General features: G+C 37.9%; 2 protein-coding genes across 2 annotated transcripts; one reads left to right on the top strand and one right to left on the bottom strand.

The window, feature by feature from the left end:
- Positions 1-89,732: 89,732 nt before the first annotated feature.
- POF1B (POF1B actin binding protein) lies at positions 89,733-199,617 on the top strand. Its single transcript, XM_064278451.1, has 15 exons — positions 89,733-90,017; positions 105,474-105,548; positions 108,062-108,142; positions 128,749-128,850; positions 137,651-137,875; positions 158,383-158,513; positions 162,591-162,618; positions 163,898-163,972; positions 169,430-169,522; positions 170,366-170,479; positions 172,191-172,343; positions 172,603-172,722; positions 180,293-180,421; positions 181,257-181,339; positions 199,494-199,617. The coding sequence occupies exons 1-15, from the start codon at positions 89,733-89,735 to the stop codon at positions 199,615-199,617; spliced, it is 1,818 nt and encodes a 605-aa protein (XP_064134521.1).
- An 18,080-nt stretch (positions 199,618-217,697) lies between these two features.
- On the bottom strand, positions 217,698-247,648 carry ZNF711 (zinc finger protein 711). The gene is made up of 9 exons (XM_023551416.2): positions 247,567-247,648; positions 245,936-246,040; positions 235,402-235,965; positions 227,250-227,402; positions 226,225-226,362; positions 224,133-224,270; positions 223,226-223,273; positions 221,164-221,307; positions 217,698-220,690 (listed from the first exon to the last, which is right to left on the bottom strand). The coding sequence occupies exons 2-9, from the start codon at positions 246,012-246,014 to the stop codon at positions 219,513-219,515; spliced, it is 2,442 nt and encodes an 813-aa protein (XP_023407184.1). The 5' UTR covers positions 246,015-246,040; positions 247,567-247,648; the 3' UTR covers positions 217,698-219,512.
- Between the last annotated feature and the right edge of the window lie 40,710 nt (positions 247,649-288,358).

Raw genomic sequence — 288,358 nt, 5'->3', positions numbered from 1 at the left:
TTGTTTCAAAGTCTATTTTATCTGAGATTAGTATTGCCATTCCTCTTTTTTTGGTAGTTATTCGCTTGATATATTTTTTCCATCCCTTGATTTTTAATAAATTTGTGTCTTTGTTTCTAAAATGTGTCTCTTGTATACAGCATATTGATGGATCCTGGTTTTTTTTTTTATCCAAATCTGTCACTCTATGTCTCTTTATGGGTGCATTTAGGCCTTTTACATTCAGTGCAATTATTGATAGGTGTGAGTTTATTGCTGTCATTTTGTAGTGCTTTTTTTTTTTGTGGTGCTAACGTTTTCTTTATTCCCCTTAGTGTCCTGTGCTGAGTTTCTTTTGTTTGTGGATTTCTTTTCCAATTCTTTTGTTTTTGTAGGTTTTGTTTTTATTGAGACTTTATGTTTTTCTTCTTTATTTTGATAAGTAGGTTTGTTAACTTTCTTTGCATTTTACCTGGAACTTTACACTCATCTTCCTAGGTTTGAACTAATCTATTATACTTGGTATTGCCTTGCCTTCCTCTCCATTAGAAAGTTGTATACCTACACCATTTATTCCCTCTTTTATTCTTCTGATGTTGTCATTTACAGATTAACCTCTCTGGTTCCCTGTTGTAATTCTTTTGATTTCAGATAGTCCTTGAGAGTTCATTTCCTAGGTTGGTATCTGGCTGGTACAATCTTGCATCCTAGATTCAGGCCATGGTCAGATGTTTGTTCTCAGACAGAAGGACTCCCTTTAATAATTCTTGTAAGTTTGTGTGGTTTTTACATATTCCCTTAATTTCTGAAAATGTCCTAATTCCACCATCATATTTGAGCTGAAGTTTTGCAGGATATATTATTCATGGTTGGGAATGTTTTTCTTTCAAGGTTTTGTATATATCATCCCATTGCCTTCTTGCCTGTGTGGTTTCTTCCAAATAATCAGAGCTTGGTCTTGCTGTTCCTCCTCTGTATGTGACCTTTTGTTTTTCTTGAGCTGCTCCAGAATTTTTTTTTTTTTGTCTTTGGTTTTGGTGAGCATGATTATGATATGCCTTGGTGTTTTTCTTTTGGGGTCTATCCTATATGGGGTTCATTGAGCTTCTTGGGTGGTCAGGTTTTCATCATTCATGATACTAGGGAAGTTTTCTGTCAGCAATTCTTCAGTGATCCTTTCTGTGTTTTCCATTTTCTGTACTTGTTCTGTAACTCCGATCACTCACAAATATTTGCTTTTGATTGTATCCCACATAATTCCCAGTGTTTCCTCATTTTTCTTCATTCTTTTTTCGATTTTTCCTCAGAGTTGTATCCAAGTGTTTGTCTTCAATTTCACTGATCCTCTTTTCTATCATTTCAAAACTGCACCTCAGTGCTTCTATGACACCGTCTATTTCTGAAATCTTGGTGTTTATCTTTTGGATTTCTAATTGCTGTCTTTGTATGATTTCCAGTTGTGAATTGATTTTGGCATTTTGTTCCTGTATTATTTTCCTGAATTATTCCATTTTTTGTCCATATTTTCCATGAATTTATCTGCCTTTTCCACAAATTTGTCTATTTTTTTCCTCATTTTTGTCTGCTTTTTGCTTCAACACTTGAATACTTGAATAGCTCTGAATATTAGAGATTTGAATTCCCTGTCAAGTAGTTCTAGTGCCTTTTCTTCTACTGGAAAGTCATCTGGTGTTTTATTTTGGATGCCTACTAGAACCATCTTCTCCTGTTTTTTTATATGCTTTGAAATTGTCTGCCATCTTTAGGACATTCAGTAATTATTTTCTTCATTTCTTGATTGTGTATTTGTTTTGTCCTTTTTTTGTTTTATTTGGTTATGTCTGAGCAGGCTCGCTATGCATTCTTTATTGCTTGGTCATCTGTAGCCATGATACTTTTCACCTCCTTCCCAGTGGGCGAAGCCAGTTACTCAGCTATGGTGCAACAGGGCAGGTCCAGCTGAAGGGAGGGAGCTGGGATGTGTTGTTTGTGGCATGTACTAGAGCCAACAGGGCAGAGCAGGGATCAGCCCTGGGCAGGCTCCGGTAGGCTGCTTGGAGGTGTGATGTTCAGTGCAAGGTGCATGTAGGCAGGAAAGATGGGGGAGGTTGTGATGTATGGAGCTAGTATGGGTATGGGAAATCAGAGAGAGAAACAGGAGTCAAAAACAAACAAAGGAAACACACACACACACAAATAGTGCAAAGGGAGCTTGCCATTGGAGTGGAGAGATAAGAACTCAAGAAATGAAGAGAAGCAAAAAGGAAAAAAATGGAAAAATAAAAAAAAACCAGAGAAAAGTTTGGAAAAGAAAAAAAAATTAGAAAAGAAAAGCCCCCAGTGTTCCAACTGGTGAGGTTACAAAAACCAGGGAAGCCTCCCAGGTAGTGCATTATTTTTTTTTTAGTTTTTTTTTAGAGGGGATATAGATGTCACACAGCACCAGGTATTCAGGAGACTGGAAAGGAAGGTAAGTATAGACAGATGAGAACTGAGAAATGAAGAAATACAGAAAAGGAAAGAGAGAGAAGGAAAAAAGAAAGAAAGAAAAGAAATGCCCCCAGGGATCCCGCCTACGTGGCTGTGAAGATTGGAGGAGTGGCTCCTAGGCTGTGCAGTATAGCCCAGCTAGACAGGGCTCCCAAGTGTGAAAGGAGAAAGAAAACAAACAGAACAATGCAAAACAAAACAAGCAAAAAAAAATGCCACATGGATCCCACTAGAGTGGTGTCGCTGGCTGGGGGAGTGGATCCCCAGTTGGGAGGGGCTTCACAGCCTTTCAAGAGGAAGCAAAGATGGCACAATGGAGCCAGGCATTCAAGAAAAGGGAGGGGGAGGCGGTCAGAGGCACAGAAGAAACCAAAAGAGACAGAAAGAAGCTACACCAGCTCAGGGACCTGGCCGGCATGGACAGGTTGAATCCAAGTGTCCCAGGGCGGAAGCAGTTGCCTCCTGGCCAAGAGACTTCAGCTGACAGGAAGCAGAAGGGGCCAAAGGGGGAGGAGAAAAGGGTAGGGGCTAGGAAAGCATATATCGCTCATTACTGAGGGCTCTGTCTCCTGATTTGGATACCTTTTATTTCTTTTTCTTGCCTTATTGCTCTGGCTAGGACTTCCAATACTATACTGAATAGGAGTGGTAGAGATAGTATCCTTGTCTTTTCTTGATCTTAAGGGGAAAGTTCTCAATATTTTTCCATTGTGTATAGTGTTGGTTGTTGGTCTTTCATATACACGAGTAATCATATTGAGAAAATTCCCTAGTAGTCTTACCTTGTTGAGTGTCTTTATCAAGAAAGTGTATTGGATTTCATCAAATGCATTTTTGGGCATCAATTTAAATGATCATGTAGTTTTTTTTTTCCTTTCTCCTATTAATGTGGTGTATTACATTGACTCATTTTCTAATGTTGAACCTTTCTTATTACATTCCTGGAATAAATTCCACTCTTCATGGTGTAAAACTCTTTTAATACGCTGTTGGATTAGTTTTGCTAATATTTTGTAGAGGACTTTTGAATTTATATTCTTAAGGGATATTGGTATGTAATTTTATTTTCTTGTAAGGTCTTTGTCTGGCTTTGTTACCAATGTAATGTTGGCTTCATAGAATGAGTTAGCAGTATTCCTTTCTCTTCTACATTATGGAAGAGTTTGAGCAGGATTGTTGTCAATTTTTCTCTAAATGTTTGGTAGAATTTCCCTAGTAAAGCCATCTGGTTCAGGAATTTTTTATGGGGGGAGGTGTTTGATCACTGATTCAATGTCTTAGCTTTTGATGGATCTGTTCAGATTGCCTACTTCCTCTTGAGTTAGAAAAAATATTGAAGTTGTCAAAGATTTCATTTTACTTGGACCCACAATAAACACCATGGAAGCAGTAGTCAAGAAATCAAACAACATATTACATTGGACAAATATGCTGCAAAAGACCTCTTTAAAGTGTTCAAAAGCAAAGATGTCACTTTAAGGACTAAGGTGCACCTAACCCAAGCCATGGTATTTTCAATTGCTTCATGTGCATGAAAAGCTGGACAATCAATAAGGAAGACAGAAGAAGAATTGATGCTTTTGAATTATGATGTTTGCTAAGAATATTGAATATATTGAAGAATACATTGAATATATTGAAGAATATTGAATGAACAAATTTGTCTTATAAGAAGTGCAGTCAGAATGCTCCTTAGAAGCAAAGACGGTGAGACTTTGTTTCACATACTTGGATGTGTTATCAGGAGGGACCAGTCCCTAGAGCAGGACGTCATGGTTGGTAGAGGGTCAGCAAATAAGAAGAAGACCCTAAATGAGATGGACTGACACAGTGGCAGCAACAGTGGGCTCAAGCATAGCAACAATTGTGAGGATGGTGCAAGACTGGCCAGTGTTTTGTTCTGTTGTACCTAGGGTCGCTATGAGTCGGAACACGCTATGATGGCACCTAACAACAACAACTTGAGTCAGTTTAGGTAGGTTATGTGCTTCTAAGAATTTGTCCATTTCATCTAAATTATACTGTACAGTTGTTCCTAGTATTCTGTCATAATCCTTTTTATTTCTATTGCATCAGTTGTAATGTCTCAACTTTCACTTCTTGTTTTGGTTATTTGCATATTCTGTCTTTTTTCTTTGTCAATCTAGCTAAAGGTTTGTCAATTTTTCTGATCTTTTCAAAGAATCAACTTCTGGTTTTGTTTATTCTCTCTACTTTTTTTCTATTCTTTATTTCATTTGTTTCTGCTCTGATCTTGGTTATTTCCTTTCTTCCGGTAGCTTTAGGTTTAGTTTGCTTTCCTTTTTTGTAGTTCCTCAAGTTGTAGAATTAGGCTATTGATTTGAGATTTTTCTCCTTTTTTAATGTAGGTGTTTATTGCTATAAATTTCCCTCTAAGCACTACCTTCTTTGCATCCCATAGGCTTTGTTATATTGTGTTTTCATTTCAGTTCAACTATAAGCTTGTTTTTTTTTAATTCCTCTCTTGATTTCTTCCTTGACACATTGGTTGTTTAATAGCATGTTTGATTTCCATGTATTTATGTGTTTTTCTTCTGCTATTAATTTGTAGTATTATTACGCTGCTTATAATTTCTTGTATTCTCCTTCCCAAAGATATTTTGCATACTTTCAATCTTTTTAAATTTATTGAGGTTTTTTTTTTTTTTTGAGTGTGTGTGAACTAGCATGTGGTCTATCCTGGAGAATGCTACATGTGCACTGAAGAAAAATGTGTATTGTTCTTGAGTGGAGTGTTCTATATATGTCTGTTAGGTCTAGTAGTTTTATGGTGTCTTCAACTCCTCTATGTCCTTGCTAATCTTCTTTCTAAATGTTCTGTTCAGTATTGAAAGTGGTGTATCAAAGTTCCCAACTATTATTGTGCAGTTGTCTATTACTCCTTTCAGTTCTGTCAGTATTTCCTTCATGTACTTTGGGGCACTGATGCTAGGTGCATATATATTTATAATTGTTACATCTTCTTGATGAATTGACTCTTTTATCATTATATAACATCCTTCTTCATATTTTGTAACAGATTTTGACTTAAAGTCTTTTTTGTCTGCTATTAAAATTGACACCCCAGCTCTCATTTAGCTACTATTTTCATGGAACATTTTTTTCCCTACACTTTCACTTTTGGCCTAGTTGTGTCTTTGGGCTTAAGATGTGTCTCTTGTAGACAACATATAGTTGGATCAAGTTTTTTTTATTTTTGTTTTTTAATCCATTCTGCCATTCTCTACCGTTTGAGTGGAGCATTTAGTCCATTTTAATTCACCGTAATTACTGACAAGGAAAGGCTTACTTGTGTCACTTTGTTGTTGTTTTTGTGTGTGTGTCTTATACCTCCTTTGTCCTTTCTTTGCTCTAATACTGCCAACTTTTGTGTTTTGTTGTTTTTTTGTAATGAACCATTTTGATTTCCTTCTCCTTTCTTTTTGAGTATTTTTAAAGTTATTCTATTTGTGGTTACCATGTGTATTACATTTAACATCTTACATTTATAACTACCCGGATTAAATTGATACCAACGTATCATCAGTAACATACAAAAACTCTATAACTATACCATTTCTCCTCCCCCTGTTTTGTTTATTGTTATCACCAATTATATCTTTATACATCATATATCCTGTAACACATTTATACTTATATATTATGAATTTGTCATTGTAAAACTTGAAGGAAATAATTCCTAGAATTACCAAGTAAAAATACCTTAAATCTTCCCTTATACTTGCCACTGAAATTATCTTTAATGGAGCCCTCCTCCCCGACCATGTATGGCTTCAAGTTACTCACTAACGTCCTTTCTTTGCCATCTGAAGGACTCCCTTTAGCACTTCTTGTAAGGTAGATCTGGTGGTTACAAACTCTCTGAGCTTTTGTTTATCTAGGAATGTCCTTATTTCACCTTCATTCTTAAAGTACAGTTTCACCAGATATAATATTCTTGGTTGACCATTCTTTTCTTTCAGCACTTTAAATATGTCATTCCATTTCCTTCTGGCCTCCAAGTTTTCTCAGGAGAAAGCGGCACTTAATCTTATTGGGAATGCTCTTTACGTGGCTATTCACTTTTTCTTGCTCCTTTCAGGATTATTTCTTTGCCTTTCATTTTAGGAAGCTTGATTATAACGTGCCTCAGTATGTATCTTTTTAGGTTTATCCTACTTGGATTTCATTGAGCTTCTTGGATTCATAAAGTCATGTCTTTCATCATGATTGGATAATTTTCTGCCATTATTTCTTCAAGTATTCCTTCTCTCCCTTTCTCATCTACTTCTGGGATTCCCATAATATGTATGTTGGTTCACTTGATGTCATCCCATAATTCCATTAAACTGTGCTTTGCAGTATGAAGTTTTCCACATTTTTGCTCTTCAGCCTCCGTAACTTTAATTACCTTATATTCTAGTTCACTGATTCTTTCTTCTGCCTGCTCAAATCTGTTATCCAAGCCTTCCAATGAGTTCTCATTTCAATCGTTGTCTCTTTCAGTTCCAATATTTCTGTTTGGTTTCTTTTTGTAGTGTCTATCTCTTTATTTAAATTTCCATTTTGTTCATGCGTTGTTTTCCGGATTTACTTTAGTTCTTTGTTTTCCTTTAGATTTTTGAGCTTGCTTAAAATTTTTATATTATATTCTTCTAATCTGTTTATTATTCAGGATTGCATGAATAAGATTTTTCCCCCTTCATCTTGTTCACTTGGATGGGCCCTTGTTTACAATATTTTGTGTGCCTTATTATTTTTTGCTGAATGCAGAACATTAGCATTTTACAAGATGCTACTTTCTCAGTTCTCCTATTTGCTGTTTTCAATAGCACTATTGTCTACAAGAAACTCTTAAGTGGGCAGAGCCTTCAGACTTTGCTTACCACTCCCTTCTCTCTGTGATAAATGTGTTTCAGTACAGACTAAGGTTTTTGTTCTTCAAACCAAACCAAAACCAAACTCATTCCAGTTGAGTTGATTTCAACTCATAATGACCTTATAGGACAGAGTAGAACTGCCCCATAGAGCTTCCAAGGAGGACCTGGTGGACTTGAACTGCCAACCTTTTGGTTAGCAGCCATAGCACTTAACCATTATGCCACCAGCATTTACTTTTGTCCTTCAGTGGATCTCAAATTAAACAGAGAACGTACACTACTCAATCTGTCCTCCAGGAGGAAGTGCCTTGAATATTTGGTAATGCTCCCTCCTCTGCTCTGAGGGCTATGTTTCTGTCCAGACCAAGTTTTCAGTCCTTTAGCAGCTCCATAAGTGGTCAAAAGCTTACAATGAATGAACTTTCCTCTGGTGGGTGCAGCCCTCAGTCATTGGTCACTGCTCCCTCTCCCACTCTGTGATGGTCTGTTTAGTTTTGATCCAGATATCTGTGCCTTTCCTCATGCTCAGGTGAGCCATGTGTTGACTGGGACAGTGGCTGCCATCTGTCCACTTTGCCAAGTAGGGGAGGGACTGGCACACCCCTTAAGAGCTCCAGGGAGATCTCTTATTTATTTTGGAGCAAGCACTTGGGTCCCTTCCCTGTGCACAGATGAGCCTTACATTGGCTGCAGGAGAGGGCTTTGCTACAGCCATCAGTCTGTATGCCAGTGTAGCCATCTGGAGTAGCTGACCATCTGTTGTGCCAAGAGGGGGATTGGCAGGGGCAGTGGAAGAAGCACTTTTCCTACCATGTGAGACTCATTGTTGACTTGGTTCCATCTGCAATCCTTGATGCTGTCCTCTGCCCACCAATTCATAGACCCAGAGGGTCCAACACAGATTTCTCATTGGGTTTACTGGGGTATGTGTAGGGGGGTCAGAAATCTACATCTGCACATGCTGCTATCTTCCCAGAATCCCCTGCCTGCTTTGAGTTTACATTCTAGCAGGAAATGTTTATGCAATTTTAACTACACTCAGGAATGGAGTGAAGAGGAGAACTATTTACCTAATCAAAAGGCAGTAGCCTTATAAATACCCATGCTTCAAAGTAGTTGATTAACGTATTTTGGCTGCTATAGCTCAAAAGACTGCAAGACAGAGGTATTTATTCTTTATTATGTATCCCTCTTTAATTCTCTGTGTTCGTGTCTTTATAGACACTGTATTGCACTGTGTGGATTAGTCACAGAAAATGGAAGATATTTTGTAATTCTAGATTCGGTCTGTTCCCTTGTTTCATACGATTTCTGTTTATCACTTTTTCATTCTCGCTTAATCACTGTCTACCTTACACCTCTCAAGGTGGCCTCTCCTTCTCTCATTTATCTCCCTTAATCCCCCCAATAAGTTTTGGAGATAGATACATGTATTACTTCCATTTTACAGATGAGAATGCAAGATTCATAGAGGCTGCTACTTTACCAAGATAACCCAGATATTTGAAGTCGGAAATTCTGACTTAAAATCATAAGAAATTTCCATTACATCACAAAGGTTCATAGTTGTCTTTTTAAAACCAAACAGACAAGGGATCCAGTTCCAAGTAAGATAGAGTAAACACACTCTTACCTTTTTCTCCCACAGAATGCAGTGCTAAAATCTGTAAATTATGGGTGGCGCAGCTACTCGAGGTATCTGTAAATATCAGCAGGATGACTGGGGAAGAATGCCTGAATTTAAAGAGTCACTGAAACGGTATTGAGTTTATTCCTTTTTTCCTCTGTTATCTCAAAGCTTAACTTAATGTAACTTGAAACATAGAAGTGGGTACTATGTTACAGATAGAGAAAGAGAGATTTCTTCAGGAGCAATCCACCAGTTCTGGTTCAAGAAGATAATCAGGGTAAACCTAAACAGAGAGGGAATGGGAAAAATCCTCCAGGTGTTTATTCTCTCCCTTTTCTCTATTCACTTGACTTAACCAGATCAAGTGCCTGCTAAAACTAACTAAAAAAATATTATCAGCAGAATATAAGCAACATTCAGAGTCCCATAACATATTATTCAAAATGTCCAAGATGGAAACGAAGATTACTCAACATATGAAGAACCACAAAAATATCAACTCACTTGGCAAAAGACAATTAAGTGATGCCAAAAAGAAGGCAGCACAGATTTTGGAATTAACCTGACAAGGTCTTTAAAACAGCTATTATTAAGATGCTCGAATTAGCGATCATAAACACTCTTGAATCAATATAAAACAGAAGGCATCAACAAAGAAATTGAAAGCATAAACAAGAACAAAAAAGAAATTTTATAAACAAAAAAACTATACACAAAATTTAAAAACTCACTAGCTGGACTCAATACCAGAATGAAGGGAACAGAGAAAGAGTAAGTAAATTTGAACAGAAATTATCCAATCTGAGCAACATAGAGAAAAACATAACAGAGCCTCAGTGGCTGTAGGACAACAATGAGAGAACTAACATTCATGTTATTGGAGTACCAGAAATAGAGGAGAAAGTGTGATGCTGAAAAAATATCTGAAGAAATAATGACTGATGAAAGACACAAACCCAAAGATTCAAGAAACTGGTAAAACTTCAAACACGATAAACGCAAAGAAATTCATGCGCAGACACAATATAATCAAACTGTCATAAACTAGAAATTGGCCAAAGAAAGATGTCACATTACCTACAAGGGAAAAATGATTCAGATGACTGCAGGTTTCATATCAGAAACCACAGAGGCCGAAGAACGTGATACAAATTTTTTACATGTTGAAAGAACTCTTAACCAGTATTCCATAAAATCCAAACCAAACCTGTTGCCCTCAAGTCAATTTCAACTCATAGTGACCCTATAGGGGACAGAGTAGAACTACCATATGGTTTCCAAGCAGCGTCTGGTGAGTTCAAACTGCCGACCTTTTAGTTAGCAGCCAAGTTCTTAACCACTGCGCCACCAGAGTTCCCAGTATTCCATATCCAACTAAATACCACTCAGGAATGAAGGTAAAATAAAGACATTCTCAGATAAAGGAAAACTGAGAGAATCTATAGCTGGCAGAACCACTCTAAAAGAATGGCTAAAGGAGGGTCTTAAAACAGAACCTGCTGCCAAATCTGTTGCTCTCGAGTCGATTCCAACTCATAGCAACCCTATAGGATGAAGTAGAACTGCCTCATAGGGTGGGTTCCAAGGAACAGCTGGTAGATTCACACTGCCGACCTTTTGGTTAGCAGCCATAGCTTTAAACCAATGCACCACTGGGCAGTTCTACTCTGTCCTCTGGGGTTGCTATGAGTCAGAATCGACTCGACAGTAATAGGCAAAACAGAAAGGAAATAAAAAGGAAACTTGGAATATCAGGAAGGAAGAGAGAACTGTGGATAAAGTAAAAGTGTGAGTAAATACAACAGGCTATTCTACTGAGTTATTTAAAATATCTTTGACTGTTAAAAGCAAAAAGTATAGAATAGTCTTGTGAAGGTTTTAATGTGTATGTTACTGGTGTAGTTTTCAGGTGCTGTTGAGTTGGTTCTGACTCATTTCGACCTTATGTACAACAGAACAAAAAAAAATGTTGAAATTCCCCAAAAGAACCAGACAAGAGGAAACAGGAACACAAAACAGATGGCACAAACTGAATAAAACTAATTTATAGTACACATAAATCCAACCACTCCTGGGTATTTAACCTAGAGAAATGGAAACTTATATTCACACAAATACCTGAGTAATAATATTTATATATAATCCACAAAAAAAATTGAAACAGCCCAGATGTCCTTCAGTGGATAAATGGATACATAAACTGTAGTCCATCTATACAATGGAATACTACTCAGTAATAAAAAGGAATTAACATCTGGGATGACTCTCAAAGACATGTTGAGTGGAAGAAGCCAGTCTCAAAGGTTACATAGTATATTATTCCATTTATATGACATTCTTTTTTTTTTTTAAAGCAAAAAGAAAGTTTTATTCAGCATATATTCAAAAAGGCAAAAGTGGGAAGCAGACAAGCATGTTGCTAGACCCATGTCTCCTCAAGGCCAAGGAAATATAGAATAAGCAGGAATGGGAAAATGGACAAGCATGCTGCCACAGCCATGTCTGCCCGAGTCGAAGGAAGGTTACAGTCATCAGTATATATTAACATTATGAATGGGCAAAACCATTGAAAGCTTCACCTTTTCACAGATTGGCTAGAAACTGTGCTCTTACATTTTGAATTGTCTTTCTTTTTTTTATATTTTATTAACTTTTATTGAGCTTCAAGTGAACGTTTACAAATCAAGTCAGACTGTCACATATAAGTTTATATACACCTTACTCCATACTCCCACTTGCTCTCCCCCTAATGAGTCAGCCCTTCCAGTCTCTCCTTTCATGACAATTTTGCCAGCTTCCAACTCTCTCTATCCTCCCATCCCCCCTCCAGACAGGAGATGCCAACACAGTCTCAAGTGTCCACCTGATATAATTAGCTCACTCTTCATCAGCATCTCTCTCCTACCCACTGTCCAGTCCCTTTCATGTCTGATGAGTTGTCTTCGGGACTGGTTCCTGTCCTGGGCCAACAGAAGGTTTGGGGACCATGACCGCCGGGATTTCTCTAGTCTCAGTCAGACCATTAAGTATGGTCTTTTTGTGAGAATTTGGGGTCTGCATCCCACTGATCTCCTGCTCCCTCAGGGGTTCTCTGTTGTGCTCCCTGTCAGGGCAGTCATCGATTGTGGCCGGGCACCAACTAGTTCTTCTGGTCTCAGGATGATGTAGGTCTTTGGTTCATGTGGCCCTTTCTGTCTCTTGGGCTCTTAGTTATCGTGGGACCTTGGTGTTCTTCATTTTCCTTTGATCCAGGTGGGTTGAGACCAACTGATGCATCTTAGATGGCCGCTTGTTAGCATTTAAGACCCCAGACGCCACATTTCAAAGTGGGATGCAGAATGTTTTCATAATAGAATTATTTTGCCAATTGACTTAGAAGTCCCCTTAAACCATGGTCCCCAAACCTCCACCCTTGCTCCGCTGACCTTTGAAGCATTCAGTTTATCCCGGAAACTTCTTTGCTTTTGGTCCAGTCCAGTTGAGCTGACCTTCCATGTATTGAGTATTGTCCTTCCCTTCACCTAAAGCAGTTCTTATCTACTAATTAATCAGTAAAAAACCCTCTCCCATCCTCCCTCCCTCCCCCCTCCTCGTAACCACAAAAGTATGTGTTCTTCTCAGTTTATACTATTTCTCAAGATCTTATAATAGTGGTCTTATACAATATTTGTCCTTTTGCCTCTGACTAATTTTGCTCAGCATAATGCCTTCCAGGTTCCTCCATGTTATGAAATGTTTCACAGATTCATCACTGTTCTTTATCGATGCGTAGTATTCCATTGTGTGAATATACCACAATTTATTTACCCATTCATCCGTTGATGGACACCTTGGTTGCTTCCAGCTTTTTGCTATTGTAAACAGAGCTGCAATAAACATGGGTGTGCATATATCTGTTTGTGTGAAGGCTCTTATTTCTCTAGGGTATATTCCGCAGAGTGGGATTTCTGGGTTGTATGGTAGTTCTATTTCTAACTGTTTAAGGTAACGCCAGATAGATTTCCAAAGTGGTTGTACCGTTTTACATTCCCACCAGCAGTGTATAAGAGTTCCAATCTCTCCGCAGCCTCTCCAACATTTATTATTTTGTGTTTTGGATCAATGCCAGCCTTGTTGGAGTGAGATGGAATCTCATCGTCGTTTTAATTTGCATTTCTCTAATGGCTAATGATCGAGAGCATTTTCTCATGTATCTGTTAGCTGCCTGAATATCTTCTTTAGTGAAGTGTGTGTTCATATGCTTTGCCCACTTATTGATTGGGTCGTTTGTCTTTTTGTGGTTGAGTTTTGACAGAATCATGTAGATTTTAGAGATCAGGCGCTGGTCGGAGATGTCATAGCTGAAAATTCTTTCCCAGTCTGTAGGTGGTCTTTTTACTCTTTTGGTGAAGTCTTTAGATGAGCAGAGGTGTTTGATTTTTAGGAGCTCCCAGTTATCTGGTTTCTCTTCATCATTTTTGGTAATGTTTTGTGTTCTGTTTATGCCTTGTATTAGGGCTCCTAACGTTGTCCCTATTTTTTCTTCCATGATCTGTATCGTTTTAGTCTTTATGTTTAGGCCTTTGATCCACTTGGAGTTAGTTTTTGTGCTTGCTGTGAGGTATGGGTCCTGTTTCATTTTTTTGCAAATGGATATCCAGTGATGCCAGCACCATTTGTTAAAAAGACTATCTTTTCCCCAATTAACTGACTCTGAGCCTTTGTCAAATATCAGCTGCTCATATGTGGATGGATTTATATCTGGGTTCTCAATTCTGTTCCATTGGTCTATGTGCCTGTTGTTGTACAAATACCAGGCTGTTTTCACTACTGTGGCTGTATAATAGGTTTTGAAATCAGGTAGAGTGAGGCCTCCCACCTTCTTCTTCTTTTTCAGTAATGCTTTGCTTATCCGAGGCTTCTTTCCCTTCCATATGAAGTTGGTGATTTGTTTCTCTATCACATTAAAAAATGACATTGGAATTTGGATCGGAAGTGCATTGTATGTATAGATGGCTTTTGGTAGAATGACATTTTTACTATGTTAAGTCTTCCTATCCATGAGCAAGGTATGTTTTTCCACTTAAGTATGTCCTTTTTAATTTCTTGTAGTAGAGCTTTGTAGTTTTCTTTGTATAGGTCTTTTACATCCTTGGTAAGATTTATTCCTAAGTATTTTATCTTCTTGGGGGCTACTGTGAATGGTATTGATTTGGTTATTTCCTCTTCGATGTTTTTTTGTTGATGTAGAGGAATCCAAGTGATTTTTTTATGTTTATCTTATAACCTGAGACTCTGCCAAACTCTTCTATTAGTTCCAGTAGTTTTCTGGAGGATTCCTTAGGGTTATCTGTGTATAAGATCATGTCATTTGCAAATAGAGATAATTTGGCTTCCTCCTTGCCAATCCGGATGCCCTTTATTTCTTTGTCTAGCCTAATTGCTCTGGCTAGGACTTCTAGCACAATGTTGAATAAGAGCGGTGAAAAAGGGCCTCCTTGTCTGGTTCCCGTTCTCAAGGGAAATGCTTTCAGGTTCTCTCCATTTAGAGTGATATTGGCTGTTGGCTTTGCATAGATGCCCTTTATTATGTTGAGGAATTTTCCTTCAATTCCTATTTTGGTGAGAGTTTTTATCATAAATGGGTGTTGGACTTTGTCAAATGCCTTTTCTGCATCAATTGATAAGATCATGTGGTTTTTGCCTTTTGTTTTATTTGTGTGGTGGATTACCTTAATGGTTTTTCCAATATTAAACCAGCCTTGCATACCTGGTATGAATCCCACTTGGTCATGGTGAATTATTTTTTTGATATGTTGTTGAATTCTATTGGCCAGAATTTTGTTGAGGATTTTTGTATAATTCATGAGGGATATAGGTCTGTAATTTTCTTTTTTTTGTGATGTCTTTACCTGGTTTTGGTATCAGGGAGATGGTGGCTTCATAGAATGAGTTAGGTAGTATTCCGTCATTTTCTATGCTTTGAAATACCTTTAGTAGTAGTGGTGTTAACTCTTCTCTGAAAGTGTGGTAAATCTCTGCATTATAGCCATCCGGGCCAGGGCTTTTTTTTGTTGGGAGTTTTTTGATTACCGTTTCAATCTTTTTTTTTGTTATGGGTCTATTTAGTTGTTCTACTTCTGATTGTGTTAGTTTAGGTAGGTAGTCTTTTTCTAGGAATTCATCCATTTCTTCTTGGTTTGCAAATTTGTTAGAGTACAATTTTTCATAATAATCTGATATGATTCTTTTAATTTCAGTTCGGTCTGTTGTGATGTGGCCCTTCACGTTTCTTATTCGGGTTATTTGTTTCCTTTCCTGTATTTCTTTAGTCAGTCTAGCCAGTAATGGTTTATCAATTTTGTTAATTTTTTCGAAGAACCAGCTTTCGGCTTTGTTAATTCTTTCAATTGTTTTTCTGTTCTCTAATTCATTTAGTTCAGCTCTAATTTTTATTATTTGTTTTCTTCTGGTGCCTGATGGATTCTTTTGTTGGTCGCTTTCTATTAGTTCAAGTTGTAGGGACAGTTCTCTGATTTTGGCTCTTTCTTCTTTTTGTATGTGTGCATTTATCGATACGAATTGACCTCTGAGCACTGCTTTTGCTGTGTCCCAGAGGTTTTGATAGGAAGTATTTTCATTCTCGTTGCATTCTATGAATTTCCTTATTCCCTCCTTAATGTCTTCTATAACCCAGTCTTTTTTCAGGAGGGTATTGTTCAGTTTCCAAGTATTTGATTTCTTTTCCCTAATTTTTCTGTTATTGATTTCCACTTTTATGGCCTTGTGGTCTGAGAAGACGCTTTGTAATATTTCGATGTTTTGGATTCTGCAAAGGTTTGTTTTATGACCTAATAGGTGGTCTATTCTAGAGAATGTTCCATGTGCGCTGAAAAAAAAAGTATACTTTGCAGCAGTTGGGTGGAGAGTTCTGTATAAGTCAATGAGGTCAAGTTGGTTGATAGTAGTAATTAGGTCTTCCGTGTCTCTATTGAGCTCCTTACTGGGTGTCCTGTCCTTCTCCGAATGTGGTGTGTTGAAGTCTCCTACTATAATTGTGGAGGTGTCTATCTCACTTTTCAGTTCTGCTAAAATTTGATTTATGTATCTTGCAGCCCTGTCATTGGGTGCATAAATATTTAATATGGTTATATCTTCCTGGTCAATTGTCCCTTTTATCATTATGTAGTGTCCTTCTTTATCCTTTGTGGTGGATTTAAGTTTAAAGTCTATTTTGTCAGAAATTAATATTGCTACTCCTTTTTTGCTTATTGTTTGCTTGATATATTTTTTTCCATCCTTTGAGTTTTAGTTTGTTTGTGTCTCTAAGTCTAAGGTGTGTCTCTTGTAGGCAGCATATAGACGGATTGTGTTTCTTTATCCAGTCCAAGACTCTCTGTCTCTTTATTGGTGCATTTAATCCATTTACATTCAGCGTAATTATAGATAAGTAAGTGTTTAGTGTTGTCATTTTGATGCCTTTTTATGTGTGTTGTTGACAATTTCATTTTTCCATTTACTTTTTTGTGCTGAGACGTTTTTCTTTTTAAATTGTGAGATCCTCATTTTCATAGTATTTGACTTTATGTTTGCTGAGTCGTTACGTTTTTCTTGGTTTTTATTTTGAGTTATGGAGTTGTTATACCTCTTTGTGGTTACCTTAATATTTACCCCTATTTTTCTAAGTAAAAGCCTAACTTGTATTGTCCTATATCACCTTGTATCACTCTCCATATGGCAGTTCTATGCCACCTGTATTTAGTCCCTCTTTTTGATTCTTGTGATCTTTTACATATTGACTTCAATGATTCCCTGTTTTGAGCTTTTTTTTTTAATTAATCTTAATTTGTTTTTGTGATTTCCCTATTTGAGTTGATATCAGGATGTTCTGTTCTGTGACCTTGTGTTATGCTGGTATCTGATATTATTGGTTTTCTGACCAAATTCCTTTAGTATTTCTTGTCGCTTTGGTTTGGTTTTTGCAAATTCTCTAAGCTTGTGTTTATCTGTAAATATCTTAATTTCGCCTTCATATTTCAGAGAGAGTTTTGCTGGATATATGATCCTTGGCTGGCAGTTTTTCTCCTTCAGTGCACTGTATATGTCATCCCATTGCCTTCTTGACTGCATGGTTTCTGCTGAGTAGTCTGAACTTATTCTTATTGATTCTCCCTTGAAGGAGACCTTTCTTTTATCCCTGGCTGCTTTTAAAATTTTCTCTTTATCTTTGGTTTTGGCAAGTTTGATGATAATATGTCTTGGTGTTTTTCTTTTTGGATCATTCTTGAATGGGGTTTGATGAGCATCTTGGATAGATATCCTTTCGTCTTTCATGATGTCAGGAAGTTTTCTGTCAGGAGATCTTCATCTATTCTCTCTGTGTTTTCTGTCCTCCCTCCCTGTTCTGGGACTCCAATCACACGCAAGTTATCCTTCTTGATAGAGTCCCACATGATTCTTAGGGTTTCTTCATTTTTTTTAATTCTTTTATCTGATTTTTTTCCAGCTCTGTTGGTGTTAATTCCCTGGTCCTCCAGATTTCCCAGTCTGCATTCTAATTGCTCGAGTCTGCTCCTCTGACTTTCTAATGCGTTGTCTAATTCTGTAATTTTATTGTTAATCTTTTGGATTTCTGAATGCTGTCTGTCTATGGATTCTTGCAACTTATTAATTTTTCCACTATGTTCTTGAATAATCTTTTTGAGTTCTTCAACAGTTTTATCAGTGTGTTCCTTGGCTTTTTCTGCAGATTGCCTTATTTCATTTCTGAGCTCATCCCTGATGTCTTGAGGCATTCTGTAAATTAGTTTTTTATATTCTGTATCTGATAATTCCAGGATTGTATCTTCATTTGGGAAAGATTTTGATTCTTTTGTTTGGGGGGTTGTAGAAGCTGTCATGGTCTGCTTCTTTATGTGGTTTGATATTGACTGCTGTCTCCGAGCCATCACTAAGATATTGTAGTGATTTTTTCTATATTTGCTCAGTGAGTCTTGTTTTGTTTTCTTTCAATATACGTGGATGGGCTACTAGATTGTGCTGTCTTGATTGTTGTAGCCCTTGACTTACTTATGACCTATTACCAGCTGGTTTGGGCTGTTGCCAGATATATATGCCTGAGTCTATTCACTATTCTTGAGTAGAATCTGATTTTGGGTCATTAAGTGTGTGCTGCACCCTAACACCTATCCACCTTGAGAACTAGTGGTGATAGTTGTGTGCACCAGATTCTAGTAGCATCTGGGGTTCACACTCCAGGGGGGGCAGGATGCTGACAGGCTTCCCCCAAGTACCAGTGTGGTAGGTGTGTCTCTATTCCTAAAGCACCTTGGTGGGAGGGCTCTGCAGCTGCACCTTAGGCCCCCAATGCAAGTACCTCTACAGATCGGTAGGTGTCACCCTCCTTAGACCCCTAAGGCAAGAGGCTAGGTGGTCTGGGGAGAGCTTCAGCCCTCAGTTCCCTTTGTGGGTCAGTTAGGGCTCTGTTGAATAAGGAGAGATATCAGACCTGGGAAACTTGTTTTTCCAGTAAATCCGCTAAAAAAAATGCAGTCAGATCCGTATCAGAAATGCCTTTGCATTATAATAACCACCTTGTTCCCTGTAGGGATGAAAGCCCGAGATATGGATCATATATGCTTGGCTGGAGCTGGTTCTGTGTTTTTAGTCCAATTAGGGAAGGATTTTTGGTCCCTGGGTTTTTTGAGGTTGCTTCTCTCAGGCCAGAAGAATGGGTTAGGAAAAGACCAAAAAGAAAAGGGAAAAGCAAAGCCCCGGAGCCAGAGCCGTTCTCCCTCTGGCTCAGGAAATTCCAATGTTAATGAAACCGCCTGGGAAGGGGAGGGGAGGGTTCAGAAAAACAGGAGAGAGTAGCACCCCGGAATATAGCCAACATTGCTTATCTTGCTTGGGATGACTATTTTATCTGAGGTTCCCGGGGGGAGTGTCGTCCATATGTGCTGGCTGTGTAGAGATTGCCCCCCAGGGTCTGGCCCGCAGAAGCCGCAGTCAGTTCCTCCGCTGCCAGTCCAAAGCCCGGCGCCAAGGTTGCCCAGCTGGGACGCTGCACACCCGGCTCCAAAACCAGTCACTGCCTCCCGGGGACTTCTCCTCCCACCAGCCACCTCGCTGCACCACCCGCGCGGACTGGCTGGGCCCCCTCCCGGGGTCAGTTCAGGGGGGTAGGGCTGTGCCCCGTGTTTGCCCCGTCACAGGATGTTGTGTTCAGCTCCCCTGCGCCCAGTCCTAAGCCCGGCGCCAAGGTTACCTGACCTGGACGCTGGCTCCGGGCTCCGAAAACAGTTGCTGCTTCCCCGTAGTTGTTCATTCTCGGTCTCTGTCGCTCAGGTCAACTCTTTAAATCTGTGTTTGTTGTTCAGGGTTCGTAGATTGTCATGTATGTGATTGATTCACTTGTTTTTCTGAGTCTTTGTTGCAAGAGGGATCCGAGGTAGCGTCTACCTAGTCAGCCATCTTGGCCCCCTCTCCTATATGACATTCTTGAAAAGATAAAATATAGGAATAGAAAATAGATCAGTGGCTGTCAGGGTTTGGGGACTGGGGAATGGAGTATCCATGAAAGGAGAAAACAAGGAAGTTTTGGGGAGTGATGGAGCAGTTCCATATCCTGATTGTGGTGGTGGTTACGTAAATATAGATGTTTCTTAGAATTTATAGAACTGTAGGATGAAAACAAAGTCAATTTTACAGTATGATACAAAAATAAGCAGGTAATTAACCTGCTTATATGACCTTGATATTTATTTCTCTGTTAGTGGCCCTGAATAAGCCTTTAAAAATCTCCAAATCTGGACATATTCTTAAACTAACAGATTATTATTTTTCACAATGGAAATACAAACCACAATCAATGCCATGAATTTCCCCATTCTTCTTCCCTGCTAATAGTATTAGCTTCTCCTCAGTCTTTGCTGTAGTTGTTGTTAGGTGCCGTTCTGGCTCATAGCAACCCCATGTATAACAGAATGAAATACTGCCTGGTCCTGTGCCATCCTCACAATCGTTGTTATGTTTGAGCCCGTTGTTGCAGCCACTGTGTCAATCCATCTCGTTGAGGTTTTCCTCTTTTCTCTGACCCTCTACTTTACCAAGCATGATGTCCTTCTCCAAGGACTGATCTCTCCTGATAACATGTACAAAGTATGTGAGATGTAGTCACCATCCTTGCTTCTAAGGAGCATTCTGGTTGTACTTCTTCCAAGACCAATTTGTTCATTTTTGGCCGTCAGTTCAGTCTCTAGGTTAGATACTAGCCTCAAGATTTCAGGACAACACTGCACATAATTTGATATGTTTTCATTAAGTAATTAATTGTCTCTTTCACTTCTATATAGGAGAAGTTTATATTCAACATATGATTAGGAGTAGATGGGTGGTTGCTAAAAAGCAGAGATAGTTGAATGGAAATCCATGCGTTGGGGCAGGTGGGAGCCCCAGATGTATTGCTCTTAAATGGCAGTGTTTATGACCTTTAACCAAACTCAGAGCTGTTTTTTGTTTTGTTTTGATTTTGCTTTTTGTACTTTCCTGAAAGCACAGGATGGTAAATAGCATGGTTACTAGTGATTCTCCTGAAGAACCTATGTCTACGATAGTTCCCAATAACTAGAAACCTGTGGTCTTCTTGTCGTTAGGTGCCGTCAAGTCGGTTCTGACTCATAGTGATCCTATGTACATCAGAATGAAACCTGCCTGGTCCTGAGCCATCCTCACAATTGTTGCTATATTTGAGCCCATCGTTGCAGGCACTATGTCAATCCATCTCTTGAGGGTCTTCCTATTTTTCACTGACCCTCTACTTTACCAAGCAGGATATTCTTCTTCTGGGACTGGTCCCTCCTGATAATATGTCCAAAGTATTTGAGAAGAAGTCTCACCTTCCTTGCTTCTAAGCAGCATCCTGGCTGTACTTCTTCCAAGACAGAGTGGTCCATTCTTCTGGCAGTCCATAGTATATTCAATATTCCTCACCAACACCAAATTCAAAGGCATCAGTTCTTCTTCGGTCTTCCTTATTCATTGTCCAGCTTTTGCATGCATATGAGGTGATTAAAAATACCATGGCTTGGGTCAAGGGCACCTTCGTCTTCAAGGTGACGTCTTTGCTTTTCAACATGTTAAAGAGGTCTTTTGCAGCAGATTTGCCCAATGCAATATGTCTTTTGATTTCTTGACTGCTTCTTTCAGGGCATTGATTGTGGATCCAAGTAAAGTGAAATCCTTGACAACTTCAATATCTTATCTTGATGTTGCTTATTGGTTCAGTTGTGAGGATTTTTTTCTTTATGTTGAGGTGTAATCCATACTGTGGTTCTCCTGTTGTTAGTTGCCATTGAGTCAGTTCTAATTCATAGCAACCCTATGTACAACAAAACAAAAAACTGCCTGGACCTGTGCCATCCTCACAATTGTTATGCTTGAGCCCATTGTTGCAGCCACTATGTCAATCCATCCCTTTGAGGGTCTTCCTCTCTTTTGCTGACCCTCTACCCAGCATTATGTCCTTCCCCAAGGACTGGTCCCTCCTGATAACGTGTTTAAAGTATGTAAGACGAAGTCTAGCCATCCTTGCTCCTAAGGAACATTCCGATTGTACTTCTTCCAGGACAGATTTGTTCATCCTTCTGGCAGTCCATGGTATACTCAATATTCTTCACCAATACCATAATTTGAAGGCATCAGATTGGCTTCAGTCTTCTTTATTTGTTGTCCAGCTTTCACATACACATGAGGAGTTGAAACCACCATGGCTTGGGTCAGGTGCGCTTTAGCCCTTAAAGTGACATCTTTGCTTTTTAACACTTTAAAGAGAACTTTTGCAGCAGATTTGCCCAATGCAATGTGTCATTTGATTTCTTGACTACTGCATCTATAAGCATTGACTGTGGATCCAAGTAAAATGAAATCCTTGACAACTTCAATCTTTTCTCCATTTATCATGATGTTGCTTATTGGTCCACTTGTGAGGATTTCTGTTTTCTTTATGTTGATGTGTAATCCATACTGAAGTTTGTGGTCTTTGATCTTCATCAATAAGTGCTTCAAGTCATCTTCACTTTCAGCAAACAAGGTTGTGTCATCTGCATGAAGTAGGTTGTTAATGAGTATTCTTCTAATCCTAATGCCCCATTCTTCCTCATATAATCCATCTTCTCGGATTGTTTGCTCAGCATACAGATTAAATAAGTATGGTGAAAAGATACAACTCTGATGGACACCTTTCCTGGTTTTAAACCACTCAGTATCCCCTTGTTCTATTCAAATGACTGCCTCTTGGCCTATGTGCAGGTTGCACATGAGCACAATTAAATGTTCTGGAATTCCCATTCTTCATAATGTTATCCATAAATTGTTATGGTCCACACAGTGGAATGCCTTTGCATATTCAATAAAACACAGCTAAACATCTTTCTGGTATTCTCTGCTTTCATCCATGATATGCCTCATTATACATCCTCTTCTGAATCCAGTTTGAATTTCTGGGGAGTTCCCTGGAAATGTACAGCTGCAATCGCTTTTGAGTGATCTTCAGCAAAATTTTACTTGTGTGTGATGTTAATATATTGTTCAATAATTTGCTCATTCTATTGGATCACCTTTCTTTGGATTGGGTCCGAATATGGGTCTCTTCCAGTTGGTCAGGTAGCTGTCTTCTAAATTTCTTAGCATAAATGAGTGAGCACTTCCAGCACTGCATTGTTTGTTGAAACATCTCAATTGGTATTCCATCAGTTCCTGGAACCTTGTTTTTTGCCAATTCATTCAGTGAAGCTTGGACTTATTCCTTCAGCACCATCAGTTCTTGATCATATGCTACCTCCTGAAATGGTTGAACACCAACCAATTCTTTTTGGTACAGTGATTCTGTGTATTTTTTCCATCTTCTTTTGATGCTTTCTGCGTTGTTTAATATGTTGCCCATAGACTTCTCAATATTGCAACTCTAAGCTTTAAGTTTTTCTTCAGTTCTTTCAGCTTGAGAAATGTCGAGTGTGTTCTTCTCTTTTGGTTTTTCCAGGTCTTTGATCTTTGCATATTTCATCATAATACTTTACTTTTGTCTTCTTGAACCACACTTTGAAATCTTCCGTTCAGCTCTTTTACCTCATCATTTCTTCGTTTCTCTTTAGCTGCCCTCCGTTCAAGAGTAAGTATCTGAGTCTCTTCTAACATCCATTTTGGTCTATTATTTCTTTCTTGTCTTTTTAAAGACCTTGCTTTTTTCATGTATGATGTTCTTGATATCATTTCGCAACTGTTCTGGTCTTCGGTCATTAGTGTTTCATGAGTCATATCTATTCTTGAGGTGGTCTCTAAATTCAGATGGAATAAACTTAAGGTCATACTTTGGCTTTCTTAGGCTTTTTCTAATTTTATTCAACTTCAACTTGTATAAGAGCAATTGATTGTCTGTTTCACAGTTGCAGCCCCTAGCCTTTTTCTGACTGACGATACTGAGCTTTTACATCATCTCTTTCCAAAGATGTAGTCAATTTGATTCCTGTGCATTCCATTTGGTGAGGTGTAGTGGTTAAGTGCTGTGGCTGCTAACCAAAGGGTTGGCAGTTCAAATCCGCCAGGTGCTCCTTGGAAACCCTATGCGGCAGTTCTACTCTGTTCTATAGGGTCGCTATGAGTAGGAATCGACTCGACGGCACTGGGTTTGGTTTGGTTTGGTTTACATGTATAGTTACCATTTATGTTGTTGAAAAAAGGTATTTGCAATGAAAAAGTCGTTTGTCCTGCAAAATTCTGTCATACTGTCTTCAGTGTCGTTTCTATCACCAAGGCCATATTTTCCAACTACTGTTCTATCTTTATTTCCAACTTTTGAATTCCAATAACCAGCAATTATCAATGCGTCTTGATTGCATGTCTGATTAATTTCAGACTCCCGATGTTGGTAAAAGTCTTCAATTTCCTCATCTTTGGCATTGGTGGTTGTATTAACTGCTCTTCCTTGTAGGCGTATGGATATCATCCTATCACTGGCAGCATTGTACTTCAGGATAAATCTTGAATTGCTCATTTTAACAATGAATGCAACCTATTCCTCTTCAATTTGTCATTCCCTGCATAGTATACCATATTCCAATTCAAAATGGTCAATACCAGTCCATTTCAGCTCACTAATGCTTTGAATGTTGTTGGTCATTTGCCTAGGATATCAATGTGTATGCATTCCGTTTCATTTTTGACGACTTTCAATTTTCCTAGATTCATACTGTGTACATTGCATGTTCCAATTATTGATGGATGCTTGCAGCTGTTTCTTCTCATTTTGAGTCATACCAAGTCAGCAAATGAAGGTCCCAAAATCTTGACTTCATCCACATCATTAAGGTCATTAAGGTAAACTCTACTTTGAGGAGGCATATTTTGAGTGCCTTCCAACCTGAGGGGCTCATCTTCTGGCACTATATCAGACTGTGTTATCCTGTTATTCATAATTTTTTTGCTGCCAATTTTTTTAGAAGTAGATCTCCAGGTCCTTTTTCCTAGTCTGTCTTAGTCTGGAAGCTCAGTTGAAACCTGTCCACCATGGGTGACCCTGCTGGTATTTGAAATACCAGTGGCATAGCTTCCAGAATCACAGCAACACACAAACCACCACAGTATGACAAACTAATAGACATGTGGTAACTGTGGTTCTAGTACTACAATAATCTTACTATCTATCTTCATTAAAAGTCCTGACTTTCTTGGGTGTCAATCCTTTATTTAGAGGGAAAAACATTTAGACTGAAAAATATGCATGTATATTTAACACAATAAAAAAGATCCTTTATTGGAACTTGTGTTTGAGAACAGGGACTTCTGCCAAACTTATCTTACAGGTGATTCTGATAATCAGTGCATAGTTTATTTAGGTTAGATGTAGCCATTCACCAAAACCCATAAAATGCCTATGTCATAAAGTCTCAGCCCTGACCATTTGGCGTGCTGAAGTTCTCACTGGGGAGGAGAGGAGGTGGCAAGATTGATGATAGCTGAGACTGGTCCCTGGTGGAGCCAGGGGAAAAAAACAGGGCAGAATAACTAGCTACCTTTAGGAAAGAACACAATCCAAATCACCAAGTTCCAACAGTGTAAAAGAGTAAACTTCAATGAAGGTCATCATTCATTTGCTTTTTCAATCAGGTGTTTGTAGAGTGAATTCTCTGTAGCACGCACTCTTCCAAGTGCTGGGGATACTGCAGTGAACAAGACAACGCTCTTTCATTCGTGGAGTTTATATGATTAGTGGGAGGAGAAAGACACTAAACAGGTAAACAAATAAGATAATTTCAGATAATCATAAGGGCTATCAAAAAAATAAATGTAATGTGACAGAGAATGACTTATGAGAGAAATGGGCATGAGGTTGGGGAAACTACTTTACATATGAAAATCAGGGACACATTTGAGTTGAGACTTAAATCATGGGAAAAATGCAGGCCTGAAAAAGTCTATACTAAAGAATTAAAAAAAAAACCCTTGCCATTGAGTCAATTGCGACTCATAGCGACCCTGGAGGACAGAGTAGAACTGCCCGATATGGTTTCCAAGGAGCGCCTGGTGGATTCGAACTGCTGACCTTTTGGTTAGAAGCTGTAGCACTTAACCACTACACCACCAGCATTTCCATACTGAAGAATAGCAAATGCAAAAACCCTGAAATGAGAACAACTTCGGCTTGAGCATTAGAAAAATAGCAGAAGGACAGACCACTTACGGCTTTGGAAGCCATGGTAAGTAGTTTGGATTTTGTTATCAGTACTTTGGGAATCAATTGGCTATTTCAAAGTGAAGAATGAAATGATTTAATTTATGCTTTTTTAGAAAATTTATTTGACTATTATGTGGAGAGCCAGTTTTAGAGGGCAAGAGTGAAAGCATCGTCTAAGTTATATATTTAGTATGATAACAAAGATTGAGAATGTAGCCATACTAAACCAAAAAAAAAAAAAAACCCACTGCCGTCAAGTGGGTTCTGACTTATAGTGGCCCTGTAGGACAGAATAGAACTGGCTCATAGTGTTTCCAAGGTTGTAAATCCTTAAGGAAGCAGACTGCCACGTCTTTCTCCTGAGGAAGAATAACTAGCTTGTTTCCACCCAGTCTCGAACCAGAGACCTTTTCGCTTTTTAGACAAATTTGCTAACCACTACACTAGAGAAACCTGCTCATTTTAGCATTATTTGAAGTAGGGTAAAAACAAACATGTCCTAAATGTTCACCAACATGGAGATGGATTTATAATTACTTCCATACATTGAAATATTATGTAACTTTTTATTTGAGTGAGATTTTTTCAATATGATAGCACTATAAAAATTGTCCAAGATAAATTGTTTGGAGGAGAAAGCACATTGTAGAACATGTGTTATATATGCATATATGTGTGTGAAGAATGGATAGAAAAAAGTCTAGAAGGATACACCAAAAATTGCTAACATTAATTACCTATTACTTACGGGGGATAAGAATTAGGGAATATGAAAAGGAGGATTTTAGTTTTTACTTTATGCACTACTATGTTGTTTGAATTTTTCAAACAAGTGTGTCTTGCTTTTATAATTTAATAATAAGTATAAAAATAGGAAGAGAGGAAGGAAGAACAAAGGGAGGGAGGGAGGAAGGGAAGGGGGAAGGAAAGGAGATGCAGTCCTGTCATGTGGGAACATCTGGAAATCTAATCACCATCTTCTCAATTTAAGAGATAGTAAATAGTTTAAATAATAAACCAATGACATTCAATGATATTTGTTGAATATCAAAGTTTTTTTTAAACATATTGAACATTGTAGTATAGAATGGGATGATGTTTAGGTTCCTTTCCAATCCTCAGATATTCGAACTACCAGCACTCTGCTACACTACAAGGGGGATACAGAAGAATAAGATAAAATTCTTGTCCTCAAGAAACCATCAAATATTTTTTAAGTGCCTTTTTTTTTTTTTTTGGAAAAGAGGAGTGAAGGACCTGTGAGGGGTACAAAGATGTCAAGACTTATACAAAAGTGATATACATACTGTCATACATATATATAATCAACATCATTGGTTGATTTCCCAGCAAGCATTCCCTCCTTTCTAACACAATCTAATTTTGTTTAGGTGCCCACTCCTTCCCTGTGCGGTCTATGTGCCTCATGGAAAACTGACCTCACATCCAACTCCAGAAATAAGTCTAATAGATCTAGGAGTGGGCATATGATCCAAGTTGATCCAATTATGCTGAAATTCTTCCAATCGACTGGTTTTCAATATTCTGTGAGAGAGATACGCTTTCTGCTGCTGGTTGTGAATAAAGAAGCCTGTAATCCCTGGTGGCGTAGTGGTTAAGAGCTACAGCTGCTAACCAAAAGGTCAGCAGTTCGAACTTCCAGGCGCTCTTTGGAAACCATAGGGCGTCATTCTACTCTGTCCTGTAGGGTCACTATGAGTCGGAATTGACTCTATGGCAACGAGATTTTTTTTTTTTTTTTTTGTAATCCTTATTACTATACTTGGAGCTCTGTTAGTGCGGTACTTAAGGGCTCGGCTGCTAACCGAAAGGTCAGCAGTTCAAATCCACCAGTACTCCTTGGAAATCTTATGGGGCAATAATATTCTGTCCTATAGGTCGTTATGAGTCGAAATTGACACCATGGCAATAGGTTAATTACTATAAGGAGCCATCAAATAAGCATGATTAGAAATGGCCTTAGCATGAACTTAATGCTGTATACGACAGATTCGAGAGATTCCCCCTCAAAATTGACAACCTGGTGACATCATTGAGCTGCTGAATCAACAATCCCTGAATTTTACCCTACCTCTAGATTTCTTGTGAAGTAAGATAATAAGTGTCCTTGTTGTATATTCCATTTTTGGCTCAGATTGTCTATTATTTGGAGTTAAAACCATCCCACATAAAATTTGCAAAGCTATATTTTGGTGGTGGTAATACTATAGAGGTTTTATTTATTTTTTATACTTGCTAGCTTTCCCAAATATTTTACAGTACACTTAAATTACAGCTAAAATTAGGAAATTAAAAGAAATGTTACTTAAAAATAATGATCTTTCTTATTAAAAAACACTTGCTCATAGTACGACATAGAGAAAATAAAGAAAAACACTAAGCCAATAAAAGATTCCTTATAAACCTACTACTTGAAAAAACCACACTTTGTCATGTCCTTCTAGTCTTCTTTTTCTTCTTTCTTTACAAAAATAAGATCAAATCCTTCATAACTTGTTTTTTTACTTACTACTTTGCAAACTGACTCCATGAAATTAAGTACTTTTGCATAATATACTTTAAGTGACTGCATAATAATTTTATATTATATATCAACAAATTTTTGTTGGATAGATTGAGGAACAGACCTATGGATAGATCTTGTATCTATGTCTTTTTCACAGTTGTAGTAGTTTCTAAGTTATATTTGTATCAATCTTCAATTTCCTAATTACATTTTTGTTTCTTTCTCATTTTTGTTATGAAATATGCATACAAAAAGCATATAAAACATATATATACAACATAATGAATAATTACAAAACAAACACCCATATAACCATCATCCAAGTCAAGAAATACAGTATTATCATCAACCCAAAAGTTTTGCTTGTGGCGCACCCTGATCACAACTCACTTATATTATGAGGGAATTATTATTTTGAATTTTATGATCATCATTTCCTTGATTTTTCATTATTATTATAAAATCTATGTATGCATTCCTAAACAATTTAGTGCACTTTTGCTTGATTTTCAACTGTATATGATTAGAACTGAAATGTATGGATTTTTTGGTGTGGTTTGCTTCTTTCTCTCAATATTATGTTTCTGAAATTTGTACATGTTATAGTGTGTAAATGTAGCCCACTCATTTGCATAGCAGTGTGGTGTTCTATTGTATGAATTTACTACAATCTATTCATCCATTCTACTGGTAATAGTCACTTGCATTTGTTCCAGTTTTTGACTATTACGGACAGTACTGCCAAGAACATTATTACACATGTATGCTGACTTGACATGTGCACGAAATTCCCTAAAGCATGTACCTAGTCATAAAATTAATAGGTCATAAAATGTACATTTGCTAATTTTTTTAAGTAATATTTTATTGTGTTCTTGGTGAAGGTTTACACAGCAGTTTAGGTTCCCATTCAACAAGTTCTATACAAATTGTTCAGTGACATTGGTTATGTTCTTCACAATGCTTAAACATTCTCATTATTTCCATTCTGGTTGTCTCATTTCCATTAATCTAGTTTCCTTTCCCCCTTACATTCTCACCTTTGTATTAAAGTACTTATTGACTGGTCTCATACAGGATATTTTTTAAAAGGATGACCGTACTTACAGGTGATAGTCATTATTTTGCAAGCCAATTTGTTATTTAGGTACAAGGTGACATCGGGGTTACTTTCAGTTGAAGTTTTGAAATATATCTCAGGACAATAGTCTTGGGGAGACCTCCAGTCTCAACAAGTCCAGTGAGCCTGGGATATTTTTAGGAAACAGGTTCTGATTCACATTTTTCTCCCATTCTATCAGGGTTCATATATTGTGGCCCTTATTAGAATGATTGGTAGTGGTAGCCAGGCCCCATCTAGTTCTTCTGGTCTCAAGGTAGATGAAGCCCTGGTTCATGTAGACTGTTTGTCCTGTAGACTAGTTTCTTCTTTGAGTCTTTGGTTCCCTTATTTCTCTTTTACTCTGAATAAGTAGAGGGCAATAGCTGTATCTTAGATGACCACTTGTAAGCTTTTAAGACCCCAGACACTACTCACCAAACTAGAATGTAGAATATAACTTCGTAAACTATACTATGCCAATTGACATAGATATCCCATGAGACTATGGTCCTAATCCTTCAAACCCAGAAAACCAATCCCCAAGGTGGCTGGTTATGTCCGAGAAGCATTTATAACTGTGTCCTCTACATGCTTTATTATATATATATATATATATATATATATATGCTTACAATCACATAGATACATATATATGCATATGCATGTACCTATAAATACACACATATATACTCACATGTAAACACCAATACACATAAATCCCTACATACATATACACCTGCACACGTATTTTTTGGTTGGTTTTGCTATTGTTTCACAAAAATAAATGCCATAGCGATTAACAACAGGTACTTTTTTTCTTGTGTACATTTCAGTGACATCATTTACCTTTGTCAGGCTGTATATACACTTTACTCTCATTTGGTGTTACCTTTTGTATCACCAAAAAAACAAGTATCTACTATCTAGAGAGTGAATTACCCTCTCCTGCCATATCTGGTAACCACTAATGAACTGTGTTGTTGTTTTTAGGTGCCATCCCACCAGTTCCAACTCATAGCCACCCTATATACAACAAAATGAAACCTGCCCAGTCCTGTGCCATCCTCACATTGTTGCAGCCACTGTGTCAACCCATCTCATCGAGGATCTTCCACTTTTTCACTGACCCTCTAATTCACCAAGCATGATGTCATTCTCCAGGGACTGGTCCCTCCTGATAACATGTCCAAAGTATGTGAGACGAAATCTTGCCATCCTCGCTTCTAAGGAGCATCCTGGTTGTACTTCTTCCAAGATAGATTTCTTCTAAAATACTGATCTTTATGCACTCCGTTTCATTTTTGACAACTTCCAGTTTTCCTAGATTCATACTTGTACATTCCATGTCCCAATTATAAATGGATATTTGCAGCTGTTTCTTCTCATTTTGAGTCCTACCACATTAGCAAATGTAGGTCCCAAAAGCTTGACTCCATCCATGTCATTAAGGTCAACTCCACTTGGAGTAGGCAGCTCTTCACCAGTCATATTTCGAATGCCTTCCAACCTGAGGGGCTCATCTTCTGACACTGTATCAGACAGTGTTGCCCTGCTATTCATAAGGTTTTCACTGGCCAATTTTTTTAGAAGTAGACTGCCAGGTCCATCTTCCTAGTCTGTTTTAGTCTGGAAGCTCAGCTGAAACCTGCAACCATGGGTGACCCTGATGGTATTTGAAATATGGTGGCATAACTTCCAGCATCACAGCAACAGACAAGCCACAACATTACGACAAACTGACAGTTGAGTGGTGGTAATGAACATTAGTTTCTGTGTATTTATCTGTTCATTTCATTTCATAAAAGTGAGAACGTGCAATATTCATCTTTTTGTGATTGACTTATTTCACTCATCATATTGTTCTCTAGGTTCATCCATGTCCCAAAATGTTTTGGGAACTCGTTTTTCTTTACAACTGAGTAGTATTCCATTGTATGTATCTACCACATTTTACTTATCCATTCATCCATTGATGGGCACTTAGATTTTTCCATCTTTTTACTATTGTGAATACTGCTGCAGTGAGCATAGGTGTGCATATATCTGTATCTGTTACTTCTGTTAGATCCCTACGGCATACACCTAGAGCAGAACTCCTGGGTCATATGGCAGCTCTACCTCTAGTTTTTTGAAAACTGCCAGACTGTCTTCCACAACAGCTGTACCACTTTGCATTCCCACCAACAATGGATGAGGGTTCCGATTTCTCCACATCCCCTCCAACACTTGTTATTGTCAGGTTTTTTTTCCTTAGCCATCCTAGTGGGCATGAATGGTATCTCATTGTGAGTTTGATTTGTATTTCTCTGACGGCTAATGACATTGAGCATCTTATCATGTGTCTGTTGGCCATTTCAATTTCCTTTTTGGTGAAGTGTCTGTTCATGTCCTTTGCCCAGTTTTTGATTGAGTTATTTTCTTTTTGTTGGTAAATTGTAGAACTTTTCTATGTATTTTAAATATTAGATCCTTATCATCCCAAAAGATTTTTTCCTAGTCTGTTGATTATCCCTTTATTCTCTTGATAAAGTCTTTTGATGACAGTATTTCACTTTTATGAGGTCCTAGTTATCTATTTTTTTTCTGTTGCTTGTGCATTCATTGTTGTGTTTGATAATCTATCACTGAAAAAAATTAGGCCCCAAATCTTTGTGCCTATATTTTCTTCCAAGAACCTTATGGTTTTAGATTTTGTGTACAGATCTTATTTCATTTTTCCGCATGTGGAAATCCAATTTTGCCAACACCCTTTGTTGAAGACAAAGTTCCTTCCCCCCATTGAATGGATTTGGCTCCTTTGTCAAAAATCAATTCACCATAGCTGTTTGGATTTATTTCTGGATTTTAAAATCTATTCAATTTGTGTGTCTATCATTAAATCGGTACCAGGCTATTTTGATTATTGTAGCTGTGTAATATATTTTGAAGTGAGGAAGTGTGAGGCCTCCTAATTTCTTCTTCTTCTTCAAAATTGCTTTGGCTATTCAAAGTTCCTTGTATTTCCATATAAAATTGAAGACTAGTTTTTCCATTTCTGTAAAGAATGCTGTTGGAATTTTGATCAGGATTGCATTGTATCTATAAGAATCTTTGGGTAGTATTGACATCTTGACTATATTAAGTCTTCCAATCCATGAACACAAAATGGCTTTCCATTCATTTAGGTCTTCTTTAGTCTCTTTCAGCAGTGTTTTATGATTTTCATTGTATAAGTCTGAACAGAAGATTTCAAAGGGCCTCTCAAGAAGACAAAATAAAGTATTACAATGACATGTGCAAAGAGTTGGAGATGGAAAACCAAAAGGGAAGAACATGCTCGACGTTTCTCAAGCTGAAAGAACTGAAGAAAAAGTTCAAGCCTTGAGTTGCAATAGTGAAGGATTCCATGGGGAAAATATTAAACGATATAGGAAGTATCAAAAGAAGATGGAAGGAATACACAGAGTCATTATACCAAAAAGAATTAGTCAATATTCAACCATTTCAAGAGGTGGCATATGATCAGGAACTGATGGTACTGAAGGAAGAAGTCCAAGCTGCTCTGAAGGCATTGGCAAAAAACAAGGCTCCAGGAATTGATGGAATATCAGTTGAGATGTTTCAACACACAGATGCAGCGCTGGAGGTGCTCACTCGTCTATGCCAAGAAATATGGAAGACAGTTTCCTGGCCAACTGATTGGAAGAGATCCATATTTATGCCTATTCCCAAGAAAGGTGATCCAATCGAATGTGGAAATTATAGAACAATATCATTAATATCACACGCAAGCAAAATTTTGCTGAAGATCATTCAAAAATGGCTGCAGCAGTATATAGACAGGGAACTGCCAGAAATTCAGGCCGGTTTCAGAAGAGGACGTGGAACCGGGGATATCATTGCTGATGTCAGATGTATCTTGGCTGAAAGCAGAGAATACCAGAAGGATGTTTACCTGTGTTTTATTGATTATACAAAGGCATTTGACTGTGTGGATCATAACAAACCATGGATAACACTGCGAAGAATGGGAATTCCAGAACACTTAATTATGCTCGTGAGGAACCTTTACATAGATCAAGAGGCAATTGTTCAGACAGAACAAGGGGATACTGATTGGTTTAAAGTCAGGAAAGGTGTGCATCAGGGTTGTATTCTTTCACCATACCTATTTAATCTGTATGCTGAACAAATAATATGAGAAGCTAGACTATATGAAGAAGAACCAGGCATCAGGATTGGAGGAAGACTCATTAACAACCTGCGTTATGCAGATGACACAACCTTGCTTCCTGAAAGTGAAGAGGATTTGAAGCACTTATTAATGAAGGTCAAAGATCGCTACAGCCTTCAATATAGACTGCACCTCAACATAAAGAAAACAAAAATCCTCACAACTGGACCAATGAGCAACATCATGATAAACAGAGAAAAGATTGAAGTTGTCAAGGATTTCATTTTACTTGGATCCACAATCAACAGCCATGAAAACGGCAGTCAAGAAATCAAAAGACGCACTGCATTGGGTAAATCTGCTGCAAAGGACCTCTTCAAAGTGTTGAAGAGCAAAGATGTCGCCCTGAAGACTAGGGTGCGCCTGACCCAAGCCATGGTATTTTCAATCGCATCATATGCATGTGAAAGCTGGACAATGAATAAGGAAGATCGAAGAAGAGTTGATGCCTTTGAATTGTGGTGTTGGCGAAGAATACTCGAAGGCACTGGGGTTTTTTATGGACTGCCAAAAGAACGAACAAATCTGTCTTGGAAGAGGTGCAACCAGAATGCTCCTTAGAGGCAAGGATGGTGAGACTGTGTCTTACATACTTTGGACATGTTGTCAGGAGGGATCAGTCTCTGGAGAAGGACATCATGCTTGGCAGAGTACAGGGTCAGCGGAAAAGAGGAAGACTGTCAATGAGGTGGATTGACACAGTGGCTGCAACAAGGAGCTCAAGCATAACAACGATTGTGAGGATGGCGCAGGACCGGGCAGTGTATCATTCTGTCGGGCATAGAGTCGCTATGAGTCGGAACTGACTCGACGGCACCTAACAACAACAAGTCTTTTACATCCCTGGGTAAATTTATTCCTAAATATTTTAATCTCTTAGATACTATTGTAAATGAGGTTGTTTTCGTAATCTTTTCAGATTTCTCATTGCTGGTGTATAGAAACCCAACTGATTTTTGTATGTTGATCTTGTATCCTGCAGCATTGCTAAATTCCTCTATTAGTTCTAGAAGATTTTTAGAAGATTCATTAGGATTTTCTATATGTAGGATCATGTCTTCCGGGAATAGAAATAGTTTTACCTCTTCCTTTCTCATTTGGGTAACTTTTATTTATTTTTCTTACCTTATTGCTCTGGCTAGGACTCCCAGTACAATACTGAACAGGAGTGATGAGACCAGGCATTCTTTTTTTTTTTTTATTGTGCTGTAAGTGAAAGATTACAGCTCAAGTTAGTTTCTCATACAAAAATGTATACACACATTGTTATGTGACCCTAGTTGCTCTCTCTATAATGTGACAACACACTCCTCCTTTCCACCCCAGATTTCATGTGTCCATTCAAGCAAATCCTATCCCTTTCTGCCTTTTCATCTTGGCTCTGAATAGGAGCTGCCCATTTAGTCTCATGTATCTACTTGAACTAAGAAGCACACTCTTCATGAGTGTCATTTTATGGCTTATAGTCCAGTCTAATCTTTGTTTGAAGAGTTGGCTTCAGGAATGGTTTTAGTTCTGGGTTGACAGAGAATACAGGGGCCATGTCTTCCAGGGTTCCTCCAGTCTCAGTCAGACCATTAAGGCTGGTCTTTTTTCTAGAATTTGAGTTCTGCACCCCACTTTTCTCTGCTCTATCAGGGACTCTCTGTTGTGTTCCCTGTCAGGGCAGTGGTGGTAGACAGGCACCATCTAATTCTTCTGGTCTCAGGCTGATGGGGTCTCTGGTTTATGTGACCCTTTCTGTCTATTGGGCTAATATTTTCCTTGTGTCTTTGGTGTTCTTCACTCTCCTTTGCTCCAGGTGGTTTGGGGCCAATTGATGCATCTTAGATGGCCACAAGCTAGCTTTTAAGATGCCACTCACCAAAGGGGGATGTAGAACATTTTCTTAATGAACTTGTTACACCAATTGACCTAGATGTCCCCCAAAATCATGGTCCCCAGACCCCAGGCCCTGCTACTCTGTCCTTCAAATTGTTGGACTGTATTCAAGAAACCTCAGCTTTTGGTTTAGTCCAGTGTTTGGTTCTGACTTCCCCTGTAATGTGTGTTGTCCTTCCCTTCACCTAAGATAATTCTTTTCTACTATCTAGTTATCGAATACCCCTCATCCTCCCTCCCCAACCTTACAACCATCAAAGAATGTTTTCTTCTGAGTTTAAACCTTTTCCAGAGTTCTTATAATAGTGGTCTCATACAATATTTGTCCTTCTGCAACTAATTTCACTCAGCATAATGCCTTCCAGATTCATCCATGTTATGTTTCATGGTTTCTTGTTGTTCTTTATCATTGCATACTATTCCATTGTATGAACATACTATAATTTGTCTATCCATTCATCCACTGATGGGCACCTAGGTTGTTTCCATCTTTTGCTATTGTGAACAGTGCTGCAATGAACATGGGTGTGCATATATCTATTCTTGTGACGGCTCTTATTTCTCTAGGATATATTCCAAGGAGTGGGATTGCTGGATCATATGGAACTTCTATTTCTAGCTTTTTAAGGAAGCACCAAATCGATTTCCAAAGTGGTTGTACCATTTTACATTCCCACCAGCAGTGTATAAGTGTTCCAATCCCTCCACAACCTCTCCAACATGTATTATTTTGTGTTTTTTGGATTAATGCTAGCCTTGTTGGGGTGAGATGGTATCTTATTGTACTTTTGGTTTGCATTTATCTAATGGCTAATGATTGTGAGCATTTCCTCATGTATCTGTTAGCTGCCAAGAGCAGGCATTCTTATCTTGTTCCAGTTTTCAAGAGAAAAGTTCTCAATCTTTCTTCATTGAGTATAATGTTGGCTTTTCATAAATGCCCTTAATCATGTTGAGGGATTTTCCTTTTATTCCTATCTTGTTAAGAGTTTTTATCAAGAAAGCATGCTGGACTTCATCAAATGCCTTTTCTGCATCGATTGAGATAATCATGTGGTTCTTTTCCTTTGTTCTATTAATGTGGTGTATTACATTGACTGGTTTTCTGATGTTGAACCAACCTTGCATTCCTGGAATAAGTTCCACTTGATCGTGATGTATATTCTTTTACTATGCTGTTGGATTCTGCTTTCCAGTATTTTGTTGAAAATTTTTGCATCTATTTCACAAGGGATATTGATCTGTAATTTTCTTGCGGTGTCTTTGTTTAGTTTTGGTACTATGCTGGCTTCATAGAAAGAGTTAGGGAGGATTTCTTCTTCCTCTATCTTTTTCAAGAATTTGAACAGGATTGGTGTCAGTTCTTGTCTAAATGTTTGATAGAATTCCACAGTGAAGCCATCTGGTCCTGGACTTTTCTTTGTTGGGAGGCTATTACTCACTCAACCTCATCACTTGTTATGGGTCTGTTAAGGTTTTCTACTTCCTTTGGAGTCAGTTTAGGTAGGTTATGTGTCTCTAGGAATTTTTCCATTTCATCAAAGTTGTAAATTATGTTGCAGTACTGTTGTTCATCGTATTCTGTTATGATCCTTTTTACTACAATTGGATCAGTTGTAATGTCTTCACTCTCATTTCTTATTCTTGTTATTTGTATCTTCTCTATTTCTTTGTCAGTCTAACAAGTGGTTTGTCAGTTTTATTGATCTTTTCAAAGAACCAACTTTTGGATATGTTGATTCTCTCTACTGTTTTCCTGTTCTCTATTTCATTTATTTATTCTCTGATCTTTATTATTTCTTTTCTTCTAGTATTTTTAGGTTTAGTTTGCTGTTCTTTTTCTAGTTCCTCAAGCTGTAGAGTTAGACTCTTTGAGATCTTCTTTTTTAATATAGGCATTTATGCTGTAAATATTCCTCTGAAAACTTCCTTTGCTGCATCACATAAGTTTTGCTATGTTGTGTTTTCATTTTTGTTTATCTCCAGGTATTTTTTAGTTTCACTCTTGATTTCTTCCTTGACCCAATAGTTATTTGACAGTGAGTTGTTGAGAGCAGTGGGATGCAGACCTCAAATTCTCCTTGAAAAACCAGACTTAATCATCTGACTGAGACTAGAAGGACTCTGGAGGTCATGGTCCCCAGACCTTCTCTTAGCCCAAGACTGGAACCATTCCCAAAGCCAACTCTTCAGACAGAGATTGGACTGCACTATAAGATAGAAAGTGATGCTAGTGAGGAGTGAGTTTCTTCACTCAAGTAAACACATGAGACTATGTGAGCAGCTCCTGTCTGGAGGAGAGATGAGAAGGCAGAGAGGGACGGGAGCTGGCTGAATGGGCACAGGAATACAGGGTGGAGAGAAAGAGTGTGCTGTCTCATTAGGGGGAGAGCAACTAGGAGTAAAACATAGCAAGGTGTACATAAATTTTTGTATGAGAGACTGACTTGATGTGTAAACTTTCTCTTAAAGCACAATAAAAATTTTTAAAAATAGTGTGTTGTTTAATTTCCATGAATTTGTATGTTTTCTAGTTTTGCTTCTGCTTTTAATTTCTAATATTAGTCCTTTGTGGTCAGAGAAGGTACTTTGTATAATTTCAATCTTTTTAAATTTGTTGAGACTTGTTTTGTGGCCTAGCATATGGTCTATTCTGGAAAATGATCTATGAGCACAGGAGAAAAATGTGTATTGTTCTGAGGATGGATGGAGTATTCTATATAAGTCCATTAGGTCTAGTTGGCTTATGGTACTATTTAAGTCCTCTACGTCCTTACTGATCTTCTTTTTAGATGTTATGTCCAGAATTTAAAGTGGTGTATTGAAGTCCCCAACTATTACTGTGGGGTTGTGCATTTCTTTAATTCTATTCGATAATGCCAAACTGTTTTCAAAGTGGTTGTACTGATTTACATGCCAAACATAAGTGTATGAGAATTTCTATTGCTTTACATCTTTGCCAAAACTTAGAGTTGCTAAAATTTAAGTTTCCCAATCTAATAGATATGTCATATAACAGATCATTTTGGTTTTAATTTTCATTTATATGATTACCAATGAGGCTGGGCAACATTATTTATGATTTTTAAATTATTTCTCCTATTAGGTTTGCTGTCTATGTTTTTCTTTTGATTTTTTTTTATTGTGGTGAAAATACACACAACAAAACATACATGAGTTCAACAATTTCTTCATTCATAATTCAATGGCACTGATTATATTCTTCATGTTGTGCAATGATTCTCACTATCCCTTTACAAATTATTCCATCACCATTCACATAAACTCTATTTCCCCCTAAGCAAATACTCCCCCTCTCTCTCTCCCTCCTACTCCTGGTAACCACTAATAATTATTGGTTTCATTATATTTGCTTACTTCATATAAGTGAGATCATACAGTATTTGTCCTTTTTCCAATTGACTAATTTTTCTCAGCATGATTTTTTCAAGGTTCATTCATGTTGTGCCATGAATTAGGACTTCATTTCTCTTCATGTCTAAGTAACATTCCATTGTATGTATATATCACATTTTCTTTATCCATTCATCTGTTGACAGACATTTCAGTTGTTTCCATCTGTTTGCTACTGTGAAAAGTGCTAAAATGAACATTGGTGTGCATTTGTCTGTTCACATCACTGCTTTCAAGCCTTGGGTATATACATAAGTCTGAAATAGCTGAATCACATGGTAGTTCTAGGTTCCAATTTTTGAGGAACCACCCAAATTTTTTCCACTGTGGCTGTCCCATTTTACATTCCCACCAGCAATGGCTAAGGGTTCCCCTTACTGCATAGCCTCACCAAAACCTATTATTTTCCATCTTTTTTTTTTATCATTGCCATTCCAATGGGAGCGAGATTATATCTCATTGTGGTTTTGATTTCCATCTCCCTAATGGCTAAAATGGCTAATGATGTTGAGAGTTTTTTCATTTGCTTGTTGGTCATTCAACTATCCTGTTTAGTGAAATGTCTGTTCATGTTCTTTGCCCACTTTTTTAAAAAATAATTTTTATTTTGCTTTAGGTGACAGTTTACAAATCAAGTCAGTCTCTCACATATAAACTTATATACACCTTACTACATACTCCCACTTCCTCTCTCCCTAATGAGTCACCCCGCTCCCTCCTTCCAGTCTCTCCTTTCGTGACCCTTTTGCCAGTTTCTAACCCCCTGTACCCTCCCATCTCCCCTCCAGACAGGAGATGCCAACATAGTCTCGTGTCCAAATGATGCAAGTAGCTCACTCTTCATCAGCATCTCTCTCCAACCCATTGTCCAGTCCAATCCATGTCTGATGAGTTGGCTTTGGAAATTGTTCCTGTCCTGGGTCAACAGAAGGTTTGGGAACCATGACCGCCGGGAGTCTTCTAGTCTCAGTCAGACTATTAAGTCTGGTGTTTTTATAAGAATTTGGGGTCTGCATCCCACTGTTCTCCTGCTCCCTCAGGGGTTCTCTGTTGTGCTCCCTGTCAGGGCAGTCATCGGTTGTGGCCGGGCACCATCTAGTTCTTCTGGTCTCAGGATGTTGTAATCTCTAGTTCATGTGCTTTGCCCACTTTAAAAAAATTTTTTTTGCCCACTTTTTAAATTGAGTTGTTTGTATTTTTGTTGTTGAGCTGTGGAATTATTTTATATATTTTTGATATTGAATTCTTATTGGATATATGGTTCTCAGAAATTTTCTTCCAATTTGTAGGCTTATTTTCACTTTTTTTGATAAAGTCTTTGATGAACGAAAGTATTTAATTTTTATGATGTCCCATTTATCTATGTTGTCTTTTCCTACTGGGCCAACAGAAGGTTTGGGGACCATGACCGCCGGGATTCCCCTAGTCTCAGTCGGACCATTAAGTATGGTCTTTTTGTGAGAATTTGGGGTCTGCATCCCACTGATCTCCTGCTCCCTCAGGGGTTCTCTGTTGTGCTCCCTGTCAGGGCAGTCGTTGATTGTGGCCGGGCACCAACTAGTTCTTCTGGTCTCAGGATGATGTAGGTCTCTGGTTTATGTGGCCCTTTCTGTCTCTTGGGCTCTTAGTTATCGTGGGACCTTGGTGTTCTTCATTTTCCTTTGATCCAGGTGGGTTGAGACCAACTGATGCATCTTAGATGGCCGCTTGTTAGCATTTAAGACCCCAGACGCCACATTTCAAAGTGGGATGCAGAATGTTTTCATAATAGAATTATTTTGCCAATTGACTTAGAAGTCCCCTTAAACCATGGTCCCCAAACCTCCACCCTTGCTCCGCTGACCTTTGAAGCATTCAGTTTATCCCGGAAACTTCTTTGCTTTTGGTCCAGTCCAGTTGAGCTGACCTTCCATGTATTGAGTATTGTCCTTCCCTTCACCTAAAGCAGTTCTTATCTACTAATTAGTCAGTAAAAAACCCTCTCCCATCCTCCCTCCCTCCCCCCTCCTCGTAACCACAAAAGTATGTGTTCTTCTCAGTTTATACTATTTCTCAAGATCTTATAAGAGTGGTCTTATACAATATTTGTCCTTTTGCCTCTGACTAATTTTGCTCAGCATAATGCCTTCCAGGTTCCTCCATGTTATGAAATGTTTCACAGATTCATCACTGTTCTTTATCGATGCGTAGTATTCCATTGTGTGAATATACCACAATTTATTTACCCATTCATCCGTTGATGGACACCTTGGTTGCTTCCAGCTTTTTGCTATTGTAAACAGAGCTGCAATAAACATGGGTGTGCATATATCTGTTTGTGTGAAGGCTCTTATTTCTCTAGGGTATATTCCGCGGAGTGGGATTTCTGGGTTGTATGGTAGTTCTATTTCTAACTGTTTAAGGTAACGCCAGATAGATTTCCAAAGTGGTTGTACCGTTTTACATTCCCACCAGCAGTGTATAAGAGTTCCAATCTCTCCGCAGCCTCTCCAACATTTATTATTTTGTGTTTTGGATCAATGCCAGCCTTGTTGGAGTGAGATGGAATCTCATCGTGGTTTTAATTTGCATTTCTCTAATGGCTAATGATCGAGAGCATTTTCTCATGTATCTGTTAGCTGCCTGAATATCTTCTTTAGTGAAGTGTGTGTTCATATCCTTTGCCCACTTTTTGATTGGGTTGTTTGTCTTTTTGTGGTTGAGTTTTGACAGAATCATGTAGATTTTAGAGATCAGACGCTGGTCGGAGATGTCATAGCTGAAAATTCTTTCCCAGTCTGTAGGTGGTCTTTTTACTCTTTTGGTGAAGTCTTTAGATGAGCATAGGTGTTTGATTTTTAGGAGCTCCCAGTTATCTGGTTTCTCTTCATCATTTTTGGTAATGTTTTGTATTCTGTTTATGCCTTGTATTAGGGCTCCTAGGGTTGTCCCTATTTTTTCTTCCATGATCTTTATCGTTTTGGTCTTTATGTTTAGGTCTTTGATCCACTTGGAGTTAGTTTTTGTGCTTGCTCTGAGGTATGGGTCCTGTTTCATTTTTTTGCAAATGGATATCCAGTGATGCCAGCACCATTTGTTAAAAAGACTATCTTTTCCCCAATTAACTGACACTGGGCCTTTGTCAAATATCAGCTGCTCATATGTGCATGGATTTATATCTGGGTTCTCAATTCTGTTCCATTGGTCTATGTGTCTGTTGTTGTACCAGTACCAGGCTGTTTTGACTACTGTGGCTGTATAATAGGTTCTGAAATCAGGTAGAGTGAGGCCTTCCACTTTCTTCTTCTTTTTCAGTAATGCTTTGCTTATCCGAGGCTTCTTTCCCTTCCATATGAAGTTGGTGATTTGTTTCTCTATCACATTAAAAAATGATATTGGGCGGGGCCAAGATGGCGGACTAGGTGGACGCTACTGCGGATCCCTCTTGCAACAAAGACTCGGGAAAACAAGTGAATGGATCACATACATAACAATCTACGAACTCTGAACAACAAACACAGACTTAGAGACGGATAACAAACAAATACGGGCAGACAGCGACCGTTTTGAGAACTAGGAGACAGCGTACCAGGCAGGTGACCTTCGGAGCCCGATCTGGGGCAGAGCCCAGGGGGACAGACGGCACAGACAAGGGGCCCAGCCCGACCCCCCCGAACCCATCCCGGGAGGGAGTCTAGCTGGTTGGCGCAGGTGGCGTAGTGGCACAGCCGGAGGGAGAAGCAGCCGGGAAGCAGTGACTGATATTGGAGCAGGAAGAGCAGCGTCCCAGCCGGGGAGCTGTCCCCTGGGAGTTTGGCGGGAAGCGGGCATGGTGCAAGCGGGGGGATCAGCTATATTTCCCTAAAGCAACCCCGGGGCGGGGCCCACACATTCGTGCGGGATCAGTTATATTCCCCTGAATTGACCCAGGGGGCGGACCCACCTGGTCGTGCGGGTGATGCCCACCCATTTCGCGCGAGCGGTGCGGCGCCCCAGAGGGAGAAGTCCCTGGGAGGAAGTGACTAGTCTCGGAGCGGGGAAAGCAGCGTCCCAGCCGAGGAGCCGTCCCGCTGGGATTTGGGCGCGCATGGGCGGGGCGTGAGCACGGGGTCCAATTATATTCCCCTGAATAGTCACCGGGGGCGGGCCCACCTGTTCGTGCGGGAGACGCCCACCCAGTTCTCGCGAGCGGTGCGGCGCACCGGAGGGAGAAGTCCCCGGGAGGAAGTGACTGGTCTCGGAGCGGGTAGAGTAGCGTCCCAGCTGGGGAGCCATCCCACCGGGATTGTGCCGGACGGGGGCAGAGCGTGAACGCGGGGATCAGCTCTATATTCTGTGGTGCTACACTCCTAGCTCTCTGATCCCTCCCCCACCCTCCCCAGGTGGCTCCATTAACATCTGAATACCCTGAGCCAGAGGGAGAATTCAGATAGGGATCTGACTGCATTTTTTTATAGCTGATTACCTGGAAAATCTAGTTTCCCAGTGATGGCTCAGAGACAGCAGTCCATATCAAACCACATAAAGAAACAGACCATGACAGCTTCTCCAACCCCCCAAACAAAAGAATCAAAATCTTTCCCAAATGAAGATACAATCCTGGAATTATCAGATACAGAATATAAAAAACTAATTTACAGAATGCTTAAAGATATCACAAATGAAATTAGGATAAATGCAGAAAAAGCCAAGGAACACACTGATAAAACTGTTGAAGAACTCAAAAAGATTATTCAAGAATATAGTGGAAATATTAATAAGTTGCAAGAATCCATAGAGAGACAGCATGCAGGAATCCAAAAGATTAACAATAAAATTACAGAATTAGACAACGCAATAGAAAGTCAGAGGAGCAAACTCGAGCACTTAAAATGTAGACTGGGACTTCTGGAGGACCAGGGAATCAACACCAACATTGCTGAAAAAAATCAGATAAAAGAATTAAAAAAAATGAAGAAACCAAGGATCATGTGGGACTCTATCAAGAAGGATAACTTGCGAGTGATTGGAGTCCCAGAACAGGGATGGGGGACAGAAAACACAGAGAAAATAGTTGAAGAACTCCTGACACAAAACTTCCCTGACATCATGAAAGACGAAAGGATATCTATCCAAGATGCTCATCGAACCCCATTTAAGATTGACCCAAAAAGAAAAACACCAAGACATATTATCATCAAACTTGCCAAAACCAAAGATAAACAGAAAATTTTAAAAGCAGCCAGGGAGAAAAGAAAGGTTTCCTTCAAGGGAGAATCAATAAGAATAAGTTCAGACTACTCAGCAGAAACCATGCAGGCAAGAAGGGAATGGGACGACGTATACAGAGCACTGAACGAGAAAAACTGCCAGCCAAGAATCATATATCCAGCAAAACTCTCTCTGAAATATGAAGGAGAAATTAAGATATTTACAGATAAACACAAGTTTAGAGAATTTGCAAAAACTAAACGAAGAGTGCAAGAAATGCTAAAGGAGATTGTTTGGCCTGAAGACCAATAATATCAGGTACCAGCACAATACAAGGTCACAAAACAGAACGTCCTGATATCAACGCAACTCAAATAGGGAAAGCACAAAAACAAACAAATAAAGATTAATTCTAAAAAATAAATAAATAAACAAAATAATACACATAACAGGAAATCATGGAAATCAATAGATAAATGACCACAATAATCAAAAAGAGGGACTAAATATAGGAGGCATTGAACTGCCAGATGGAGAGTGATACAAGGCAATTTAGAAGGATACGAGTTAGGTTTTTACTTAGAAAAATAGGGGTAAATAATAAGGTAACCACAAAAAGGAATATCAATTCTATAACTCAAGAAAAAAGCCAAGAAAAACGTAACGACTCAGCAAACATAAAGTTAAACATTATGAAAATGAGGATCTCACAAGCTGCTAAGAAAAAAGTCTCAGCACAAAAAAGCATGTGGAAAAATGAAAGGGCCAACAACACACATGAAAAGGCATCAACATGACAGCACTAAAAACTTACTTATCTATAATTACGCTGAATGTAAATGGACTAAATGCACCAAAAAAGAGACAGAAAGTCACGGACTGGATAAAGAAACACGATCCATCTATATGCTGCCTACAGGAGACACACCTTAGACTTAGAGACACAAACAAACTAAAACTCAAAGGATGGAAAAAAGTATATCAAGCAAACAATAAGCAAAAAAGAAGAGGAGTAGCAATATTAATTTCTGACAAAATAGACTTTAGACTTAAATCCGCCACAAAGGATAAAGAAGGACACTATATAATGATAAAAGGGACAATTGATCGGGAAGACATAACCATATTAAATATTTACGCACGCAATGACAGGGCTGCAAGATACATAAATCAAATTTTAACAGAATTGAAAAGTGAGATAGACACCTCCACATTTATAGTAGGAGACTTCAACACACCACTTTCGGAGAAGGACAGGACATCCAGTAAGAAGCTCAATAGAGACACGGAAGACCTAATTACAACAGTCAACCAACTTGACCTCATAGACTTATACAGAACTCTCCACCCAACTGCTGCAAAATATACTTTTTTTTCTAGTGCGCATGGAACATTCTCTAGAATAGACCACATATTAGGTCACAAAACAAATCTTTGCAGAATCCAAAACATCGAAATATTACAAAGCATCTTCTCAGACCACAAGGCAATGAAGCCAGAAATCAATAACAGAAAAACTAGGGAAAAGAAATCAAATACTTGGAAAATGAACAATACCCTCCTGAAAAAAGACTGGGTTATAGAAGACATCAAGGAGGGAATAAGGAAATTCATAGAAAGCAACGAGAATGAAAATACTTCCTATCAAAACCTCTGGGACACAGCAAAAGCAGTGCTCAGAGGCCAATTTATATCAATAAATGCACACATACAAAAAGAAGAAAGAGCCAAAATCAGAGAACTGTCCCTACAACTTGAACAAATAGAAAGTGAGCAACAAAAGAATCCATCAGGCACCAGAAGAAAACAAATAATAAAAATTAGAGCTGAACTAAATGAATTAGAGAACAGAAAAACAATTGAAAGAATTAACAAAGCCAAAAGCTGGTTCTTTGAAAAAATTAACAAAATTGATAAACCATTGGCTAGACTGACTAAAGAAAAACAGGAAAGGAAACAAATAACCCGAATAAGAAACGAGAAGGACCACATCACAACAGAACCAAATGAAATTAAAAGAATCATTTCAGATTATTACGTAAAATTGTACTCTAACAAATTTGAAAACCTAGAAGAAATGGATGAATTCTTGGAAAAACACTACCTACCTAAACTAACACATTCAGAAGTAGAACAACTAAATAGACCCATAACGAAAAAAGAGATTGAAACGGTAATCAAAAAACTTTCAACGAAAAAAAGTCCTGGCCCAGACGGCTTCACTGCAGAGTTCTACCAAACCTTCAGAGAAGACTTAACACCATTACTAGTGAAGGTATTTCAAAGCATAGAAAAAGATGGAATACTACCCAACTCATTCTATGAATCTACCATCTCCCTGATACCAAAACCAGGTAAAGACATTACAAAAAAAGAAAATTTTAGACCTATATCCCTCATGAACATAGATGCAAAAATCCTTAACAAAATTCTAGCCAATAGAATCCAACAACACATCAAAAAAATAATTCACCCTGATCAAGTGGGATTTATACCAGGTATGCAAGGCTGGTTTAATATCAGAAAAACCATTAATGTAATCCATCACATAAATAAAACAAAAGATAAAAACCACATGATCTTATCAATTGATGCAGAAAAGGCATCTGACAAAGTTCAACACCCATTTATGATAAAAACTCTTACCAAAATAGGAATTGAAGGAAAATTCCTCAACATAATAAAGGGCATCTATGCAAAGCCAACAGCCAATATCACTCTAAATGGAGAGAACCTGAAAGCATTTCCCTTGAGAACAGGAACCAGACAAGGATGCCCTTTATCACTGCTCTTATTCAACATCGTACTTGAAGTCCTAGCCAGGGCAATTAGGCTAGACAAAGAAATAAAGGGTATCCAGATTGGCAAGGAGGAAGTAAAGCTATCACTATTTGCAGATGACATGATCGTATACATGGAAAACCCTAAGGAATCCTCCAGAAAACTACTGAAACTAATAGAAGAGTTTGGAAGAGTCTCAGGTTATAAAATAAACACACAAAAATCACTTGGATTCCTCTACATCAACAAAAAGAACACCGAAGAGGAAATAACCAAATCAATACCATTCACAGTAGCCCCCAAGAAGAGAAAATACTTAGGAAGAAATCTTACCAAGGATGTAAAAGACCTACACAAAGAAAACTATAAAACTCTGCTACAAGAAATTCAAAAGGACATACTTAAGTGGAAAAACATACCCTGCTCATGGATAGGAAGACTTAACATAGTAAAAATGTCTATTCTACCAAAAGCCATCTATACATATAACGCACTTCCAATCCAAATACCAATGTCATATTTTAAGGGGATAGAGAAACAAATCACCAATTTCATATGGAAGGGAAAGAAGCCCCGGATAAGCAAAGCATTACTGAAAAAAAAGAAGAAAGGAGGAGGCCTCATTCTACCTGATTTCAGAACCTATTATACAGCTACAGTAGTCAAAACAGCCTGGTACTGGTACAACAAGAGGCACATAGACCAATGGAACAGAATTGAGAACCCCGATATAAATCCATCCACGTATGAACAGCTGATATTTGACAAAGGACCAGTGTCAGTCAACTGGGGAAATGATAGTCTTTTTAACAAATGGTGCTGGCATCACTGGATATCCATTTGCAAAAGAATGAAACAGGACCCATACCTCACACCATGCACAAAAACTAACTCCAAGTGGATCAAAGACCTAAACATAAAGACTAAAACGATAAAGATCATGGAAGAAAAAATAGGGACAACCCTAGGAGCCCTAATACAGGGCATAAACAGAATACAAAACATTACCAAAAATGATGAAGAGAAACCAGATAACTGGGAGCTCCTAAAAATCAAACACCTATGCTCATCTAAAGACTTCACCAAAAGAGTAAAAAGACCACCTACAGACTGGGAAAGAATTTTCAGCTGTGACATCTCAGACCAGCGTCTGATCTCTAAAATCTACATGATTCTGTCAAAACTCAACCACAAAAAGACAAACAACCCAATGAAGAAGTGGGCAAAGGATATGAACACACATTTCACTAAAGAAGATATTCAGGCAGCCAACAGATACATGAGAAAATGCTCCCGATCATTAGCCATTAGAGAAATGCAAATTAAAACTACGATGAGATTTCATCTCACACCAACTAGGCTGGCATTAATCCAAAAAATACAAAATAATAAATGTTGGAGAGGCTGCGGAGAGATTGGAACTGTCATACACTGCTGGTGGGATTGTAAAATGGTACAACCACTTTGGAAATCCATCTGGCGTTATCTTAAACAGTTAGAAATAGAACTACCATACAACCCAGAAATCCCACTCCTCAGAATATACCCTAGAGATACAAGAGCCTTCACACAAACAGATATATGCACATCCATGTTTATTGCAGCTCTGTTTACAATAGCAAAAAGCTGGAAGCAACCAAGATGTCCGTCAACGGATGAATGGGTAAATAAATTGTGGTATATTCACACAATGGAATACTACGCATCGATAAAGAACAGTGACGAATCTCTGAAACATTTCATAACATGGAGGAATCTGGAAGACATTATGCTGAGCGAAATGAGTCAGAGGCAAAAGGAGAAATATTGTATAAGACCACTATTATAAGATCTTGAGAAATAGAAAAAAAGGAGAAGAACACATACTTTTGTGGTTACAAAGGGGGGAGGGAAGGAGGGAGGGAGAGGGCTTTTTATTGATCAATCAGTAGATAAGAACTGCTTTGGGTGAAGGGAAAGACAACACTCAATACAAGGAAGGTCAGCCTAATTGGACTGGACTAAAAGCAAAGAGGTTTCCAGGATAAAATGAAAGCTTCAAAGGTCAGCGGAGCAGGGGCTGGGGTCTGGGGAACTTGGTTTGAGGGGACTTCTAAGTCAATGGGCAAAATAATTCTATTATGAAAACAATCTGCATCCCACTTTGAATTGTGGCGCCTGGGGTCCTAAATGCCAACAAGCGGCCATCTAAGATACATCAATTGGTCTCAACCCACCTGGAGCAAAGGCAAAGGAAGAACACCAAGGTCACACGACAACTAAGAATCCAAGAGACAGAAAGGGCCACATGAACCAGAGACCTACATTATCCTGAGACCAGAAGAACTAGTTGGTGCCTGGCCACAATCGATGTCTGCCCTGTCAGGGAGAATAACAGACAACTCCTGAGGGAGCAGGAGACCAATGGGATACAGACCCCAAATTCTCATAAAAAGACCATACCTAATGGTATGACTGCGACTAAAGGAATCCCAGAGACAATGCTCCCCAGAACTTCTGATGGCCCAGGACAGGAACCATCCCCGAAGACAACTCATCAGGCATGAAAAGGACTGGTCAGTGGGGGGGAGAGAGATGCTGATGAAGAGTGAGCTAATTAAATCAGGTGGACACTGGAGAGTGTGTTGGCAACTCTTGACTGGAGGGGGGATGGGAAGATAGAGAGAGAGGGAAGATGGCAAAAATGGCACGAAACGAGAGACTGAAAGGGCTGACTCAATAGGGGGAGAGCAAGTGGGAGAAGGGAGTAAGATGTATGTAAACCTACATGTGACAGACTGATTGGAATGGTAAATGTTCACTTGAAGCTTAATAAAAATTAATTAAAAAAATGATATTGGAATTTGGATCAGAAGTGCATTGTATGTATAGATGGCTTTGGTAGAATAGACATTTTTACTATGTTAAGTCTTCCTATCCATGAGCAAGGTATGTTTTTTCATTTAAATATGTCCTTTTTAATTTCTTGTAGTAGTGCTTTGTAGTTTTCTTTGTATAGGTCTTTTACATCTTTGGTAAGATTTATTCCTAAGTATTTTATCTTCTTGGGGCTACTGTGAATGGTATTGATTTGGTTATTTCCTCTTCGATGTTGTTTTTGTTGATGTAGAGGAATCCAAGTGATTTTTGTATGTTTATCTTATAACCTGAGACTCTTCCAAACTCTTCTATTAGTTTCAGTAGTTTTCTGGAGGATTCCTTAGGCTTTTCTGTGTATAAGATCATGTCATCTGCAAATACAGATAATTTTACTTCCTCCTTGCCAATCCGGATGCCCTTTATTTCTTTGTCTAGCCTAAGTGCTCTGGCTAGGACTTCTAGCACAATGTTGAATAAGAGCGGTGATAAAGGGCATCCTTGTCTGGTTCCCGTTCTCAAGGGAAATGCTTTCAGGCTCTCTCCATTTAGAGTGATGTTGGCTGTTGGCTTTGTATAGATGCCCTTTATTACGTTGAGGACTTTTCCTTCAATTCCTATTTTGCTGAGAGTTTTTATCATAAATGGGTGTTGGACTTTGTCAAATGCCTTTTCTGCATCAATTGATAAGATCATGTGGTTTCGTCTTTTGTTTTATTTATATGGTGGATTACATTAATGGTTTTTCTAATATTAAACCAGCCTTTTTTTTGCATACCTGGTATAAATTCCACTTGGTCATGGTGAATTATTTTTTTGATATGTTGTTGAATTCTATTGGCTAGAATTTTGTTGAAGATTTTTGCATCTATGTTCATGAGGGATATAGGTCTGTAATTTTCTTTTTTTGTGATGTCTTTACCTGGTTTTTGTATCAGAGAGATGGTGGCTTCATAGAATGAGTTAGGTAGTATTCCGTCATTTTCTATGCTTTGAAATACCTTTAGTAGTAGTGGTGTTATCTCTTCTCTGAAAGTTTGGTAGAACTCTGCAGTATAGCCATCCGGGCCAGGGCTTTTTTTTTGTTGGGAGTCCTTTGTACATTTTTTAATTGGGTTGTTTGTCTATTTGTTGTTGAGTTGTAGGCGTTCTTTATATAGTCTGGATATTAAACCCTTATCAGATGTATGGTTCCTGTCTTAGTTTCTCAGTGCTGCTAAAACAGAAATACCACAAACAGGTGGCTTTAAAAAACAGAAATGTATTTACTCACACTTCTTATAGAATAAAAGTCCAAATCAGGGTCTCAGCCATGTTGATTCTTTCCTTGTCAGTAACCCCAAGTATTCCCTGGTTCCTTGGCAATCCTCACATGAAATTGATCTTCCCCTATGGGCATACTTCTGTGTCTAATCTGCTCTTTTTATAACTCAGAAGTGATTAGATTTAGAACCCACCCTACTATGATCTGATAAACATAACAAAGAAAACTATATTCCTAAACAGAATTACATCCATAGGTATAAGGATTAGGATTCCAACACATATTTTTGGTGTTAAAACAACACATATTTAGGAGGGAACAATTTAATCCATAACATTCCACCCTTTGGCTTATCAAAATTCATGTTCTTCCCACTTACAAAACACATTCACTCTATCACATCATCCCAAGTCTTAACTCATGTTCAGCACCAATTCTAAATCCAAAATATCTTCTGAATCACCTAAATCAAATATGAGTGATTGTCATGGATTGAATTGTGTCCCCCCAAAATGTGCACCAACTTGGCTAGGCCATGATTCCCAGTACTGTGTGATTGTCTACCATTTTGTCATCTGATGTGATTTTCTTATGTGTTGTAAATCCTATCTCTGTGATGTCAGTGAGGTGGGATTAGGGTCAATTATGTTAATGAAGAAAGACTCAATCTACAAGATTAGATTTTGTCTTAAGCCAGTCTCTTTTGAGATATAAAAGACAGAAGCAAGCAGAAAGACATGGGACCTATACCACCAAGAAACAAGAGCCAGGAGAATAGCGCATCCTTTGGACTTCAAGTCCCTGTGCTGAGAAGCTCCTGGATTAGGGAAGATTGATGACAAGGACCTTCCTCCAGAGCCAACAGAAAAAGCCTTCCCCTGGAGCTGGCACCCTGAATTTGGACTTCTAGCCTCCTAGACTGTGAGAGAATAAATTTCTCTTTGTTAAAGCTATCCATTTGTAGTATCTTTATTATAGCAGCACTAGATAACCAAGACAGTGATATTCTGGGTATATTCCATCCTGCTGCAAAACTCTTTTCCATCTGTGGACCTATGAAACCTAGAATACAAGTTATCTGCTTCCAAAGTACAATGGAGGAGTAGTCACAGGGTAGACATTGGTCTTCCAAATGTGGAAAATTGGAGGGAAAAAGGAGGTCACAGGTATCAAGCAAGTAAAAAACCCATCAGAGTGAATTTCATTAGCTATTCTGTTCATGATGCTAAAAGCTTTCCCCGCATCTCTCAATTCTTTCTAAGCCTTCATCAGAATCCCCCTTAATGTCCATAATTCTACAAAAATCTCTTCAAAACAACCTAGTACCTTATGATCAAGCGCACCAAAAATATCTTTTATCACTCGAAGAGATTAGCTGAGAACCCACCCCACGTGGGTATGATCTAACTAGCTTAACAAAGAAAACCCTGTTCCCACAGGGATAGGGGTTAGGATTCCAATACACATTTGGGGGGAACAGAATTTTATCATAACAGTTTCCAAATTTTTTCACAGGCAAATTTAAGGGCCAGTTTATGGTATTTTAGGTTGGCAATTCTACTTCTTATGCCCTACATACTTTATAATGATAAATGTATTTAAAAAGTATAGATTTATGGTATTTAGCACATGATGTATAAAGACATAATTGGTGATAAAAACGGGATGGGAGAGGAGCAGCATAGGAATAGCTTTCTTGTATGTTACTAAAGTTAAGTTAGTATCGATTTAAACTAAGTTGTTATTAAATTAAAGATGTTAAATGTATTCTGCATGTTAACCCCAAAGAGGGAAAAAAATCCAAATCTGTTGCCATACAGTCGATTCTGACTCATAGCAGCCTTATAGGGCAGAGTAGAACTACCCCATAGAGTTTCCAAGGAGTGATTGGTGTAATTGAATGGCCAACCTTTGCTGACCTTTTGGTTAGCAGCTGAGCTCTTAACCACTGCACCACTTGGGCTCCAACTTCAAAGAAATCTCTAAAAATATACACAAAAGGAAAGGAGAAGGGAATCACAATGGTTCACTACAAAGTATCAACTAAGTACAAATGATTGCAATATTGGGGGAAATGAGGGGGAAAAAGGCATAAAACACACCCACACACACAAGAAATAGCAAAATGGCAGAAGTAAGTCTCAAGAAGTGTGTGAAAATACATTTCTGTTCTTATCGGTAATTATCTTAAATGTAAATGGATTTAACTCTCCAGTCAGAAGGTATAGAGTGGCAGAATGGATTAAAAAATAAAATAGATGATCCATCTATATGCTGTCTACAAGAGAATGACTCAGGATACACACTACACTAATCCTACCTTGGTATCATAACAAAGACAACCCATTCCCAAATAAGATTATAACCACAGGCACAAAGGTTAGAATTTGCAACACACATTTTGAGGGGACATATCCAATCCAAAGCATTATTCTAGGTCACAAAAAAAAGTTTCAATAAATTTGAAAAGACTGAAATCATATAAAGTGTCTTCTCCAACCACAATACAATGAAACTAGAAATCAAAAAAGAAGGAAAACAGTAAATTATACAAATATGTGAAAATTAAACAAGCAATGGGTCAAGGAAGAACTAAAAGATAAATCGTAAAATACTTAGCGATGAATGAAAATGAAAGCACAACTTACCAAAATTTATGGAATGCAGCAAAAGCAGTGCTCAGAGAGAAATTTGTAGAGGTAAATGCCTACATTAAACAAGAAGATCTCAAACTGTTAGCTTAACTTTACAACTTGAGAAACTAGAAAAAGAAGAGCAAATCTAGCCCATAGCTACAAGAAGAAAAAAGATAAACAAACAAAAAGCCAAAGATGAGGACAAAGATAAGTGAAATAGAGAATAGACAAGGAATAGAATCAATGAAACCAGAAGTTGGTTCTTTGAAAATATCAATAAAAGCAACAAAATTTTAGCTACAGTGATAAAAAAAAAAAACAGAGAAGATGTAAATACCTAAAATCAGTAATGAATATCAGGATATCATTACCAAAATTAAAATTAAAGGTATTATAAGAGAATACTATGAAAAATTGTATGTCAACAAATTAGATAAGCTATATGAATGGAAAAACTTCTAGAGACATATTAACTACCTAAATTGACTCAAGAAGAAATAGAAAATCTCAACAGATGCTAACAAGTGAAGATACTGAGTCAGTAATCAAAAACTCTCAACAAAGAAAAGTCCTCTAACAAATGGTTTCACTGGGGAATTTTACCAAACTCTTAGAAAAGAATTGACACCAGTCCTCTCAAGCTTTTTCAAAAAGGAGAAATGGAGGGAACACTTCCTAACTCATTCTATGACACTAGCATTACCTTGACACCAAAGCCAGATGAAGATACTAAAATAAAAGAAAAATACAGACAAATATCTATTATGAATATAGATGCAAATATCCTTAATAAAATGTTAGCAAACAAAATCCAACTGCATATTAAAAAGATTATACACCATGATCAAGTGGTATTTATTCCAGTAGTACAAGGGTGGTTTAATAAGAAAATCAATGAATGTAATTAATATGCCATAGTAATAGAACTTCATCAATTCTTCCTTTTGCTTTACCTGCTCGACTCTCAAGAGCAAGTTTCAGAGTCTCCTCTGATATCCATCTTGGTCTTTTCTTTCTGTCCTGTCTTTTGTTTCTTTCCTGTCTTTTCACTAAGTGACCTCTGCTAAAGCAAAAGGAAGAATTAATGAAGTAAAAGAACTGAACAGGAGATTTCAAAGAGCCTCTCGAGAAGAAAAAGTAAAGTATTATGATGACATGTGCAAAGAGCTGGAGATGGAAAACCACAAGGTAAGAACACACTCAGCGTTTCTCAACCTGAAAGAACTGAAGAAAAAATCCAAGCCTCGAGTTGCAATAGTGAAGGATTCCATGGTTGCAATAGTGAAGGATTCCATGGGGAAAATATTAAATGATGCAGGAAGCATCAAAAGAAGATGGAAGGAATACACAGAGTCATTATATCAAAAAGAATTTGTCGATATTCAGCCATTTCAAGAGGTGGCATGTGATCAGGAACCGATGGTATAGAAGGAAGAAGTCCAAGCTGTTCTGAAGGCATTGGCGAAAAACAAGGCTCCAGGAATTGATGGAACATCAATTGAGATGTTTCAACAAACAGATGCAGCGCTGGAGGTGCTCACTTGTCTATGCCAAGAAATATGGAAGACAGCTTCCTGGCCAACTGACTGGAAGAGATCCATATTTATGCCTATTCCCAATAAAGATGATCCAACCAAATGTGGAAATTATAGAACAATATCATTAATATCACACTCAAGCAAAATTTTGCTGAAGATCATTCAAAAACGGCTGCAGCGGTATATCGACGGGGAACTGCCAGAAATTCAGGCCAGTTTCAGAAGAGGATGTGGAACCAGGGATATCATTGCTGATGTCAGATGGATCCTGGCTGAAAGCAGAGAATACCAGAAGGATGTTTACCTGTGTTTTATTGACTACGCAAAGACATTCGACTGTGTGGATCATAACAAACTATGGGTAACATTGTGAAGAATGGGAATTCCAGACCACTTAGTTGTGTTCATGAGGGACCTTTGCATAGATCAAGAGGCAGTTGTTCAGAGAGAACAAGGGGATACTGATTGGTTTAAAGTCAGGAAAGGTGTGCATCAGGGTTGTATTCTTTCACCATACCTATTTAATCTGTATGCTGAACAAATAATACGAGAAGCTGGACTATATGAAGAAGAACCGGGCATCAGGATTGGAGGAAGACTCATTAACAACCTGCGTTATGCAGATGACACAACCTTGCTTGCTGAAAGTGAAGAGGATTTGAAGCACTTACTAATGAAGATCAAAGATCGCTACAGCCTTCAGTATGGATTACACCTCAACATAAAGAAAACAAAAATCCTCACAACTGGACCAATGAGCAACATCATGATAAACAGAGAAAAGATTGAAGTTGTCAAGGATTTCATTTTACTTGGATCCACAATCAACAGCCATGGAAGCAGCAGTCAAGAAATCAAAAGACGCACTGCATTGGATAAATCTTCTTCAAAGGACCTCTTCAAAGTGTTGAAGAGCAAAGATGTCACCCTGAAGACTAAGATGCACCTGACCCAAGCCATGGTATTTTCAATCACATCATATGCATGTGAAAGCTGGACAACAAATAAGGAAGACCGAAGAAGGTTTGACGCCTTTGAATTGTGGTGTTGGTGAAGAATGTTGAATATACCATGTACTGCCAAAGGAATGAACAAATCTGTCTTGGAAGAAGTGCAGCCAGAATGCTCCTTAGAGGCAAGGATGGCGAGACTACATCTTACATACTTTGGACATGTTGTCAGGAGGGATCAGTCTCTGGAGAAGGACATCATGCTTGGCAGAGTACAGGGTCAGCGGAAAAGAGGAAGACCGTCAGTGAGGTGGATTGACACAGTGGCTGCAACAATGAGCTCAAGCATAACAATTTTGAGGATGGCGCAGGACCAGGCAGTGTTTCGTTCTGTTGTGCATAGGGTCACTATGAGTTGGAATCAACTCGACGGCACCTAACAACAACAACAGTTAATAGAACAAATGAAAAGAAACACATCATCAACTCAATCGGTGCAGAAAAGGCATTTCACAAAGTCTAACATGCTTTCATGATAAAAACATACAACAAACTTTGTATAGAAAGGAAATTCTTCAATATGGTAAAAGGCGTTAATTAAAAAACTAAAGTTAACATCCTACTCAATGGAGGAAGACTGAAAGCTTTCCCATTAACAGGAACAAGACAAGAAGGCCTGCTCTCACCACTTTTATTCAACATTTTACTGAGAGTCCTAGCCAGAGAAATTAGGCAAGGAAAAGAAATAAAACGTATTCAAATAAGGAAGAAGTAAAATTCCCTATTCACAAATGACATGATCCTATATATAGAAAATCCTGAAGTACCCACAAGAAAGCTAATAAGGCTAATAAATTCAGCAAAGTTGCAGGGTACAAGGTCAATACATAAAAATTAACTGAGTTTCTATATACCAGCAATGAGCAATTTGAAAATTTAATTAAGAAAACAATTCCTTTTACAACAGCATCTAAAATAATAAAGTACCTAGGAATAAATTTAACCGAGGAGGTGAAAGACACATCGACTGAAACTGTAAAATATTACTGAAAGAAATTAAAGAACACCTAAATAAAGGGAAAAATATTTCATTTTCATGGATTGGAAGACTTGATATTGTTATGTTTCCAATACTACCCAAAGTGATCTATAGATACAACACCATCTCTACCAAAATTCCAACAGAATTTTCTCCCTTTTGATCAGGATTATTCTTTAGAATCTTGGATCGAAATGTCCAGTAATGGTAGCCAGGCCTATCCAACTCTTCTGGTCTCACAGCAAAGGAGGCAGTTGTTCATGGAGGCAATTAGCCACATATTCCCTTTCCTCCTCCTACTCCTGACTCTTCTTCCTCTGTTGCTCCAGGTGAACAGAGAACAATAGTGGTGCCTTGGCTGGCTGCTTGCAAGCTTTTAAGATCCCAGGAAACACGCAATGAACTAGGAGGTAGAACAGAAACACTGAACTAAGCCAATAGACTGGCATGTCCCATGGAACCATGACCCTAAACCTCCAAACCAAGGAACCAAATCCCTGAGGTATTTGGTTGTACATAAGCAGCCTTAGCTGCTACTCTTTTTTGTTGTTGTTGTGGTTATAAATATTTCTATCACACAACTGTTGCCAATTCAACTTTTTATAGCAGTACAACTTATTAACAGCACTTAAAATAATCCACTGTGCAACCCTACGCTTAGTCAATGCTATTTTTCTATCACCGTAAATTGAAACCCAGTTCTCCATAAGCAATAACCACTGCCCTTCCCCCTTCCCTGCCGCCCGTGGTAACCATAATAAACTTTGATCTCTATACATTTGCCTTTTCTTGTCTTTTTATATGAGTGACATCATATAATATGTCCTTTTTTAATTGACTAATTTCACTCAGCATAATGTCTAAAAGCTCCATCCATATTATAGCAAATATGAAGACTTCATTTCTCCTGCTGGCTTAGTAGTATTCTAAGTATGTACCACATTTTGTTTATCCATTCATCTGTTGATTGGTATTTAGGTTGATTCCACATTTTGGTTATTGTAAATAGTCCTACATATAACATTGGTGTACAAGTATCTGTTTGAAATTCTGCTTTCAAGTCTTCTGGGTATATACCTAAGAGTGGAATTGCTGAGTCATATGGTAGTTCTGTTTTTAGCTTTTTAAGGAATCACTAAGGTGTTTTCCACAATGGCTGTACCATTTTCAAATTGTCATGGACTCAAGACTTTCTGGAGCCATGGAGGCTGGATGAGCCCCGGAAAATATTGCCCTGAGATAATCTTTGCACCGTATACCAAAAATATCCCCTTGAAGTCTTTTTAAAACAGAACAATAATTTAGGTTGTTGTTGTTAGGTGTCATCCAGTTAGTTCCAACTCATAGTGAACCTATGTACAACAGAACGAAACACTGCCCAGTCCTACACCATCCTCATAATTGTTGTTATGCTTGAACCCATTGTTCATCTCATTGAGGGTCTTCCTCTTTTTGTTGACCCCCTACCAAGCATGATGTTCTTCAAGGAATGGTCCATCCTGATAACGTGTCCAAAGTACATGAGATGAAGTCTGACCATCCTTGCTTCTAAGCAAGTATTTCTGTATTTCTGGCTGTATTTCTTCCAAGACAGATTTGTTCATTCTTTTGGCAGTCCATGGTATATCCAATATTATTTGCCAATACCATAATTCAAAAGCATCAATTTTTTTTTTGGTCTTCCTTATTCATTATCCAGCTTTTGCATGCATATGAGGAGACTGAAAACACCATGGCTTGGATCAGGTGTATTTTAGTCCTTAAAGTGCCATCTATGCTTTTTAACACTTTAAAGAGGTCTTTTGCAGCAAATTTGCCCAATGCAATGCGTACTTTGATTTCTTGACTGCCGCTTCCATGGGCATAGACTGTGTATCCAAGCAAAACGAAATCCTCGGCAACTTCAATCTTTTCTCTGTTTGTCGTTATGTTGCTTATTGGTCCATTTGTGAGTCTTTTTGTTTTCTTTATGTTGAGATGTCATCCACAGAAGTGCTTCAAGCTCTCTTCACTTGACACAAGCAAGGTTGTGTCATCTGCATATCACAGGTTGTTAATGAGTCTTCCTCAAATCCTAATGTCCCGTTCCTCTTCGTATAGTCCAGCTTCTCGGATTATTTGCTCAGCGTACAGATTGAATAAGTGTGGTGAAAGATTACAACCCTGACACACACCTTTCCTGATTTTAAACCACGCAGCATCCCCTTGTTCTGTTCAAACAACTGCCTCTTGTTCTTTGTACAGGTTCCTCATGAGCACAGTTAAGTGTTCTGGAATCCCCAACTTTGCAATGTTATCCATAAATTTGTTATGATCCACACAGTTGAATGCCTTTGCATAGTCAATAAAATGCAGGTAAGCATATGTCTGGTGTTCTCTGATTTCAGCCATTATCCATCTTATATCAGCAATGATATCCCTTATTCCATGTCCTCTTCTGAATCCAGCTTGATTTTCTGGCAGTTCCCAGTCTATATACTGCTGCAACTGCTTTTGAATGATCTTCAGCAAAATTTTACTTGCAAAATGGAAACCATGGTGGTGTAGTGGTTAAGTGCTACAGCTGCTAACCAAAAGGTCAGCAGTTTGAATCCACCAGGCACTCCTTGGAAACCCTATGGGGTAGTTCTACTCTTTCATATAGGGTGGCTATGAGTTGGAATCGACTTGGTGGCAATGGGTATCTGGGTGATATTAATGGTATTGTTCAATAATTTCAACATTCTCTTGGATCATTAGTCATTGAGCTGATTCCACAATGAGATTCCACTTCACACCCACTAGGAAGGCAAGGATATGAAGAAATGGGAACCTTCAACCATTTTGGTGGGATTGTAAAATGGTGCGGCCCCTGTGGAAAACAGATTGGCAGTTCCTCAAAATGTTACATTTAATTACCATATGACCCAGCAATTCCACTGCTATATATGCCCAAAAGAATTGAACACCAATGTGCATTGCAGTATTAGTCACAATAACAAAAAAGGTGAAACCAACCCAAATGTCCATCAACCACTTAATTGAAAACTATATGTGGTATATCCATGCAGTGGAATATTACTCAGCCATAAAGAAAAATAGAGTTCTGACACATGCTACATGGATGAACCTTGAAAATATTATGCTGAGTGAAATAATTTAGATACAAAAGGACAAATATTGTATGATCCAACTTATATGAAAAATCTAGAATAGGCAAATGCACAGAGACCAAAGTTTATTAGTGGTTACCAGGAGAAATCAGGAGGGAAAAATGGATAGTTTTTGCTTAAGGGTACTGAGTTTCTGTGAAGAGTGATGAAAAATTTTGAAAACAGAAAATGAAGATGGTTGCACCAAAAGTTTTGTTGTCCACAAAAATCTTTGGTCACTGAATTGTATACTTAAAAGTGGTTTAAATGGCAAGCAGTTTATTACACATACATATATATACAATAAAAAAAATTTAAAAAAACAAAAGAAGCATAACAATCTCAATACAAAGGGAGAAATAAATGAGAAAAAAAAAGATATATAATAATAGGGCCACATAAAAATTCATAAAATTAGATGGTGGATTTAAACCCAAAATATAGCAATAATCATGGTAAGCATAAATGTACTAAAAGCTTCAGTGAAAAGATGACTGTAAGACTGAATTTTAAAAATCTAAGAACATGCTTTTTAAGAAGACATACCTTAAACACGACAACAGAGGAAGATTTTAAGTGAAAGGCTAGACAGCACAATGGAAACAATTCTCAGTACAAAAAAAGTAAAAGGTTAAAAAAAGAGATACCATGGACTTCCGGCCAACATGGTGCTATAGACAGAAGCACCACGCTGTCCCTCCACAGCAAAGACCCAAAAAACTAAGTAAAACACAGACAAACATCATTCCTGGAACCTGAAGTGCCAAATGAAGAGATAAAGAACTCAGCCAAGCAACGAATGGAATAAGAAACTGACAGAGGACTGAGAGTGAGGAGAGATACATGTGGAAGACCTCATCAGCTAACACAGCACTGATCCGCCATATTGGACTCCTGTTGGGGATCCGCAAACAGAGAGCACAGGAAAGCAGCTTCGAGGAACTCTCAGGAGGAGACAGAGCACCAGTAAAGAGTGATACACGCTTTCTCACCCCGCCCCCCATTCTCTCCCCACTGCTCTACTTCTGAGCTTCCTAGCTGGCTATAGAGGCTTGGCCAGCCAGGAAATGCAGCATCCATGCTGCTTGGATTCACCCCACCCATGTCGGAGATCAGCAGACAGGGAGTATGGGAAAGCAGCTTCACGAAGTTCCCAGCAGGAGACAGCACCCAGTAATGAGTGATATAGGCTTTCCTAGCCCCCGCCCTTGGCCTCCTCTGCTTCCCGCCAGCTGCTGTCTCTTGGCTGGGAGACAATTGCTTTGGCCTCAGGCTGCTTGGATCCACCCTGCCCACACTGGCTGGGCCACTGAGCTGATATTGCTTCTTTCTGTCTCTTTTGGTTTCTTCTGTGCCTCCTACCACCTCCTCCTCCTTTCTCTGGAACACCTGGCTCCATGTGCCATCTTCGCTACTTCTTGAAAGGCTGTAAAGCCATGCTTGACTGGGGAACCACTCCACGCTGGTGGGATACCTAGGGCTATTTTTCCCCTTGTTTTGCTTTGTTCTGTTTGTTTATTTTCTTTCTCTTTTTGCAGCTTGGGAGCCCCTTCTAGCTGGGCTGCACTGCATGGCTTAGAACCCGCTCCCCTAATCTGCGCATTCATGTAGCTGGGATCCCTGGGGGCATTTCTTTCTTTCTTTTCTTTTTTCTCTCTTTTTCCCTTTCTGTCTGTCTTCATTTCTCAGTTCTTATCTCTCTACACTTATCTTCTTTTCCTGTCTCCTGAATACCTGGTGCTGTGTGACCTCTATACCCCCACCAGCCAGGCTATACTGCACAGGTTGGGAGCCATTTCCCCAGTCTTAGCAGCCTCTCCGGTGGGACTCTGGGACTCCTGGGGGCTTTTCTTTTTTTTTTTTTTTTCTTTTCATAATTTTTATCTAGTTATTTTTTCTGTCTTTTTCCCTTTTTCTTTTTTCCTTTTTTATTTTCTCCATTTCTTAGTTTCTCACCTCTCCACTCCAATGCCAAGCTCCCTTAGTGCTCTTTTATTTTATTTTTTTCTCTTTCTTTGCTTGTTTGTTTTTGGCTTCTGTTTTTCTCTCCTCTCTCTCCTCTTTCCCATACCCCTATTAGCTCCACACATCACAACCTCCCCTCCTCTTTCCTGCCTACCTGTACTGTGCACTGAACATCACACCTCTGAGGAGCACAGGCACGGCCTACTGGAACCTGCCCAGCACTGATTTCCCCCCCATCCTGTCAGACCTAGTACATGCCATAAACAACCCATCCCAACCCCTCCCCTCCAGAGTGACCTGCCCTGGTGCACCATAGCTGAATGACTGGCCCCGCCCATTGGACAAGGAGGTGAAAAGTATCATGACTATAAATGAGCAAACAACAAAGAATGCACAGCCCATCTGCTCAGACACAACCAAAAAAAAACAAGAAAACAGAATAAAACTAACAAATCCATGATCAAGGAATGAAGAAAATAACTACTGAATGTCCTGAAGACAGCAAACAATATCAAAATGCATGAAAAAAACAGGATAGGATGGGTCCAGTAGGTGTCCAAAATAAAACACCATACGACTTTCCAGTACAAGAAAAGGCACTGGAACTACCTGACAGGGAATTCAAATCTCTAATATTCAGAGCAATACAAGAGTTGAAGCAAAAAGCAGGCAAAAATGAGGAAAAAATAGACAAATTTTTGGAAAAGGCAGACAAATTCATGGAAAATACAGACAAAAAATGAAACAATTCAGGAAAGTAATACAGGAACAAAATGCCAAAATAAATTCACAACTAGAAATCATATAAAGAGAACAATTAGAAATCCAAAAGATAAACAAGATTTCAGAAATGAACAGTGTCATAGAAGGACAGAGGAGCAGGTTTGAAACAATGGAAGACAGAATCAGCAAATTTGAAGACAAACACTCGGATACAGCTCTGTGTGAGAAAAAATCAGAAAAAAGAATGAAGAAACCCTGAGAATTATGTGGGATACAATCAACAACAAAAATGTGCGAGTGATCAGAGTTCCAGAACAGGGAAAGAAAATGGAAAACACGGAGAGGATCATTGAAGAATTGCTGACAGAAAAGTTCCCTAATATCAGGAATGATGAGAAGCTGACCATCCAAGAAGCTCAACGAACTCCATATAGGATAGACCCCAAAAGAAAAACACCAAGGCATATCATAATCACACTCACTAAAACCAAAGACAAAGACAAAGTCCTGTAAGCAGCTCGAGAAAAACAAAAAGTCACATACAGAGGAGAAAGAATAAGACTAAGCTCTGATTATTCCACAGAAACCATGCAGGCAAGAAGGCAATGGGATGACATATATAAAACTTTGAATGAAAAAAAAATGCCAACCAAGAATAATATATCCTGCAAAACTTTTGCTCAAATATGATGGTGAAATTAGGACATTTCCAGAAAAACAGAAATTAAGGGAATCTGTAAAAAGCAAACCAAACTTACAAGAATTGTTAAAGGGGGTCCTTCAGTCTGAAAACAAACAACATCAGGTCACAGCCTGAATCTAGGATGTAAGATTGTACCAGGCAGATACCAACCTAGGAAATGAACTCTCAAGGACTATCCAAAACCAAAACAATTGCAACAGGGAACCAGAGAGGTTAATCTGTAAATGACAACAACATCAGAACAATAAAAGAGGGAATAAACAGTATAGGTATAGAACTTTCAAATGGAGAGGAAGGCAAGGTGATACCAAATAATAATAGGAACTTATTACCTAGGAAGACAAGGGTAAATTTCAAGGTAACCACAAAGAAAGTTAACAAACCTACTCAACAAAATAAAGAATAAAAACATAAAGTCTCAATAAAAACAAAATCCACAAAAAGAAATGAAAAAGAAATCCACAAACAAAAGGAACTCAGCACAGGAGAGGACGAGGAACAAAGAAAATGTTAGCACCACAAAAAAAAAAAAAAAGCACTACAAAATGACGGCAATAAACTCAATGATAAAGAACAACGATGGATCTGTGAAGCTTCTCATAACATGGATGCATCTGGAGGACATTATGCTGAGTGAAATAAGTCAATCACAAAAGGACAAATATTGCATGAGACCACTACTGTAAAAACTCATAAAAAGGCTTACATACAAAAAGAAACAATATTTGATGGTTACGAGGGAGGGGAGGGGTGGGGATGGGCAAACACTTAATAGACAACAGATAAGCAATAACTTTGGTGAAAGGTAAGACAGCACACAATACTGGGGAAGCCAGCACAACCTGTACAAGGCAAGGCCACAGTAGCTCCACAGACTCATCCAAACTCCCTGAGGGACTGAATTGCTGGGCCAGGGGCTGTGAGGACCATGGTCTCAGGGAACATCTAGCTCAGTTGACATAACATTGTTTGTAAAGAAAATGTTCTACATCCTACTTTGGTGAGTAGCATCTGGGGTCTTAAAAGCCTGTGAGCGGCCATCTAAGATACTCCACTGGTCTCACCCCTTCAGGAGCAAGGAAGGATGAAGAAAACAAAAGGTACAAGGGAAAGATTAGTCCAGAGGACTAATGGACCCGACCACATCTACCACAGCCTCCACCAGAATGAGTCCAGTACCACCAATGACTGCTCTGACATGAATCACAACAGACAGAACTGGAGAAAAATGTAGTACAAAATTCTAACTCAAAAAGAAAAGATGAGACTTGCTGGCCTGACAGAGACTGGCGAAACCCTGAAAGTATGCCCCCCAGACACCCTTTCAGCTCAGAAATGAGGCCACTCCTGAGGTTCACTCTTCAGCCAAAGATTGAACAGGCCCATGGAACAAAACAAGACTAAAGGGGTGTACCAGACCTGGGGCAGGGACTGGAAGGCAGGAGGGAAAAGGAAAGCTGGTAATAGGGAACCCAGGGTTGAGAAGGGAGAGTGTTGACATGTCGTGGGGTAGTTAACCAATGTCATACAACAATGTGTGCAGTGTTTGATGAGAAACTAGTTTGTTCTGTAAACCTTCATCTAAAGTTCAAAATACATATATATATAAAATAAATAAATAGATACCATGAAAATGCTAATTAAAAGAAAAATGGGGTTGGTAATTGATATGAAAGATTTTAAGATAAAAAGCATTACTAGAGATGCAGAGGCCACTACATGATAAAAATTTCAGTACACAAGGAAGATGGACAATTTAAAACTTAAACACACTTATTAACACTGCTTCAATGTATATAAGGCAAAATTGATGAAAACACAAGGTAAAATGGGAAAATACACCATCATGTTGCAAGATTTTTAATACTCTCAATAACAGATATATAAAGTGAACAAGAAATCAACACAGGTATAGATTATTTGAACAACACAACAAACTGGACTAATGCACAAATGCAGAATACTAGGTCCAACAAGGGCAGAGTATGCATTCTTTTAAAAGACACATGGAACATTTAAAAACTGACTTAACCTTGGGTCATAAAGCAAATATCAACATTTTTTTTAAAAAAACTGAAAACATTTAGGTCATGTTTTGTGCCCAAAATGCAACTAAGCTACAAAGCAATGCCAAAACAATAAATAAAAGTCCGTAAATATTTGGAAATCAAGAAACACACCTCTAAATAATCCATAAATCAAAGAAAAATCATAATAAGAAATAAAATTTGGGGCTAAACAATAACAAAATAAAACTTTGCATATCAAAACTTAAGGTTTGCAGCTGAAATGATATTTAGAGTTTTTTTCCTCCAAGTCCAAGGATTAAAGTATAATTTATATAGAGTAAAATTCTCCCTTTGTGGTGTATAATTCTATGAGTATTGACAAAAGCACAGACTTGTGTATCCATCACCACAGTCATGATACTTCATCACCTGAAAAACTCCCCATGTTGCACCTTTGTAATCACTACTCCTACCACCTCCAACCCCTGGGAACCACTATGTTGTTTTTTTTTAATCTCTATGGTTTTACCCTTTCTAGAATGCTATATAAAGGAGTCATACTATATGTAGCATTTTGAGTCTGCCTTCTTTTACTTAGTAAAATGCATTTAAGATTCATCCATGTTGCTACATATGTAAACAATTCATTCCTTTTATTGCTGAGTTGTATTCCATTTTATTCCGTTTTACCACAGTTGGAGGGCATCTAGTCTGTTTCTAGATTATGAATAAATCTGCAATAATTTGAGTGCAGGTTTTTGTATCAAAATTAATTTCCATTTCTCTAGGATAAATACCTAAAAGGGTGATTTATGACTCACGTGTAAGTGGATGTCTAACTCTATAAGACACTGTCAAACTGTCTTCCAAAGTGGCCGTACTCATTTTGCATTCTATTATTATTTCCACTCTAATAGGTATGTAATGGCATGTTATTGTGGTTCTAATTTGAATTTTCCTAACGGCTAATGATGTTGAGCTTCTTTTCATATGTTTACTCACCATCCATATGTTTCATCTGGTGAATTATTTAATCAAACCTTTGCCCATTTTAAAAACTTGGGCTTTTTGATTTGTTATTGTTGATTTTGAGATTTTTATATATACGTATTTATATATAAAAAAATTTATATATACATATATATATATTCTGGATACAAGTTTTTTGGACATGTGATTTGCAGATATTATCTACTAAATTGTGGTTTCTCCACTCATTCTCTTTACTGTGTCCTTAGCAGGGCAAAAGGTTTTAATTTTGATCAAGTTCCATTTTTCTTTTAAGAATTTTGCTTTTGGTTTTGTATCTAAGAACTCTGTTTAATCCAAGTTTATGAAGAAATTTTTACATACTCTTATATGAGTTTTATAGTTTTATGTATTACATTGAGGTCTATCATCCATTTTGAGTTAACTTTTTATAAGATGTGAGATTTTATGTATTGATGTTACATAGAGATGTCCTGTTGTTCTAGTGCCGTTTGTTGAAAAGTCTCACCTTTCTTCATTGAACTGACTTCACATCTTTATAAAAATCAATTGGTGAAAATTCTCATAAAAAGACCATACTTAATGGTCTGACTGAGACTGGAGGAATCCCGGCAGCCATGGTCCCCAGACCTTCTGTTGGCACAGGACAGGAACCATTCCCGAAGACAACTCATCAGACATGAAAGGGACTGGTCAGTGGGTGGGAGAGAGATGCTGATGAAGAGTGAGCTAATTATATCAGGTGGACACTTGAGATTGTGTTGGCAACTATTGTCTGGAGGAGGGACGGGAGGATAGAGAGAGAGGGAAGCTGGCAAAATTGTCACGAAAGGAGAGACTGAAAGGGCTGACTCATTAGGGGGAGAGCAAGGGGGAGTACAGAGTAAGATGTATGTAAACTTATATGTGACAGACTGATTGGATTTGTAAACGCTCACTTGAAGCTTAATAAAAGTTAATAAAAAAAATCAATTGGTGATATTTGCGTGAGTTTATTTTTGGACCCTCTGTCTTCTGAATCCATTGATCTATGTGTCTACCTTTTTGTCAATACCACACTGTCTTGATTATTGTAGATTTATAGTAGATCTTAATATCAAGTAGTCTGTGTTCTCTAATTTTGTTTTTTTTCCCAAAAATTTATATAACTATTCCAGTTCCTTTACCTTTCCATATAAATTTTAGAATTCACTTGTATCCAGCTACAAAGAATCCTAATGGGATTTTCATTTAGATTGCATTAAATTTATAGATTAATTTAAGGAGAATTAGCATTGTAAGTATACTCAATCTTTTAATCCATGAGCATGAGATGTTACTCCATTTATTTAGGCCTTCTTTGATTTCTTTCATCTGATTTTTACCTTTCAGCATACAGATCCTGGACATATTTTGTTTGATATATACATGGTGAATGGTATTTCTTATTTCAATTTCCAACTGTTCATTGTTAGTATATAGAAATACTATTGATTTTTGTACGTTGACCATGTATTCTGCGATCTTGCCAAACTCACTTATTTGTTACAGTAGGTTTTTTGTAGGTTCCTGGGAATTTTCTTATAGACAATCATGTCATCTGTGAGTAGGGATGATTTTCTTCTTCTGTTTCTGGCCTTATTTCGCTGTCTGGGATTTTCTGTATGATACTGAATAGAAGTGGTAAAAGCAAACATCTTTGCCAGCGCCTGATCGTAGGAGGAAAGCATTCAGTCTTTCACCATTGAATATGAGATTCACTGTAGATTTTTTGTAGATCGCTTTATCAGATTGAGTAAATATCCTTCTAATTCTAGTTTAAAACAAACAAACAAAAAAAGTTGCCATTGAGTCAATTCTGACTCATGGCAACCCCATGTTTGTCAGAGTAGAACTGTGCTCCACAGGATTTTCAATGGCTGACTTCTCAGCAGTAGATCACCAGGCCTTTCTTCTGAGGTGCCTCTGGGTGGAATCAAATTTCCAACCTTTTGTTTAGCAGCTGAGCATGGTAACTATTTTCACCACCCAGGGACTACACTCCTAGTCTACTGAGAATTTTTATCTGGCACAAATGTAAGATTTTGTCAAACGCTTTCTCTGCATCTATAGAAATGACTAGATTTTTTTTTCTTTTTGGGGTTGTTAATATGGTGACTGATTTTTGAATGTTGAACCAGTCTTATATTCCCATGGTAAACCCCATTTGGTCATGATGCATTACTTTTTATATATAGCTCAATTTGATTTGTTAATATTTTGATGATTTTTGAATCTATATTCATTAAGGTTATTGTTCTATAATTTTCTTGTGTTGTCATTGTCTGGTTTTGATATCAGGGTAATGTTGGTCTCACTAAATGCGTTTGGAAGTGTTCCCTTCTCTCCTATTTCTGGAAGAGATTGTATAGAATCTGTATTTATGATCCTTCCTTAAATGTTTGGTGGAATTCAACATTGAAACTGTCTGGACCTGGAGTTTTCTTTTCAGAATGTTTATCACTATGAATTTGAGTTCTTTATTAGATATAGGGTTATTCACCTTATCTATGTTATCTTGGGTGAGTTGTGGAAGTTTGTAGTTGTGTGGGTTGAACTGTGTACCCCAAAAGATATGCTGAAGTGCCAACACCAGGACTTATTTAGACATATGGTCTTTGCTTCGTAATCAAGTTAAAATGAGGTCATACTGGAGTAGGGTGGGTCCTAATCTAACATGACCACTGTCCCGACAAGAAGAGGAAAGAAGAGACACAGAGACAGACACACAGACAGAACACCATGTGACCGCAGAGGCAGCGATTGGAGTGATATGTCTACAAGCCAAGGAACACCAAAGATGACTAGCAATCGCCAGAAGCTAGGAAGTATACAAGGGAGAATTCTTCCCTAGGACCTTCAGAAGAAGCATGGCCCTACCAATATCTTGATTTGGTACTTCTGGCCTCCAGAATTGTGAGAAAATAAAATCCACTTGTTTTAAACCACCCAGTTTGTGGTACTTTGTTAGGATAGCCCTAGGAAAACAATACACTGGTTTTCAAGGGAATAATCCATTGAATAGAGTTGTTCATAGTATTACCTCATTATCCTTTCTAATGTCGGTGGAGTCAGTGGTGGCATCCATCTTTCATTTCTGATTTTGGTGATTTCTGCTTTCTCTATTTTTCTCTGCCAGTTTTGCTTGTGGGTTATCGATTGTTTTATTCTGTTTGCAAAACAGGTTTTAGCTTTTTTGTCTGTTGTTTTGTTTGTTTTATTGTGCTTTAGGTGAAAGTTTACAAAGCAAATTAGTTCCTCATTAAACAATTAATACACAAATTGTTTTGTAGCATTGGTTGCCAACCCCACGACATGTCAGCACTTTCCCTTCTCGACCAGGGGTTCCCCATTTCCATTCATCCGGCTTTTCTGTCCCCTCCTGACTAATCGTCCTTGCCCCTGAGTTAGTGTGCCCATCTAGTCTTGTTTACATGGTTGAACTATATGTGTTATTGCTTGTTTTATAGGCCTATCTAATCTTTGGCTGAAGGGTGAACCTCAGCAGTGACTTCAGTACCAAGTTAAAAAGGGTGTTCGGGGGCCATACTCTAGGAGTTTATCTGTTCTGTGTCAGACCAGTAAGTCTGGTCTTTTTTTGTTTTTTTTGTGAGTTAGAATTTTGTTCTACATTTTTCTCCAGCTCTTTCCAGGACCCTCTACTGTGATCCCTATCAGAGTAGTCAGTGGTGGTAGCAGGGCACCATCTAGTTGTGCTGGACTCAGTCCGATAGAGGCTGTGGTAGTTGTCACCTATTAGTCCTTTGAAATATTCATTTCCTTGTGTCTAGGATTTTCTTCATTCTCCTTTGCTCCAGACAGGGTGGGACCAGTAAATGTATCTTAGATGGCTGCTCTTAGATGGTCACTCTGAGGTGGCTGCTCTAAGGTTTTCCTCTAGGTTTTCAAATTTGTTGAAGCACAGTTTTTCATAGTACTCTGTTATAATCCTTTTTATTTCAGTTGGGTCTGTTGTAATGTCCCCCATTTCACATTTCTTATTTGGGTTATTTGCTTCCTCTCCTGTTTTTCTTTTGTCAATTTGGCCAATGTCAATTTTGTTGATTCTGTCAAAGAAGCAAATTTTGGTTTTGTTGATTCTTTCTATTGCTATTCTAATCTCTATTTCATTTATTTCTGCTCTGATCTTTATTATTTCCTTTCTTCATGTGACTGTGGGCTTCTTTTGCTGTTCTCTATTTGTTTGAGTTGTAAAGCTAACATTTTTATTTTATTCCTTTCTTCTTTTTTGATGTGTGCATCTATTGCTATAAATTGACCTCCAAGCACTGCCTTTGCTGTGCCCCAAAGGTTTTGGTATGATGTGTGTTCATTCTTGTTTGATTGTAGGAATTTTTTTATTCTGTCTTTGATTTCTTCTATTTCCCAGTGGTTTTTAAGCAAGGTGTTATTCACTTTCCTTTTTTTTTTGTCCTTGCTCTTCCTCTTATTACTTCCTAATTTTTTGGCAATGTGATCAGAGAAGATGGTTTCTATTATCTCAATGTTTTCGATTTTGTTGAGGGTTGTTTTGTGGCCTAAGATGTGATCCATTCTGGAGAAGCTGCATGTGCATTGGAAAAGAATGTATATACTTTGCTGCTGTTGGGTGTTCTATATATGCCTATAAGGTCAAGTTGGTTGGTTGATTATGGCCTCTAGATCTTCTGTATCTTTGTTGATTTTGTTTCTAGGTGTTCTGTCCTTTACCAAGAGTGGTGTGTTGAAGTCTTCTATTATTAGTTTGGAACTATCAATTTCTCTTTTCAGTGCTGTTAGAGGTTGTTTTATATATTTTGGAGCCCTGTCATTGGGTGTGTGGATATTTATTAAGGTTATGTCTTTTGGTGGACTGTGTCTTTAATCATTACATAATATTCTTCCTTGTCTTTTATGGTGGTTTTTGTCTTACAGTCTATTTTATCTGAGATTAGTATCATCACTCTTACTCTCTTTTGGTTGCTGTTTGCTTGATATATTTTTTTCAGCCTTTGCTTTTTAATATATTTATGCCTATGTTTCCAAGTTGTGTCTTTTGTAGACAGCATATTGACAGGTCCCTTTTTTTTATCCATTCTGTCTGTCACTTTGTCTCTTTTGGGGAATATTTAAGCCATTTACTTTCAGTGTGATTACCAGTAAGTACGATTTTATTGCTGTCATTTTATAGTGTCTTTTGTGTGTGTGTGGTGCTGACGTTTTCTTTGTTCTTCTTACTCTCCTGTGCTGAGTTAATTTTGTTTTCTTTTCATTTATTTCATTTTTGCAGATTTTGCTTTTACTTAGCCTTTGTTTTTCTTCTTTATTTTGATGAGTAGACTTGTTAACTTTCCTTGTGGTTACCTTGAAATTTAACCCTATCTTCCTAAGTTTGAGCCAGTTTTTATTACTTGATATCACCTTGACTTCCTCTGTATTTGAAAGTTCTGTACCAACACCATTTATTCCCCTTTTTATTGTTCTGACATTGTTCTCATTTACAGATTGACATCTCTCGTTTCCTGTTGTAAGTCTTTTAGTTGTGCTTTATCCTTGAGAGTTCATTACCTAGGTTGGTATCTGGCTGATGCAATCCTGTGTCCTAAATTCAGGTTGTTGTCTGATGTTGTTGGTTCTCTAATTGAAGGACATCCTTTAATAATTCTTGTAAGTTTGGTTTGGCTTTTGCATATTCTCTTAATTTATGTTTACCTGGAAATGTCCTAATTTCACCATCATATTTGAGAGAGAGTTTTGCGGGATGTATTATTCTTGTTTGGCACTTTTTTTCTTTAATGGTTTTATATATGCCATCCCATTGCCTTCTTGCCTGCATGATTTCTGTTGAGTAATCAGAGCTTAGTCGTATTGTTTCCCCTCTGTATGTGATTTTTTGTTTTTCCTTGAGCTGCTCTCAGGATTCTTTCTTTGTCTTTGGTTTTGGCAAGTGTGGTTATGACACACCTTGGTGATTTTCTTTTGGGTTCTATCCTATATGGGGTTCACTGAGCTTCTTGGATGCTTAGCTTTTTATCTTTCATGATATTAGGGAAGTTTTCTGTCAGCAAATCTTCAATGATCTTCTCTGTGTTTTCTGTTTTCTCCCCCTGTTCTGGAACTCTGATTACCCACAAATTTTTGCTTTTGATTGTATCTCACATAGTTCTTAGGTTTTCTTCATTTTTTTCCTCAGATTTTTCATCAAACAAAGTGGTATCCAAGAATTTGTCTTCAATTTCACTGGTCCCATCTTCCATTTTTTCAAATTTGCTCCTAAAACCTTCTATTGTGCTGTCTATTTCTAATATCTTGTTTATCTTTTGGATTTCTAATTGCTGTTTTTGTATGGTTTTTAATTGTCTATTTATTTTGAAATTTTGTTCATGTATTATTTTCCTGAATTCTTCCATTGCTTTGTCTGTGTTTTCCCTCATTTTGCCTGTATTTCCTGTGATTTTGTCTATTTTTCCCTTAGTTTTGTCTGTATTTCCTTCATCTCTCTCCTAATCTCTTGAGAGACCCAAATATTCCACTTTTGAATCCCCATCAGGTAGTTCCATTGCCTTTTCTTCTACCAGAAGGCCATCTGATGTTTTATTTTTGTTGCTTGCTGGAGCCATCCTGTCCTGTTTTTTTTTTTTTAATATGTTTTGATATTGTCTGCTGTTTTTAAGACATTCAGGAATTATTTTCTTCCTTTATTGATTGTAGGTTTGGTTGTTTCATCCTGCTTTTTTGTTCTATTTTGTTATGTCTGGGCAGGCAGGCTTGGAGTGCTTTGCTGTGCTTGTCTGTGGGCATGATAGTTCTCACCACTTTGTCCAGGTTGGCAGTGCTGGTTGTTCAGCTACGGTGCAGTAAAAAAAAAAAGAAAAGAAGGGAGGGTTAAATGGGGGGAGGGGTGAGGATGTGTCATTTTAAGCACAAACTGGGGCTGGCAGGGTGGGCCTGGGGGCAGATGGAAGTGCAGCATCCTGGGATACAGAGGCCTGCCTTGGTCCCATTTGGCAGTGTGGTACTCAGCAGGGTGAGGTCAGGTGGTGGTGCAGGGGGTGTCCATGGTTCCAAGCCAGTGTTGCTCAGGGGTGTGGTGCTTAGTGTGTAATGCAGATAGGCAGAAGGGAAAGGAGAAGACATAATATGCAGAGCTAAATAGGAGAAAGAAAGAAGAGATAGAATAGAGAGGAACAGAAGAAAAATAATTAAATAAAATGGTGGAACTGTGAGTGTTGTTGGGTGGGGACAGGCAGACCCAGGGAAGCCATGTGCCAGTGGCTGTCTAGCCAAGCAATGCAGCACGGCCCATCGAGAAGGGGCAGGAGTGGCATACCAGGCTAGGTGGGTGAAAGAAAGGAAGGAAGAAAAAAAGAGGGAAGAAACAAAAAAATGTCACCAAGGGAACTAGCCGTTGGGGGCAGGGTGGAACCAAGTGGTGAAAAGCTGGTGTCTCTTTCTCTGGGGGGCATGTCTCAACCCCTCAAAAAGAGGTGGAAGCAGTGCAGGGCCTAGGTGGGAGGAAGAAAGAAAAGGAACAAAGCAAAAGATAAAGAAAAAATATGGTGCTGAGACAGCCAACAGGTGGGGGTGAGGTAGACTTGGGGAGGCCATGTGCTGGTGGCTCTCATGCCAAGCTATGCAACACAGCCTATCAAGAAGGCAGCTTTTACTGGCAAAATGGACACAAAAAGAGAGAGTGGAGGGAGAAAGTGGGCTGTGTCATTATGTGTCATTAGGGGGAGAGTAATTGGGAGTATGTAGCAAGGTGTATATACGTTTTTATGTGAGAGACTGACTTGATTGTAAACTTCCACTTAAAGCACAATAAAAATTATTTAAAAAAAAGAAGGCAGCTTTTAGTTTTATTGATGTTCTGTATTGCTTTTTGGTTCTCATTATCAATGATTTCTGTTCTTTATTATTTTCTCCATTCGACTTGCTTTGGTTACTCTTGTACATATATTTTAAATCATTGTTGTTATTGTTGTTAGGTGCTGCTGAGTCAGTTCTGACTCACAGCGACCCTATGCACAACAGAATGAAGCACTGCCTGGTCCTGCGCCATCCTCACAATTGTTGCTATGCTTGAGCCCATTGTTACAGCCACTGGGTCAATCAATCTTGTTGAGGGTCTTCCTCTTTTTCACTGAACCTCTACTTTACCAAGCATGATGTCCTTACCCAGGGACTGATCTCCCCTGACAACATGTCCAAAGTATGTACGATGTAGTCTCGCCATCCTTCCTTCCAAGGAGCATTCTGGTTGTACTTCTTCCAAGACAGATTTGTTCGTTCTTTTGGCAGTCCATGTTATATTCAATATTCTTCACCAACACCACAATTCAAAGGCATGAAATCTTATTCAGTCTTCCTTATTCATTGTCCAGCACTCACATGCATATGATGTGATTGAAAACACCATGGCTTGGGTCAGGAGCACCTTAGTCCTCAAGGTGACATCTTTGTTTTTTAACACTTTAAAGAGATCTCTTGCAGCCAGTTTGCCCAATGCAATGCATCAAAAGACTTATTGACTGCTGCTTCCACGGATGTTGGTTGTGGATCCAAGTAAAATGAAACCCTTGACAACCTCTATCTTTTCTCTCTTTATCATGATGTTATTTATTGGTGCAGTTGTGAGGTTTTCTGTTTTCTTTACATTGAGAGGTACTCCATACTGAAGGATATGGTCTTTGATCTTCATCAGTAAGTGCTTCAAATCCTCTTCACTTTCAGCAAGCAAAGTTGTGCCATCTGCATAATGCAATCCTCATGCCCTGTTCTTCTTCATATAGTCCAGGTTTGAGGATTATTTGCTCAGCATACAGATTGAATAGGTATGATGAAGGGATACAACTCTGACACACAACTTTCCTGACTTTAAACCATGCAGTATCCCCTTGTTCTGTTCGAATAACTGCCTCTTGATCCATGTACAGATTCCTCATGAGTACAATTAAGTGTTCTGGAATTCCCATTCTCTGTAATGTTATCCATAATTTGTTATGATTCACACAGTCGAATGCCTTTGCATAGTCAATAAAACACAGGTAAACATCTTTCTGGTATTCTCTGCTTTCAGCCAGGATCCATCTGACATCAGCAATAATATTCCTGGTTCCATGTCCTCTTCTAAATCTGGCTTGTATTTCTGGCAGTTCCTTGTCAATACACTGCTGCAGCTGCTTTTGAATGATCTCCAGCAAAATTTTGCTTTAATGATATTGTTTGATAATATCTGCATTTGGTTGGATCACCTTTCTTGGGAATAGCCATAAATATGGATCTCTTCCAGTAGGTTGGCCAGGTAGCTGTCTTCCAAATTTCTTGGCATAGACGAGTCAGCACTTTCAGCACTGCATCTGTTTGTTGAAACATCTCAATTGATATTCCATCAATTCCTGGAGCCTAGATTTCCACCAGTGCCTTCAGTGCAGCTTGGACTTCTTCCTGATCAAATGTTGCCTCCTGAAATGGTTGAATGCCAACCAATTCTTTTTGGTATAGTAACTCTGCATATTCCTTCCATCTTCTTTTGATGCTTACTGTGTCTTTTAATATTTTCCCCGCAGAATCCTTCAGTATTGCAACTCAAGTTTTGAATTTTTTCTTCAGTTCCTTCAGCTTAAATGCTGAGCATGTTCTTCCCTTTTGGTTTTCTATCTCCGGCTCTTTGCACATGTCATCATAATACTTTACTTTGTCTTCTGGAGCCGCCCTTTGAAATCTTCTGTTCAGCTCTTTTACTTCATCAGTTTTTCCTTTTGCTTTAGCTACTGTGAGTTCAAAACAAGTTTTAGAGGCTCCCTGACATCGTCTTGGTCTTTTCTTTCTTTTCTGTCTTTTCAATGACCTCTTGCTTTCTTCATGGATGATGTCTTCAATATCATTCAACAACTCATCTGGTCTTTGGTCACTAGTGTTCAATGAGTCAAATCTATTCTTCAGATGGTCTCTAAATTCAGGTGGGATATATTCAAGGTCATATTTTGGCTCTTGTGGACTTGCTCTGATTTTCTTCAGTTTCATCTTAAACTTGCATATGAGCAATTGGTGGTTTGATCCACAGGTGACCCCTGGCCTTGTTCTGACTGATGATACTGAGCTTTTTCATCATCTCTTCCCACAGAAGTAGTCGATTTGATTCCTGTGTATTCATTCCATCTGGAGAGGTCCTGTGTATAGTTACCTTTTATGTTGGTGAAAAAAAAGGTATTTGCAAGGAAGAAGTCATTGGTCTTGCAAAATTCAATCATGCAATCTCAGGCATCGTATCTATCACTAAGGCCATATTTTCCAACTACCAATCCTTCTTCTTTGTTTCCAACTTTTGTTTTCTAATCATCAGTAATTATCAGTGCATCCTGATTGCATGTTTGATCAATTTCAGACTGCAGAAGTTGGTAAAAATCTTCAGTTTCTTCATTTCTGGCCTTAGTGGTTGGTGCATAAATTTGAATAATAGTCATTATCAACAGGTCTCCCTTGTAGGTGTATGGATATTATCCTATCACTGAGAGTATTGTACTACAAGATAGATCTTGAAATGTTCTTTTTGATGATGAATGCAATGCCATTCCTCTTCAAGTTGTTCCTGGCATAGTAGATCATATGATTTTCCAATTTAAAATGACCAATTCCAGCCCATTTCAGCTCACTAATGCCTAGGATATCTATCTTTTTGCATATCATTTCATTTTTGACAATTTCCAGTTTTCCTAGATTCATACTTCGTATATTCCAGGTTTCAATTATTAATGGATTTTTTCAGCTGTTTCTTCTCATTTTGAGTCATGCCACATCAACAAATGAAGGTCGCAAAAGCTTGACTACATTCACATCATTAAGGTCAACTCTACAATGGGAGGCAGCTCTTTTCCAGTCTTTTGAGTGCCTTCCAACCTGAGGGGCTCATCTTCTGGCACTATATCAGACAATGTTCTGCTGCTATTCATAAGGTTTTCACTGGTTAATTCTTTTTAGAAGTAGACTGCCGGGTCCTTCTTCCTAGTCTGTCTTAGTCTGGAAGCTGAGCTGAAATCTGTCTGCCATGGGTGACCCTGCTGTCATTTGTATACTGGTGGCATAGCTTCCAGCATCACAACAAGGCACAAACCCCATAATATGACAAACTGACAGATGCATGGTTTTTTTTTTTTTTTAAATCATTGGTTTACATTAAACGTACTCCTTATAATTTCTCTACATTACAACACAGATACTTAGAACAGAGAGTGCAGGATTTTTACTTCCAGTTATGCTCTTCCGTCCTAACCAAGTGTTTTAAATGAGAAATGACTGCTTTGCACTCAATCTTCATTCTACCTTTGCCTCGTGCTTAAGTTGATTGAACTTTCTCTGTGATTATTCCATTTGGCATTTTTCTCACTTCTTCCACAAGTCAGATCAGCCTTTTATGATTTTTCTTTTACAGTAGACAGATTTATACCCCCATAGCAAGCCCTTCCTTTATCCCAAGCTAGGCCTAGAGCATAATGATGCTAATTGCCATTTGTTGTGCAGCTACTAGATACCAAACATAATGTTAAACACTTTACATGCATTTTTCTAATCTATACACCCTTCGTTAGAGGCTATTATCTATTTCCTTGAGATGCAACAGAAGCTCAGAAAACTAACATGGTTTGCCCAGTCATAGAGCTAATACATGCTAGAGCCAGAATTTAAATCCAGGTTCGTCTGACTGCAAAGCCTCTTTATTTTTAATATCAAAATACTTCGGGTGACTATAATTAATGTACTATACTCTAGTTTGCTCTCACTCCAACTTTTCCAGCTATGTAAAAGAGTTTGACCCTTACCCAGGGTCGTAACTTACCTCTTCTTTTTCATAGACTTCTAATCACCCAGTCCTGAGATTTGTACAATTTCTTACCAAAGCATTTGAAGTCTCATCTCTCTACCACTACCATTTTCCTTGTTTTTCCAAGCCTGCAGCCAACATAGTGGTATAATTCAGGGATTTTCAAACCTTGGTGTGCTTCAGAATCTCCAGGAGGGCTTATTAAAACACAGATTTCTGTGCTCCACCCTCAGATTTCTGACTCAGGAGGTCTGGAGTAGGGTCCACGGATTTCCATTTCTAAAAATTTCCCAGGTGATTTTGATGGATCTAGTTCAGGCACCTCACTTTTTTATTTTTTTTAGTTCAGGCACCTCACTTTGAGCATTGCTGGTATAGTGATGTGACTGATAAAAGGGTCTTTGATATGTTTTTGTTATCTATAGGTATAAAATTACAAACTAGATATGAATTATCACTTACTGGATGAATCTAGTCAAAAGCATACAGGAGAAAAACACTTAAAGAAGAAAAATATCTGCAGAACACAAGTCATCTAATACTCCACCAAAAAATATATTCTATGACACGAAAAAAACTTTGTAAAATGCTACATACTGTTGACCCTTTAGAAAGTTGTAGCGTACATTAGCAGCCCTGGTGGTGTAGTGGTTAAAGCACTTGGCTGCTAACCAAAAGGTCCACAGTTAGAACCCACCAGCCACTCCAAGGGAGAAAGATGTGGCAGTCTGCTTCCATAAAGATTACAGCCTTGGAAACCCTATGAGAGAGTTCTACTCTGTCCTATAGGGTAGCTATGAATTGACATTGATGCAACAGTAATTGATTCAGTACACATTAGCTTATCAAAGGCTGTAAGAAATCGGGCAATTAAGCTACCCTTCAAAATATATTTAAGCAAGTACTTCTTAAACTCCTTTGCCACAAAACACTGTTCGAGGTAGAACACCCCTTGGAACTAGTGTTCTTCAGAACACACTTTGAGAAATGCTGCTCTAAAATAACCTTTCTTAAATCAGAGGTCAGGCATCCTTGGGGAACTGTCAGCACCACAGAGACTTGGTGCCTGTTACACTACATTCAAATCATACCAAAGATTCATTTACTATGCCCAGAATCCAGTTCTGATTTTCTCTAGTGTGCCTCTTGATCTATGTAAAGGTTCCTCATGAGCACAATCAAGTGTTCTGGAACTCCCATTCTCACAATGTTATCCATAATTTGTTATGATCCACACAGTCGAATGCCTTTGCATAGTCAATAAAACACAGGTAAACATCTTTCTGGTATTCTCTGCTTTTAGCCAAGTTCCACCTGACATCAGCAATGGCATCGCTCATTCCATGTCCTCTTCTGATTCTGGCTTGAGTTCCTGTTGATGTACAGCTGCAACTGCTTTTGAATGATCTTCAGCAAAATTTTACTTATGTGTGATATTAAAGACATTATTTGATAATGTCTGCATTCTATTGGATCACCTTTTTTGGAGTAGGCAAAAATATAGAGCTCTTTCAGTCTGTTGGCCAGGTAGCTGTCTTCTAAATTTCTTGATGTAGACTAGCAAGCACTTCCAGCATTGCATCTGTTTGTTGAAACATCTCAATTGGTATTCCACCAATTCCTGGAACCTTGTTTTCTGCCAATGTCTTCAGTGCAGCTTGGACTTCTTTCTTTAATACTATTGGTTCTTGATCATATGATATCTCCTCAAATGATTGAACATCAACCAATTCTCTTTGATACAGCGACTCTGTGTATTCCTTCCATCTGCTTTTGATGCTTCCTGCATTGTTCAGTATTTTGCCGACAGAATCCTTTGCTATTGCAACTCGATGCTCGAATTTTTTCTTCAGTTCTTTCAGCTTGAGAAATGCCAAGCGTGTTCTTCCATTTTGGTTTTCTAACTCCAGGTCATTGCACATGCCATTATAACACTTTACTTTGTCTTCTCCAGCCACCCTGTGAAATCTGTTCAGCTCTTTTACTTCATCATTTCTTCCACTCCCTTTAGCTACTCTATGTTCAAGAGCAAGTCTCAGAGTCTCTTCTGACATCCATTTTGGCCTTTTCTTTCTTTCCTGTCTTTTTAATGACTGCTTGCTTTCTTCATGTGTGATGTCCTTGATGTCATTCCACAACTTGTCTGGTCTTGCATCATTAGTGTTCAATGTGTCAAATCTACTCTTAAGGTGGTCTATAAATTCAGATGGGATATACTGAAGGATGTACTTTGCCTCTAATAGGCTTGTTCTAATTTTCTTCAGCTTCAACTTGGACGCGTGTATGAGCAATTGATGCTCTGTTCCACAGCTGGACCCTGGCCTCGTTCTGACTGATGATATTAAGCTTTTCCATTGTCTCTTTCCACAGATGTATCCAATTTTATTCCTGTGTTTCCCATTTGGTGAGGTACACATTTATAGTTGCCATTTATGTTGTTGAAAAAAATTATTTGCAGTGAAAAAGTCATTGGCCTTGCAAAATTCCATCATGTGCTCTCTGGCATTTTTTCTATCACCAAGGCTGTGTTTTCCAACTACCAATCTTCTTCTTTGTTACCAATTTTCTCATCCCAACCGCCAGTAATTATCAATGCATTCTGATTTCATGTATGATTAATTTCAGTCATACCATGGGGGCTTGCATGTTGCTGTGATGCTGAAAACTATGCCACTGGTATTCAAATACCAGCAGGGTCACCCTTGGTGGACAGGTTTCAGCTGAACTTCCAGACTAAGACAAACTAGCAAGAAGGACCTGGAAGTCTACTTCTGAAAAAAAAAATTAGCCAGTAAGAACCTTATGAATAACCGCAAAACATTGTCTGATATAGTGCCAGATGAGCCCCTCAGATTGAGAAGCACTCAAAATATGACTGGGGAAGAGTTGCCTCCTCAAAGTAGAGTTGATCTTAATGACATGGATGGAGTCAAGCTTTCCAGACTTTCATTTGCTGATGTGGCACAACTCAATGAGAAGAAGCAGCTGCAATCATTCATTAATAATGGGAACATGGAATGTACAAAGTATGAATCTAGGAAAATTGGAAATTCTTTTCAAAAATGAAATGAAACACATAACCATTGATATCCTAGGCATTAGCGAGCTGAAATGGACTGGTATTGGCCATTTTGAATCAAACAGTCATATGGCCTGCTATGCCAGGAATGACAACTTGAAGAGGAATGGCATTGCATTCATTGTCAGATCATTTCAAGATCTATCCTGAACTACAACACTGTCAGTGATAGGAATCAGATTAAGAACACAAAATTACCTTCCCTTGCTACTACCCCATCCACTAATGTTAGATATATATATATATATATATATATATATATATATATATATATATATATATACACAAAATCAAATAAGGTTAGATCATGAAGCTTGCAGAATACTGTTCTGATCCCTTAGTTTTTCAAGTGGAAAACAGGGCAAGCATCATTATCAATTATACAAGTATATTTATATTTATTTATTAATCAGAAGTAGGTGAGCATAAGCATTATACTCACAAAGGAGAAATAAACATTTGGAGAAGTAGATCATTCAAGGCACAAGCGAATTCTCAGAGAATGAACAGAAATTTTGATGAGAATGATTGATACACCTCTCTGAAGTGAACAAGGGTGATCAACATCTGCTTCCTAGTTGGATGTCTGACAGACAGTGCATACTCTCATTTCTTATATACCATCCCTGCTTGCATGTTATTATGATTCTGGAAGCTATGCCACCAGCATTTCAAATGCCATAAGGGCCACCCACGTGGACAGCTTTCAGTGGAGTTTCCAGACTGAGACACTAGGAAGAAAGGCCTGATGATCTCTTTCTTAAAATTAGCCACTGAAAGTGCTATGGATCACAGCAGAATATTGTCAAACACTGTACTGGAGATGAGTCCCTCAGGTTGGAAAGTACTCAAAATACACAGTGACCATAACAATGGACTCGAACATACCAATGATCCTAAAGATGATACATGGCTGGGCAATGTTTTGTTCTGTTGTACATGGGGTCCCCATGAGTTGGCACCAACTTGATGGTAACTATCAACAACAATCCCTAAGCTTCAAGCTTTCTCTCTCTCATACCCAGGGATGGGGAACAGTGATGGATGAGGCCTAGTGATTGAGTGAGGGTGTCAGTTTCATAAATTAATTGTAGCCCAACTGCACCAAGTTGGTTGCCTCAAAATACCATCTATCCAAAATTGTGGAGGGCAAGTATGATCACCATTTTATGGATGAAGAAAGATTTATTCCTCATCTCAATCTCTTACCTTATTTACTAGGTCCCGTCCTGGCTACAGATATTAACAGCACTGTGTATGTCGGGGATGGGGGGAGTGGGTATATGATTAAATTCAGGTTTCCACAATCAGAGCTGAGTGGATGACTCCACTTAACACCCATTCTCTATTTACATATAAAGCTTATTCAAACTGATATAGCTAATGATATTAGCAGGTTACTGATCTGATATTTTACTAGGCTGTTTGGCAGGTCACATGTTTCTAAGTTAATTTTCATTGATTCTTGAGAAACAACATTGAAGTGACAAGGGTTGTATTTGAAAGATATGCACATAGCACATAAATACAAATGTAAATATTCAATAGATTATTTTAAAGAATGTTTAAGGTCAACTTTTAGCTTTTTGCAATCCTCTCCCCCATAAAAATCCAAAGATTCCTTTTAGGGTGTGAAGCAACACTTGACTGGGGAACCACTCACCCGGCCTGCAACAGCCATGCTGGTGAGATCACCAGGGCTGTTTGTTTGTTTGTTTGTTTTGCTTTGTCTTGTTTTGTTTCATTTATATGTTTGTTTTCTTTTTCTTTTTGTGGCTTGGGAGCCCCTTCTAGCATGGCTTTGCTGCATGGCTTAGGAGCCACTCACCCAATCTGCACAGCCACATAGGTGGGATCCCTGGGGGCATTTCTTTTTTTCTTTCTTTTTCTCTTTTTTCCTTTCTGTCTTTCTTCATTTCTCAGTTCTCGTCCCTCTATACTTACCTTCTTTTCTGTCTCCTGAATACCTGGGACTGTGTAACATCTATACCACCTCTAACCAGGTTATACTGTGCAGTCTGGGAGCTACTTCCCCAGTCTTTACAGCCACACCAGTGGGACCCCTGGAGGCTTTCCTTTTCCTTTTTTTTTTCTTCCAAATTTTTATCTAGTAATTTTTTTTCTTTTTTCTGTTTTCTTTTTTTTAATCCACTTTTTGGCTTCTCATCTCTCCACTCCAAAAACAAGCTCCTTTAGCACCCTTTTTGCTTGTGTCTGTTTGTTTGGGGCTCCTGTTTCTCTGTCTTCTCTCTCCTCTTTCTCATACACATATTAGCTCCACACATCAAAACCTTCCCCTTCCTTCCTGCCTACCTGCACTGTGCACTGAACATCACACCCCCAAGTAGCACAGGCACAGCCTACCAGAACCTGGTCAGCACTGATTCCCAACCTGCCCTGTGGCCCTAGTTGTACCACAAACAACCCATTCCAGCCCTTCCCCTTCAGCTGGACCTGCTCTGCTGCACCATTCCTGAGCCACTGGCCCTTCCCACTGGGCAAAGAGATGAAAAGTATCATGATCACAGATGAGCAAAGAAAGCACAACCCACCTGCTCAGACACAACCAAATAAAACAAAAAAAGCAGGGATAATCAAACAGAGCTACAATCAGTAAATGAAGAAAATAACTACTGAATGTACCAAAGACAGCAGACAATATCAAAACATATATATATATATATATATATATATATATATATATATATAAAAGGACAGGATGGTTCCATCCAGTAGGTGTAAAAAATAAAACACCAGATAACTTTCCTGTAGAAGAAAAGGCACTAGAACTACCTGACAGGGAATTCAAATCTCTAATATTTAGAGCTATCCAAGAGTTGAAGCAAAAAGCAGACAAAAATAAGGAAATAATAGACAAATTCATGGAAAAGGCAGACAAATTCATGGAAAATACAGACAAAAAATGGAAGAATTCAGGAAAATAATACAAGAACAAAATGCCAAAATGAATTCACAGCTAGAAATCAGGCAAAAACAACAACTAGAAATAAAAAAAAATAAACAAGATTTCAGAAATGGACAGCATCATAGAAGGGTTGAGAAGTAGGTTTGAAACAACGGAAGACTGGATCAGTGAAATGGAAGACAAACACTTGGATACAATTCAGAGGAAAAATCAGAAAAAAAGAATGAAGGAAAATGAAGAAACTCTGAGAATTATGTGTGATACAATCAAAAGCAAAAATTTGTGAGTGATTGGAGTTTTAGAACAAGAAGGGAAAACACAGAGAGGATCACTGAAGAATTTCTGACAGAAAACTTCCCTAATACCATGAGTGATGAAAAGCTGACCATCAAAGAAGCTCAACAAACCCCATATAGGATAGACCCCAAAAGAAAAACACCAAGGCATATCATAATCACACTCACTAAAACCAAGGGCAAAGAAAAATCCTGAGAGCAGCTTGAGAAAAACAAAAAGTCACATACAGAGCGGAAACAGTAAGACTAAGCTCTGATTATTTGGCAGAAACCACACAGGCAAGAAGGCAATGGGATGATATATATAAAAACTTGAATGAAAAAAATTGCCAACCAAGAAAAATATATCCTGCAAAACTTGCATTCAAATATGTTGGTGAAATTAGGACATTTTCAGGAAAACAGAAATTAAGGAAATATGTAAAAACCAAACCAAACTTACAAGAATTATTAAAGGGAGTCCTTCGGTCTGAGAACAAACAACATCCACAGCCTTAATCTAGAAAGCAATATTTTACCAGGCAGATACCAACCTAGGAAATGAACTCTCAAGGACTATCCAAAACCAAAAGAATTGCAACAGGAAACCAGAGAGGTTAATCCGTAAATGACAAAAACATCAAAACAATAAACAGGGGAATGAAGGGTGTAGGTACAGAACTTTCTAATGGAGAGGAAGGCAAGGTGATATCAAGTAATAATAGACTGGTTCAAACCTAAAACGATAAGGGTAAATTTCAAGGTAACCACAAAGAAAGTTAGCAAACCTACTCATCAAAATAAAGAAGAAAAACATAAAGTCTCAATAAAAACAAAAGAAATGAAAAAGAAATCTACAAACAAAAGTAATTCAGCACAGGAGAGTAAGCAGAAAAAAGAAAATTTCAGCACCACAAAAAAAAGCACTACAAAATGGTAGCAATAACTCACACCTATCAATAATTACGCTGAAGGTTAATGGCCTAAATGTACCCATAAAGAAACAGACAGTGACAGAATGAATAAAAAAACAGAATCCATCAATATGCTGTCCACGTGAAACACACCTTAGAAATGAAGATGTAAATTTATTAAAAGTCAAAGGATGGAAAAAATATATCAAGCAAACAGCTATCAAAAAAGAGCAGGAGAGGCAAAACTAATTTCAGATAAGATAGACTTTAAAACAAGATCCACCATAAAGAGACAGAAAAACTTATCATTCACTTTATATGAAAAGGTAAGAAGCCCTGGATAAGTAAAGCACTATTGAAGAAGAAGAATAAAGTAGAAGGAATCACACAACCTGACCTCGGAACCTACTATACAGCTACAGTAGTCAGAACAGCCTGGTACTGGTACAACGACAAATACGTTGACCAAGGGAACAGAATTGAGAACCCAGGTGTAAATCCATTCACTTATGGCCACCTGATCTTCGACAAGGGCCCGAAGTCCATCAAATTGGCAAAAGACAGTCTTTTTAACAAATGGTGCTGGCAAAACTGTATGTCCATCTGCAAAAAAATGAAACAGGACCCATACCTCATATCATATACAAAAGCCAATTCAAAAGGGATCAAAGTCCTAAATATAAAGCCAAAAACTATGAAGTTCAAAGAAGAAAAAATAGGATCAATGCTAGAGGCCCTTATACACGGCATTAACAGGATACAAACCACAACCAACAACACACAAACTTTAGAAATTAAGCTACATAACTAGGATCTTCCAATATAAAACACTTATGCTCATCAAAGACTTCACCAAAAGAGTGGAAAGAGAGCCTACAGATTGAAAAAAAAAATGGCTATTACAAATCAAACAAAGGTCTAATCTCTAAAATCTACAAGAAATTCCAACCCCTCTATGACAAAAAGACAATCCAACTAAAAAATGGGCAAAGGAAATAAACAGACATTTCACCATAGAAGACATTCAAGTGGCCAACAGACATATGAAGAAATGCTCGCAATCACTAGCCATTAGAGAAATGCAAATCAAAACCCCAATAAGATACCATCTCACCCCGGCATTACTGGCACGAATCAAAAAAAAAAAAAAGGAAATAACAAACCTTGGAGAGGCTGCGGGGAGATCAGAACTCTTATGCACTGCTGGTGGGATTGCAAAATGGTACAACCATTTTGGAAAATGATATGGCGCTTCCTTGGAAAGCTAGAACTAAAAATACCATATGATCCCAGAATCCCACTCCTAGGAATACATCCTAGAGAAATAAGAGTTGTCACAAGAATACACATATGTACACCCATGTTCATTGCAGCATTGTTCACAATAGCAAAAAGGTGGAAACAACCTAGATGCCCATCAACAGATGAATGGATAAACAAACTATGGTATATACACACAATGGAGTATTACCCAACGATAAAGAACAATGATGAATCTGTGAAGCATCTCACAACATGGATGAATCTGGAGGACATTATGCTGAGTGAAATAAGTCAATCACAAACGGACAAATATTGTATGAGACCACTACTGTAAAATGCCATTGAAAGGTTTACACACAAAAAGAAACAATATTTGATGGTTACAAGGGAGGGGAGGGGTGGGGATGGAAAAACACTAAATAGATGATAGATAAGTGGTAACCTTGGTGAAGGATAAGACAGTACACAATACTGGGGAAGCCAGCACAACCTGTACAAGGCAAGGCCACAGTAGCTTCACAGACTCATCCAAACTCCCTGAGGGATGGAATTGCTGGGCTGAGGGCTGTGGGGACCATGGTCTGGGGGAACATCTAAGAGCTCAGTTGGCATAACATAGTTTGTAAAGAAAATGTTCTACATCCTACTTTGGTGAGTAGCATCTGGGGTCTTAAAAGCCTGTGAGCGGCCATCTAAGATACTCCACTGGTCTCACCCCTTCAGGAGCAAGGAAGAATGAAGAAAACTAAAGGTACAAGGGAAAGATTAGTCCAGAGGACTAATGGACCCGACCACATCTACCACAGCCTCCACCAGAATGAGTCCAGTTCCTGGCTACCACCAATGACTGCTCTGACATGAATCACAACAGAGGGTCCGAGACAGAGCTGGAGAAAAATGTAGTACAAAATTCTAACTCAAAAAGAAAGATGAGACTTGCTGGCCTGACAGAGACTGGAGAAACCATGAGAGTATGGCCCCCGGACATCCTTTCAGCTCAGGAATGAGGTCATTGCTGAGGTTCACTCTTCAGCCAGAGATTAGACAGGCCCATAAAACAAAACAAGACTGAAAGGGCACACCAGCCCAGGGGCAAGGACTAGAAGACAGGCGGGAACAGGAAAGCTGGTAATAGGGAACCCAAGGTTCAGAAGGGAGAGTGTTGACATGTCGTGAGGTTGTTAACCAACGTCATACAACAATCTATGTACTGTTTAATGAGAAACTAGTTTGTTCTATAAACCTTCGTCTAAAGTGCAATAAAAAAAAAGATTCCTTTTAAAGTGGCCTATTTTTTTTTATAGGGTAGCATTTCTCAAGTGTGTTTTGATTTCTAAGCCTAGAAGATTTATTAGATGGCCAGATGCAAAACATAACTTTAATATTTATCTAATGATATAGTAGATAGGAGATTAGCCTCTAAAATGAGTCTCCCTGTGTTAAAATCCCAGATCCATTACTTCACTAGTTGTATAACTTTGGGAAGTTTTTCAGCCTTTCTGTGTCTGTGCTTTAGTTTCTCACCTATAAACCCTCATTGGCTTGTTGTGAGGAGTACACAGTACCCGGCACACAGTAAGTGTTCAGTAATTATTATCCTTTGTTTATTCAGCAGAAGAAAAAGCTGCCTAGCCAGCTAAATGGCATTCTCCTACTCGCCAGAATGGTGGTAGTGTGCTAGGTCCTATAATGCATATATACATTTTTTTTTTTACACTAGAAAGACATACCTTTTCTGAAGACACCCTCAATGAATATTCTGGAGTTCAGTGGTGCTAAAGTGTCTTGCAAGGCAAAATCTGGTGGGTAAATAGGCATTATGATTGGAATTTCAAGTAGCAATAAATTTAATTGCTGAGAACATTTAAATCTCATTATGCCAGGTAAGGCACCACTCAGGACTTGCAGCTCTCTTAACAACTGGATATTAAAAAGGCAATCAAACTCACAGTGTTTCCTAGGGCACAAATAAAGTCTGGTAAATTCCTTTGTAAAAATGCAAAGCAATAAGTACAAATGCTAAAATACAAAGCATTTGTGGAATAGTTAGGTTTTTCCTAGGCCCCCCTCCCCCATCTATAGATCATTTAGGGAAATCTCCTTCCGTGTATGTTGTAAAGGCACATTAGGCCTGAAGCAAGATAAACCGGTCCATAAATTAGAGAGAGTTGCTAGAAGCAGACCCCATCGCAATCCCCCTTAACTGCAATTACCAGCCAGCTGGATTTTGAAAAGAATGCAAATTTATCTGTGAAAATTAGTGTGTCCCTAGGCTATAACCCTTATTTTGGTCTGGGATTCTGGAATGCTAATTCTTATGCTTGTAACTACCTTTACTAAGCATAGGAACCATGGGAAAGTCCCCTTTGTGTGAAATTTGTGACTTTTTTTCTCTAGTAGGTTTTGGCATGGGCATGTCTTTGTGTGTCTATTTTCAATTAAAGTGAATTTCCAAGGCTTGGAAGTTCTGGCTTCAGCCCTGAAATTCCACAGTTTTGCCTTTTCAGACTCCCTCACCTACTGGGCAGCCTTGTAGCTATCTGGGTGGCAAGGCAGGGCCTCCGCTGGCAGGTAAACCTGTCTGGTGAATCCGCCCCTTGGGGGTGTGTCAATGCCATTTCCTGGAGCAATCTCAACAGGGTGGCTCCACTTTCCATTTGAGCTTAAATACTTTGCTGCCTCCCCTGCAGCTGCCAGACCTGCTTCTGCGGCTGCTAAGGTAATTCTCACCTCTCTCTGGCACCACTATGGACAGGGGTGGTTGATGAGTAGCTTCTACACATGTGCCCGCCTGCCCGTGTTCCTACCCCTTTCTTTCAATGTCTCTATTTGTTCCTTAGGGAGAGCGTCTGGGGCATTCCTTGCTGACCACTGAGAAGATGATGAGCTCAAGCTATTGGAGTGAGACCAACAGCAGCAGCTGTGAGACCCAGCAGCCCTCAGAAGTGCTGCAGTGCCAACCCCAGCATTACCACTGCTACCATCAGTCAAGCCAATCCCAGCAGCCCCCAGAAAAAAATGTAGTATATGAACGCGTGAGGACATACAGCGGGCCCATGAACAAGGTGGTGCAGGCCTTGGACCCCATCAGCTCACGAGAAGTGCTCTCCCCTCTCAAAACCTCCTCCTCCTACCAAAATTTGGTTTGGAGCGACCATTCCCAGGTACCGCAAAGACATCTGTGCTAGGCCAGTGGAAAGGGGAAGTCTTGAACCTTATTTCTCCTCTTCCTTTCTGCTTCTCTGCCTCTGTTCCCAGAATGTTACCTCCTGTGGGATTGCACCTATACGTGCTCTAGACAGTCACCCAATTTCTACCTCTTGACTCTTCTTCCATTTATTAGTGCCTGTGGTTGTTTGTTTACCAGTTCCAACAACTTTCATAATCTCATCAGAGCATAACACACTGCCGTCAAGTTGATTCTGACTCATAGCATAGGAGGTCTCATTTCTTGTTGGATTTGATTGGAAGACCTGATCATCCTTTTGCTGTTACTGCAAAGTAATCTTCACCTTGAAAACAGTAGTTTTTTTAAGAATTGTTTCCCACCCATTTACTTCAGAAGCAAGCAGGACTTTTTTTTTTAATCAATCAAATATGGTATTGCAGGAACAATGGCATTTATTGAGTGACTAGCAATTACTTGTGTTCAGTAAATTGTATGCTGCTCCAAAAATAAGTGACAGGTGCAAATATCTGTTTGAATTGGCAGATACATTTCATCTTCTGAAAATGACACATCGGTTCTTGTACAATAAGAATTGTGAATTATTTATGGAATATTGGTAGGTGGAATATTGAAAAAGTGATGTGAGACTGAGAGAGGTGAAATGTAATCAATTCTGATATGAAAGCTAAAAAAGGTGGAATTCTAAGACACCATTTGAAATGAAATAAATTTATTTATGAAAGGGATTATTTTAACACCCAATACCTGTGCTCATAACATCGCTAGTGAATGAAAAGGAGCACTGCAAAACTATGTAAAATGAACAGCTGTTTAGCCGTAAGTTCAGTGCTTTGAACCCACCAGCTGCTTCACAGGAGAAAGATGTGGCAGTGTGTGCCCATAAAGATTATAGCCTTGGAAAACCTATGGGACAGTTCTACCCTGTCTTATAGGGTCGCTATAAAGTCAGAATGACTCCACAGCATGGGTTTGGGTTTTGGTTTATATCTATTTTCGTTCCTTGACTCTCTTTAAATGCGCGTGTCTTAAGCTTTGTGGAAACATCTATTCAAACTGAAATTGTTTTCAAGAATCAATTTGGACTGTGAAAAGCTCATAAAACAACCATTGGGGTGAACATCATCCTATGTTACATTATTGTATCGGTCTGGAATGATACAGAATTTTTTCCAAAGCCACAAATTTAAAATAAGATATGAAGCGGTATCTCTAAAAGCACATAAGAAAAATTACTTAGTAAAATGATTTTTAAAAAATAGATCAACCAAAACTCAAAAGGTGAAATTTTTACTTTTTCATTTCACCCTTAGCTTTGTTTGAGAAAAATAAAGTATAAAAAAAAAACCAGTATTTACTGCCTGTAGTTTCCTGGTTGAGAAAAACTCCACGTATATTGAGGTCAAAGGGAAGAAAAACATAAAGATCAAAAATAGTAGTTCATTATAAGTAATAATGCAAACATATATTCCAATATTTGTTGTGACAAAGTGGGTGACATCTCTGCTCCATAGTAGCCCAAACAACAGTAATATGAAGGCAAAAACGTCAATTACTATTATCATAAAAAAAAACATAAGAATGGTAAAATAACTCTATCTACCGTAGTATGTTAGGCATATTTAGCCTCATTTTGTCAAGTTGCTAGTAAAAGAAAGAAGATATATAGATATAGATTTAAAGGCTGAAATTTGGAAAACTGTAAATATTGGCTACATAAGAAATTTAGGATCACACCTTATTGTATGCTCCTTGGTTCAACTTTCCCTTTTACTAATTCCAGTACCAGGATGGTAAAGCTTATTTTTTTTCAAGACTTTCCTTCTTTCCACCTGATACTTGCCAAAGTGATCCTTACAAGACTATCTCCATTCTGAAACATAATTCCCCATAAAGGAGTTTATAAAGAACATTAAGGATAAAAAGTATGGCCACAGAAACTGAGATAAGAGATTGGAATGAAGCATATTGAGAGGTCTGAAGTTACTTATGATTGAAAATAGAGAGAAAAATATGGGCTGGGGTAGGGACGAGGGAGTTGAGATTCTAACTATGTGGTGAAGAAAAAAGAGAGAAAGACCTCGTTCTCTAGTGTGACGGAAGAGGGAAAATTTGACTATAAAATTTCAAACTGAGGAAGATATCAAAGGACATTCATAAAACAACTAAAAGAGAATTTGGCAAGAAAGCTTTTAGATCAACTGCCATGAAGAAAGGAGCCCTGGTCGCACAGTGGTTAAGGTGCTAGGCTGATAACCAAAAGGTCAAGGGTTTGAAACCACCAGCTCCTCCAGGGGAGAAAAATGTGGCAGTCTGCTTCTGTAAAATATTTAGTCTTAGAAATCCAATGGGGCCATTTCTACTTTGTCCTATAGGGTTGTTATGACTCGCCAGCAGTGGGTTTGGTTTTTGGTTTTGGCCACAAAAGAATGTGACCAGGAAAATCTTCTATTTTCTTTTCCTTTCTCCCTGTTTATTGGCAGGATAACCAAAACACCAAAACCAAACCCAGTGCCGTTGAGTCGATTCCGACTCATAGCGACCCTATAGTTAGCATTGTGTAAATTAATACCTACATTTGATCTGGAATTACCTTCACGCTGATGGAGTTGATAAGATGTGGCAGCAGCTTTATTATATTCCATGCCAAGCACAAGCAAGTAGTACATATTACTCAAAAACTTTTTTTCCATTATGTGTTCTAATAAACTCTCTCCTTAATACGCCATTTTTCAGAAGCATTTTGAGTTGATATGCAGCAGTTATTATCATGCCTGAGTTTTTGACCATGGCAGCTAGGAGAATGGGTAGTACAATCAATTGTTGGTCATCATGACCTCACTTAAACGTTTACTTTAATATTTTTACCATTTTGGTGTTTGGATGACAAGGAATTCCTAAGATTTTAAAATAGATATAATGGTCAGTACTAAAATATGTTTCCTTTGAGAAACTGAAATTGATGCTACTCTGCTTTGCTTCCTGAATCTTAACTCATGTAGTAGACATTTTAGATTTAACCAAACAAAATTTTTTTGCAGCACTTTAGTATTTTCCATTTCTGGCTTTCTTTTTTTAATACATGTTTTTCCCCTATTACCTTCTTGTGAACTAAAATGTTATAGATGTAAACATTTTAAATTTCTGTAAGTATACAGTGTTGCTTTTTTTCTTGTCTATAATTGATCAAATACATTTTACAATTTTCTTGGTGATTATTTTGTTTGCTTGATTATTTCTCAGAGAAAATTAAATGTAGAAACCATTTGCTGGTGCAATTGTCTAAGTTAATGATAGAATTAAAACTACCTGGTTTATCCATACACATAGGTAAAATCAAATGCGGATGTAATCAAGGCCATAAGATGCATCTTAGAACTGAATGTGTTCTTGTAAATAAATGGAGTTCTAGAAGCTACTTAAAAGAAAACGTTACATATCATCCTCCAAAAAAGATTAAATATTAACCTACACCCATTAACTCAACATAAAATTTGCTTTGGACTTGTATTTTTCCCTTCCATTAAATTAACTTTTCATAAAGTTCAAGATATTTTCCATGTATACAGAGGGACCTGTTGTAAGAGACAGAAACTGGTGGATATAACATTTTTCAGTACCATTCATTCATTGAGCAGATGTATTAACGCGTCTAGCAGTGGATTATGTAGGAAGCACCGTGTTTGTCTGGATAAATACCCCTGAATTATCCAGGAAGAGTCCACTTTGAGGACAGACATATAGTGCCTGGTCTGTAGGTGTCCCATTCGTCTATCTTTATTTCATTTTAAAGATTATTTTGTGTTTTGGCCATCAGTAGTTTATAGAATAAAGCAAGTTTTGGTTCAAGAAGGGATCTTTTAATGTATGTGTTATAAGGGTTACCATTCTTTTGAATTTGAGATTTGAAACCAAATTTAAGTCTAGAGAGCAGTGCAGGTGAGAATGTGGGTTTATGAATGGTCTCTGTTCTCAATAATTATTCAGCTGGGACTTACCTTTGTTTACGTAATTTGTTTTCCTTTTTCTTTGATTGCAAAGAGAGCTCCCCTACTGCACCAGGATTTCTGTATACAATTAGGAAATTTTCCTGTTCTGTCAGGAGGGGTGTGTTGCTTTGATACACTGTTGTTCAAGGGTGTGGTCACTAGAGTGAGCGATTGCTCAAGGAAGTAGGTTGCCTGAAAAAGGAATGAGGTCACAGGATAAAGCTGCCTGCGCTTTCAGCTTTGGTCATTCCTTTTATGCCTACAATTTAATGAAGCTATAGAAAGTAAAAAAAAAAAAAAAAATTTTTTTTTTTTTTTTATAGAAAGTGAGTGCAACTAATTGCTGAGTGAAAATGCCCATACCAATTGTCTCTTCTTTAAAGGAGGTCTTACAAATTGCTGGGCCTGTTTTCAGTCAATAGCACTCACAAGCTGTCAGTGTGTGTGTGCGTGTGTGTGTGTGTGCATGTGGCAAAATGGGAGCTTGTGTGTGTGTGTGTGTGTGTGTGTGTGTGTGTGTGGCATAATGGAAGCTGGGAGGCATTTGAGAAAGATTGGGGAACTTCCTTGGTCCAAATTTCTTTTACTGACAATTCGTGGTAAAACAACTGGGAGGTTTGCCATGCTCTTAAACAAGTACATTTGAGCCAACTTTTTCTTCCCATCAGCAGCTATCCCTTTTTTGACTTCCAAAAGTTTTTAAGAGAGAAGCATGCATTAAGAGATACTGTGTATTTTCTTTTCTCTCCATCTCCTGGTTTTCCTTCAGGAAAAGGATAGAAAGAACCCAGGAATGAGTCTCTTAAATGAGGGTTTTAAGTTGTGGGGGAGGGGCGTGGCAAACTAGTCAAACATTCTATTGTTTTTATTATATGAGAAGAGAACCATAGATTTTACCCTAAATGAAGGTGTTTGTCTCATCCAAAGCGATTATTATAATTTACATGTTCCATGCTGTATAAAATTCAAAACGTCATCTCAACAATAACCTAAGGCAGGTGTTTGATCAAGTTATTGGCATTGCAAGGTTTTAACAAGAGCATCTCCCATACTATTCTGAAATTTACTCATATGATAGTTTGCCTTGACAAATCCTGTCAGTATATATGCCAGGTGGCTTTTAAAGATATTGCCTCTTTTGAAACTGACTGAAGAGTTTCAGATTTTTCAGAGTCTAAGGATATGGCAGAGAAAATGCCCGTTCAAATGGGACTCTGTAGAATGTCTCAGGGAAAGCTGCAAATAATAAGTGTGCCACAACGAGGTAGATTTTGGCAGAAAAGAACCATGAAACAGTCATGCGAATTCATGAAATGTTCCATATTTTTGGAGCACTGGTGGTGCAGTGGTTAAGATCTACAGCTGCTAACCAAAAAGTTGGCAGTTCGAATCCACCAGTGGCTCCTTAGAAACCCTATGGGGCAGTTCTACTCTGTCCTATAGGGTTGCTATGAGTTGGAATCAACTCGACGCCAATGAGTTTGGTTTTTTTCAGTAGTGTAGTGCCTAAGAGTGTAGGATTTAGTTTTAATCTTTTTGGGTTTAATTTCTGGAGCAGGGACTTGCTAGCTGTATGCCTGAGGTGCTTCACGTCTAAAGTGGGGCAATAATAGCATCTAACTCAGATTTGTTGTTAGAGTCAAATGAAATAATATCTGCTGTGAAACACATAACACAGTACCAGACACATAGTAAGTGTTCAATATGTGCCAACTATTTTCTGAATCCTGGCTCATGTGCTCAATAGCTGTGTTACCTTGACTTTACCACTTAACATCTCAATGCCTCAGTTTCTTTATTTGTAAAGCATGGATAATAATACTGCCTTTAGAGTTGTTGAGAGGATTGAATGAGATAACATATGAAGGTGTCCAGCCTGGCACAGAGTTAGCACTCAATAAATAGTTTCCTATCTTTTATTTGTATTATTGATTTATAAAAACACAGCCAACAAAAACCCTTTGCCACACAAGCAAAAAAAAAAAAAAGATAATAAACTAAATGTGTAGACTATAAATTAAGAGTTCCTAATAAGGAAAAGCAGTAAAGCAATTTTCTAAAACATGATCAAAAGACAGGAAGAGAGGGAAAGTATTTATAATGTTTATTGGCATAAATATCCCTTAGAAACAATAATTTGGAAGTTTTCATGCTCTTGGTATCTTTGAACTTGAACCTCAATATTTGAAATGGAGATTTTTGGGTTTTTGTGTTTGTTTCTTTTTATTTTTTGAAATGTGAAGTGACATTGAGCATTAAAGCTTGCTTGCAGTCTGCTTCTTACCTAATGCTTCCTCTAGAGCTGTGCGTCCAGCACAGTAGCCACTAGCCACATGTAGCTACTTAAATTTTAATTAATTAAAAGCAAATAAAATGAAAAATTCAGTTCCTCAGTCACACTAGTCAGGTTTTAAGTGCTCAACAGCCACCATGGGTAATGGCTACCGTATTGTGCAGTGCAGATATAGACATTTCCATCATCACAAAAATTTTTATTGGACAGCTCTGCTCTATACATTCAAGTTACTCATGATTTAGATATAGAAATACATCTAACACCATTATATTCGAAGAAATTCGTGATGGTACAAATGTGTGATCAAAGCACTGCCAATTTACATACACAATCAGCTATAATGGGCACCTGGGAGTAAACAGGAAAATGAAGCCACAATCTCTCAAGGTATGAGTTCAGGGTGACTATTTCGATAGAAGGAGAATTGAATTCATAAATATTTAAGAGAAGAGCTGAAGGATTTATGTATGCATGTATCTATTTGCATAATTATTCCTAGAAACCCACTTTTTGACAGGGTAAGTGGTTAAGAAGATAAAAAAAAAGATGAACCCCCTCAATCAGAATACATCTGCCTTCTAACCAAAAGGTCAGAGGTTTAAGTCCACCCAGAGGCATCTCGGAAGAAAGGTCTGGCAATCTACTTCTGAAAAATCATCCATTGAAAACCCTATGGAGCACAGTTCTACTCTGATGCACATGGGGTCACCATGAGTCTGTGTCGACTCACGGGTAACTCTTTGCTTGCAGTATTTATGCTAATCATTTTCCATTTGCTTTTTATTTTGTTTTGTATTACGTACTCCAGGAGATTTTTATTTTGATTCCTCCCATTCATTGTATGCCAACAATTTTTTCCCAGTACTGAAATCAATTAAATATCTTTCTCCTCCCCCTCCCCCCCCCAAAAAAAACAATACAACTGCCTTTCTTTTGAGCACACGATCTAAGCTTTATATCCTCTCTGGAACTGCCTCCTACCTCCCTTTGCCTATTGAGTTAATTTTGAGCTTTAGTTAAGTAAAGTTCAAATACCATTCCAATTTTTATAGATGAGGTAACCAAGGCACAGAGATCTTACATGACTTGCTCAATTTTATACAGCTAGTATGTGGTATGTGGTAGAACTGGGATTTATATCCAGGCAGCCTACTTCCAGATCCACGCTTGTAACCACTACGCTTTACTTTCCTGGTCTACACATTTAACTCTTATTTATATCACACAGTGTCTGATATCTGATTCATATTTATACTTCACAATTTTCTTGTATGTGCTCCAGTGATAAACTATTTAAAATTCTTTGGGACACAAGCCAGACTATAAATAAATAACATAAATGCACATTTTGATGCTTTTTAAATATTACATTAGTTTTTACATTATTAACCAAGAGGTAGACTTTTTGTTGTCGCTGGTAAGTATATTTTTAAACATTTTTCTCATATATTTTACTGATTTTTTTTGTATCAAAATATGCAAGGCTCCAGCACTGGGTAATAAACTGATAAATTTTTATTTATTCAAAGACCCGTAAATGTTTAGGGAAAACTTTGATAGAAATGTGACAAAGAAATAAAATTGACTTGTACCTTATTGTGAAATTAATGACCTCAACAGTAAAATGGTGTTTGTTTTGTCATTTAGAATCTCTTTAAAAATATTGATAATTAGGTCTAAAATTACCTTCCTATCTCCTACTATTCACCTCTTCCCATTTTGTGTTTCTGACATACTGCACTGCTCTCTATTCCCTAGAGAAACAGTATTTTCCCTCCTCCCCCTTTGTTCAGTCTGATAATATTCACACTTCCCTTACATCTCTGACTCCTGGAATCCTAACCAACCCTTAAAATTCACCTGGGAAGTCGTCTTCTTCAAGGTTTTCCGACCGTGCATCTTCTTACTCTCTGTTCAATATAGTGTGCCACCCCCACCTCCACGCCAGATGTGGTCTCTTTTTAAAGCCAGTATCACTTTGCATTATTTAACTATAAGACTGCACGGGCACTTACAGTACTGAGTAGTATGATACTTCTATAGTCCTTCCTCCTCACCACCATGGCCTGTACACTTCTTGAAGGTTGAAGTTTTTATTGTTATTGTTGTTGTTGTTTTTAAATCAAAACTCAGAGGCGAATCAGGCTTTGTTTTATAAATGATCTGGGGAACAGAACGGAACTGAAAAGTATATGTCAGTCTCTTCTCTCTTCTCTCTCTCCTCTCCCTTCTTCCCTTCCTCTCTCTTTCCTTTCCTCTCTCTCTCCCTCCCTTTCTTTCTCTGATTATGGCTTGCAAAAATGCTTTAACACGCTGTCAGTAGTGGCTTTAGTAAAGGCATATGGCTTAACTAGGATTGTTCTGGAGTGTCACACTTCTGTGCCTTTTCTTTGAACTGAAAATGGAAACTAGTATACAAATTGCTTCTTTAAAAAAGTGAACAAATAAACATAAGTTGCTATTTAATAAGTCAATTAGTTTTCTATTCTAATTCTTAGGCCCCATTAAGCGTCTGGATTTGATTTGTGTATATTTGGCTTCTTTTTTGTTCCTATGGGTAAATATTTATCATTAGTTATTATGGTAAATGTTGTTAAAGGGGTAGCAATTCTTATCTGTCATCACATCATTTTCTTGGGGTCTTCTGGTGACACTTCCTGTAATCAGATTAGCTTGAAGCTGCTAATTAGTCTGCACATAAAGATATTCCCTCTACTTCCTCCACAGCTGAAATTCTGTCTAGGGGAAGTGCTTTTATTTATTGACTCTTACTCAGTTCCCCTGTAATTGGTTTAACATATCAGTTATGTGCCTATAGATTCTCTCATAATAACTACTGCAGCTGCTCAGTACTTATCCACACACTAAAGAACATGTCTAGAAATACTTTCCAAGGAAAGATTTTTATCCTCAAACATAGTATTTACCTACTTCTTTTCTAACACAGACTTCTGCTTGGATCCATAGGTTTCTGTATGCAATTATTTTAAAACCTAATTACATCCAAGACTATGTTGCCCCCAAAACTTCGTTGACACTCAGTGTCTGTAATTTCCTTAGTCTGACTTTCAAGGCTCTCCTTGATCTGACTCCAGTGGACCTTACCTCCTGGAAATCCTTTTCTAGTGTCCTATGTTTCAAAATGTAAAGCATTGTTTTCTGAATATAAACCCCAATTTTCCACAGTTATGCCTTTTGCTTATGCTGGTCTTACACCTTAAACGCCCCTCCCTATCTTTCCCCACCACCAAACTAGACATGTTGAAATGTATCAGTTTTTCAACACCTTCCTCAAGTGTAACCTTGTCCTGAAATCTCTGATTGTCCCAGGTTGAAGTTATCTCTCAATTCTGGAAACTCCCATAATAATTTCCTTATGGCTTTTATGATAGTCTACTTCAGTGTTATTTATAATCATATTTTTCCTCCCCTATCGGATTATAAGCTTCATGAAAAAAAAAATTTATCTATCCCTTATATCTCCCTCGATACCAGTTACATAACAAGTGTTAAATAAAGTACAAGTCACGTACACAACAAATCCAGTGAAATTAATGCCTTATATTAGTAAAAATTTTTCTTTTTTTATATTAATAGATGGTGCTTTTTATTCTTCAAAACTCACATACATTTGTTGGTTTACTCACTAGCACTCCAAAGGAGCCCTGGTGGCTCAGTGCAAAAGGCAAGTAGAAAAGTCATTGGCGGGGGGGGCCTCCACTGTACAAATTGCACAGTGTGAAAATAAAGACAATATATTACATTGTATATTATTTGTCTCTTGTTCAAATAAAAAACTGAGGCTCAAATAACTTAAAATAACTTGCCTAAGTTAGCATAAGTAGTTAATGAATTCCCTGGGTTTAGAAACCAACTCTTGATATTTCCACTACAAATATATATATATACATTTTTTTTTATATCATCACATAGTTTCACCAAATTATCTGATGATTACTCTTATTATATTTTTCTCATTCTAATGTTTCCTGAGAAAAATCCTGAAATTCAGGGTCTATCTTAAGTTTTTAAGGTTTCGCTTGTACCTAAAGAAGCCAAACACCTCTCTAGTGCCTGCTTTCCTTTCTTCATTGTCCTGAGCTACTCAGAAGCATTCTCACTGAGGTAAATAGCTAAGAGATTGGGGCCATTTGTACCTCATCTCATTTATCATCTCTGAAAAAGCATAGCTATTTTAACAAACAGTTGGAAATAAAATACATTTTTAAGAATAGTGAATTCCCTAGGGAAACCAGTTTCCCAGCTTTGATTTAGGGTATCCTAATGGTTTTTATTTATTTATTTATTTATTTAAGTTGCTATGAGTCAGAATCGACTCGACGGCACTGGGACTGGGTAGTGGTTAAGAGCTATGGCTGCTAATCAAAAGGTTAGCAGTTCGAATCCACCAGGCACTCCTTGGAAACTCTATGTGGCAGCTCTACTCTGTCTTATAGGGTTGCTATGAGTTGAAATTGACTGGACGACAATGGGTTTGCTTTTTTTTTTTTTTAATGATTAAGAGCTCAAGCTGCTAACCCAAAGGCCAACAGTTCGAATCCACCTTGGAGACCCTATGGGGCAGTTCTACTCTGTCCTAGAGGGTTGCCATAAGCTGGAATTGACTTGATGGCAACAGATTTCGTCTTTTTTTTTTTTTTGTAAGATATGCCCAATTATCTCAAGGGGTATAGTGAAATTATCCCAAAACAGCAAATTGATTTTGATCCACTTATCTTAAAATTGGTAATTCCATACGGCACTTTTCAAAAGGAGGAGGAGGCAGAGGAGGGTTGTTACAACTTTCCCAAAGTGGAAAATCATTACTTTAGGCAGTGCAGAAAAACAGGCTGAGATTTTACACTAGATCTGAACCCACCTAATTATAATCAAAATTCTTTCTTATCAGAACTCTATCTAAAGAAAGTTGCCAACAGGATGGTATTTATGTATCTAGCAAATCTGAGTCACAGGAATAAATGATACAATAATAAGCTGAATGTTTGATCAGAAAAGCCAGGGTCTTGCAAAATCGAAGGGCTTAGGTGATATGAGAATTACATAAAAATGCAATGTTTTATTGAGCTTGACGGCCTATGACTACACTCTGTAAATATTGAATTTGTAGAAGCTTAAAATTATTTAATCAGAACTGTTCTCTGATGTAATCACTTTTAAATGGCTCTCGTTTGCAGGGGTCCAAATGTTGCTTCTGCAGTAAATAATAAAAAAAGGCAAATATCTAGCCTCCTGATATAAGCACGAGCCTAACCTCTTTAGAATTAAGTTCCACAACTTGAAAAACATAGAAAATATAATAAGGCAAGCTATAGATGTGGCAAAGTATAGTGATTACGGACATGAGCTCTAGGGTCAGGCTACCTGAGTTGGAATTCTAGCATCCTTGCTTATTGTTGTGTGACCTTCAGCTAGTTACTTAACCTATCCTTGTCTAGGTTTATGCATCTGTAAAATGGGATTATAGTAGTACCTTCCTCGTGGGATTATTGTGAGTGTTAAATAGGATGATTTGTGTAAAATGCTTGGCAGAGAAACCTCTTAATAGGTGTTAGTTGTCATCATCATCATCAATGGAGAACAAGATTGACAAGTTTAAAGGATTGAAAATTGTTTCATCTGGATGGAAAAATAAGTTGGGAATGAGCTTCCAGATACAAAGAATGTCAGAGATAGAATGGAACTTAAAAAAGGTCTTTAATCCACACCCACATCCCATTTCTCATATGAGGAAACTGAAGGTGACATGAGTTGTCCAATATCATACAGCTGGCTGGTAGTAGAACTAGGACTAGAACCCAAGGCTCCTGATTCCAGGTCCCCAGTATCCTTTCCGTTGTACCATGAAACCCCCACCTTCAATTATTTGGCCATCAGGAATGTGAGGCTGTGGCACAGAGGGCATACACACAAAGGATGTAACTGCTCAGTTGAATTTAATGATTTTAACATGAAGGATATAAACAAACAAACAAACAAAAAAACACCAAACCCACTGCCATGGAATCAATTCCAACTTATAGCGACCCTATAGGACAGAGTACAACTGCCACATAGGGTTTCCAAGTGTATAAATCTTTAAGGAAGCAAACTGCCACATCTTTCTCCCTTGGAGCGGCTGGTAGGTTCGAACCGCCGGCCTTTTGGTTAGCGGCCAAGTGCTTTAACCACTGTACCTCCAGGGTTCTCATGAGGGATATAGATATGTTATATGCAGATGAGTGACACTGAGAATTAAACACCGATATAGGTGTCTAAAAGCAGTGGTTAAAATCTATGGTTGCTTACCAAAAAGTCAGCAGTTTGAATCCACCAGTTGCTCCTTGAAAACCCCATGGGGCAGTTCTCCTCTGTCCTATAGGATTTCTATGAGTCAGAATTGACTCACGGCAACAGTTTTTTTGGTTTCGTATAGGTTACTAAGAGGAAGGTTTGTGTTCTCACTCCTGGGATGCCCTTAAAACTGAGACATTTTCGTCATTCATTCACATTTTTGTCACTTCCTATGTAACAGACAATGGCTATTTGGGGGATGACTTGCTGCAATCCTACCTAAAACTAGATACCACTGAAAGTACCTTCCATCAAGGTATTGTCCATTTTGGACTTTTACTCACACCATCCTATCTACTTCTGTAGACTTCCACTGAAGTCTCCGGAGTGTATAGACTACCATGGAGTCCCTGGGTGGTGCAAATGGTTAAGTGCTTGGCTACTAACCAAAAGGTTGGTGGTTCAAATACACCCAGAGGTACCTCGGAAGAAAGGCCTGGAGATCTACTTCCAAAAGATTACAGCCATTGAAACCCTATGGAATACAATTCTACTCTGAAACACATGGGGCCTCCATGAGTCGGAATCACCTAGATGGCAACTGTTTATATTACTCTAATAAATGACTAAAAGATATGTGTAAGATATTTATGTGTGTGTCTTATCCCTGTTTGGGTTAATTTCTGCAAGTTTATTAAACATCACAGTACAATATTTTATCTTAAAAGCTAGTCTACTTGGGTAGTAAGGTTCATTCTGTTTCATTTGCTGGTGTTATCAGATTTGAATTCAGTAAAGTGAAGGGGGGACAACTACCATTTCTAGAACACCTACTAGGTGCCAGGCACTGTGCACAAACTCTTTCCTCAGGATGATCTTAGTATCCCTAGTCCAGCCTAAACAGACCAAAAGGTTGTAGAAAAAGCACCCTCCAATCAGGAGTACTTTCACACATTGCTGGTGGGTGTGTAATTGGCATAGCCAATTTGGAAATCAATTGGACAGTATCTGTTAAAATGTATAAAGCACATACTTTATACCCTCACAATCCCATTTCTTTGTATCTATTCTAGAGAAACATTCATATTGCATAGGAGTGCTTGTTGTGGCATAGTGAAAACCTGCAAACAATTTAAATGTTGATCAGTAGGGAAATGGATAAAAATGCTTTAAACAAACATTAAGGCACACTGTCACTTTAAAATAATGAGTTAAGATATATCTATAATACAAGAGATATCGTTTGGCTTAAATTGTAGAACAATAAAAGCAATGCATATTCCTCTGTGTGTGTGTGTGTGTGCATGTAAAGACACAAAGATAACCCTAACTGAAATAATGGTTACTTCTGGGAAAGGAGTTTGGATGGAAGGAGGATGGTCAACGGGAGGTCTTTTATCTGTATACGCATTTTTATATTAAGAATGTGTTCATGTACTACTTGCATAATTTAAAAAGTACTCCTTTCTTTTCTTGTCTTCCTGAATCTGCTCCCCTTGGATTTGTGGGCCCCCATCTGCACTTGGTTGTATTTGTAACTATTTTTCTAAACTGAAGAACAGGTATCTGTTTGGCACAATCTTTCATTCTCTGCATTTGCCCGAGTAATTCGACTCAGCCACTCACAAGAAAAGGAGACCTGGTGGAGCAAAGGTTAAGTGCTCAGCTGCTAACCACAAAGGTCAGCAGTTGGAACCCACCAGTAGCTCCGTGGGAGAAAAGACCTGGTCATCTGCTCCCATAAAGATGACAGCCTAGGAAACCCTAGGGGGGCAATTCTGCTCTGTCCTAGAGGCTGGCTTTGTGTCAGAATTAACTCACTGGCACACCAACTACAACAACCCACAGGAAATCTGAGAACATATTCAAAGGCTGCCTTGAAACAGTAAGACTGCAGCATCGCTGTTGATGTAACACTGAGGGGGCAAAAAGAAAATGAAAATGTTGACACGTTCAACCAAAAGAAAAACAACAGAAACAACACAGCTTGCGGAACGTCTGAATTTGAGTGAATGCATAGTCTTGTTTTAAGAACAGCACATTACACCTACATTACGGCTCTACTTGTGTGAGTCTGTCAGTGTTTCTCTTGTAAGTCTATGATTCTGAGTTTTAATAGCCTTCTTGCTATAAGAGAAAAATATTTTTATCATTGAGGGAAAGTGTCCTGAAGTTGTGTCAGTTGACCATAAATTATAGTAAGTTATGGTGTGATTGAGTAATTCCATCAACCCTTTATGCAGCTTTTGCTGATTGGGGAAAAAATATGAAGAATGTCAGTATAATAAGTAAAGTGATCATTTTCCCTAATTACTATTTAAAATTCTATTCTTTCACTTCTTTGGATTTTTTTTAATGGCATAGCTTACACTTCAACATTGAACTCGAAACAGATCAGACAAATCATAATTAAGAATCAGCTTGAAGTAGTCCAAGCGCAATAGTCTTAGTTGAGTTTTCAAAGGTAACTTCCTATTTTCGTTTGAGAATTTTCACATGTAAATTTTTGCTTGATAATTTTGCCACTTATGAAATGCAGACATATAATATCATTGAAGTGCGTATCAGCAAGAGTCCTACAACAAATGAAATGAACTCAACCTAAAAGTACAAGAAGGTATTGCTATGAAGGAACTCTGGAAATATTTTATCATTTGGTTACTTGCAACGCTGACAAAGTAAATTCAGTAAAATGCTTGGGAAGATGACCATCGTCAAAGTGCTTAACAATGCTCATTTTCCTGATAAATCGGATTATATTAAAAACAAAGGAAATAATACCTAAAGAACTTCTTAAGACTTTCAAATGACACTGCTTAGTAACAATTTCTGAATCTCCTTTTGTTTCTTTCAACAGGAACTCCATTCCCCAACTCTGAAAGTATCTACCTGTGCCCCAAGCACTCTACATATAACCCAAAATACTGATCAGGTAAAAGAAGTTATGGGATTTGATTCTTTTTGTGTAAGTCTTGCTCATAGGTTTAAACGTTTAGTCCCTCATAAGACTTTACACATTCACAAAACGTCAGGACCATACGGCAAGAAAGAAGGTTCTCACACATGAGAATAAGCTCATTAGAGGTATGTGAAACAAGTGCTGCAAATGAGATATTTTAATTTCGTTGCCTACTCAATTTGATTGCTTTTATTTTGAGGGCCGCTTATTTTGGCCAAAGATCTCCTAGTGAGTATGGATGTAAAGATCCTTGATCTGAGTATGAATAAAGCACCTAGATCTTGGACTGATGAAGCTCTGATTTTGTGAGTGATATCGCTGTAAGTTTAATTTCAGAGGAATAACTTATAGGGTAAGAACTAGCCATTTTCTTAGGTGTATGATTCAAAAGGCACACAAGAAATCATATCTCCTTTACTCTAAGTCTAATAACTCCACTTTTAAGATTATTCTTGAGTGTAGGCATTGTGCCTTTAAAATGTATCTATGATAATAATTCAATACCATATTAATAAATAGGTGTTTTAATTAGCTAGTTGACATATACAAAAAAAGTAAGTCCTAAGAAAATAAAGCATAAAACACCCTAAATTTGGGGTCATAGGAGGAGATTGTAAAGGGTGTGGGATTTGGAGAATAAGAGGGACAGGGATGCTCTTCTAAGGAAAACAAGCAAGCCCAGATGAGGTGCCAAGGTGTGAGCTTGGACAGTGAGAGGACAAATGAGCAAAAAGTGGTCTCTAAAGCTTGGATGGAGCCCTGGTAGAGCATTAGTTAAGAGCTTGGCTGCTAACCAAAAGGTCGGCAGTTAGAATCCACCAGCTACTCCTTGGAAACCTTATGGGGCAATTCTACCCTGTCCTATAGGGTCACAATGAGTTGGAATCAACTACACAGCAATGGGTAGACCTTGGGCACAGTAAGGAACACGTGAAATTATGCAGTACAAATAATAAGATTATCAAAGATTACCACTTCCCAGTTCAGCCTAGCCTAGAGGTAGTCATGGTCAGCTAAAGTAATGCATTTTTTTCAGCAAACATTTACTGAGTGCCTCGTATGTGCCAAATATTATACAAAGATGAATTAGACTCAGTCTCTACTCTCAAGTAACTCACAGACTAGCATGGGTCACATACACAACAAACCATAGGACAGTGGGATAAATGCTACAATTGAGTTAGAAATTGAGCAAGCCAGGACCACTAAGATAAGGATTACCTCAGAAAAGTCAGTCCGATTAAATCACAGTCAGAAAATTGCACTAAGTTCTTTTTCATAATGAGAGACTTTAAAATTAGCTGTGCCATATGTGTTATTTCCGATAATAAAAATACAGGTTTATCATAGAAGTTTTTGCAATTATAAAAGAATATAAAGAAGAATGAGTCGGAATCGACTCGACAGCACTGGGTACTGGGATAAAGAAGAAACACAAAAATCATGCATTATTCCTTTCCTCACCCAGAGATACTACTACAGCATTTTTTGTTTGTTTTCTTCCATTCAAATACAAAATTTGGATCACACCATAAATGTAGTTCTATAACCTGATTTTCTCACTTAACCTTATGTAATATTGTGAGACTTTTTCTCATGTAAATTTGTACTATTTGAGAACATTATTTTAATGGCTACACATTTCAGTCCATGAATGATTATTTAATATTACTCTGTCCATATCAGAGCGCTCCTCCTACTGTACCCTCATCAGCATTAGCTTTTTTTTTTTAATTTACCAGTTTTACAGTTATTCTTTTGTTATGTGTATTTGATTCCTACTTTGGTTGAATTGGCTGAATATATTTTCTCAAACTTATTAACCATCTACCTTTCTTTTTTTTGTAAATTCTTCATTCTGTTTCCTGATTTTTCTATTCGTGTGGACATGTCTTTCATATTGTGTAAGAACTCTATGTTAATGATGTTGACTCTTCGCTCCATCAAAAGTTTACAAATGACTTTGTTTTGTGTTTTGTCTCCCTTTAAATGCTATTCAAGGCCCTCTCCCACCAACACATTGAAGTTTCAAATGTTTATGTAAACACACAACACACACACATGCACATACATTTCTTCTCTTTCTGACGCCTTTCTTTTTCTTTTTTGCACAGGATGTCCATTCAAAACCTAAGATAAAATTAATGAATATTGAGCTACATTTTCTTCTAATCATGTGGGGACATTTACAATCACAAATATTTTGAAGAGCTCATCAACTAGAATTTGGAAAGTGAGATGAGTCGCCATGAAACGAGTATAATTGAAGTGCCTATCACAGTGCTGAACACACAACACATGCTTTCGTATTTCTTTCTGTGATTGAAATTAACTAAATAATAAATTTACATATCATCATTCATGCAAATGACTCTAAACTAACTCTGATAAATGCTCCCTAAAAAAAAAAAATTTTTATTATTATTGATGGCTCCAGGATCACTAAACGACTATGATTATATGCAGCTTTTATCTTTTCTTTACAGGAAGTCCAGTCTCCAACAGTGAAAGTCACTACATATCCACAGACCACCATTAGGAGATACATAGTACAAAATCCTGAACAGGTAAGACATGTCTTGCAAACCTTTTTCCCAACCTATAAGTCCTTATAAGTAGATAGCTTCAACAAGAAAGGTGAATCAGTTATCAGATTCTTAAAATCAGATTGTTGGACTTTCTTTCCGTTAAAATATAGTGAATTTCTCATCACTAATATAAAAAAAAATTATATATATTTTTTAATATAAAAAAAGCCACCATTCATCTGTCAGTTTGTTGTACTGTGGTGCCTTGCATGTTGTTGTGAGGCTGGAAACTATGCCACCGGTATTTCAAATACCAGGAAGGGTCACTCATGGTGGACAAGTTTCAGAGGAGCCTCCAGTCTAAGACAGACTAGGAAAAAGGACCTGGTGGTTTACTTCTGAAAAAACTGATCAGTGAAAGCCTTATGAATAGCAGCAGAACATTGTCTGATCTAGTGCTGGAAGATGAGCCCCTAAGGTTGGAAGGTACCCAGAATATGACTGGGGAAGAGCTGACTCCTCAAAATAGAATTGACCTTAATGATGTGGATAGAGTCAAGCTTTCATAAGAAACAGCTGCAAACATCCATTAAAAATTGGAACGTGGAATGTACGAAGCATGAATCTAAATAATTGGGAGTCATCAAAAATGAAATGGGATGCATAAAGATCAATATCCTAGGCATTGGTGAGTTGAAATGGACTGGTATTGGCCATTTTGAATCAGACAATCATTTGGTCTACTATGCGGGGAATGACGAATTGAAGAGGAATGGTGTCCTGCTCATTGTCAAAAAGAACATTTCACGATCTATCCTGAAGTACAATGCTACTGGCGATAGAATAATATCCATACCTCTACAAGGAAGACCAGTTAATCCAACTATTATTAAAATTTACGACTCAACCGCTAAGACCAAAGATGAAGGAATTAAAGATTTTTACCAACTTCTGCAGTTTAAAATTGATCAAACATGCAATCAAGATGCATTGATAATTACTAGTGGTTGGAAATTTGGAAGTTGTAAACAAAGAAGAAGAATCAGTGGTTGGAAAATATGGCCTTGGTGATAGAAATGACGCCGGAGATTGCATGATAGAATTTTGCAAGACCAACTATTTATTCATTGCAAATACATTTTTCAACAACATAAGTGGTGACTATACATGTGGGCCTTGCCAGATGGAATACACGGGAATCAGATCTACTACATCTGTGGAAAGAGACAATGGAGAAGCAGAATATCATCAGTCAGAACAAGGCCAGGGTCCAACTGCAGAACAGGCCACCAACTGCTCATATGCAAGTTCAAGTTGAACCTGAAGTAAATTGTAGCAAGTACACAAGAGCCAAAATACGACCTTGAATCTATCCTACCTTAATCTATAGACCATCTCTACAATAAGTTTGACACATTAACACTAATGACAGAAGACCAGATGAGTTGTGGAATGACATCAAGGACATCATACATGAAGAAAGCAAGAGATCATTAAAAAGACAGGAAAGAAAAAAAAGACCAAGACGGATGTCAGAAGAGACTCTGAAACTTTGCTCTTGAACATAGAGCAGCTAAAGTGAAAGGAAGAAATGATGAAGTGAAAGAACTGAACAGCAGATTTCAAAGGGCCTCTTGAGAACACAAAGTATTATAATGAAATATGCAAAGACCTGGAGTTAGAAAAACAAAAGGGAAGAAAGAACACATTCAGCATTTCTCAAGCTGAAAAAGTTGAACAGAAAATTTAAACCTCGAGTTGCAATAATGAAGGATTCTATGGGGAAAATAGTAAACAACGCAGGAAGCATCAAAAGAAGATGAAAGGAATACATGGAGTCACTCTGCCAAAAAGATTTGGTCGTCATTCAACCCTTTCAGGAGGTAGCATATGATCAAGAACCGATGGTATTGTAGGAAGAAGTCCAAGCTGCACTGACGGCATTGGCAGAAAACAAGGCTCCAGGAATTGATGGAATACCAACCGAGATGTTTCAACAAACAGATGTAGCCCTGGAGGTGGTCCCTTGTCTACGCCAAGAAATTTGGAAGACAGCTACCTGGCCAACCAATTGGAAGAGATCCATAGTTGTGCCCATTCCAAAGAAAGGTGATCCAACAGAATGCAGAAATTATCAAACAATATCATTAACATAACAGTCAAGTAAAATTTTGCTGAAGATCAATTCAAAAGCCATTGCAGCAGTGCATTGACAGGGAACTGCCAGAAATTCAAGCTGGATTCAGAAGAGGACATGGAATGAGGGATATCATTGCTGATGTTAGGTGGATATTGGCTGAAAGCGGAGAATACCAGAAAGACGTATACCTGTCTTTTATTGACTATTCAAAGGCATTCGACTGTATGCATTACAACAAATCATGGACAAAATTGTGAAGAATGGGAATTCCAGGACACTTAATTGTGCTCATGTGGAACCTGTACGTAGACCAAGAGGCAGTTGTTCGAACAGAACAAGGGAATGTGGCATGGTTTAAAGTCAGGACAGGTGTGCATCATGGTTGTATCCTTCCACCATACTTATTAGATCTGTATGCTGAGCAAGTAATCCAAGAATCTGCACTATATGAAGAAGAAGGCAGCATCAAAATTGGGCGAAGACTTATTAACAACCTGCATTATGCAGATGCACAACTTTGCTTGCTGGAAGTGAGAGGACTTGAAGCACTTAACTGATGAAGATTAAAGACTTCAGCCTTAATTTGGATTGCACATCAACATAAAACAAAAATTCTCACAACTGGACCAATGAGCAACATCATGATAAATGGGGAAAATATTGAAGTTGCCAAGGATTTCATTCAACTTGGATCCATAATCAATGCCCATGGAAGCAGCAGTCAAGAAATCAAACAATGTATTGCATTGGACAAATCTGCTGTGAAAGACATCTTTAAAGTGTTCAAAAGCAAAGATGTCACTTTGAGGACTAAGGTGTGCCTGACTCTAGCCATGGTATTTTCAATCACCTCATATGAACACAAAAGCTGGACAATGAATGAGGAAGATCAAAGAAGAATTTATGCCTTTAAATTATGGTGTTGGTGAAGAATATTGAATATATACCATGAACTTTCAGAAGAATGAACAAATCTGTCTTGGAGGAAGTATAACCAGAGTGCTCCTTTGAAGCGAGGATAGTCTGCTTACTTCAGACATGTTATCAGGAGGGACCAGTCCCTGGAGAAGGACATCATGCTTGGTAAAGTAAAGGGTCAGCAAAAAAGAGCAAGCCCCTCAATGAGATGGATTGACACAGTGGCTGCAACAATGGAGTCATGCATAACAATGACTGTAAGGATGGCACAGGGTCAGGAAGTGTTTCGTTCTGTTGTACATAGGGTTGCTGTGAGTCGGAACCCATTGGCGGCATCTAACAACAACAACAGTATCAAAAAATGTCATTTGTAATTCCTGAAAACTGTGCACCCATATATTCTGATACAGAGATGCAACAATTCAAACAGTATGGCATTTCATGGGTTACAAAGTTTTTCTAGTTCTATAGCCCCACCCTTGTGTTACGTAGGATTTTTGTGCACTTTGAACCAAAGAAAAGAAGAGCAAAGTTCTTTTATAGACTTCACATAAAAAGTCTGTCAGCCCTTACTTCAGGGTTTGGAGTCTTTATCTAATCCATTTAGATTTGCCAATGAGATATGGGCTGGAAAGAAGAAAATTAAAAGTCAAAAGTTCAAAAGTGTCTCCATGCCTTTGTTGCCTACGGTGTGTGAATTTTTTTTGTGCCTGGCAATGAGCAGTTTAAAAAATTACATTATTATATATTCTATAAACATATACAACTTTATATTTTATAAGCAAGGATATTATTCTCTGTTTCCATTTGAGGAGAAAAAAAAACTGTTTTCCCATAGTAATAAACCTTCTTCAACACACACACGCAATTGAGCACGTGCATCCACTTTCTTTAGCTGCAACAAGTTTATATGAGGCTATAAGGACACCAGTTTCACAACTAGAAGCGGTATTCTCCAGATAGGAATACAGCAATTGTTTTTCCCCTTTATTTTATGTCTTTTAACTATTGCAGGAAACAATCCTCCCTTCCTCTACAAAATAAAATAATTTGCTTCAGCTGTGGAAAGAAAACGGTTAAATTAGGATAACACACTTGCTACTATTCTAGATGGGGGTAGGTGAGGGAGGACACACTATTTTTCTACCTATATGTGTTTCCCCTCTTACTTTTCTTTTATGTATTTGAAAATCATTTTCTCTTACCTCCTTAGCTAGGCAGGCTGCTAAGTGCAGATATGTGAGTGTGCGTGAACGTATGGGCATGCAGGCTCTGAGTGGAGGGTGATTGCTTCGGACATTTGCTTGCGATTTCACACAGCCATGTAAATATGGAAAGAGTGTGATTATAGCTAAAGCAGCTAATCCTTTTTTTGCAGAATCATATATGCTTAAGCAACAAATCTGAAAAGTTAGGAAGGCAGGGATGTCAAGATCCTGGGAGAGGAGAGTGTCATCTTTCTATCATTTGAACAATCACTTTTTTTTTAATTAATGGACTTTATTTTTTAGAGCAGTTTTAAGTTTACAGAAAAATTGAGCAGAAAGTATACAGAGTTCACATATACCCCCTCCCTCTCCACATACAGTTTTTCCTATTATTAACCTTTTGCACTGATGTGGTAGCATGCCCTCGAGTTGATTTGACTCATAGTGACCCTGTATAACAGAGTAGAACTTCCCCATAGGGTTTCCTACACTGTAACCTTTATGGGAGCGGATTGCCAGGTCTTTTCTCCTGCGAACTGTTGGCGGATTCAAACTGCTGACCTCTTGGTTAGCAGCCGAGTGCTTAACCATTGCACTACCAGGGCTCCTCCATTTTGCATTAGTGTGGTACATTTGCTACAATGGATGAACCAATACTGATACATAATTATTAACGCAAGTCCATAATTTACATTACAGTTTATTCTTTGTCTTGTGTAGTTTTCTGGGTTTTGACAAATGCATGATGTCATGTACCTACCATTACAGTATCATACCGAGTAGTTTCACTGCCCTAAAAATCCGCTGTGTTCCACCTATTCCTCTCTCCCCCTGAACCCCTGACACCACTAATCTTTCTACTGTCTGTGCTGTTTTGCCTTTTCCTGAATGTCATATAGTTAGAATCATTCAGTATGTAGCTTTTCCAGGCTGGCTTCTTTCACTTCTTTCGTGTCTTTTCACTTTCTTCAGGTCTTTCATAAAAAAGATACGGAGGAACCTTAAATTCAATATGCATTTAGGGTTCCTCCATTTCTTTCCATAGCTTGATAGCACATTACTTTTTTATTGCTGACTAATACTCCATTGGATAGATGCAGCACAGTTTATCCACTCACCTATTGAAGAACAATTTTTGACAATTATGAATAAAGCTACTATAAATATTCATGGGAAGGTTTTGTGTGAATATAAGTTTTCAACTCATTTGGGTAAATATCTAGGAGCACAGTTGCTGGATCATATGGCAAGCCTATGTTTAGCTTTGTAAGAAACTGCCAGTCTACCAAAGCAGTTGCATCATTTTCCTTTCCCTCTAGCAATGAATGAGAATTCATTCACCAAATGTGTGCCAGCATTTGGTGTTGTCAGTGTTCAATCTTAACCTTTCTAATAGGTGTGTAGTGGTATCTGATTGCTGTTTAATTTATAATTCCCCAATGACATATAATGACGAACATTTTTTCATATGCTCACTTGCTATCTCTATATCTTCTTTGGTGAGGTGTCTGTTCAGATCTTTTGCTCATTATGTAATTGAGTTATTTGTTTTCTTATTGTTAGTTTTAAGAGTTCTTTGTATATTTTGTATACAAATCCCTTATCAGATATATGCTTTGCAAATATTTTCTCCCAGTCTGTGGCTTGTCTTTTCATTCTCTTAGCAGTGCTTTCACAGAGCAGAAGTTTTAGCTTTTAATGAAGTTAAGCTTTTTTTTCTTTCTCTTTTGTGGATTGTGCTTTTTGTGTTGTATCTACAAAGTCATCATCAAGGCCAAGGTCACCTAGATTTTCTCCTATGTTATCTTCCAGAAATTGGGTAGTTTGTGTTTTCTGTTTAAATCTAAGATTCACTTTGAGGTTAATATTTTTTGAAAGGTGTAAAGTCAGTGGCTAAAAACCAAAACCCATTGCCATCGAGTTGATTCTGACTCATAGTGACACTGTAGGACAGAGTAGAACTGCCCCATAGGGTTTCCAAGGAGCAGCTGGTGGATTTGAACTGCCGACCTTTTGGTTAGCAGCCAAGCTCTTAACCACTACACCACCAGGGCTCCAAAAGTCAGCGTCTAGGTTCTTTTTTTTGCCTGTGGATGTCCAGTTGTTCCAAGCATCATTTGTTGAAAAGATTATAGTTTCTCCATTGAGTTGCCTTTGTACTTTGTCAAAGATCAGTTGACTATACAAATGTTCCATTGACTTATTTGTCTATTCTTTTTGCCAATTCTACACTGTCTTGATCACTGTATCTTTACTGTAAGTCTTGAAGTCAAGTAGTGTCAGTCCTCCAACTCTGTTTTTCAGTGTTGTGTTGTCTATTCTGGGTCTTTTGTGTTTCCATATAAACTTTAGAATAATTTTGTTGATATTCACAACATACTTTGGGGTGATAATGATTGGGATTGTGTTGAATCTATAGATCAAGTTGGGAAGAATTGACATCTGAATAATATTAAGTCTTCCTATCCATGAACATGGACTATCTTTCCATTTATTAGATCTTCTTTAACTTCTTTCATTAGGGTTTTGCAGTTTTCTTCATGTAGACTTTGTACGTATTTTGCTAGATTTAAACCTAAGTATTTTTGGTGGAGGTGCTAATTAAAATGGTTTTGAGTTTTTATTTAAATTCCATGGTTCATTCCTGGTATACTGGAAAGCAATTGACTTTTGCATCCTTTTCCCATTGAGTCAATTCCAACTCATAGCGACCCTACAAGACAGAGTAGAACTGCCCCACAGGGTTTCAAGGCTGTAAATCTTTATGGAAGCAGACTGCCACATCCTTCTTCCACAGAGCTGCTGGTGGGTTCGAACTGCCAACCTTTCATTTAGTAGCCAAGTGCTTAACCACTGTGCTACCAGGGCTCACTTGACTTTTGCATATTAACCTTTTATCCTACAACCTTCTTATAATTGCTTATTAGTTCCAGCAGCATTCTTGCTGATTCTTTGAGATTTTCTATATAGATAGTCATATAATCTGTGAAAAAGAATTGACACATTGGAATTGTGGCATTGGCAAAGAATGTTGAATATACCACAGGTTGCCAGAAGAACTAACAAATCTGTCTTGGAGGAAGCACAGCCAGAATACTCCTTATAATCAAGGATGGTGAGACTACACCTTGTTTACTTTAGACATGTTATCAAGAGGGAACAATCCCTGGAGAAGGACCTCATCCTTGGTAGGGGGTCAGCAAAAAAAATGGCAGACCCTCACCGAGATGGATTGACATAGTAGCTGCCACAAAGGGGTCAAACATGTCTACTATCATGAGAATGGCTTAGAATCAGACAACGTTTTCTTTGGTTATACATGGGCTTGCTATAAGTCAGAGCTGACTTGAAAGCACCTAACAACAACATCATCTGTGAACAAAGACAGTTTTATTACTTCTTTCCCAATCTGTATATCTTTTCTTTTTGCATTAGCTAGGACTTTCAGTATGATGTTGAATATGAGTAGCGAGAGTGTACATCCCATCGTAAGAGGAAAGCATCCAGTTTCTCACCATTAAGTATAATGTTAACTGAAGGTATTTTGTAGATGCCCTTTATGAAATTGAGCAAGTTCCTCTCTATTTCTAGTTTTTTGAGAGTTTTTTTTTTAATCAGGAATGAATATTGGATTTTGTCAAATGATTTTTCTTCAGCTATTGATATGATCATGATTTTTTTCTTATTTAGTCTGTTAATGTGACGGATTACATGAACTGACTTTCAGATGTTGAACCAGCTTTGCATACTTGGTTGTGAAGTATAATTCTTTTTACACATTGTTGAATTTGACTTGCTAATAATAAGTTGAGGATTTTTGCATCTGTGTACATGAGAAAAATTGGTCTGTAATTTTCCTTCCTTGTAATGTCTTTGTCTGGTTTTGTTATCCGGGTAATATTGAGCTCATAGAATGAGTTAGGGAGGGTTCCCTCTTCTTCTACTTCCTGAAAGATTGTAAAGAATGGGTATCATTTCTCCTTTAAATGTTTGGTTGAATTTACCAGTGAAACCATGTAGACTTGGTGCTTTCTGTTTTGCAAAGTTTTTAATTGTTGATTCTATTTCTTTAATAGATATAAACTTATTCAGGTTATAAATTTCTCTGTGTGCGTTTTGGTAGATATGTCTTTCAAGGACTCAACGGCAGTGTTTTGTTTTTTTGTTGTTTGTTTTGGTCTTTCAAGGAATTGATTCATTTCATCTAAGTTATCAAATTTTGGAGCATAGAGTTTTTCATAATATTCCTTTATGCTCCTTTTAATGTCCATGGGATCATTTGTGATGACCTTTTTTCATTTGTGATGATCTTTTTTTCATTTGTGATATTAGTAATTTGTGTCTTCTCTCTTTTTTTCCTGCTTAGCCTGGTTAGAGGTTTATCAATTTCATTGGCCTTTTCAAAGAATCAGCTTTTGGTAGACCAATGACCTTTCAATTTCCCTTTCTTCCTGCTTCTTTCTCTTTTTCTTTCTTTCTCATGAGAACTGGGGAATATGCATACTTGGTTGTTATCACACTTGATAATCCTGACTTTCGAAGAATTAGTTCTAAAAAAAAAAAGTAGTACTTTTTTTAATAATGTGAAAATTGCTATGCTTGCCTAGGATATATCCAGAGAGAGATTTTAAATATCAAATCATTTGTATTCCAACCTATTTTGCCAGTGATTCTTATGTGACTTTGGATGTAGTCTTATTCTTTCGTTAATGGGGAAAAGGAACAATTGATGTTTATTTCCATGCTAAATGATTTACATGTTCTATCCCATTTAATCCTAAAAAGGTGAGAAAACAGAAGAACAGTGAAGTTCATTCATTTATTCAATGAATATTTATTGATCATTTACTTTGTGCCAGAGCTGGGGATAGAGCAGTGAACAAAACAAGGTCCCAGCTTCTTGCAAATTAGGTTCTTAACTGGCCCCAAAGCATTCAGTTACTAAGTGACAGAGTTAGGATTTAAATTGAGCAATTCAGAGCTGAGAAAGAGAGACATTTTCAAATTAAAGGCAATTGATGTTGGAGGTAAATTAGGATCAAGAGACTCACATATCCTTCTATGTAGTTACAAAGAGTGAAATTAGAAGTATGTATGTAAATCCACGAGAGCCATAGTATGACCTTGAGTATATTCCACCTGAACTTAGAGATCATCTCAAGAATAGTTTTGACTCATTAAACACTAATGACCAAAGACCAGATGAGTTGTGGAATGACATCAAGAACATCACACATGAAGAAAACAAAAGGTCATTTAAAAGACAGGAAAGAAAGAAAAAACCAAAATGGATGTCAGAAGAGGCTCTAAAAGTTGTTCTTGAACACAGAGTACCTAAAGCAAAATGAAGAAATGATGAATTAAAAGAGTTAAACATAAGATTTCAAAGGGCGGCTCAAAAAGAAAAAGTATTATAATGAAAAGTGCAAAAATCTGGAGATAGGTAGAAAACCAAAAGGGAAGAACACTCACAGCATTTCTCAAGCTAAAAGAACTGAAGAGAAAATTCAAGCCTTGAGTTGCAATACTGAAGGAGTCTACAAGGTAAATATTAAACAACACAGGAAGCATCAAAAGAAGATGGAAGAAATACACAGAGTCATTGTACCAAAAAGAATATTTTGGCATTCAACCATTTCAGGAGGTAGCACATGATCAAGAACCAACGGTACTGAAGGAAGAAGTCCAAGCTGCACTGCAGGCACTGGCAAAAAACAAGGCTCCAGGAATTGGCAGAATACCAACAGAGACGTTTCAAAAAACAGATGCAGTGCTGGAAGTGCTCACTTGTCTGTGCCAAGAAATTTGGAAGACAACTACCTGGAAGAGATTCATATTTGTGCCCGTTCCAAAAATAAGGTGATCCAACAGAATGCAAAAACTATTGAACAATATCATTAATACAACACACAAGTAAAATTTTGCTGAAGATCACTCAAAAGTGATTGCTGCAGTACATGAATAGGGAACTGCCACAAGTTCAACCCGGCTTCAGAACTAGAAGTTAAATGAGGGATATCATTGCTGATGTCAGATGGATCTTGGCCAAAAACAGAGAATACCAGAAGTGTTTACTTGTGTTTTATTGACTATCCAAAGGCATTCAATTCTGTGGATCATAACAAATTATAGATAATGTTCTGAAGAATGGGAATTCCAGGACACTAAATTATGCTTGTGTGGAATCTGTACACAGCCCAAGAAGCAGTTGTTTAAATGGAACCAGGGAATACTGGATGGTTTGAAGTCAGGAAAGGTGTGCGTCACGGTCGTATTCTTTCACCATGCCTATTCAATCTGTATGCTGAGCAAATAATCCAAGAAGCTGGAATCATCTGAGAAACTGGACTATATGAAGAAGAACAGGGCATCAGGATTGGAGGAAGACTCATCCACAACCAGTGATATGCAGATAACACAACCTTGCTCGCTGAATGTGAAGAGGACCTGAAGCACTTATTGATGAGAGTCAAAGACTACAGCCTTCAGTGTGAATTACACCCCAACATAAATAAAACACAAATCTTCACAACTGGACCAGTAAGCAACATCACAATAAATTGAGAGAAGATTGAAGTTGTTGAGGATTTTATTTTACTTGGATCCACAATCAACACCCATGGATGCAGCAGTCAAGAAATCAAATGACACATTGCATTGGGCAAATGTGCTGCAAAAGACCTATTTAAAGTGTTTAAAAGCAAAGATCACTTTCAGGATTAAGGTGTGCCTGACACAACCCAAGGAAACCCTGGCGGTGTAGTGGTTAAGTGCTACGGCTGCTAACCAAAGGGTTGGCAGTTTGAATCCACCAGCACTCCTTGGAAATTGTATGGGGCAGTTCCACTCTGTCCTATAGGGCTGTTATGAGTCGGAGTCGACTTGACCACAGTGGGTTTGGTTTTTGTTTTTGGACCGAAGCCATGGTGTTTTCAATGGCTTCACATGCATGTGAAAGCTGGACAATGAATAAAGAAGAAGGAAGAAGAATTGATGCCTTTGAATCATGGTGTTGGTGAAGAATATTGAATATGCCTCAGACTGCCAGAAGAACAAATAAATCTGTCTTGGAAGAAGTGCAGACAGAATGCTCCTTATAAGCAAGATGGCAAGACCTTTTCAGACGTACTTTGGACATGTTATCAGGAGGGACCAGTCCCTGGAGAAGGATATCATCCTTGGTAAATTAGCGGGTTAGTGAAGAAGAGAAAGACCCTCAACGAGGTGGATTTACACAGTGGCTGCAACAATGGGCTCCAGTGTAACAACAATTGTGAGGATGGTGCAGGCTGGGCAGTTTTTCATTCCATCGTACATGGGGTCACCAAGAGTTGGAACTGACTCGACAGCAGCTAACAACAACAACATGCAGGTTCACAGCATATTTGAGACATTGAGTCTGTCCCTGAAAAAGCTCAATTATGGCTCTGTTTAACTACAAATAAGCAAATGGTTTCTCAGGCAGAAGACCCAGCAGAGGGTAGAGGAAAAAAGAGTCATTTTAAAGCTTTTAACTCTTTCCATTAATGGAAAGCAAAACAAATGTCAAGTTACATGCTTTATAAACAAAAATAATCTAACTGGTTTTGCAACGCAACTTGAAAATCCTGTCTATGGTCCCCATTTTATTTATCGCAGTATATTCCTTTTTGTTTGCTCTTTTAAATCCCCCAAGAGAAGGTTCTAGTTTAATTATAATATTTATAATAAGCTGAGCCTTCTAAATGACAACTTTATTCTTTTTCACCTCCCAGTTTGTATAATCTTCATTTCTCCTCCCTGTAATTAAACCCGTCTTAATCCACTCCTCTCATTATAATTCCCTGTAACTCTCTGTTCAGCTTTTTTATTTTCCCTGATCTTCTACGTTCTCCATTTGTTTTCATTTTAGCAAAAGGGTTTAACCATTCTGGCTTATAACTTCAGCCAGAATTGAAGGAAATACTTTTTCTTTCCATTAGGGGACAGAATCTACAATTGATACTAATCTATTTTGTTCATTTTTCAGTTATTGTGCTCCTGGTATGGGGAGGGCACTGTATAGTGTTCTAGTAGAAACAAGGAAATAAGACATAGTTCCTGAAACAAAGGAGCTTATAGTTCAGGGAGATAAGACATGCCTACAAATGATGATGATATCATGATGATAGCTGCCATAGAGTCAACTCTGACTCATGAGGACCTATGTACAGCAGAAGGAAATATTGCATGGTCTTGTGTCATCCTCATAATCACCAGCATGTTTGACTCCATCATTGCAGCTATTGTGGCAATCCATCTCACTGAGGGTCTCCCTTGCCTTTGGTGGCCCTCTCCTTCACCAAACATGATGTTCTTCTCTAGGAATTGATCCTTCCTGATGACATGTCCAAAGCAAGTAAATTGGACAATGTTTTGTTGTAACCCATAAAGCTTTCATTGACTGATTTTCAGAAGTAGATTACCAGGACTTTATTCTAGTCTTAGTCTGGAAGCTACACTGAAACATGTCCACCATGGGTGACTCTGCTAGTATTTGAAATAACAGTGGTATAGCTTTCAGCATCATAGCAACATGCAAGCCACTACAATGCAACAAACTGAGAGACTAATGATAGATATCTAAAATAACGATGGTATATGATGGATGGCAAAATAGAAATATAGATGAAGTCTAATTGGGATTCAGAGGCTGGAGATAGCACATTTGCTTGCTAGAGTAGAAGAAGGGTTTATTGTGGTATTTAAGGCATTGTTAGAATTATCATTCAAACATCATTTTACAAATGAGGAAACTAAAGCTCAAATAGGAACTCTGGTAGTGCGGTCGTTCAGTTCTCAGCTGCTAATCAAAGGACAAAGGTTCAAATCCTCCCAGTGGCTCCACTGGAGAAAGACCTTATAGGGTCGCTATGAGTCAAAATTGACTCTATGGCACCTAACAACAACAAAGAATCTTAAATAAATGTGATTTGTTCATGTCTTTTGACTCCAAATTCATCACTTTCTTTGTTTTTGTTTGGTTTTCTTTTTTGAAAGATATTCTTGGGATGATTTTGACAAAATTTGATAACTTACTGGATATGGGAGTTAAAAGAAGAAGAAAAGTCAAATATGACTCCAAATTTTTTAGCCTGAGATACTGGGAGTATGGTGGCCCAGTTAAAATGATTAAGCAGTTATGATGAAGAATCTGGTTTGGGAAAGGGGGATTTTGTGAGATTTGAACCAGTAGCAGTTGAAGTGCATATAAGGGAAGATGCCCAAAAGACATTTAAAAATGACTAAGAGAAAGGTCACATTTGACGTAGAGACATGGAAGTTATTCCCTTAGAAGTTATCATTGACCCCAGATAAGTAAAGCATTATTGAAGAATAAAGTAGGAGGACTCCCACTACCTGAACTCAGAACTTACTATACAGCTACAGTAGTCAAAACAGCCTGGTATTGGAGAGAGATGCTGGTGAGGAGCGAGCTTCTTGGATCAGGTGAACACTTGAGACTATGTTGGCATCTCCCACCTGGAGGCGAGATGAGAGGGTGAAGGGGGTTAGAAGCTGGCAAAATGGACACAAAAAGAGAGAGTGGAGGAAGAGAGCGGGCTGTCTCATTAGGGGGAGAGTAATTGGGAGTGTGTAGCAAGGTGTATATGGGTTTGTGTGTGAGAGACTGACTTGATTTGTAAACTTTCACTTAAAGCACAGTAAAAATTATTAAAAAAAAAAAACAGCCTGGTACTGGTACAACGACAAACACGTAAACCAATGGAACAAAATTGAGAGCCCAGATGTAAATCCATCCACCTACGGTTACCTGACCTTTGACAAGGCTCCAAAGTCCATCAAATGGGGAAAAGACAACCTTTTTAACAAATGGTGCTGGCAAAACTGGATGTCCACCTGCAAAAAAATCACACAGGACCCATAACTCACACAATACACAAAAACTAAGTCAAAATGAATCAAAGACCTAAGTATAAAACCAAGAACTAGAAAGATCATAGAAGAAAAAAATAGGATCAAAGCTAGAGACCCTAATACACAGCATTAACAGGATACAAACCATAACTAACAACACACAAACTCCAGGAGATAAGCTAGATAACTGGGATCTTCTAAAAATTAAAAACTTATGTTCATCAAAAGACTTCACCAAGAGAGTAAAAAGAGAGCTTACAGACTGGGAAAAAATTTTGGCTATGACAAATCTGGCAAAGGCCTAATCTCTAAAATCTACAAGAAAATCCAACACCTCTACAACAAAAAGACAAATAATCCAATTAAAAAATGGGCAAAGGAAATGAACAGACACTTCATCAAAGAAGACATTCAAGAGGCTAACAGACACATGAAGAAATGGTTGCGATCACTAGCCATTAGAGAAATGCAAATCAAAACCATAATGAGGTACAACCTCACCCCAGCATTACTGCCAGGAACCAAAAAAAACAGGAAACAACAAATGTTGGAGAGGCCGCGGGGAGATTGGAACTCTTACGTACTGCTGGTGGGGATGCAAATGGTAACCATTTGGAAAATGATATGGCACTTCCTTAGAAAGCTAGAAATAGAAATACCATACGATCCAGCAATCCCACTCCCAGAAATATATCCTAGAGAAATAAGAGCCGTCACACAAATAGACATACGCACACCCATGTTCATTGCATCATTATTCACCATAGCAACAAGATGGAAACAACCTAGATGCCCATCAACAGATGAATGGGTAAACAAACTATGATACGTACACACAATGGAGAACTACGCAACGATAAAGAACAAGGATGAATCTGCTAAGCATCTCACAATATGGATGAATCTGGAGGGCATTATGCTGAGTGACATAAGTCAATCACAAAAGGACAAATATTGTATGAGATCACTACTATAAAAACTCATGAAAAGGTTTACACACAAAAAGAAACAATCTTTGTTACGAGGGAGGGGAGGGATGGGTATGGAAAAACATTAAATAAACAATAGATAAGTGATAACTTTGGGGGAAGGTAACACAGTACACAATACTGGGGAAGCAAGCACAACTTGTACAAGGAAAGGTCATGGAAGCTCCATAGATACAGTCAAACTCCCTGAGGGACTGAATTACTGGGTGGAGGGCTGTGGGGACGATGGTCTCTGGGAACATCTAGCTCAACTGGCATAGCATAGTTTATAAAGAAAATGTTCTACATTCTACTTTGGTGAGTAGCGTCTGGGGTCTTAAAAGCCTATGAACAGTCATCTAAGAAAACCCACTGGTCTCACCCCTTCAGGAACAAGGGAGAATGAAGAAAACTAAGGACATAAGGGAAAGATTAGCCCAAAGGACTAATGGACCACAACTACCACAATGCTGCAATGAACATGGGTGTGCATGGCCTCCACCAGACTGAGTCCGGTACAACGAGATGGTGCCTGGCTACCACCACTGGCTGCTTTGACAGAGATCACAATAGAGGGTCCCAGACAGAGCTGGAGAAAAATGTAGAACAAAATTCTAACTCACACACACACAAAAAAGACCAGGCTCCGAAACACCCTTTTAGCTCAGTAATGAAGTCATTCTTGAGGCTCGCCCTTTAGCCAAAGATTAGACAGGCCCATAAAACAAGACTAAATGGGCACACCAGCCCAGGGGCAAGGGCGAGAAGGCAGGAGCGGAAGGGAAAGCTGGTAACAGGGAACCCAAGGTTCTAGAAGGGGAGAGTGTTGACATGGCATGGTGTTGGCAACCAGTGTTACGAAACAATAGGATTACTAATTGTTTAATGAGAAACTAGTTTGTTTTGTAAACCTTTCTTTTTTATCTAAAGTACAATAAAAAAGAAAAAGTATCTTATACCAAAAAAGAAAAAAAAAACATATGCTTATAGTGGATACAATAAATACACATATTATTATTAAAACAAAAAAAGTTATCATTGAATCTGTGGAAGTGAGTGAGATCATTGACAGATAATGAAGGGAACTGAGATCAGAACCTTGAGAAATTCCTAATGCAAGGGAAAAGCAGGAAGAAGCCACTTTGACTAGAAAAGGAATTGTCAGAGACAGATGTGGCCATAGAGTCACTGAAGCAAATAGGGAAGGTGAGCTTTCAGAATATGGTTGGATTATTAAGATATCAATGGTGGTATTTGAAAAAGCAGTTTCAGTATGCTTATGGAGGCAAAATCTAGATGAAAGGGATTATTGGGCCAGTGGATGAAGATGAAGTGGAGGTAATGAGTGAAGATTACTCCTCTGAAAAGGATACTGGTCAATGAAGAAGAGATGGGATGGTAGCTAAAGGAGGAAACAGAATATTGGAAACCTGAGAGAGTTGTAGTCAGAAGAAAAGAACCAACAACAAGGAAGACTAAAGGTGATAAACTGGATAAGGTTCAGATATAGAAGTTGACTTCAGAAAAAAGAGTACATCTTTGCCACAATGAGATGGAAGGAGTAGAAACTGGAGAAAAATTGTTGAGGTGTGGAGGAAAACAGAGAGAAATCATTGGATAGGTTACCTTGGTTTTCCCAAAAAGTGAGGGGCATGATCATAGGGGCTTAAGGAAAATTAAAAAGATTTTTAACCACTGTTATAGAGGATTTGGTGACTACAAATATAACCATGCAGGTTGGAGGGCCCACTTGAAGTTCGATATCTTGAATTTGTGCTGAGCCAAATCAGCAAACTCTTTCTCTTTCTTTTAATTTTCTCCAGCAAGGCTTCATGGCCTGGGAACAGTAGATAGTGGGAATTACATACTTGGCTAGATGTGAGAACTCCTGCCAGGGGTTCTAAAACTAACAATTAAAATTATAAGATCTGCCATCTTTGAAAACACCTGTTAATCCTCAGGTTGGATCTGGCATCAATTCAAATGCACATATTGAAAAAAAAGAAGCTGCCAAAATAGTAAAAGTGCCAAGCAGCTTATTAGTTTAGAAATCTAAAACTTTTTACTAAATATATTTTTCTGGTCTGTTTTACTCAAAGTGATTTATTCATATTTGGTTTTACTTTTTTTTATAGATTTGAGTTTTGTTTTGTTTTGTTTTCCTGGTAAGTCATTTCATAAGTCCAAGTACACATTCTAGAGAAAAAGTTGAGGCTGTTTCCAACCTCAACACTTCTAGTGTCTTAATCGTTTTTCTTCTTAAAATAATAATAATAGTGGTTCAGCATTTATAATAAACTTTAGTTCGCAAAGGAGAAAATCTCATGTTTTTGCTAAATGGACTTTCCCCCTCTTAGAGGATGCTTACTGATATCCTTAAGATTAGGTTTATCGTATCCTTTCTCAGTCAAGCATCTATTCACTCACTTTTGGGGATTAAAGATGGTTGAAGTCCTTGCCCCTCAGTAAGCCCACTTTTATATATTTTTAACTTGATATCATAGAAAAACTCTAACAAGATTCTCACAAATTGTTTTAAATACAGTATGGTTTTTAAATAGCATGTTACTGTATTATTAAAAACCAGTGGCATTTGTACATTACAAATGACAGATTAGGGGTAAGGAAACTAAGCCTCAGAGAAGGTAAATGGCTTACTAAGTTCACATAGCAAGTCCATGATGGAGGCAGAACTGAAATCCATGCTGTATGACTCCAACATTTTCTCCCATCAGACCTACTTCCACTGATCTGAGTTGTCAAATCCAATGGATTTGTAGTAGTCCAAATTCAGTCCACTTTGTAATTCTTATTTGTTGACTTCTCTGAATCATTTATACTCTTGACTTCCTACTGCTTCCTGAAAATTCCTCTTCTCTACTGGCATTTTACACTTCTGATTCTCTTAACTGTTAAGACTTGTCTAGTTTTACCTTTGGCCTTCACCCGCTTTTTCAGTGATTGCATGATTTTAACTAGCACTTCTAAACAGATGGTTCTGAAATCTTCTTACTCAGTTCCAGACCTGTTTTCAACTGTGTGCTAGACATCTATACCTGAATGTCCCACTAGCACGTTTTTTAACAAAAGAATCTCTTTGGTTGTTTTTGCAATCATTTAACATATGTTTAAGGGCTTAATATGTATTATAGACTTTGCTGTTACAAGGAATAAAGACAGGAATCAGACCTAGATTCTTATCAAAACCAAAATCCATTGCCATCTAGTCAATTCCAACTCATAGCAACCCCACAGGACAGAGTAGAACTGCTCCCATAGAGTTTCCAAGGCTGTAAATATGGAAGCTGACTGCCATATCTTTCTACCATGGAGCTGCTGGTGGGTTCCAACCACGGACCTTTCGGTTAACAGCCCAGCACTTAACCACTATGTCACCACAGCTTCTGATTCTTATCAAGAGTACATAAAACTCAATGTATTCCAACTTTTTTAAATTTTGTTTTTGGCACCATTGGCCATGTAGCATACATCTCAGGTTCAATGTCTCAGGTTCATCTTTGAAAAGTACCATCCTTGATTACTAGGATAATCTCTTAATGGGTCTCTTCATCTCTAATTTCTTTCCTCATATCCAAATCCTACCTTACCTTTCTCTCAAATGCCACCCGATTCAAGTAGCCTACCTGAGCACCGCCAGATGGAACTCGGCTTTTCCTCCTTTGAACTCCATTCCATGAATTCTTTCTCTGTACCTCTTATAGCACATATCACTTTCTAACTTGTACTATAGGTGTTTGCGTTCATGTATTAGCTAGACCAGGAATTGGCTTTTTTTTTTTTAAAGGACAGAAAGTAAATATTTTAGCATCTGCTGGCCATATAGAGTTTCTGTCTTTGATTTTTAGTTACAGTCCTTTAAAAACCATTCTCATCTTGAGGTACAAAGACAGGCTACTAGCCATAGTTCACTAACCCTTGATGAATATTAAATACTCCTGGTGAGATCTGGATCAGATTCATGTTTATATGTCTTGGAACATTTATCAGAGTACATTGTGCATAATAAGCCCTTAAACGTGTTAAATGGTTGCAAAGAACTACCAATGAAACTCTCTTACAAAAACAACCAAAAATAGCTTTTGGGGAATCTTTCCAAATATATCCATCTTTAGACTTAATAATTCATAATCTAGTTAAATATAGTTGTTTAATCCAAAACAAAACCCATTGCCATCTAGTTGATTCCAACTTATAGTGACTCTATAAGACGGAATAGAACTGCTCCATAGGATTTCCAAGGCTGTAATTTTATGGAAGCAAATTGCCATATCTTTCTCCCATGGAGTGGCAGGTGAGTTCAAATCACCAATCTTTCAGACAGCAGCCAAGTAGTTAACCACTGCACCACCCACATTCCTTATAGTTGCTTACATGCTTGTTTTACCAGAGTATTATATAAAAAAGAGTATTATAGGAACATTTAATTAATGCACCCTTTATTCAAACTTGAATACAAAAAATATATAGCTTTGGGTTCAAGAGTATCTTGCCTCTCAACAACCAATGTGCTCTAAGAGTTTCACAATAACAGACTACAAGAATACTAGTAAATCTTGTTAATTTTGAAATGCTCCTAAATACATTAATTGGTAACAGACTTGGTCAGCCACTCTAAATGAATGCAATTTTTGGTTTATAACAAATATAGGAAGCTCCCCACCCCAAACTCTCACAACCCTAACTCCTCCTACACAAGTAAAGATTCATGAAAACCGAAAGAAGGGAAAAAGAATATAGTGAACATTACATTTATTTTAAACTTCCGGTCTGATTCTCTTTAGTCCGTTCCTGTTTCTTTCAGATCTTGAAGATGTCACCAGCCTTTATGTCACTGGCTGACATTTTCTAAGCACTTGGCTAATCCTGCAGCAATTTAGTTGATTATATGGAGGTACAGTGGCTCTTAAAGCCTCTACTCTGTTCTTAGTATTGAAAACATATGTTGTACTGAGAGTCTTCGCCTTGATTATAATCACAAGTAAGAATTGTACACTTCAAGGGCACCCAAATTGAGTTCCAGGAAAAATCTTTAATATAGTTCCCACCTACTTTATGGCTCAGTGGTGCTGAATTATGTTTATTTTGCATTTTTTAAATAGTACTTTTGCATAGAACAAAGCCTGCCAGTGAGCCCAATTTAAATGAGGTTGATCTCATGCCTGTCCACCTCAGAGGAAACTCTTATTTTGCTCTTAGGAAGAGACAAAAAGATTATGCTTCCCACCCCTTTTCAAGTTCCCCAAAACACTTTGTTAGGCTTAGTAAGATGTAGTAGGAGAGTTGCAGATTGTCCTATTTGAGAAAATAGAATGTCTTTTTTACCATTTCCTTACCCCTCTCAGAATCTTATTGGGATTTCATTCCACTCTTCCACTCTCCTCCAAAAGTCTGCCACTATCTCAGAGCCTATTAGAGATTAGATGTTTGCTTAAGTTAAGGCTCCACTTAAAAGATACCTTTCAAAGCAAAACACAGTCTTTACTGTCTTTATAGGAACCACTGTCTCCATTCCTAAGAGGAGGCCATTTCTTCCCAGGAAACAATGTTATTTATGAAAAAACAATAAGAAAAGTGGAGAAGCTAAATCCAGACCAGGTAAGTAATATTTGTTTTAAAACTTATTTTCAAAGTATATAATTTTGAATGATGATGTTTAATGGAACTAAAATGACATTCAATTACCAAGTGCCAGGATTGCTAAGTGCCAGGCAAAGCCACCATGAGTCATAATAATACCTCATTATATCTACAGCCCTTTATACCATCCTTAACACTTTCACATCCATTTTCTCATGTGAAGTATTATTGCTCCATTTGAATGAAAGAGAATCTGAAATAAAGGGTAATGTGAAGTCACTTAGAAAATTAGTGGTAGAATCTGAACTTAATGCAGGTATCCCAAATCTTTGTATTTTTTAAAAAAACTGATCTCACCAAAAATCATAATTTAAAACACTATAATTTTGCCTTAATTATTTTAATATCAAGTGCATTTTAAACGAACAAGCATTTGGTATAGTTTAGATATGTAAAATACTCTATACTGTAAAAGATCTAGAAAACTAAAGTTTAAAGTTACATTTTAAAAATTCATTAAGCTTAATTGAGAAACCAAGCAGTATACAAAACTCATCAGGGAGATGATAATTTCATGGCACCTAGAGCCCCAAGTCCTTCGTGCAGAGTTGCTATGGTAACCAACAGAGATTTTACATTGATCTGCTCAGTGGATACAAGCATGTTCGGCCCAGACTAAGCCTGAATTGGGACTTCTGGTCTCTTGAACATTCTTGAACTAGGGCAGTTAAACAATATCAAATGAATTTTGATCACAAAATAGCTTTTATCATCTACAAATGAAACTGGATAAAATATGCGGAATTTTCCTTTCTAAACTTCCTGGCACTAGAATACATCTTATTTTTATGAGCACTTATGGGTAGCTGCTACCAGATTTGTAGGAACTAACACATTATTACTTCTTTTTTTTAATATTTTATTGTGCTTTAGGCAAAAGTCTACACAGCAAATTAGGTTCCCATTTAACAATTTTTATACAAATTTTCAGTGACATTGGTCACAATTTTCACAATGTGTTATCATTCTCATCATTTCCATTCTGTTTGTTCTATTTCCACTGACCTAGCTTCTCTTCCCCTCCTTGCCTTTTCATTCCTGCTTTTCTGCAAATGTTGACCGTTTGTTCTCATATAGTTGATTGTTCAAGGGAGGACGTTACTCAATCTGTCATTTGGCTGAAAGGTGACCTCCAGAAATAGCTTCAGTTCGGGTTCAAAGGGTATCTCAGGATGACAGCCTCAGGGGTTTCTTCATTCTCTATCGGTCCAGCAGGTCTGACTTTTATTAGAGATTTGAATTTTGTTCTACATTTTTCTACCATTCTATCCAGGACCTTTTATTGTGTCCCTGGTCAGAACGGTCGGTAGCGGTAGCCGGAATCACCCAGCTCTTTTGGTCTCAGGTTAAAAGAGGCCATGGTTTGTGTGGGCTATTAGTTCGGTGGATTAATTTCTCCTTTGAGTCTTTGGTTTCCCTTACTCTCCTTTGTTCCAGATGAGCAGAGACCAATATTTGTATCTTAGTTGGCCTCTGTCAAGCTTTCAAGACCCCAAACTAGGATGTAGGGCATGTTATGAACCATGTTATCACAATTGACTAAATTGTCCCACCAGATCATGGTCCCAAGTCTTTTTAACCCAGTAAATCAATCCTGCTAGTAGTTTGGATATATCTAAGAAGTCTCCATAACTGTGCCCCCTATGTGCTTTAGTATATTTATGGCTATATTATGCAGCTCACACAAACATGCACAAACATACCCCTTATAGATAAACCTATACATGCAGGTGCATTTATTCTCGTATGTCTTCCTATACATATATATGCATACATCTCTACCTATGTAATCACACACATATTCCTTGGTTGTTATTACTGTTGTGAAACTGCACATGCCATAGAATCCACCAAAGTTGTCCCTCTTTCCTGCGTACTTCTCAGTGTCTGCTCTCTGTGTGTATATTCATTCTTGAATGGATATCCTACTATACTACCAAAACAATGTTTGACATATTTTAAATAGTAGGGATTGTTTGAGGCACATCATTTCACGCTATTTCCAGCTTCTTGCTTCAAAGAGAATAAATAAATTTTGGTCCCTTGAGGAAGAGATTGAATAGCCTGTATATTATTTCAGAGCCCTAGTGGCACAGTGGTTAAGAGCTCAGGCTGCTAACCAAAAGGCAGGCAGTTCAAATCCACAAGCTGCTCCTTGGAAACCCTAATGGGACAATTCTACTCTGTTCTATAGTGTCTCTTTGAGTCGGAATTGACTCTACTGCCATGTTTTTTTTTCTTTTTTAATGGTATATTATTATCGCTGTGCAGCTGGGACAATTAAAAAAAGACTAATTTGAGAGAGTGTTGCTGCTACTTTGGAGCCCTGGTGGTGCAGCGGTTAAGAGCTTGGCTGCTAACCAAGAGGTTAACAGTTCAAATCCACCAACCACTCCTTGGAAACACTATGGGGAAGTTCTGCTCTGTCCTACAGGGCCACTATGAGTCAGACTCAACAGCAACAGGTTTGGGCTGCTACTTTATGTTAACGTGAATATTTACTTCTTTAAATCTATTTTTTCAAATAAATGGCATATAATTTGGGACAATGTTCTGCTGCTATTCATAAGGATTTCACTGGCTAATGCTTTTCAGAAGCAGACTGCCGGGTCCTTCTTCCTAGTCTATCTTAGTCTGGAAGCTCAGCTGAAACCTGTCCTCCATGGGTGACCCTGATGGTACATGAATACCGGTGGCATAGCTTCCAGCATCACAGCAACACACAAGCCCCCACAGTATGACAAACTGACAGACAGTGAAAACCTTATGAATAGCAGTAAAACATTGTCTGATATAGTGCTGGAAGATGAGCCCCCCCAGGTTGGAAGGCACTCAAAAGATGACTGGGGAAGAGGTGCCTCCTCTGAGTAGAGTCGACCTTAATGACATGGATGGAGTAAAGCTTTCAGGACCTTCATTTGCTGATGTGGAGTGACTCAAAATGAGTAGAAAGAGCTGCAAACATCCATTAATAACCGGAACCTGGAATGTACGATGTATGAATCTAGGAAAATTGGAAATCATCAAAAATGAAATGGAATGCATAAACATCAATATCCCAGGCATTAGTGAGCTGAAATGGACTGGTATTGCCCATTTTGAATCAGACAATCATGTAGTCTACTATGCTGGGAATGAAACTTGAAGAGGAATGGTGTCGCATTCATCGTCAAAAACAATGTTTCAAGATCTATCCTGAAGTACAACGCTGTCAGTGATAGGATAATATGCATACGCCTACAAAGAAGACCAGTTAATATGACTATTATTCAAATTTACACACCAACCACTAAGGCCAAAGATGAAGAAATAGAAGATGCAATCAAGATGCATTGATAATTACTGGCGATTGGAATTCCAAAACTGTAAACAAAGAAGAAGGACCAGTAGTTGAAAAATATGGCCTTGGTGATAGAAGCAATGCCGGAGATCGAATGATAGAATTTGGCAAGACCAATGACTTCTTCATTGCAAATACCTTCTTTCACCAACATAAAGGGCGACTATACACATGGACCTCGCCAGATGGAACACACAGAAATCAAATCGACTACATCTGTGGAAAGAGACGATGGAAAACCTCAATATCATCAGTCAGAACAAGGCCAGGGGCCGACTGTGGAACAGACCATCAATTGCTCATATGCAAGTTCAAGCTGAAACTGAAGAAAATCAGAGCAAGTCCACGAGAGCCAAAATATGACCTTGAGTATATCTCACTTGGATTTAGAGACCATCTGAAGAATAGATTTAATGCATTGAACACTAGTGACCGAAGACCAGACAAGTAGTGGAATGACATCAAGGACATCATAAATGAAGAAAGCAAGGGGCCATTGAAAAGACAGGCAAGAAAGAAAAGACCAAGATGGGTGTCAGAGGAGACTCTGAAACTTGCTCTCGAATGTTGAGCAGCTAAAGCAAAAGCAAGAATTGATGAAGTAAAAGAACTGAACAGAAGATTTCAAAGGGCCTCTCGAGAAGACAAAGTAAAGTATTATAATGACATGTGCAAAGAGCTGGAGTTGGAAAACCAAAAGGGAAGAACACCCTCGGCATTTCTCAAGCTGAAAGAACTGAAGAAAAAATTCAAGCCTCGAGTTGCAATAGTGAAGGAGTCCATGGGGAAAATATTAAATGACACAGGAAGCATCAAAAGAAGATGGAAGGAATACACAGTCATTATACCAAAAAGAATTAGTCGATGTTCAACCATTTCAAGAGGTGGCATATGATCAGGAACTGATGGTACTGAAGGAAGAAGTCCAAGCTGCTCTGAAGGCATTGGCGAAAAACAAGGCTCCAGGAATTGATGGAATATCAATTGAGATGTTTCAACAAACAGATGCAGCACTGGAGGTGCTCACTTGTCTATGCCAAGAAATATGGAAGATAGCTTCCTGGCCAACTGGCTGGAAAAGATCCATTTTTATGCCTATTCCCAAGAAAGGTGATCCAACTGAATGTGGAAATTATAGAACAATATTAATGTCACACGCAAGCAAAATTTTGATGAAGATCACTCAAAAATGGCTGCAGCAGTATATCAACAGGGAACTGCCAGAAATTCAGGCTGGTTTCAGACGAGAACATGGAAGCAGGCATATCATTGCTGATGTCAGATGGATCCTGGCTGAAACCAGAGAATAACAACGCAGAAGGATGTTTACCTGTGTTTTATTGACTATGCAAAAGCATTCGACTGTGTGGATCATAACAAATTATGGATAACGTTGCGAAGAATGGGAATTCCAGAACACTTAATTGTGCTCGTGAGGAATCTTTACATAGATCAAGAGGCAGTTTTTGGACAGAACAAGGGGATACTGATTGGTTTCAAGTCAGGAAAGGTGTGTTTCAGGGTTGTATTTTTCACCATACCTATTCAAACTGTATGCTGAGCAAATAATCCGAGAAGCTGGACTATATGAAGAATGTGGCATCAGGATTGGAGGAAGACTCATTAACAACCTGTGTTATGCAGATGACACAATCTTGCTTGCTGAAAATGAAGAGGACTTGAAGCACTTACTAATGAAGATCAACGATCACAGCCTTCAGTATGGATTGCACCTCAACATAAAGAAAACAAAAATCCTCACAACTGGACCAATGAGCAACATCATGATAAATGGAGAAAAGATTGAAGTTGCCAAGGATTTCATTTTACTTGGATCCACAATCAACAGCCATGGAAGCAGCAGTCAAGAAATCAAAAGTCAAATTGCATTGGGTAAATCTGCTGCAAAGGACCTCTTCAAAGTGTTGAAGAGCAAAAATGTCACCTTGAGGACTAAGGTGCACCTGAGCCAAGCCATGGTATTTTCAATCACATCATATGCATGTGAAAGCTGGACAAGGAATAAGGAAGACTGAAGAAGAATTGATAGCTTTGAATTGTGGCATTGGCAAAGAATATTAAATATACCACAGACTGCCAAAAGAACGAACAAATCTGTCTTGGAAGAAGTGCGGCCAGGGTGCTCCTTAGAGACAAGGATGGCGAGACTGTGTCTTACACACTTTGGATATGTTGTCAGGAGGGATCAGTCCCTGGAGAAGGACATCATGCTTGGCAGAGTACAGGGTCAGTGGAAAAGAGGAAGACCCTCAACGAGGTGGATTGACACAGTGGCTGCAATGATGAGCTCAAGCGTAACAATTGCAAGGATGGCTCAGGACCGGGCAGTGTTCTGTTGTGCATAGAGCCGCTAGGAGTCAGAAACAGCTCGATGGCACCTAAGAACAACAATGACATAATTTGGCAAGTTTGAAACTGCTATGGGAGGTTGCTCAAGGTAAAAGGAGCCATGCAGATGAAACAAACCACAACTGCTTGTCCTAGCTGAGTTTCCTCAGAGGTAGGGACACACTAGGACAAGCTGAATAAAATCAGAGTCTGGATGAAACTGCTCATATCACATGATATTAGTCAAATAGCTCTTATTAAATGGGACCTGTCCAGTAAAGGGGTTTTTGTGGTAGGAGGGTGATAAAGTGATACCAGTTGAAAGATAATTACTGATTCATATGATTTGTGCTTTGTGTTAATTCTTTTTACTCCATCAAAGAGAAAATGTAATGATAAATCAGAAATGTTTGACCTTTTGTATTTTGAAAATCCAGCTGCTGATATGCTTCAGAATATATGAACATCTTGCTTTAAAACAATAATTTTAGTGGTCAGGTATGAGAATAGAAATTTGAAACCCTGGTAAGAACTTAGTAGTATCAGTATGTGGTTCAGAGGCCATATAGGCTTAGGGGAACTGTAAGACACGCTAGATAATGGGACTGTCAAAGTCCTGTACAAGAGTCAACTGATACATTAACAAAGGAAGATGACTGAGAAATGGATTTTGTCTTCTTTATTGCCCTTTGTAGATGTGTCTTTTCCAAGTGTTCCCTAAGTTGCTTTCTGAGGAACACATTTTTTTTTTCAGGAGGAATTCTATTTCAGCAGTGTACAAGCTCTGGGTGAAGGTCAAAAACTGAGCGAAGTTCTTCTCAAACTATCAGTCTGATTTCAGTCTCATCTAGTGTAACATAAAAGAACAGATAATACATTTATCCCAAATGTTTGTACAAAAGTTTCCGATAGTACACAGCCAAACTTTTCCTAAAGTATAAGATCTTAGTGCTAGCATACTTGTAAAGTGAGTTATATTTTTAAAGAAGAGAACTAATTCTAGAATCAGTTCCATGAACAAGTTCTATAACCGCTACTATTTATATGTTTACCAAAAGCAACTTCTATTAGTGAAACGGGTTTATTTTTTTATTTCAAAATATTTTATGTGTTATTTTTAAAGGTAATTTTTGCACATGGAAAAAATTTCAAAACGTATAAAAGGGTATACATTGGAAAAATAGGCCTCCCTATCCTGATCCTCTTGTCCCCCAATTCCTCTTCCCAGAGGAAGCCACTCTTAAAAGTTTGTCTCTTCATATAAAAGTAGCTATGCCTGTCTGTATATATGTATTTTTTAAATTTACACCAGAGGGAACATACTATATTCATACCTTCACACCTTGCTTTTTTTCATTTCTTATAGTTTAAAAATTCCTCCATATAAAAAATTGTAAAATATTAAGTGCTTTACTTTATTAATTTAGGTCAGCTTTCCAGGGTCAAAAGGAAGTAGATAATTGAATCTATAATTTCAAAGTTAATTGTGTGTGTGTGAATGTAGCATTATGATTCAAAAGAGAGTATTTTTTCCTTTGAATACAGGCTTTCAGATACCTCTTATCAAAATACAATACTAATGAACATTATAGAAAATTTACCTGAAATTCCCAAATTGGAAATAACCAGATATCTTTTTTTTTTTATTCCATGCTCTGTACTTATCAGAAAAGAGCCATGGCAAGTTAGCAAGCAGATAGCAAAGATTTAGTTTAAAAACAAGTCTCAGAATATCTTGAGGACAGTACAAATTCAACCTAATATCCTGAAAAGAACTCTGAGCTAGAAATCAAGAATTTCGGTCCCAATCTTTCCATTAACTTGCTGTGTCATTTTATCACCTTACTGCTCTGAACTTCAGAGTTTTTTGTTCCCCCACCTGCAAAATCAGGGGGGTGAATGACAATGAAAATAACTATGATGATAATGTCAGAGGGCGAATGATGATCAAAATCATGATTACGTTGTCAATGATTATAAAGGTAATAATAATAAAACCCAAACCCAGTGCTGTCGAGTTGATTCCGACTCATAGCGACCCTATAGGACAGAGTAGAACTGCCCCGTAGCGTTTCCAAGGAGCGCCTGGCGGATTCGAACTGCCCACCTTTGGGTTAGCAGCCGTAGCACTTAACCACTCCGTCACCAGGGTTTCTGTAATAATAACAATAAATGTTTATTATCCGCCTCCTCTGTACTAGATACTTTAGAGACATTAGTTCATTTACTCATCGCAGCAACCCAATGAGACATGTACTATTTCCACTTTTACGAATGAGGAATCTGACGCTCATAAAGGTTGTATGTATAGTTGCGCAAGGTCACAAAGTAGTAGAATCATGTTTTCTGGATTCAGCCTCCATTTTTCAATCTTATTTTCTTAATTCTTGACCCATTTTCATGAGCATAAGAACTCCCCTACCCCCACTCCTCACTGGGATTCTGACATACTTCCTAACACTGAAAATCAGTACATTGTGTTTTTTCCAATTTTATATTTATCTACATCTTCAGTATCATACTATTATTATGAAATTAGATCTTGAAATGCCTGCTGAATCATCAAAGAGAGATTAATTAGTATTTGCACTACCTTTAGTGTTAAATATAAGTGGAATATTAATTAATCAGAACATGCAATTCCCTGGCCAATCTAGGCAGCTGTCTGGATGGTCACAGCCACCTGATCAAATAAAATAAGAATTCAGTACAATTTCTCCCAATGAAATAATTTGAAAAATAATATGTCACTTACTAAAACTATGAATCCTGGAGTATGAATTCTCTTGTGAAAGAACACATTAAATTAAAAACACAAACCTATTTTTTTCTTCCTTATTACTCTCACTGGCTGTTTTTGGCATGCTTTATTGGCATGTTTTAGGAGTGCTACCCTCAGAGGATAAAACAAAAAATTTATCCTCTGGTTGGATGGGATCCTCTGGTTCTAAGGAGCCCTGGTGGTGCAGTGATCAAGTGCTCGGCTGTTAAACAAAAGATTGGCAGTTCAAATCCAACAGATACTCCTAGGGAGAAAGATGTGGCAGGGTGCTTCCGTAAAGATTATAGCCTTGGAAACCCTACAGAATCTACTCGATGACTTTTTTTTTTTGGTATCTTCAGGTTCAATGCCATCATCATCATGTTGTCCAACAACCCCAGATCATCCGCTCTCCACACTATCTACAATCTGATTCTACTCAACAAATACAGACCATCACAGGAAGTGATTCAATCTCTACAAACACTGAAAATGAGCTGGGTCATGGTGGATCAAGTCAGACACATGAACAGGTAAGAACAATCAGCTGATTCCTTATCAAACTGAAATAACGCTCTTGAATCCTTTTCACACCACAGTGCAGGTATCCACATTAAATTTTCATCAAAATATAGAAGTATTTGTTTTGTTTTAGCATTTTTAAAACAAATTTTTTCATCTCCTCTTGGAAGACAAAACAATTCAGTTTGACTAATACATTAAACCTATGAGGGAAGTAATGAACTGATTAATGAATACCTATCCTGGTGGCACAGTTGTTAAGAGCTAGGCTGCTAACTAAAATGTCGGCAGTTTGAATCCACCAGGCGCTCCTTGGAAACCCTATGGGGCAGTTCTACTCTGTCCTGTAGGGTCACTATGAGTCAGAATTGACTTGATGGCAATGGGTTTTTAGCTGATTCTCAGTGCTAAAAGGAGCCCAATAGTTGTGTAGCATTAAATATTTTTATGAGGTATTGTATCTAAATAAACAATGAATTGCAAATGATATTATCTAAGATAATTATAACAGTTACACACAAAGTTAGTAATGTCTTCCTTGAAAGTATGTTATGTTAACTGAAGTCAAAGTATGCATACATTTTATCGTATCAACAAAACAAAACTAAAACTCAGTTGCTAAGGAGAAATCTCTTGGGATACAATCCTCAGTGACTAAATTATCTTTTGAAGACTTTGAAATCTTGTAAACAGCTGCTATACAAGTGTTAAACAAAAAAGATTTTCTTATATCTTGGTTAAACTAAAAATGATATCTGGAACAGTGAGGAATCAGCCATCACTGGTATGTTTTAAGATCTTTTTTCCAACAGGGAAAACTTACTCAAATTGACCTTTCTCATAGGCAACTCTTACTAAAAGACAAAACAATAAGAAAAAATAAAGAATTCTCCCTACATAAGAACTTGATTTTTTTGTATTAAATATACATGAGATTATTTCTAAGGACTGAAACTGTAAAATATACCATTTGGCTCTATTGGCCAAAAAGAACCACTAAAGATTTAAAATTCATGCTTTTCCATTTTAAAAAAGTCTAAAATTATTCTAACTCTGAATACTTGCATAGAAATATTGGTCTCTGGAATAACCCTAAAACACAGTCCAGAGGGTATTGAATTTATTACATTAAATGGATTAGTTATGATGAAAAAAGTCATTTTATTAGGTTAGATTATTTTCATTTGTCATTTTTATAGGTCAAAATTCTTCAAATATCAGCAATTTCATCTGGTTCAATCTAATACTTAACTTTGTTTTGCCTTAGTGTCCTCATCTCTAAAATAGAGATTCGTTATCCATTTCTCACAGAGTTACAGCAAGAATAAATTATGTCTTGTGTGTTAAACATTTAGCACAGTTGAGTGCCCATGGTAAGTACTTAACAAACGGTAATTATTAGGTTGTAAATAATCACTATCCATAAACATGTACTAAAGCTTCATGCCAGGTTCTATGAGAAACATAAAAGTGAGTAAGACATTGTGATATTTCCTATAGGTGCTTACTGTAGAATAGGAGAGAAGTGACAAGGACATAAAACATAATGCTTTGGGAACAAAAGAGAGAAGAAACTAATTTTAGCTAGGAGATCAAGGAAGGCTTTGTTGAAGAGGCAGGAATTGACCTGGACTTTGAAGAATGGGAAGAATTTTCTATATATGGTATTGTAGTATTGTATAGAGATACCATTACTGAGTCAGAATTGACTCGATGGCACTGTTTTTTTTTTTTTTTTTACCATTACAGGAAGAGGGAATCATACAAACAAAGTCATAGATTTGGGAATACATATTGGGTTTCAGGAATAGCCAGTAGTTTGGAAGACATATGATGGGGAGTACTGGTGTGTAGGGATAACATGATTCTTTAGGCCAGATCATGAGGTCTTCGAATTTTAAGTTAAAACATTTGGGCTTTATCTGGTAGGCAATGGAGAGTGAGTAAAGATTTTTGAGTAGGAAAATGTTATTATAGCTATGCTTTAGGAGTTTAACCCTAGCAGCTTTGTATGAGATAGCTTGGCAAATTGATTCATTTTCTTCTCACTAAGACCAAATATCATCTCATAGCGACCCTATATGAGTCGGAATCGACTCGACGGCACTGGGACTGGGTTACTGGGAAGACCAAATAAGATTGTTGTCCTTATTGTTCAGATAAGGAAACCAAGGTTCAAAGAGGTTAAGTTACTTGCAAAGTCTTACACAGCTAACATGCGGTGGAGCCAGGATTCGTACACAGGTAGCCTGACTCCAGAGTCCATTGAGAGTTCCTGCTTGAATTTGGGTCAGTTATGTGGAGAGTCCTTGGTCAAGAGTGTAAATGTGAATAAAGCACTAGATAACAGCTTACCACTGGGAAGTGTATTGCTAATATAGTAGAAAGTGGACTAGCTTCAGGCCAGAAGACCTGGATTGCAGTCCCAACTCTGCCCCTTTCCAGCTGTGTATTCTCAATAAGTACTAAACCTCTCAACAACATCTCCATCTATAAAATTTGGATAATAATGTCTACCTCAAATGGTTGATGTAAATACTAAAAGAAAATATATGCTAAAAAGTGTTTCATAAAATATAAAGCCTACAACAGAAAACATTGCCATGAGGAAATATTTTCAGAGAGATGACTATTGGGGCTGTTTTAGTAGTCTAAGTATATAAAACTTAAACTAGAATAATAACAACAGAATGGAATGAAGGACAATTATCAGAGAGAAGAACAATATCACAGGATTAAGAATCTTGCCCAGTGGCAATTCTAAATGGATATTTAGTCTGGTCCAATATATTATTAGATGTGCTAAGCTAGTGAAAGAATATTGTAATGCTACAATATTCTTTCACTAGCTTAGCACATCTAATAATATATTGGACCAGACTAAATATCCATTTAGAATAGGAGCAGAGTTGGATAACTAATATATTGCTTTCCATTTTGTTATTCATACTTCAGTTGGAGATTCCAATTTTGCCTTGTTAAAGGCTAGAAGCTTTTTATATGAATAAATTTTTTCTTTTTCAATATTTTATGAGAATAAAAGTGGAGGTTCTGCTCATAATAGAATAGTGCCCTAGGAAGCCTAAAATAAAAAAAAGCACACCCGCTGCTGTCAAGTCAATTCCAACTCATAACAACCTTATAGGACAGAGTAGAACTGCCCCATAGAGTTTCCAAGGAGCGCCTGGTGGATTCGAACTGCTGACCTTTTGGTTAGCAGCTGTAGTACTTAACCACTAAGCCACCAGGGTTTCCCTGGGAAGCCTAGAGTTAGTAATTCCACTTGTATGGAGTACATAGGATAGGATCGTACTCCCCATTCCTGGTGAGTGAGGAAAGGGTAACCTAGTTGTGTGGAGCCCATGGACAAAACCAAAAAAAAAAAATTACCATCTAGTTGATTCCAGCCCACAGCAACCCTATAGGACAGAGTAGAACTGCCCCATAGAGTTTCCAAGGAACCCTGGTGGTACAGTGGTTAAGAGCTATGGCTGCTAACCAAAAGTTCAGCACTTCAAATCCACCAGCAGTTCTGTTCTGTCCTATAGGGTTACTATGTGTCAGAATTGACTCAATGGCAACAGGTTTTTTAACCTTTATGGAAACAGACTGCCACACGTTTCTCCCCTGGAGTGGCTGGTGGGTTCAAACCACCAACCTTTTGGTTAGCACCCAAGCGTTTAACCACTGTGCCCCAGGGCTCCTTTGGTATTTACACAGTCCTTGTAGTTGTGGCACATGGGTGGCAGAGTCTCTTTAAAAGAGAACAAAGCAGACTTAAATTAGGTTCTTTTAAAACTAAAAGTTGGCACATTTTTAGAGTTTGCATTTACAGTTGAATTGCAATTTGGAGGTAGCGCAGTAAAGTGAAAAGGACACAGGCTTTTCAGTTCAGAGAGATTTAGGGTTTATAACCTGGTTTTCATGAGCTGCATGACCTTAGGTCATTAACTGGACTTAACATCAATTTCCTCATTTATAAAAGGAAGAGAATCATCTTAATGTACAGTGTATCCTATGATATGATCAAATGAGGTACCTAGCATACAGCCAAGCACATAGCAGATGCTGAAATAAATGTTTCTTGACCTTCCTCCTCAGCTCCCAAATTCCAAATGTTTCAAAGTATCAATGTAAGTATTTGGTTCCTATTGTGATATGCTATTTTTAGATGAAACTAAATCACTTTAAAGTGCTTTCCCCAAAGCAAACAGCATTCAAAAACATTTTTCAAAATCAGGAGTCTAAAAACCTGGCTTGAAAATATTTTTTATGGAACTAATATATGCATGTTTTCCATGGTCCACCCTAGCAACACCACCATTCTGTTTTCCAATTCAAAATATCACCAGTCACATTTATTCCCCTGGGGAAACTGAGAATAACATGTTGTGATCATTTTCCTGCTATTAGCAAGGAAAAGATAATTTCATGCATGTTGCTGACAGGAAAAAAGCTCAGCTAAAGTCATCTTCCAAGTTGTCATACAGGTGGTGTTTATAAGAAAGTGATGATACCAGATTCAAATAATTACAACTCTCTCCCATTTCTTGGCGTGAGGCTTCTAGGAAACCTTTGAAGTCATGCGAACGTGTAAAGGGAAAGGTCCTGCCAATGGAAAATACCCTAACTTGCACTGCAATACGTTCTTTCCATCATTTGAAAATTCAGTCTTTGTTAGCTCCAAGACAGCACTGATCTTAGTGTCAGGTGCTTTTTCTGGCAGGTGTCCAGGAAACTTGCTGCAATATTTATTTAACATAATTCATTCACTAATGATGGAATTTGAAGCTAGTTTGTTCAATAAACTCAGCAGTGTTCTGTTCCCTCACTCATTAATATGTGGCTCAAGGCTCTCTCCATATTTATTACCTTCTTCATCCCTGCTATTGAAAGTGTGTACCTTTTATACAAACCTCTATCGTCTGCTATCCCATCCAAACATATAATTCATATCTGCTTGGGGCCCATCATTTCCCAGCACTGCCCTTATCTGTCTCTTATGACCTCTTACAACCTTCTGCCATGGTGCCCTTTTGAACTCTTGTTCTGTGGCAAACTTGCCTTTCAAAAATTGTTTATTTTTTCTTTTTAAAAAGTAGCTTTTATTTTTCTATCAAAATGATGCAAGTACATAGTTTAAAAGGTCAAATAGTATTAAAATGTATTTAACAAACAATTCACTGTACTAATCCTCCTCACCACACAGACCTTATCCCCAGAAGCAACTATTTTCAACTTCACACTTTTCTTCTGTTATTTACCTCCATATGACTAAACATTATGGATATTCTTATGCTGCTTTTTCTTGATTTACCAACGGTCTATATTATCTATTGACAATTGTTCTAAATAAAGATTTAGTTTTATTACTCCCCTGTCTCCTCACTTCTATTCCTTCTGTCAGCCCAGTATAGTTAAATCTCAATTTCATTTGGTAAATCAGTATTCAACGTTCATAACATTACAGCTATACAAATATTGTTTATTGCTGAACCAATTAGTGTGTTATATTGCTGCTGTTATTAGTATAACTCTTGGCTCTTACCAGTGTTAATAATTCGCTTATTTTTTTCCTTTGCTTTATTTTCTATGTATCTATTGCTGATTATTATCTGTATACAATTTTACACTCACTCAAATATTTTGGTTTTTGTTTATCAACCATCTATCACCAACTATCTCCTCTCTTAAATCTTGTATTCCGTATATACCACTCCTCTTGGCTCACATTATCACTATATACTGACCACTCAGACGGCAGTGGGTACTGACCACTCTGTCAATTTTGTCGTACTGTGGTGGCTTGCGTATTGCTGTGATGCTAGAAGCTACGCCACCAATCCTTCAAATACCAGCAAGTTCACCCATGGTAGACAGATTAGAGCAGAGCTTCCAGGCTATGGCAGACTAGGAAGGAGGACCTGATGGTCTACATCTGAAGAAACTGAACAGTGAAAGCTTTATGAATAGCAGCAGAACATTGTCTGATACAGTGCAGGAAGCTGAGCCCCTCAAGTTGAAAGGCACTCAAAATACAACTGGAAAAGAGCTGCCTCCTCAAACTAGAGTCGACCTTAATGACATGGATGGAGTCAAGCTTTCAGGACTTTCGTTTGCTAATGTGGCATGACTGAAAATGAGAAGAAACAGCTGCAAATATCCATTAATAATTGGAAGGTAGAATGTAGGAACCATGAATCTAGGAAAATTGGAAGTCTTCAAAAATGAAATGGAACGCATAAAGATCGATATCCTAGGCATTCGTGAGCTGAAATGGACAGGTATTTGTAGTTTTGAATCAGATAATCATTTTGTCTACTATGCCGGGAATGACACATTAAAGAGGAATGGTATCACATGTATCACGAAAAAGAACATTTCAAGATCTATCCTGAAGTACAACACTGTTAGTGATATGATAATATTCATACCCCTACAAGGAAGATCATTTGACACAACTATTATTTCGAATTTACACGACACCTACTAATGCCAGAGATGAAGAAACTGAAGATATTTACCAACTTCAAACATGCAATCAAGATGCACTGATAATTACTGGTGATTGGAATGCGAAAGTTGGAAACAAAGAAGAAGGATTTGTAGTTGAAAACTATGGCCTTGGTAATAGAAACAATGCCAGCGATCACATGATAGAATTTTGAAAGACCAGTGACTAATTCATTGCAAATACTTTTTTTCACCATCATAAGCGGTGATTATACACAAGGGCCTTGCCAGATGGAATACACAAGAATCAAATCAGCTACAACTGTGGAAACAGACAATGGAGAAGCTCAGTATCAGCAGTCAGAACAGGGACGGGGCCGACTGTGGAGCAGATGATCAGTGTCTCAAATGCAAGTTCAAGCTGAAGAAAATTAAAACAAGTCCACAAGAACGAAAGTATGACTTTGTGTATATCCTACCCGAATTTAGAGACCATCTCAAGAATAGATTTGATGCATTGAACACGAACGACCACCAAACACCAGGCGAGTTGTGGGATGACATCAGGGACATCACACATGAAGAAAGCAAAAGGCCATTAAAAAGACAGGAAAGAAATAAAAGATCAAAATGGTTGTGAGAAAAGATTCTGAAACTTGCTCTTGAACTTACAGTAGCTAAAGCAAATGGAAGAAATCATCACATAAAAGAACTGAACAGAAGATTTCAAAGTACCAAATAATATCATTAATATCACATGCAAATAAAATTTGTTGAAGATCATTCAGAAATGGTTGCAGCAGTACACCAACAGGAAACTGCCAGAAATTCAAAAGAGGATGTAGAACAAGGGATATCATTACTGATGTGAGATGTATCTTGGCTGAAAGCAGAGAATACCAGAAAGATGTTTACCTGTGTTTTATTAACTATGCAAAGGCACTTAACTGTGTGGGTCATAACAAATTATGGATAACATTGTGAAGAATGGGAAGTCCAGAACACTTAACTGTGCTCATGCAGAACCTGTACATAGAGCAAGAGGCAATCATTCGAACGGAACAAGGGGATGCTGAGTGATTTAAAATCAGGAAAGGCGCGTCATATTCATGATATTGTTCGAGAATTTCTGCATTCTTTTAGATCATCTTTCTTTGGAGTGGGTACAAAAATGGATTTCTTCCAGTTGGTTCAGCAAGTAACTGTGTCATGGATTGAATTGTGTCCCCCCAAAATGTCTGTCAGCTTAGCTAGGTCATGATTCTGTTGTATGATTGCCTACCATTTTATCTTCTGATGTGATTTCCCTATATCCTATCATTATGATGTTATAAGATTAGCAGCAGTTATATTGATAAGGTCTACAAGATTATGTAGTGTCTTAAGCCAATCTCTTTTGAGATATAAAAAAGAGAAACAAGCAGAGAGACATGGGAACCTCATGCCACCAAGAAAGCAGCGCCAGGAGCAGAACACGTCCTTTGGGCCTGAGGTTCCTGCGCTGAGATGCTCCCAGATCAAGGGAAGACTGATAACAAGGACCTTCCTCCAGAGCTGACCTAGACAGAAAGCCTTCCCCTGGAGCTGGGGCCCTGAATTTGGACTTGTAGCCTACTACACAGTAAGAGAATAAATTTGTCTTTGTTAAAGCCATCCACTTTTGATATTTCTGTTATAACAGCACAATATGACTAAGACAAACTGTCTTCCAAATTTTCTGGCATAGACCAGTGAGCACTTCCAGCATTGCATCGGTTTGTTGAAACATCTCAATTGGTATTCCATCAATTCCTGGAGCCCTGTTTTTTGCCAATGCCTTCAGTGCAGCTTGGACTTCTTCCTTCAGTGCCATCAGTTCTTGATCATATGCTACCTTATGAAATGGCTGAACATCAACCAATTCTTTTTGGTATAATGACTCTGTGTATTCCTTCCATCTTCTTTTGATGCTTCCTGCATCATTCAATATTTTTCCAGAAGAATCCTTCAATATTGCAACTTGAGGCTTGAATTTTTTTCTTCAGTTCTTTCAGCTTGAGAAATGCCGAGCGTGTTCTTTCCTTTTGGTTTTCTAACTCCAGGTCTGTATACATTTCATTATAATATTTTACTTTATCTTCTTGAACCACCCTTTGAATTCTTCTGTTCGGCTCTTTTACTTCATCATGTCTTCCTTTAGCTTTAGCTACTCTGCATTCAAGAGCAACTTTCAGAGTCTCTTCTGACATTCGTTTGGTCTTTTCTTTCTTTCCTGTTTTTTTTAATGACCTCATGCCTTCTTCATGTATGATGTTCTTGATGTCATTCCGCAACTCATCTGGTGTTCATTTGTTAGAGTTCAATGCATCAAATCGGTTCTTGAGATAGTCTCCAAATTTAGGTGGGATATACTCAAGGTCATACTTTGGCTCTTTTGAACTTGTTTTAACTTTCTTCAGCTTCAGCTTGAACTTGCATATGAGTCGTTGATGGTCTGCTCCACGGTTGGCTCCTGGTCTTGTTCTGACTGATGATACTGTGCTTCTCCATCATATCTTTCCACAGATGTAGTTAATTTAATTCTTATGTATTTCGTCAGATAAGGTCCAAGTGTATAGTCAACATTTATGTTGTTGGAAAAAAAAGTATTTTCAATGAATAAGTCATTGACCTGCAAAATTCTGTCATGCGATCTCTAGCATTTGTTTCTATTACCAAAGCCATATTTTCCAACTACCATTCCTTCTTCTTCATTTGTACTTAATGGAGATTTGCAGCTGTTTCTTCCCATGTTGAGTCATGGCTCATCAGCAAATGAAGGTCCCGAAAGCTTGACTCCACCCATGTCATTAAGGTCGACACCACTTTGAAGAGGCAGCTCTTCCTCCGCTGTATTTTAAGTACCTCCCAACCTGAAAGGTTCATCTTCCAGCACTATATCCGACAATGTTCTGCTGCTATTCACTTCTGGCACTATATTAGACAATGTTTTACTACTATTTATAATGTTTTCACTGGCCAGTTTTTTAGAAGTAGATCACCAGGTCCTTCTTCCTAGTCTGGAAGCTCCACCAAAACCTGTCCACCATGGGTGACCCTACTGGTATTTGAAATGCCAGTGGTATAGCTTCCAGCACCACAGTATCATGCAAGCCACCACAGCATGACAAACTGATAGGTGTGTGGTGGCCAGAATGCTCTTTAGACGTTAGAATGATAAGACTTCATCTCATGCACTTTAGACATGTTATCAGGAAGTGCCTGTCTCTGGAGAAGGACATCATACTTGGTAGAGTGTCAGCAAAAAAGAAGAAGACCCTCAATGAGATGGATTGACGCAGCTGCAGCAACAGTATTACTACCCAATATGTTTATGACCTTTTAGAGGGTTAGGTATTTATGTATAATTGCTTTAATATAACTTGGCATTTTAAGCACTTTACAATTTGCTAATCAACTCTTCTAAATAGGTGAGATATGCACACACTTAAGCCAAGGCCCTTTACTACTGGGTAATGATTTACTCATTGACCACGACTATCCCTACCCCTGAGTAGCATTCTTACAAATGTGTCATTAGGTATGAAGGAAACCAGGCAAGAAAATATAGGGAGCTCAGTTCAAATCAGCAACTAGTATAAGTTCACTACAGGGCTCTATAATGACTGCCACTGCAGTATGTAAAGATGATCAGTCCAAAGTGTCACCTGTGACTATGCAAGCTTGTATCATATAGATACTTCCAAAAAATGATGACACCCTGGCATCTTATAGATCACAAATATAAAATAAAATTCCAAGCTGGAACCAGGACTAGAACTTCCAAGGCAGTAGTCATCACTTGGTTGAGGCCCATGGTTTCCCTTTACAGGTTACTTCCTTTGTCATATTTTCTGAAAAATGACCACTAATTTGCCTCTGGTTGCATATTTAAACACTGTTGCCTTACCTTGGGTTTGCCAGAGCAATTTTTTATCAAGATCTTCATACCTGCCATCAGAGACAAGAAATTGCACTGTCTGACATTGCCTGACATATTTATAGTCATTTTTATAGTCAAATAGTGATCTGATTGAAACTATTTGATTGATGCATGCTAAAGGATTTTTAATAATCTTTGTAATATTCTTGGAGAAATATCACATTTTGTATATCTGGGAACACTATTCTTCAGCACAATCTGTATTCCTGCCCTGTTTATATGTGAAAAGCTAAAGCTAGTGTCCGAGACTGACGTTTGACATAGCTCTCATTCATCAGGCAGATAAGCGGATATGGGATGTAGCTATATCTCAAGTCTATCAGTTCAATATTGTCACAGAGAGAAAACTGCCATCCATAAAGCCACCTTATTCTGGCTCAAAGCATTTACGTTTTCTTGTGAGACCTCCTATCTTGGCTTGTGCAAGGCAACAAGTACGTGGCTTTGGGCCAACTTTCAAATAAATGGCAAAACACACCTACAAACAGTTCCAATAAAACTGAGCAGCTCTATGGAGCTGTGCTTCAGTAATGGAAAACGTTACCAGCTGTCACGTCCCAGTCTGTGGTTGGAAAATTTCACCTTGTTCTTTAAGTCCTGTCAAATACTTAACAAAAGATAATAATCTGGCCTCCCTCTGTCATGCCCCTCCAACCTTTTGAACACAACTGAATTTTGATTTTTACTGAGTTACTCGAATGTTATTATGAGTTGTAGACTGCACAAACCTGGGAAGGAATAGATTCACACAAAAGGAAAGTTTTGTTTCCTGCTTTTCCACCTTGACATCTCTTTTCTGAAAAGAGGCCATTATTCAATTTTAATGCTCTAACATTTTCTACAGCTAAATAAAATTGATTATATGAACTTTAGCTGTTACTTGTATAGCTTAGTGTTAATAAAATCAAATTTCTTAGTGTTTCAAGTCCTAGCCCAACGAACTTCCAGAGAAAGGTGCAATTAGGACAGTGCAATTCCAAAGCAGTCAGAGAGAACAAGTATAAGAGGTCATCTGGGGAAGCAATAGTGTGCAGTGGTTACAAAACAGCATTACCTCTTTTAACCTTCATGTGAAGTGCATAGCATAGTGCTTGTAAATCATAAGTGCTAAATAAATGTTAAAAAAAAAAAAACTTGCCACAGAGTTGATTTCAACTCCTAGCTACCCTATGGGACAGAGTAGAACTGCCCCCACAGGGTTCCCAAGGAGTGCCTGATGAATTCAACTGCCAGCCTTTTGGACAGCAGCCAAGCTCTTAACCACAAGACCACCAGGGTTCCAAATAAATACTAGTTATTATTATATTTTCTCAGAATAAGATTACTTGCTTTTGGTAGTTCGGACGAACTCTTTCTAGCTATGAACACAAACACAAAGTTGATGTAAATCATTCCTTATTCTGGCCTCTGCGATTCTTTATTTGGATGCCTAAAACCACAACACAGAAACCACCTGAGCAAAGGTTTCATTAATGGCACAAAAGATTCATGTGGGCAAAAAAGGTCTACAAGTGTGCAGCACAATGACAGAATATTTGTGCAAAAAAGAAATATTTTTTAAATAATTTTTTATTGTTTTCATAAATGTTTGCACAGCAAATTAGGTTCCCATTTAACAATCACTACACAAATTGTTTGCTGATGTTGGTTACATTTTTCACAATGTATCAACACTCTCATCAGTTCTGTCCTGGGTGTTCCATTTCCAGTAATCTAGTTTTCCTGTTCCTATACATTTCCATCTTTGCTTTCGAGTAATTTTTGACCCTTTGGTCTCAAACAGATGATTTTTTTAAATTTCTTTATTGTGCTTTAAGTGAAGTTTTACAGTTCAAGTTAGTTTCTCATACAAAAATTTATACACACATTGTTATGTGACCCTAGTTGCTCTCCCTATAAGGTGACAGCACACTCCCCCTTTTCACCCCAGATTTCCCGTGTCCATTCAACCAGCTCCCGTCCCCTTTTGCCTTCTCATTTCGCCCCTAGACAGGAGTTGCCCATTTAGTCTCATGCATCTACTTGAGCTAAGAAGCACTCTTTTCACAAATATCGTTTTATGTCCTATAGTCCAGTCTACTCTTTGTCTGAAGAGTTGACTTTGGAAATGGTTTCAGTTCTGGGCTAACAGAGAGTTCAGGGGCCATGTCTTCTGGGGTCCCTCCAGCCTCTGCCAGACTGTTAAGCCTGGTCTTTTTACTGGAATTTTATTTCTGCACCCCACTTTTCTCCTGCTCCATCAGGGACTCTCTGTTATGTTCTCTGTCAGGGCGGTCATTGGTAGTAGCCGGGCACCATCTAGTTCTTCTGGTCTCAGGCTGATAAAAAAAAAAATTTTTTTTTAGAGTCTCTCAAACAGATGATTTTTTAAAGGTGTGCATTACTCATGAGCGATACTCTTTCTTTTATGAGCCAATGTGTTATTTAGCTAAAAGGTGACCTCAGGGGACAGCTTTGGTTTAAGGTTCAAAGAGTAACTCAGGACAATAGTCTCAGGGAGTTAGTTCTCTAGTCTCAACTGATCCAGCAATTCTGGGCTTTTTCAGAATCTAAGTTCTGTTTAATGATTTTTTTTTTCCCATTCTGTCAGGATCCTATCATAATAGCCAGTAGCCATTCAGCTTTTTGCCCATAGAATCCTTCAAAATTGCAACTCAAGGCTTGAATTTTTTCTTCAGGTCTTTCAGTTTGAGAAATTCTGAACCTGTTCTTCCCTTTTGGTTTTCTAATTCCAGGTCTTCACACATTTCATTATAATATTTTACTTTGTCTCCCCCAGCCGCACTTTGAAGTCTTCTGTTTTGCTCTTTTATTTCATTATTTCTTCCATTTGCTTTAGCTACTCTAGGTTCAAGAGCAAGTTTCAAAGTCTCTTCAGATATCTGTTTTGTTCTTTTCTTTCTTTCCTGTCTTTTTAATGACCTTTAGCTTTCTTCATGTGTGATGTCTTTGATGTCTTCCTACAACTTGTCTGGTGTTCAGTCATTAGTGTTCAATGCATCAAATCTGTTCTTGAAATGGTCTCCAAATTCAGGTGAGATATACTCAAGGTCATATTTTGGCTCTTGTGGACTTGTTTTACTTTTCTTCAGTTTCAGCTCAAACTTGCATATGAGCAATTGATGGTCTGTTCCACAGTTGGCCCCCGGCCTTGTTTTGACTCATGATATTGAACTTTTCCATCCTCTTTTTCCACAGATGTAGTTAATTTGATTCCTGTGTTTTCCATCCAGTGAGGTTCATGTGTATAAACCCACTAACCCAAACCCACTGCCGTTGAGTCGATTCTGACTCATAGCAACCCTAGTGGTGTAGTAGTTAAGTGCCACAGCTGCTAACCAAGAGGTCAGCAGTCTGAATCTGCCAGGCACTCCTTGGAAAATCTATGAGGCAGTTCTACTCTGTCCTGTAGGGTCGCTATGAGTGGCTATGAGTTCATGTGTATAGTCACCATTTATGTTGTTGAAAAAGGTATTTGCAGTGAAGAAGTCCTTAGTCTTGCAAAATTCTATCATGGACTCTCCAGTGTCATTTCTATCACCAAGGCCCTATTTTCCAACTACCAAGCCTTCTTTTTGTTTCCAACTTTCTCTTTCCGATTACTAGTAATTATTAATGCATCTTGATTGTATGTTTGATCAAATTCAGGCTGCAGAAGTTAGTAAAAAATCTTCAATTACCTCATCTTTGGCGTTAGCGGTTGGTGTGTAAATTTGCATACTAGTCATCTTAACTGGTCTTCCTTGTAGGTGTACGGATATTATCCTATCACTGACAGTGTTGTAATTCAGGATAGATCTTGCAATGTTCTTTTTGACAATGAATGCAACACCATTCCTCTTCAATTTGTCATTCCCGGCATACTAGATCATATGATTGTCTGATTCTAAATGGCCAATGTCAGTCCATTTTGGCTTTAATGCTTAGGATATCAATCTTTATGTGTTTTCATTTCATTTTTCATGACTTCCCATTTTCTTAGATTCATATTTCATACATTCCACCTTCTGATTACTAATAGATGTTTGCAACTGTTTCTTCTCATTTTGAGTCATGCCACATCAACAAATGAAGGTTGCAGAAGCTTGACTCCATCCACATCATTAAGGTCTACTCTACTTTGAGGAGGCAGCTCTTCCTCAGTTATATTTTGAGTGCCTTCCAACCTGAGGGGCTCATCTCCCAGTACTATATCAGACAATGTTCTGCTGCTATTCACAAGGTTTTCACTGGCTAATTTTTTCAGAAGTAGACCATCAGGTCCTTCCGAGCCTGTCTTAGTCTGGAAGCTCCACTGAAACCAGTCCATCGAGGGTGACCCTGATGGTATTTGAAATACCAGTGGCAAAGCCTCCAGTATCACAGCAACACAAAAGTCACCACAGTACAACAATCTGACAGATGCATGGTGGGTTAGTCCTGTAGACCAATTTTTTTTGAGTATTTGGTTTCCTTCTTTTTTTTTTCCATATGCGTAGAGATTGATAGTTGTATCTTAGATGGCTACCTACAAGCTATTTAAGACCGTAGACACTACTCAACAAACCAGGATGTAGAACATAAACTTTATAAATTACATTATGTCAGTTGGCCAAGTTTTCCCAAGAGACTATGGTCCTAAGCCTTCAAACCCAGGAAACCAATATTGTGAGGTATTTGGTTATGTCTAAGAAGTATACGGAACTGTACCTCCATGTGGTTTACTATGTATATGGATGTATACGCATTCACACACATACATATATATGCACATACATATAGATACATGTATATGTGCATGCATATTCTTTATCAAAAACATTCTTTTGTGTACTTCTTAGTGACATCACTTACTTTGGTCAAGCTGTGCACTCTTCACCCACATTCAATACTACTTTTCCCATCATCAAAACATATGTGTATATATATATATATATAAAACAGGTGTCTGCTATCTGGATAGTTACTCCCCTCTCTTCACCATCCATCCCTGGTAATCACTAATGACAGTTGGTCTCTGTTTATGTATCCATTCTTGTCTTCTTATAAAAGTGAGATCATACAATATTTGTCCTTTAAGAAATAAGTATTTTTTAAAAATAAGAAATTTCTTTTGTCAAATGAATCAAATTAAGAGGGAAAGAAATATGATTTTCACAGCACAATGAGGGGATTATAATCAGCTCAGCAAGAAAAATATGCAAAACAGTAAACATGCAATTAGCTGTTTGGAGACTCCAGCATGGGAACTCAGCCCCTTGATTACACCTGACTAACGAGATGCCTGCTTCTACCAGGGAAAATTGCAATTTTGAAAGGTACACACATGTAGTGACAAGGGAAGAATGGGCTGTCTACCTGGCCAGCTACAGCTACAGAAATGACCTGAAGATCAGTGAAGTAACACGTGGTCCTTAGATTTCCCTCTTATCCAGCTAACCTTGATTTTAAAATAATACTTGAAATCATTTTTGAAGTCCATTCCCACTGTGGTGACTATATAAATGATCCATAAGGGGGAAATTTCAAAGGGTGGCTCCAGAAGACAGAGTAAAGTATTATGATGCCACGTGCAAAGACCTGGAGTTAGAAAATCAAAAGGGAAGAACATGCTAGGCATTTCTCAAGCTGAAAGATCTGAAGAAAAAATTCAAGGCTCGAGTTGTAATACTGAAGGATTCATTGGCTAAAATACTGAATGACTCAGGAAGCATCAAAAGAAGATGGAAGGAATACACAGAGTCACTGTATCAAAAAGAATTGGTCGATGTTCAACCATTTCAGGAGGTAGCATATGATCAAGAACTGATGGTATTGAAGGAAGAAGTCCAAGCTGCACTGAAGGCATTGGCAAAAAAAACAATGCTCCAGGAATTGACGGAATACCAACTGAGATGTTTCAACAAACGGATGCAGCCTTGGAGGCGTTTGCTCACCTATGCCAAAAAAATTTGGAAGACAGCTACCTGGCCAACTAACTGGAAGAGGCCCATACTTGTGCCCATTCCAAAGAAAGGTGATCCAACCAAATGGGAAAATTATTGAACGGTATAATTAATATCACACACAAGTAAAATTTTGCTGAAGATCATTCAAAAGCAGTTGCAGCAGTACACATTGACAGGGAACTGCCAGAAATTCGAGCCTGATTCAGAAGACGATGTGGAACCATGGATATTATTGCTGATGTGAGATGGATCTTAGCTGACAACGGAGAATACCAGAAAGATGCTTAACCGTGTTTTATTGACTATGCAATACCACTCGACTGTGTGGATTATAACAAATTATGGGTGACATTGTGAAGAAAGGGAATTCCAGAACACTTAATTGTGCTCATGAGGAACCTGTACATAAATCAAGAGGCAGTCATTTGAACAGAAAGATCAAGGGGATACTGTGTGGTTTAAAGTCAGGAAAGGTGTGTGTCAGGCTTGTATTCTTTCATCGTACTTATTCAATCTGTATGCTGAGAAAATAATCTGAGAAGCTGAACTACATGAAAAAGAATGGGGCATCAGGATTGCAGGAAAAATCATTAACAGCCTGCAATATCCAGATGACACAACCTTGCTTGCTGAAAGTGAAGAGGACTGGAAGCACTTGCTAATGAGGATCAAAGACTACAGCCTTCAGTATGGATTACACCTCAGCATAAAGAAAACAAACATCCTTATAGCTGGACCAATAAACAACATCAAGATAAACAGAGAAAAGATTGAAGTTGTCAAGGATTTCCTTTTACTTGGATCCACAATCAACACCCGTGGAAGCAGCAGTCAAGAAATCAAACGACATATTGCATTGGACAAATCTGCTGCAAAAGACCTCTTTAAAGGGTTAAAAAACATAGATTTAACTTTAAGGACTAAGGTGTGCCTGACCCAAGCCCTGGTGTTTTCAATAGCCTCATTTGCATGCGAAAGCTGGGTGATGAATATGGAAGACCAAAGAAGAATTGACGCCTTTGAATTACGGTGTTGTCGAAGAATATTAAATATACCATGGCCTGCCAAAAGGACAAACAAATCTGTCTTGGAAGAAGTACAGGTAGAATGTTCCTTAGAAGCAAGGATAGCGAGACTTAGTCTCACATACTCTGGACATGTAATCAGGAGGGATCAGTTCCTGGAGAAGGGCATCATGCTTGGTAAAGTAGAGAGTCAGTAAAAAAGAGGAAGACCCTCAACGAGATGGATTGACACAGTGGCTGCATCAATGGGCTCAAGGATAACAACGATTGTGAGGTTGGCACTGGACCAGGCAGTGTTTTCTTCTTCTGTACATAGGGTCGCTATGAGTTGGAGCCGACTTGATGGCATCTAACAACAACAACAAAGGGGAAATGCATAAATAAAACATTAAATAAACTTTTCAGCATTCAGGATTATTCTGAATAAAGTCTTGCCTAATATTGGCCTTGATTTCTTGAGCAGGCTCTGTCACTGAGGAGCTGATGGCCAAAATCCAGACGTCTAGATAGAACTTAAAAGTCAGTTCATTGAAGTTGTTGCAATTATACTGATTTGAACTTAGGAAGAGTGTGCAAGGGACCACGCAACATTCTTGGAGAAGCGTTGCCTATACTATACTTGGCTCGCAACATTCTTGGGGAAGCATTGCCTATACTATACTTGGCTTTCTTACCTGTTCTTGGTTGGCTGCTTTAAGAGAGAAACCTGTGAGAAAATTGTATCCAGAATCAGCTGGCATTTGGGGTCAGTTCTAGTGAGATTGTTTTTTGCAATTTAGCAAGTACTTACTGAGCAGCTCTAGGGTGTTCAATCAGTACTATGCTAGATTCTACAGAACACACCAAAATGTGTGACTCATTCTTTGCTCTTAAGTTTGATTTTTTTCTTTTGTGGTAGTGAGAAGGTACTGAGGGAACAAAGCTTACATGTGTAAAATAGTGTAAAAACAATTCAAGGTAACACCCCAAAGACCTAAATAGAATTTAGTTTGTTGGATGACATAGTTTCAGTTTTCATGAAGGTAATATATCTTAAGATGCACTTCAAAGAACAGGTAAGATTTAGATAGACAGCCAAGGATATTCTAAGCAGCGAACAACACAAGTAAAGGCCCAGAGTCAGGACTAGTAAGGTGTGTGCCCAGGACAACGAGATCTACTATGACTGGAGTAGAGAGAAAGTTGAGAAATAGAAAGTGTTAGTATGTTCGTGTAAGCATTTAAAGATTATATATATGTCCCTGGGTTATATATGTCCATGGGTGGCATAAAAGGTTAAGCGCTAGGCTACTAACTGAAAGGTTTGCTATTCAAAACCACCTAGAGGCACCTCAGAAGGTTGATCTGCTTCCAAGAGGTCACAGCCATTAAAAACCCTATGGGGTGCAATTCTACGTTGAAACACATGGGGTCACTCACCATGAGTCAGAATTGACTCAACGGCAACTGGTATATGTGCACTCATACACACACACGCACTACTTTTTAATTCTGTGACATTTAAGCATACTATGTGTGATATTGGAGCCCTGGTGGCACAGCGGTTAAGCATTTGGCTGCTAACCAAATGGTCAGCAGTTTGAATCTACTAGCTGCTCCTTGGAAACCGTATTGGGCAGTTCTACTCTGTTTTATAGGGTCGCTATGAATCGGAGTCGACTTGACAGTAATGTTTGTTTGTTTTTGAGGTGTGATGATATTGACTTTACAAGTTTACCTATCTACTCGTGCCTACTCATGCCTCCGTATAGGAGACTTTATTCTGTTTAGGACGCAATTACCTGCCTAGGAAAACAACTCCAATGGGAACATGTAAAGATAGCTAAAGAAAATAAATAGCAAGTAAAACTCTACAAAAGTATAGTTTTGTTTTGTTTGTTTTGGTTTTTCCCTTTTTTTTAACATAGAATTGAACTCTTTTCCTTATAGAAAAAAATAGAACGCACAGATAGGCAAAAAAGAAAAAAAAATCCACCGCTCAGAAATAAATGCTAACATTGTGATGTATTCTTACATATCTTAATAAAAACGTAATGATACTACACACTAGTTTGTATCTTGCTTTTTTCACTTACCAGTATTTTGTGAATGATTTCATATCCCAGACACGATTATGAATCTTCATCTTTGCTTACTTTGCAGTCCTCCCATTTTCTCCAACGTGCAGGATATTTTAGTGTCTGCATTCAGAGCACAGGCTGAAAAGGAAGTACCAAGGGTCAAGTCTGAAGTCCATTTACCATCTACATATCTAGGAATAAATGTGTTTATAGGGTCCCTTTGGCCGACTCGATGGCAGTGGTTTTGGTCTTTGGTCCCACATGCAATATCAAAGATAGTATGGCATGCAACCTAGGTTATTATCCTCCAGGCAGTGTGGCAGTGTGTCTTGGGGATGGGAGGCAAGGTGGCCAAACAATATTAAAAAGTTTGGTACCAAAGCATATGAAGTCAATAGAATGTGTCTTATCTAGGACTCTATTCATAATAATTTGTGCTCAGCATTTCAAATGTCTCAGCAGTCTATGAATTTTCTACACTTGGCCCTGAGCTACTCTTTCCCATGTCAGATTGACTAGATATGTAGTCCAAATGATAAATGAAGACAGTCCAGCAAGAAATACACAAAAACATATTGAATTAAGTAGTTTTATTTAATCTAACTTTAAGATATACTACTAAATCAAGCTGGCTGTCACTGAGAAGATGTAAGTGTAAATGAAAGTAATTTTCTATAAACAGTATAATTTAAACAATTCACATTTTCTTTTCCCCAAGGAGACGGATGACTAAGCCCTTTGTGATAATGGATGATTTAGAGGTTTTGATTTACTTGTTTTGCTGTTTTAATTAAGCACCTATGTTAAATACTTTTTACATAAATTTTACAAATTTTGCATTCATTATACCACTCAGCCTTGACTGAAATGAAACTGAAAATGTTAGTGTACTGTCACTTTTCCTTTAAAATCCTCCCACAGTGAAGAATGCATGCTTCAGATAGAAAATTTAGTGGCTTAATTTATGTGATGACTTTGAAATGAGTTACTTGCATTAATACTTTATTTTACTTGTTCTCATTCCATGTCAAAACATCTGCAAACTCAGAAAAACTTAATATTGTTTATAATTATGATTGATGCTTTCTTCAGGTTATAATTCAGGATGCTGGCCCTGAAAAATTGGACCCCAAGTATTTTGGAGAGTTGCTTGCTGATCTAAGCCGTAAGAATATGGACCTATACCACTGCTTATTAGAACATTTGCAGAGAATTGGAGGAAGGTACTGTAGACATAACATTTGCCTTATCTTGTAGTTGTGAAACATTTTACAACACTAGTATTTTTAATGGGGAAATGGGAACTATATGAGGAAAACTGAGCAAATATCCAATTTTAAGAGATAAAATATTGCTCAAGCCCTTTACCGGATTTCAGAAATTATTAGTTTTCTTTAAGGAGAGAACTTTATGAAAATCATCAAAGAAGACCACACCAGTTATTTTCAGATCAATAAAGAATTTTGTATACCTTTTCTTTTTTTTTTTTCATTGTAATGCAGTTTGATGCAAGAGCAACTTCTTGGACAAGGAGCTCAAAAAAAATTTCATGGCATACTGTGACTTGTTTTGAAATATTATACCGCTGATACATAGTTCAGTCCCACTGCCAATCACTGACATTACTGTTTGCCTTCCACTGAAGTGTGCTCTGCATATAGAGGCCATAGTTTAATATGCATTGTCTTTAGTGCTTTGTCTATATTATCTAACTTACACAATAACGTACAAAGTAACTTATTCTCTTCAAGTCTGCATTTTCAGATGGAGAGTAAGTTATTAACTTAAAGTCACATAGCTACTAAGTGCTTGAGATGGATTCAAACTTTTGTAAGTACTCTTTCGCTTATAAAAGATCACTCAGCTCTTCTACAAAGTCTTCCTTAGATCCTTAGTATGGTTGAGGTGCTTCTATTCTTTGCATTAGCGGTACCCAGTGAATATCTCTATCAAAGTATAACATTGTAAAATTAAGGGGCATATAGAGAGAGACATAGTGCTTAAGCACTCTGATTTTGCATCCAGAGTTCATATCTTGGGTTCACGTCTCAGTTTTTGTTACATATCAGATGTCTGTTATTAGGTGCCGTTGGGTCAAATCCAGTTCATACTGATTCCATATGACAGGGTATAAGGGCCCCATAAGGTTTTGTAGGCTGTAATCTTTATGGGAGCACAGCCGTTGGGTGAGTATGAACTGCCGACCATTCGGTTAGCAGTTGAGCAACAGATAAGTTGTTAAGGCTCTCTGCACCTAGTTTCTTCATCTGTAAAACAGGGGTTATAATAATCGTATTTATCTCATAGATTTCTTACAAGCAGTAAATGAGTTAAGACCTGTACTTATGACACAAGTAGTGTCAGCGTCATATAGGAACTTGTTGAAAATAGACCTACAGAATCAGAAATAGTGGTGCCCAGCGATCTGTGTTTCAGCACACCTTCCAGGCAATTCTGATGCACACTCAGTTTTGAGAATCAGTGACCAAAGTTTACAAAAGTGGCAAAAGCTGGGCCTAGAATCCACGCTCGGAGAACCTTTTTGCCTTAGGCAAATCACATAACCTTTGATATACTAAATGTGTAACATCAGGCAAATTGTTTAAGATACTGAAGAAAAATTGGAAGGAAATATCAATTTTTTGAATTGTCAAATTTGGAAAGGTCACAGGATTTATATTGGTTTTACATTGTTCAAATTTTACCTTGGAACAACTATGTTTGTGTGAAGTACCACCTGTAAAAACCAAACCCGTTGCTGTCGAGTCGATTCCAACTCATAGCAACCGTATAGGACAGAGTAGAACTGCCCCACAGGGTTTCCAAGGAGAGCCTGGTGGATTCGAACTGCCAGCCCTTTGCATAGTAACTGTAGCACTTAACCACTACGCCACCAGGGTTTCCAAGTACAGGACAGGATAATATTCGTGTTTTGTATTGGGCAACAACAGTTCAGAGCACACGTCCCTAACAATGTAGCTACGCAATAAAGATCTATAGAATGAGAGTTAAATATATTCCAAATGTATTAGGCCCATGCTAAATGGAAGTAGAGAAAGTAACTGAGCAAAAGAAGCTAAATTATTTCATAATGATCATCCAGAGAAAGGTGTGATCCAGTGCTTTGGAATGATTTCTTCTCACTGAGGAGTTTTGATAAATATACATACATGAGTGACCTAAATCTGTAATTAAGCACTGGAAAGCCTTGCATTTTATTCCCAAAGTAGCTAAAAATACCAAAAAGAACATGGAAAGCTAATGTGTCCATATTAGTAAACGTTTATTCCAGAGTGGAGAAGGTCTCACAAAGTCTTGGTACTTAAGAGTTTTTGTTTGTCAGATGGTTGTCAGTTTCTTTCTCTTCACCCTCTTTTTTGCCCTTCTTTCTTTCTTCTTATGTTTTTTCTGTTCCCTTCCTTCCTTCCTAGGCAGTGGGATGGCATATAGTGAGCACTACTCGGTTTCTTTTTTGCTGGATGTAATTCTAGCCTCCAACGCCCGGTGCTGAATGAAGATGTGATCAGCACTGACCTTTCCACCTCCCTGCTCTGCTGTCTTTGTTTCCTCTCTTTCCCTTCCCTTTTGTCTCCACTTTGCTTTTTCCAAACTGCAACTCAGCAATGAGTGCATGCTCAGAAAAGGAAGGTTGTCTCATGAAACCATTCTGGTTACTTAAAAAAATTCCAATATTAAGTACTGTTGATTGTTCCTTGTTTTGTTTCTTTGTATAATTTTTTTTTCCTATTTGTAGAAAGAGGCAAGTGACTAGGGACATGTCTACTAGGTTGGGATTGGAAGAAAAAAGGATTAGTGTGTTTTATAACACAAAAGATCTAGCAATGCTATCATTTCAGTTAACAGTAGTTAACAGTGAGGCAAGGCTACTAAAACTGCATTGTGATTCGTATTTTAACTTATTTTAGCTTCCAACATACACACGCAGTTACTTTAGTAAAACATTACAATGAAAAACTAGAAGATATTTCATGTTTTTGCTAGGGCCTCCTCACAACCTCTGTGTTGGGCAACACGGGAAATCGCACGTGCATACAGACAGACAATTGCATATGCGCAGTCATGCCTTGGGAAACAGGACCTTCAGTTCTTTTTCTCCACACCAGCCAGTGTATTTTTATAAGGGCATGTAAGTTGTTTTGCACAGTGAGCGACCCACTTATCTTTGTGAGCAATATATTACTCATAAGCGACCACTTAGAAGGCAAAGGTAGCGAGGGGCTCATGTACTAGCTAATGTACTTTTCTTGTGTACTGAGGGTATGGCAATCGTATATCTAGGATGTTCTAAGTCTGCCTTACTTTCAAATATTCTGTCTTGCTGTCAGACCATGCACGTGCACTGGTTTCATATTTGCGAAGTATGTTCACCACATGTATTTCAGGCCTCATTCTTCTACTGAGTGCAGAGGGAGCAAGCAGGCAAAAATAAGGGACTGTCTGTGACACACTGACAACAGTAGAACTGTGTCCCTCCAAGCTTGCACCATCCCCCAAAGGAGCAAGTACCAGAGTGCTATGAGGAGAACCAAGTGCTATAAAAAAAAAAGAAAGAAAGAAAAAACTAGTGCCATAAAGCCACTAACAATTCTCCTGAAGCATTTACCTCTATAACATGGGTCCACAAAAGGCCTCCTGAACCCCATGACCAAACCCTCCTCCACTAGATTTTGGTGCTAGAAATTCAATTATCTCACTAGAATTTTGGTCATTTTGCTTAAGGCTTTGTCCCTATATAAAAAATGCAAATATTCTTCAAGTCTCATCACTGCCATTTATACTGTAGTCTAGGCTGAATGAGTTAGTCATGTCTTGCAAGTTTTGATTTTGATAAAGAAGGCATGAAGAACTTGAAGACACTGGAGAGAGAAGCTGGAATCAGCACTGAACTGGAACAATACAAGAAGGAGAAAAGGGAGGTGGAAATAGAGAATGGCTATTATTGCTATTTATTAACCCAGGTTTTGCCAAGTACCAGGACTTCTAGCCACAAATGGACTAGTGCTAATGGATGATACTAACCAATTGTGCACATTTTCTTGGTTTGTTAACCACTTGTTGTTTGTTTAAAATAGATCAGTTAATTCCATGAAAATGACTTCATTTTTGTCAATACCATTTCATTTTAGTTATTTTAAGCATTTTCGTTTGTAATTATAAGTTGACTCAGTGCTAGTATGATATATCAAAAAGTAAGATAAAAATAATAGAACACTAAGATTTGTATGCAATCAATGAATACATTTCCTAAGGATGTTTATCTTGTTATTTCATCCTTGTAGCAAACAAGACTTTGAGTCTACAGATGAGGTAAGTGCGAAAATAGCTGAAAGTCAAATACAGTTAATAATAAAAGTAGATTCTGATATTTGCACTAGTAATATTTCTTTAGTTTCGTACATTTATTGGAATGAAACACAGGTTAGTGAAAGAAATAATGATCTTCTCTTGCTTTAATATATCTTTGTAATGTCTGTAAGACTAATAATCATTCACCAAAAATGCTCATCATTTTGCTTTAATTTGGTCTTTTATGTCCCATGCCAAATTGCCTGCAACTTAAAGTTTTGCTCAAGTATTAATTCTATTGCATGAGCATATTTTATTAATAATTGCCTTTAGTGGCATAAGTCGTCAAATAGAGAAAAAAAATTGGTTTAAGCATAATAAAAAGTACAATTGCCTCTTTTTGTGTTAATTTTCATCTTTATTTCCAATATATTGGTATATTGCATTCATCATAGTAATTCAGCAAGCCCTAAATGGCCTTTTAAAAATACTAACTTGAATTCAGCTTCTCGCTTAAAATTAGTTGAAGCTTATGATGTCGCTGTACTACTACTACTACCAGTTGTAATCAAGTCAATTCTGACACATTACGACCCCATGTGTGTCAGAGTAGAATCACAGGATTTTCAATGGCTGATATTTTGAAACGGATAACCAGGCCTTTTTTTCTGAGACACCTCTGGGTGGACTGGAACCTTTAAGCTTTCAGTTAGCAGCTCAGGATGTTAACTGTTTGCACCACCCAGGGAATTCAACGTTGCTGTGACACAGCTCTATGTAAATTCTTAACAAGCTCTGTAACACCTATAATTTTGTTTTATTTGCTGTTTTCATTATTAAAAAAAAAAGCCTCTAAAATGTTATACCTACCCTCCAAAAATCGACTCGATGGCAGTGGGATAGATAGACCCTCCAAAAAAAAAAACTTCCAGTTATTAAAAGACACACTGAAATAAAATGTTCACCGGAATTGTATAGATAATCCTTTTGTTTTTAAATTACACATTTTAAAAATGTTTAATAGAAATGGCAAGTCTGATTTCACTAAAATACCTAAAATTGAGGGCCCTTTCCATGAAAAAAAAAATTTTTTTTTCCATGGTATACGTAGAATAATTGATTTTTTAAAAGCAAAAAATGATAAGGCTAAGAATGAAGTTGGGAGAAGCTATTGTTCAAAAAGTGAATTTTTAATATCCCTAAAAATATGCCCCATTTCACCAAAATCTGGGCTGCTGACCCTACAAGTAAAATACTAATGTGTGTTTAATACTAAGCATCTTTTTTTTTTTTTTTACAGTCAGAAGACATTGAATCATTGATTCCTAAAGGACTTTCAGAATTTACAAAACAACAAATTCGCTATATTCTGCAGGTGAGGAAGTTCAGGAGTGGGGATGTGAAATCAACACTAAGTGCTAGCCCAGGATGCTTCCCTTAATTAAGGGAATGAAGTGGTTTATACTTTGGTTAAACAGAAGTTGCATGATAGATTAGTCAGACCATCAAAAATAGCATCGAACAACTAGCATGCAGAAAAGCATTCTAGAAATACTACTCCTTGCTGAGGAATGCCCCTATTCTCTACTCAGTGCTTTAGTGCACTGAGACTTTAACCCACAGCCTTTGTCTTCCTCTTCTCCATTCCATCCTCTACAGATTCCACCCCACCTTACCCCCAGCAGTGAGAGATGGAAAGGCTACTGCCTTGCTTTTCTGAGTTGTGGAAGACTAGAAACCACTAGGATGGTAAATTATCCTGTGATGAAAGGAGAGACCACAGATCAAGATAAGCACTGAAAAAATATGACCATAAAGAAGAGTACAAGTATTTACAAGAAAGCATTCTAAAGATAATCTAGTTTTGTCTACTGAGGCAAATTTTTAACTTTGATATTTGGTGTCAGACGTTTGCTTATCATCCAAGTATCGGACCTGGTGAAATATTTGTAAAACAAATGAAATATTATTTTTAATGGCACATGGGCTGTGTTATAGAGAGAGGAGTGATGTGGGGATCACCTATACTCGAGCACTTAAATCTTGGAGGCCTCTTTAATATTATTTATGATGATGGGATATCCATTCCAAGTATATTCTAGGCCTATTTCTGTGGAAAACTTTTTCTACGTTCATGAGAGATATTGCTCTGAAATTTTCTTTGCTTGTATTGTCTTTGTCTGGTTTTGGTATCAGAGTAATACTAGTTTCATAAAATGAATTGGGAAGCGTTTCCCTCTTCTGTATTTTCTGGAAAAGACTTGGTGTTAACTCTTCTTTAAACGTTTGCTAGAATTCTCCAGGGAAACCATCTGGGCCTGGAGAAATTTTTTTTTGGGGGGGAGAGTATTTTAAAATTACAAATTCAATTTCCTTAATAGTTACAAATCAAAACCAAACCCCTTGCCATTGAGTCAACTCATAGCGACCCTATAGGATAGACTAGGACTGCCCCATGAGATTTCCAAAGAGCAGCTGGTGGATTTGAACTGCCAACCATTTGGTTAGCAGCCAAGCTCTTAACCACTGTACCATCTGTTTCATATTTGATAAGTCGTGGTAGTTTGTGTTTTTTAAGGAATTGGTCCATTTCACCTTTGTTGTCAAATTTGTGTGTGCAGAGTTGTTCATAGTATCCCCTTGTGCCTTCAGGGTCAGTAGCCTCTGTTTTATTCCTGATATTAGTAATTTGTGTCTTCTCTCTTTTCTTTTTGGAAATCTTGCTGGAGGATTGTTAATCTTATTGTTTTTTTTCCAAGAACCAGATTTTAGTTTCACTGATTTTCTCTACTGCTTTCCTGCTTTCAATTTTATTGATTTCTGTTCTTATCTTCACTATTTCCTTCCTTCTGCCGGCTTTGGGTTTCTGTTGCTCTTCTTTTCCTACTCTCTTGAGATAGGAACTTAGATTATTGATTTGAAACTTTTCTTCTTTTCCAATGTGAGCATTTCAGTGCTATAAATTTCCCTCTCACATGGCTTTTGCTATGTCCTGAAAGTTTTGATATACATTTAATGTTTTATATTTTCAATTCTATGTATTTTTTTAATTTGCCTTGAGACTTCCTATTTGACGCATGGAATGTTTAGAACTGTATTGTTTAGTTTCTAAAGGTTTAGAGACTTTCCTGTTGTCTTTCTGTTATTGATTTCTAGTTCATTGTGGTCAGAGAATACAGCCTGTTGAGAGTTCAGTTCTTTTAAGATGGTTGCAGTTGTTTTATGGTCTAAGATAGAATCCATCTTGGTATATGTTCCATGGGTGCTTAAAAGAATGTATCTTCTGCTATTCTTGGGAGGGGTGTCCTGTAAATGTCGATGAGGTCTTTTGGGTGATGGTGTTATTGAGTTCTTCTATATCCTTGCTGATTTCCTGCTAAGTAGGTCTAGCAGTTGCTGAGAGAGGATATACAAGTCTTTGGCTTTAACTGTGGATATATTTCTCCTTTCAGTTCTATCAGTTTTGCTTCACACATTTTTCAGCACTGCTGTTTGGTGCATAAACATTTAGGATTGCTATGTCTTCCTGCTGGGTTAACCTTTTTATCATTATGTAATGTCTCTCTTTGTCCCTGGTAATTTTCTTTGCTCTGAAGTTGATTTTATCTAATATTAGGTTAACCTTTTTATCATTATGTAATGTCTCTCTTTGTCCCTGGTCATTTTCTTTGCTCTGAAGTTGATTTTATCTAATATTAATATAGCCACTTCTGTTTTCTTTTTTGATTAATATTTGTATGGTATATCTTTTATCCAACCTTTTTCTTTGGTTTTTTTTTTTTTAATTTTGTATTTGAAGTGAGTTTCTTGTAGGCAACATATAGCTGGGTAATTTTTTTAGCCTACTCTGCCAATCTCTGTCTTTTAATTGGTATATTTGGACCATTTGTGATTATTGATAGAGTTAGACCTGTCATTTTCATTTTTTGTTTTCTGTTTGTTCTCTCTCCCTTTTTGTTTGGTTTGGTTTGGTTTCTTGTTTCTTTGTTTCTCTGTTTTCTTTGCTTTCCTTCCTGTGGGTTACTAGGATGTATTTTAAAATTCCATTTTGATTTATTTATAGTACTTTTGAGTGTATCTCTTTGTATAGTTATTTAGTGGTTTTTCTAGGTATTACGTTATATACCCAGACTTATCTAGTAAAATGTGCTGGTGCTGAGAATTTACCAGTTTCAGTGAACTCTAGAAACCTTTGTTCCCCTTTCTTCCCTTAACCCTCTGCATTTGTAATGTAATTGTCTTAATTATTTCCTCTACATCCATTTTGGGGCAGTTCTACTCTGCCCTATAGGGTCGCTATGAGTCGGAATCGACTCGACGGCACTGGGTTTTTGGGACATCCATTTATGGCAACTTTTTTGTTGTTTTTGTCTCATTTTGCTTTTTGCTGGCAACAAATTCTTTTTGTTTTCCTTCATCTTAAAATGTCTTGATTTTCCCTTCATTCCTAAAGGGTATTTTCACTTGATATAGAATTCATGGCTAACAGTTCCTTTCTTTCAGCACTTGAAAAAATGGCATGCCGCTTCCTTCTGCTCTCCATGGTTTCTGATGAGCAATTCACTGTCGTTTGAATTGTTTTTCCACTATAGTGAAGGTTTCTCTCACTGCTTTCAAGTTTTTTGTTGTTGTTGTTGTTCTTTAGTTTTCATAACCTTGACTCTGATTTTCCTGGGCATTGATTTCTTTGGGTTTTAATACTATTCGATGTTTGCTCAGCTTCTTGAATTTTTTTGTTTTGATTTCTTCTGCTAATTTGGGGACGTTTTCAGCTGTTATTTCTTCAAATACTTTTTTAGGCCCACTCTCTCCTCTCCTTCAGGAATGCTGATGACATAAATGTTACATCTTTTCTTATAGTCCCCACAGGTCCCTGAAGCTCTGCTCATTTTTTTAAATCTATTTTCTGTTATTCAGATTGGGTACTTCCTATTGTTCTGTCTTCAAGCTCACTGATTCGTTCTTCTGTTCTCACTGTTCTGTTTTTAGCCCATCCATTGAAGTGTTTTATTTTGTTATTGTGCTTTTCAGTTCTAAAATGTCCATTTGGTTTCTTTTTATACCTTCTATTTCTTTGCTGAGATTTTCTATTTTTTATTTGTCTCAATGGTGTTCATAATTTCTTGTTGAAGCATTTCATGTTGGCTGTTTTAAAATCCTTGTCAGATAATTCTAACATCTCTGTCATCTTGGTGTTGGAATCTACTGACTGTCTTTTCTCAATCAAGTTGAGATTTTCCTGGTTCTTGGAATAATGAGAAATTCTCTACTGAAGCCTGGACATTTTAAATATTATGCTATGAGACTCTGGGTCTTATTCAAACCTTCTGTTTTAACAGGTCTCCTCTGATACTGATCCAATAGGGGAAGTGGGGGTGCTACCTTGTTGCTGCCAGATGGGGATGGAGGTCCGGATTCCCTACTCAGCCTCTGTTGACACTGGGGGGAGGAGGAGCTCTTTATTCTTGCTAGGTGGGTTGGGGTATTCTGGCTCCCTATTAGGCTCTCCCTGATATCTCCCTAACTGGGATAGGGAGGAATGTCTTATTACTGCTCTCCACATGGCCTCCATCGACGCTGTGCCGAGGAAGGGGGATGCCTAATTTCAACTGAGCATGGATAAAAGTCCTGACTCTCCACTAGGACTCCTCTGACACCACCCCGAGGGGAAGAAGAGTGGCATCTCACTACTACTGGATAGGAGTGGAAGTTCGGGTTCTCCATGTGGTCTCAACTGACACCACAGTGCTTGGGGCTTTGTTATTGCCCCGTGGGGATGAAAATGCTGCCTCCTCTGACACCAACCCAATGAGGAAGAAGGTTGGGGCACCTCGTTAGAACCTGGTGAGGGTAGAAATGTAGGCTCTCCTCTTGGCCTTTGACTGTTTGGGTGGAGATGTGTTCACAGTTTTTTCTGTGGTGTTTAGCTATAAAAAAAAAAGTGGAGTGATTATTGTCTAAAATATTTCTGTCTTGCTAGGCTGCCCCTTTCTTGGTCCTTTGACTAGAGTCAGCTTCTTTTGGGGCTTTTTTTTTTTTTTGTCTGTACCCACTGGTGTTTCTGGGTTACTTGCTTCTGCAACATCAAGTCTGGGATATTTGAGGCAAAAGGAAAAGCCAGAGAACTCATTGCTGTGCCATTCATCAGGTCCCAAGGTCCTTAACCCTTCTCCCTTTTCACCTTTCAGGGCCTTCTTATATTTGTTTTATATATAATGTCCAGGGTTTTTAGTTATACTTAGTGGAAGAAGTAAAGAAAATTATTTCTACTCCATCTTTCCAGAAGTGGAAGTCATCTTTTTTTTTCTTAAAACTTTTTTCTTTCAAGAAATGAGTTTAATCTGTGAAAGGATTTTCTCCCTGTTCTTTAAAATTTGAGATGGCTCTATTCTTTGAAGTTAAACTTAATTAGTATTATCTTCTTCGCACCTCAGGCAAAATCTTTGCACTTGAAAGCACATTTAGGGAGATGTATTTTATTTTTTATAAGTTGATCGTCTTTATCTCTTCCAATCTTTTAAATAAAGAATAAAAGTAAATTTGAGAATTTGAAGATTCAATTCTGTCTTATGAGAAAGGTGATACATCATCACGGAAAAAAAATAGACCTTTGTTCTAAACACCTGACTACGATCTCTTCAACAATATTGCTTGGGTTACTTAAGCACACTATTGACAAGATGTCCTAAATCATTGTTATAATACTTCAATACCAAAAATAAAATTGCTAATAAGTTTACCCATAGCAACAGAAAACTAAGATTACTGTCACTTACATTGCTTATTTTCAATTGTTAGTTAAAATAAACTATCAATCGTTTTTTTCCTCCAGATGAGGGGGATGTCTGATAAGTCACTTCGACTAGTACTGTCCACATTCAGCAACATACGGGAGGAACTTGGACATCTTCAAAATGACTTGACAGTAAGATTTACTTTAATTTTTCTTTCTACAGCCTTTCTAGTTCATAGCTTCCTAATGCAGAAGTCGAGACATTTGGTCTGCTTTACAAAAAAAAAATTTTTTAATATAACACGAAACTATGCTAAGCCAGACACAGCTAAATCATTTTCATGAAAGAGTTAATTAGGGTAGAGTGAGAAGAAAGCACCTGTCAAATGTGTAAACAAAAGGATTTTGGATGTACACTCATTATTTGAGGTTATCATTAAGGTGACTTAATACTTAAAGTGTGGAAATAGCTTGCCCATTGAATAGGAAGTTCACCCTTTTCTGTAATAATAAAGCATACTTGGAATTTCTCTTCAGACATACTAACTTGAAAACTTCTCTCCAAGAACTTAACCTTTCTATTCTCTATTTAAATTGGTGCTCTTGATGCCATCATGTAGGTACATTCAGAATGCTTTTCATACAATGAATAACTCCTCGAGTACTTTGGAGAAGGTTTTTTTGTTTCTGGGTTCTGATGAACACATTTAGACTCTAATTTGAAAATTCGTCACCTGCTGGGATTAACAAGGGGTCTTTGTAGGCTGGGGAAAAACATTAAAATAGTTCAAAAGGTTCTGCTTCTTTGCACTTAGAGTTAGTCAATCAAATGTCTCTTTCAATGTAGTTTTTTAAAATTTTCAGTCCTTTCCTATTCCTTAGTTTGCTTAACTTTTAAGAATTCTGTTTAATTATGCGACTACAAATGAATCAAGTGTTTACTGAAATTTTCCAACATAAAGCCAGTCTTTATATTATGCGACTGTTGACAAGTTTCTGTAACTCTCATTCATAACAAATACTTTATACTTCTAGTTACTGGAAAATGACAAGTTAAGACTTGAGAAAGACTTGGCATTCAAAGAAACGCAAATAAAAGAGTATGAAGAACTTTTGGCATCAGTGAGAGCAAATAATCGCCAGCAGCAGGTAATTTGATGTTTTCACTGATGATAAACTAGATTTATAACTTCGCACATGCATAATTACTGGCACATTGGAGTTATAAAATACAACCCAGAAAATTAGACTTAAAGTATGATGGAATCATTAGTTCATATGAGAATTGAGTGGTTTTGACTATTTTCAATGACTGAAAGCCCTCTAAAAAAAAAAAAAGATCATTGTTGTTATTGTTAGGTCCCATTGAGTAGGTTCTGACTCGTAGCCACCCTATGAACAACAGAATGAAACATTGCCCCAGTCCTGCAACATCCTCACAATTATTGCTATATTTGAGCTCATTGTTGCAGCCTCTGTGTCAGTCCAACTTGTTGAGGGTCTTCCTCTTTTTTGCTGACCCTATACCTTACCAAACATGATATCCTCTTCCAGGGATTGGTTCCTCCTGGTAATATGTCCAAAGTACACGAGATGTACTCTGGCTGTACTTCTTCTAAGACAGATTTGTTCATTCTTCTGGCAGTCCATGGTATATTTAATATTCTTCAACAACACCATAATTCAAAGGCATCAATTCTTCTTTAGCCTTCCTTATTTTTTTTCCAGCATTCACATACATACGAGGCGATTGAAAATATCATGGCTTGGGTCAGGTGCATCTTAGTCCTTAAAGTGACATCTTTTGCTTTTTAACCCTTTTAAGAGGTCTTTTGCAACAGATTTGCCCAAAGCAATATGTTGTTTGATTTCTTGACTGCTGATTCCATAGGCATTAATTGCAAATCCAAATAAAATGAAATCCTTGACAGCTTCATTATTTTTTCCATTTAACATGATGTTGCTTATTGGCCCAGTTGTGAGGATTTTTGTTTTCTTTATGTTGAGATGTAATCCATACTGAAGGCTGTAGTCTCCGATTTTTGTCAGTAAGTGCTTCAAGTTCCCTTGGCTTTCAGCAAGTAAGGTTGTGTCATCTGCATATTGCAGGTTGTTAATGAGTCTTCCTCCAGTCCTGATGCCCGTTCTTCTTCATGTAGTCCAACTTTTTGGATTATTTGCTCAGCATACAGATTGAATAAGTACAGTGAATGGATAAAATCATGACAGATAACCTTATATATTTTAGATATAAAGTATATACAATGTACAATTATGTGTGCTTTTGGGTGACAAGAATTGTAAAATACCAAAAATCTAGATTAACTCACTCATTCGGTCTACTACCATGTCGATGAAAAAAAATTGGGGGGCCTCAAAATGTGTTTTCACAATGAATAAATGAATAAATGAACTCTAGAGAACTTTTCCAGATATCTAAGCAGAGATGATTCCTAGGAAATTGCAATGAATCTCTAAGTCTCACCCCTTCCTAATCTTCACTCCCACGATGGTCCCAAATTCTTGTTGAGTTTCCAATCATCACATAAACAATGAGGCATATGGTCATTTTGGTGTTACTGTATTGTCAAAGGGTAGCGGGGACCAGATTGCTAAACAGGATACTGAAAATTCATCTAGTTCTGATTCCTTCTTGTACAAGATAGCCAAGTGAGACTAGGGGCATGAATGTAATATCTTGCATTGCTGATTCAACTTACCATCTAGGGGCAAGTATATACGAAAACTGGGCATGGAAAAATATTTGCTTGATTTAACTGAATGAATCAGCCAAAAGTGCACCTTTACCCCCTAAAAAAGTAGAATGCATTTGTCTTAGTTTCTTGTGTCTTTCTTACAGCAAGGACTTCAAGACTCAAGCTCAAAATGCCAGGCACTGGAAGAAAACAATCTCTCTCTTCGACATACACTGTCTGACGTGGAATATAGACTAAAAGAACTAGAATACTGTAAACGTAATTTAGAACAAGAGAATAAAAACCTTAGAGTGCAGGTATTAAAATTTTGTATTATATATGTGTATATATATATTCATTAATCTTAAGGAAATACATGGACTGCTTTCTGATGGCCTCACGCACAGTCAGGTCTTATCTCATTTCCATTTGTGCTGTATAATATGCTTCCTAAAAATCACTTTCATTATTTCAATGTCTTATTTAATTACATATTTTCATCTCATAGTAAGTCTTATAATATATGTATTTTATTCATAACGATCCAATTACAGAAAGTTATTTTGTCTTGTGTAGGTTTCTGAGACTCACACAGGCCCAATGCTGCAGGCAAAAATGGATGAGATTGGCAGTCATTACATGGAGATGGTAAAAAACTTGAGAATTGAGAAAGATAGAGAAATCTGCAAATTAAGGGTATGTTTATCCTACAGTGCATAAATACACGTGTCAGCACAAACTTTCTAACAAGAGAATGATGGTTTCAAGTTTAAAGCTACCAATTAGGAATATGCCATGGAACGTTTTGCTTTAAATGTGTACAGAATGTTAGTGCTAAACTGTTTTCTAATTTTCCTTAACCTTTTCTAGGAAAGTAAAAGAAGACATTAAGTTCAGGGTTCTTTGTCTTTTTTGGGGAGGGCTTTATGATCTCTGCCTGAAGCACACTTACAAAAGCAAGAGCAACCGTCCAGATTATCCAGAGGAGCCACGGTTGGATTCACAAAAATCCGCACTTAACTTTGAAGGATGATATTTATCAAGGACTTTTTAAACAAGAGAATAAAACAAGGAACTGTGTTGAATTTTAAGTACCTGTAAATGGCAGCAAAATTAGGATGATATTTTCTAGAATAAGTATACACTGCCTTGTTTTGTAATTCTAGGTTGAGTTGGTCCAACCGCTAATTTATTGCTTTCCAAATGTAATCAAATATACGTCAATATTTTAATGGACAAACTGACCACAGATTTTTTTTCTGTATAATATCACTGTACAAACTTTACCAAAACAAAACAAGACAAAGCATAATTTGTTCAAAAGTCTACCAAACTCTTCTAGCAGATTTCATCCACTGGTTCCTTTTTCACCCCCAAAGTGGCCATCTATGCAAACATAATGTGGCAAAGTGGAAAATGGACAGGACTTGGAGTCAGAAGATCTTGGAGGTGCAGCTATTTTACTTACTAACCATGTGATTTTGAATCGCTTAACTTCTCTGGAACTCATTTACCTGTTTTGTAAATGAGGGTTATAACGATGTTTTACTCACAAGGCTGCTGTGAGGACTGAGATAAGGCATGAAGGAGGAATATTTTGTGCACTTCAACTCACAATTTAATATTAGTTCTTAGTGTTGAGTTTTCGATAATTCGAAGGAACCTAAAGCTACCTCCTCTAAGTAGAGTTGACCTTAATGACGTGGATGGAGTCAAGCTTTCGGGACCTTCCTTTGCTGATGTGGCATTACTCAAAATGAGAAGAAACAGCTGCAAACATCCATTAATAATTGGAACCTGGAATGTACGAAGTATGAATCTAGGAAAATTAGAAAGCATCAAAAATAAAATGGAACACATAAACATTGATATCCTAGGCATTAGTGACCTGAAATGGACTGGTATTGGCCATTTTCAATCAGACAATCATATGGTCTCATATGCTGGGAACAACAACCTGAAGAGGCAAAAAAAAAAAAACATTGCCATTGAGTTGATTCTAACTTACGACAGCCCTATATGCTGTTGAACATTTCAAGATCTATCCTGAAGTACAGTGCTACCAGTGATAGAATAATATCCATAAGCCTACAAGGAACACCAGTTAATAGTACTATTATTCAAATTTATGCACCAATCACTAAGACCAAATATGAAAAACTGAAGATTTTTACCAACTTCTGCAGTCTGAAATTGATCAAACAGGAAGTCAGGATGCATTGATAATTATTGGAGATTGGAACGTGAAAGTTGGAAACAAAGAAGGATCGGTAGCTGGAAAATATGGCCTGGATGATAGAAATGATGCCGGAGATCACATGATAGAATTTTGCAAGACCACCGACTTCTTCATTGCAAGTACCTTTTTTTACCAGCATGAATGGCAACTATACACCTGGACCTTGCCAGATGGAATACACAGCAATCAAATTGACTACATCTGTGGGAAGAGACGATAGAAAAGCTCAATATCATCACTCGACACAAGGCCAGGGGCTGACTGCAGAACAGACATCAATTGCTCATATGCAAGTTCAAGTTGAAACTGAAGAAAATTAAAACAAGTCGACAACAGCCAAAGTACAATCTTGAGTATAGAATAGATTTGACACATTGAACACTAATGACCCAAGGCCATCATCCATGAAGAAAGCAAGAGGTCATTAAAAAGAGAGAAAATAAAGAAAAGACCTAACTGGATGTCAGAAGACTCTGAAACTTGCTCTTGAGGAAGAAATGATGAAGTGAAAGAGTTGAAGGGAAGATTTCAAAGAGCCACTCGAGAAGACAAAATGAAGTACTATAATGACATGCAAAAACCTGGAGATGGAAAACCAAAAGAGAAGAACACGCTCTGCATTTCTCAAGCTGAAAGAACTGAAAAAAAAATTCAAGCCTCAAATTGCAATATTGAAGGCTTCTATGGGGAAAATATTAAACGACTCAGGGAGCACCAAAAGAAGATGGAAGGAATACACAGAGTCACTATACCAAAAGGAATTCATCAATGTTCAACCATTTCAAGGGGTACCATATGAGCAGGACCTCATGGTTCTGAAGGAAGAAGTCCAAGCTGCACTGAAGGCATTGGCGAAAAACAAGGCTCCAGGAATTGATGAATCAAGATGTTTCCACAAATGGATGCAGTACTGAAAGTATTCACTCATCTGTGCCAAGAAATCTGGAAGACAGCTACCTGGCCAACCAACTAGAAGAGATCTATATTTATGCCTATTCCCAAGAAAGGTGATCCTACCAAATGCAGAAGTTATCAAACAGTATCATTAATATCACAGGCAAGTAAAATTTTCCTGAAGATCATTCAAAAGCAGCTGCAGCAGTATATCCACAGGGAACTGCCAGAAATTCAAGCTGGATTCAGAAGGGGACATGGAACCAGGAATATCTTTGCTGATGTCAGATGGATCCTGGCTGAAAGCAGAGAACACCAGAAAGATGTTTACCTGTGTTTTATCAACTATGCAAAGGCATCCAACTGTGCGGATCATAACAAATTATGGATAAAATTCTGAAGAATGGGAATTCTGGAACACTTAATTGTACTCATGAGGAACCTGTACATAGATCAAGAGGCAGTTGTTCGAATAGAACAAGGGGATACTGCGTGGTTTAAAGTCAGGAAAGGTGTGTATCAGGCTTGTATCCTTTCACCATACTTATTCAATCTCTATGCTGAACAAATAATCTGAGAAGGTGGACTATTTGAAGAAGAATGGGGCATCAGGATTGGAAGAAGACTCATTAACAACCTGTGTTAATGTAGACGACACAACCTTGCTTGCTGAAAGTGAAGAGGACTTGAAGCACTTACTGATGAAGATCAAAGACCACAGCCTTCAGTGTGGATTACACCTCCACATAAAGAAAACGAAAATTCTCACAACTGGGCCAGTAAGAAGCATCATGATAAATGGAGAAAAGACTGAAGTTGCTGAAGGTTTCATTTTACTTGGATTCACAATCAACGCCCACGGAAGCAACAGTTAAGAAATCAAAAGACGAGTTGCATTAGGCAAATCTGTTGCAAAAGACCTCTTTTGAAGTGTTGTAAAGCAAAGATTTCACCTGGAAGACTAAGGTGTGCCTGACCCAAGCCATGGTGGTTTCAGTCAGCTCCTAAGCATGTGAAAGCTGAATGATGAATAAAGAAGACCGAAGAAGAATTGACGCCTTTGAATTGTGGTGTTGGAGAAGAATATTGAACATGCCATGGACTGCCAAAAGAATGAACAAATCTGTCTTGGAAGTACAACCAGAATGCTCCTTAGAAGCAAGGATGGAAAGACTGCATCTTACATACTTTGGACATGTTGTCAGGAGGGATCAGTCCCTGGAGAAGGACATCATGCTTGGTAGTGTAGAGGGTCAGCAAAGAAGAGAAAGATCCTCGATGAGATGGATTGACACAGTGGCTGCAACAATGGGCTTAAGCATAACAACGATTGTGAGGATGGCGCAGGACCGGGCAGTGTTTCGTTCTGCTGTACATAGGGTCGCTACGAGTGAGAACCAACTCAATGGCACCTAACAACAACAACAACAAAGCTCCTGATTTCTTAACTTTATTTTAATTTTTGTGGCCCAGGACTGTTACTTAGGTAATGCCTACCTCAAAAGAGCAAAGGTATCTTTCAGAAAATGGAAGAATTCCTAATTGGTATTTCAATCCATTTTTTACATTCACAAAATTCTGTCAAAGGTCATAACTATTGGTATTTTGTTCTTCATCTTGTAACTAGCTGTGTGACTTTGTGTCACTTAACCTCACTGGAATTCAGGTAACTAATTTGTAAACAAGGATTATAATAATGCTAATTTCTTTTTTATTTTTAATAACACCTTTATTGAGACGTAATTCACATAACATGCAATTCACCCATTTAAAGTGTACGATTCAATGATTTTTTAGTATAGTCGAAGAGTTGTACAACCATCACCACAATCCACCCCACAGGAGAAGTCCCATACTTATTATCAGTGACTCTCCATTCTACGCTCACTCCTCCACCCCTGTCAAGCATAAATCTACTTTCTCTATAGATATGCCTTTTCTGGAAATTTTATACAAATGGAATCATACAATATGTTGACCTCTCGTGACTGGCTTCTCTTACTTAACGTGATGTTTTCAAGGTTCATCCATGTTGTAGCATATATCAGTATGCCTTTTATGGCCAAATAATATTCCTTTGTATGGATATGCCACTATTTGTTTATCATTCACCAGCTGATGTACATTTGGGTTGTTTCTATTTTTTGTTTATTTTTAATAACATTTATGTACATTACTGTGTAAGTTTTTGTGTGGACATATGTTTTCATTTCTCTTGGGAGTATAATTACTGGGTTTATCTTTTCAAGTAACTGCCACATTGTTTCCCAAAGTAGTTGCAACATTGTACATTCCCTTCAAGGGGCTGAACTTTCTTTTTAACTTTATCGTGGTGAAATATATATAGCAAAAAGTTTTCCATTTTAACCTTTTTTCAGTGTACAACTCGGTGACATTAATTACATTCACCATGTTGTGTAGCATCACCACTATCCATTTCCAAAAGTTTTCCATATCTCAAACAGATACTCAATAAACCTTCAGCAGTAACTCCCATTTCCTCTTCCCCCAGCCTCTGGTAACCACGAATAGCGTTTTGTCTCTATACACTTGCCTGTTCTAGATATTTCATGTAAGTGGGATCATACAATATTTGTTCTTTTGTCACTGACTGCAGCCCTGGAGTGCAGTGGTTAAGAGCTGTGGTTGTGTCATATACATATCTCAGGTTGTTAAAATCTTCCTCCAATCCTGAGGCCACGTTCTTCTTCATATAGTTGATCTCAGATTATTTGCTCAGTATACAGGTAGAATAAGTACGGTGAAAGGATACAACCCTGATGCACACCTTTCCTGATTTTAAAACAGGCAGTATCCCCTAGTTCTCTTCAAACAACTGCCTCTTGGTCTATGCACAGGTTCCTTGTGAGCACAATTAAGTGTTCTGGAATTCCCATTCTTCACAATGTTATCCATAATTTGTTATGATCCACACAGTCAAATGCCTTTTCACAGTCAATAAAACACAGGTAAACATCTTTCAGGTATTCTCTGCTTTCAGCCATGATTCCTCTAACATCAACAATGATACCCCTCATTCCATGCCCTCTTTTGACTCCGGGTTGCATTTCTGGCAGTTCCCTGTCAATGCACTGCTGCAACCATTTTTTAATTATCTTCAGCAAAATTTTACTTATGCATGATATTAATGATATTGTTCAATAATTTCCACATTCTGTTGGATCACCTTTCTTTGAAATGAGCACAAGTATGGCTCTTTTCCAAACGGTTGGCGGAGTAGCTGTCTTCCAAATTTCTTGGTATAGATGAGTGAGCACCTCCAGGGCTGCATCCATTTGTTGAAACATCTCAATTGGTATTCCGTCAATTCCTGGAGCCTTGTTTTTTGCCTATGCCTTCAGTACAGCTTGAACCTCTTCCTTTGTTACCAACGGTTCTTGATCATATGCTACCTCCTGAATGAACGTTGACCAATTCTTTTTGGTACAGTGACTCTGCATATTCCTTCCATCTTCTTTTTATGCTTCCTGAGTCTTTCAATATTTTACTGATAGAATCCCTCGAAATTGCAACTCAAGGCTTAAATTTTTTCTTCAGATCTTTCGGCTTGAGAAATGCCAAGTGTGTTCTTCCCTTTTGGTTTTCTAACTCCAGATCTTTGCACATTTCATTATAATAATTTACTTTGTCTTCTCAAGCCGCTCTTTGAAATCTTCTGTTCAGCTCTTTTACTTCACCATTTCTTCCATTTGTTTTAGCTGCTGTAAGTTCAAAGCAAGTTTCAGAGTCTCTTCTGACACTCATTTTGGTCTTTCCTTTCTTTTCTGTCTTTTTAATGACCTTTTGCTTTCTTCATGTATGATGTCCTTGATGTTATCCCACCACTCGTCTGGTGTTTCATCATTAGTGTTCACATCTATTCTTGAGATGGTCTGTAAATTCCAGTGGGATATACTCAAGGTCATACTTTGGTTTTCATGGACTAGTTTTAATTTTCTTCAATTTCAGCTTGAACTTGCATATGAGCAATTGATGGTCTGTTCTGCATTCAGGCCCTGGCCTTGTTCTGACTGATGATATTGAGCTTTTCTATTGTCTCTTTCTACGGATGTAGTCAATTTTATTCCTGTATTTTCCACCTGGTGAGATCCACATGTATAGTCACCATTTATGTTAATGAAAAAAAGGTATTTGCAGTGAAGAAGTCGTTGGTCTGGCAAAATTCTATCATGCGATCTCTGGCATCATTTCTATCACCAAGGCCGTATTTTCCAACTACTGATCCTTCTTCTTTGTTTTCAACTTTCTCATTACAATCACTAGTAATTATCAATCTAAGCGGAAGTTGATAAAATTAATTCAAACTGCAGAAGTTGATAAAAATCTTCAATTTCCTCTTCTTTCATATTAGTGGTTGGTATGTAAATTTGAATAATAGTCATATTAGCTGGTCTTCCTTGTAGGTGTATGGATATTATCCTATCACTGACAGTGTTGTACTTCAGGATAGACCTTGAAATGCTCTTTTTGATGATGAGTGTGACTCCATCCCTCTTCAATTTATCATTCCCAGCATAGTAGACTTATGATTGTCTGATTCCAAACAGCCAATACCAGTCCATTTCAGCTCACTAATGCTAAGGATATTGATCTTTATGTGCTCCATTTCATTTTTTAACTACTTCCAATTTTCCTGTGTTCATACTTTGTACATTCCATGTTCTGATGATTAATGGGTGTTTGCAACTGTTCCTTCTCATTTTGTGCTATACCACATCAGCAAATGGAAGTCCCAAAAGCTTTACTCCATCCACGTCATTAAGGCCTACTCTACTTTGAAGAGAGAGCTTTTCCCCAGTCTTATTTTGAGTACCTTCCAACCTGAGGGGCTCATCTTCCAGCACTATGTCAGACAATGTTCTGCTGCTATTCATAAGGTTTCCAGTGGCCAATTTTCTTCAGAAGTAGACCACCAGATCTTTCTTCCCAGTCTTTTCTAGTCTGGAAGCTCTGCTGAAACCTGTCCACCACAGGTGACCCTGCTGGTATTTGAAATATCCCTGGCATAGCTTCCAGCATCACAGCAACATGTAAGCCACTACAGTAAGACAAACTGACAGATGCTTGGTGAGATGCTATCATAATAATGCTTATTCCTTTTTAATTCCTTAGACCCAATTAAACCAGTATCAAAAAGACGTTTCTAGAAGAGAAGGAAGTTGCAGTGATTTCCAACTCAAGCTTCACGAACTGACAAGTTTGCTGGAAGAGAAAGATGCGCTTATAAAACGTCAGTCAGAGGTAAGAAAAAAAGTGGTGGGTGTGGAAAGAAACAATGTGATCCTGTAACATAAATACTTCTCATGAACTAGAAAAAAGGTACATTTCCATGACTCACTTTATTACATGAAGTAGAACATAAGTACTTGCGAATAAGTAGAAGATTCATATTTCAAGAGAAATAATTCAAATGAAAGCTAGAATTGAAGCAGAAAATAAGTGCTATTGTACAATGGATATTTTTAAGACATTAATTTTATATCTCATCAGTAGTGGAACTACCAATAAGACTGTGAGCTCATTACTAGATTATGAGCTGTTTCAGCAAGGAACTGTGTTATAGTCTTCCTTTATGTAGCCCAGTATCTGCCATGCAGGAAATACTGAAAGAACTACCAAAAAATGGTGTCTCATATTATATTGCTGTTACTGAACAAATGGTGCTTGTAGTAAATTTCAGTGGTAGGCTTTCTGTTAGGAATCAACAACTGATTCCATATTTAAGCTACAATACTTTTGTGCCGTTGCCATACTTTCAAGTGTTTTAGGACAGAACTTTCACATCTTTGTTTTGAGAACTGTACCTAGTCACTTTCGTGTTATCTCCCAAGTATAGAAATTCTACACTAGTTAGTGGATTTCTGCAAAAGGCATACAGTATAACTTGTTAGGTACCCGGAAACAAGACTATCTGGTATTCAACAAATGGGGTTATAATGTTTTTGCCTCAGGCTATAAAGGAAGGAAAATGGGGCAATTTTTTTCTTAGCCTTGTTAAAAAAAAAAAAAACAGAACATACTTTTTACCTCATGTTCCTGCTTTTCTCCAAATAATTATGTCCCATTTATTTATAAGGAACTCTCCAAATTAAGACAAGAAATGTATTCATCTCATAACCAACTCACCAGTGGTGGAAGGACTACTATTACCACTAAAAAGTAATGTACTTTTATAATAAAATTTGAATGTTGATTTGCTTATTTTATAATCCAAATTATTGCACGTTTAATTGATATGCACACCCCCTAGACAGAGTTTGGTGTTTTCTGTTGGTCAATAATTCTACTGAAGAATGAATATTCACAAAAAGAGTTTTCTGTTATGGCCAATATAATTCTGTAGGAAACCTTTCCTGTATTAACAATATATTAAACACTACGGAAATGAGAAACAAAGTAATATATTGTTTAACAAATTGTATTAGTTACCCAAATCAAACTGGGAATTAATTGATTTGTTTTATTGAAATTGGTTGGAGTCTATATGGATTCATGTGCTCAAATTATGTCTTGAGAAATTTCTCTCCATCTCTTGGCTCTCCTCTTTTTCATGTAGGCATCGTTCTCAGGAAGGGTGTTCCCTGCCAGGGCAGGCATTGATGGTAGCCAGACACCATCTAGTTCTTCTGGTCTCAGGCTGATAGAGCCTCTGGTTTATCTGACCCTTTTGTCTCTTGGGCTAATATTTTCCTTGTGTCTTTGGTGTTCTTCATTCTCCTTTGCTCCAAGTAGCTTGGGACCAATTGAAGCATCTTAGATGGCCACTCGCAGGCTTTTAAGACCCCAGATGCCGCTACTCAAAATTTCCATCACTCTTGACAGTTCAGTGCCTCCTAAGCACTGGCGACCTTTTTCCCCCATCCTACGATCTCTAGTAACCAATAAACTTTGAACTCGATACCCTTGTCTATTTTAATTCTGTAATTTTGTTGTTAATCTTCTGAATTTCTGATTGCTGTCTGTCTATGGATTTTTCCAGCTTATTGAACTTTTCATTATGTTTCTGAATAATCTTTCTGATTTCTTCAGTTGCTTTATCTGTGTGTTCCTTGGCTTGTTCTGTGTATTGCTTCATTTGCTTCCTGATGTCTTGAAGGGTTCTGTATATTAAACTTTTGTATTCTGCGTCTGGTAATTCCAGGAATGCACTTTCATCTAGAAGATCCCTGGATTCTTTGTTTTGAGAGCCTGTTGAGGTGATCATGGCCTGTTTCTTTATGTGACTTGATATTGACTGTTGTCTCTGAGCCATCTATAAGTTATTGTATTAGTTTATGCTTGCTTACTGTTTTGTAGCTTCTTGCTTTGTTTTGTTTTGGTATACCCCTATGGGTTGCTTGAATGAGCTATCTTGATTATTTTCACCTTTGGGGCTCTGGTGTCCTGCCCCCAGATGGCTAGAGCTATTATCAGGTATATCAGTCTAGGAGTCCATTCACTTTTCTTGTATGAATTCAACTCAGGTGTCCAGGTAGCTGATCATCAAGCATGTGGTACAGGCTCTGTCCTGCAGTCTTAGAGGGGCAGGGGTGATTGGTGTAGGTACTGGTATCTGGTTGCGGCAGGGGGTCATGCTCTGAACAAGGCAGGAGGCTGAAAATCATCCCCCAAGGGTCTCTGAGAAAAGCATGTCCCTGTTCCCTAGAGCGTACAGGTGGGTGGGTTCTGCAGACAGACCACGGGCACCCAATGTTTTTGGTCGTAAGGACTGGGAGGTACCAGTTATCCTTGGACCCCTGTCACGGGTGGCTGGGTGACCTGAGTGGAGCCACCAGTCCTTAGGCCCCTGCTGCAGGTAGGTGACGACTGTGTTTAATAGGCAAAGAGGTGTCAAACATCAAGCACCCACCTTTCCACCGCACAGCTGAAACAGTTGTAGTCTGCCAACAAGGGCCTATCCTCCTGAAACAGGCCTACGCAGGTCCATGCAGAGGGGAAAGGTACTCAAAGTCCACGGACCATTTATGCCTGGACAGGAGCTGCTTCTGTCCTGAGCTTCCCTGGTTAGTGGAACTGGCAAATTATCTTTTCCCCCAATTGCAAATTTATTCCTTCTCCAGGGCCTAGAGGATGGCTCTAGGTGCTCAACAGGGCCTATCTCAGGCCCAGGGAAATCAACAGCCACTGAAGCCTGCTTGTGGGCAGGGAGGGTGGAGTAAAATATACGCGAGTACTTAGTTTTTGCCAAGCACCGTTCTCTGGTTCCAGAGGTGTGAGTAGGCTATGTGGCTGGCTGCTTCTCCTTGAGGAAACTGTGGCCAAACTCTAGCACCAGCCCACGGCAGCCGCTCCCAGAAATGGTGCCTGAGTGCTCCCTGCGATTCAGGTTCGGTAACTCTTCTCCACTTGAGAGCTGTCTCTTCCTTCCCCTGCCCCTCAGTTCGTTTTTTAATGTTGCCTTTGATGTTTGGGGCTGCTAGCTTGCCATAAATATACTCGTTTCACTTGTTTTTGGGGGTCTTTGTTGTAAGAGGGCTTGCCAGAAGCATCTGTCTATTCTGGTATCTTGGCCCCACCTCCTCTTGCCTATTTTAGATATTTCATATAAGTGGGCTCATACAATATTTGTCCTTTTGACAATGACTTATTTCATTCAGCATAATGTTTTCAAGAATAATCAAGTTGTAGCATGTATCAGGACTTCATTTCTCTTACTGGCTGAGTAAATATTCCATTGTATGTATGCACAATATTTTGTTTATTCATCTGTTGATGGATATTTAGGTTGTTTCCACCTTTGGCTATTGTTAATAGTGCTTCAACGAACATTCATATACAGTATATGTTTGAGTCCCTCCTTTCAATTCTCTTGGGTATTTACTGAGGAGTGGAATTGCTGGGTCATATGGAATTCTAAGTTTAACTTTTTGAGAAGTCTCCAAGCTGTTTTCCATAGTGGCTGTATCATTTTACAATCCCACCAGCAATGGACAAGAGTTTCAGTTTCTCTACATCCATGCCAACACCTGTTGTTTTCCTTTTTAAAAAAATCATAGACGTCACAGTGGGTGTGATGTGATATCTCATTGTGGTTTTGATTTGCACTTCCATAAAAAAAAAAAAAGAAAGAAAAGGTATCCAAATAAAAAAAGAGAAATAAAATTATCCCTTTTTGCTGATGATATGATCCTATACATAGAGAACCCCAAAGAATCTGCAAGGAAGCTACTAGAACTAGTGAAGTAATTCAACAAAGTGGCAGGATACAAGGTTAACACACAAAAATCAGCCAGGTTTCTATACATGAAAAATTAGCATTATGGAAAGGGAAATTAAGGAAACAATTTCATTTACAATAGCATCTAAAAGACCAAAAGGAATAATTTCAACCAAAGAAGTGAAAAACATGTATACTGAGATCTATAAATCATTAAAGAAAGAAATTAAAGAAAACCTAAATAAATGAAAGGACAATCCATGCTCATGCATTGGAAGACTTACTATTGTTAAGGTGTCAATGCCACCCAAAACAGCCTATAGATTCAAAATGCAATCCCCTTCAAAATTCTAATAGCCTTCTTTACATAAATGGAAAAGCCAATCCTCAAATTTATATGAAAATACAAGGGGCCTGAATAGTCAAAGCAATCTTGAAAAAGAAGATGACTCACATGTCCTGATCTCAAAACATACTATAAAGCTACAGTAACCAAAACAGTCTGGTACTGGTATAATGATAAACATATAGATCAATGGAATAGAACCAAAAGTCTAGACATAAACCTATACATCTATGGTCAATTTATTTTCAGCAAGGGTACTAAGTCCATTCGATGTAGAAAGAATAGTCTCCTTAATAAATGGTGCTGGGAAAACAGGATTTCCACAAGCAAAAACGTAAATCTGGACCCATACCTCACACCATATATGAAAACTAATTCATAATGGATAAAGGACTGAAATTTAAGAACTAAAATCATTAAAGTCTTAAAACGTAGGGGTAATGCTTCACAACGTAATATTTAACAGTAACCAAACCAAAACTCACTGTCGTCAAATTGATTCTGACTCGTAGAAACCCTGTAGGACAAAGTAGAACTGCCCCATAGGGTTTCCAAGGCTGTCAATCTTTACGGAAGCAGGTCGCCACATATTTCTCCTGCTTAGAGGCTGGTGAGTTCGAACCACAGACCTTTTAGTTAGCAGCCAAGTGCTTTAACCACTGCACCACTTATCCACTCAACAATCAATTCTTAGATATGACACCAAAAGCATGAGCAACAAAAGACAAGATAGATAAATAGGACTTTATCAAAATTTTTTTTAAAAATGTGTTCGTCAATGGTCTTTATCAAGAAAGTGAAAAGACAACTTACAGAATGGGAGAAAAATATATATATAATTTTTTTTTATGTGTATACTAAGAAGTTCTGCAATTTAAAAAAAAAAAAAGATGAAAAACTCAATTAAATAATGGGCAAAAGACTTAAATAGACATTTCCAGAAAAGAAATATGTGATCTTTTGTGACTGGATTCTTTCATTTAGCATAATGTGGTCAAGATTTATTCATGTTTGTCATGTAGTTCATTCTTTGTCGTTGCTAAACAATACTCCTTTTTATGGATATACCGTATTGTATGTATCCATTTATCAGTTGATGGACATTTGGGTTGTTTTCCATTTTGGACTATTATGAGTAATACTGCTATAAATATCCCTGTACAAGTTTTTGCATAGATGTATGTATTCATTTATCTTGAGTATATACCTTTTTTTTATATATATATATATATATACCTAGGTTTGGTTTGGGTTTTTTTGGTATATATCTAGGAGTGGAATTGCTTCCACACATGGTAATTCTATGAACTGCCAAACCGTTTTCCAAAGCAGCTGCATCATTTTAAATTCCACCAGCATTCTGTGAAGATTCCATTTTCTCCGCATCCTTACCAACATTTGTTATGGTCTGTCTCTTGAATTGTAGCCATTTTAGTGAGTGGGACATTTTATCTCATTGTTGCTTTCATTTGTATTTTCCAAATAACAAATGTCGTTCAGCATTTTTTATGTGCTTATTGGCCATTTGTATGTCTCTTTGGAGAAATGTCTGTTCAAGTCTTTTCTCCATTCTGTCATTGTGCTTTTTGCCTTTTTATTTTGTTGTAAGAGCTCTTTCTGTATTTTGGATACAAATCCCTTAACAAGTATATGATTTGCAAATATTTCCACTCCGTGGGTTGTCTTTTCACTACCTTGATGGCATTGTTTATAGCACAAGTTTTAAATTTTGATGAATTCCAAATTATTTTTTCTTTTGTTGTTTGTGTTTTTAGTGCTATATGTAAGAAACCATTGCATAATCCTATGTCATAAAGATTTACACCTCAGTTTTCTTCTAAGAGTTTTATTTAGGCTTGTGATCCATTTGGGGTTAATTTTTTGTATAGTGTGAGATAGACATTGAAGTTCATTCTTCTGCATATGGATATCTAGTTGTTCTAGTACCATTTGTGGAAAAGAGTATTCTATCCCCCTTTGATTGTTTTGGCATCCTTGTCAATAATCAGATGACCATAAATGTAAGAGCAAACTTGTACACCCAATTATATTTCATTAATTCATGTGTCTTTACTTATGCCAGTACTACACTGTCTTGATTACTGTAGCTTTTTAGTAAATTTTGATATTGGAAGTGTGAGTCCTTAAACTTTGTACTTCTTATAAAATTGCTTTGTATATTCTAAGTACCTTGCATTTACATATGTTTTTAGGATTAACCTGGCAATTTATGGAAAAAAAAATGGCAGCTGAGACTTTCATAGGGCTTACATTGGATCTGTGGATCAATTTGGGGGATATTGTCATCTTAACAATATTAAGTTTTCCAATATATGAAAATGGAATGCTTTTCCATTTATTTAGATCATCTTTAAAATTTCTGAAAACATTATTTTGCATTTTTCAGTGTATAAGACTTGCACTTATTTTATTAAATTTATTCCTGTTTTATTCTTTTTGATGATATTGTAAGTGGAATTGTTTCTTAATGTCATTTTCAGATTGCTTATTGCAAGTGTATGGAATTACAATTGATTTTTTGTGTATTGATCTTGTATGCTACAACATTGTTGAAGTCATTCATTAGTTCTAATAGTTTTTATTGGATTCCTTAGGATTGTCTATATACGAGATCATATCATTTACAAATACAGATACTTTAACATCTTCCTTTTAATCTGAATGTTTTTTATTTCTTTCTCTTGCTTAGTAGCCCTGGCTAGAACCTCCAGTACAATATGAAATAGAAGTGGTAGGAACGGATACACTTTTCTTGTTCCTGATCTCAGGGGGAAAGCATTCAGTCTTTCACCATTAAGTATGATGTTTGTTGTGGGTTTTTTGTAGACACTTTTTATCAGGTTGAGGAAGTTCCCTTCTATTCCTAGCTTATTAAGTGTCTTTTATCATGAAAGTGTATTAAAAATTGTTAAATGCTTTTGTGTGTGTGTCTAAAGAGAAGATCATACAACTTATCCTTTATTCTAATAAAACGGTGTATTACATTAAATGATTTTCAGATGTTATGACAACCGTGTATTCTGGAATAACACTAATTTGGTCATGTTACACAATTATTTTTATATGTTATTGAATTTTGTTTGCTAGCATTTTGTTAAGATTTTTTGTGTCTTTATTAATAAGTGATATTAGTCTATATTTTTCTTGTGATATCTTTTTCTTGTTTTGGCATCAGGGTAATACTAGCCTCATTGAATGATTTAGGAAGTGTTCTCTTATTTTGTACATTTTGGAGGAGTTTCTGAAGGATTAGTATTAATTCTTCTTTAACTGTTTCCTAGAGCCCATCAATGAAGCCATTTGGGTCTGGGCTTTTATTTGTGGGATGTTCCTTTGATTACTAACTAAACGTCTTTACTCGTTATAGGTCTATTCAGATTTTCTATTTCTTCTTGAGACATTTCTCGTAGTTTGTGTCTTCCTAAAAATTTGTTCATTTTGTTTAATTATATCATTTGTTGGCATACAGTTGTTAAAAAAAAATGGTATTACCATATACTCCTTTCCTATAAGGTCAGTAGTGATCTCCCCTCTTTCATTTCTTACTTTAGTAATTTGAGCTTTTGTTTTTCTTTTGGTTAGCCTAGCTAAAGATTTGTAAATTTTGTTGACCTTTTGAAAGAACCAACTTTTGGTTTCTGTGATTTTCTCTATTGTCTTTCTATTATCTGTTTTATTTATCTATGCTCTAATCTTTATTATTTCCCTTTTCTTCTAGCTTTGGGTTTAGTTTGCTCTTTTTTTGGCTTTTTAAGGTGGAAGTCTAGCTTATTGATTTAAGTTCTTCTTGTTTTTCAATATAGGTGTTTACAGATATAAACTTGCCTCTTAGTACTGATTTTACTGTATTCCATAAGTTTGCATGTGTTGTGTTTTTTTTAATTCATCTCAAAATATTTTCTAGCTTCCCTTGTTATATCCATTTTCCCCATTCATTGTTTAGTAATGTCTTGTTTAATTTCCACATATTTGTGAAGCCAAAACTCCCATATATTGTTAATTTCTAACTTTATTCCATTGTGATTAGAGAACAACTTTGTGTGATTTTAATCCTTCGAATTTATTGAGGTTTGTTTTATGATCTACCATATGGTCTCTGCTGGAGAATGTTTCATGGATGAGAAGAATGTGTATTCTTCTAATGTGTGTTCTATAGATGTCTGTTAGGTCTAGTTGATTTATGTTGTTGTTGTGTGCCATTTGTCAGGGTAGAACTTTCCCATAGGGTTTCCTAGGCTGTAAGTTTTATGGGACCAGATCAACAGGACTTTTCTTCCACAGAGCCACTGGTGGGTTCAAACCATCAACCTCTTGTTTAGCAGCTAACCGTTTAACCATTGCACCACCAGAGCTCTTTAGTTGCACCACCAGAGCCCTTTAGTTGATTTATATAAAAAAATAGTGTTGTTAAAATCTTATATTTCCTTGTTGATCTTCTGCCTAGTTGCTCTATTTGTTATTGAAAGTAGGGTATTGACGTCTACAAATATTATTCTTGAATTCTCTACTTCTTTTAATTCTGTCAGTTTTGCTTCATGTATGTATTTTAGGGCTCTGTTGTTTTTTTTTATGTATTTTAGGGCTCTGTTGTTAGGTGCATATATGTTTGTAATATTATATCTTCTTGATCAGTTGATCCTCTTATCTTTATAAACTATTGCTCTTTACCTCTAGCAACATTTTTTGTTTTAAAGTGTATTTTGTCTGATATTAGTATAGTCATTCCAACACTTTTATTATTGTTGTTTGTATGGTACATTTTTATACTCTTTTCCTTTCAATTTATTTGTATCAATGAGTCTAAAGTTTGCCTCCTGTAAACAGTGTGGCAATTGTTTTTTAATTCAGTCTCAAAATCTGTGCCTTTGATTGAATTTTTCAGTCCATTCACACTTCATGTCATTATCATTATAGGTAGACTCACATTTGCCATTTTACATTTTATTCTCTATGTCTCATGTCTCTGTTCCTCTATTCTCCTTTACTGCTTTCTTGAACATTCAAGGAATATTTTCTAGTCTAACATTTTAATTCCTTTAATGATGTTTCCATTATCTTTTTTGAGTTGTTTTTCTACTGTTTGCTCTGAGACTTACCATATACATTTTAATTTATCAGACTCTCCTGCAGATTTACACTAACTTAATTCCAGACGGACATGGAAATGTTACTTCTATATAACTTTATTCACTTTCCCCTTTTGTGCTATGACTGTTGTATACATTACATCTATATGCTATAGACCAACAATGAATTGTCATAATTGTCATTTTATATAACTTTATGTTTTTTAAGAAGCTGAGAATTTGCTACATTTATTCTTATTTACCATTTGTTCCTGTGGTTTTGAGTTACCATCTGTTGCATTTCCCTGCTCCAACAGGTTTGCTCCTGCCTATTTCTTCTGTGCTGTTATTATTAAATATATTACATTTCTACATGTTATAAGCCCAACAATAGAATTACACACATATTAGTTTATAAATTGGTTTTTAATTAGTTAAAAAAAGAATGGTGAAGAAATATGGGATTACCTTTCCTAATGCTATTGTGTGTGTGTGTGTGTGTGTGTGTGTGCACACCTGTGTGTGGGGTTACTTGCTTTCAGTCTGAAGAACATCCCTTAGCATTTCTTGGGAGATGAATCTGTGAGCAACAAACTCTCTCAAGTTTTATTTATCTAAGCATGTCTTTATTTTGCCTTCATTTTTGAAAGTTAACATTGCTTAATAATAAGGTTCGTAGTAAACAGTATTTTGTTTTCTTTCAGAATTTTGAATATGTCAACCCATTACCTTCTGGCCTCCATTGTTTTTGAATATAAATCACTTCTTAATCTTATTGGGGTTGCCATATATCTGATGAGTCCTTTTTCTCTAGCTGCTTACAATATTCTTCCTTTGTCTTCGTCTTTTAACATTTTCACTATGATGTGTCTGTGCCTGGATCTGTTTGTGTTTATTCTACTTGGCCATCTTTGAGCTTCTCATATGTGTAAATCAATGTTTTTCATCAAATTTGGGATGTTTCCAGGTCTTGTTTTTTCAAGTATTGTTTCTGTCCCTTTTTGTCTCTTCTTTCTTGCTGGCACTCCCGTTATACATATGTCAGTGCATAAAATAGTGTTCTAAATTCTCTGAATCATGATTCATTTTTTTTTTATGTTTCTTACTTTCTGTTCCTCAGACTGAAAAAATCTCTATTGATCTATGAATTCACTGATTCTTCTGCCAGACCAGATCTACTGTTGAGCTCCTCTAGTGAATTTACTTTTGTTATTGTACTTTTGAATGCCAGAAATTCCATTTGATTCTTTCAAATAATTTATATCTCTTTATTGACATTCTCTATTTGATGGGACACTGTCATCATACCTTTCTTATTTCTTTAAGTATGGTTTCCTTCATTAAAGAAAAACATATTTATAATAGTTGCTTTGAAGTTTTTGTTAAGTCCAATATCTTGGACCACTTAATGCAGTTCCTACCACCTGTTTGTGTTCCAGTGTATGTGCTTTTCTTGTTTTTGGCCTATATGTAATTTTTTGTTGAAAACTGGACATTTTAAAAATGCATTGTAGCAACTTTGAATACTAACCACTGATCTCCTTGGGGCTTGTTGTTTTTATTGTTTGCTTGTTTATTTGTTCAGTAACTTAGCTCAACTATTTCAGTGAAGTCTATTTCTCCCACAGTGTGTAAACTCTGATGTCACTCCTCAGAGGGCACAGCTCTGAAAATACACAGTCACTGTGAGATGACTATTTTTTTAATAACCACTTATATTTTTATTTAGATACAATTCTTATGCCGTGAAATGTACCTGTTTAAACAGTTCAGTGGTTTTAGTATATCCACAGAGAAATGAAACCATAACCACTATCTAAATTTAGAACAGTTTCATAACCTCTGGAAGAAATTCCTACCCATTACTGGTCATTCCCATTTCCTTCTGCCCCCATTTCCTGACAACCACTAATCTACTTTCTGCCTTTGTGGGTTTACCTCTTCGGGAGATTTCACATAAATGGAATCATATAATATGTGGTCTTTTGTGATCAGCTTCTTTCACTTGGCATAAGGTCTCTGAGGTTCATCCACGTTTTAGCGTATATCAGTACATCATTCGTGGTTATGGTGGAATAATACGTCTTTGTATAGGTGTACCGTATTTTGTATATACATACATCAGTTGATGAACTTTTTGGTTGGTTCAAATTTTTGGCTATTATGAATAATGCTCTTATGGACATTCGTGTACAAATTTTTATGTGAACATATACTTTCAATTCACTTGGGTATCTGCCTAGGAGTGGGATTTCTGGGTTATGTAGTAACTCTATGTTTAACATTTGGGGAACTACAAAATTGTTTTCCAAAACAGCTGCACCATTTTACATATCTGCTGACAATGCAAGAGGTTCCAATTTCTCCACATCCTCACAAACACTTGTTATTGTTTATTTTGTTCATTATTACCACCCTAGTGAGTGTGAGGAAAGCCTGGTGGCATAGTGCTTAAGTGCTATGGCCGCTAACCAAAGGGTTGGCAGTTCAATTCTGCCAGGCGCTCTTTGGAAACTTTATGGGGCAGTTCTACTCTGTCCTATAGGGTCGCAATGAGTCTGAATAAACTTGATGGCAATGAGTTTTGTTTGTGTGTGTGTGTGTGTGTGTGTGTGTGAGTGTGAAGAGTCCCTGGCTCAATGGCAGTTTGTTAGTGAGGATGAAATGTTATCTGATGCTTATAATTTGCATTTCCCTAATGATAAGGAGAACTGGTATCACAGTGGTTAAGTGCTCGGCTGCTAATTGAAAGGTCAGCAGTTCAAACTTACCAGCTGCTCTGCAAGAGAAAGACGTGGCAGTTGTCTCCTCTAAAGATTAAGCCAAACCAAACCCGTTGCTGTTGAGTGGATTCTGACTCATAGCAACCTATGAACTGCCCCCATAGAGTTTCCAAGGTTGTAAATCTTTATGGAAGCAGACTGCCACATCTTTCTCCTGTATAGTGGCTGGTGGGTTCAAACTGCCCTCCTTTCAGTTAGCAGCCAAGCACTTAACCACTGTACCAGGAGGGCTCAGCCTTGGAAACACTATAGAGCGGTTCTACTCTGTCCTAGAGGGTCGCTGTGTACCCAAATCGACTCAAAGGCAATGGATTTTAATGACTAATGATGCTGAGCTTTTTTTTTAATGTGCTTATTGGCCATTTGTATATCTTCTCTGCATCAATGTCTAATTAATTGGGTTGGCTTTTTTGAGTTGTAAGAATTTTTTATGTATTCTAGATACAAATCCACTATCAGATATGTGATTTTGGAATACTTTTTTACCGTTCTGTGGGTTGTCTTTTCACTTTCTGGATAGCGCTGTTTGAAGAACAAAACTTTTTAGTTTTGATGAAGTCCGTTTTTTTCTATTTTTTCTTTTGTTGTGTGTGCTTTTTGTATCATGTTAGGAAATCATCATCTATTCTAAGGTCACGAAGAATTACACCTATGTTTCTTCTGAGTTTTAGTTTCAGCACTTAAATTTAGATTTTTTATCCATTTTGAGTTAATTTTTGCATAGGGTGTGAGATAGGAGTCCAGTTTCATTCTTTTACATGTGGATGTCTGGTTGTACCAGCACTGTATTTTGAAAAGTTTATCCTTTCCCCCATTGAACTGCCTTGGCTCTGTTGTCCATATTTGTGGGTTTATTTCTGTACTCTCAATTTATTCCATTTATCTATATGTTTGTCCTTATGCCAGATCCACAATGTCTTCATTACTATGGTGTATTTTCTGAAATCAGGAAATATGCATTCTTCAAAGTTTTTTTTTTTTTTGTACTTTAGATGAAGGTTCACAAAGCAAACTCGTTTCTCATTGGACAATTAATACAGATATTGTTTTGTGATATTGGTTGCCAACCCCACAACATGTCAACACTCTCACCTTCTTGATGTTAGGTTCCCCATTACCAGCTTTTCTGTCCCCTCCTGCCTTCTCATCCTTGCCCCTGGACTGGCGTGCCCATTTAGTCGCATTTTGTTTTATGCACCTGTCTAATCTTTGACTGAAGGGTGAACCCAGAAGTGACTTCATTACTGACCTTTAAGGGTGTCCAGGGACTCTACTCTTGGGGTTTCTCCAGTCTCTGTTGGATGAGTAAGTCTTTTTTTTTTTTAGTTGAAATCTTGTTCTACATTTTTCTCCAGCTCTGTTTGGGGCTCTCTGTTGTGATCTCTGTCAGAGCAGTCAGTGATGGTAGCCAGGCACCATCTAGTTGTGCTGGACTCAGTGTGGTGGAGGCTGTGGTAGCCCTTTGGACTAATCTTTCCCTTATGTCTTTGGCTTATTTCATTCTCCCTTGCTCCAGATGGGGTGGGACTAGTGGAGTATCTTAGATGGCCGTACACAAGCTTTTAAGACCCCAGATGCTACTCACCAAAGTAGAATGTAGAACATTTTCTTTATAAACTATATTATGCCAATTGAGCTAGATGTTCCCCGAGACCATGGTCTCTACAGCATTCAGCCCAGTAATCTGGTCCCTTGGGAAGTTTGGATGTGTCTATGGAGCTTCCATGACCTTTCTGCTGGCTTCCCCAGCATTGTGTACTGTCTTACCCTTCCACATCTATTATCTAATTTAGTGTTTTTCCCTGCCTCCTCTTCCCTCCCTCTTAACCACCAAAGATTGTTTCTTTTTGTGTGTAAACCTTTTCATGAGTTTTTATAGTAGTGGTCTCATACAATATTTGTCCTTCTGTGATTGACTTATTTCACTCAGCATAATGCCCTCCAGATTCATCCATGTTGTGACATGCTCTGCAGATTCATCATTGTTCTTTAGTATTCCACTGTGTGTATGTACCATAGTTTGTTTATCCTTTCGCCTGTTGATGGGCATCTAGGTTGTTTCCATCTTTTTGCTATTGTGAACAATGCTGCAGTGAACATGGGTGTGCATATGTCTATTCATGTGATGGCTCTTATTTCTCTGGGATATATTCTTAGAAGCGGGATTGCTGGATCGTATGGTATTTCTCTTTCTAGCTTTCTAAAGAAGCACCATATCGTTTTTCAAAATGGTTGTACTATTTTGCACTCCCATCAGCAGTGCATAAGCGGTCCAATCTCCCCATAGCCTCTCCAACATTTGTTATTTTCTGTTTTTTTGATTTGTACCAGTAATGCTGGGGTGAGAAGGTGGTTTTGATTTGCATTTCTCTAATGGCTAGTGATCACAAGCATTTCCTCATGTATCAGTTAGCCACTTGAATGCCTTCTCTGGTGAAGTATCTGTTCATATCCTTTGCACACTTTTTAATTGGATTTGTCTTTTTGTAGTAGAGGTGTTGGATTTTCCTGTAGATTTTAGAGATTAGATCTTTGTCGGATTTATCATAGCCAGAACTTTTTTTTCCCAGTCTGTAGGTTCTCTTTTTACTCTTTTTGGTGAAGACTTTTGATGAGCATAAGTGTTTAATTTTTAAAAGATCCCAGTTACCTAGCTTATTTCCTAGTGTTTATGTATTGTTAGGTATGGTTTGCATCCTGTTAATGCTGTGTATTAGGGCCTCTAGCATTGACCCTATTTATTATTTTTTTTTATTCTTCTATGATATTTATGATTTTTGGTTTATATTTAGGCCTTTGATTCATTTTGAATTAGTTGTTGTATATGGTGTGAGTATGGGTCCTGTTTCATGTTTTTGCAGATGGACATTCAGTTTTGCCAGCACCATCTGTTAAAAGTTGTCTTTTCCCCATCTGATGGACTCTGGGGCTTTGTCGAACATCAGGTTACCATAGGTGGATGGATTTACGTCTGCGTTCTCAGTTCTGTTACATTGGTCAATGTGTCTGTCATCGTACCGGTACCAGGCTGTTTTGACTACAGTAGCTGTATAGTAGCTTCTGAGATTAGGTAGTGCGAATCCCTCCTACTTTGTTCTTCTTCAATAGTGCTTTACTTATCCAGGCCTCTTCCCATTCCATATAAAGTTAATGATTAGTTTTTCCATCTCGTTAAAGGATGCTGTTGGTATTTGTGTCGGGATTGCATTGTTTTTGTAGATTGCTTTGGGTAGAATTGACATTTTCAAAATGTTGAGTCTACCTATTCATGGCCATGGTATGTTTTTCCATTTATGAAGGTCTGTTTTGGTTTCTTGCAGTAGTGTTTTCTTAGTATAGGTCTTTTACATTCTTGGTTAGATTTATTCTTAAGTATTTTATTTTTTCAGGGGCTATTATAAATGATATTGTTTACCTGATTTCCTTTTTGTAGTTCTCTTTATTGGTGTATAGGAATCCAACTAAATTTTGTGTATTTATCTTGTATCCTGCTAGTCTGTTATTGTTTACCTGTTTGTCTGTTTAGTGACTTGGCTGAACTAAATCTTTGAAGTCTCTTCCCCCAAAGTGCAGCCTCTGGTATCCCTGTTCATATTTTGTCTGTTATTTTCATCTTTTAGCCTGGCTACTGAGGCATTCATTGTCCCTAGGCCAGTATAACCCACATATTGGTCAAAAGTTGTATTCCTGTGACTTAACCTGTTAGAGTTTTACATTTTACTGTTGCATATATGTGTGGCTTGGAACCTGCTATCATGGTTCAGGAAACTTACATTTCATTGCCTCATGTTGAGCCAGGGACTAGTAGAATGGAAGTTTCCTCTGTATACCTGAGAGGGAACATTCTTGGGCAATACACATAGTCTTCCAGACTGCCAGGGATGAGTGTGTGTGTGTGTGTGTTTGTTTGTTTGTTTTGTCCAGGTTCCTAGAAGTCACCCTTTGGTCAGAGTAACTTATTCTTCAGTCTTTGTTTGCTCAGAGGTGATGATTAGGTTCCTTGTGCAGTGAGTCTTCAGCCCTTTGTTGATAGACCTGTGTGCAGCTTGTGGAATGCTTCCAAGTCTGCCCCCACATTCTTCTGATTGCTCCTGTATCAGTGTCTTTATATTTAAAGTGTTTTTTGGGGGTGTTTGGGGGGGAGGTAAGTAGCTTATAATTGGGTCTTGCATTGTTATCCAATGCCTTTTAATTGGAGTGTTTAGATCATTTGTATTTAATGTGATTATGCATATAGTTGGGTTTAAGTCTACCATCTTGCTATTTGTTTTCCCTTTGTCCCGTGTTTTCTTTGTTCCCCTTTTCTCTTTTCCTTTCTTTCTTCATTATTTTTATGATTTCATTTTGTATGTTTTATTGATTTATTAGATATACCTATTTTTTATGTATATTCTAGGGTTTACAGTATTCTTCCCTGAGATATCACAGTCTACCTTCAAATAATATACCCCATCATGTTATTTGCATTAAAATAGCATAGAAACCTCATAATAGCTTAATTCCATTTCCCCCTCACAATCTTTGTGCTATTTTTGTCATATATTTATCTTTACATATATTATGAACCCTTAAATGCATTGCTATTATTTTTGCCTTAAACAGCAGATTATCTTTTAAAGACATTTTAAAAATAAGAAAGAAGATTTTTAAAATTTATGCACATATGTGCCTTTTCTAGTACTATTCATTCCTTCTAAATCCAAATTTCCATCTGGTATCATTTTCCTTCTCCCTGGGGGATTTCCTTAACATTTCTTGTTGTACTCTCTGCTGCTGAAGATTTCTCTTGGCTTTTTATAACTGAAAAAAAAAAAACATATTTATTTTGCCTTCATTACTGAAACATATTTTTTTCTGTGTATAGAGTACTAAGCTGACAGGTTTTTTCTTTCAGTGTTTTAAAGATGTTGCTCATTGTCTTCTGACTTCCATTGTGTCTGATGAGAAACCTGCTGTTAATCTTATGATTGTTACTATTTGAGAACTGTTCTTTTTTTTCTGGTTGTTTTTAAGATTCTCTTTTTATCATTGGTTTTCAGGAATTTGATAGTGATGTACTTCTCTGTGGTTTTCTTCATGTTTTTCATTTTCTTGAGGTTCATTGAGATTCTTGGATCTCTGTGTTTATAGTTTTCACCAAATTTGGAAACACTTTGGTCATTATTTTTCTTTTCTGTCTCCTGCCAAATCTCCAGGACTTCATTTACATATCTATCAGGGTGTTTGGTATTTTCCATAGTTTACTCATGCACTGTATTTTTTTCATTTTTTTCCCTCTCTGTTTAATTTTGGGTAATTTGTCTCACTGGCCTCATATTTATTATTTCTTCTGCAGTGCCTAATCTGCTATGTTAATGCCATCCAATGTATCTTTCATCATTAAAAGTCTTAATGTGGATCTTTTTTATATCTTCCATTACTCCCCTCATCATGCTTATGCTTTCCTCTAATTTCTTCAACATGTTGTTCTTGTGTTGTTGTGTGCTGTTGAGTTGACTCCAACTCATAGTGACCCTATAGGACAGAGCAGAACCACCCCATAGGGTTTCCTAGGCTGTAATCTTTATGGGAACACATCACCAGGTCTTTTCCGCTACGGAGTCACTATGGGTTTGAACCACCAACCTTTTGGTTAGCAGCTGAGTGCTTTAACCATTGCACCACCAGGGCTTCTTGATTTCTTCAACATACAGATTATATTTTGTATATTTCTAGTAGCTTCTAAGTTACCCACTCATTTTATCATCTGTGTCATTTCTTGATCTGCTTTTACTTATTTATTTTTCTCCTCATATTGGTCATATATTCTTGCTTCATTGCATGCTTACTAATTCTTTATAGAATGCCACATAGTGTGATTATATACTGTTGAGGTCTAGATTTTTTTGATATTACTTTGAATATTTTAAGGTTTTTCTTTTTTTCCTTAGAAGAAGTTATTTGGAAATAGTTTAACACTTTCAAGTCTTGTTTTTAAACTCTGCTAGAAAAGTCTGTAAACCCATTGCCGTTGAGTTGATTCTGACTCCAAGTGACCCTATGAGACAGAGTAGAACTGCCCCCATAGGGTCTCCAAGGCTGTATCTTCATGGAAGCATCCTGCCAAGTCTTTATTCCACAAAGAGGCTGGTGGGTTCGAACCACCACCATTTTGGTTAGCAGCTGAGTGTTTAACCGCTGCATCACCAGGGCTCCAGAGAAGTCTGTAGTCTAGGGCTAATTTCATTCCACTATTAAGGCAATATTCTTCTATAACCTCTACCTCATTCCTAATGTATTAGCATGTCTTTCCACTCTGGTTAGTAGAAAAAAAAAAAACTATTCCCTTCTCTGTGTCAGCTACAGGCACTGTCAGTTTGCTATTTTCCTGTGGTTCTTTCCCAGCCTCAATAGTTTCTTCACATGCATACACTGATCAGTACTCAGCCTAGGTCTCACAGTAAACCTTCTACAGTTCTCCTGACTTCTCTACGTAGCTGTCCTCTGTAAGGTACTCTGTCCCACAAATTCTGGCTGCCTTTTGACTAAAAAAAAAAAAAAAAATTTTTTTTTGACTGTCTGTACTCTAAACTCTGTCTCCTTAACTTGATGAGACTGCTGGAATCTGTTTGGCTTCACTTTCTCTGTGCTGTAACCAGGAAAATCTTACCAGGCAGTGAGCCGGACCATTTTAGTGTTCATGTTTTTGTTTCCCTTTGCTGGGATCACTGTCATGTACTGCCGGTGATGCATCATGCCCAGAAGCTAAAGTCCCTTCTTCTTATTCTCTTAAAAGTAATGCTAGTAAATCTTCGTCCATTGAGAGGAAATTCTATTTTTAGAAACAGTTAAAAGTCATTCAGAATCAAATTGATTTATAAAGGGAATGAAACTAGGAGTGACTAAAAAAGAATAAAAGTTATTTCTGGTGCAGCCTGTTAATCTCTTTTCTTCTATATAGGTACAGGACACAATATCCCATCCTAGGCCTTCTGTATGATGACTATGAATATATACCACCAGGCAGTGACACACAGACTATTGTCATTGAGAAAACAGAAGACAAATGGACCTGTGTAAGTTAACTTGGACATTACTAGTACTATTTTGACTATATCTTGTTAACAGCCTTGAAAAACTGAGATAAAACATCATGAAAATGAATTAGAGTTTCTTTTTTTTCTCTTAAGGCTTTTTTGCATTTTCCTTACTATATACAGTGAGAAATAAGAAACTTTGGAAAGATTTATACATGTGATAATATAATTGATTACCCAAACTCCAAACTCCAATAAACTAGATATGAGTTCTGCCCCACAATTATCCATACTATAATAAAGTAGATACAATATTTACCCCAAAAAGGAAGAAAGTTCACATTGGCAGCATACCAATTTTCTTTCTTTCCTTGCATAACTCAGTATTTCTTGAACTGATTCTATACAAATTTTCAAAAATAAAAAAGTTTCCTTTTTTCTTTAAAGGAGGCAGCAAGTGTCATACATAGACAATTATGAAGGAGGGTGGAGGGTGGAAAAGAGGTATATTTAAACAGAATTTGCCTTGTGATCTTTAACGTGGTACTTATTCCTGCAGATTATAAATTTTTAGGGTTTTAAAAAGAGGGCAGGTGTGTCTGTCTTTCTCACTAGAATATAAGATCTTCCAGCTTTATATCCCACTTATACTGAGGCTGAAAAGCACCTCAAAGTTCATTTATTCTAACATCTACCTTCTACAACATCCTCCAAGATGACCAGGCAGCAAAGCCCTCAATACCTTTCTAAGTGGTCCAATCCATTGCTGAGAAAGTTATTTTAACCCTCCTCTTATAAAGGACTGAAAGCTACTTTCCTAAATCTTTTACTTATTGACCTATTAACCCTTAAAATAGTGATCATCAAAAAAGGACAAATATTGTATGAGACCACTACTATAAGAACTTGAGAAATACTTTAAACAGAGAAGAAAATAATCTTTGATGGTTCCAAGAGTGGGGAGGGAGGGAGGAAGAGGGGTATTCACTAATAAGATAGTAGACAAAAACTATTTAAGTGAAGGGAAAGACAACACACAATACAGGAAAGGTCAGCACAGCTGGACTAAACCAAAAACAAAGAAGTTTCCTGAACAAACTAAATGCTTCAAAGGCCATCATAGCAGGGGCGGGGGTTTTGGGACCATGGTTTCAGGGGACATCTATGGCAATTGGCATGATAAAACCTATTAAGAAAAAATTCTGCATCGTATTTTGGAGAGTGGCGTCTGGGGTCTTAAACACTAGCAAGCGGACATCTAAGATGCATCAGTTGGTCTCAACCCACCTGGAGCAAAGTAGAATGAAGAACACAAAAGACGCAAGGTAATTATGGGCCCAAGAGACAGAAAGGGCCACATAAACCGGAGACTACAACAGCCTGAGACCGGAAGAGCTAGATGGTGCCTGGCTACAGCCGATGACTCCCCTGAGAGGGAACACAACAAAGAACTACTGAGGGAGCAGAAGAGCAGTGTGACGCAGGTCTCAAAAAAAAAAAAAAAAGTGATCATCAAACAGGTGGTATATTTTCCCTAGCAAAATTGTTCTTTACTAGGGAAAATTTTGCCCCCCAGGGGATATTTGTCCCAATTGGGGGAGGGGGGGTGCTATTGACATTTAGTGAGTAGAGGCCAGGGATGCTGCTAAACATTCTGTAATGCACAGGATACTCCCTACAACAAAGAATCACCAGCTCAAAATATTAATACTGCCAAAGGTTGAAAAGCCCTTTTAGCACATTGGAATGCCTAGGGTTGTTTTTGTTTGTTTGTTTTTCTATTTATATACTCCTACAATGCTGCCAGAGACGCTGGGTGGTGCAAATGATTAAAGAGTTTGACTGCTAATGAAAAGATTGGAAGTTCAAGTCCATCCAGAGGTGCATTGGAAGAAAGGGGCCTAGGGATCTACTTCCAAAAAATCAGCCATTGAAATACTAATCTCAGATAAAATAGACTTTGAAACAAAATCCACCATAAAACACAAAGAAGGTCATTATAAAATGATTAAAGGGACGATCCACCATAAACACAAAGCCATAAAAATATTTACACACCCAATGACAGGGCTCCAGAATACATAAAACAGCACTGAAAAGAGAAACTGATAGTTCCACAATAATAATAGGAGGCTTCAACACACTGTTTTCGGTAAAGGACAGAACATCTACAATGAAACTCAACAAAGATACAGAAGATCTAAAGTCCACAATCAACCAAACTGACCTCAGAGACATATACAGAACACTCCACCCAACAGCAGCAAAGCTTTTGTTTTTTTCCAGTGCTCATGGAACACTCTCCAGAACTGACGACATCTTAGGCCACAAAGCAACCCTCAACAAAATCCAAAACACTGAGATAATACAAAGTACTTTCTGTGATCACAACACCGTCAAAGTAGAAACAACAGGAAGAGTAAGGAAAAAAAATCGAATACATGGAAACTGAATAACACCTTGCTTAAAAACCACTGGGTAATAGAAGAAATCAAAGATGGCATCAAAAACTTACCAGAATCAAACGAGAATGAAAACACAACATACTAAAATCTTCAGGACACAGCAAAGGCAGTGCTCAGAGGTCAATTTATAGCAAAAGATGCACACAACAAAAAGGAAGAAAGGAACAAAATCAAAACATTAGCCATACAACTCAAACAAATAGAAAGAGAACAGCAAAAGAAGCCCACAGCCACCCGAAGAAAGGAAATAATAAAGATCAGAGCAGAAACAAATGAAATAAAGAATGGAAAAGCAACAGAGAGAATCAATAAAACCAACAGTTGGTTCTTTGAAAGGATCAACAAAATCGACAAACCTTTGGCCAAACTGACAAAAGAAAAACACGAGAGGAAGCAAATAACCCAAATAAGAAATGAAATGGGGGACATTACAATGGACCAGACTAAGATAAAAAGGATCATAACAGAGTACTCTGAAAAACTATACTCCAACAAATTCGAAGACCTAGAGGAAATGAACAAATTTCTAGAAACCACTACCTACCCAAATGAACACAAGTTGAAGTTGACAATCTGAACAGACCCATAACAAGAGAAGAGATTGAAAAGGTAATTAAAAAATAAAAATAAAAAAAACTCCCAACAAGAAAAGTCCTGGACCAGATGGCTTCACTGGAGAATTCTACCAAACATTCAGAGAAGAGCTTACACCAGTACTACTCAAACTATTTCAGAACATAGAAAAGGAAGGGTTACTTTGGAATTCATTCTATGAAGCCAGCGTAACCCTGATACCAAAACCAGGCAAAGACACCAAAAAAATAAAATAAATGAAAATAACAGACCAATATCTCTCATGAATATAGATGCAAAAATTCTCAACAAAATTCTAGCCAATAGAATTCAGCATCATATTAAAAAAAAAGATACACCACGACCAAATGGGATTTATATCATGTATGCAAGGATGGTTCAACATTAGAAAATCAATCAACTTAATCCACCACACAAATAAAACAAAAGAATCACATGATTATCTCAATTGATAAGGAAAAGGCATTCAACAAAGTCCAACACCCATTCCTGATTAAAAAACTCTAAATAAAATAGGCACGGAAGGGAAATTCCTCAACATAATAAAGGGCATCTATACAAAACCAACAGCCAATGGAGAGGAGGGTGAAAACATCCTCCTGGAGAACAGGAACAAGACAAGATTGCCCTTAATCACCACTCCTATTTAACATTGTGCTGGAAATTCTAGCTAGAGCAATAAGGCAAGAAAAATAAATAAAGGGCATCCAAACTGGGTGCCCCACGTGTCTGTCAGTTTGTCATACTGTAGGTGCTTTTGCCTTGTGATGCTGGAAGATTTGCCACAGGTATGCAAATACCGGAAACCCTGGTGGCGTAGTGGTTAAGTGCTATGGCTGCTAACCAAAGGGTCAGCAGTTCAAATCCACCAGGTGCTCCTTGGAAACTCTGTGGGGCAGTTCTACTCTGTCCTACAGGGTCACTATGAGTCGGAATCAACTCGACGGCAACAGGTTTGGTTTTTTTTTTTTTGATACAAATACCAGCAGGGTCACCCATGGCAGACAGGTTTCAGCTGAGCTTTCAGACTAAGACAGGCTAGGAAGAAGGACCCGGCAGTCTACTTCGGAAAAGAATTAGCCAGTGAAAACCTTATGAATAGCAGCAGAACATTGTCTGATATAGTGCCGGAAGATGAGCCCCTCAGGTTGGAAGGCACTCAAAAGACGACTGGGGAAGAGCTGCCTCCCACAGTAGAGCTGACCTTAATGGTGTGGATGAAGTCAAGCTCTTGGGACCTTTATTTGCTGATGTGGCACAACCCAAAATGAGAAGAAACAGCTGCAAAAATCCATTAATAACTGAAACCTGGAATGTAAAAAGTATGAATCTAGGAAAATTGGAAATGGTCAAAAAATGAAATGGAACACATAAAGATAGATATCCTAGGCATTAAAAAAGGCATTAGTGAGCTGAAATGGACTGGTATTGCCCATTTTGAATCAGACAATCGTATGGTCTACCATGCTGGGGACGACAACTTGAAGAGGAATGGCACTGCATTCATCGTCAAATTAGAAGCAAGGCTGGTGAGACTATGTCTTACATACTTTGAACATGTTGTCAGGAGAGATCAGTCCCTGGAGCACATCATGCTTGGTAAAGTGGAGGGTCAGTGAAAAAGAGGAAGACCTTCAATGAGATGGATTGACACAGTGGCTGCAACAACGGGCTTAAGCATGATGATGATTGTGAGGATGGCGTAGGACCAGGCAGCGTTCTGTTCTGTTGTACACAGGATCACTACAAGTTGGAACCAACCTCACAACAACAAAAAATTGGTAAGGAAGAAGCAAAACTGTCCATATTTGCAGATGATATGATACTATCCATAGAAAATCCAAAAGACTCCAGGAGAAAACTACTGGAACTAATAGAAAAATTCAGCAGAGTATCAGGATACAAGATAAACATACAAAAATCAGTTGATTCCTATATACCAAGAGAACTATGAAAAGGAAATCAGGTTAAAAAAATACCATTTATAATAATCCCTGAAAAATAAAATACTTAGGAAGAAATCTAACCAGGAATGTAAAAAAACTATACCAAGAAAACTACAAAACACTACTACAAGAAACCAAAAAAGGCCTACATAAATGGAAAAACCATGCTCACTGATAGGTAGACTCAACATTGTGAAATGTCAATTCTACCCAAAGCAATCTACAAATACAATGCAATCCCGATTCAAATACCAACAGTATTCTTTAACCAGATGGAAAAACTAATCATTAAGTTTTTTATGGAAAGGGAAGAGGCCCTGGATAAGTAAAGCACTACTAAAGAAGAAGAATAAAGTAAGAGGCTTCACACTGCCTGACCTCAGAAACTATTATACAGCTACAGTAGTCTAAACAGCCTGATAGTGGTACAATGACAGACACACTGACCAATGGAACAGAATTGATAACCCATCTACCTACAGTCACCTGATGTTCGACAAAGGCCCAAAGTCCATCAAATGGGGAAAAGACAGTCTTTAACAAATGGTGCTGGCAAAACTAAATGTCCATCTGCAAAAAAATGAAACAGGACCCATACTCACACCATACACAAAAAGTAATTAAAAACGGATCAAAGGCCTAAATAAACCAAAACTATAAAGACCATATAAGAAAAAACAAGGTCAATGCTAGAGGTCCTATTAACAGGATACAAACCATAACTAACAATACACAAACACAAAAAGATAAGCTAGATAACTGGGATCTTCTAATAAGGAAACCCTTATGCTCATCAAAAGACTTCACCAAAAGAGTAAAAAGGGAACCTACAAACTGGGAAAAGAATTTTTCGCTATGACAAATCTGACAAAGATCTAATCTCTAAAATCTAGAGGAAAATCCAACAACTCAACAACAAAAAGACAAATAATCCAATTAAAAAGTGGGCAAAGGATATGAACAGACACTTCACCAAAGAGGACAAGTGGCTAACAGATTCATGAAGAAATGCTCACAATCACTAGCCATTAGAGAAATGCAAATCAAAACCACAATGAGACGCCGTCTCACCCCAACATCACTGGCATGAATCAGAAAATAACAAATGTTAGAGAGGCTGTGGGGAGATTGGAACTTGTATGCACTGCTGGTGGGAATGCAAAATGGTACAACCATTTTGGAAAATGATATGGCACCTCCTTAAAAAGCTAGAAATAGAAGTATCATATGATCCAGCAATCCCACGCCTGGGAATATAGTCTACAGAAATAAGAGTTGTCACACGAATAGACATATGTACACCCATGTTCATTGCAGCATTGTTCACAATACCAAAAAGATGGGAACAACCCAGGTGCCCATCAACAGTTGAATGGATAAAAAAAACTCTGGTACACACACACACAATGGAATACTATGCAACCATGAAGAACAATGATGAATCTGCGAGGCATTTCACAACATGGATGGATCTGGAAGGCATTATGCTGAGTGAAATGTCAATCGCAAAAGGACAAATATTGTATGAGACCACTACTATAAAAACTTATGAAAAGGTTTACACACAAAAAGAAATAATCCGTGATAGTTACAAGGCAGGGGAGGGGCGGGAGAGAAAACACTAAATAGACATTAGATAAATGGTATCTTTGGTGAAGGGTAACACAGTACACAATACTGGGGAAGTCAGCACAACTTGCCCAAAGCAAGATCATGGAAGCACCATAGACACATCCAAACTCCCTGAGGGACCAAACTACTGGGCTGAGGGTTGTGGGGACCAAGGTCTCAGGAAACATTTAGCTCAACTGGCATAACAAAGTTTATAAAGAAAATATTCTATATTCTACTTTGGTGAGTAGTGTCTGGGGTCTCAAAAGCTTATGTATGGCCATCTAAGATACTCCACTGATCTCACCCCATCTGGAGCAAGGGAGAATGAAGAAAACCAAAGACACAAGGGAAAGATTAGTCCAAAGGACTAATGGACCACTACTACCAGACCACTACTACCACTACTACTCAGTCTGGTTGAGTCCAGCACAACTAGATGGTGCCTGGCTACCACCACCAACTGCTCTGACAGGGATCACAATAGAGTGTACTGGACAGAGCTGGAGAAAAAAATGTAGAATAAAATTCAAACTCGGAAGAAAAGACCAGACTTACTGGTCTGACAGAAACTGAAGAAACCCTGAGAGTATGGACCCTGGGCTCCCTTTCACTCAGAAAGGAAGTCACTCCCTAAGCTCAACCTTCAGCCAACGATTAGACAGGCCCATAATACAAAACAAGACTAAAGGGGCACGCCAACCCAGGTGCAAGGATGAGAAGGCAGGAGTGGACAAGAATGCTGGAAATGGGGAACCCAAGGTCGAGAATGGGAGAGTGTTGACATGTTGTGGGCTTGGCAACCAGTGTCACAAAACAATACTTGTATTAATTGTTTAATGAGAAACTCATTTGCTCTGTAAACCTTCATCTAAAGTACAATAAAAAAAATCACAGATCAGGAAAAACAATCAGCCATTGAAATCCCTGTGGAGCACAGCTCTACTCTGACACATATAGGATCGCCATGAGTTAGAATCAACTCTACAGCAGCTGGTACTGGTACACCGCTGCCAGGGGGCATTGGTGGTTCAGTGGTTGAATTCTCATCTTCCATGAGGCATACCCAGGCAATGCACCTCATCCATAGCCGCCACTTGTCTATCAGTAGAGTTGTGCGTGTTGCTATGATGCTGAGCAGGTTTCAGCAGAGTTTCCAGACTAGTACAATCAGCCATTGGAGCATTTCCCTATGGAGCATTTCCTCCTGCTTAAAGTCATTTTAGGGAAAAAGCCCTGGCAATGTACTACTGAAAATAAGCCAGTGAAAACTCTATGAATCACAGTGGTCTGATCTGCAAGGAACAGTGGGGATAGCAGGCAGTGTTGCCTTTCATTGTGCATGGGGTTGCCATGAGTAAGAGCTGACTTGATGGCAGCTGACAACAGCACTGTTGCCGAGAGGTTCCGGTAGTGATGGAATATATGGTACCCCTCAGGTGCAAGGGGATAGAAAAAAAAAAAAGGTTGAGAACTCCAGCTCTAAAACCACACAGAATCTGACTTAAACATAGTGAAAATGACAACTTTTGTTTTGTTATGTTAAATTTCCCACCTATCAAACTGCTCAGGTACTAAAAATAGGCAAAACTATCCTTGAGGGGTGGATATTGATTGGAAGGGGGTATGGGGAGGGCTTCTGGTATGCTAAAAATGTTCTTGAACTGGGTGTGGTTGCATATGCATATTCAGTTTGGGAAATTTTAGGCCTATATGTACTTTTTTTTTTTTAACTTTTATTGAGCTTCAAGTGAATGTTTACAAATCAAGTCAAACTGTCACATATAAGTTTATATACACCTTACTCCATACTCCCACTTGCTCTCCCCCTAATGAGTCAGCCCTTCCAGTCTCTCCTTTCATGACAATTTTGCCAGCTTCCAACTCTCTCTATCCTCCCATCCCCCCTCCAGACAGGAGATGCCAACACAGTCTCAAGTGTCCACCTGATATAATTAGCTCACTCTTCATCAGCATCTCTCTCCTACCCACTGTCCAGTCCCTTTCATGTCTGATGAGTTGTCTTCGGGACTGGTTCCTGTCCTGGGCCAACAGAAGGTTTGGGGACCATGACCGCCGGGATTCCTCTAGTCTCAGTCAGACCATTAAGTATGGTCTTTTGGTGAGAATTTGGGGTCTGCATCCCACTGATCTCCTGCTCCCTCAGGGGTTCTCTGTTGTGCTCCCTGTCAGGACAGTCATCGATTGTGGCCGGGCACCAACTAGTTCTTCTGGTTTCAGGATGATGTAGGTCTCTGGTTCATGTGGCCCTTTCTGTCTCTTGGGCTCTTAGTTATCGTGTGACCTTGGTGTTTATATGTACTTTTTATAAATGTTTATTATACTTCAAGAGTAGTCTTAAAATGCTTAGATACACCATGATAAAAAAAAAATTTTACCATGATAAGCACTATATAAATGTCCATTAAATATTTAAAATTACACTGCAGATTCAGATTTAATAAAAGCAACCATCTGTTCACAAATAATTTACTTTAAAATTTTATCTTTTTTGGTGAACAACTCAAAATACTCAAGTGTACAAAAATTTTTTTGAAAAAAATATAGCTCTGAAGGATAGCCCTTCTTTAACCACAATCAAGCCATCAGTCTTGTATCGTCTATCATCGATGAGAGCAATATTTGGGTAACCCCCAAATAAAAACAATTCCATAATTTCAGCTTTTAAATATGCTGTTTTTCTCTGTCAAGAAGGTTATCGATTAGGTGAGAATTGCTTATTACTATTAATTGATAAAGGGTATTTGACAGCCCAAGAACCACATTAACAGAAAGGGCAAGTCAGCACAGGAAGGATTTAAAAATTGACACTCAGAGATAACTTGATGCTGAAAATTAAGACTGAGAAGCAATTACTGCTACTAATTGCATGTGCCCCAAAGGTAGCTTCGGTGTGAGGACCTGCCAAATAAAGGGTCTATAGTATAAAGGAGTTCCAGTGGAACGGTGGTTAAACACTCAGCTGCTAACCGAAAGGTTGATGGTCTGAACGCCCCCAGCTGCTCCGAGGGAGAAAGATGTGGCAATCTGCTCCCGTAAAGATTACAGCCTCGGGAACCCTATGGGGCAGTTCTGCTCTGTGCTATGGACTCGCTATGAGTCATAATCAACTCGACGGCAACAGGTTTATAGAATAATAGCCATTCATTACCTCTCCCTTAAAAACATGCAGCAATAAATATCAAACTTGATATTCCAATGGGCTGTGAATTCAAAACATATTTAAGTTCACAGATGATAGATCCATATTTATGAACAATTAGAGACGTTTGACCATACCCAGCCTCTTAATGGAGCCTTGGTGGCGCAGTGGTTAAGAGCTCAGTTGCTAACCAAAAGGTCAGTAGTTTGAGTCCACCAGCCACTCCTTGGAAACCCTATGTATGACCAGTTCTACCCTGTCCTATAGGGTCGCTATGAATTGGAATGGACTCGATGGCAACGAGTTTGGTTTGATTTAAGCTCTACATATGACATCAAGGAGGAAATCTACTCAATCCTCCCTTCCTCCTGCTTAAAGTCATTTTAAACATATACCTTGAATAAAAGATCAGCTAGACAAAACAATTTTTCATCAAATATACATATAAAAATGTACTAAAATGTACATTATCTTTGGTTTTATACGTATCAATTTAAATCATTTTCCCTGTGTGCATACAAGAATGTCTTTTTTATGAGCCAGTTGTAAACTAACCTTTCCTTTTTTTCTTTTACAGCCATGAATGAATCTACTTTAAAGTATTACAGCTCAAAGGAGTTTTGTTGTGTCTGTACTATTACTTTAGTTGTTCTTTTTCCACCCACTAAAGGCCAATCAAAAATTTGAACCATGCTACTATACGATGGATCTAATGAGATGGATTAGTTCTGCAGATGAGTTTCTCCAGCCATTTATAAGACCCGAATCCTTTCAATCACATTTGTGTATTCAATACAGCAACAAACTCAAAGAGGGACCCTCTTGTTTAAACTTTGGTTGCAGACGTTGTAGAACAAAACTCATTATTTTTCTGGTAGGGTGATTTTTAGATATTAATTTGTTGTGGTAGAGATTTCACAAGTTACTTCATTAGAAGATTTTCTGACATTAGATGTTCAATTCGGCTACAAGATTAAATTGTGTTTTTTAACGAAAAATGGAAAAAGACAATTGAAGAAACAAAAGAAATTTAACTAGTGCATGATACATACAGCCTATATTTGTTTTTCTCACATTAAGCCTTGTGACAGAAGGAGATGCTTCATCACATGCTATTTACACTTTCTTGGAGACATAGTTAAATCAAAGGTGATGGTTAATTTCATTTAGCAGGGAAGTGGGATGATATCTTTTTAAATAACTAAATCCACTGAATTATATACATTATGCTATACTGATTCTAACTGCATATCAGTGCCTTGGTAATCTATTCTTTCAAAGCATATCAAAAGCATGGCATCCCCAAACTAGTCCACCCACTTCCTTAAAAAACACTATATTGTAGTAGTGGGTGGCAAGAGGGTGGGGTTTTTTATATTGGTATACACAATTTTTAACATTAAAATACTACATCCCAGTAGTGGGTGGAAAGAGGGTGGGCTTTTTTATATTGGTATACACAATTTAACATTAAAACACTACATCCCATTGCCGTTAAGTTGACTAACTCATAGCGATCTTAATAGGACAGAGTAGAACTGCCCAACAGTTTCCAAGGAGCACCTGGTGGATTCAAACTGCCGACCTTTTGGTTAGCAGCCATAGCTCTTAACCCCTACACCACCAGGGTTTTCAAAATATTACACAGACATAACAAAAGCTTAGGAAATAAAAATATCCACAACAAATACTTGATGTCTTCTCTACTTGGAAGATTTTATAGTAGGTTTTTTTTTTTTTTTTAATGTTCTCAGAAATTGGTTTATTATTTGGGCTCTAATGACCTTACAAAGTGAACACAATACTTCTAAATACATTAGAATGAAATTTCTTAATTTCAACCCCTCTGGCTAAAATTCATATTTATCAAAAATTAATATTTACATTTGAAAAGCTATTGCTTAAGGCAACACATATATTAAGATTACAGTGGATGACATTTTGCACTGAAGTATTTCTGCAAATATCTGTATAGAATTATGTCATGCTTTATAATCATATTCTCATTATTCATTATACTGAAGAAATTGTTAAGATAGGAACAAATGAGATACTACAAAGATCAAACCGTAAATAAGGAGAAAATGCTTTTAATATTCTTTTATAGAAATATCAAATAGGTCTTGCTCTGAAGCTGAAACTTTTTAATATTTTGCCTAAAACTTAAGTGCCACAACATAAATTGATACGTTCCACTTTTATCAATATTTAGATAGAAAATGTTAATATTTTTCAGGAGCTCTAGTCCTTATTTTTTTCTTTTGGTGTAGGCTCAACAGAGCAGTTTAACCTCTGCTAACTACTATATATGTAACTGTAACAAAGTTAGCCATGTTATCTACCGATTGCAAATGATATAAACTGAAGTTTTTATTAGATTGAACTTTTGACGGTTTGCAAAGTAGAATAGGTGTGACTTTTCCAAAATACTCCAAATAACAAAAATAGCAGTGTCCAAAATTTGGCGGAGTTAACACGTCAGCACATTGACCCACTTGTCCCATCCATAGTGATGGGAGTCATAACAAGGTCGTTATTATACTTGCTAATTTTTTAAAACTCTAATACAGAACTTAATGGTATAGACAGTTTTTCTGTAATGATGACCATTTAAATACATGTATTTTCCAATTAGTGATTAAGATCAATGGAAATAGCAGTGATTTTGTTCTTTTACAAGTTTCATATACCTTATCTCTTAAAACTGCAAAGATATTGTCAGGTGAGAAATACCTGCTTATCTAATTTGTATCCCACTATGTTTTCTCCTTAGATTTGTCAAATAAAATGGAGACTGTACAATGGCATGCAAAGTAATTTGTGTCTAAATAAAGTACATGAACTATCTGTATTGCGTTTGTGGAAGTTCAGTTAGGAAATGTGTAGGAAGAATTTTTAGCTTAGCTGTCTATTTTTTCCAAGAAGTTATCCTATTATGAATGTCCATGTCAGCACTCACAAGCAGCACCCTAATTAAAACAATGTAAAAGAAAAACAAAAAAACACAATGCCCCCCTCCCCTGGAGTACTAGAGACACCCACTTTAACATAAACTCCAGTTGATGCAGATTTCTGCTTTAAATTAAAATTTCTTTGCTTACAGAATTAGTCTTCTAAGTCCCATAACTCATTTGTTTCAAACATGGTTCCATAAAGCATTCTTCCCATCGTTCAAAACACACCAGGTAAAGGGAGAATATAAAAGAAACAAGATTGGCCATAAGGCGATAATTGTTGAAGATGGATAATGGGTATATAGGGGTTCATTATTTGACATATATATACATATATACACACACACACACACACACGGTATTTTTACAAAAAAAAAGCGTCCTCTGTATGTTTGTTTGCCAGCCGTGTCCTTCCCTAACAAGGCATCCACACAAGGGTCTCCATGCCAGTCCTTTTCCCCTTGTTGCTGTAAAAAAATTAGCATAGCGTGCTTAGAAAAATATCTCACAGGGAGAGGGTGTGGCTGGCAAACCCAGGTGTGCATTATTTGTGTAAAAATATGTATACCATGCTTATATATACATATACACACATATAGGTATATATGCATATGACATATTATAATGAATTATATACACATATACAAATATAATATGTATATTATTCATTATATATGGAGTCCCTGGATACTACAAATGGTTAACACGCTTGGTTGCTAACTGAAAGGTTGGAAGTTTGAGTCCACCCAGTGGCCCTCAGAAAAAAGGCCACATAGTTCTACTGATACACATAAAAAAATATATATATATATATATATAAAAATACGTATATATATATATATATATACACACATGTATATAACCCAAAAAACCAAACCCACTGCCGTCGATTCTGACTCATAGCAACCCTATAGGACAGAGTAGAACTGCCCCATAGAGTTTCCAAGGAGTGCCTGGTGGATTCGAACTGCCGACCTTTTGGTTAGCAGCTGTAGCACTTAGCCGCTACACCACCAGGGTTTCCATACATATATAATTGTATATATAATCTGTTGCCATCGAGCTGATTCTGACTCATATCGATCTGTAGGAGAGAGCAGAACTGTCCCATAGGGTTTCCAAGGAGCAGCTGGTGAATTTGAACTGCTGACCTTTTGGTTAGCAACCTGACTCTTAACCACTGCAGCCACCAGGGCTCCATATATATATACATATACATATATATATATATATATATATATATATATATATATATGACCTCCCCCTCCCCTCCCCCCCAAAAAAACTCACTGCCATCTAGTCCATTCTGACTCAAAGCAACCCCACAGGGTTTCCAAGGCTAATCTCTACAGAAGCAGACTACCACATCTTTCTCCCCGGGAGTCACTGGTGGTATTGAACCGTTGACCTTTCAGTTAGCAATTGCTTTAACTACTGCACCCCCAGGGGTCCTCTATGTATATATTTTTTCTTAGTCATATCTAAGTTTAAGAGCAATTCCAGGTTCAAACTGGTGGTTGTCCTATTTGAGACATGAGAAATTTAATTTGAGGGCCCTCCTTGGGTAACAATTCCCAAATACTTTCCTCTCCATTGTGGCATAGGCCGTTTAGAAAAAGTGACAATGAGACAAGCCTATCCCCACATAATGGCCCTGAACTGTTCTAGAAAAAAATTTTTTTCCGTAATTTCCAAATTATTTATCCTTATTATGAAGGTATTTTGACCTGCAGAACTACATTTTTCAGGTGAAACCTGTTTTGGCAAAAAGGGGAGGCCTGTGCCAATAAAATCATTGTTTTTTTAAGCCAATCTTTTGTTTGTAACAAGGACTAAATTCATATTTGTTCTATCCGGGCTGAGATTTTCTAGGCCCAATTTACACAAGATAAAAAAAAAATCTATCTAGGCTTGAATAGCTAAAGGAATGTTGAAAAAGAAAGTAGGATGACTCACGCTTCCTTATTTTAAAACATATTATACAGCTACAGTAATCAAAACAGCCTGGCACTGGTATAACAATAGACACATAGACCAATGGAATAGGGTTGAGAGTCCAGAAATAAACCCACACATCTATGGTCACCTGCTTTTTGACAAGGGTACTAAATCCATTTGATGGGGAAAGAAGAGTCTCTTCAATAAATGATGTTAGAAAAATTGGACTTCCACATGAAGAAAAATGAAACAGGACCCATGCCTCACACTATACACAAATTCAAAATGGATTAAGGACCTAAATGTGCAATCTAAAACCATAAAATTCTTAGAAGAAATGCAAGGGTAATGCTGTCAGGTCTACCCTTTAACAATGGATTATCTCATGTAGTAAAAGCACAAACAGCAAAAAAATAAATAAATGAGACTTCATAAAAATTAAAAAATTTTTTTCATCAGAAGACTTTACCAAAAAGGTGAAAAGAGAAACTACCAACTGCAAGAATATCTTCAGAACCCATATTACTGGATAAGAATCTAATAGCCAAAATACATATAGAACTTTGACAACAACAAAAGACAAATAACCCCATCAAAAAAACGACTAAAGGAATACACATTTCACCAAAAAAGACATTCAAATGGCCACCAAACACATGAAAAGATGCTCAATGTCATTAGCCATCAGAGAGATGCAAATCAAAACCACAATGACTTATCATTTCACTTCCACTAGGATGGCGAAGATAAAAACAAAACAGAAAATACCAAATGCTGACAAGGGTGTGATGAAATTGGACCATTCATTGCTGGTGGGAACGCAAAATGGTACAGCTCTTGTGGAAAACAGTGTGGTGGTTCCTCAAAAAACTAAAAATAGAACTACCATATGACCCAGAAATTCCACTCCTAGGAATTCTTCCCAAAAGGACTGAAAGCAGAGACTCAGATACATGTACGCCAATGTTCACTGCAGCCCCTATTCACAATAGCCAAGAGGTGGAAACAACCTAAATGCCCATCAATGGATGAATGCGTAAACAAAATGTACCACACACATACAATGGAATTACCACTTAACCAGTAAGAGAAATGAAGTCTTGACACATATACAATATAGATGGAGCTTGAAGACATTATGCTAAGAGAAATAAGTCAATCACAAAAGGACAAATATTGTATGGCCTCTCTGATATAAAAAGGTAAATGTCTTGAGACCAAAGTTTACTAGTGGTTCTCCAGGGGCGAGAGGGATGGCAAAATGAGGGGAGGGGGTTATTGGTTATGGAGCACTTAGCACCAGTTTACAGCAATGGAAAAACTGCATATTGCACAGCCAAATATTAACTGGTATCATTAAGTTGTACACCTATAAAAGGTCAAATTGGCTAAAGCTGTGTAATAGATGCTAGTGAGGCTGCTTATGTACCACCAAATAACTCATGGGATTTGGTTCCTTGGCTCAGAGGTTTAAGGTCATGGTTTCATGAGACACCCCATTAATTGGCCTAATAACGTGTTTATTACTTCTATTTTATCTCCTGGTTTGTCGTGTAGTGCCTAGGTTCCTAAAAGCTTGCAAGCAGCCATCTAAGACACAATAGTTGGTCTCTATTCACCTGGAGCAACAGAGGAAGGACAGTGAGGAGGAGGAGGAGAATGTGGAATGTGTGGCTAATTGCCTTCATGAACAACTGCCTCCTCTGCCCTGAGAACAGAACTGGATGAGCCTGGCTACCATTACTGAACATTTTGATCAAAGCATCTATAAAAGGATTCTGACCAAAAGGGGGGAAATGTAGAACAGAATTTCAAATTCTTATGGAATCCAGGCTTTCTGGAGCCATGAAGGCTGGATGAATCCCTGAAACAATTGCCCTAAGATAATCTTGAAACCTTAAACCAAAAATATCCCCTGATGTCTTCTTAAAAGCAAACAATAAAAATTTTTTGCTTAAGTAGTGAAGAATATCTGCCTTGAGAATTAGGCTCTTTTAAGATGTATCTATATGTGATCAAATTGACATGAGCAACTCAAAAGATTAGATAAGAACCTTAGGAGGCAATGGGTTTGTTAATAAGGGAGAAACTCGGAAAAGGAAGGTGATAAGAGTTGCACAACTCAAAGAATGCAATCAATGTCACTGATTTGTACAGGTAAAATCTGTTGAATTGGTGTATGTTTTGCTGTGTATTCTCAACAACAAATTAAATTAAAAAAAAAAAAAGGAAATTTATCTACTTTTCACTAGCTCCACTGCAGTAGTGAACTGGAATAATCTCTCGACACAGCTCCCTGCTTCCCTCTAGGATACGCTCCTCAGTCTCCAAGTGATCTTAACAATGTAGATCAGATCACATCACTCAGTTTCTTAAAACCCACCAGTAGCTTCCCATTTCAAACTCCTCACAGGTCTTCTCAACAGTCTCCTTCATACACCATGGTCCAGCCAAAGCTTATTCCCACCTCAGTTTGTGTTTGCAGATTTCTCCACCTTGACTCCTCTTCCTCAAGAGCTTCCCAACTGGTTCCTTCTTGCATTCAGGTCTTCGCTCAAATGCCTCGTCCACAGTAAGAATTGTCTCCACCCCCTCACCCATAGCTGTCTGTATAAGCAAAGTCGCCAAAGTGTACCAGAATTACACTGGGGGCTTTTGTCTAACACCTTACTACTATGGTGGCATCACATGGGAGTTCATAAAAACCCTTGAATCTTAAGCTCCACCCCCCCCCAAAAAAAAACCAAATCCATTGCCAGGGAGTCAATTTCAACTCATAGCGACCCTGTAGGACAGAGTAGAACTGCCCTGTAGGGTTTCCATGGAGCAGCTGGTGGATTTGAACTGCTGATTTTTTGGTTACAGTCGAGTCCTTAACCACTGTGCCACTAGGGCTCCTAGGCTCCACCCCACACCTACTGAATCAGAATCTGCTCTTCAAAAAAATAAAAAAAAAAACTGTCGACACATTAAAGTTTGAAAATCACTGGTCTAACATGTAATGTTGTTGTTGTCGTTGGATGCCATTGAGTAGATCCCAATTCACAGCGATTCCATATGGCAGAGCAGGACTGCCCCATAGGGTTTTCTTGGTTGTAATATTTATGGAAGCAGAAAGATCTTTCTCCAGAGGAGCTGCTGAGTTCAAACTGCCAATCTTTCCATTAGCAGCTGAGCGCTTAACCATTGTGCCACCAGGACTCCTTAACATCTAACAGCTAATAGATGTCTCCTTTTTGTTATTGATTATTACTGAACAGTTAATAACCCAACTGACAGAGTTTTAATAATGCTATATACCTAGGTACATGAATTTATTGAATGCTGATGGGTTTGAACATAACACTGCATTTTGTGTTAGTTTACAGAGATCTTTTATGTAGATTTCTATGTTAGTTTTCAGAAATCTTTCCCAAATATTTGACTCAATATTTTTCCCTTTGAACACATATCAAGAATATCATTTGATGTATTCATCTCTCAGGGCTGCATTATTTAAAGAAGTTCAGAATTTTAAACAAAATCCAGGGTTTTAAAATGTGCACCTTAAGACATACATTCTTGAGAGATAACCACGCCACAGTCATCGTAATTGTCTAAATTACTTTTGCATGTTGCCAACACACAAAATTTAAGAACACGTTTAAAAAAGGACCAATTACCTAAGAGCAACTTCAAGTGAAAAGTCTTTTAATAAAGAGTGAACGTTACAACACAGCTTTAAATAAACTCATAAAACCTTGAAGTGCAATAAATGCATTTTATTGTATGCTCATCTCAATGAGTAACATTTAAAATAATACTCCCACATAACAGTGACAATCTTATTTTACAGCGTGTACATCATTTACAGCCACATAACACACAATTTTCATATATTTCCCAAATTTAATATTCTGAAGTTAAGAAAGATAAAAAAATTTATTCTCAAGAAACTGATTCTTATCTGGTGCAAAAACAGAAAGGTGAACATTATTTGAAACACAAAACCACACTATAGTAGGAAGTAAAATTACATGTTAATTATGTTGAATAGCTGAGTGTAAACATGAAGCAACTAAAACTTTCAAAGTACACATCATAGGAATTACATTTATGAACAGGATTTTTATTAAGTTGCCCTAAAACCAGCTTGTTATATAAAGCGCCATTTTGATTTGCAGCATGCTAACACAAAGCGTTAAAATGATGCGTATTTTAAATCTATACACTGTAAACTGAATAATCACCTTCAAACTCTCTTGGCAGCATACCGTCTGATAAATACTGCCTTATATTGAAAACACATGTTAACAACATGGTATATAGATTTTAAAAATCAAAATTCTCAATAATGGCATAAAATTGCACCTTTAAACATTAGATTAAGACTAGAACAATCATACTCGCTAAGACTGTTCTAAAAAAAATCTTTAAACATTAGAATATTTAAGAAAACTGTGTTCTCTCAACTTAATCTTTATGTCATTAGGAAATATTGTGCCAACTTTTTTGCAACATTACTGTTGCATATATTTTAGAAAGCCACATTTGACTCAAATATACTCTTGTCATATATGCCATACTGAACATCAACTTGGAATATCGGATAAAAGGGAAATATATATATGTGTGTGTGTGTATATATATATATACACACACACAATCCTTAGACTTCACAGAATGCTATATTTTAAACATCCTATCCTTCAATAAAATATTAGCAGCTCTGAAATTCTTTTTTAAGTAGTAATGAATTAGTCTAAACTTTTCCAATGAAATTTTTTTAAATGAATGCACAAAACTTTCTCCAGTTCTGAATTTCAACTTCCAGGTAAAAGATAAAAGGCTCAATGACTTAGTGACTGATGGATGACTGAATTTTACTTCCCTACCCTATTTCTAAAATTGCATAAAATTGAGGCGTGCTTGCCACAGCAAAGCATTGCTAAACTCAATATGTATTCTCTTTTCAGAAACATTTGTCTCTAGTATGATCTGCCAAATAAAGTAGATGTCTTTGCTTTTTCCCTCTGTAATTCAACTATGCATGTAATACAATTAAACAAACACAAGTTTTCTACAACCCTTCTATGGTGCTTCTTAAATTCTTTTAAGTAATTTCCAAAGGGCTGTGAGACCCTCTGTCAATTCAAATATTTTAAGATCTTTAATACCAAGAATGTAAAGTTATGATTTAATATCAAACTTTGAAACCAGATGAAAGAGTTCGTGAGATTTTCCTCCCAATTAACGTATCTTCTAAGTAGCTTTTTTCTTCATATTGATCTTACTACACAAAAGCCTCCTTGTGGTGCCTCATAATATGTTGGTTTTTTTCTGACGGTCTTCGGAATCCCTTCTTGCAGAATTCACATCTGTGTGGATAGTCTTTTGTATGTATTGATATCACATGTCGTTTAAAGCCAGATGCATCTGTGGTGCTATATTCACAATACTCACAATGGTAGATCTTCCTTCCAGTATGGGTCTTCATATGCTTCTTGAGCTCATTTTGTTGTCTGAACCCTCTCTTGCACCTTTTACACTTCAATGACTGATCCTTAGTATGAACTGAAAGGATATGCCCACTAAGAATAAATGGATCTGAGGTTTTAAAGTCACAGTGCCTACACTGATGAATTTTCCTTCCCTTATGGATATCACTATGCTTTTTGAGCTCAGAAGGACGATGGAAACCTTTATCACAGACCTCACATTTATGAGGAAAATCCTTAGTATGGACGGATATGATGTGCCGCTTAAGGTCACTTGAGTTGGTGCTCTTATGGTCACAATGAGGACACTGGTGTGTCTTGTGTCCTTGGAACAAATCCAGATGACGCTGAAGCTCCCTCTCATCACCAAATGCTTGGGGACAGTGCTCACATTTATATGGTAAATTGTTACCATGTTTTGACTTAATGTGAGTTTTCAGATTTGACTGATCTGCACACCTGAAGACACAATACTGACACTGATATGGCTTCTCACCAGTATGGGTTCTCATATGCTTCTTTAGCTCAGAAGGATGTCGAAAGCCCTTCCCACACTCAACACAAACATGAGGAAAATTCTTGCTGTGAACAGCCAGCAAATGTCTGTTCAACAGACCTTGCTCTGCAGTTTCATAGTCACAATATTTGCAGTTGTAAATCTTCGGCTCCTTGTCTCTTAATATAAGTTTATTTGAACTCAATGGACTAGCCTCTCTGTATCTTCGTGTGTACTCTGTAAATTCATGGGTTTTGTCAACTTTGTTTATGAGCTTATGGCTTTCTAAGTGGTTGTGAAAACTCACTTTCTTGTTAGTTGTAAAGTCACAGTCTGTACATTGATATTTTTTTCTCATCAAATGATCGGGATGATTTTTCATGTGTCTTTTCAAGAATCCCCGGGATTTAAACTTTTTTGTGCAAATGTGGCAAGGGTATACTGTCAAGGGCTGTCCATCAGGACCTATTATAACAGCTAGATAAAAAAAAGGAGGTTATAACATTTGGTCAAAGACTACTTTAAAAGATTTAGTAACAATGGTACTAAAATCAGCTGACACTTACTGTGCAAGAACTATACAATCCTGTAAGGTAAAAATGCACTTTAAAAGCAATTTATGATAAACTAGCTCTCTAAAAAGTAATGAGCAGCACTCTAGGATAGGGCTCATGTGCCAAAATGTTATGTCAAAAGCACACTGAAACCCAGAGACCAGTGCCCTTTATTGTTGAATCGACCTGAAAACTCTCTTTAAAAACATCTTTTGAGTAAAAAGCAAAAAGTTTTACTAAATACCAGTCACATACTTTAAAAACAAATCAACTACCTATATCATATTCAAACAGAAACACTGGAGTAGGACTACACAATTGATTTGTTTCTTTGGTTACAAAAAAATGCTTCCACATCTCAGGTCATTTCAATGTTCATAAAGCAAAGTATTTTACCTGTTTGCCACTGCCTGGTTTCTCCCCTTCTCCTCTTCTTGGCTTTTTGTTTAAGTACTTTATTCGTATTAATGCTCTCACAAATTTGAAGGTACTGTGCTGCTGTGTTACTTCTGTTTTCTAGTGCCGAGTCCAAGCTATTTCCTGGAAAATTTGATACATCATTAAATTATATATATTTGCCCTTTTCTGGTTTTGGTTAGATGAATTACTGGAGATGGCATAGCACCAAACTGCCCTTTGTGGCAGTAAATTTCACAAAGTATACCCATATTCCTATTCATATTCTCTCTCTCTCAAACGGAAACCCTCGAAGCATAGTGGTTAAGAGCTACGGCTGCTAACCAAAAGGCTGGCAGTTCAAATCCACCAGGCGCTCCTTGGAAACTGTACGGGGCAGTTCTACTCTGTCCCATAGGGTCGCTATGAGTCGGAACTGACTCGACGGCAACGGGTTTGATTTTGGTTTTCTCTCTCAAACACACACGCGTGTCCGTGCAAACACTTTAAAGAACATATTACCTGAAATTAATTTTAAAATATCCCAGTTTATTCACCTGATGAAATAAACTGATTGGGTGAATTAACCTAAGATAAGCACAGTCTTGGCATCAGACTAATTCTCACCAATGAAGGCTGATGAAATTGAGACTTTGAAAAAAATACATACATCAGTGAACCAATCTTGCCGTGCTGACTGTGCGTAATGTGTAACAAACAAAACATATTTCTTCTATATAAGCTTTAGAATACTTAACGTGAAAAGTATCAAGTGTTAAAACAAACCCATTGCTGTCGAGTCGATTCCAACTCATAGCGACCCTATGAGACAAGGTACAACTGCCCCATAAGGTTTCCAAGGAGCAGCTGGTGGATTCAAACTGCTGACCTTATGGTAGCTCTTAACAACTACACCACCAGGGCTCAACCAAGTACTTAAAACTCCATCAAGTATTAAAATTAATTTTGGGGGGTTACAGATGTGGCACAGTGGTTAAGTGTTCAGCTGTTAACCAAAAGGCTGGCAGTTTGAATCCACCAGCTGCTCCTTGGAAACCCTACAGGGCAGTTCTACTCTGTCCTACAGGGTCACTATGAGTCGGAATTGACTCAACGGCAGTGGGTTGGTGGCAGACAATTTACCACAATTTTAAAGGGGTGAGTCGACGCGCAAGAGTTATTAATAAAATTCTAGTTCTTAAAGATGTGTGTCTTAAGACTTATGCTATTTAGTTTAGAAATGTAGGCCTACAAAAATGTCAGTTTAGCTTATATGCTGTGATACATGTCTCTCGTTGATTGCTCTGAAATCTACATTTAAATTTAGAGAATCAAATACTTTCCAAGGGTAGAAACAGAAAAATCAGAAACTTAAGTGATAAAAAGTCTCTTTGCTTAAAGGAAAAAAAAAAACTATCAACAGAATAATTCTATAAGAAGTTTATTAAAATTCAGACAAATTAAGCTGACACATGGGTTTTATATTAGTATTAATATAAATCTACAGTTTGCCAGGAAAATTAAGAACCACAATCCCAACTCTGAGCAAAGACTTTAAAAAGTGGTTAATATTCTGAACAATTTTTATTTTTCTGTGAAATAATTTCTATTTGATCATTTTTTTTTCCCATAGAAGCCTTTTATGTATCCTGAGGTAAGCTTGCCTGATACTTGTATCTTGAGGCAAGTCTAAAATGAGCTGCACCCACAGATTAACACGCTTTATGTCTGCATATAAATGAAATCAATTGTCAAAAGAGGCAAACTACTATGTAACTAGTTACGTCTGACCAGGCAAGACTGCAATCAGTGTATCTATATACACAAACTAATTGCTCATTTACCAAATAGTGTAAAACCAGATAAAAACAAAACAAAACAAAAAAACCCACAATTCCAACTCATAGCGACCCTACAGGACAGAGTAGAACTGCCTCATAGAGTTTCCAAGGAGTGCCTGGCAGACTGGAACTGCCGACCCTTTTGTTAGCAGCCGTAGCGCTTAACCACTACGCCACCACCCAGATAGTTAACTTATATTTCATACATAATGCCCTCTCACCTGAAGGTTGACAGTCTTCATACCTTCGGGAAACTCTTCTTTCGTCTCCTAAAAAAAAAAAAAAAAAAAAAAAGGGCTAAGTCAAAAACTGATATGCTGATTATTAGCGGATCACATCTTAATCTACAAAATCATACTTTGACCACCATCCCTTCAATTAAAATTTTTTTGTTGCGTTCTTCCACTCTTATGGATTAGATAATTACATATACTGAAAATAAGGGTTGCTGTCAGCATCCTCGGAAATGTTACCGTCTAGAAAAGTCTTACTTTAAATGAAAACTGGGAAGATATTTCTGCAGAGTATCCTCAACATTGAAGATGCTCAGTAAATGGCTGGGGAATGAATGAAACTTTCAGAGAACAAAGTTAAGATAAATTAATGCATTTGAATACCAAATTTTTTCAAACTAAAGGGTATGCCTGGCCTACATAATCAATTAACTAGAAAAGAGATAAAATAAACAGAAAGAAAAATATATAACTTGATAAATTTACCTTTCATTACATACTTTCTAAAAGGACATACCTGGGTTTCTGTTCCTTTTCCAAATCCCCAAATCTTATTATCTGTCTTTAATACATGAAATAAGTTTTTCCAAAAGGGGAAGAATCAATTTTCAAAGCATATTCCTATTTTTGAAAAATAAAACTTTTTATGGCACTCACTTATTAAGACAGGATTTAAAACAGACCCTACTGAAACACACAATGCATTAAGCAAGGTTCATTTTAAATAGTACCAGCTACGTGGTAGGAAAATCATGTAAAGTAACTAGAGATGAATTAGTCCACAGTAAAACATTTTATACTAGCCAACTATTGGTGCCATTAGCCACCGATTGATAAAGGCTGATCAAATACATATATTATGTACTTATCAGGTGAAAAAATACCAGTGTCCTACCATATGCCGCAGCCCAGACAACAGGGACAACTGTTTTATTAACATCAGAGTCCTCAAGCTGTGCCTCAGGGAGAGAAGTTCCTTCCTCTTCCCCTACAATGACTTCCATGTAAACTTCATCTGCTATTTCAGCGCAACCTAAATTTTAGAAATAATTGTTTGTTTATAACCCCAAATATTTAATAAATGGGTAAAAATTCCAAACAATTTATATCTTTCAACTGTCAAGATTTCAGTTTGGTTAATTTTTAAAAACTATATATTGGGCCCTTTCTGAGGCTAGTGCCACTGGGAGGTAATCATTTAAGAAAGTTCTTATTCTTCTCCTAGTCCTAAGAAAGTGGCTTTTTGAGTATACGAAATGTGTGCGCTTAAAATGTAGCGACTGATTTTTACAGTCTGTCAGGCATTACTAGTTTATAAAGTGCTGGTCTTCCGTAAGTTTGCCTGATGGCTCTTTGATACTCAGAAAAAATTTCTCACAGAAACAATCCTCGAAAGCGGTCCGTGCTATCCCACACACTGTAGCTGAAATGCAGGACTGCACATGTAAAAAAAAGTCAAATGCTAGTTACTGCAGAAGTTTTAAAACTTAGTATCTTATACACATATATACATATGCTGGTGCTCAAAAATACGTGGACACCGGTCAAAAGGCAGGATTTTACAAGAGAACTTACTGAGGGAAAAAAAGCATTAAGTGAGGTTCATTAAAAAAACTCTAGTATAATGGTAGGGGCAAAAAATTTAAATCTAGAGAGCCACTTAATACATTTACATGAAATTAATATCTATATAAAAAAAACCTATTAAATAAAAAATCTGCTTGAATGTATGATTTTGATTCATACCCTGGGATCATCTATTCACTACAGAATAGAGATGTGTGTGTGGCGGGGGTAAACCTCTTCTCTCCTAAGCTTCTCTTCTTTCCAACCCTCAGAAAGACACACTGGTCTAGATTTTCCACAGCCCCATGGAGTTCTGGTTTCAGCTAATCTAAGCTTCAGTCTCCCACTTCCTACTCCACCCTTTTCCTGACCAATGAGTAAAATTTAAGAATTTAGAGACTAAATAGAAATTTTTCCCTTCAGCTCTTTTCCTAAATGGGTTGGGATATTCAGCTCCCCACAGTGTCTAGGGTAGGAAACTCGAGGAGTGGGGATCAGAGCGCAGCACAGGTAAAGCCTCACATTGGTGAGGTAATGCAGGGACATGGTGCTGCTTGCCCTTCTAGGACCAAACCAAGCAGTGTTTCTCTCAGCAAGGCAAGATGACTACAGTAGCCTTAGGGAAGGCCTGTGTTCCGATACCAAGGCTGAAGAGAAAGTATGCAGAGAGGAAAGAAATGTTTTTCTAAGTAAAGTGTAGCATGGCAGGCAAGGAAACCTAAGGAGCTTTATTCATCCTGTGGTACTTAGCCCCAAGAAAGTAAGTACTTGGGGTCCATCAACAGCACGGTAAGTAAAGATCCTGGTAGCATGGCCTGGAAGAACATTTACTCAGCTAACCCTTCAGTGACAGGACAACCACCAGTTAACCCATCCACTGCTGAATCCAGAAAGAGACCAACAGTGCTCACTGTCACATAGAAAGAACACCAGCTGTGGAGTCAGACAGATATGATCTCAAATGCTGTCTTCCCCACTTAATACAGGAATGATCTTGGACAAATTATTTAACTTCCCTGAGCCTTTTCTCCTTCCATAAAACAGTGATAATATCACAAACTTTCGACATGAGTTGTGAGAATTAAATGAAATATATGCAACATACCCAATAATGCCTAGTACAAACTGGGTACTCAATAATTATATACTTGTGAGCGCCTCTGAAGTCAAGAACTAACTATATGTTGCTCATCTCTCTGTTCCTAGTATAGTACCTGACAAGTAGTATTTCTTGTTTGCTGATTTCAACAGTACGTGTATGCATAAATGGTCAACATGACCCTTCCCCTTTAAATTACTTACAGCAAAGGGTCAGGTTTAATTTACTGAACTTTGTTCCTAAATAGTGCTTGTACCTCAGAGATTGCAATTTTTTTTAAGAATTGCGTGATGGTTGCTGATAAGTCACTACAGTGCCTTACTGATATCATCTTCCTCTTGAGAAGAATCTTTAACTGCCATGTAAACCATCTTCTCCCGCTGCATTCGGCTCTGGTCAAGCACTCCAGCTACAGAATGTCCACTGGTGTACTCACTCTCTGTGACAATTTCTGTTCCGCCTTAAAAATTGAAACACATATCAAAATAGAGCAGTATCATGGAGTAACTCCCTTATGTAATAAGGGGAGTATGTAAGAAATATTTTCGCTTAAGAAAATATTCCAACGTAAATTTTAAAGTGTCAAGAAAATTGGCGTATAAATCACACTTGAAATTTCCAGTCGTCACGGAGAAATAAGAACAATTGCTAATATCTATCATACTTTATATGCCAAGCACTGTGTAAATTTTTAAGGTCCCTGGGTGGTGCAAATGGTTTACACTTGACTAGCTGAAATGTTGGTGGTTTGAATCCACCCAGCAGCGCCACCGAAGAAAAGCCTGACGATCTCCTTCTGTAAGATTGCAGCCACTGAAAACTCTGTTGACACGGGTCGCCATTAAGTCGAAATCGACTCAATGGCAATGAGTTTGTTTGATTTTTGATATAAGTCTTTTACATATATTTACCAATTTAATCCTCACAACAGCCCTATGGAGTATCTATCATTATAAGCCATTTTATGGATGAGAAAACTGAGGCAGGGGGAAGTTGAGTAATTCACCAAAGATCACTCAGCTAAATGGCAAAACCAGGATTAAAATCCAAGCAGTTTGTCTCTAGAATCCGTGCTCTTAAACACTCACTGTATTTTTCTACTCTAAACCAAACTCTCTCCCCACTCACTTGTTTTGCTATGTTCAGATGCAATACACTACTTATGTTTGAAATAATCCATAAATGATATATTCTACACTCCTGTTTTATATTCAAACAATTTTTATATATTAATCCCGAAGAGACCTATAAAAAAAAAATCTGCACTTTGAGGATGATTTCAGAATACACCCTAGAAAAGATAGGTTCTAATCCTTAACTATTATAGAAATAAATTAGCCTTTGTACCGATTTCGACATCATCTTCAGCCTCGGCTTTAAATATATACACTTTTATTACTTCTGAACCAAACTCATCTTCTTTAACATCTTGTGAACCATCACTGCCAATTTTTAATGGTGCGTTTCCCATATGTTCTAATTTCTCCCCAACATCATCCACTGTAAAATATAAAGAGGAAATCTATGTCACTCAAAAATTACCACTGACATTTAGTGGGTGTTCGGGCATAAGCGCAAGGTGCAATGTGTTAACCATCTACCAACCATATTCAATTGATTATTATGTAGCCATTCGAAGTATTATGTTTCATGAAAAAATACTATACAAGATCAGATATACTTACATAATTGCAATTATATAAAACTTATTCACAGATGGCAATTTATGTATACGAAATAGTAATCATATCGCTTTAATTAAGCCGATTTGGGAAAAGATTAAGTAATACCCCATCACTTTCAACCTTTTAAGTTAAACCCCCACACCAAAACTAAGAACAGATTAGGACATATACCACATACTATTCATAAAAGGAATCCACCAGCCACTCCTTGGAAACCCCATGGGGCAGTTCTATTCCGTCCTATAGGGTCACTATGAGTCGGAATCAACTCGACTGCAACGGCTTTTTTTAAACTCATAAAGTGAGCTCACATAAATAGTTCCCAAATTAAACAGCAATTGTTTCTAAAAGCCATTAATGTAAGAAAACTAGGGTTTTAAAAAAAAGAGAAAACACACAGAATGTGCAAATGATTTTAAACAAGTTTTTCAGAATTATAAAATCTTAGTAAACATTCTAATTGCAGCTGAGTAAACAAATGACAACTTCAGACTTGAAATTTTGTACACTTCTAGATTTAGCAATGCATGATATATTTCAAAACCATATACAATAGTAAAACAAGATTTAAGACTATCACATTTTAAGTACACTTAAAAAACTTGACTCTGCTGTACAGGCGGCTTTAAGAGTAACATCTAGTTTTACATGAATACTAAGCATGAACTATGCAATGAACACATATTAACCAACTTTGTTTTCTGACCATAAATAATAATTGAACAGTATATTCTCCCCAAATATTATCCATCAATTTTTTTACTTCAATTCTTGCCCCTATAAAAACTGAAATGTAGTCTAAATCAAAGATCTGCTCATCATTTGTTGTTGCTGTTGCTAGTCGCCTTCAAAGAAAGTACCATATACGAACTGTAAAATCTTGAGACCCAGACTACATCTAAACAATTCTAGAACTAATGAAAACAGAATACAGTGTTGTAAGTTTCATTAACTCAGTATTCTTTTCTAAAAAATAATTTCAGAAAGATCTAAATGGGTCAAAGCACCAATTTTTCCTACTTCAGTTTCAAATCTGACATAACTTCAAAAATGTTCTTTTGGCCTTTCAAAATGGTGAAATATAATAAATTTCAGAAATTCTTTTTATAACACAAAGCTACTTTAAATTTGTGATTAAATGATTCCACACTATTTTAAGAGTTCAAATAGTTATTGTTATGAAAGAACATACCCAAATGATCAAATTAAAGAGATTAAATATTTTTATGTCATCACATAATTCTATTACTACATTATTTGAAAATATTTTTTAACAATGGGACAGACTAAAATGAAATGCAAAAATGAAGTATCTGATATTATCGGTTTAATAGTTTCTCTTTTAAAATATGTTGAAAGTGTAAGATCATAAAAACAAAAGTTGGATAATGTGAGATCATAAAAAAAACAAGAAAAGTTTTTATAGAGAGTACTTTTTCAGTAATTGGGAGTGTGCAGCAAGGTGTATATGGGTTTTTGTGTGAAAGACTGGCTTAATTTGTAAACTTTCACTTAAAGCACAATAAAAATTATTTTAAAAAAGTACTTTTTCATTCTTGAAAATAAAGACAGGATATACAAAAAATTCACAAAGTATGCAAAATATGTATCTCAAGTTGGAATAACATAGTAAATTAATAAAATAATAAAAATATTTTCATCTGACACATAAAATATTGCTTTATAATACTTGAATGGTTTGAAGTGACCACAGTTCCGAGATAAGCTGAATTAAAACTGTAATTCACAAATTATAACTCCTGAAACAAAACACATTTTTTATCACTTCTCAATAGTTCTGCACCACAATTTTAGCTTAAGTATTGAAATTACCATTGCTATTCTGATTCTATTTTCTGCTGTTATTCTGATTCCACTTCTACCTTTCCTTAAAGTCCATATTGAGTCTTAAACTATATCCATTATCTTCTCTTTAGATTAGACTCTTCTGAATGAACAATACCGAAATGTATTGAATAACTTAACTTGTTCCATATTTTAAGTTTACAGAGCACAAGGCTTTTAAAGGTGTTGGCATGTAGGCAGAGTTTTAAGAGAAAAGCCATCAACTTGACCACAATTTAGTCTGTATATATCCTTTGTAAGAGAAAACACAAAGTTAACAAAGACTTAATATATTCAATCAACTGACTTTAGAAACAGATTTGCAAAGACTCTCCTTAACTCATTAAAAATACCTACAATATAAGCTTAAGATTTTTGCTTGCTGTAAAGCATGCAATAGCCACACCCCACAATGCCTTCTCTTAACCCACGTGACAGTCCAGTCAGCGGTGAGCTGGCCATATAACCCTACTGGAATACAGTCTACACAGAATTCTACTGGACACTACAGCATAAAGGAGTAAAGGTGCATTATCTGCCAGCACTGCAAAGTTTGCTAATATTTAATATTCTTTTACATTCCATCAGCACAATTTGAATTATTCAACTTTTATTTTAGCAAAATGTAAAATACAACATTCTCTTTTAAGGAGTAAGTAGGCTTTTTACTTTACCCCTTTTATTATCACAGATACGGTAGATACGATGCTATCAGTATAAGGATGGAGGCAGGCAATGTGCAATGGATCCGTATTTCACAATGGTGAAAAAAACAAACATTAGTAACACTTAAATTACAAAGGTGTTCCACTCCTAGATATATATTCAAGAGAAAAGAAAACAGTGTATGCAAAAACTTGTACATGAATGTTCAAAACAGCATTATACGTAATAGTCAAAAAGCGTAAACAACCCAAATATACATCAGCTGGTAAATGGATAAACAAAACGTGGTATATTCATACAATGGAACATTATTCTGCAATAAAAATGAAGTATTAACACATGATGCCACATGGATGAACCTTGAAAATATCATGCTAAGTCAAAGAAGCCGGACACAAAAGCCTATGTATTACATGACTTCGTTTATAAGAAATGTCCAGAATAGACAAATTTATAGAGACAGAAACTAGATTAATAGTTGTCTAGGGCTGGGAGGTGGAGGAATTGGGAGGTGACTGTTTAATGGGTGTGAGGTTTCTTTTGGGGTGACGAAATGTTCTAAAATTATGGTGAAGCATAGGAAGCACTGAGTATCTGTTAAGGGAAACAGAAAATTTGGCAATGGATACCAGTGATGGTCGCACAGCATGATTAATGCAACTGGTGTCACCAAATAGTACATGTAAAAAATGTTGAAGTGGCCAATATTGCTATATATATTTTTACCACTATAAAAAACAATTAAAATATTAAATGGTTGTAATGGTTGCACAACTGTGACCACACTAAAAACCACTGAATTGAACACTTTAAATGGACGAATTGTTTGAATGTGAATTATACCTCAATACAATTGTTACATTAAAAAAATTACAAAGGTGTTAACCTTTTTTCCTTTACCCCGGAAATTAAGAAGGTTTGAATGACATTCCCAAATTGACCCTAGCAAGGTATTTTGCTTTATACAAAATTATGTTCCTGAAAGAAATATAAACTAGTTTTCATGAACAAAAAAAATTCTTTAAGTGCCATTATACTGACTCATTATTTAAAGGAAACTTTTCACAAAGAAAATGTTGCTGTTGTTAGGTGCTGCTGAGTTAGTTCCAACTCATAGCGACCCTACATACAACAGAACAAAACACTGCCTGGTCCTGCACCATCCTCACAATCAGTGCTATGTTTGAGCCTATTGTTGCAGCCACTGTGTCGGTCCATCTTGTAGAGGGTCGTCTTCTTTTTTGCTGACCCTCAAGTGTCTTATAAGTGTTGGTTATATTTAAAGTAGGACACGTATGAGGCAACTTTAGACAGTTATCATATATTAATTTACGAGTTACTTAGAACACGTGAACTCAGTTATACCTCAGATATTGAGAGAAGACAAACTCCCTGCCTCCAAAATGTAGCTATTGAAGAGGTTTCTTTATAAGAATATTTAGGGATTCAAGAATAAGAGAAAGGTCTTCTGTTTTGAGTCCTCAAATTTATCTCTTGGATTTTGTGAAAATCTCTATTTTGAAAAATACCAGAAAAGAGGACCTCCTGAACTCACATTGAAGCCCTTCAAAGCAATTTGCTCTCTAAGTCCTGAAGGATTCGATAGCTGATAAAAAATCATCTAACCAAAGAGGTAAAGAAAAGAAAGTGCAGTGAAGATTAAGGAAGAGATGGGGAAAATTAAATCAAAATAGAATGAAATAAATCAATGAAAGAGGCAAGAAAGAGTAACCAAGTCCTAATTTGAATATTATAACCATTATAAAAATGGTCAAGGATCTAGCTGGTGGTAAGACAAAAGATATGAAAAATACTTCATTTTTGTGTTATGTATATTCTATTCAACTCAACGGCAGTGGGTTTTTAGTGGGTTGGGGTTATTCTCCATAACAAAAATAATTATTTCAGTTTTAAAGGAATTTTTTTAAAAGTTGTTGCTGTTGGTTTATTAATGACTAAGGAGTTAATTAATGCCCCCTAAAATGACCCTGGAAACCCTGGTGGTGTAGTGGTTAAATGCTACAGCTGCTAACCGAAAGGCTGGCAGTTCGAATCCAACAGGCATCCCTTGGAAACTCTATGGGGCAGTTCTACTCTGTCCTATAGAGTCGCTATGAGTTGGAATCGATTTGACAACAATGGGTTTGCTTTTTGGTTTTTTGGGAAAATGACCCCACAGCAACTCTAACATTATTAGAGCAATACATTGTTCTTTTTAATTTTCATTCTAATTCTATTAGACTGGAATTAGATAGAAATCCTTTGCGTTAAATATATACGGAAAGATCAAGATAAATATCCTAATTGAAAATATTCTAGACATGTTTTTTAAAAAGTGCTTTTGCAAAGTTAAATCATAATATACCTCAAGGTATGACTATTTACAATATATGACATTTAAATTTTAGGCCACTTTAATACCAAACAGTTTAATTTGATGGATAACTTTTCTGAAGGCACATTGTATTTATTTTAATACACAGGGACTATCAACTTTTGCCATGCCATTTTATATGATGGCCATAACCATGATTTTCTTTAATTTTTTACGTCAGGCTAGTTATCTAGTGCTGCTATAACCGAAATACCACAAGTGGGTGGCTTTAACAAACAGAAACCTATTTTCTCACAGTTTAGGAGGCTAGAAGTCTGAATTCAAGGTGCAGGCTCTAGGGAAGGCTCTCTCTCTCTGTAGGCCCGGAGGAAGGTCCTTGTCTCTCCGGGCTTCTGCTCCTGGGTGACCTTCACGTGGCTTGGCATTTCTCTTCCACCTTTTGCTTCTTTCACTTGCTTAAGGCTGACTCAGAACACCAGGGCTCTACTAATTCTGTCTCATTAACATAACAAAGACAACCCATTCCCAAAGTGGATCAGAACCACAGGCAGAGGCTAAGATTTACAACACGTATTTGTGGGGGACAGGATTCGACCCATTAACAGTTGGAAATAGCATACTGATTTAGTAACCTACATCAATTTAAAGACAAACAATATTTGCAGACAAGTCTTTTAGTGGCTTAAATCATTATTTTGAAAACACTGTAAATATTCTCCTTTAAAAAAGGAAAAAAGTTAACATGCTAGACTTCAGAATTGTTTTACAAATTATATAAACCTAGTTTATTTTTAGTTTTAAATTCACTGATACACACATATAACATACTATCACTTTACATACACACATAGACACCCCACAATGAACAATTTTTCTATTTTAAAAAGAATAGAAAAAACCCATCCTGGGAAAAGTGAAATGTCTGTGTCTAATCTTTGCTACTTGCAGCATGATCCTTTCAAATTTTAGAGGAACAGACCCATTTCTATCTCAAGCTACATTAAAATTTGTCATGAGATTATTATTGTTTTTACTCAAGCAAACCCACTACTTAAAAATGAGAACAAAGTATTTCCATCTTCCTCCTTCAGATGGAATGTTTCAAGGACCTTATAAAGCAGTTTGACATAAGCTTGAAGTATTTTTGCATAGAATATATATACATATTTAGACATAATATAAAACAGGAAGAACTGTAGAACATGATCTGAGTTTATAAATTAGAAGTATTTACTAAAAAAAATACATTTCTGAACATATTATGCTTAATTCCTAAGTCAAACTGAACTAACAACTCCAGCGCCCACCACAGTAAAAAGAAAATAGTGGATATATAAAAGAAATTTTTCATTAAAATGTATATCTACTATTAAATTATTATCATTTAATATTCTTGTCTGAACTTTTCAAATCTATATTTCTGTTTCTAAGATATTAGTAAATGGCAATTCTTACTTTATTTTAGGTACGGATTTTCACCAAGTAAATTTAAAAAATGAGTAAATTTTAAAAAGCAGGTTCAACAACTTTGAAAAAACTTTTTCCAAGAAAAGGTTTACACGTACCCACGGGAAAAAAACCTTCTTTCATGGTTACCACAGACTGGGGTGGAAGGGAGACAAAATTCCTAACTAGGTAGAAAACGTGTTAATAATTGGTAAAGGGAAAGGCAACACACAATATGGGAGAAGTCAGCACAATACGACCAACGCAAAGGAAGACACGGACAGAACACAAGAATAAAGGGCAACTACAGTAATCACTATAACAGAAACAATCCTACAATAAGAGTTAACAAACAGTAATTTCTGAATGGATGCAGAGGTAGATAGGCATCCGAAAGAGGTGTGGAAAGGTGGGTGTAAGGGAGCACACCCAGCTCAGGTATAGGTTTGGTTGTGGTTATTTCTACATACATATTTGTAGGTGCTACATGTATATTAATACACAAAAAAAAGCATACAAGGGCACAGTCATGGAAACTTCTTAACCATGACCAAACACCTTGCAGGATGAAGTTCTTAGGATTGAAGGTGAAGGACCATAGACTGGGGGGACATTTACGTCAATTGGCACAACCTAGTTGATAAAGACAATGTTCTGCATTCTACTTTGGTAAGTAGCATCTGGGGTCTTAAAAACTTGCGAGTGGCCGTCTATCTAAGATACAACTATTGGTCTCATCCTGTCGGGAGCAAAGGAGAATGAAGAAAACCAAAGACACAAGAAAATATCAGACCAAAGGACTTATGGACCACATGAACCACAGCCCACATGACCCTGTGACCAGAAGAACTAGATGGTACCGGGCTACCACTACTGACTGCTATGGCTGGGATCACAACAGAGGGTCCCAAGTGGGAGAAAAACATAGAACAAAAAATCAAATTCACACAAAATGCCAGACTTACTGGCCTGACAGAGACTGGAGAAACCCCTGAGACTATGACCCTAAGATACCCTCCTGACCTAGAACTGAAGCCATTCCCAGAGACCACCTTTCAGCCAAACAGCAGACAGGCTCATAAAATAAACAATGAACACCTGAGAGAAATGTGTTCCTTAGAACAATCAATTATACACTATCAAAAGGACAACATTTGTCCAAAAGCAAAGATGAGAAGGCGGGAAGAGGCAGAAAATCCAGAGGAAAGGAAATGGGGAACCCAGGGCAGAAATGAGGAGAGTGCTGACACATTGTGGGGTATGCAACCAATGTCATGGAAAACTTTATGTACAAACTATCCAATGGGAAACTAATTTGCTCTATAAACTTTCATCTAAAGCATAATAAAAAGCTGAAAATAAATAAATGTAAGCCAAGTGGCAACTAAGAAAAAAAAAACTGTTTTTCGACACCCCCCTACCCCCACATGACTTTTACTGCATGTATCCCCCATCTCATAAATCCTTTCTAGGTTATATAACCAACACCCCCCAATAATTATGGACTTTATGTTTCACTTACAAGATATCATTAAGTAGTCTTCAGTAGTGCTCTTAACATCATCATCATCATCGTCATCGTCGTCGTCGTCATCATCTTCGGTTTTTATAGTAACTGTAGAACCAGGAACACCACCATCTGCTTGAATCACAGTTTCCGTATCCGAGTTAGTTACAAGAACCTCCTCTGATACCATCGTGGGAGAGTCAACTCCTGAAATACAATCCTGGACCACATGTTCTAGGTGTCCATCAGGACCAGTAACAAGGTCAGCCACAAAAACCTGCTCAGGTACCCTAACAGTTTCTGTAATTAGCTCAGAAGTCAAGATGTGATCACCATCATCTTCCTCCAAATCTTCTTCAATGGCAACATCTGCTTCGAGTACAGCTTCAGGCACAATCACACCTTCTGTTACTACATCAGTCTCTGTGATGATATCAGGCCCATGAACAACTTCGGCCGCAAGGCCATGATCAAGAGTTATGCCATCGTCTGTGACAACGTCAGAAACTAAGACAGCTTCAGGAACTGAGACAACAATATGGTCTCCATCTATATGTGCAGTACCAGCCATTCCAGCCACTATAATACAAACAATTATCCAAAAAGAAGTGAAGTTATTTTATTAATTCACAGTACTTTAATCTAGCAGACAAAAAAAGTTTTTAATATTAAAGAGTCCTGTCCAAACATATCATTTAAGAAAAAAAAATCACTGACAATTTAACTGCCATAAAAACCCTCACTAAACAGAAATTGGGGTAAAAAAAGGTAGGCAAAAACGATGTTAGTAAAATCTAAATTAACACCTTAAAAGAACGTAAAATGTACTTTCTTTTCAAATAAAACATAAAAGCCACAATGAGATAATACGACACACCAGTTAGAACAGCCAAAATAAAAACCAATGACAACAGCGCAGGCTGGTGAGGCTGCAGAGCAGGTGGGTCTCTCACACATTGCTGGGGGGATGTAAAATGGTAGCAGGCACTGTGCAGAATAGTTTGGCAGTCTCTTACGGAACTAAACATGGACTTATCATACAACATAACAATTATACGCTTGGGCATTTTTCCCAGAGAAATTAAAACATATGTTTGCACAAAAAACTGTACATGAATATTCATAGCAGCTTACAGTAAAAATTACTTATAGTAGAACAAAATTGGAAACAACCTAATGCTCTTCAACAGGTAAATGGCTGAACAAACTTCAGTACATATACTTACCATGGAATATTTACTATTCAGCAATAAAGAGGAGCAAACTATTGATACATGCAACAACCTGGATGAATCTCCAGATAATTATGCTGAGTGAAAAAAGCCATTTGCCTAAGGTTACAATACAGTATAATGTATGAATGGAATCACCTACATAGCATTCCCAAAATGACAAAATTATAGAGTTGGAGAATGAATCAGTGATGCCCAAGGGCAGGGTTGTGTGTGAATATATAGGGGTAGCACGCATATGATGATGAAACAGTTTCTTACGTTGACTGTGGTGGTGTTTACATGAATTTATACATGGGATAAAATTGCATGGAACTATATTATCTCTCTTACACATATACACACACACGAATACATGTAAAAAATGGTGAAAACCAAATGAGATCCATAGTGAATGAAGTCTGTAGGCTAATTTAATACTAATGTACCAATATCAATTTCCTGGTTTTGATATTGTACTACAGTTAAAGTATTTAAAATGTCACCATCGGGGGAAGCTAAATGAACGGTACATGGAACCCTTAAAAAAAAAAACCCCAAACCCATTGTCATCGAGTCGATTCCGACTCACAGTGACCCTACAGGACAGAGTAGAACTGTCCCATAGGGTTTCCAAGTAGCGACTGGTGGATTCGAACTGCCGACCTTTCGGTTAGCAGCTGCAGCTCTTAACCACTAGGCTACCAGGGTTTTCCATAGGACTCTATGCAGTATTTACTCAACTTCCTGTGAATCTACATTTTCAAAAATTAAAAAAAGACACACATAAAGATAAAAAATATGAATATGTTAAATATTACTAGCTTAATATATTATTAAATATGTATTATAAGCACAAAATCCCAGAACTTCTTTAACTTGTTAGAATTACTACATCCAGAAGTTGGAGGCATATTTCAACCCCTGATTTGGGGAAACAAACAAAAATCAAAAAGCTAAAATAATTTAGACTAATGTTTGGTTTGACAAACAATCACATATACGGACTCTAAATTGTGTCAAATTCTAAATTAGTAAATCTGCAGGAAAACTTTAATATTTTTCTTGAGCAGCAAGGTAAACATCAATTCCCCTCTTCCTCCCACTTTGTAAATATTGTATGACCTTAAAAATGCCTTTGTGAGCTGTGAGGACCATAGTCTCAGGGAACATATAGCTCAATTGGCGTAACACAGTCCATAAAGAATGTTCCACATTTTACTTTGGTAAGTAGCGTCTGGGGTCTTAAAAGCCTGTGATTGGCCATCTAGGACACTTCACTGGTCTCACCCCCTCGGGAGCAAGGAGGAATGAAGAAAACAATGGAAAGATCTGTCCAAAGGACTAGCGGACCACATCTACCATGGCCTCCACCAGACTGAGTCCAGTACAGCGGGATGGTGCCCGGCTGCCACCGACTGCTGACAGGGATCACAATAAAGGGTCCCTGACAGAGCTGGAGAAAAATGTAGAACAAAATTTCTAACTCAAAAAGAAAGACCAGACATGCTGGCCTAACAGAGGCTGGAAAAACTCTGACAGTACGCCCTCCCCCTCCACCGACGCCCTTTCAGCTCAGTTATGAGGCCAACTCCTGAGGTTCATCCTTCAGCCAAAGATTCAACAGGTCCACGGAACAAAACAAGACTATAGGGGCGCACCAGCCCTGGCGCGACTGGAAGGCAAGAGGGAACAGGAAAGCTGGTAATAGGGAACCCAGGGTTGAGAACGGAGAGTGTTGACATGTCGTGGGGTTGTTAACCAATGTCATACAACAATGTGTGTACTGTTTGATGAGCAACTAGTTTGTTCTGTAAACTGTTTGATGAGAAACTAGGTTGTTCTGTAAACCTTCATCTAAAGTTCAATTTAAAAAAAAATCCCTTTGTGAGGAATCTATTAAGTTCTGCTTCCCTGAAGAGGTACTATGAACAAGTTAAGAGAGTTTGTGGACCTGGTTGTAACAAAATTTCTACAGTAAATAATCCAGTACAAAGCCGATTCCACATAATGATCACTTTCTATAAAGTGGTACCTGTAAGAGTGCCATTTCCTATGCAATGTTCACTATTATTAACCAGTTAATTATGAAAGTTAGTTAACAAGTCAGGACAGAGACCAGTGAACACTATGAATACCCCAAACCATCAAAGTATAAGGTAAGGAGGGAGAGCTGAGCTTTCAACATAGCTCTTAGGATTATCTTCCTTTGAATCCTTTTGTAGCCTCACTTTTTTCAAACTTTCACATAAACCACCAGTACCGAGTTCCAGTACCAGTTCCCGTTGAGTCGATTCTGACTCATTGTAACCCCATGTGGTGCAGAGTATAACCATGCTTCATAGTTTTCAAGCCTGTGACCTTTTGGAATCAGACTGCCAGACCTTTCTTCTGAGGTACCTCTGGGTGGGTTCGAACTGCCAACCATTCGGTTAGCAGTCAAGCACTTAACCATCTGCATCACCCAGGGACTCTACCTAAACCACCAAATTACCCCAAAAGGACACAGTCCAAATCCCAGGGCTCTACTATACAAAAAGAGTATGTATAAACCAAGTACGTTCTATTCACTTGTTACTCCACTGGCCACTTCAGAGTCATTTCAGAGATTGTTATTAGCTGCCATCAAGTTAGCTTCCAACCTGGGCTTTAATTGGCTGAGTTTTGGAACTAGATGGGTGTGCCTTTCTTCCTAGTCTGCCTTAGCATGCAAGCTCTGCTGAAACCTGTTCAGCATCATAGCAACATGCAAGTCTTCACTGTGCACAGAGTGGTAGCTGTGCACAAAGTGCACTGGCCAGGAATCGAACCCAGGTGTCCTGCATATAAGGCAAAAATTCTACCACTGAACCACCACTTTCCCCATATTCCAGTGATGGGGGATCAAATTTGGCATTCAAACAGACTGGAAATGTGGTTTGTAGTGTCAAAGAGAAAACTTAATAACAGACATCTTACTTTGATTTTAAGGTTTTTTCTTACCCACAAAATTGAATATTACCAGTAAAAATTCCTGACCCAAAATTAATCCTGCCAGAAGCGTTTTTTTTTTTCACCCACAGTTGCTAATCTTTTCTTTCCTGATGGAAACCAGACTTACTTAATTTAAATTTCAAAAAGTATCACTGCTACAGGTGGGGGAAAGGGCAAAGACCACTTTATGATCTGATTATCAGTTGATCCCAGTAAAAGGGGTTTCAATCATGTTAAGATTAATCTCCTATTCTTATCCCCCCTCATCTCTTTATAAACTTCATTGTAACTATCCTACTTCAAACCATTTTTTTTTTACTAAGAATGGTCTCCCCCTTATATGAATACAGAATAATTGCTCAGAATAGACCTTATGTTTCAATTTCTTTGAGTTTTGATTATTTTTAAGAGTAGTAAGGAAAAATAAAATGTTAAGCCTTTTGCAAGTCAAAGATTTAAAATCTGTAAAATTCCATTTATTTTAGAGCATTGCTAGAGGTTAGTTGGATTCCTGAGTGTAGACGCTAGGGAAGAACAGAAGGAAAGAGTAGCTCTAGTGCTGGCCAGGGTTCAGATTAACATGGCTGCGAGAAGTCTAAGAAGATGGAATAAGTGCCTTTAGGTTCACCGAGCCTCTACTGTAATAAGTACCTACAGCTCAAAATAAATCAGGTCTCACCCAGAACAAATCCAAATATGCTTGTTCACTCTGAACCAAATGATCTCAAGGATCTTAGACTGAGAACTGATCAGACCCCACAGAATACAAGCAGTCAAAATACTTAGACCAAGATCCAGTAAGTCTCCTATTAAAATTTGCTCTTTCCTCTTATCAGCTCAGCTGTTAGCTTCCACTGACTTTCTGAACAGTCATTTATTTAGCTATACGCTAGCTGTATTCATTGAGCACTGCCTATGCACCAAGCAACCTGCTAATACTTTTACATATGTCATCTCATTGAATCCTTACAATACGTGCATAAGGTGGGTACTATCATGCCCCGGTTCAAATATGAAGGAATTATTGTTCAGAGCTTGCCTATGGTTTAAATAGCTTGCCTATGGTCCAAGCTGGGAACTGAACCCACAGTTTGGTTCAAGACAGACTTTTTTTCTGATTGTGTATAGAAGGAGAGGAAACCCTGGTGGCGTAATGGTTAAGTGCTATGGCTGCTAGCCAAAATGCCAGCAGTTCGAATCCACCAGGCACTCCTTGGAAACTCTATGGGGGCAGTTCTACTCTGTCCTATAGGGTCGCTATGAGTTGGAATCACCTTAAGAGCAATGGGTTTGGTTTTTGGTTTACAGAAGGAGAAAATAATTTATTTACTCTAGAGAATGTTTTTTAAGAGACTTACATGGGTTAACCAAGTAAGGCACTACTAGAGGAATAGTTTGAGGTAAACAGTAAAAAGATGTACCAACAGTCACTCACTTAATTTCAAAGCATGTCATTAACAGTATTACATGGCATTACAAAGTTTCCTCTCACTAGCTTAACGAATTACAAATGATTAGGAAAAAAATCATTTATAAATTATAAAATCAATTAAACAACCAGGTTAACAGTAATAAATCCTAATTTCAAGTATTTTCCATTTTACTAAAGTTATTTCATTAAATGTGAATACCTATAACTTCACCAGAGCAAAAGCATAAAATTTGGTATTTGTTGGGTCTGTCCTGGACCACCATCCAAGGTTGTTCAGCAACTTAAGTCCCAAAGCAACACTAGTTTGTTGGAGCTCTAAAATTTTAAACAACTATTAAATTCAACAAAACCAATTCTAAGCATCTCTGCTTGGCACAGTGTTAAGCATTTGGCTGCTAACCAAAAGGTCGGCAGTTTGAATCCACCAGCCGCTCCTTGGAAACCCCAATGGGGCAGTTCTACTCTGTTCTACAGGATTGCTATGAGTCAGAATCGACTTGATGGCAACGGGTTTGGTCTGATTTGGTTCTGTGCCATTACTTGGCTACCTCTACCTGTGAAGGCTAAACTACAATGTTTCACAAATATCATTAATCTGTGGAGTTTCAAACATCTAAGATTTCATAACAGAAATTTAAAGAGCATTTATCTTAGTTCTAACACAATTTTAGAATTTAGAAAGTTTAACGGGTGTCGGGTAACTAAGCATATGGTGGCTGCTTTCAGAAGAAATCTAAGTTACCAAGGCTAAAATTTCTGTTGTCAAATGTCTTCCCAAAAACAGCCCCTTTAGGTTTAGACCTGTTTGACATCTTTGCATTTTATACAAAACAAAGGAAAAAAATACACTTATGTATGAAATTGGGTTCAAAACTGTATATCAAAAAATATATACAGTTGCTGCCTTCTAAGAGTTCAGAATCTATTATCAAGGACAAACGAAAACCTAACTTATATTTTAGGTCAACATCGTATCAAGACAAAAACTACTGAACATTATTCATATTAGTCTTGCTTGATCTAATTCGAAATTCAGCAGAATAACCTTACCAAAATGTAAATACAATTAGTTGCCATTAATTTATATCCCTAAATTTCAAAGGGCATAAAAATGGAATTAAAAAAGAATCCATCCTTAAATGTGACAAAAGCACGAGCAGCCAAAGACGAAATAGAGAAAAGGACCTCACGGAAATGAAATACTTTTGTTCATCAAAGGAGTTTATCAAAATGTGAAAAGACAACCTGTAGATTGGAAGAAAATTTGGGGGATATTCCAATAAAGGTCTAATACGCAAAATAAAATACTTCTACAGCTTAACAACGACAAACAACTAAATAAAAAAAAACCCATTAGAAGGGCAATGATAAAAAAAAAGGGAGGGGAGACAATAGGTGTTGGAGAGGTTCTGGAGAAACAGGAACCCTCATCCTCTGCTGGTGGAAATGCAAAATAGTACAGCCACTGTGGAAAATAGTTTGGTGGTTCCTCAAGAATTTGAACATAGAACTACCATTTGACCCAGCTATTCCACTCTTGGAGCCCTAGTGGCACAGTGGTTAAGAGCTACAGCTGCTAACCAAAAGGTCAGCAGTTCGAATCCACTAGTCACTCCTTAGAAGCCCTATGGGACAGTTCTACTTTGTCCTATAGTGTCACTATGAGTTGGCAATCAATGGGTTTTATTCCACTCTTAGGTATCTACCCACGAGACTTAAAAGCAGCCAAGCAAACAGACACATGTACACCAGTGTTCACTGAAGCCCTTTTCACAATAGCCAAAATGTGGAAACAACTCAAATGTCCATCAACAGATGACTGGATAAACAAAATGTGGTATATACATACAATGTGGTATTACTCAGCCATAAAGAGAAATGAAGTCCTGATGCGTGCCACTACATGGATTAACTTTGCAAACATTACGCTGAATAAAAAGACAAACACTGTATGATCTCACTTATATGAAATAAGCAAATATAGAGAAATGAAAGATTATTCATGGTTACCAAAGGTGGAAGGGAGGGAGGAAGGGAGAGTTTTTGCTTAGGGGGCAGTGAATTTATGCTAATGGTAGTGGAATAATTGTTTCACAACTTTAAGAATGTAATCAGTGTCACCAAATTATACATGTAGAAATTGTTGAATTGTTGGTGTGTGTTTTGTTATATACATTTTCACTGTAATTAAAAAGAAAAGTAACTCATCCACAAAAAAACCAGTGACCACAAAACACTCCTGGGCAGCTGAATCATTAAGAGGTGTATTATGAAAAACAATGGCTTTAAACCTTTTTCTCATATAAATATTATTATTTGCTCTATAAAATTCATTTTAGAAAGGGCTTTTAAATACTATGAAAATACCAGTAAAATATCCGGAAACCTTAAGTTAGCAGCTGTCAAACTTTCCATTTTATTACTCCTAGAAAGACAGGAATAAGACAGGAAATAAAGAAAATTTTTTCTTTCTATCCCATAATGTATCTTTCTGAGTATACATGTAGGTATGTATATAAATTATGTGTAGGTGTTTGTGTGTGTGTGTGTGTGTATTTTTCCCAATTCAAATGAAAGGGACTCCAAGAAGATGTAGTGTTTATTCTTTGGCTTCAGGTAACCCTTGGCATATTGCCACATGCCTCCAAGGACACTCATACCCCAGTCTAAGGAAGAAAGCATTAAGTTAAACACAAAATTGTTTTAGAGCATTAAAAATATTTCAACAGCCCAAATGTCTATCAACAAATTATTCGAATAGATAGACAAAATATAGTATAACCACACGACGGAATGCTATTTGGCAATTAAAAGGATGAAATACTTAAAAAAAAAAACCAAACCCAGTGCTGTCGAGTTGATTCCAACTCATAGTGACCCTATAGGACAGAGTAGAACTGCCCCATAGAGTTTCCAAGGAGTGCCTGGCGGATTCGAACTGCTGACCCTTTGGCTAGCAGCCATGGCACTTAACCACTACGCCACCAGGGTTTCTGAAATACTTATACATGCTACAAAATGGATGAACCTTGAACACTTTATGCAGGTGAAAGAAACTAGATACACAAGGCCCCATACTGTATGATTCCATTTGTATGAAATGTCTAGAATAGGCAAACCCATAGAAACCAAAAGTAGATTAGTGGCTGCCTAGGGCTGGAGGCAATAGAGACTGGCTGTTAATGGGTATCAAGTTTCTTTTTAGGATAATGAAACAGTCTAAAATTATTAGTGGTGATCATTACACAACTCTGTGACTATATTAAAAACAACCGAATTGCAAACCCTAAAATAGGTGACTTGTATGGTATATAAATTATGTCTCAATAAAAAAAAAGAAAAAAGAATGTATACAAAAATATTTCTATATCCACATTCTACTTCTCTCGCAAATAAAGTATTTGATGTAATAAGGAGTTAATTAAACTTCAAGATATTTAGGAGGAACAATGAAAAGGAAGATAAGAGGAACACCAAGTAAACATCCACCAACACCAAACATTTTTTCATCCTTTGGAATGAATCATATTTCAGTTGCCAAGAGGACTGAAGGGGGTTCTGGCATTTACCAAATACTATATGGTATTTGGTACTATATGGTAGGTAATATGTTGTATTAAATGAAGATCTTATTTTAAAAGGTAAAAAAATTAAAAGTTGACATTTCAACCAGAACTTATTTACTATACTGAATGAAGTTTAAGTGTTCCAGTATTCTGAAAAATATCAAGTCTCCAGCCATAAATTCATAAGAACACTTCTAATTTAGCTCTTACTCTTCAGCACTGTGTCTTTCTTTTAGAATTTATTCCTGTACTTTTTTTCATCCAACATCATTTCTAAATCATCTAGAATCAACACAACTCACTTCTGGCTCTAGCAGAAAAGAATCCACAATTCATTTCTATTTCATCAGTTAACTACTCATCACATCTAATCTTTATCCACCCAGTTTTATTCATCATTCAGAAATATTGATGAATCACAGTACTGGAGAGGACCTTACATATTATCAAGACGTAACTTCACCAAGTTTACACAATTAAGTTAATAGCACAGGCAAGACTAGAATCCAGTTCTTCTGACACTCATTACAGTGGGCTTTTCTACAGGGATCAAAAGACATATTCAACTGTATTATCCTAGATCAGTAGTGGCATATTCTTAATTGAGCAAAGTATCACTAGTTCCAGTCCCCCATCCCTAACTTTAGCTCAAACAAGCCCATGACGCCTCATGTTTCCCATTTACTGTTTATCCCGACTTCCCGTGTCTTCTCTGCCCTCACTCTGTATCTTCAATTCTAATCATCCCGGACTCTCATACTTCAGATATCTCTATCGCCTCTGTAACTCAGACCGACCCTGCCCAAGTTCAGTTTGTGGACCGTCAATGGAGCCGTAACATCTTCTTCAAAATGACTGCTGTTAAGAAGCTACTGAAAAACCTGACCACAAAAGTAGGGAGTCTCTTCTTTCTTTAACAAGAGAAGCGTATGTTACCGGTAACAAATTTCTGAGGATACAGCATCAAAGTATAATTAATCACCTAGTGCATGATTTTCCCTATATCACTATATATGCATCTAATTTCTTTGAATAAATGCATTTCCTTTTTGAGCTTTATTAACTACACAACTTAAAATGTATTTTAAAAAGTCAATTTAACATTTCCTACATGCAATAATTGACAAACGCTATCAGAATGTGATGGAATTATGTAAATTTTTCATTATTAGTAATATATTATCACAGATTGATTTTAAGACTGATATAGCTTCCCTTTAAAAAAAAGTAAGTTCTACAGATGTTATTTCCCAGTAAAAGAACTATTTCTCATTGTAAACATTCACCCTTTCCTCAATTTAGTTTTGATTTTTAGTATATTCTGACTTTTAAAGAAGAAAAAAAATACTACAAAGAAAATGTTTTACCAAAATCCTGCATAATCATGGTATGGGCCATTCTAGATTCTGATGTGTGCAATCCAAGACTTCCACCACCTGGATCCATACTTAGCAAAGTTCCTTCACAAATCTCTGTAAAAGAAAGTTTTTTTTAATAGTTTAAATATATTTAGGCCAAAGTCAGTTTTTTTGAGGAAAAAATGGAATTTAAAATTATGTCCCTCAACCATTGTGCAAATCTCATTACAAAGGAAAACAAAACAAACAGAAACTTCGATGCTTTCTTTAGATGACGATCATAAATAAAAGGGCCACGTGGCAGTAAACTTAAGGGGATGAAGAATAAGACATAGTAAGGGTGATCAGGCATAGGGAAATGATAGAAGCAAGCAAGCAAAAGAACAAAACTGTAGCGCTGAGGTTCCAATTAAAAAATAAGTTAGAGAAAAGAAAAAGAAAAACAAGATGACAACGGACAGTAGTTAGGATATTTATACATTACTAGAGGACTCAGATGTCTAGTATTAGTGAATTTCATCCAGTGGCTTTCCTCCATTTCTTCCAGACCCAGATCAGCCCTGCAGGCGAGCTCTGCAGATAAACGTATTCACCTCTGGCTCCCAGGGTTCTACTTATAATGTAAAATGTTCTATCCCAGTTTCCCTGGAGTTCTTTGAACCAGTAAGGACTTCTGGCCTCACTCTACTATATTCTCTTGTCTCACAGTTTTGAGGACTCATGAAACATGACTGCTTCCTACATATGGTAAAGATAAGATCAATCACATATAAACATTTAACAAACTGTTTCTTGCGCATATCTTTTACTTATATTCGTACAACCAAATTTTTTCAGGATGGTTTTGAAAACAAGGGCTCAACGTATTTCATTTCAAGTGACTTAAGTATATTTAAGATCATCAGATATTATGGAACATAAAGGCAGATGCTGTCATTCAATATATTTCTTAGAATTACATATGTGTATTTTCCCTTCAAACACAAGATTCGAAGTGAATCAATCAAAAATACTGTGAATTTTATAAGGCATTTATCTCATTTTCAGTTAGGAGTGTTTAATAAATTGGGTTATATTACACAAAAGATGAGGTTACATCATTAATGTATGTTTTAGAAAGCTGCTATGTAAAAAGAACAATCTATTCTTAGATTCTATAAGTACAGAAGGATCACAAAGGTTTTCATCTTGCCTTAAAGTTCTATAGGCATATAGGCGGCAGCAGTCTCACAGGGTATCCCCTATCAACATTTTGAGTTGTGTACATAAATATGCTACAGCAGTAGGTGACATTTGTATATATCAAATGATTCACACAAAATTACTTTACCTACATGTGAGCGAAATTACCAATTCCTTAAGACATTCTTAGCATTATTTTGTCTTTTTACAAGTACCGGAGAATTGTTTTCTGCCTTGCTGTTATGCAAAATGAGGCCAAGAGAGTTTGCAGTAAACAGCCTGTGTGTTCACACAGAAAAAATGCCACAAGTACTTATTTTTAACATTTAAAACAGTGTCTGTTTTGACTTTAATTAGAGTAATTGCTTTCTTTATCCTATAACTAATAATAACAATTACAAATGTTTTGTTTTTAAACTTAACTTTAAGTAATTTAAGCATTAAGCGATGTTAATCACCTTAATATGAGTGTCTCCAAGAAACTGTAGATTTTCTTTCATATTGTAAAATAAAATCTGCAGCAATTTCTTTTTGTTATGTTTCCTTCTGAACTATGTTATTTTCTTTGTGAAAACGTTCTCTTTACCTATTGTAAAAATACATTGGAAATTAGAAATTTGATATTTTAAACCAAATCTCTTACACAATTCAAAAATGTTTTTCTTTACATTTTAACTTGCAGGGTGAGGTTGGGAAGGGCTCATATGCTCAAATCCGAGTTAATCTAAAAACAGCCAAAGGAATTCCAACAGAAACATAAGCAATGTTATTACACTTAGAATTCAAACACTCGATTAAATCAAAATCTTCTCTAAATCACATTTTAAAAAAAATCACTAGCAAGACCTTATTTTGTAAAGTGAAAGCGAACCAAGGGCAAGCTTTATCCTTGCCAAATGCGTGGAGAAAAAGCTGCACTAACACTCAATTAAGTGTAAAAATTATTAATACTCCGAGTAACTGTTATGAGAAATACCGCTATATAAATCCAAAACAAACAAATTGGGACACCTTTTTTCTCATATGGGAAGTTTCAATACGCTCAATAAGAAGAAATGAGGTATGAAAACAGTAATGTGTCGAGTATTCCATAACCAGCAGATAGCCAGGCTTCTCAATCTTCTCAAGAGTATATCTCACATCCTCAATGAATAGAGGTAACCGACCAAATACGCTTCAAGTAAACATCTTCCCATCGATGTACGGGGATCAGAAATCACGAAAAGAAAATGTTACTCTCGTCTGTCTCCTCTAATCGGAGCTCAGTCAGGACCTGGCTTCTCAGTGATATAGATGGGGTGAGGGGTAGAAAAGAAACCCGAAGGCGGCAGAGCAAGAGGACGCCAAAGTAGTATGTGCGGAGACAGGAGACAAAGGAGCCCTGGCAAGTAGCAGTATTGCAGCTTTGGACGCAGCCCTCTTCCCGCATAAGTCTTCCTTTCCCACGGCCATGCCAAGTTTCAATCGTTTCGAGCAGAATGCTCGCACGTGTCCTCTCATATATTACCCATCTGAATAGATCTTAAACGGAACGAGGGTGGAAAGGTAGAGACCTAAACGACAAGAACGACCCTTCCCCTCCGCCCTCCTCTCACTTGGCGCAGCGGTCGCCACCGCTGCTACCCACACGGTGCTGCCCAAGCCCTCATCCTCCTCCCGCTCCTTCTGCCCGACTACGTGGGAGACGGCTGGGAATCAAAATGGTGGTGTTTTAGTGGAGGCGACAATCGCCGCACACAGCCCCCCAGGCTCTGGCGGCTCCCAATCCCCGTCAGATGCCCGATTCGGTGCCACAGTCTGGCAAAACGCCGCCATCCTTCGCGCATTCCGAAGACTACCATTAGCTGCCGGCTGAAGGCGGGGGCTTAGGTGGGGGAGGGGGCGCGCGGAAGGGAGACGCGGGGGGCAGGGTCGCCGAGAAAAAATCCCCGGGGGGACGCCGCATTCTTCGCTTCACTGTTTTGTTTTCCGCCATTTTCCCATCACTCTAAACCACCGACGGCCTCAACGACGGCTCTCGCTCCCAGGGGCTCTGGCCTAGGGGAAAAAACGCTTGGCTGAGGAGGAAACACCGTCTTCCCTCTCTGCCTCCAGCCGCTAGCTGCGGCTGAGGAGCAAAACTGTCCGCCTGAGGAGGAGAGGCTTAGGGACCCGATGCCACTTCCATTGTTCCTCTCGCCCTACTCTACAACGCTGGGTGCAAGCCTCTCCTCCCTTCACACGAAAGCCACTCAGCGGAGCGATCCCTAGTCCCTCCACTTTCTCCTCAGGAGTCTCCTTACCTGCCGCCGCCACGGCAGCCGCCAGTTGGACTCTGACCGCGCTCGGGATTTCTGCGGGGGGCGGCAGCTGTGGGTCTGTAAGGTCCTTGCATTCGGGTTTCCGAGGTCCCACAGCCCGAACCAATCACAAGCTACCCTGCGTCTGGGAGGCGCGCCGCTTCGCCCTCCTTTATACTGCCGCTGACTTGCTGAGGTTGCATTACATCACGCTAACCTTCTGCAGGGTAGGGGGCCGAAAGGGGGAGCGCGCGCAGGCGCGCGGGAGCCCGAGAAACCCGCGCTGGGCTTGTGCTTGCAGACCCCGCGGGCTTGCAGCCGGGGCTGTAGCTCACGCCGAGCCTAAGTGCGCAAGCCCAGATCTTGGCGCGCCCCTGAGGAGTTTCCGTGGGAAGATGTTTTCTGTTTTCCAGGTTTCTCAAAGGAGGGAAGAGGAGGAGAGGGGAAATCAATGCCTGGATGAGCACTCACTGAGCCTTTAATAGATGTTGGACGCTGTTAAAAAAAAATGTCTTTCCTACTCTCGAGGATTAACCTTATCAGTATGGTAAGAAGTGTGATCCCCCAATAAAGCCTGTGTCTATTTTGAAATTTCCCTCCCTCCCTTCCTTCATTCCTTTCTTTATATTGCCTGATGGTAGACCATTCGATGAAGAAAGTAGAGTGAAGAAAGGGGTGGAAAGGAAAGGTGGACATTGCGCACATCGCAAGGAACCCAACACTAGGTATCTCTTGAATGAGTCACTCTCAGCTTGTGTCTGCACTTAAAAGATGGGAGAACAGTGAGAAATAAAGTGGATGAGGGGTAGGGAAAAGACTGATGAGATGTGACTCAAGGTACGTGGAGACTGGATTGCGTTTGCAAACGGTTTTATATTCTAAGAATTTAGCTTTAATACTATGAGCAATTGGAACCAATGGCAGTGAGTAAGCTGGGAAAGGATACGATCAATCCTTTGGGAAAAAAGAGAGAGACAACAATTTTTGCCTAAATAATTCGAATATTTACAAATAAAACATTTTATTGTTCTGGGTTATCTAGATAATTTCCCCAAGTCTCTATAGCCTAATACATATATACCACTAAAAGTTTTGAGGAAATCACAGGAGACAAGATGTAAAAGCACTCAGCACACTACCTGACTCATAGTAGACTAGTAGTCAACAAACTTCCTCTGTAAATGGCCAGGTAGCAAATATTTTAAGCTTTTCAGGCCATGCAGTATCTGTTAAAGCTATTCATTTCTGCCATTGCAGCCCAAAATCAGTCATAGACAATATGCTCGCACAGGAGTATGGCTGTGATGCAACGGAACTTTATCTATGAGCACTGAAATTTGAATTTCATATCATTCTCACTAATTTCACACAAGTTATTCATTTCATTGTCATGAAAATTATTCTTCTTTGGATTTTTTTCAAGCATTTAAAAATATAAAAATGATTCTTAGTCACAGACCATAAAAAAAGGCAGCAGTCCAGATTTGGCCTGTGGGCTGTAGGTTGCTGGCCCCTCTGTTATTGTTGTGTTAGGTGCCCTCGTGTCAGTTCCGACTAATAGCGACCCCATGCACAACAGAACAAAACGTTACCAGGTCCTGTGCCATCCTCCCAACTGTTGCTGTGTTTGCGCCCATTGTTGGAGCCACCGTGTCAATCCGTTTCACTGAGGGTCTCCCTCTTTTTTGCTGACCCTCTGCTTTACCAATAATGATGTCCTTCTCCAGGGACATGTCTTAAGTACTTAAGGCGGGGTCTCGCCATCCTTGCTTCTAAGGAGTATTCTGGCTGTACTTCTTCCAAGACAGATTTGTCTTTCTGACACTCCATGTTATATTCTGTATTCTTCCCCAACACCATAACTCAAATGCATGAGTTCTTCTTTGATCTTCCTGGCTCATTGTCCAGCTTTTGCACCACATGAGGCAACTGAAAATACCGTACCTTGAATCGGGTGCACCATAGTCCTCAAAGTGACATCTTTCCTTTTTAACACTTTAAAGAGGTCTTTTGCAGCGGATTATCCAATGCAATATGTCGTTTGATTTCTTGACCGCTGCTTCCATGGGCGTTGATTAGGGATCCAAGTAAAATAAAATCCTTGACAACGTCAATCTTTCTTACGTTTGTCATCAGTTTGCTTTTTGGTCCAGTTGTGAGGATTTTTGTTTTCATTATGTTGGGGTGTAATCCATACTGAAGGCTGTAGTATTTTTATCCGTAAGTGCTTCTCAAGTTGTCTTCACTTTCACCAAGGATTAAAAAAAAATAAAACCCCATTTCTGTCAAGTCAATTCCAACTCATAGCGACCCTTTAGGACAGAGTAGAACTGCCCCATAGGGTTTTCAAGGAGTGGCCAGTGGATTCGAACTGCCTACCTTTTGGTTAGCAGCCAGGCTCTTAACCACTGCACCACCAGGGCTCCTTCAGCAAGCAAGGTTGTGTCATCTGTATATAACAGGTTATAAATGAATCTTCTTCCAATCCTGATGACACCTGCTTCTTCAAACAGTCCAGCTTCTCACATTATTTGCTCAGCATACACATCGAATAAGTATGATGAAAGGATACAACCCTGCCACACACTGTGCTGACTTTAAACCATGCAGTATCTTCTTGTTCTGTTCGAACAACTTCATCTTGGTCTATGTACAGATTCCTCATGAGCACAGTTAAGTGTTCTGGAATTCCCATTCTTCACAATATTATTCATAATTTGTTATGATCCACACAGTCGAATGCCTTTGCACTATCAGTAAAGCACAGGTAAACATCTTTCTGGCATTCTCTGCTTTCAGCCAAGATCCATCTGACATCAGCAATGATATCCCTGGTTCCACATCCTCTTCTGAAACTGGCCTGAATTTCTGGCAGTTCCCTGTCGATATACTGCTGCAGCCATTTTTGAATGATCTTCAGCAAAATTTAACTTGTGTATTTTTTAATGATATTAATGATATTATTTGATAGTTTCCACATTCTGATGGATCACCTTTCTTTGGAATAGTCACAGATATGAATCTCTTCCAGTCAGTTGGCCAGGTAACTGCCTTCCAAATTTGTTGGTATGGACGAGTGTGCACTTCTAGCACTGCATCTGTTTGTTGAAACGTTTCAATTGCTGTTCCGTCAATTCCTGGAGCCTTGTTTTTCACCATTCCTGTCAGTGCAGCTTCAACTTCTTCCTTCAGTACCATGGGTTTTTGATCATATGCTACCTCCTGAAATGGTTGAAGGTCAACCAATCCTTTTTGGTACAATGACTCTGTATATTCTTTCCATCTTCTTTTGATGCTTCCTGCGTCATTCAATATTTCAGTATAATCCTTCAGTACTGCAACCTAAAGATTGAATTTTTTCTTCAGCTCTTTCAACTTGAGAAATGCTGAGCGTATTCTTCCTTTTTGGTTTTCTAATTTCAGGTCTTTGCACATTTCATTATAGCACTTTGTCCTCTCAAGCTGCCTTAACACCAAATTAAAAAAAAACACACACTAAACTAAACCTTTCGCTGTCAAGTGGATCCTGACTCATAGCGACCCTATAGGACAGAGTAGAACTGCCCCATAGGGTTTTCAAGGAGTGGCTGGTGGTTTCAAACTGCTGACCTTTTGGTTAGCAGCCTGAACTCCTTACCAATGTACTACCAACATTCCTAAAACCAAATAGTACTACTTCAATTTTGGGGGAATGATTTGAAATCAAGGCATGAGAATGCATCTGTAAATTATGCGGTCCAGGTGTGCTGTACTTACGATTTCTTGGTAGTTAGAATGTAGTCACCGTGTGTTGTAATCGACTGGACGGCAACTGGTTTAGAATAAAGTGGTGAGGGAAGTGAATCATCCCATAGCATATAATAAGGCAAGTATCCTCAAAATATGCCATTGCATAGTCATAATTATACTGTGAGCTGCAATGTAATTTTAAGAAAACAATGCGATGCATAACACTAAATTAAAGCTGTTAATTTATTAGTTCTGCTGTTCACTGTTTTGGTTTTATAATTGATAAGCACTGTAAGCATATGGGATTTATTTATACATGGTTCTACTGTTGTTCATGCTTAAGTAACATAATAAAGTTAAGTCAACATTAAAGGTATAATTTTTCCTTTAAAATACTCTATAATAAAAAATACAAAATGACACATAAAAGGTCTCTAAACAATATTCTCCATAAAAAATACCAGGACTCCTTGGGGAAATACCTAATTCCAGGTTCAAGATAGGAAATAAATAAGATGAGCTTGCATCCTATTGTATCAGAGAGCAAAGAAATCATCAAAGACTAATGAGATCATGTTGAAAGGACAAAAGATCATCAAAAAATGATAGTAACTGCAATTAATTGAAGCACATTGAATATGTTAAAACTCATGAGTTGATTAATGATGCTAAAATAAAGAGATTCCCTCCCCCTTCCAAAAAAAATCTCATTTGATATAATTTGAAGTAAATAGGACATCAACACTTTACTCTGAAAATTAGCAATTGAAAGAAAATAACTGAACATTTTCTTATGCCTTTCCTGTACAAACTATTTCAGGATAACTAATTAGCTCTAGTTTGATGAGGGAAAGCTTTTCTTTCCATTAGTATGATTTTTATAACTTTAAGTGTTTTTAATACTTTTTATTAATAAATATAGATGAAAGATAGATTTAGAAGTTCATCTTGCAATCTCTAAGGAAGTAATAGGGCCAGGTAACCATCATCGGTGGGTGAGACATCAGGTGAAACTTCATAAAGAGGTTCAGGTTGTCATCACCTGAATCCACTAATCGGTTTCTCCAAATTTTCACCAATATTTGGTATTGTCAGTATTTTTTACTTCAGCTGATCTAATAGGCAAGTAGTGATATTCCATTGTGGTCTTAATTTGCATTTGTCCCATGGCTACTAACATGAAACACACTTTTGCGTGCTTATTTGTCATAACCTCTTTGGTAAAGTATCTGTTCAAGTCCTTTGCCTGTCTTTTAACGTGGTTATTTGTTTTATTATTATTCGGTTTTGAGTTTAAAAAAAGTTTATTAAATATATATTCTGGATTTTTTATATTCTGGATACAGGTCTTTTGCCAGATACACGATTTGCGAACACTTTCTCCCTACCTGTGCTTGGTCTTTTCATGCTATTGACAGAGCCTTTGGCAGAGCAATAATTTTTTTTATTTTGATGAAGTCCAATTTATCAAATTTTTATTTTATAGATTGTGCTTTTGGTGTAAATTCTAAGAATTCCTTGCCTAACCCCCTATCGTAAAGATGTTCTATGTCTTTTTCTAAAAGCTTTACAGTTTTAGGTTTTACTTTATATCTACGAGCTATTCTGAGTTAATCTTTGTATAAGGTGTGAGAGGACGTTTGCGGTTCATTTTTATCCACGTGGATGATCAAAGTTTTCAACATTTGAAAAGGCTGTCCTTTCTCCAAGGTATTGCTTTTGCATCTTTGTCAAAAATCAAATGGATATATTTATGTAGGTCTGTTTTTATCTTATTAGATTGCTTTGATCTCTGTATCTATCCCTTTACCAATATGCACTGACTTGATTACTTTACCTTTAAAGTATGTCTTAAAATTGGGACTTTTGATTCCTCCAACTTTGTTTTTCTTTTTCAAAATGGTTTTAGCTATTCTAGTTCCTTTGCCCTTCCACGTAAATTTTAGTATCAATTTTGGTGAAGAATATTGAATATACCATGGACTGCCAGAAGAACAAATATGTCTCGGAAAAAACACAGACAGAATGCTACTTAGAAGCAAGGATGGCGAGACTTCATCTCACTTACTTTGGACATGTTATTAGAAGGGACCAGTCCCTGTAGAAGGACATCATGCTTGGTAAAGTAGAGGGTCAGCAAAAAAGAGCAAGACCCTCAAGGAAATGGATCGACACAGTGGCTGCAACAACGGACTCAAGCATAGCAATAATTGTGAGGATGGCAAGGACTGTGCCGTGGTGTTTTGTTCTATTGTACATAGGGTCGCTGTGAGTCAGAATCGACTTGACAGCACCTAACAACAACAATTCTAGTTCCTTTGCCCTTCCATATAAATTTTAGTATCAGCTTGTGAATACCCACAAAAAAAAAGAGTCTACTGGGATTTTGATTGTTGTTGCATTAATCTGTAAATCTTTTTGAGGGGAATTGACATCTTGTGTCCACTAATTCATGACCATGATATGTCTTTCCATTTATTTAGGTCTTCTTGGATTTGTTTCAGAGTCCTGGTGGCACAGTGGTTAAGAGCTTGCTGCTAACCGTGAGGTCAGCAGCTCGAATCCACCAGCCATTCCTTGAAAACCTTATAGGGCACTTCTACTCAGTCCTATAGAGTCACTATGAGGCGGAATCAACTCATTGGCAAGATTTTGCATTTATTTCATCAGTGTTTTGTGGTTTTCGGTACACAGATCCTTCACATGTTTTGTAACATTTGTACCTAAGGTTTTTTTTTTTTTTTTTTTGAGCTATGGTAAATGGCATTTTTTTAATTCAGTTTCCTTTTTTTTTATTTTAGTTTTAAGCAATTTGGTTTTGTGGTGTCTTAGTGTTGCTCTTACCGAAATACCACAAGTGAGTGACTTTAAAGAAATTTATTTTCTCACTATTGTGGGGACTAAAAGTTCAAATTCAGGGCGTGGCTTTAGGGAGAGATCCTTCCTTGTTAGTAGCCCCAGGAGGTCCTCGGAGTTCCTTTGTGTTCCTTGGCATTCATTGGCGTCTACTTCCCTTTGTGTGTGTCTCTGTGCCTATCCTGCTCTTTTTATAACTCAGACGTGATTAAGTTTAGGACCCAGCCTACTCTTACTTTATTAACACAACAAAAAGCCTTATTTCTTAAACAGGGTCATATATACTCTTACTCATCCCATTGCCATTGAGTAGATTCCAACTCATAGCGACCCTATACGACAAAGTATAACTGTCCCATGGGGTTTCCAAGGCTGTAATCTTTATGGAATCAGACTGCCACATCTTTCTCCTGTGGAGTGACTGGTGGGATCGAACCATTGATCTTTCAGTTAGCAGCCAAGTGCTTAACTATTGTGCCACCAGGGCCCCTTATTTACAGATACAGAGGTTAGGATTACAACACATATTTTGGGAGGACACAATTCAATCCATAACATTGGACTTGAGTTTCTTTTGGTTTATCCTATTGGAGGTTCACTCAGAATCTTTGAGTATTTATGTCAGATAACTTGCCAAATTTGAGACATTTCCAGCCATTGTTTCAGCCCCACCCTTTTTCACTACTCCTTTTGGGACTTCGATGATATGAAATTTAGACTTTTTGTTGTCCCCAGGTCCCTGAGGTTTCTTTCATTTTTCTTCATCTTTTTTCTCTTTGTTGTTCAAATTGGATAATTTTTATTGATCTAATTTCAAGTTCCCTGACTCTTCTGTCATCTTTATTCTGCTATTGAGAGTTTTTTTGTTGTTGCATTTTTCAGTTCTAAAATTTTCATTTGATTTTTCTTTATATCTTCTATTTCTTTGCTAATAATTTATTTTAGCATTTGATTCAGGATTATTTATGATTGTTCATTCATGCATTTTTATGATAGCTGCTTTTAAAGTCCTTGTTAGATAATTCCAACATCTGTGTCAATCTTGTGTTGGCATTTTTTTATTATCTTTCCTCATATAAACTGAGATTTTCACGGATTTTCATGTGCTGAGTAATTTTAGTTTGTCCTGGATATTTTCAGTAATGCATTATGAGTATCTGGGTCTCATCTATATTCTATGAAATACCATGTTTTGTGCAAATAAGGCACATCTTCTGCCTTTGTTTGCCAGTTGTGCCCTCCCCCATAAGGCACCTTCCCAAGTGCTGCCATGCCAGTCCTCTTCCACAAGTTGCTGTGAAAAAGGCGGCATAGCATGCTTACTAAAATATCTCTGAGTGGGGGAGGGGTAGAGCATGGCCAGCAAACAAATGCAGAAGGTGCACATTATTTGTATAAAAATATGGTATGTTGATGTTTTTGTTTTAGTGGGCACTTGACCTGGCTCGACCAATTGAATGAAGAAAAAGCAGAGAAAAGAGAATCAGAGATTTTCTTTACTCTCTTTTTTGAGCTTTAGGAGTTCCCTTTTCCTCTCTTTGAGCAAGAATTAGTGAGTTTCACGTGGCTCTCTGTCTGATCCCCAGTGCTCACTTTTGGGCTTCGAGTTGCATTGAGTTCAGGCCGGGAATATAGGAGGAATTAGAAACAAAAAATAACCTTAACTGCTGCTTCAGTGGTACTTTGAATTCTGGTGTTCTTCTTTGATCCTCCTGCCGATGTTTTCTTTTCAGAATTCTCAAACAGCTATCCATGCAGTCTGTTCAAGTTTTATATTTGCATTCAGTAGGAGATAAAGGGAGGCATGTGTTTATTCCATGTTACATGGAAGCAGAAGTCTCAAAGTAAACATTTTCAATTGTTTGAAATTGATTCAATAACTTTTTTAAGGTTTTTTTTTTTAATAAAAAAAATGGAGGGAATGCTCAACTGTATCAAATGCTGATGACAGATCGACAAATTGATTAAGATAACAACTAATAACTGATCATTGGTTTTGGCACTATGAAAGTCATTGGTAATCTTGGCCAAACTTCTTTTGGGAGCTTTGTGGAGAAAAAAGCCTGGTTGTAATGGGTTCAGGAGAGAATGGGATGAGAAGGAGTGAATATAATGAGTAGAGACAATTCTTTCTAATAATGTTGTTTAACAGGAACATAAATTGAGTTGGTAGTGAATTAACAAATCAAGGCTTTAGAGATCTAGTATTATTCATTCAGTCAGGCAGCCATTCATTCACATATTCGCTTATTCATTCAACAAAGATTTAGTACTGGACACTTGATATTGGCAATACAAATGTGGACAAGACAAAGTCTCTGTCCCACAGAGCTTATATGCTATAAAGATCTAGTACTTAAACCAAAGAAGAAATGAACTCAGATGGGCCACTTACCAGTTTAGTGTACAGGGGCATTTTTTTAAAGCTCTCTGTGCCTCAGTTTTTTCATCTGTAAAATGGAGATTAAAAGAGTACTTTTACCTCATTTTTTTTACCTCATAGGGATGTAAGAGTTAAAAGAGGAAATTCTTGTAAATACTTAGTCCAATGCTTGATACATCTTAAATATTCAATAAATATTAGCAATTTTTATTAGCTATATTAATCATCATCGTTTATTAACAGAACAGTTTTGAATATGCCCCTTCTCCCATTCTCTGCTAAGAATCTGAAATGATTCACTCAAGGCTAAATAACTGTGAGTGGCTATACACTTGCATAAAGTTTGTCTTTTGTTATTTAGGATAGTCCAGTGGTGTGCTGGTAAATAGACTGGAGAAGTGGGGGCTTAATTTATAGTTTTTACTGATTTTTGTGGTATAAATGTTCTTACCATGGGCAATCCCAAAGCTACCGACATGGTATCACTAAATGCAGGCTTGGAAAGAGATACATACAGTCGGCTTTAGTGAATCAGTACGAGTGGCTCCAGCACACCACTGAGATACCCCTGCTATTTCCTAAATTCCTATAATAAGAATCCACTTCACTTCACACCAAGTAAAATTTAAGCAACCTGTGACCATCCAAGCATTGTTCCCTGAAATGTTACAACCCCTTTGGAAAACACTTTGGCAGTATCCACTAAAACTGAATATGTGCATAGCCTAAGGCCTAGCACTTCCTCTCCTAGGTATATACCCATCAGAAGGGCAAACATTTGTGCAGCAACAATAAAAGAAACATCTACGTGAATGTTCACAGCAGCATTATTTGAAATAGCTAAAAACTGGGAGCAAATCAAATGTCGTCAAGTCATTCATTCATTCATTCACATTCTTTGAGTACCTGCTATGTGCCAAACACTGGTCTAGTGTGTCCCTGCCTCTTGGAGCTTACATTCCAGTTGGGAGAGACAGACAATAAACCAATAAAGCAAACAAACACTGTTATAGGCACTGAGGGTCTATCAGTGAGCAAAAAAGATAAAATCCCTGACTTCATAGTACAACTTCCACTCTATTGGGGAGAGAAGGAAGCAGAAGATAAACAATGGACTAAATAAAACAGGTAGTATGATAAAAATAGACAGTGAAAAAGCATAGAGGAAGGACAGGGCTTTGAGAGTTGGTTTGCAATTTAAAATAGGGTGATCTGAGAAAGCCTTACTGAGAAGATGTTATTTAAGTGAACACCTGAAAGAAATGAGTGAGCTAGGTAGATATTTGGTAGCAAAACATTCATAGTAAAGGGAACAGCAAATACAAAGATTCTGAGACAGGAATTTGGCTAGACTATCACGCAATTGCAAGAAGACAAGCATGGCTGGAGTCAGACAGATAAGTGTAGATCAAATCATGGTCCTTTTAAGTTATTGACTTTGGCTTTTTCTTTAAAGGAAATGGAAACATAGGTTTTGACCATGGGAGTGATATGGTCTGATATATGTTTTAAAAGGGTCATTCTGGCTGCTGTGTTTAGAGTAGACTATAACGGTGCAAAGACTGAAGCAAAAAAAACTGAAGCAAAAGAATTTTCAGCTATGACATCTCCGACCAGCGCCTGATCTCTAAAATCTACACGATTCTGTCAAAACTCAACCACAAAAAGACAAACAACCCAATCAAGAAGTGGGCAAAGGATATGAACACACATTTCACTAAAGAAGATATTCAGGCAGCCAACAGATACATGAGAAAATGCTCTCGATCATTAGCCATTAGAGAAATGCAAATTAAAACTACCATGAGATTCCATCTCACACCAGCAAGGCTGGCATTAATCCAAAAAACACAAAATAATAAATGTTGGAGAGGCTGCGGAGAGATTGGAACTCTCATACACTGCTGGTGGGAATGTAAAATGGTACAACCACTTTGGAAATCTATCTGGCCTTATCTTAAACAGTTAGAAATAGAACTACCATACAACCCAGAAATCCCACTCCTCAGAATATACCCTAGAGATACAAGAGCCTTCATACAAACAGATATATGCACACCCATGTTTATTGCAGCTCTGTTTACAATAGCAAAAAGTTGGAAGCAACCAAGGTGTCCGTCAATGGATGAATGGGTAAATAAATTGTGGTATATTCACACAATGGAATACTACGCATCGATAAAGAACAGTGACGAAGCTCTGAAACATTTCATAACATGGAGGAACCTGGAAGGCATTATGCTGAGCGAAATTAGAGGCAAAAGGACAAATATTGTATAAGACCACTATTATAAGATCTTGAGAAATAGTAAACCTGAGAAGAACACATACTTTAGTGGTTACGAGGGGGGGAGGGAGGGAGGGTGGGAGAGGGTTTTTTATTGATTAATCAGTAGATAAGAACTGCTTTAGGTGAAGGGAAAGACAACACTCAATACATGGAAGGTCAGCTCAATTGGACTGGACCAAAAGCAGTTTCCGGGATAAAATGAATGCTTCAAAGGTCAGCGGAGCAAGCGCGGGGGTCTGGGGAACATGGTTTGCCGGGACTTCTAAGTCAATTGGCAAAATAATTCTATTATGAAATCATTCTGCATCCCACTTTGAAATGTGGCATCTGGGGTCTTAAATGCTAACAAGCGGCCATCTAAGATGCAGCAATTGGTCTCAACCCACCTGGAGCAAAGGAAAATGAAGAACACCAAGACCACACGACAACTAAGAGCCCAAGAGACAGAAAGGGCCACATGAACCAGAGACCTACATCACCCTGAGACCAGAAGAACTAGTTGGTGCCCGGCCACAATCGATGACTGCCCTGACAGGGAGCAGAGCAGAGGACCCCTGAGGGAGCAGGAGATCAGTGGGATGCAGACCCCAAATTCTCATAAGAAGACCAAACTTAATGGTCTGACTGAGACTAGAGGAATCCCGGCGGCCATGCTCCCCAGACCTTCCGTTGACACAGGACAGGAACCATCCCCGAAGGCAACTCATCAGAAATGAAACAGACTGGTCAGCGGGTGGGAGAGAGACGCTGATGAAGAGTGAGCTAATGATATCAGGTGGACACTTGAGGTTGTGTTGGCAACTCTTGTCTGGAGGGGGGATGGGAGGATAGAGAGAGAGGGAAGCCGGCAAAATTGTCAAGAAAGGAGAGACTGAAAGGGCTGACTCAAGAGGGGGAGAGTAAGTGGGAGTAGGGAGTGAGATGTATGTAAACTTATATGTGACAGACTGATTGGATTTGTAAACGTTCACTTGAAGCTTAATAGAAGTTATAAAAAAAAAAAAACCTTAGGAAGAAATTGCAATAATCCAGGTGATTATTTTTATTGCAGGAGATAATGATAACTTTGCCTCTGGTGGTATCAGTGGGTGGTGAGAAATGGTCAGATTCTGGATATATATTTTAATACAGAGGCAGCTAATATGTTTTGCTGACAGATTGGATGTGGCGTAGAGAGAAAGAGAGCAATCAGTGATGACTCCAAAGTTTTTAGCCTCAACTGAAGTTTTTGCTGTCAACTGAAATGAGGAAATATACAGAAGGAGAACAAGTTTTTAAAGAGAAAACAGGAGTTCAGTTTTGGACCTGTTAAGTGTGAGATGCTTGTTAAATGTCCAAGTGTAATGTGGAGTCCAGGGGAGAAGTCCAAGATAGAAATATAAAATTGGGAGATCATCAAGGAGGTGAGTGTATATATAGAAGAGGGTCCAGGAATGAACTCTAGAGGACTGACATTTTAAAGGTCAAAGAAATGAGAAGAAACCAGCAAAGGAGACTGAGAAGAGAAGAACAGTGAGGTAGGAGAAAAACCAGAAGAGTGTGGGGTTTTGGAAACCAAGTGAAGTATTTTGAGGAGAAAGGAATTATCAGCAGCAGCAAATGCTACTGATAGTTCAAGGAAGATGGGGACTGAGTATTGACTGCTGTGTTTAGAAACATGGAGGTCATTGGTGACCTTGACTAAAGCAGTTTCAGTGGAGTGGTAGGAATAAAAGCCGAATGGAATGGGCTCTAGGGAGAATAGGATGAAAAGAATTGGAGACAATGAAGGTAGAAAACTAAATTGAGGAGTTTTACAGTAAAGGGGGGAGAGAAGTGGGACAGTAGTTGGAGGGTAATAAGGGGCATCTATAGAAGTTTTTGATTAATGAGAGAAATTATAACGTTTATATGTTGATTGGTACTGATGCAGTAGAGAGGGGAAAATTGGTAATGCAAACGAGAAGAAAAATTACTGGAATGACATATTTGAATAGGTGAGAGGTTTCAGTGCACAAATGAAGGGATCAGCCTTAATTAGGGGCATGGATAATGGCAAGATGATGGCAAGAGAGAAGGCAGAATATACGTGCATGGTTGAAGGTACATCAGTAGATGTGCAAGTTCTCTTCTGGGTATTTGTGGAAAATTCCTTTTTAATAAATTCTTCATTAAATATTAGCCCCACAATGGGATACTACGCGTCGATAAATAACAGTGAGGAATCTGTGAAACATTTCATAACATGGAGAAACCTGGAAGGCATTATGCTGAGTGAAATTACTCAGAGGCAAAAGGACAAACATTGTATAAGACCACTATTATAAGATCTTGAGAAATAGTTTAAACTGAGAAGAAAACATTCTTTTGTGGTTACGAGGGGGGGGGTGGGAGAGGGGCATTCACTAATTACATAGTAGATAAGAACTACTTTAGGTGAAGGGAAAGACAGCACAGAATACAGGGGAGGTCAGCACAATTGGACTAAACCAAAAGCAAAGAAGTTCTCTGAATAAACTGAATGCTTCGAAGGCCAGCATAGCAGGGGCAGGGGTCTGGGGACCATGGTTTCAGGGGACATCTAAGTCAATTGGCATAATAAAATCTATTAAGAAAACATTCTGCATCCCACTTTGAAGAGTGGCGTCTGGGGTCTTAAACACTAGCAAAGCAGTCATCTAAGATGCATCAATGAGTCTCAACCCACCTGGATCAAAGCAGAATGAAGAACACTAAGGACACAAGGCGATTACGAGCCCAAGAGACAGAAAGGGCCACATGAACCAGAGACTACATCACCCTGAGACCAGAAGAACTAGATGGTGGCCAACTACAACCGATGGCTGCCCTGACAGGAAACACAACAGAGAATCCCTGAGGGAGCAGGAGAGCAGTGGGATGCAGACCCCAAATTCTCATAAGACCAGACTTAATGGTCTGACTGAGAGTGGAAGGACCCCAGTGGTCATGGCCCCCAGACCTTCTGTTGGCTCAGGATAGGAACCATTCCTGAAGCCAACTCTTCAGACATGGACTGGACTGGACAGTGGGTTGGAGAGGGATGCTGGTGAGGAGTGAGCTTCTTGGATCAGGTGGACACTTGAGACTATGTTGGCATCTCCTGCCTGGAGGGGAGATGAGAGGGTGGAAGGGGTTAGAAGCTGGCGAAATGGACACGAAAAGAGAGAGTGGAGGGAGAGAGCAGGCTGTCTCATTAGGGGGAGAGTAATTGGGAGTGTGTAGCAAGGTGTCTGTGGGTTTTTGTGTGAGAGACTGACTTGATTTGTAAACTTTCACTTAAAGCACAATAAAAATGATCAAAAAAAATATTAGCCCAAGGGACAGAAAGGGCCACATAAACCAGAGACTCCATCAGCCTGAGACCAGAAGAAATAAATGGTGCTCAGCTACCACGGATGACTGCCCTGACGAGAATGCAATGAAGAGTCCCTGACGGAGCAGGAGAAAAGCAGGGTGCAGAACTCAAATTCTAGTAAAAAGACCAGACTTAATGGCCTGACTGAGGCTGGAGGAACCCCCGAAGACATGGCCCTCAGACTCTCTGTTAGCCCAAAACTAAAACCATTCCTGAAGCCAACTCTTCAGACAAAGATTAGACTGGACTATAAGACATAAAATGATAACTTGTGAAGAGTGTGCTTCTTAGTTCAAGTAGATACATGAGACTAAATGGGCAGCTCCTGTCTAGAAGTGAGATGAGAAGGCAGAAAGGTACAGAAGCTGGTTGAATGGATATGGGAAATCTGGGGTGGAAAGGAGGAGTGTGCTGTCACATTATAGAGAGAGCAACTAGGGTCACATAACAATGTATGTATAAATTTTTGTATGAGAAACTAACTTGAGCTGTAAACTTTCACTTAAAGCACAATAAAAAAATTCTTCATTGTGGAAAAGTTTAAGCACATACAAAAGCAGAGCAAATAGAATAATGAACACCTGTGTTTCCATCACCCAGCTTTCAAAATTACCTATTTATGTCATATCTTTTTTTTCCTGTAGTCCCACCTACACTCTCTCCCTTGCCCAGATTATTTTGAAGGAACTCTCAGGTATCCTATCATTACAACAGGAAATATTTCATTATAGACCTCTAAAAGATGTGTCTTGGCCTGGATTCTCTAGAGAAGCAGAACAAGTGAAGCATATATACATAGAGAGAGAGAGAGATCTCAAGGAAATTACTCACGAGGTGGTAGAGGCTGGCAAGGCCCAATTCTGTGGGTCAAGCATCAGGCTGGAGGCCTTTCCTGACTCACATAGCTGCAGCGACTGGCGAACCCAAGATCGGCAAGCCAAAGTGTAGGCCTCTGGCTCACAGGCTGTGGGGGCCAATGAATCCCAAGACCAGGAGGCAATACTGCAGGCTGCTGGTTCAAGTCCCAAGAACCAAAGGTCAGATGATGCCAAGGTGGGTACAGGATCCAGAGTAAGGGAGCAAGCTTTGCCACAATGTTCATATATATGTTGAACGAAGGCCACATCCCTGAGGAAATTCCTCGTACAACTGATTGGCTAATCACATTAGATCACATCATGGAGGATGACTGCATCATTATATAACTACCAAATTACACCATTACATGCCTGCCAAACTACATCAATGCTCAGCTGCCAGACTACATCATTACATAACTGCCAAACCACTGATAATCATGGCCCAGCCAAGTTGACACAGAACCTTAACCATCATAGTCTACCTCTTGTCAACTTAACACCTTTACTCATTTCTTTAAACCATTCGCAATCTCTAAATAAAGACAATTACAATGTCATATTTGCACCTAACATGATACAACTGCCATCGTACAACTGAAAACGCACTAGCCCCATTTACATCTTATATTTTGTAAGTGAAGAAAACAAAAATATTTGATGCACACATACAAGGAAGAAATACTCATAGCAATAACAGTCCTTGTTTCTAAAACTGGTCACGTGGTTGTAACTGGTATTTAGAACTACCTTTTTCCAACACCCATTCTGTATTCTCTTTACCTTCAGCAAACACCTCAGGTGATCATGGTTCTTTGCCTGGTGGGGTTACCCAAACCTTCATTCCTGAAGGCTCTGGGCCATTAGTACTCATGTCAGAACTGGGTTGCTGTAGTTTTCCATTGACTTTAATCACAGGACATGGTAATACTAAAAGATGTCCTAAGGGATCGCCTGTGTTCCAAACATACTCTTCTTTACCTCCATTAGGCAACACCAATCTGATTTCCCCTTGGTAGTCAGGATCAATCACACCAGCTGGTATGGTAACTCCCTTCTTTGCCTTGTGATCCAGAGGCATGAGGAGTCCAAACTGGCTAGGTGGTATTCTTAACTTCCAGTTTAATGGAATCCTTGTGTCTCCAAGTGGGAGCATTTCTCCCTTTGCAACTAAAAACACTCAAGGCCCACAGAGTATCAGGTCGTTGGGATAGGAAGCAAAAATTTTGTGAGTGGATCACTGGGGGTAATAGTGAGTAGTGCCACTCCCATCTGCACCCCTTGGTTCCTGAAACCATGAATCCTGGCTACAGGAGAAACAGCACCATATAGTGGTTTAGAGCATATACAGCCTCCTGGAGGACTTGCCCCAACCTTGCAAAGTATTTCCACCTAGCTAGTGCTGTAATTGTGTTTTTAGGAGGCCGTTCCATTATTCCATCACGCCAGGTGCTTCAGGATGATGGGGAACATGATAAGACCAGTAAATTCCATGAGCATGGGCCCATTGCCACACTTCATTTGCTATGAAGTGTGCCCCTTGACCTGAGGCAATGTTGGGTGGGATATCATGATGGTGGATAAGGCATTCTGTGAGTCCATGGATGGTAGTTTTGGCAGAAGCATTTCATGCAGGGAAGGCAAATCCGTATCCAGAGTAAGCGTCTATCCCAGTAAGAACAAAACACTGCCCTTTCCATGATGGAAGTGCTCCAGTGTGATCAACCTGCCATCAGGTTGCTGGCTAACAACCTCAAGGAATGGTGCCATATTGGGGACTCTGTTGGTCTCTGCTGCTGGCAGATTAAGCACTCAGAAGTGGCTGTAGCCAAATCGGCCTTGGTGAGTGGAAGTCCATATTGCTAAGCCCATGCATAAACTCCATCCCTGCCACCATGGCCCCTTTGTTCATGAGCCATTGGGCAATGATGGGAGTGCCTGGGGAAAAAGGGTGACTGGTTTCCACAAATACGTCATTCTATCCACTTGATCGTTAAAATCCTCCTCTGCTGAGGTTACCCTTTGTTAAGTATTCACATGAGACACTAATAATTTCACTTCTTTGGCCCATTCAGAGAGGTCTATCCACATACCTCTTCCCCATACTTCCTTGTCCAATTTTTCAATCATGTTCCTTCCAAGTCCCTGACCATTCAGCCAAACCGTTGGCCACAGGCCATGAATCAGTATACAATCACACATGTGGCCATTTCTCCTTCCAAGCAAAGTGAAAAATCCTGTGCAGTGCTCAGAGTTCTGCCCATTGGAAGGATTTCCCTTCACCATTTTTCTTCAGGGAGGTCCTAGAAAGGGGCTGTAGTGCTGCCACTGTCCACTTTCTAGTGGGGCCTACATATCGTGCAGAACCATCTGTAAACCCAGCATGAGTTTTCTCTTTCTCAATCAACTGATCATAAGGAAGTCCCCATGAGACCATAGGTGCAGACAGGGAGAGGACAGGTAAAGTGATAGGAGTGGAGACCACGAGCATGTGGGCCACTTCCTCATGCAACTTACTTGTGCCTTCAGGCACTGCTTGGGCTTGCTCTTGTATATACCACTTCCATTTAATGATGGAGTGCTGCTGTGCACTTCTGACTTTATGGCTCGGTGGGTCAGACAACACCCAGTCCATGATGGGCATCTCAGGTCGCATGGTGACTTGGTGGTCCATGGTTAAGTGTTCAGTCTCTACTAAGGCTCAATAACAAGCCAAACACTTTTTCTCAAAAGGAGAGTAGTTATCTGCAGAGGACGGCAGGGCCCCATTCAAAACTAACAACTTTTCAAGTCATTTGATAAATAGGCCAGAGTAGCACACCCAAATGAGGAATATGTTGCCTCCAAAATTCAAAGAGGCTCACTAGGCATTGTGCCTCCTTTTTAGTTGTGAGAGGGGCCAGGTGTAACAACTTATTCTTCACTTTAGAAAGAGTATCTTAACATGCCTCACACCACTGAACTCCTAGAAATTTCACTGAGGTGGAAGGTGCCTGAATTTTTGTAGGATTAATTTCCCACCCTCTAGCACATAAATATTTTACCAATAAGTTCAGAGTCGCTGACACTTGTTCCTTACTAGGTCCAATCAGTCTAATGTCATCAGTGTAACAGACCAGAGTGACAACTTGTGGACAGGAAAGGCAGTCAAGTTCCCTGAAGGCTAAATTATGACTTAGGGCTGCAGAATTGATATACCTTTGAGGTAGGACTGTGAAGGTGTATTGCTGATTTTGCCACCAAGAAGGCACACTGCTTCTGGTGTTCCTTCAAAATCAGAATCAAGAAAAAGCATTGACCAGACCGATAGCTGCATACCAGATACCATGAGATGTATTCACTTGCTTAAGCAATGAAACCCCATCCGGAACAGCAGCTCCAATTGGAGTTACCACTTGATTAAGTTTAGGATAATCCACTGTCATTCTTCAAGATCCATCTGTTTTTTGCACAGGCCAACTAGGGGAGTTGAATGGGGATGCGGTGGGAATCACCACCCCTGGGTCATTCAAGTCCTTTAAGGTAGTAGTAATCTCTGTAATCCCTTTGGGAATGCAGCACTGCTTTTGGTTTACTATTTCCTTAGGTAGGGGCAGTTCTAATGGCTTTCCCTTTGCATTGCCTACCATAATAGCCCTTGCTCCACTTGTAGGAATCCAATGCAGTGGTTCTGCCAATTGCCAAGGGTAGCCATTCCAATTATGCATTCTGAAACTGGGGAAATCACTACAGGGTGGGTTTGAGGTCCCACTGGACCTATTGTGAGATGAACCTGAGAAAAGACTCCATTAACATCCTAACCTCCATACGTCCCCATTATGACTGATGGGCCACGGTGACACTTTGGGTCTCCTGGAAGTACTGTCAGTTCAGCCAGTATTCAGTTATCCCTGAAAAGTCTGATCATTTCCTTTTCCCCAATGAATACTCACTCTTGTAAAAGACTGTATATTCCTTTCTGGAAGGCTGGGAGAAAGATTAACAGTATAAATTTTTGGTAGTTAGTGGGTTTTTTCCTCACGGGGACCCAACCTCTCCTTCATTCAAGTGGTTGTGGATCTGCAAACAGGCGCAAGTCTGGGAATTGATTGAGGGGCTGGATTCTATTCTGGTGATTTGAGTTAGACTGCCATTCACTCGACCTAGAATTCTTCTGCTTGTACAGATCAAGTAAATATTTAGTAAATTTCCCATCTATTTCACTCCCAGGGACACCATGACTAAGTAGCAAATGCCATATGTCCATATGAGTCATATTATTCTGATTACTGCTTTGACTCTGCTGTCCATTATAGTAACCACACCCTTCCTGTCTTTGTCGATTGAGTGCCGCCACTTGGCCCCTACCGCGACAGGGTCCAATCAGCCCCGTGTAGTTAGGCATCTTAATTCATTTAGGGCAGTTCCCGTTGTAAAATCTGACTTACACAGAATAGCAATCACAGCAGTCTTCAAGGATACTGGGGCTACTTTCACTAATTTGCTTCTCAGAGGTGTGGTAAAAGGTGTGTCCTCTGAGCACTCCATGTGTGGGTCTGTGGGTCTAACCTGATAAATTCACTTTAGCATGCCAATTTCCCTAAGCCTTTGGAAAACTTCTTCTGTATACCAAGGAAGGTCTGGTACTTCAACTTGATTTAGTGTAGGCCACCTCATAATCCATGCTTCAGCAACCCAAACAAATAAAATATTAGATCCTTTCCTAACCTTTGGAGCTGAAACATTGAACGAAGAATCTGTGCTTAGTGGGCCCATATCAATAAACTCAGATTGATTGAACTTTATGTTCCTTGCACCATTATCCCACATCCTTAATAGCCACTCTCACATATATTCCCTAGATTTCTGTTTGTACATATTAGAAAAGTCAAGCAGTTCTTTTGGAGTGTAGCATAATTCCTCCTGGGTCACACTTTGTACTTCACCTTTTGGGGTTCACTGGGACTTACATCAAGTTATAGGTCTGGAAGCAAAAGTGGGTGGTGGGGGTGGGTCCTGGGAACATTCATCAAGGCCTTGTAAGGTATCTACCCCAGGCGATGTCCCAGGCAATGATTCACATGTAGCCCCAGGTGATGACTCAGACACTGCTTCAGGTGATAATATCTCAGACAAAGGCTCTTCAGACACAGCTGGGTTAATCTCTTCAGATGGAGGGGATAATGGTTTTACAGGTGGTAGCTTAGCAGACAAGGATGGAGTAATCCCTTCAGATGGGAGCAAGAAGGCTGGTTCTGTTGGCAGGAGTGATTCAATGGAATTTAAGGGCTCCGTGTCCCCAGCTTCCTGATTTTCTGCCCGCATGTCTCCATCCCAAGTTTTGGGATTCCCATTTCTTCTAATCAATGCCCTTACTTTAACTTCAGACACCATTCAAGGTTGGGAATTCAGTTTGCATTGCAATTCAGTCATTCTTTGACAAGTCTCTGGGTTTGGTTTTCAGCAATATCATTTCCGTTACTACAAGAAATATGGCTTTATTTCAGGGCACAAGTGGTAACTTCAAGGTCTTTTATGCAGCCCTTGAGCTGTAACTCTGTAGCTCTGAGCTCATCTCTTTCTTTCACCACTTAGTCTAGCAAAAGTAGGAACAGCCAACCAGCTTCCCTATACTTCTCATTCTGACAAAATTGTAGAAAAGTATCAAACATGTGATTACCCAGAGCCTCACCTCTCACCAATATTGATTTTTTTGTGTGTTAATATTGCCACCTCATTCCATGGATTAACAGCACCCTCTTTACTATTGGAGGCAGAGTCATCAGCACCTTTAAAACTAGTATGACTTAAGAATCAACTTTAAAAACTCATCCTTATGATTTTGTTTCTCTAGAACCACTCTCAGTATGAAATGTCTTAAGCTGGGTTCTCCAGAGAACCAAAACCAGTGAAGCGTATATAGAGAGAGAGAGAGACAGACAGAAAGAGAGAGAGATTTATTTCAAGGAAATGGCTCATTCGGTTTTAGAGGATGGCAAGTCCCAAGTCTGTGGGTCAGACATCAGGTTGGAGGCTTCCTCTGACTCATGTAGAGTCCGACGAACCCAAGAATGGCAGGCCAAATGGTCGGCCACTGGCTCACGGGCTGTGAAAGCTGATGGATCCAAGATCAGCAGACAATACGGCAGGCTGCTGGCTCAAGTTCCCAGAGCTGAAGGTCAGATGATGATGAGCTGAATGCAGGGTCCAGAACAAGTGAGCAAACTTTGCCAGAAGGTCCCATGTATATATTGGATGCAGGCCACACCCCTGGGGAAACTCCTTTTATGATTGATTGATCACATCAGATCACATCAAGGAGGATGACAATATAATTACATAACTGTCAAATACATCTTTATATAGCTGCCAAACCACTGAGAATCATGGACCAACCAGGTTGGCACACAACTTTAACCATCACAAAATGACTTAGAAAAATATAACCACATTACCACATTTAAAAGATTAACAATAATTCCTTAATATCATCAAATATCCAGTCAGTGTTCAAAATCGTCCAATTGTGTTTTTAGGTTTTTTTTTTTTTGAATCAGGATCCAAATAAGGTCCTTGCATTGCAATTGTTTTGTGTGCCTCTTGTTGTTGTTGTTAGGTGCCATCGAGTTGCTTCCGACTCATAGCGACCCCATGCACAACAGAACGAAACACTGCCCGGTCCTGCACCATCCTCACAATCGTTGCTATGCTTGAGCTCATTGTTGCAGCCACTGTGTCAATCCACCTCCTTGAGAGTCTTCCTCTTTTCCACCGACCCTGCACTCTGCCAAGCATGATGTCCTTCTCCAGGGGCCGATCCCTCCTGACAACATGTCCAAGGTATGTAAGACGCAGTCTCTCCATCCTTGCCTCTAAGGAGCATTCTGGCTGCACTTCTTCCAAGACAGATTTGTTCGTTCTTTTGGCAGTCCGTGGTAAATTCAATATTCTTCGCCAACACCACAATTCAAAGGCGTCAACTCTTCTTCATTCTTCCTTATTCATTGTCCAGCTTTCATATGCATATGATGTGATTGAAAATACCATGGCCTGGGTCAGGCGCACCTTAGTCTTCAGGGTGACATCTTTGCTCTTCCACACTTTGAAGAGGTCCTTTGCAGCAGATTTGCCCAATGCAATGCATCTTTTGATTTCTTGACTGCTGCTTCCATGACTGTTGATTGTGGATCCAAGTAAAATGAAATCCTTGACAACTTCAATCTTTTCTCCGTTTATCGTGATGTTGCTCATTGGTCCAGTTGTGAGGATTTTTGTTTTCTTTATGTTGAGGTGCAATCCATACCGAAGGCTGTGGTCTGTGATCTTCATTAGTAAGTGCTTCAAGTCTTCTTCACTTTCAGCAAGCAAGGTTGTGTCATCTGCACAACACAGGTTGTTAATGAGTCTTCCTCCAATCCTGATGACCCGTTCTTCTTCATATAGTCCAGCTTCTCGGATTATTTGCTCAGCATACAGATTAAATAGGTATAGTGAAAGACTACAACCCTGACGCACACCCTTCCTGACTTTAAACCAATCAGTATCCCCTTGTTCTGTCCCAAAAACTGCCTCTTGATCTATGTAAAGATTCCTCAAGAGCACAGTTAAGTGTTCCGGGATTCCCATTCTTCGCAGTGTTATCCATAATTTGTTATGATCCACACAGTCGAATGCCTTTGCATAATCAATAAAACACAGGTAAACATCCTTCTGGTATTCTCTGCTTTCAGCCAGGATCCATCTGACATCAGCAGTGATATCCCCGGTTCCATGTCCTCTTCTGAAACTGGCCTGAATTTCTGGCAGTTCCCTGTCTCTTAGGTCATTTTAAATGTGTAGATTCTCTTTCCATCTTTTTTTTTTTTCCCAATTTATTTTTTGAAAAACTGGAGTCGTTTGTCCTGTAGAGTCTTCCACAGTCTGGATTCTGCTGATTGCATTCTCATGGTGACTTTTGACATGTTATATTCCCTGTAATTCTTCATATACTGTCCCGATTAGATCAGGGTCTGATTTTTTTTTTTTTTTTGCTAAAAAACTTCATAGATGGTGTTGAGCTTCCATCAAGAGGTACGTAATTTCTACTTGTCTCTCTTATTGGGGTGTTAGCAGCCATTGTTGATTATTCTTGGATCCATTAATTCATTAGGGGTTGCTGTAATTAGCTGGAATATTTCTAAAAAGAGGGACTTCCCCTCATTCATTATAAGGTTACACTGGCGGAAGGTAGGAAAGTTTTCTTTCAATTGCTTCAATTTTCTCAATGAAATAGGAAGGAGGGTTAGTAGCTAGAGGGAGGATGAAAGAAGAGATGTTGGGAATTTGAGGAGGAGAAAGTATGAAGTAGATATCTAAGAAAGCAGGAAAACAATTGGACTAGGAAAATTCTGTATGTTTGCCAGGCAGCACGAAGAGCGCACATGAGTTTCACGGTTAAAAATTTTAAGGAAGACTGCTGTCTCAGTTATCTAGTGCTACTGTAACAGATATATACTACAAGTGGGTGGCTTTAACAAGTGAATTTATTTTCTCACAGTTTGGGAGGCTAGAAGTCCAAGTTCAAGGTGCCAGCTCTAAGGGAAGGCTTTCTCTCTCTGTTGGCTCTGGGGGAAGGTTCTAATCCCTTGGTTCCATGGCATCTATCTTCCCCCATCTTTGCTTCCTTCCTTATTTGTTTAATCTCTTTTATATATCAAAAGAATCCTGACCGGAAGGGGGGAAATGCAGAACAAAATTTCAAATTCTCATGGACTCCAGACTTCCTGGGGTCATGATGGATGGATGAACCCCTGAAACTATTGCCCTGAGATAATCTTTAAATCTTAAGCCAAAAATACTTCTGAAGACCTCTTAAAACCAAACAATAGTTTAGCTTAACTAGTAAAAAATGTCTGTCTTGAGCATTATGCTCTTTTAAGAACTATTTGTATGGGATCAAGTTGATAACAGCAACCCAAAAGTTTAGATAGGAACCTTAAGGAGCAGTGAATTTATGTTAATGTGAGAGGAACAACTCAGAAAAGGAGAGTAAGAATAGTTGCACAATTCGAAGAATGTAATCAATGTCACTAAATGGTACATGTAGAAACTTGTATTGGTGTATGTTTTGCTGTGTATTTTAAGACATTGATTTAAAACACGCCCTAAACTAATACCGTCTCATTAACATAACAAAGAAAACATATTCCCAAATGGAATAGGGGTTAGAATTTACAACACCTATTTCACATATTTTGGGGGTATACAATTCAATCCATAACAACCAGTAAATGTGACTTTGTGATTTTCTTCAGCCGCTTTCATCTGCACAGATGCAGATCCAAAGTAGGTGAAAAATTGGCTTTAAGTAAGGTTCAGTTTTGACAGATGAGTACAAATAAGACAGGGGTTCTCTTGAGAGTATTGAGGAATATTAAAGGTATGTGTAAGAGAGTGATTATAATGATGTACCATGGAATTTGAATTAAGTAAAGGGGGAAGTGACATAAGAATGATGAGGAACAGGGAAATGCTTATTGGATCAAATGATTGTATATCCTGGAAAGGGTGAAGAATTATAGAAGTCAAAGTACTAAAGCAGTGTTCTGGAGAGATAGGAGGTGGTAATCAGATAGTGGAAGGTTTAAAACTGAGAGTATGGAAGGGGTAAGGACTAGGGCTATGGAATAACTATGGGAATGAGTGGCTGAGGTGGGGTGGAGGACACAACCCCTGGAAGTGAGAATATCAAGGAACTGAGAGGTCAAAATATTGAAAGATTCATTAAGATAGATATTGAAATCATCAAGAATTATGGCAGTGTCCCAGAGGCTAAACTCTTCAAGGAACAATGGGTAGAACTGTAATAAGGGGGAGGAGTAAAATGTAAGCTTATGTGGTCTGGGATTTTTGTCACACACACACACACACACACACACACATATATACACACATACATACATATGTATATAGTTGTATTCCCAGCCCTTTCACCATCTGTCATTTTGTTGTACTGTCGTGGTTTGCATGTTGCTTGTGATGCTAGAAGTTATGCCACAGAAGTTAGGAGGGGTGGGAGATGGCATCCGAAAGGAATGTACAGAATTCTATGGGAATTAGAATCTAAGAATTTAGAGTTCTAACTTCTTTAGATTACTGAAATAAACAGAGATAAAGGGCATAATGAGATTATCCTGATGACCTCAAGTCAGATAATGGTTGTGAAACTGTGAGTGTTGGGGGTGGGGATGGAGGGATGGGAGTTCTACAAGGAGCATAGAGAAATATGAGGCTAGTTCTTCACTCCTGTAATGAAAAGATAGAGACTAGAGAAAGGGGATGGCTTCCTCCTAACTCCTGGAATAGAGGAGCTCTGGGATTTCCTTTGATGCCTATGTATCATAGTGTTGAGGGGGAGAGATCCCTTTTGACTACTACCAAAGGTGAACATTTCAGGAAAAGGGCTATCTCCCACATACGCTCTTATGCTCCAGCCATATTTGAATTACTTGCAGTTCCTTCAATCCATCAAACAGAAGAAGAGACAGATACACATACGGAGGAGAAGGTGATGTGAAGACAGGTAGAGACTGAAGTGATGCAGCCACAAGTTAAGGAACGACAACCGCCACCAGAAGCTGGAAGAGACAAGAGCCAGATTTGCCTCTAGAGCCTCTGGGGGAGCTTTGCTCTGCCAAAACATTGATTTCAGACTTTTGGTCTCCAAAACAGTAAGAGAATAAGTTTCTGTTGTTTTTAAGTCACCAAGTTTCTAATAATTTGTTATGGAAGCCACAGAAAACTAATACAGTAGTTAAGAGAACTGACTTTAGAGTCAAATTTGAATTCAAGGTCTTCCTCAGCCACTTACTAGCACTATGGCCTTGAGTAAGTGACTGAACTTTTATATGTTTTCTCGTCTGTGAAATGGTGACACACCACAAAAACTTTAGCGTTGTGCCTGGCACATAGTAAGAAGTTATTAAGTTTTTGTTATTAGTGTTATTAAGAGAGGCAAAGCTACAAAGTAAGGCAAGTAAAGCATTGTCATTTTTATATAATCTCTCTTTTCCTTTCTTTCTCTCCCCTCCTCCCTCTTTCTCTGCCAGTGTTATTAGTATTTCATTTTCAGTTCATAATCTAAAAGTACTACGTAACAAAATACAACAGTATATGCCTAATTATAATTTATGCCTTCATTGATCCTCTATTTCCAGTGACATAAAAGTATGAAATGCCTTCTTCATTTCTGTAGTTAAGATAATATTCTTTCCCTCTAGGTCTAGGTCTAGACACATAGTTTTTCAATGTTGACAGGGAAAATACCATAACTTTAATATAGTGACCCGATCAGATTACTCTATTAAGCTAAGAGCTCTAGGCATTAAAATACTATCCTGCTACAGCTACAAAGGGAGTTCCTCAATAACAGTCATGAGTTTACCAGTGAGAAGTAGTGTTGCTATAAGTCGCTTTGGGCAAGAAAATAATTTAATACGTGGCATAATACTTTCATATTAATTGTGTGATTAAAAAAAGGTTATATACATGAATTGTAACTGATTTTAAATGGATCTACCTGGTTAGATACTAAACTGTTAAAATTTGCAGTTTTCATAAGAAATTTTAATATGTTCAACTGTTCTGCGTTTGAAAAGTAAAAATGTTGTTGCCAACTGTCAGCATTCTTAAAAGAAAAACAATTCTGTGATATACACAGACTAACACAGAGGTTTTGTCTCTCATTTGAGGACCATAACTGAACTTTTGACTGACTTAACACATAATGAAAAGCCTGGTAAGGTTATCAGGAATACAGTTACAAGAACTTTTTTTAAAAACGTGAAACAAGCTTTGGTTTCTTTACAAGTATTGAAAGCTCCAAACTCTGCAAATTCATTTATTGTGGTAACTGAAATGACTACTACAGAATTGGATGCACTTTTGCTATAAGAATGTGAAAATATAAAACATTCTGTAGAAGCAGGCCAAGATGGCAGAATAATCAGATGCTTTGTGTCCTTTCTCTTACAACAAAGACCCCCCCCCAAAAAAAAACAAGTGAATCGGATGTGCATGACAATCTAGGTACACTAAGCATCAAAGACAAAGCTGAAGAATTGAACTAGAGACAGGTGGAAGGAGAGACAAGTCAAAAACAGCGGAAATGGGGAATTACAGATCACTGGATCACCGACATCCTGCTAGCCAATCCTGCACAGTGCAGACATATTGAGGCAAACAGCAGCATACCAAGTTGAAACCCACCCCATCTGGTGCTGCTAAGCAGAAGCGGCTCTACACACATTTCCAGAATCAGAAGGGAGAGACACCAGACCTGTGAAAGTTAAATGCATGCTCCCAACTCACCACGTGTACTGCAGCCCCTCCCCCACCAGAGCTCCATGGGCCGAGGAACACTCCCTCCCCCTTATTCATCCCCTTATCCGCTCTGACAACAGTTTAGCAGCATTCATCACCGCAACATCCCCTAAGCTGGGAATATATGGCCCCGGTCTGCACCTGCCCCTTCGCCCAGCCACTGGCACAGGGGGTCCATGAGCTTTCAGTGACCTACGCCCCCTTCAATCATCTGCACCAGTGCTTTGCTGACTGGGTTCCCACAGCATGTACACATTGGCATAAGGTGGTCAGAGTTCCCAGCAGAAGCTCATTTTCACCTGTAGCAGCCAAGTGGGAGCTGCAGATCTGTGACATTTGACACTTCCCCACCCCCTAAAAAGGGACCTAAACCACATACAACAGGGGTCTGAGGGTTGGCAGTACCACCCACTCAATCCAGGTATCCACGACAGAGGACTGAGAACCAGTGGTTCCCCACAGTCCTTCTAGCCAATGGCACTGAATTCCCAAGGACTGGCTATACTACCCCCCCCACCACCGCATGCTTAAGTGAACAGGGGCACACCCCCCATCCAGGCACCAAGTGGCAGCAAACAGCCCCCTGTCTGGCTCCCAGCAACATCTCGCACTGCAACCAGAGACTTGTGCCTGCTCCAAACACCCCCACAGAGCCCTGCATACCTAGGAATGTAGGGAAGAGTCTCGGCACCACACACTGGTGACCAACAACCTGGGCACCTTTGCCCCAACAATCTGGCAAGCATGCACACAACACCCAACCCAATAACCTGGGAGAGCACTTCCTGCACCCACGGTCAGGTGACCAACAGAACAGATAAATCACCTCACCAAAAACACTGCCTACATCCTCAGTAGCACTGCTAGAACAATGAACAGAGTCCCAGGCTCACACATCTAGTAGCCGCTCCACCCACCTGGAGAAAGGAGATGAGAGATTCATCGTGGCCAGATTAATGATCGGAGTAGCACACACACTCAGCCTACTTGGATATATCAAAACAAAACAAAAATTCAGGGCATGGTTAACAAACATAGAGTAAATAAATATAATAACTTCTCTGTGCCTCGGAGACAAGAATCAATATCAAATCACATAAAAAAGTTAACAAACCTACTCATCAAAATAAAGAAGAAAAACGTAAAGTTTCAGTAAACACAAAATGTACAAAAATGAAATAAAGAAACACAAGAAGTTCAGCACAGAAGAGTAAGAGAAACAAAGAAAACTTTGGCACCACAAAAAAGCACTACAAAATGGCAGCAGTAAACTCACACCTATCAATAATCATGCTGAATGTAAATGGCTTAAATATACAGATAGACAGAGTGCAGAATGGATTAAAAAAAACAGGGCCTATCAATATGCTGTATACAAGAGGCACACCTTAGTAACAGAGACATATATATATTAAAAATCAAAGGACAGAAAAAATATATCAAGCGAACAGCAACCAAAAAAAGAGCAGAAGTGGCAATAGTAATCTCAGATAAAGTAGACTTTAAAACAAAATCCACCATAAAAGACAACGAAGGACATTATATAATGATTAAAGGGACAATCCACCATTAGGACATAACCATAATAAATATCTACACACCCAATGATGGGCTCCAAAATACATAAGACAAACTCTAACAGCACTGAAAAAGAGAAACTGACAGCTCCAAAATAATAGTAGGAGACTTTAACACACCACCTCGGTAAAGGACAGAACATCTAGAAAGAAACTCAACAAAGATACAGAAGATCTAAAGGCCACAATCAACCAACTTGACCTCATAGACATATATAGAACACTCCACTCAACAGCGGCAAAGCGCACATTATTTTCCAATGCAAATGGAACATTCTCCAGAATAGACCACATCTTAGGCCACAAAGCAACCCTCAACAAATTCAAAACATTGAGATTATGCAACACACCTTCTCTGATCACAACACCATAAAGTAGACATTAATAAGAGGAAAAGCAAAGAAAAAAATCAAATACATGGACACTGAATAACACCTTGCTTAAAAACCACTGGGTAGTAGAAGAAATCAAAGATGGAATAAAAATGGAATCAAATGAGAAGGAAAACTCATCATATCGAAACCTTTGGGACACTGCAAAGGACGTGTTAAGAGATCCATTTGTACCAATAGAACCACACATCAAAAAAGAAGAAAGGGACAAAATCAAAACGTTAGCTATACAACTCGAACAAATATGAAGAGAACAGCAAAAGGAACCCACAGGCACAAGAAGAAAGGAAATAATAAAGATTAGAATAGAAATAAATGAAATTGAGAACAGAAAAGCAGTAGAAAGAATCAACAAAATCAAAAGTTAGTCTTTGAAAGAATCAACAAAACTGACGAACCGTTGGCCAAATGGACAAAATAAAAACAGGAGAGGAACCTAGTAACCCAAATAAGAAATCAAACGGGGGACATTACAACAGAACTAACTGAAATAAAAAGGATCATAACAGAGTATTATGAAAAGCTATACTCCAACAAATTTGAAAGCCTAGAGGAAATGGGCAAATTTCTAGAAACATACAACCTACCTAAACTAACACAAGCTGAGGTAGAAAATCTGAACAAATCACACAAAGAAGCAGGACAAGATGGTTCCAGCAACTGACCAAAACAAAGGACCAGAAACATTCTGGAGGAAGATAAGGCAGCGGAACTACCTGATAAAGCATTCAGAAGTCTAATATACAGAGCTCTCCAAGGGATCAAGAAGGAGACCAGGGAAAACACAGACAAAACCAAGGAACACACGGACAAAGCAATAGAAGAATTCAGGAAAACAATACAAGAACAAAGTGACAGAAAAAATGGACTATTAGAAATCATACAGAAGAAGTAACTGGAAATCCAAAAGATTAACTATAAAATTTCGGAATTAGACAGCTCAATAGAAGGTCATAGGAGCAGAATGGGGACAATGGAAGTCAGAATTAGTGAGATTGAGGATAAAACACTTGACACCAATTTGTTTGAGGAAAAATCAGAAAAAAAGAATGAAGAAAGCCTAAAAATTATGTGGGATGCTATCAGAAGGGAAAGCCTGCGAGTGACCGGAGTTCCAGAGCAGGAGGGAATAATGCAAAACACAGAGAGAACTGCTGAAGATATGCTGGCAGAAAACTTTCCTAATGTCATGAAAGATGAGAAGATGCCTATCCAAGAAGCTCAGTGAACTCATACAGGATAAACATCTAAAGAAAGCCACCAAGACATATCATAATCAAACTTTCCAAAACCAAAAGACAAAGAAAGAATCCTGAGAGTGGCTAGAGATAAACAAACAGTTACCTACAAAGGCGAACCAATAAGACTAAGCTCTGATTACTCAGGAGAAACCATGAAGACAAGAAGGCAATGAGATGATATATATAAAGCCTTGAAGGAAACAAATTGCCAGCAAAGAATTATATATTCAGCAAAATTGTTTTTCAAATGCGATGGTGAAATTAGGTCATTCCCAGATAAACAGAAATTAAGGGAATATGTAGAAACCAGATCAAAATTACAAGAAATATTAAAGGGAGTCCTCTAGTTAGAGAACCAAGAACACTGGCAAACATCCCAAGACTAGGACATAAGACAGATCAACCAGATACCAACCGAGATGAGGAATTCTCAAAAACAAAACAAAGAGTCTAAAAATTGGGAATGAGAGACATCAACGTGTAAACAGCAACAACATCAAAAAGAAAAAAGAAGAAGGAATAAACAGTGTAGTCATAGAACTTCCATATGGAGAGGAGTCAAGGAGATATCAAGAAACAAAAGACTGGTTTAAACTTAGAAAAATAAAGGTAAATTTCAAGGTAACAAAGGAAGCTAACAAACTTAGCTATCAAAAAAAAAAAGAAGAAAACCATAAAGACGCAGCAAACACAAAATCTACAATAATGAAACAAATGAAAAGAAAATCCATAATCAAAAAGAACTCAGCATAGAAAATTAACTGGAACAAAGAAACTATCAACACCAAAAAAAAAAAAAAAATGGCAGCAGTAAACTCATACTGGCTAATAATTACATTGAATGTAAATGGCCTAAATGCATCAGTAAAGAGACAGAAAGTGGCAGAAAGGATAAAAAAGACACGATCCATCTATATACAATCCATATACAAGAGGCATAGTTTAGACACAAAAGAAAAAAGTCAAGTAAATAAAAACCAAAAAAGATCAGGAGTGGCAATATTAATCTCTGATAAAATACATTAAAAAGAAAAATCCATCATAAAGGATAAGGAAGGACACTATATAGTGATTAAAGTGTAAATACACCAGGAGGGCATAACCATAATAATTATATATGCACCCAATGAGGGGCTCCAAAATACATAAAACAAACTACAACAGCACTGAAAAGAGAAACTGACAGTTCCACAATAATAGTAGGAGACTTCAACACACCAATTTCGGTGAAGGACAGAACATCTAGAAAGAAACTCAATAAAGATACAGAAGCTCTAAAGGCCACAATCAACCAACTCGACTTTATAGACATATATAGAACACTCCACCCAACGGCAGCAAGTTTTCCAACACACATGGAACATTCTCCAGAATAGGCCACATTTTAGGCCAAAAAGTAATCCTCGGCACAAACCAAAATATCAAAATAATACAAAACATCTTCTCTGATCATAATGCCATGTATGTAGAAATCAGTAACAGAAACAGCAAGAAAGAAAAACCAAAATACATGGAAACTGAACATCATCTTGCTTGAAAACTACTGGATAATTGAAGAAATCAAGGATGGAATAAAAAAATTCATTGAATCAAACAAAAATGAAAAAGCATCTTACCAAAACTTTTGGGACACAGCAAAAGCTGTGCTAAGAGGTCAATTTATAGCAATGAATGCACACATTAAAAAAGAGCCAAAATCAAAACATTAATCCTCCAACTTGAACAAATAGAAACAGAACAGCAAAAGAAGCCCACGGTCACCAGAAGAAAGGAAATAATAAAGAATACAGCAGAAATAAAAGAAAATGAGAACAGAAAAACAGTCAAAAGAATCATCAAAAACAAAAGTTGGTTCTTTGAAAGTAAACAGACTCATAACAAAAGAAGAGATTGAAGAGATGATTAAAAAAAATCCCAACCACCCCCCCCCCAAAAATCCCAGGCTTAGATGGCTTTCCTAAGAATACTACCAAACTTCCAAAGAAGAGCTCACACAAATAGTACTCAAACTATTTTGAGCATAGAAAAGGAAAGAATACTCCCGACTTCATTCCATGAAGCCAGCATAACCCTGATATCAATACCAGGCAAAGGCAGCACAAAAAAAGAAAACTACAGACCAATATTATATAAAACTACAGGGCAGTATTATAATGAAATGTGCAAAGGCCTGGAGTTAGAAAGCCAAAAGGGAAGAACATGCTTGGCATTTCCCAAGATGAAAGAACTGAAGAAAAAATGCAAGGCTCAGGTTGCAGTATTGAAGGATTATATGGGGAAAATACCGAATGATGCAGGAAGCATCAACAACAACAAAAAAAAAAAAAGATGGAAGGAATACACAGAGTCACTGCACCAAAAACGATTGGTCAATGATCAACCATTTCAGGAAGTAGCATATGATCAAGAACCCGTAGTACTGAGGAAAGAAGCCCAAGTTGCACTGAATGCATTGGTGAAAAACAACGCTGCAGGAATTGAGGGAATATCAATTAAGATGTTTCAACAAACAGATGCAGTGCTGGAAGTGCTCATACATCTATGCCAAGAAATTTGGAAGACAGCTACCTGGCCAACTGACTGGAAGAGATCCATATTTGTGCCCATCCCAAAGAAAGGAGATCCAACAGAATGCAGAAATTATCAAATAATATCATTAATATCACACACAAGTAAAATTTTGCTGAAGATCATTCAAAAGTGGTTGCAACAGTGCATTGACTGGGAATTGCCACAAGTTCAAGTTAATTCAGGAGAGCACATAGAATGAGGGATATCACTGCTGATGTCAGGTGGATCCTGGCTGAAAGCAGTGAATACCAGAAAGATGTTTATCTGTGTTTTATTGACTATGCAAAGGCATTCAACTGTGTGGATTATAACAAATTATGGATAACAGTGTGAAGAATGGGAATCCCAGTGCTCATGAGGAACCCATACATAGATCAAGAGGCAGTCATTCGAACAGAACAAGGGGATACTGCGTGATTTAAAGTCAGGAAAGGAGTGCTTCAGGGTTGTATCTGTTCACCGTATTTATTCAATCTGTACGCTGAGCAAATAAACTGAGAAGTTGGACTATATGAAGAAGAATGTGGCATCAGGATTGGGGGAAGGCACATCAACAACCTACGCTATGCAGATAACACAACCTTCCTCTCTGAAAGTGAAGAGGACTTAAAGCACTTACTGATGAAGACCGAAGACTACAGCCTTAAATATGGATTGCACCTTGACATAAAGAAAATAAAAATCCTCACAACTAGACCAATAAGAAACATGATTAACGGAGAAAAGATTGAAGTTGTCAAGGATTTCGTTTTACTTGAACCCACAATCAACACCCATGGAAGCAGCATCCAAGAATTTAGAAGACATAGGTCAAATCTGGTGCAAAAGACCTCTTTAGAGTGTTGAAAAGCAAAGATGTCACTTTGAGGACTAAGGTGCACCTGACCCAAACCATGGTATCTTTCAATAGCCTGATAAGCATACAAAAGCTAGACAATGAATGAATATGAAGACTGAAGAAGAATTAACACCTTTGAATTATGGTGTTGCTGAAGAATATTGAATATACCATGGACTGCTAGAAGAATGAACAAATCAGTCTTGGAAGAAGTACAGCCAGAATGCTCCTTAGAAGCAAGGAGGGTGAGAATTCATCTCACATACTTGGGACATGTTATTAAGAGGAACCAGTCCCTGGAGAAGGACATCGTGCTTGGTAAAGTGGAGGGTCAAGGAAAAAGAGGAAGACCCTCAATGAGATGGATTGATACAGTGGCTGCAATAACGGGCTCAAGCATTGCAAGGATTGTGAAGAGGACCCAGGATGGTGCAGTGTTTCTTTCTGTTGTACCTGGGTCACTATGAATCTGAATTGACTGGACGTCACCTAACTGACCGATATCCTTCATGAACAGAGTCGCATAAATTCTCAGCAAAATTCTAGCCAATAGAATCCAACAGCATATCAAGAAATAATACATCATGACCAAGTGGGATTCATACCAGGTATGCAGGGATGGTTCAACATTAGAAAATCAATCAACATAATCCAACAGATAAATAAAACAGAAGAAAAGAATCACATGATCATTTCAATCAAGGAAGAAAAGGCATTTGACAAAGTCCAACACAGATTCCTGATAAAAACTCTCAGAAAGATAGGAGTAGAACGGAAATTACTGGGCATAATAAAGGGCATTTATACAAAACCAACAGCCAGCATCATTCTAAACAGAGAGAGACTGAAAGCATTCCCCTTGAAAACAGAAACCAGGCAAGGATACCCTTTATCACCACTCTTATTCAACATTGTGCTGGAAGTCCTAGCTAGAGAAATAAAGCGAGAAAAACAAATAAAGGGCATTCAAACTGGTAAGAAAGATGTGAAACTATTCCTATTCACAGATGATATTTTTTTATACACAGAAAATCCCAAGGAATTCACAAGAAAGCTACTGGAACTAACAGAAGATTTTAACAAAGTAGCAGGATACAAGTTAACATAAAAATCCAGTTGGATTACCCACAAAGAGAACTTTGAGAAGGAAATCATCAAATCAATACCATTTACAATAGCCCCCTAGAAGATAAAGTATTTGGGAATATATCTAATCAGGGATGTAAAAGACCTATACAAAGAAAACTATAAAACACTACTGCAAGAAACCAAGAAAGACCTACATAAGTGGAAAAATATACCATGCTCATGGGTGGGAAGATTCAACATTGTGAAAACGTCAATACTACCCAAAGCCATCTACATATACAATGCAATACCTATCCAAATACCAAAAGCATTCTTTAGCAAGATGGAAAATTAATCATTAACTTTATATGGAAAGGAAAGAGAACCTGGATAAGTAAAGCATTACTGAAGAAGAACAGAGTAGGAGGCCTCACACTGCCCAATCTCAGAACCTAGTATATGGCCACTGTAGTGAAAACAGCCTGCTACCGTACAACAGCAGACACTTAGACCAATGGAACAGACTTGAGCACCCAGGCATAAATTCACCCACCTACCATCAGCTGATATTTGACAAAGGCCCAAATTAAATTAAATGGGGAGAAGACAGTCTCTTTAACAAATCATACTGGCAAAACTGAATGTCCCTCTGTAAGAAAAATGAAACAAGCTCCATACCTCACCAAACACAAAAACTAACTCAAAATGGATCAAAGACTTAAATATAAAATCTAAAATGTTAAAGATAATGGAAAAGAAAATAAGGACACCCCTAGGGGCCCTAATACCTGGCAGAAATAGTATACAAACCATAACTAACAATGTACAAACGCCAGAAGAGAAACTAGGTAACTGGAAGCTCCTAAAAATTAAACCCTTATGCTCATTAACAGACTTCACCAAAGGAGTAAAAACAGAACCTATAGACTGGGAAAAAAATCTTGGCTACAACATATCCAACAAGGGTCTAAACTCTAAAATCTACAAAAAACTTCAACACCTCAACAACGAAAAACCAAATAATCCAATTAAAAAATGGGCAATGGTTATGAACAGACACTTCACCAAAGAAGACATTCAGGCAGCTAACAGATGCCTGAGAAAATGCTTGTGATTGTTAGCCATTAGAGAAATGCAAATCAAAACTACAATGAGATACCATCTCATCCTGGCATTACTGGCACTAATTAAAAAAAAACCTGGGTTCCTGATTCCTCCTAGATCTGACCCATTTTCTGGACCTATGTTCCTTATCTAGGCTCACCTTTCTACATTTGGAACATGCAACATAATGGCTTGAAGGAAACTGAGTGATCATCTAGTCTAACCTCTTCATTTTACAGAAGAGAAAAATGAAATTTTGATCTCTGTTTTCTCTCTGGGCCTATGATATCTGCCTGCTCCTCTCGGCCTTAGATGACCTCTCTGAAACTCTCCATTATGCCTTACTGTAAATATCACTCATCTTCCAGTCTAATAAAATTCCCAGCCAGCACTCAAGTAATCTTACCAAGTCTCTAAATTGCAAGTGTCAGTAACACAAACATTGTGTGCAAAGAAATGGGAGAATTTCTAAAATACAATAATATTACTGTGACAGTAACTCAACCAGATGATATGAAGGCACAAACCTTGAGAATATACTACCTTTTGTTGCTGTTGTTTGTATGCTGTCAAGTGGATTCCAACTTATAGCTATTCTACAGGGCAGAGTAAAACTGCCCCCATACGGTTTCCTAGGCTATAATCTTTTTGGGAGCAGATTGCCAGGAGCTGGTGGAGCTGCTGGTATGGTGGTTTCAAACCGCTGACCTTTGGGTTACAGCCAAGGGCTTAACCATTGCACCACCAGGGGTCCTTGCATATGCTACAGAGACCAATAAAATTATAAATTGTGCTCAAAACATTTATGAAGGTAAAAGCTTAACAGTAGAGGGAAACGAGAAAAGTACTCTAAACCTATTAAATTTTCAGAATGGATTACATTCCTTTAGAAAACAGCATGGACACCTTTGTATGCAAGACTATAAAGTTGTAGACATTCCAAAGATATTGCTAAAAGAAGAGCTACAGTGTATGAACTTAAAAATAACCTGTCTGCCAAAGCTCTCCGAAACCATGCTATCCTTAAACGTTTAAGAAACATCTTGTGTTTGCTGAAAAAGGAACCGCATCCTAGACCAGGAAGAGTGATCCTGGTTTAAATGATACTAAGTCCAGGAGGGAAAGAGAACCGTCACGTGGTGGATGAATTGATATCTATCTTTTTTTTTATTGCAATTGCTCTATTACATTATCCTATTTTAGCATTAGCCACAGACTGGAAGTTTCTGTGCTCGACTCTTGGCTCTCTCATCACGATCATTTCTGACATTCCTTCTGCCTGCAGTCAAAGACAGGCTTGAAACTGGGCAAATAAACCTTTGATTAATAAATGCAAAAACAAAAACATAAAAACAAACAAAAAGCCTGTTGTGTGTTGAATTGTGTCTCCCCAAAAGATATGTTGAAGTCCTAACCTCTGGTACCCATGAATGTGGCCTTATTTGGGAACAGGGTCCTTGCAGATGTAATCAAGTTAAAATGAGGTCATACTGGATTAGGATGGACCCTAAATCCAATGAGTGGTGTCCTTATAAGGAGAGATTAGGAGATAGTCACACAGATAGGCATACAGAGAGAACACCATGGGAACACGGAAGCACAAGCCTCAGCTGCTACAATCCCAGGAATGCCAGAAGCCACCAGAAGCTGGGAGAGGCAATAAAGGATTCTCCCCTAGAGTCTCTTAAGGAGGGAGTATGGCCCTTTCAAGACCGGATTTTGGGCTTCTGGCCTCCAGAACAGTGAGAGAATAAACTTTTGCTGTTTTAAGCCACCAACTTTCTAAGTAATTTGTTATGGCAGACCTATAAAACTAATATATAACCTTAGCTAGACACTTTCAGTTAGAAAAATAATAGAAAGTGAAGTATTTAGTTCTTAAAGAATAGAAAAAAAAAACTCCTGATTGAGGAGAACTGATTCATGAGAGTACTTACTTTCTTAAAAAAAAAAAAAAATTTAGCATACTGTTATTTTTGCTACTTTTTGTCTCTCTCCTTCGGTCATGAGGAGCAAAGGATATAAGTACTTATGATCATTGCCTGACAGTGTCAGAAAGGCAAACCAAACTCACTCTTGTGCCTAGCAGGAAGCAATTAAAAATAATTGGCATGCCAAAAACATAAGTAACAAAAGAAAAAATAGATAAATTGGACTTCATAAAAATTAATAACTTGTGCATCAAATGACTTTATCAAGAATGTGAAGATACAACCCACAGAATAGGAAAAAAAATATTGGGGAACCATATATTTGATAAGGGTTTAATGAAGAGAATATATAAAGAATAGCTACAACACAACAACAAAAACACAAACAACCCAATAAAAAAATGGGCTCGAATAGACGTTTCACAAATACAAAAATGGAC

Source organism: Loxodonta africana, chromosome X, assembly GCF_030014295.1.
Source record: "Loxodonta africana isolate mLoxAfr1 chromosome X, mLoxAfr1.hap2, whole genome shotgun sequence".
Lineage (NCBI taxonomy): Eukaryota > Metazoa > Chordata > Mammalia > Proboscidea > Elephantidae > Loxodonta > Loxodonta africana.
The sequence above is the reverse complement of the archived record's forward strand: the minus strand, read 5'-3'. Positions and strand labels throughout refer to the sequence as shown.

What these genes read in the sequence shown, in the direction of transcription:
- POF1B (XM_064278451.1), top strand. Translation starts at nt 89,733, where the DNA reads ATGATGAGCTCAAGCTATTGGAGTGAGACCAACAGCAGCAGCTGTGAG. An exon ending in AAATTCGCTATATTCTGCAG is followed by an intron (nt 163,973 to 169,429) that starts GTGAGGAAGTTC and finishes TTTTTCCTCCAG; the next exon opens with ATGAGGGGGATGTCTGATAA. An exon ending in TTATAAAACGTCAGTCAGAG is followed by an intron (nt 180,422 to 181,256) that starts GTAAGAAAAAAA and finishes TTTATTTATAAG; the next exon opens with GAACTCTCCAAATTAAGACA.
- ZNF711 (XM_023551416.2), bottom strand. Translation starts at nt 246,014, where the DNA reads ATGGATCCAGGTGGTGGAAGTCTTGGATTGCACACATCAGAATCTAGA. An exon ending in AGACTACTTAATGATATCTT is followed by an intron (nt 227,403 to 235,401) that starts GTAAGTGAAACA and finishes TATATTTTACAG; the next exon opens with TGGATGATGTTGGGGAGAAA. An exon ending in TCAAGAGGAAGATGATATCA is followed by an intron (nt 224,271 to 226,224) that starts GTAAGGCACTGT and finishes TCTAAAATTTAG; the next exon opens with GTTGCGCTGAAATAGCAGAT.